This window comes from Liolophura sinensis, chromosome 9 (assembly GCF_032854445.1).
Source record: "Liolophura sinensis isolate JHLJ2023 chromosome 9, CUHK_Ljap_v2, whole genome shotgun sequence".
Taxonomy (NCBI): Eukaryota; Metazoa; Mollusca; class Polyplacophora; order Chitonida; family Chitonidae; genus Liolophura; species Liolophura sinensis.
Window position 1 is genome coordinate 9,609,041 of NC_088303.1, and position 288,358 is coordinate 9,897,398.

The 288,358-nt window shown below is 38.4% G+C and overlaps 4 protein-coding genes across 7 annotated transcripts; all 4 read right to left on the reverse strand.

Moving 5' to 3' along the window:
• Nucleotides 1-15,943: 15,943 nt before the first annotated feature.
• Nucleotides 15,944-204,963, reverse strand: LOC135475126 (zinc finger protein rotund-like). Of its 4 annotated transcripts, XM_064754881.1 has the most exons (11): nt 204,866-204,963; nt 199,501-199,620; nt 198,359-198,634; nt 195,532-195,673; nt 151,497-151,565; nt 82,234-82,273; nt 43,775-43,847; nt 37,383-37,419; nt 24,059-24,100; nt 23,285-23,490; nt 15,944-18,524 (listed from the first exon to the last, which is right to left on the reverse strand). In XM_064754881.1, the coding sequence occupies exons 6-11, from the start codon at nt 82,260-82,262 to the stop codon at nt 17,583-17,585; spliced, it is 1,329 nt and encodes a 442-aa protein (XP_064610951.1). In that variant the 5' UTR covers nt 82,263-82,273; nt 151,497-151,565; nt 195,532-195,673; nt 198,359-198,634; nt 199,501-199,620; nt 204,866-204,963; the 3' UTR covers nt 15,944-17,582. The 4 variants fall into 4 exon arrangements, with proteins under 4 accessions (XP_064610951.1, XP_064610952.1, XP_064610954.1 ...); XM_064754882.1 differs by lacking the exons at nt 43,775-43,847; nt 82,234-82,273; nt 151,497-151,565; ... (2 more) ...; nt 199,501-199,620; nt 204,866-204,963 and having other exon boundaries at nt 23,270-23,490; nt 37,383-37,576; XM_064754884.1 differs by lacking the exons at nt 37,383-37,419; nt 43,775-43,847; nt 82,234-82,273; ... (3 more) ...; nt 199,501-199,620; nt 204,866-204,963 and adding an exon at nt 36,246-36,610 and having other exon boundaries at nt 23,270-23,490.
• On the reverse strand, nt 187,221-207,767 carry LOC135475569 (mucin-7-like). Its single transcript, XM_064755494.1, has 2 exons — nt 207,735-207,767; nt 187,221-187,949 (listed from the first exon to the last, which is right to left on the reverse strand). The coding sequence occupies exons 1-2, from the start codon at nt 207,765-207,767 to the stop codon at nt 187,221-187,223; spliced, it is 762 nt and encodes a 253-aa protein (XP_064611564.1).
• Nucleotides 207,768-230,006: 22,239 nt separating this feature from the next.
• On the reverse strand, nt 230,007-279,254 carry LOC135475349 (zinc finger protein 467-like). The gene is made up of 4 exons (XM_064755209.1): nt 279,137-279,254; nt 250,852-251,344; nt 232,595-232,779; nt 230,007-232,193 (listed from the first exon to the last, which is right to left on the reverse strand). Exons 1-4 carry the CDS (start codon nt 279,143-279,145, stop codon nt 231,483-231,485), a joined length of 1,398 nt encoding a protein of 465 aa, XP_064611279.1. The 5' UTR covers nt 279,146-279,254; the 3' UTR covers nt 230,007-231,482.
• A 7,876-nt stretch (nt 279,255-287,130) lies between these two features.
• On the reverse strand, nt 287,131-288,096 carry LOC135475570 (uncharacterized). The gene has a single exon (XM_064755495.1). The coding sequence runs from the start codon at nt 288,094-288,096 to the stop codon at nt 287,131-287,133; it is 966 nt and encodes a 321-aa protein (XP_064611565.1).
• Nucleotides 288,097-288,358: the final 262 nt, after the last annotated feature.

A 288,358-nucleotide genomic window follows, 5' to 3' on the forward strand; every position in this document is an offset into this window, starting at 1 on the left:
AGCGTGACTAAGTGCTAAGAAGCGTGACTTCATTGGTCAGTGGGGCCCATACGGCACCTTGAGGTGTATCGTGACGAAAGTCGTAAGGAGCGTGACTGTCATGGTCAGTGGGGCCCTGTACATGACTCACTGGTATGTAGCGTGACTAATTGGTAAGAAGCGTGACTACAGTGGTCAGTGGGGCCCTGTACATGACTCACTGGGATGTAGCGTGACTAAGTGGTAAGGATCGTGACTACATTGGTCAGTGGGATCTGTACATGACTCACTGGTATGTAGCGTGACTAGGTGGTAAGGAGCGATCAGTGGAGAGCGAGAGGTGACTCAGTTGTGAGAAATGTGACTACAATGGTCACTTGACATGACCAAGTGGTAAGGAACGTGAATACAATGGTCAGTGAGGAGCAGCGCTTGACTCACGTGGGGAATGACCAATACGACGTGTTCGCCTGTGCGTCGTATGTGCAAACGTTTGAGAATGACACCCCATAGCACGGTGGTTTCTTCCACCCGTAGACCTGGTCACCATATAGTGTAAATGGCGGATTCTTGAACAAGGCGTTCAACGAAAGTCAGATGCGGTCAGTGGTCTGCAGGAAGGAATTCACCACTGTCAGCTGCACCGAAAATGTATATTATATAGCTTAGTATTTATCTTACTGATGCCTGTACTTGTCTATACACATCAGTGAATCAATTAAGTAATAGGCCTATATCCGTTAGTTTGAGTGAACTGTCGGCTTCACAAGTGCGCAATCTCTCAAATAAAGGCAATAGAAATCGCTATACATTAAGGAATTTATCACCGCAGGTTTTTCGCCTTACACATTCTGCTGCTTAATACAAGTCTAAAGAAGAACGAAGAAAGAAATGCAGCTCTCTTAATTTACAACGAAATTTCACATTTAGCTTACAAAAAGTCGGGCAACTAGCCCCCAATATATATTGATTACAAAGCAATTATAGACACTAGATGCAACGGAATTGCAGATAATACGGTCCACTCTACCATTTCCCGATTAGTCACTTTCAGTTGGACAATGTGAATTAATACAAAGTGAGTTTTACGAATGTAATTAATCGAGATTAACGAACTAGCGGTTTTAAACTTACGACTTAGCACAAGCGGAAACAAAAATACAATGTATGTCAGATTGGTTTTGCAAAATAGGTCTAATAGTTCGATTGATTGATGGGGATTATTGATTTGATGATTTGTTGACCATAGCCAACAGGTCCGAATCATTGATTACCTAATCGATACGCTGATTCATGCCACATATGCATAGCGGCGTTTCAACATACAAACGCCTGATTCGGGCTAAACATGTTAACTTTTGACTCCATACACACATGCTGCTGGCATCCATGAGGCAACATTCAAATACATTTAAATACAAGACAAATACACCTGGTCAAATTGCACACTGGAATTCGTGTAGAACTATGCAGGTCGAATTGATCTGCTGCAATGCCTATTGGTTGAAACGTTAACAGTTCCCTAACGTCGTAATTGTCAGGCCTGCAACATTTGACGGTCGGGGGACACAGCAGACCTACCACATGACGATCTCAATAGTGTAATAATGCAGGCTTGTCTGAGATCATAGACTCTAGGAAATCAGCTGCAGAACATAAGTAGTGTTGACAGCTTTATAAGTACACACTTCAGATAATATATACAGCTGATTTATTTATTTTTACAATTTTACTTTCCCTACTTCGAATTTTTATTGTTTTAATTCAGTTTTATTTATGTATGTACGTACTCATTCGTTAAACCATAAGACAGCCATGTTATGTCATATATATGTACGAGCTGGAGGAAACTGTGAGATGTGCTTTGTAAGAAATCAAAGAGCTAGTGTAATAGTCGGTGTTTGGTAACAACTATGTGGCACTGACGGTAACAACTATGTGGCACTGACGGTAACAACTTTGTGGCACTGACCGTAACAACAATGTGGCACTGACCGTAACAAATGTGTGGCGCTGACGGTAACAACTGTGTAGTACTGAGGATATCAACTGTATGGCACTGATGGTAACAGCTTTGTGGCACTGACGGTAAAAACTGTGTGGCACTGACGGTAACAACTGTGTGGCACTGATGGTAACAACTGTGTGGTACTGACGGTAACAACTGTGTGGCACTGACGGTAACAACTGTGTGGCACTGACGGTAACAACTGCGTGACACTAACAGTAACAACTGTGTGACACTGACGGTAACAACTGTGAGGCACTGACGGTAAAAACTGTGTGGCACTGATGGTAACAGCTGTGTGGCACTAACGGTAAAAACTGTGTGGCACTGACGGTAACAACTGTGTGGCGCTAACGGTAACAACTGTGTGGCACTGACGGTAACAACTGTGTGACACTGACGGTAACAACTGTGTGACACTGACGGTAACAACTGTGTGACACTGAGGGTAACAACTGTGTGGCTAACGGTAAAAACTGTGTGGCGCTAACGGTAAAAACTGTGTGGCACTGACGGTAACAACTGTGTGGCGCTAACGGTAAAACTGTGAGGCACTGACGGTAACAACTGTGTGACACTGACGGTAACAACTGTGTGGCACTGACGGTAACAACTGTGTGGCACTGACGGTAACAACTGTGTGGCGCTAACGGTAAAACTGTGAGGCACTGACGATAACAACTGTGTGACACTGACAGTAACAACTGTGAGGCACTGACGGTAACAACTGTGTGACACTGACAGTAACAACTGTGAGGCACTGACGGTAACAACTGTGTGGCACTGACGGTAACGACTATGTTGCACTGACAGTAATAATTGTGTGGAACTGACGGTAACATCTGACCAAATGCTGATAATTGTATTGCTAACGAGGTATTAGCCTTGGACCAGATACACATTACTGAGAAGTTGGACTCGGGCCAACCCATCGCAGTTATTTAGCACCCAGATACATTTTAAATTTCTACAACGAGATCAGCTGGAAATGTAATGATGCTGTTTTATAGGATTTGGCGCAGGTGCTTTTCATAACAGTTGGTCTGAAATTCACAGAAGTTGTAATCCATGTATGCTTTACTCTTCCATAACATTATTCGAGCATTTGCCATAGTAAATCATAAAAAACAAAGAATCGCATCTTTTCCAAGATGTGATAATTCTAACACAGTCGTAAAATCATCACAAGTTGGTTTCGAAATTTTAGCCCCTTTTTATTTATAAAAAGGCATTCCACTCGACGCATCTGTAATCCACCGAATATACGCCCAGATGTACCCCAGGTTTCGATATCTCCTCTGAAACGAATATAAGATAATCGCCAGAAAGAGTAAAGAAATCGCCAAGGTAGGTAAAGAAGTCGACTGAACGAGAAAATAGGTCACCAGAGCAAGAAAGGAAATCGCTAGAACGAGAAAAGAAGTCGCAAGAACGAGAAAAGAAATCGTCGGAATACATGACTGAAGTATTTTCCAAAATACATATGATGTTAGTAATTGCCAAAATAAATGATCAGGACGAGAATTATACGCCTCGGTATCGTTGTTGCGGTCTAGAAATATGGGTGTTGTCGTCCGTGTATTGTTGTTGCGGCATAGGCATACTGGTGTTGCCGTCCGGGTATTGTTGTTGCGGTCCAGGTATATTGGTGTTGTCATCCGGGTATGGTTGTTGTCATTTAGGTATATCTGTGTTGCCGCATATATTGGTATTGCGGTTCAGGCACAACTTGCAACATTTTAGATACAGGTATGAATTCACCACTGATCCACTGTGGTTTGTAACTCCATGCTGGGTTTTCAGTGGCTCACTTACTCATGCGTTGATCTCGCAATAGCCGATTCATTGTTCTGAGTCCATGTCAAGAGTATTTCACTGGTGGTGAGGTTCATGAATGCCACAGACATGTGGGACATTACAAACTTCTCGCCTTAGAGCAATAGTGGATCAACAGGAGCTGTATTCAAACAACCTGTATGAGTAGTCAAGAGCTACATTGATAGTCTTATGCTGTCGAAACTACAATTCAGAAAAAGACCTATTTCGTTGATGCGTGTAGATCCACATTATCACATCATATTAACTATGATACATAATCACCATAAACGTGCACTATCATGCCCGAAAAAAGCCTGCAGTGTTAAATGACGTCGTACAACCATACTCATTCATTCATTCCTTTACAAACCTGACCATTTCCCTATAAGTGAGTATGACGTTAACCCACTATCAAATGAATAGGGTCACGTCTCGGTTTGGACGGTTACATCGAATATAGAGTACACCTTCATTTCACTGGTTTTAATATTTTATTTATTTATATCTATATCTATTTATTTGATTATACGGCCGGCAGTCAAATTAAAAAATTTATAAATAGTTTATTTCTTTATTAGATTGGTGTTTTACGCTCGTACTCAAGAATATTTCACTTACACGAGGGCGACCAGCATTAGCGAGTTTGTAGCGAGTTCTCGTTAACTGGAGGCTACGAATTTCCTCGGGCCCGTTCTACAAAGCTGTCGAAACGTAAGTTAAGGTCATAAACCATGATGACGCATCTCTTGGCTGTAGGGTCAATGTTGTCATGGAAATTACGCCAGGCACAGTTTGCGGACGTTTCGTAAAACATGCCCCTGGTCTCCTTAAACACGAAAACAGGTCATCAGTAAGAGTAAGAGTCGCGAACTGAACCTAACTTTCATTCGACCCCCAATCCCCCAACAGTTCATGACTGACACAGCTATATGTCCACGCTGATTATTTTCGTGCTGAGAAACATAAGAGTAACTCTGAACAAAGCCGTCATGCATGAGTCACGCAACACCTGTCAGCTGTAAGGATAAGACGAAATCAAATCGGAAATGACCAGATTATAGAAAGCACACACCAGGATGTACTGATGTGCCCCCATTGATGCCACGGAATCATGCACTGACATCGCGTGTTACCATAGGCATGTCACAAGTTTATTCCAGTAACTCGCTGGCCAAGTGATATAAAGCGCTGTAGCTATTTAGAACTTGTCCTTGACAGTAGGAAGGCTGTGTGTTCGGAAACGGTTCTTGACTGGGTTAAAGCTTTATGTGAGCGAACTTGGTGACTGCGGTATATTCATGGAGGTGAGGTGGGCTCCTCTGAGGTTCCTCCGAGGTTCTTCACAAACTCCCATCTGTTTTAAACCTATAGTGAAAACTGTTGTAAAAGTAAAATAAATCTACCATGAAATGTTACATGTAACATAATTATGAATCGTCGAAAACTGAGGACATGCAGTATGTTGTCTCTACCAGCGTATATACACCCTGACATTTACCTTACATAGGTTTAGTTTGGCCACTCTGCTTCCCTCCACTCATAAACTTCACCAGAGTCATATAAGTCAAAAATATTTCAGTACCTCCCGTAAACACCAATCTACCAATCAATTAATCTCTATCTCATCTGTCCTGAAATAAACAGCCTAATAAAGTAGCTTCTTGAATCTGAATTCACGTCCATTATCAGCCTCTACAGTTTTCTCCATACATAAGCCGCAGTGTCGTGATATGACCGGAAACCGTTCCCCTCAGAGAAGAGAAACAGGGATGTTCTTTTCCAAGCAGGAAACCCTTCTCTGTAGAGAAGCGAAGAGAAGATTTTCTGATCCAAACAGAAACCGTTCTCAGTAGAGAAGAGGATGTTTTGGTCCAGACAGGAAACGTTCTCATTAGATATTAAACTGGGATGTTATGATTCATGCAGGAAACTGTTTTCATTCGAGAAGAGAAAGGAGATTTCTTAATCCAAACAGGAAACTGTTCTCAGTGGAGAAGCCACAAGAAGATTTTCTGATCCAAACAGGAAACCGTTCTCTGTATATAGAGCCGGAAGAAAGATTTTCTGGTCCAAACATAAAACCGTTTTCAGTGATGATGGAAACGCTCAAGAAATTGTCCAGGAGAATCAATCAAATCAGTATCCGAATCGTGTACCAATCATGTATATACACTCTAAATGTCAGGTGGAGGATTAACACACATCGGAGACACCTGAAACGGTTTCACATGTGTACCAATCATGTATATACACTCTAAATGTCAGGTGGAGTATTAACACACATCGGAGACACCTGAAACGGTTTCACATGTGTACCAATCACGTATATACACTCTAAATGTCAGGTGGAGGATTAACACACATCGGAGACACCTGAAACGGTTTCACATGTGTACCAATCACGTATATACACTCTAAATGTCAGGTGGAGTATTAACACACATCGGAGACACCTGAAACGGTTTCACATGTGTACCAATCACGTATATACACTCTAAATGTCAGGTGGAGGATTAACACACATCGGAGACACCTGAAACGGTTTCACATGTGTACCAATCACGTATATACACTCAAAATGTGAGGTGGAGGATTAACGCACATCGGAGACACCTGAAACGGTTTCACATGTGTACCAATCAGGTATATACACTCTAAATGTCAGGTGGAGTATTAACACACATCGGAGACACCTGAAACGGTTTCACATGTGTACCAATCATGTATATACACTCTAAATGTGAGGTGGAGTACTAACACACATCGGAGACACCTGAAACGGTTTCACATGTGTACCAATCATGTATATGCACTCTAAATGTCAGGTGGAGGATTAACACACATGGGAGACACCTGAAACGGTTTCACATGTAATACAGTGTGTCAAAATGCTAAGCGCGTTTAGTAAAAAATTCACCAAGTATCTGTTTCATGGCGTTTAATTGCTTAACACGATTAGTGTAAACACGTAATCGTCGTTTATTGGCCATAGGGCATTTGTATGATGAGCACATCCGAACTAAACATAAAGATGATACAACGTTAACCACTTATCTACCTAAACATGAAAAATTGCTTCACGGAAAAGTAGGCATATTATTACGAACACACGCAACAGCCAAATATTTCTGTATGACGATTTTTATGACGCTACCATTTAGTTCAGTGGCTAACCGAACGTGTTTAGTCCAAATATGTGTGGGACCCTACACGCATGATTATCAAAGTACACGTGATCTTATTGAAAACGAGGCTGGTCGTCTGCTCATTTTTGGAAGAAAAGGTGTCGAGAAGTGTCTCCGTATTTGGCAGTTGTGGTACTCGTATGTACTGATTGTTTTTATCTTTTCTTTTTGTTTGTTTTTGTGTCTGCAGCACAATATATGTCATGTCGTAGTTGTTGTAGCGAGTAGTGATGTGGTCGGTGTGTTGTAGTTTTAGGTTAGGTAGATCGGAGACCTGTTTCATTCTTCCCAGCTTAGTTTTCAGAAATACTAAAAATAAAAAAACCCTTGACAAACAGTTTACAGTTCTGTCCACATCCGTCAAAATTCTAATACATTTTAATTAGCTTCAAAATGACATCACTACAGCCAGATGCAGCGTTAGTTGAACCAATCGGTGTGTTAATCAGCATATATGTGTATGATGACTTGCATGTTTATGCAATATGATTGATGCTGACTCCATCTCCTAACTCGTTCAGATACTCGTTGAATTTGACATCTTAACACGAGGAATGGACTGCGAAGCAATGTATGCAGAAAGAATGAAATGATATGCTTAGCAGTTTGTTGTCAGACTGTGAATCGAAGAAAGGCGACCTACATTTTGTAAGTTTTAATCGATTAAATATGTGTTTTCCTTGATTTGGGAAAATATTGTCACACTGGCAGGACAGATACATTTAGGAAATTTGAAACATGGTTATTATAAACCTATATATTATATCACTGGTTGTAAACCAGTTCTACTGTTTTAAAATAAAATGAAATCACTAATTTGTGTTTCAGAAGTTAAGTTGTTGAATGCCTGGAGAAAACAATGTCGAGAAGTCCAACAAACTTCACCCATTTATGACTGTTGTGCAGGTAATACAGATCGCCATCTTATTTTGGCCTTGTACATTTGCATATCATTGTGACTGCATTTCTTGATTAAAAAGAGTATGCTAGCGCAGGGTAATGACTTAGGAGCCTCTCACCAATGCGGTCGATGTGAGTTCAAGTCCAGCTCATGCTGGCTTCCTCTACGGCCATACGTGGGAAGGTCTTCCAGTAACCTGCGGACGGTCGTGAGTTTCCCCCCTGCTCTGCCCGGTTTCCACCCACCATAATGCTGGCTGCCGTGAAATATTCTTGAGCACGGCGTAAAACACCAATCAAATCAATAAATAAATTTAAAAGATTATTTCATGGCTGAAAGAGAGTAAGGTGACACTATCACCATGTAGGCCTATATTGTACGTAAAAATAATGCGAAATCCTTATTATTTAAAACCCAAAGCATACAAGTAAATAAATAAGCAAAATTTACAGATGAGAATTGTGTGAGATGCTGTTTGAACATTTACTGCACAGTAATAATACCAGTTAATAAATTCCATGCCAGATAACTCTTTAAATTAGTAAAACATTTACTAACAAAACAGCTTTACTGTATGTTGTTAGTAAGCTACATCTGATAATTCCTTCTGACAATGGTGACCAGAAACATGATAATTGCTAATACTTGTAACTGTTTGGTACATGTATATAGCATAATTTTATTGATTACAAAATTCGTTGTTTACATCTTGTTTTGTATTGACTGATCTTTAAAACATACATTGTGCTGCAAGTTTTATGGTTATATTCCCTTACCTCTTCAGGGTTGGCTCCAACGTCTTTCATCGGTAGCTTGAGTTCAGTTCAAGTATATGTAGCACGTTTCAATGACTGAAGTGCTAGAGGTACTGTCGCCAATTTAATTATCCGTCTTTAGTGTGCACTTCTGACGACAATCGCACTTGTATTTCTATAGGAACAACATGACATGTGACTGAAGATGTGCTGAGCCTGAGAGATTTCAGTGATTGACCTAGTGAAGACTCACCTGTAACTGAGGTGAACTACAAGTATCTGAGTGTTCAGTTTAACCAAAGATTCTACGGAAGCGAAGCTAACGTGATGTAGGATTTGTGAAGGTGGTAAATTTTGGCTTACAAAAAGTCGGTTCATTATCACAATATCAGGACAAGACAGTTTCAGTAGGTAATTACCTGCAAATGATGTTTTCCTGAACAATGTCTGTCAGTTATATGTTTCTGAAAGTTGTCTGGAACCATTATAGTTGCAGACTGACACACATTGAGGTCATGGATTGTGCACAAAATACATCTACATTATTACATTATGTTTACTGCAAATAGCTGTATTAATTTAAGATTTCAATTCAGGTGAACAGAGTAGACATGTATCCCTCGTTATCATCGTTGTTTCCATAATAACTTGGTTCAGTGGAAATGTTTATTTATTACATTGGCATGATTAAAAGTTCCATTCATGATATCTTTTGCTGAGTTTTTATATTCTTATCGCATTAATTATTACGTGAACAACCCTGTGATTGGACATTGGTTGGAGTACAATAGTGGTGTGCTATTCAGGTAGAATGGTGGTAGGTCTTGTGAGAGATCTGTTTGTTAGCTATGGTTTAATGTCATTTTCAACATTACTTTAATGCTGTAAATGGAATGGTTAAAATTTGCATAGTTTTATAGACGTTCCTTAAATACTAGTGAATGAATAAAGACATTTAATTCAACAGTAGGATAAGCTAAGCACCTCCTTTTTTATACATGTTTAGATGATGACAAAAAAGTGGAGGTGAATAATGCATGGAGATTTGCAGTTGTTTTGTGCATAGGTATCAAAAATGTTCGCCTTATCATGTGTTTTAGGGGTAAACATGTTAAGGATTCCCAGCCAAAAAGATATTTTGTGCCCTCCACATGTTTAATGCCTCTATATTTCAACCTAAACACCTTTTTCTCATTACATGCTTAACCCACCATGTGCTTAAAAAGTGAAAGCAAGATTGTGTGGAGCTTTATGTTTAGGCCCTACACACATATCTTAGAGTGTGAGGATTCTTACATGTTTTGTATTATTTTGTATATGTGCATGCAATTGGTGGCTTATGTTTGTCGCGACAAAGAGACAAGCGAAAATTTAAGCGTTGGAGTTCTTCTTTAAAGATCTTAACATCAGATTTTACGTCCATTTGACCGACAAACAACTTCGTTTTACAGTTGCAATCATACTTCTGTCTCTTTTCTCTAGGCGTCTACGTGGCCTCATATACCGGTGATCAAAGAGGCGCTCGTGGCTTCGGAATGGGATTCCAGAGAATTGGAATAACAAGTATGGTCGTCTTGGGTCGGTCCGGCTAAATATGGGAAATGTCCTCCTGATATTACAAGGCAATTAACACCAAAGTTATGTTAATCACATTGCTCATGCATCGACAGCACATGTTCTGCTATGATTTTCAAAACGATGTCGTGTGATTTCAATACGCAAAGTGTTTATAGTTCATGAATAATTCTTTTGTTGTATATAGTACCAGACCTTGCACTCAAAAATTAATGTGTTAATTTTAACGAAAAGTCTGTTGTCTGAGTGTTGCAACCATGTATTCCGTTATTATAACTTAATATTGTGTTGCATTCAATGGAGGGGCCTCCGTGGCCGAGGAAGTTAACTCGTCAGCACGGCGCAATGACCCAGGAGCCTCTCACCAATGCGATCGCTATAAGTTCAAGTCCAGCTCATGCTGGCTTCCTCTCCGGTCATACGTGGGAAGGTCTGACAGCAACCTGCAGATGGTTGTGGGTTTCCCATTGGCTCTGCTCGGTTTCTCCCCACAATAATACTGGCCGACGTCGTATCAGCGAAATACTCTTGAGTACGGCGTAAAACACCAATGAAATGAATAAATAAATATATCCAACAGAATATCCTTTTAGCATAATCTTTATGTTAAATTACCAGAATTTGTGTGTTATATTTAACAGAATAATCTGCTGCAATGTCAGAATACATTCTAGCATCACGCAGACTATAGACTTTCTGTTAAATTTAGCAGATTTGAGAGTAGATAAATTTGAAAACGACCAGTATGAAAACCGCGGCCGGTGTTGAAATGAATTTAAAAGGAAACGGTCTCTGCTAAGTTCGAGACAATTTACCATATGTACTCATCCAGATCAGAAGCTATCACAGGAAATTCCACAGTCGCGTCATTCTGGATGAATGTGTTCGTTACTTGTCAAAGATTGATGGTGCTTTGTGTATGATGCATCCAGATTTCTTCTCTTTTCTGAGCCCTTCTCAGGCTTGCGGAATGTAGATGGTGTTAAAGAGTTTGTTTCGTTTTTTTGCTGCTGTTCGTCTCTGACAGCATATTAAATGTGGTCATTAGGTATGGCGGGTATCTCATCGAAGGAGTCGGCCCAATCTCATTACGCAAACCATCAGTTGCATCATCCATTTAGATATTGCCGTCTTGCCGTGTTCCCATCTCTTATTGATTCTTAGATTAGCCACCAAACACGACCCCAAGACGATTCCCAAACTGATGTCAAGTCGAAAGAAAAAACATAAGTTATTTCTTAATTTGCCAACAGGGAGGTGGCGCACTCCATGTTGGAGTAGGGTTTTAGAAATTCGGATACTTCACATACAGCTATTCCGGGGCTAGTCCGTGCATGTCTGCGCTACTGAGATGGTTTCCATTCGCCATTTTTACACTTCAACCCTAAATCACACAACAGAATTCTTATTTACCGAACAAGACACACTTCCGTCAAGCTTATTTATTTATTTACTACACACACACATACACACACACACACATATATACATGTATATATATATATGTATATGTGTGTGTGTGTGTGTGTGTCTGCGGACCTTATTATAGGTGAGGTCATTTTTAAACGTGGGAATTTTCCGTTCGAAATTGTACTGGGGTAGTCCAGTTTCAACCAAGTTTGAGCATCCAACTTCCCACTGACTGTTTCATCAAGATGAGTGTTGGACCGAATCTGACTATGTGAAAAATATCCAGGGGTAGAGCCAACACTGACAGCTTTAAGGTATGGCTTGACTTCGACAGAACGCCAGTTCTCACGCGTACTAAGTAGACGCTCCTTACCACTCGGCCAAAGCAGTGCGGGCCTGGGCGAAGTTTTCCAAAAGCAGCTTCTTTCGTCTGAATCGATCAGCTCACATCAAAGGGACAGTTTCATTAACTTGCTTTGACCTTCAAACAACCATCATGTGGCTTTCGCTTAACTAAGAGCCGATGCCTTCAAACATTACATATTTGTATCACTGATTTCCCCTCTCTACAAACTGTCATCCATTGACAAATACAAACAGAGACACAAATCGGATAATCAAATGTTTATTCGTCTGCTTCCAAAGCCTTACATACAAGAAGAGTAGACAAAAACACAGGATGAAAATAAAGACTACGTACATATACCAGAACCCCTTTGCATATAGCTGAAAAAGTAAAAGCTTATATTTTAGAGTTGCTATAACGGGTGCAACTATTGACCGTCTTGACAAGAATAGTGTGTACAGCACACACTTTATCTAAGTCGTAGAAGGCTTTCGAGGAGGTCCACTCTCGAGGACCCGTCAAAAGATACCTCATACCTACACAGGTCTAGTTCCCAAGCCTAAGGCCGACTGGTTTATGTTGTAATACGAACTCAACCGAAAAGCACCATTCACATTAAGTTTAGTCACCCTATATCTGAACACAGAGTGATTTGGAGGGATAAATACAGAATAAAAAATATACAAATACGCATGTATGTAGTTCTCTCCTTCAATGGTCTTTTATTGTGTGTATAGAACTTTTGCTGTTAACTGGTGACTAAGCCCTGCTGATTGGTCAATCCGCGCTGATAAACACGCCCAGACCTAAAGAAGCAGCTGTCAATTATTCTTCAAACGCCAAGAGGCAATTTCGTTTAAAACGCTGGGGGGATCTTTGATCCCCAGTTGTGAAATGATGTAATGGAGGAGCTAACAAACAGAATGAATATCTCAGATAGAAAAGGAAACAGTAATATAACACAAAATGAAAAAAGCTGAATGGCCTACCGGCTGTTGGACAAGGTACTTTAAATCCTTGTGTAGAAATTAAACCATGCAGTTGTTTCGACTGACAACACAGCTATCCTTTACATAATCGTCTTCTTATGTCAATCATAAAATCAACCGACTTGGCCCCGCCCAATCTTTTAAAAACAGTCAGCCAATAAGCGCATCAAGCATCTGCAACAAGGCGTGTTAATAAAATCTAGTTGTTTCTATATCAACAACAGGCTTTGATATTCTAGGAGAAACATCTGAACAAAAACAACGAGAGTTTAACGTTGAGATATATGTGTAGAGTCCATTGCAAAAAATGTAACATTTTTTTTTTTATTTTTGAGAAAAAAGCCTGTATAAGCCTGAAGAGCCATAAACTTCAAAGCTAATAAGAAAACTGGACCGCAGCAACTGGAGATAAAATATTACATACTAGATATTGAGAGATTCACAAACAGATAGCTTTGCAGGACTTTAAGCAAAACGGACACATGGCGGGACAAGTGCGTGAAGAAGCCGGCTAAACGTCATGAAAGGTAAGATAAATATCAATTCAATAATAGAAAAAATTGTAAGTTTTAAACTTCACAAAGGACAATACCACTATTTCTCAAGATATGTTAAAACTTCAATGCACCAACAAACCACAGGTGATCAACGAGTAACTAGAAAATGTAACTAAAACAATCAACCTCGTCCCGTATGTTGAAAAAGGTGACTGAGCCAGCGACTACAGGGAAATCTCACGTTCGTGGATTCCACTAATCAACGAGCCTTTACTATAAAATGGTAAAACACTTTTTCACTGGATGATAGGAAGCCAATCAGATTCAAGGCACATAGTCAGCTGACCGTGCGAGTTATTAAGACATTGGATATCTCAAAGAAAATGCTGCAAGTATATTTGACTTTAAAATGTCTTTTTTTACATCAATTTCTGATCCATCTTTTGCTTAATATTTTTAATGTCTCACTGTGAAAGACAATCTTTAAAGTAATTCAAAAGTTATAAACAAAGCTAACCCACCACGGGCAGAGTTGGTATATATACAAACATATACATTTAATTACCTTTTTTTTTACAGAAAAAAGACAACTAGGATAATTCTTCTTGAATAAAATAGCTAACTTTTACAAAGTAATTTTCAAGCGGACTTTGTCCAAAAGACTGCCATTCTTGAAGGAGTCTGTTAGGTTGCACCACGCCTCAGACCGGTCTAACCAGAGAAGAATAGATTATAGTAGTTAGACCACATAGACAGACAGTCCTGGTCTGATCACCATCTCGACGACTTGGTGTTTAGAGCTGGATTTAAAGTCTTCACAGCTACTTTCTTCCTGACCTACATATCTGTCCGGTGGACACTGACTGAGAATTCTTTACAAGAAACCAAACAACAATGATTACAAAGGGTTCAGAAATATCGAATTTGTACATGGTACAAGAAGCCACGATCGGAATAATTCAAGATCAGATTGTCCCACAGTTGTCGCATTTATAAATAGGACTGTCGACGGTGTGATCGCCTTATACGTTGGGGTTATGTATGGCACAAGTTCTAGAAACATCAACAACCCACAGCACTCGTATACAATAGCACTTGGACAACAACAGCAACAAGTCGACTAAATCTCGAATTCCCGGTGCAGTATGAACAGATAAGAATGTGGGAGATCATGCTAAGAGGACTTTCATCGATACCATTTGTCAGAACTATTATACAAGCTGTAAGTTTTAGACTCTGAGCTCATCCAGTGAGAAATTCCATCCTACATGTTTCTACATGCCTTGACAGCTGCCCTTCAAAAAACACCATGAAGACAGAAACGCTCCAGCTTTGTTCGACAAAGTGAAGAGCTTCATCTACATGCACGTGGGGAGAAAGCACATCAGGACAATAGCGCGGTGTGCAAATCCTTTGCACTTCCAAGGGGTGGTGGCGACAAGAAAGTTTCAACAAAACACCGAGGAAGAGTTGAGGAGGGGGTGGCTTGGTGAAGCTGAAATCAGATCAAAAAATTACCCATTCAATGATTCTGTCGTCTTGGGAAGTCATCAACTTATAACTGTTCAGCTTTGTTTTGAATAAGGATGGGAAATCCTGGACAAAACTTGACGAAACCGCATACCGTATGAGATAGCCTATGTTTGCAGGAGCTGAGCATGACGCCAGCCAAATCAGACAATCTGATGCAAAGAGCTAATTATAAATGGCTGCCACGTTTGACTAAAACACAACTAGGTTAATGGCGACCAACATATTTATGATGGGGCATTCTAGACATGTCTCCGCTTGTGGACGAAGATAATGTTGGCAATTTTAGACAATACAATGGCAGACGGCTATACTGTTCTAACTTGGATTCCGTAGCTGCTAAACATAGAAAAGCACCGTTCGTTCATCGCAGAGAGCACAGCCATACTCACTTACTCGTCACCGTCCCGAAACCGTAAATATCGGGTAAGGCAGTTTCCAGCAAACTATTCAAGTTCCTAACAGTCAACTGCCAATCACCAAGTCCACCGTGTACAAAGCTCCGTGACTGCAGAGCAACAGTTTAAACACGTAGCACATCTTAATAGGCTATAACCATTGCGGCTCTCATTAAACCCATAAGTGTAACAGGACTCGTAAATAGGACGTGCAACATGTTACACCACCTAACTGTACATAATTGTATGTAAAAACATGGCACATAAACAAACAAAAGTCTTATACACTATCTTTGTACACCCCGTCATGTGGTTAAGCATTCTGAGATCTGTTTCTCTTCCTAATCTAAATACAGAGATAAAAAAAAAACAAAATAAAATACATAATTTCCCCCTCAATCATAGGGCCTAATTCGTTTCTTTTGGTCACAAATTTTCATTTAATGGAAGGAACAAGAAACAAAGACCAACTTAAAAATTTAGCTGCACAAGCAGGAATACTTGATACATAGCATATATATAGATATACATATATATATATATATACCCTTGATGATATCTATGGTGGCTAAGAATGCCGTAATCACACACACAAAAAATCCCATATATATTGGAAGCATGACTCTCGGTGAATCACACTTCTTTTCTACATTTATATATATTCACAGCATCTAGTACTGGAAGACCTTACAAATTTACAAACAAGCTCAAAAGATTAAAAAACACCAGTTTCTCCTCGATTACAAAAGAACTGATTTACACACTATTCCCCATGAGAAATAAACGGAGCGTGAAAGAATGACCATTTACAAATATGCTCAAATGGAGTGTGTATAACGACACTGTATGTGTTTGCAAACCCAATCTTCTACAGATGCGTAGCATCCTCAACTTAATTCATAAAATAGTCTAACACTGAGTTAATAAGATAATTCTAAATGCTGAAACATTAAAGTACCCTTTATAATATGTGTGAATTTATGTACAAAAATGGTCACCTAAGTCAACATTACCCAAAATGATTCCCAGTAGAGATGTATCCTTAAAGATTGTGTAAAATGCCATGGGCGAGGACCTACAGTGTAACCCCCACTCTGAGCCCTCAACCCATTGGGCTGCCTTGGACAACCTAAGCTCAAAAGTTCCCAAAAGGTAGGTAAATACACCGAGTAACTGATTAAAGCTAATATCAGGATGTCTCACCTCCATGGCAGTGAGATGTTGAAACCCTTGGGGTGTGATGATGGCAAACGGTCAGGGAACTTGGCACAGGACAGTCTTCTGCCTGTCATTCTTGATCTTTTTCCACTTTTTTCCTCAGATCCGACTTTCCGTAAACACGCTTTTAGAGCGCTATGTCTGTCCATCAGACAGGATTTGTGATGAGTCATGATTGTTCAGGTGAAAACAGTGGACAATTGACCAGCAGGTTTAGTATGCAGTTCTTAGCAGATACTCCCCTTGCCACCCTTAGTTCCCTCCCAAGGTTCACCTGTCCGGTATGCGGCACAATCCTGGTTGTCTACCCAAGAAAGAAAAGGTCCATGAAAACCTTGGCATCCCCCTGCTAAATGATGAGCTTTGGTACGATCCAATGATTGTCTTTTGACAAGATTTTTGTCTGGTCAGATACAATTCAAGACATAAAATCTACACGCAGATAGCAGAACAGGACAATGCTTCGTAAGCATCACATGTTAGTGCTGCCCTCTACTGGCTAACAGTACAACTACAAGTCATTTATTACACAGTTCTGATAAAAACCCCATCTAGATTGGTGCCAACAGCCTTTTCGATATGTACAGTTACAATGCTATCACATGTATGTGACTCCATATATAATCAGGTGTAAAAAGTAACACGGGAGATAGCACTACTGAATTGACAAGGCTGTTTGACAGCTCGTTGTAATGAATTTCAAACAAGTTTTTACACACCATATGTTTATAAAATGCAGTAAAATGGATGACAGACCGACAGGTTATTTCATAGTTTTCTAAAGTCCATGTTGGGTCTCCTTGTGTGTCTGTAAAACGCCGTTGTCCAGGCCCTGGTCCAGATGAGAGAGGCCTGTGTGTGGCAGATCCCTCGGGGATCCAGACTGGAGAGGCCAGTAATCTAGTGGGGGGAGGGGAAGTGTAACAGGTGTGCCTAAGGAAGGGTTTTAGGGTGGAGCTAGCACTCACAGGCTTCATGTCAGTCGCGAGGCACCGCTGGTGCAGGTTGGGGTGTAAGAAGGCATCTGCTGAGATGCATAGTTTTTGATGTGCTGCAGACTAAGCAGACTGTTGGCCAGCATGGCGCTGTCCCTCGTCATGGTCATGTTCAGGTTCCGATCCTGGGGCTCCGACTTCCGGAAGCCGAGTGGGTCATACGGAAAGTAGCGCGGTGACATGGAAGAGATGTGGGGTAGGGTGGAGCTCAGGTTGTTGGCCTGCAGGGGTGAGCCGTAGTTGTAAGATCCGGCTGAGGAGCTGATAGACACAGGGCTGCCGTACTGATGCGGGATGGGCACGAACGCCGACGACCCCTTGCTGCAAGAGCTGACGGAAGATTCCGGGCCGCGGTCATCAAAGGTGGCTGAGGCATGGTCCACGGGCTCCTGCTTGATCTGGCGAGAGCCCACCTTAGGCAGTTTGTCCTGCGAGTGTTTCACCATGTGCCTGGTCAAATAGGTCTCCTGGGTGTAGGATTTACCACATATTCTGCATATATGGGTTTTCAGGTGCTTCGTATCTGAATGTTTGGGGATGTGCTCTCTCAGACCGCTCTCGTCTGCGAAACATTTGTAGCAGGAGTTACACCTGTAGGGTTTGTCGGTCATGTGGGAACGCGAATGCGACTGGAGATTGGAGAGTTGCGAAAAGGCCTTGCCACAGCCTGGGTGACTGCACTTGTATGGCTTTTCGCCGGTATGTGTGCGAATGTGCTGCTGTAGGTGTGAAAGCTGGGTGAACTTGCGCTCGCAGATCTCGCACTTGTAAGGTTTGATGCCAGAATGAATTCGGGCATGCTGCGAAAGGTATGAAGAGTTGGCAAAACATTTGTTGCATGTTGGGCATTTGTAGGGTTTGGGATCCTGCTTGTGGATTTGCTGACAGTGGATCAACATATCCGATTTGGTATTAAAGATCTGAAACACACGAAAAAAAAAAAATAGAACATAATTAAAGTGAGAAGATAATGCGAAGCCTAACCAGCCCGTAATTAGCTCACCCCGTGCTTTACATGTTTGTCTCTTCAGAATAAACTGGTAAAGTTTTCTTCATGAAAATAACAAACATGAGCAATTCTAGACAGTAAGGGCACAACAATACAAAGCAAGGGATCAAAGCGTAACAGACTGGCTGCACATTATATTATTGCAAATATCTCATAGAAAAACTGATATAAGAACTGAAACTGCACTGGACAGAAGTCAATGTATCAAAACAGTGAAATTCTATGTGATGATTATAGAATGACTGACTGTAGGGTTGACTGTAGACTGAAGAATGACTGAGTAACTTAGTGATTGTATGGTCCTGTGACTGACTGACTGTATTGCCCTAGACTGTGAGATTGTATGGTCCTGTAACTCACTGACTGGCTGACTGAGTAACTGGTCATGATCAGACTGACTGACTGAGTAACAGACTGATGTCCACCATGTGCTTTCCTCAGCTTACTGAGTGACTGATTGTATCACCCTGGGCTGTTAACAGCCCTCAAAAGCTGACTGATGTCCATCATGTGCTTTCCTCACCCACTGACTGAGTGTATTACCCTGGACTGTGTGATTGTATTGTCCTGTGACTCACTGACTGGCAGATTGTATGGCCTTGGGACTGAGTGAGTGACTCAGTGAGTGACTGAGTGAGTGACTGAGTGAGTAACTGGTCATGGTCAGACTGACTGACTGAGTGACTGACCACCATGTACTTTCCTCAGCTACTGACTGACTGACTGACTGAATTACCCTGGACTGTGAACAGCCCTCAAAAGCTGACTGATGCCCACAGTGTTTTCTCCTCAGCTACTGACTGACTGACTGACTGAATTACCCTGGGCTGTGAACAGACCTCAAAAGCTGACTGATGCCCACAGTGTTTTCTCCTCAGCTACTGACTGACTGACTGAATTACCCTGGACTGTGAACAGCCCTCAAAAGCTGACTGATGCCCACAGTGTTTTCTCCTCAGCTACTGACTGACTGACTGACTGAATTACCCTGGACTGTGAACAGCCCTCAAAAGCGGACTAATGCCCACAGTGTTTTCTCCTCAGCTACTGACTGACTGACTGACTTAATTACCCTGGACTGTGAACAGCCCTCAAAAGCTGACTGATGCCCACAGTGTTTTCTCCTCAGCTACTGACTGACTGACTGACTGAATTACCCTGGGCTGTGAACAGCTCCCAAAAGCTGACTGGTGCCCACAGTGTTTTCTCCTCAGCTACTGACTGACTGACTGACTGAATTACCATGGACTGTGAACAGCTCCCAAAAGCTGACTGGTGCCCACAGTGTGCTCTCCTTAGCCACTGACTGACTGACTGACTGAATTACCCTGGACTGTGAACAGCCCCCAAAAGCTGACTGATGCCCACAGTGTTTTTTCCTCAGCTACTGACTGACTGACTGACTGAATTACCCTGGACTGTGAACAGCCCTCAAAAGCTGACTGATGCCCACAGTGTTTTCTCCTCAGCTACTGACTGACTGACTGACTGAATTACCCTGGACTGTGAACAGCCCTCAAAAGCGGACTAATGCCCACAGTGTTTTCTCCTCAGCTACTGACTGACTGACTGACTTAATTACCCTGGACTGTGAACAGCCCTCAAAAGCGGACTAATGCCCACAGTGTTTTCTCCTCAGCTACTGACTGACTGACTGACTGAATTACCCTGGACTGTGAACAGCCCTCAAAAGCGGACTAATGCCCACAGTGTTTTCTCCTCAGCTACTGACTGACTGACTGACTGAATTACCATGGACTGTGAACAGCCCCCAAAAGCTGACTGATGCCCACAGTGTTTTTTCCTCAGCTACTGACTGACTGACTGACTGAATTACCCTGGACTGTGAACAGCCCTCAAAAGCTGACTGATACCCACAGTGTTTTCTCCTCAGCCAGAGCTTCCCTACACCACCATGATGAATCAGCCTTCCCTAGAGACTACCCAGCTAAAACAAAACCTTCCATAATTCAGTACCTGTTTAGGATTCAGGATTTTGCTCGTTTGTCACAAGAATTTATGATCAAATAAACAGAGAGCACTTGACACTAAGAGGTCTGCACCATAGTTTAGCGCGATGCAGAGAAGATGGAAAAAATACCAGTCATATTTTTACTGGACAGGTTACTTGGGGGAATGTTTCAAACTGTCTGCGACATATTTTCAGTGGGTGGGAAAGACTGAAAGACACGTGAACTAGTTGTAAAGTCCAGCCAGTACATGTACTGAAAATTTTATGCTTGTCTCCCTGAGAAATTATGACATAAAGTGTGTGAAGCTGACAGATATTGTAAAGGTCGTCAGCCAAATAAGAGACTGGGTTAGGGCGGGGTTAGATTTTCCTGTGACAAAAACGAGAAGTGTATGCGTGTAGAGGTCCCATAAAACCCCCTTGGGGCCTCATGACTTCAGTCCGCTGTAAATTACTACAAAGGAATTTTTCCGCCTCTATTGTACCTTGATGAATGGCATGATAAATTTGTATGCAGATGTTGCTCTGAATGCATGAGCCTATTTCCTATGTGCCTCTTAAATTATGAACGGAATCTGTACAATTAAAAGAACAATCACCCAAGTGACCTACTTGTCTGTCATGATTTGCATACTGAATTACAAGACAGAGTAATTAACATGGGTGCATTAACATTACACAAGTTTTGTTTCAGTTTTTTATTCTTCCTTTCCTCTTGATGTTAATGCTCTGTAAGGACAAACCACAAGTCTAACATGTACAGACTCCAGGAATTAATAGTGCTATTTGCAAATTAAATAACATTATTTTACTGTGCAAATTAAGCAATCTTTCATTTTATTTTTGCCTGTTTTATAAAGATTCCTACAGATTATGTAATTCATATTTTAATAATTTATTTTAAACTGAAATTGGACGGCTATTTAAGGAAATTGAAGATTCATTATAAATGTTTCACAGACTTAAATAACATAATAAACAAATGTGAAATTAAGGATGGAAACCTTAAATCAATTTGTTTTGTGATTACATTACATGTTAGTTACACATCAAGTAATCACCCAACAGAACTGCAAATGAAGAAAGGAGGTGTGTGACCCTATAGACAAAATACAAATAGCCATTCCCGATGATTGTACAAACATACTGTAGGACTTCGAGGTATTTGTAGTTTCTTTCTAGCTTTCACGCACAAATAAAATATCCTTCTAGCAGCTGAGTGAGCAACTGAATATCCAACCTGTATTTTAATCTTCCCAGTCCCTTTGAACTCCCAGCAAGCCCACTCTAATTAATCATCAAAACTACCCTGCCGAGGTTTTCGGGCAAGCCAAGTCAATATGCAAATTTTTGCAGCAAAAAAGAAATTAATGAATGAATCAATTAATGACTCAATCAAGGAATTTCTCGAGCACACTCCAGTGTCCCTGTATTGTAGCTATGTATCCCCTAATATCCATGCGCCTCCCTTAACCTATTGCCATTCTGCTCCATATACAATGCCACTGCTGTACTGCTTTTTTGGGGTATGAGGCAACTATACAGTAATTCTGTATCAGCCTTTACTACTGAACATTACTACTGTATTTACTGTGCTGCTTTATTTACTGTACAATGTATATGTCTTGTTGTATTTACTGTACACTGTACGTCATGCTGTATTTACTGTACAATGTACATGTCCTGTTGTATTTACTGTACACTGTACGTCATGCTGTATTTACTGTACAATGTACATGTCTTGTTGTATTTACTGTACACTGTACATCTTGCTGTATTTACTGTACAATGTACATGTCTTGTTGTATTTACTGTACACTTTACGTCTTGCTGTATTTATTTTACAATGTACATGTCTTGTTGTATTTACTGTAAACTGTACATGTTTTGCTGTATTTACTGTACACTGCACGTCTTGCTTATTTACTGTACAATGAATCTGTATTGCTGTATTTACTGTACAATGCATCTGCACTGTCGTATCTATAGTACAATCTATTTGTACTGCTGTACTTACTATACTAAGTATTATACTGTACAATGTATCTGTATTGCTGTATTTACTGTACAATGTATCTGTACTGCTGTATCTACTGTACAATCTATTTGTACTGCTGTACTTACTATACTAAGTATTATACTGCTGTATTTACTGTACAAATGTATCTGTATTACTGTATTTACTGTACAATGTATCTGTACTGTCGTATCTACTGTACAATGTACTTGTACTATTGTACTTAATATACTAAGTATTATACTGCTGTATTTACAGTACAATGCATCTGTACTGCTGTATTTACTGTACATCATGTCTGTACTACCATGCTTTGTGTGCTTTACAATGTATCTCTGCATTAACACAATGCACAAAACATAATCCAGTCATTCAATAAAGCAATCAGCAATGTACAATGTTCAAGCTGTATTTCTGCAGACCAAGATTTGTCAAAGCTAACTATTCAACATCAAACAGCTGCCAACATACGTGAACAGTGTCAGATCTTGATTTATTGCATGCACTCAGATACATGAAAATTAAAACTAAAAAAAATTCTGAAGGAATAAATATATTAAATTTGATGCTTATGCAATCCCTTTTGAACTGAACGAGTTACAGCTTGAAATGTGTATAGAATACAGTTCTTTTTAAGAGAAGAAGACGACAAAGGGGGACAACTCACACTTTTCAAACCCACCTGGTCACACATCTTACACTGGTAAGTTTTGGGTGTTTTGGCAGGTTTGACGGGTTGGGGCACCACCAGTGGGGTGTTATTGGGCGTGGTACTGCTGACGCCCCCGCTGCCATGGTTATTGGTTCGGTAAGGGGGGTGACCATTGCCGATACTTGAGGGCCGAATGTCGTGAACCTGTTGGTTGATATTCTCCCGGTTCATCGCCACTGCAACAAGAACAATCAAGCATTACAGCAATAGCTGAAAATAATCCGTCATTGTTGCAAATTTTATTTATTAAAATTTAATTAAATAAGAAAAACTGTTTGAAAAAAAGGCATTATCTTTTTACATTTTAACCAACTCCATGGAGACCTTTTTTTAAAAACTTCCACATGTAGCAACTGTAACCCTTAATATCATGAATATAAATGTGCAAAAGATTGAATAAATAGCCAAAAGTTTTGCTTCCACCAAAATAACTTGAACAGAAGAAAACTGGATCTTTCTTTTTTTCCCTCTATCATATTACCCACCAGATATATAAAAAGAGATAAATTGATGCCAGAAAAAAAAATGCCCTCTCTAACCCTTTTAAAATAAAAAACCAGAAGAAAAACATAATCTCAGGTACATGTATTTCAAATTAAAGTATTTCTGCAGATTGTTGTTTTTTTGCACCCCCCCCCCCCTCCCCACCACAACAAAAGTCTGCAGTCAACAGTCCAAATATTATCCCAGCTGAAGACAAGGAAGCAGGAATGAATGGCTAACTGTCATTAAGGTACAACTTACGCAGTTCGTTATTGTAGATCTGCTGCAGCCTGTCTCTGGGACCTGCACAAAAACAAAAGTAACCACAAAGTTAGTTTTCTGGACATTTTTTAGCTCTTCTTCGGCAAAATCGACAAAATTTTATTCTCTGTGTACAGAGTGAATTTCTCCAATTATCCGCTTGAGTAATATGTAAACAATGTCTATGCAAACATGGGGCACAAAAACTATGTCAGGCCTGTGTGTCATCCAGCATGTAAGCTGCAGACAACTCTAACTCCACTGGTCTACTAGCTCCCTCCCCCCCCCCCCCACACCCCCCACCCCACTCCAACAATCGTGCTCTCCAGCTCTGATCTATTCAATACTTATAAAGCTCCCAGGAATTTCAGGAAGAAATAACTTCCACATAAATGTCAGAAATCTTCTCTACGTATTGCCAACTTTTCACATGGGCACACCACAGCTTGTGTGCAGGCAGCAATATGGCGAGTAAACCTATTACATAACTTTTAACATTTCAACAACAGAGAGCAAAAAAGAAAGAAAACAAATAGAAGATTTTTTTTTGTTCATTAATGTTTATACCACTTCCATAAACTAAAAGTTATACTTCTGAATGAGCAAGTCTCGGCATCCACAAACAGAATACATCACGAAAAGATTCCAGTCTGGTTGAAATCAAACTATAGCACCTTCAGTAAGTTCATTCTTTATTTCAGTGAAACAAAAAAAAAAAACAAAAATCCACAAAATTTTCATTTGATAGTAATATGGAATACTGGCTGGTTAAGTCTATAATACACCACAAGTATCATTCTTCATAAGCAAGATATATCAACAAAAAGATTGGGCAGACAGACAATCCTGACAGTCTTTATCTATATACAGATCTTTCAGTCTGGTTTTAGCAGATGGCGGCTATCTATTCCAGACCTTCAGGGAGGTCAAAGGTCAAATAAGGTCAACCAAGGACCAGGTACTTGACCTCTGACCTGGTATTATGTCATCAAGCTGTAACCTGCTCTCAAGTGTAGGCCAGTTCAGTTCACTCTTCCCTCTTATTTCCTACACAAGATAGCCTTTCTGTCTGCCTCATCACATAAGGCAAGATTGTTTGGGTTTGAGGTTTGTGAGGCTCTACAGGATGAACTGCTAACAAACCAGTCTCACGTTTCCACACTAGGGCGCATTCATAGTTCTGAGTAGGTTTTCTGTGTTTTATAGAAAGTAAATTTATCACATCCATCTAGTCATAAACTGAAAATATTTTCTTCTCTTGCAATTTATTTCAAACGAACACAGACAAATTTGCCATACCCTCTGAGGGCCCCAAGGTCTTGTTGAACACTTGGATTTCCATTAGGTTGCCTTCCTGTATTGATTGAATCCTGTTTAAATTGCCTCACTTAGAGGCTCCAGTGGGATGGGTCGGTGGGGGGGGGGGGATTCAAAATGTATTTCTGATCAACAATTTTGCACTATTATATCAGAAAACAGGTAGTCATGATAATCTGATGAATGAAACATACATTGATGAATTCATAACTCAATCTACCTTATCATCAATAAGATGCCATTCACTTAATTAATAAGTTGGTTTTTGTTTTCTTTAAAGGTATAAAAGAAATACATCGAACTACAGACACCATGATAAATTGTACACACACAAAAAGAAAAAAAAGAAAGAATTTTCTGAATGCATTACTGACGATGTGGTTAGAGAATATCTGAACCAGTGTGAACAATTCCAGTCAGGGTTTTAGGATGCACAGACTTTTACAATTGTCATTAGAGTTAATTACAACACCAGTGTCACCGAACATGTACAAATTGAGTTAGAGGTTGAAGATTTTCACAAGGGAGCTAATCCTCACTGGAAGCCAGACCAGTGAAATCAGATTCCCAATTGGCATCAAATCATCTTGCACTGTGCAACAGCGATTTTGCAGCCTGGGATTTCGAATCAGTGCTGGATTTTAAGCAGGCCCACCGCACTGAATTCATTCGTCATTCTTGGGTCTAATGGGGATGAGTTGGGGGGGGGGGGGGGGGGGGGAGGGGAGAAGGGCTTGAGCACTGGAGGGTTAGTAACATGACAGCCTCCCCAGATTTTACGCCATAATGGATCCGCCTGAGAAACGCTATTAGTGAGGGGAAGTGAATTGCAGCTTGCTGCGTTGTTTTGGTTGTCTACAGATGACGGATCATTCAAAGATGATCTGTGAGGAGAAATAGGACTATGCATGAGCTTGTTAAGGGGTAGGGTAGGGTGGGTAAGTTAGGCTAACTGGCGAACATCTCACTAAAACATGCATCAATCCATACAATCACGCAAGACTAAAATAAAACCACTGATAAATTCAGCAGTGAAATATACAGAAATAATCCTACAGGAAACCAGAAATTTAAAGTGCAATGCACAAAGGCTGCAAAAAATTAAAATGGATTTTTGTTCAATTCTTTAAATATTTGTCAGTTGATTTGTGTGCTGTAGACAGGTGCAGAGAAATATAATGCCACAGTGATATGTATAAATGGGATTTCTGGATTGGTTGCAGTTGTTACACATGAAATGAGCTGCAATGTCGAGGCTGTTTCTTGTATTGAAATGTGTTGAAGGGCTTCCCTAAAGATAAACCCTAGCGTAAAATTACGTTCTGGCCTAACTCATGGTGAAGGGCAATGTTGTCATGGCAATCAAACCATGGCCTAATATCATGATGGCTTTGACAAAAAAAGGTTCCTGGAAGTTATTCTGGTGCTCCAGAATATGATTATTTGAGCTTGTAAATGTACAAAATGGGTGCGGATTTACAAGGCCTTAGTGCCCTGGTTACATGGCCGTAACCTAGCACAAACTGGGAATGATCTGGTTTTCTTGGTAATGAGGAAATCTAAAAGGGATATTACAAACTCTGGCCACTGACTGAAGGCAGAAAGGGGTCATTTTACCCATTCTGACCTCAGATTCCAGGTCAATGTACATCCCAGAGTAGCCTCTATTGCACAGTCATGTCATCTCCAATGAGGGGGCTCTACTGGGGGTGGGAGGACCCCTCCACCATTGATTACATAATCAGGCACAGATCAGTCATATGAGGCTCTAGAAGATCAAACCAGACACTGAACAGCTGCTCCAATCTGATGGAGGGTCAAGAGTGTACCTTTCATTACATCAAGAAAATCTGTATGAGTATAGGTTGATGATATATGCTATGCTGTGCTATTCCTGCACATGCTGTATCCCTCGGGTGCAAACACACATTGGTTTAACTGTTAAGTCTCATGTACATGTATGTCTACAGCAATCAATAGCCACAATCTGACACGAATATTTTATATCTGACAAAGAGCGATGACAAAATAAACACACCAGCTATGAAAAAAGCTGCGCAATTTTTTGAGAAAATGATGCCTTTTTTTAAAAAAATTAAAGGGAATAAACTATTAATACGAGACAATTTCATCTCAAATGAGGGTAACAAGGAAAACAGTAAAACAAACAAAATCCAGTAAAATATCAATATAGTACTCAATGTTTTAAAAAAATGAACACTGCACAATTATATCCACCATCTTGGTCACCATGGCTTGTCATATTTGTTCAAAACTTCTTACATTTATTATTTCTTCAACTGTGCCACTCATCAATAAATGTGAAAACACTCCGAAACATCTGGACTTTGTATCTAGCATTTGGTGCAACCAAGCTGAACGCTTTTGTGTAAACCTCACATAATACTGAGAGCCTGTGCTCCATTTTAACACAAATACAATGGCAGACTGCATCTAGCTTTTCTGCAACTGCAGGTGAAAGTAGCTATTTGCTAGCTAGCAAAGATGCAATCTCTCTCAAATGTGGGTGATAAGACACACATCAACCAGTGCTCATGAGTATGTCACAACATCACAACATACACCATCTCTCCCAAAAGGGATGCTGGGATAAGCAGTATCATCATAAACAGTACTTATCCATCAGAAAACTAGACAGTAGAAGTCATTATACAGGCAAGAGTCATTCCCTGTAGCCAAGACCAACTATATATCATATACTCTCTTTCCCAAATGAATCCCAGAAAACAGAGAAAATCAACAGAGACACAGAAGAAATTCAAATCAGTGAGTCGAGTAGACATGACAGAAAAGCACATGCAGAAAAGTGAGCTTGAGTAATCTAATCATTTTCATAATGATTCTAGGTTCAGTTTTTACATTATTCCTAATTTTTGCCATGAACTGCTGTAATAATAGGTTGCTGGGTTATATCGATCCGTACACAACATCAACAGCCGGTGATTTTTGCTACTACTGACTCCCAGCATGCCTTGGAAACTCCTCCTACCTTCTGAAAAAGCCAATCATCTTGAATGAAATAGAAGAGGAAATCAGTCACCAGAAATTCTGTGCCCAGTTAAGCAAACCGATGTATGACATTTTTTATCGTACATTTGTCATACAATATCTTGTACGTCAATATTACCATATCACTATGCTATAGTGCTATTATTGTATATGTACGACATCTTTGTGAAACTGGGCCCTGGTGTCCTAACTCAAGTACATCTCACATGTTTCTGCTGTGTCCCGCCAACTCAGCCAATGGCCGCAGCATTTTCACATGATTTGTCATCAAATCAAAGTTTAAAATCAACAATTACAAGGCAAAAAAATAATTTTTTAGCCCGTGATTTTTATATTGTGGTAATCTGTCAACAGACTGAAGTCTCAGAAATGTAAACTTTTTTACTTGTCATCCAGCAATGCACTGTCACAAGTGGTGCTCAACACCCTGGTAGAATGGTTTTCAATTTCAAAGTTTAGGCCAAATTTTAGAACAATGCACCTGTAACATGGCCGCTGCAGTTATATATAAGTTCTTCTCAATGCATATATGGCGGCTTATCAAGAATGAAGAATTCTACAATTCTAGCTAAGCAAAGCTATGTAATCAGTTCCTATTTTAGCAGAGGGCATCAGAAAATCTTTTCAAGTCTCACGGTGCTGACAGTCCAGCACAGAATCCGAAGCAACTTTCTGCCGCATCATCAAATAAGCTGCTTGCATAATATCACGTCACTGTTGAGTATGTGCTTCAGGTCAGCCAGCATTGCACAAGTCAGCCCCCAGGGGGCCACCGCAAACATTAGTTTTCCTCGTCGTGGTCGCTCGCTATTGTAAACTGGGCCATGTCTACAACTGTCAAACGGACTGCGTCCCGTCATCCAAACATTGCAAGCGGCTGCCACTTGCTGCATCAACCCTGCGCCGGTGGTTAGTCAATAGCCTGACTTGACCAGCAAGGGGTCAACTCTTCCTACTCCAAATCCCTAATCCCTTGTGCAGCTACGTGTATAAAAAAACGTAGGTCAAAAGTTATGTAACCTTGAGACAAGAGTTGTCCAGTATTACCCTCCATGACAGCTTAGGTCAAGAGACGGGGGTGGCGTGCTAGCATGAAGGAGGTGGGGACAGGCAGACAGACAGGCTTCACTATACTACCGTCTCTTTGCTGGACAATGTAATCAGGGTTAGCATTGATCTTAGCCAAATACAAACTCTTCATTTGACTTTCGCCTTTTGATGTGAGGCCGTTAGACCAACAAGCTCTGCAATCATCAAATGTAACTTCATTGTTTGAACATCCATGCCTTAGCTGCAGAGTTTACATAATCTCTGGCCTCTTCCTAGCAGGGAATTACTCAATGTTAACCCAGGCAAAAGTATATTACAACCCTAAATGTTGGGGAAAATGGCAAAAAGAGTGTTAAAAGAAAAAGGAAGTATAATAGAGTAGACTTAAATATGAAAACACAGAGTGTATACAATTTTACATAGTTGTAAATTTATTTTCACGCAAGCAATATGTGGTGAAAAATTCAAATGGAAGTGTGATTCAACCAAATAAAAATGTTAATTTTTCTGAAAACAATCTGAACTGAATGCAAAGTTGTAGCAAACTGCAGAATCTACATATTTACAGGCATACAGAGAGATGGAGACACAATTCACACATGTATCACTTGTCCTTGCAGGATGAAATAAGTGGATTAAAATTTGTACATTTGCAACATGTGTTTATCAAAGTGACTACAAACCTAAAATCTTGCATGATTTGGTGACAGTGGAAAAAAAGGCCCATTATACTACATTTATATTTCATATTCCATTCTTTGTCATCTACATTTACCACTATTGGCGGATACCACCCTGAAACTATATGTGTTCATTTTTGCGTTGCAGTATTGTATATTTACTTCACTACTTTATTTCTTGGAATTTCACCTCTCGCTCACTGGTGTTTCACTTCTAGGATAGGGCGAACCAGAATCAACCACTGGTCAGTCAGTCACCTGAAATATACTCTGACCAGTCCCACACACTGACCGAACCCCACAGATGAACTGGTGGCAGAGGGTCTCCATCAATATGCTGCTTCTTCAATCGGCAATCATATAACTTTGCAGTTGTGCATATAATAAAGCTTGCTGACATAAACATAGATCTGCAACAATAAAATGAATGTACGATGCACCGGGTTATGTTACCACGTAACATAAAGTCACCAAAGTATAATCAATAGCCACAAGCCTCTGACTTCACAAATGGAACTTCCTGGCAGGCCAGTCCTATTACTCAATACTCTTCAATACTACATGGATTTACCCTTATCCTACGACCGCTCCTCTCTAAAAATGGCAACTTTAACAGCACTTTATGTAAATGTATCTTACGATGATGGATTAAGACATGTAGTTATACTTGTAAGGTTGAATAACATTTACAAGGTGTGAAGCAATCCAGCCCTTCCAGTATGCTCCATTTAGGCAAATTCAAACAGAAAATCATATTAGGGGTATAATAAATAACTGGGTTAATGTATGTAGATGGAAAACTACATCGAGTTGCCTTATCAAGTTTATCATGCTCAAAACTGCCACAGTTCAACTCTATACAACAGTTTTGAAAGAATTACATACTGCTTTAAACAAAAGCCCTGGTAAAAGGACCAAAAGCTTGTGAAATGCCTCAAATTCTTCATTATTAGTTAGTAGGAAGTTTACCATACTTTTCATATAATCTGTTGTTTTTGGAATTAAACTTATTAAACTTAAATGATCAAGCCTGATGGCCTGGTAAGAAATAGCATGTGTTGGTATGATTATTCACCAGGGTGATACCACTGCTGGTCTGCAGAACATGAAACTGGACATATCAGTGACATAACAGTATAGTATGAGCTGCTGACTGAAGATGGATAAAAACAATGTGTTATGGGAGTAGTATATCCACAACTCTCAATAACTATTAATCCCAGGGAGGTGAACCATGAACCCAAACAACACAGTGTGCATATATACAACCAACTTCCCGCTCCATCACCAAGGTATATATATAACTGGTCAGGGTTCCCCTGTAGGGCTTAGATCTCCACTAATTCATCACCTGATACAGGTGGGAGTCATGGTATGCCCTGTCTCAAGTTTAACAATTACATTCCTGCATGGACTGCTTTGTTAAAAAAACAAAGGTGTGACGTTTGCTTTCTGACGTTTTTTATAGTGCTGCTTCACTGGTACACAATGTCAATGACACCAGGCATGACACCCTGGCCTGTACCAGCATACTGAAACTACATGTATGCTATATGTACAAGATACTAAGTGGTAAGATTATACATACTAGAATCATCCTAGGACCGGAACTGAGCATACCACATGTGAAAAAGAAGGTCTAACCACTTCCTTGTCATTTAGTACCTTTAACAAGTGTACAAATGCAAATTAAAACCATATTGAATGAACCACCCTGGAGGGCAAATCATGTTGGTATGCAAAAATGCCTCACCAACTCACTGATGTATGTACCAACACAGGGTATCTGACTACTCCCCACCCATATATTAATTGGTTTCTCTTTCAAACCATCACGCTCAATTCTATATTAACAAATATCCCTTCAAAGCCAGGGAAATCAACCGACACCAAGAATATCATTACCTCTTTCATTACAACTGGATCAAATCCTATGTTATAATATATGAAACAGAATCACAAGAGTTTTCTCAAATGTATGCAATTCCCATTCCCTTACCTACTCATATTTTCCATATCTTACATATGGTATCCCATCATCACAACCATTACAAGATGGCAAATGTCTGTAAGTTAGGCCAATAGGCTGGTCTTCATGTGTACAAATAGATGGAAAGAAAACAAGGAACACACCAATATACAAAACAAGGACAAATATCAAAGCTGACCAAAGCATGGGTTCTAGTCATCTGCTAGTCCTGGCATATGTGTACAAATTGCTGGTATACACATGTATCTGTACCAGACAAAACACTAAGACCCTACCTGCTGGTATATATATGTACCTGTACCAGACAAAACACTTACACCTTACCCTCTTGGTATACACATGTATCTGTACCAGACAAAAAATACTCAGACTTTACCCTGCTGGTATACACATCTACTTGTACCTGACAAAACACCCAGACTTTACCCTGCTGGTATACACATGTAGCTGTACCAGACAACACACCCAGACTTTACCCTGGTGGTATACACATGTACCTGTACCAGACAAAACACCCAGACTTTACCCTGCTGGTATACACATGTACCTGTACCAGACAAAACATCCAGACCTTACCCTGCTGGTATACACATGTACCTGTGCCAGACAAAACACTAAGACCTTACCCTGCTCGTATACACGTGTCTGTACCAGACAAAACACCCAGACCCTACCCTGTTGGTATACACATGTACCTGTACCAGACAAAACATCCAGACTTTACCCTGCTGGTATACACATGTACCTGTGCCAGACAAGAAACCAGACAGCTGAACAGACAAACCCACATGACAATAAAACACAGCACACATGAAAGCCTGGACAGAGAGCAGATGAGATCTTGTCGTGAAGTACTCAAAAAGATGATTCAGGAAGCAGTATCTGTTATATTCCTCTGTGTATGCCATAAATGTTGAGCTTTCCAGTTTGTGAGAATGGCATATGCAATGTCATACTGATCCAGATGTATAAAACCTCCACTGGATCAATATCACGTCTTCCCCTAACATAAAAGATTTCCTGTATATAAAAGTTCATAAAATACAACCACATCTAGATTGTATGAGTTATACAACATTTTGTCACCCTCTGATTACACAACCCAAATGTTCCCCTATGTCACTATAAGCATGTTTGGGAAGATACTGCAGTAATGCGATTGTTACACATAAAACCCCAATTTAAATGAATGAGTTAACACATTTTAATACACCAAAGTCCAAAACTATACTTCATCAGATCAAGATTTCAAGACGTACGGCCGGAGAAGATTTCTGTTGTATTAAATATTATTCCTGCTTCATATATGCAGGCCTCCTAAACGTCCAGCTGGACAAAATCTCTTCCAATAAGCTCCTGTTTTTCTTATTTCCACTTTTACACTGAAAAATTACTTCACTCAGTTTTTTGTTATCATGTGTGATAGTTGTGATTTCATACACACCATGTATTTGCATAGAATCAATGAATTGGGAAAGGCATACGTTAACCAAATCACTAGTTTGGGGTACTTCTTGTGGTACTATTCATGGACAAGAGTCACTCAGGTCACAATAGACGATATTCCTTGGGGTACAATAATTGTACTTGTAATTTCTGATCCTCTTACATAAACACGCACAAAAATAAAGAAATAATCCGTATAGGAAAGTTCACCAATAAAAAAAACCATTTTAGTAAAACCTGTCTAAAACCGCCATTAACCATGCTGTAGATGTTATAAGAGCTTGTGATACAGAGAGGTATATACACAGACAATGACAACAGAACAAGAGACATTTAACAGAACAACAGGTGTCCTTAAGGCTAACTTTCCAGGCTACAAAGACTGACCTATACAGATCTATAGACAACCACAATAAAATCAGAATGTACAGAATGCTAAACTTCAGTTTACAAAAGCAAACATTTGGTTTTACTTTCCTAAGCCTTGCCCGTCTTTGATCAATCTATATTTTACATATTGCTTTACTTATTTATTTGATTGGTGTTTTACAATGTACTTAAGAATATTTCATTATTCACTTAGCAAGCTTTTTTTCTCTTGTGCAAACACAGAAATTTACAAAATGGTACTCGAACGAAACAAAATTTTGACAGAGCACAAAGATGTTCCCAGGTAGCCTTCAGGTGAAGTATTTTTTCACCTGAGCAAGTATTAATGTACCCATTTCAAAAGGGTACATGATAAAGTGGGGATGTTTTCTACTCCAGGCTCAATACTTCACTACAGAACAGAATCACAGGTATATCATCAGAAAACTCTTCACAAGGTACAAACTACAAGGTACAAATTACAACAAGTCCTAAAGAAAAAATATACTGATGTAACTGTTGTTTGATGGTCAGCAGAAAGGTACATTTAATAATTTTATTTGCATTTTTTTCTCTTTTTCTCCTCGTTACATCCAAAAGCAGAGAGAAATTTCTCTTTAAAAAAATCCCAAAGTTAAAATGAGGTGTGTGAGATTACTGTGCTTGTCATGGATTAAGCTATGTTACCCTAGCAACACACTTATAAACTATGCCACTATTCTCTTGTGTCAGATGACTGCTGAACAACTCTACCAAGATTTATGAAGCTACACAACTCCCAAATCATCCTCTATAATATGACACAAATTTTACACCAAGAAGATGCCACAAACCTCAAATTTCCATTATTTTTTCAAGAAAAAGAACATTTTTAAAAATAATTTATCCTATTTTTTTTCCACTCAAGGTTTCCTTTGTTTTCATATTAATTTTAACATTAGATTTCAAAGTAATGAAATCTGAAAGTGCACTGATATGAATGAATAAATGACTATGGCTTATCAGCAATGTTTCAGCCATATCGTGGCAATGCACTTGTATAGCAAGCTGTTATAGTACACACTAGCTCCCCCCTTCATAAGCCCCATCAATGGTACAGTACTTACAACACATTACATGTATAAAAAGCCAGGAGGTCAGGCTAACCTTGATGTTAGAGAGACTGCGGCAGACAGACACAGCTACTGGTTACTCCATCCTACTTACACCTGGGGGGATTTTCTTGTACTTAAGACTGTGCAGGTAAACGCATGTGCTGCCCAGGTAGACAGCCTTATACATGGTACATGCACATGGCGCCCAAACAACCGACACATATCACTGAACAATGCTACGCAGATTATCCAGGGTCTACACTCGAGAGAACAACCAAGATTCATGTTTACTTACATTTGCCAGACTGAATCTAGTGCCATATTCAGAATTAAAATAAACAGCTGCAGTGAACAGCCCTTTGTCTTTCCACCGGGAAGCTATATTAAACATGTATTTCATATCACAAGCAATAATGATCAATACATGTACCTGTACATATAAAAATTAATACATTTCTGAGCCTTTTCAAGTAGCTCTTATTTTCAAGCAAACAGAGGAGTAACAAAATCCATTTAGCAGCTCAGTTACAGATGACACGTGAAAGCATTGGCTTTGTTCACTACAGCATCCACCATAGAACTGATCCTTCAACATTACTGTTTTAAGAAAAGGTATTTTACGATTAATAAGAGAACTTTGTCACCATAGCATTCAAACGGCGATGCTGGGCGGGATGATTTCACCATGGTTGTCAGTCTGCAGTCAGCTATGTCCTCTCCCCCAACCAACCACGGTTGTCAATGGCTACCCCGACCCAATCACTGGGGAGATGCTTCAGTTCTGCACTGCCAACGCACGATTATGTAACTCCATGTGTGCGTGCGTGTGTGTGTTTGTGTCTAGGTAGGCTAACCCTTTTTTCTGTTCACAGCTGATACCAGCTCGGTTTTGTCTGACCTCAATAAAAAGCTTTCCAACCACAACAATATTTCAGACGGCTAGAAGCATCACCTAGACAAATCTCACCCAACCCGTGTCGCACAAAAAAAAAAGCAACATTCCCCACTCCCCTCCCCCCCCCCTCCCAAAAAAATCAAATAAAAAGAAGTATATTTGTTTTGTTCTAATCGCAAAGCAAAGCTGACACAGTACAGAAAAACTAAAAGTGTAGACCTGGCTACTGCATGTATGGTAGTGTATGGTTTATAGCTGTACAGGAGACTGTACCAGTGGGTGGCTATTAAGGGTAAGTTCTGTCATCATTTCCTACCTGAACAACTAAGGCTGTTCCCATAGGTAACTAGCAGCGGCACCCAACTGGTGGAAATCCACACCCAACTGCACGAGTTCTGTTGTCACGGAAACCACTGTGATCATGGTCCAGCACCAGTGCCTTACCACCAACGCACCCAGTAAAAAACACTAGCTGATTTTTTCCTACCCTGGTTTCTGCAAACTGCAGGCTGGATTCTGTGTTATTTTTTCCCCCAGCCCCTGACTCTCAGCTCTCCAGAACTGGACGTTCAAATCGGCCCCTGCCGTCACCGCTGCTACCGTATTGAATTTTAGCCTCTACATGGAGAGTGGAAGGGGCAATGGAAAATCTTACTGAAGCAGTCTCATTCCAGCATGTGCACCGCGTACAAACCCAATAGCAAATGTTATTCAATAATGCCACTGGGCCAGGCAAGGAAAAACAGTGCAGTGTGCCACTAGCCTAGTTTTCTCAGGGTAGCTCTCTTTCTGTGAGCCCAAGTGACTCCACTCTCTATACAGACTACAACCCAACCAGCATGTGTATACCCTTCGCAAAGCTTGCAGTCCCTCAACACACAATATTGACATATTATGTAATCATAATTACATACGTTTTTCTGCAATAAAATATTCATAAAGCTCTGCCCTACCTAAGCAACTACATGGACGGAGAAGGCAAATGTGGCATTTGAAAACCTTGTGAGAAATGTGTATGTTATGTAACCACATTCAGCTGTATTCAGCTCATTTGATTTCCCTCCCTCTTCAAATAAGGCCACTGGTTAAAAAAGGAATGGCTGTTTTTTTCAGGCCGCCTGTTTTTTATTGCCGCACAAGAGTCAGGCTCCGGGAGCCAGGGTATGTCTGCTAGGCAGGGGCTGTGTGGAGCCAGGGTGGCCGTATGCACACGCACATGCGCTATGACGTAATCAGCCCAATAAATGTATGAAGGCCGGGGAAAAAATCGACAGCCACCACCACGGCAGAAAAAGGTTTTAGCAGTCCATTAAGGCTTCTTTCCCCCTCAGCCTATTTTTACCCAACTGTCGTTTTCAGAAACAAACTGGCCACCAGGCCAGCTGAAATACGGCACAAACAACAGCTAGAGGGAAATGAATGAAACAGAAAGGTGTGGTTGTTTTCGACTTACCTGTAGATCCAGTGGGACTGGTCATGTCAGTGGGTCCCTGGAAGAGAGAGTAGATAGACCACATTAGTCCTTGTATAGATTCAACGCTTCACGTTAAATTGCCGCCGGTTTGTGTGAAATCCCGCAGTCACCATTAAACCTTCTCACCATTCCCCAACGCACATCAGCTTCTCTATCCCTCGCACAAATTGACAAATCTGTCGATTCATATTCCTTTCAAATATGCGAAACAACCCCCGTATAAATTATGCGGCATTTTAACTTGTTTCCCCCTTAAAAAAAATTGCCTGACAACACACAGTTACGTCGAACCATGCACACTGCAACTCTGCAGCCTCCAATTTTTGCTGTACTTTTTTCAATGGGCCATTTTTTTGTGCCCTAAACTAGAGGTTAACGTAACGAGCCATACATGAAAAACACCACAAATAAAAACAAGCTGTCCCAAATTAAATTTATCATTTTTGGTGAGCAGAAAAAATTATAATATCACGTCAAGAAATAATCTCTTAATTCATATTTGACTACATATGTGTCACTCACTAATCTTATTTGAAAATGTTTTTTAAATATTTTTTCCTTAGCAATAAGCAGCTGCATGAGAGTACCACGGAGAAACTGACGAAGAGGCTGTAATAGTCTGCTTTGAATTTTTCATGCATACATTCACATACATAGTGAACTGGCAGCTACTCAGAGCTTAGATTCAATACTGGCTCCTAAGCTACTAACTAGCGCATTGAAATTTCTCCTTCATTGTTTTTTCTTTTTTTCCTTTTTGTTTTTAATAACTATGAAAATGACGTCCTATATTTTTAAAGAACAAAATAAAAAAGATTCATTCAGTTACCAGACATAACAATTGTGAATTAGCATAACTTCATTCTCTGATAAGCAGTTGAGTTAATTCAAGTCAAAATCAACACATAAGTGATCAAAATAAATACTATGTCAATAATTCATAACTGAATTAAATGCGTTCATCATTAGCTACATGCACATTTTGACAATTGTTCTCCACCAAATTTTAGCTTAAACATAAAAATACACAGAAATATGATGAAATTATGAAAATAGTAGTTTAAGAGTAGGCACTTGTGGTTGTAGTAACACTGGTAAAAATAACAATAATAGCTATAAAAAAACCAATAAGCTTTTTGATGGATATAATAATATAAAATGACTGCAATTTATCCGAAGGCCAGTAGAGGGATGCAGATATTAGATTAATATTCTTGATAAATTAATGGTTGTCATCAATAATGTTTCAGAACTAAGATGTTTTCTTCAAAAGTACAAAAATGCAGAGTGGTGTAATCAGACTGGACAGTCAGGCCATTTAATCAATTATTAAAGCAATGTCAGGTGATGTATCTTACTAGGTTTATAAAATATACAAAGGAGCTGTTACTTCAGTAGCAAATACTTTAGTTTACATAGAAAAGACACTTATGAAACTAACACAAATTCATTATTTTGACTGACTGAAATCATATTCAATATCTTTTTGAAGCAAAATTATTCAGAGTACAGGACACAACAACCCCCCCCCCCCCCCCACCCAACCTGCAAAAATAAAAATAAATATATAATAACAAAAAAAAGTCTATACATGATTCAACATAAACAGTGTTAAGGTCACAGTGTTCAAAGGTTTGGCATTAAATCTGAGAATTCCCGACTTAATTGAAAATAGCCTGAAAATAGAAAGAGCTTAGCCACCCACAGCTAAACCACACTCAATGCAAGCTTCCATTAAAATAACTGCCAACATTTTTTTCTCCTGTCTTTTTCTTCTTTTTCTTTTCAGGCTTTTTGTACAGGTTCCATAAAAGTAATGGTTGCTATTAGCAATTTGGAATGCAGGAATAATAACACTCACCGAATTACAGAAATATTAACTATATGTAATTTATGCACACTTGTGGGACTAGCACTCGGGTTAAATATGAACAATAGCATGAAGGAAGCTTTTTACTGCTCACAGAGCTACTGAGTCATTCTACGTTCATATCTATGCAGAATATTATACACTGGGTTAAGTTTTTTTTCTCTTGAAGTCAACAGTAAAAAATAAAAACAGCAACAACAACAAAAAAAACATAAAAACAAAAACAAAAAAATAGATAGATAGAAAGAAAAAAAAGCCCCAAAAGGTTTCACTTTGAAGCACATTTTTGTCTACTGTCCTATTGCAGGCATACACAGATCACCATATTCTGCCCAACTAAATTGCTATTTTTACCCTCAAATAACTGCATTACAAAACATTTACTGATTTCATTGCGGTTAACCGTAATTCTGCAGCCTTTTTGCAGTTTATAGAAAGTTGATAGAAACATACTCTGAAGGCATTATTGATATTCAGTGTAAGACTATACTTAAATTATACTTTCTGTGAAGCCCTGAAACTGGCCTATCCAATTAATGTAACTTCGTCTCCAAATCAAATGAAAAAAGTGCATAAACTTCACTGAAAGTTACTCTTTCATGTGTGAAAAGGTTGACGAATTAGGGTGCTGAAGATTATCTCATGCATGAGATACCCGTGTTCATGTGGTGCGAAGCCCAACCTGTGCCAGGAACATGACAGATCTCCAGACCAATGGATGTAACGGGAGCTTCACTGAAACACACCACCTGAGGGTTTGGACTTTCTGACAGCAAACCAACACCTTATACCACTGAGCCAGTCTGGATTCAGCACATAACAGGGCAGTACACATGTCCACATTGGTATGCAAAAACACATAACCTTCTCAAAATGAGTCAAAATACCTAGATAGTGATATAAGATGAAGTAAAGTTTTCAGATCACTGCTGAACCCTAGCCTGGTGTTCTTTTTTTCAACTAGCAACATAAGGCAGGGGGTGTTATTTCCTGATTTATGTCTTCCACAGGGATACTCTTCCCACTAAGCCATCAACACGAAACTTTGTCTTTTACGGCACCTATGAGACTGCAACCTGAAAACACAAATTAGCTGCTTCCACTCACTATCATAGGATGATCACACTGTATTTAACTAGAATAGTTCGTCAACATGAGGTATATTACCATCTAACAAGCGTCCTCAACGCCCAGAAGTGAAAATGCTTTTAATACTTCTGTATTTATTACAGAAAGGCACAAAACAAAAAGAATTAATTATAGGATGTCTTTCAAAAATAAAAGTGAGATGTACAATTCCAGCTGCCACTGCAGAATTGCCAACGATGGCCGCATGATTATCAGCTACATGAACAGACAGATAGACAGACAGACAGAATGATTTTCAGAAGCCATGAAATGGGCTGGATTTGCTAAGGATTCCACACAGTGACATCGGACCTTTGGACATTTGTGAGATTTTCTATCACTGGACATCTGGTGGGTGACATCACAAGGAGTAAGGAAACAAAATAACCCAGTGAGTTGCCTGCTGGGTGCTCTCCCCTAAAGGTCTATCTCAACCCTGTGCCATGGGGCCACTCTAGGTTACAACATGGGGATGTTTTTTACCATCTTTAAAGCCTGGTTATTTATTATAAGAGGAGGGTGTTCAGTTCTGAGGTGCTAGCTGCTGAGGATGAGGAACAGCCTGCCTCCCTGTTCCAGTGTTGTGCAGACTGGAGACCCCATCCCAGCCACCATAACACAAACCACATGGCAGTATTTTGACTGTACAGCAGGATAAGCATCACAACACCCGCCACATGGCTTCAGTCTGCTGTGAACAGCTGCCAACATACTCTTGCTATTCCTTTAATCGCCCTCCCTCCCGCATGCTCGATTATGTCAAATCCTTTTGCAAATACCATTATTAACGTTAAGGGATCTAAACTGGCACTGGGTAAACAGTATTAAATGAAAACATTTCAGTTTAAACACCAAAGACATTTTGAACAATTCTAAAACTTCAAAGCATAACTTTAATTTGCTCACTGACACATAGATGAAAAATCTTGTTTAGAGGTAATTCTTATATTTCTTAAAATTTAATTTTGGACAAAACATTGCATGATTGGCTGGTCAAAGAAAGTAAATAAGTAAAATAAGTAAATTAAATTTGTTTTTTCCCTTCCTACCACTGTTGTCAATAACCGAGTGTAATAATATTGTTTATAAATGTACAAAACTATGCTTTTTCCAACTTACAAGGTTTTATTTCTCTGGTGACCTTGACCATACACATTATTCTGTTTGCCATTATTTCTGTTATAAAAAGCTGTTTCACCATTCTGGTGATTTACATGTATTTACAAATTTATTACTTAGACTAGAGCTTACATCCACGATTATTTCATCTTATTACGATCCAAGAGGAAGTCAGACCTCCTAACTGATTTGAGCGACAGTTTGTAACATTGATTCAGTCAACCTTTTGAACAAAATCTGACACATGTATTCTACAGTGTGCAATTCTTGATTTTCTTGATGCCATTCTTGGAAGTAGCTTACTAACACAGCAGTAAATATAGAAGGAAATCAGGACCAAGTGCTGTCACCATGCTGTTGGGTGTTATTCTGTTTTCTTCTGGTTCTTATGTCACAGAAACCCTCACATCACTGCATAAATGTGATACTCGTACTAGGTAAAACAAAAATTCTGATATTGCAAAAAAAGTTAATGGTCTAAAACCATCTCAAGATGTCCTCTCAGATAAAAATGCTGCATCCTTATTGTGAAAGCAATAGCTATTTATTTGTTATCTACTTGCAAATTCAGAAAACAAAAATACAAGATTACATGTTGAAAGCTTAGAAAGTAGTGTTCGGAGCGATGGGTGGGTTGGGGAAGGGGAGGGGAGTGTCCAATTCTTGGAAGAGCGAGCAGATTGGAGTGACAACCTCAGTCTGTTACCAAGCATGACTGGATGGTTAGCAACAGCTGTTGAATTCTCCCAACACTTCAAAATCCCCTTCTGTAAAACCCACTGAGATTCCCCAATCTCAGGCATACCCCTTAAATATTTTATTGCTGGAAAAACTGTGAGATATTGAGAAAACCTCAGTATCTTTTAACAGAAGCAAAATTATGTTGCTTTACAAAAAACTGCATCCAGACACTGTTCTGGCCACACACAGTGGAATATGAAAAAAATAATAAAATAATAACTGATCAAGAAGATAATTTTATACTTAAAAAAAGTTACACTATTGAGGTAAAAAAACATCCCAATCTTTTTCATTCTGAGTATACACAAAAAATCCAGATTCTAACAACAAATATTTAACAAAGCTAAACCAAAAAGGCTTCTTTATGAACCATCAAGCTACATGACAACTCCTTGCCTTTAATTTATGCCAAGAAATAAATATTTTATGCAACTAAAAATTGCTTTCTGTTGAAAAATTCTTATTGTTTCGAATTACAGATTCACAGCCAGAATTAACAGCCTATTCCCCAGGTGTGAAAAGGTAAACCACTGTAGCCCTCAACTACAAATGTCTTGAATATTATTCTAAAACCATTTTTTTCAATAAAACGCCTTAAAGAAAATTGATTAGTTAATTACTGACAAAAGCGTGTCTGGATATTCTTTAAAAAAACATGACCTTTCACTTTCTTTGATGACTGAACAATTTAGAAGTCCATGACAGACATGGCACCCACAAAAGTACCCAGCTAAGTTTCTCAGGATACAAACACTGCAGCAGCAGTTGCAACATGTGGAGGTCTACCAAACCAAACATGAGCAGTTGTGCTAGCTACAATGGTGGGAAAACATGCATGTGGAAGGCGGCTGAAAGCACACAATGATTTGTCACACAAGATAGGCCTTTGTTACCAAAGTGACCGACTTCCCACAGAAACCAACACCCATCTGGAACCAATCAAAATGTAGATGTAGTCTGGGTTAAAACTACCATAGACTGGGGCAATGGGTCAACCATAGGTCAGCCCAAAGCCCTGCTATTCCTGTCCCAAGACAGCTGAAGTCAACACAACTGGTCAGAACTGGGAAGGAGGGGTCAGCCAAGGTGAACTTCTGCAGGCCCCACATTTCCCCTAATTCCTGCATCATATGATGTCTACAATCACTATACATATAATTACAAACATTACTTAAAGGCAACCACTTGAACTTCATGGGATTCACTGGTATGAAATTTTGACATTACAAAAACATATTTCTTTTTTAAGTAAGTCTTTTTCTGTGAAAGTTTCAAATCACAGTTCATCTAAAAAAAAAGCATTCTTTTGAAAGGAGCTCCACCCCACTCCATATTACTCATATTTTACTTCTCACATCCCTATTCAGTTGAAATATACTACCCCATTCTTTTTATTCCAGGCTTAATCAGTAACTTATTTACTATCAAATTCTGATCGAACATTTCATAGCATCTTTTTCATCTTGCAGGGATGATGACTGCATATGTCAGTAACCTTTTCAGTCATCCTTACCTGAGGCCAGAGACACACCTCCTCCCGCTGGTGCCGGTCAGTCATCCCAAGGCCACCGGTGTAACATTCAGGGCTGAAAAATACAACAAGAACCCACACATATAGTAGCCATTTAATTAACTAGTTACTACAACACACGCATATATTATCTGCTTGACTCAATTGTGTTTCACTCAAAAAAAGACATTCATACAATAATTATATTTAATTGACACCCATCCAATAGTACCTGAATGTTTCACTGATGCTTTAAACAACTAAACACACCCATCCAATAGTACTTGAATGTTTTATTGGAGTTTTACACAACTAAAAACACCAATCCAACAGTACTTGAATGTTTCATTGGTGCTTTAAACAACTAACCACACCCATCCAATTGTACTTGAATGTTTCATTGGTGCTTTAAACAACTAAACACACCCATCCAACAGTACTTGAATGTTTCATTGATGCTTTAAACAACTAAACACACCCATCCAACAGTACTTGAATGTTTCATTGATGCTTTAAACAACTAAAAACGCCCATCCAATTGTACTTGAATGTTTCATTGGTGCTCTAAACAACTAAACACACCCATCCAACAGTACTTGAATGTTTCATTGGTGTTTTACACAGCTAAACACACCCATCCAATTGTACTTGAAAGTTTCATTGGTGCTTTACACAACTAAACACACCCATCCAATAGAAGCTCAACCGAACATTATAAGATTCTTTGATGTTTTTTACAGAATTAATACATTAGCCATTTATATGTATCACTGTGGTGTTGAACAGTGGTCAAGATTGTTGCTAGTTGTAGGGCTGAAGGAAACATATAGCAGAGTCTGATGAATCCTTAGATATATACCTCAGCAAGTTACGGCTGCAAGATTGTAATGAATGGATTCTTGCTCTTATTATTATTTTGTAGAGCTTGGAAAATTAATGTTGGAATTAAGAGACAAACTGACATTTAAGTGTGAATGTTTGTCCTATTTTATTTATTTATTTATTTGGTAAGTGTTTTACGCCGTACTCAAGAACATTTCATTACATGACGGCGGTCAGCATTATGGTGGAGGGAAACTAGGCAGAGCCTGGGGTAAAACCATGACCCTCTGCAGGTTGCTGGAGACCTTCCCATGTATGGCTGGAGAGGAAGCCAGCATGAGCTGGAATTGAACTCACAGTGACTGCATTGGTGAGAGGCTCCTGGGCCTTTAATCTAATCCCCTCCTATTTTAATATAATTTCATAAAAAAGGACATATTTCATCTAAATAACACATTCACTGTAAATGTGCATTGTAAATTCAGCTTCACACTAGTCATTATGTTGTGATATGTACTTTAAATAATTAATACCTACCATATAAAATCTCAATCAGAGTGCACTATTTGCTGTCTTATCTCTTGTAATATAGGCCTAATTTTCCAAACAATAGCATGTATTTTTTTGGTGTCAGACAAATGTAAATGCATACATTTGTGATTCTAACAAAGTTTCTAATTTCAAGAAACCAGATGTGTAAGATTTACTGTAGTAGAACCATCTTAACTAACCACAGGTTAAGACACAGCCATGATTCAGCAAAGTGTGTGTGCATGTGAATATACATACAGGCACCTTGACTTCTTCTCAAATATTCACAATGCCTCTAGGTCTACACACATGGGTACTACACAGCAAAGTTATCAGTTATATAAGGGTGCACACTTACATCAGTATATTCAGTGTCTAAATGGGATTAGCTAAACAGAGCACTGTAAGCCCATCTGCCAGCTTTATGCTGCCATCCTCAAAACTCACATAATACAGATCTACACATCTTATGGGTTATAATTACCTGTAGTTAACCAGGGCCCTCATGATTTCTGTGTGAGAGAGTGAGGACAGGTGAAAAGAAGTTACCTAATACTTGACCCCAAGGTCAACACAGGAGTCTTAATCCCCTTCCCCATCTCCTGCCCTCCCCACCCTCCAGCCCCCGCCATTATCAACATGAGCTATAACATGTACTCCCGACAGACATAGCTGTAATCCACTTCTCACATCACAATCGCGATGCGGATTTCACCTCAGCCAACAACTGCCCTGCTCGACCCTTAGTTCCTTTTCATGCCCTAACCCCTCCCTCCTCTCCCATCCCCTCAACACTTTTCTCGACATTTTATACTTGGATTGATTTCTTTTAATTGTTCCCTCATGTCCAACCTTAATTCACAATGTCAATTACTATGTAAAAAAAAACCTTTGTTAACAAAAAAAACACTTGCAAAAAATAAATCATATCAGAAAAAAAGTTTGAAGAATCTATTTTGCCACATGTCTTTAGCCTTAAGGTTAGATTTAGATTTAGAGCTTAAAACTGTGTAACTCAATTAAATATTTGCTAAAGTTTAGTCCCTCCAGTTAAGGATAAGCAACAGACTTTTCTATTTACCTAATATCCTCCCCCCTCAAGCAGTGTACACCTTGATGAAAGCTTACTGATTTAACTGATTTATATAGCTCCAACAAGCTGCATGTAACAGATAATACTTCAAACTTAACGCTGATGGTGTGCCCTCAAAAAAGACAAGCCTGTTGGGAGAAGGCTAATAGATGAACATCCATTATCCAGCCTGATATCACACGCAGTTTTATGCAGTTCACAGATGCTAACATTTTGTAATTTAAAAGACTTCCGGACAGGTCTCCATGTTATGCAGAAAGTTATGAAATGTTTCTGTATAAAAATCAAACAAACATTAAAATATGTCTAGACTCTAGACTTATTTTTGTATCAAGATTTTACATCATAGTTTTGATCAGAACACTCCTGTATAATATGAGTGCACATTCGCACATTGTCACTGCTTTGTGTCTGACAGTTTAAATGCCCTGCAGTATGGTGTCACATATCACAGTATGCCACACACAATGACAAGGGACACAACTCCATCACCTTTATCTCAGCAGATTTTACATGCCTTGTCAGAACTGATTTCCACTGAACCTTATATCAGCACGGGACCATACCTATGTACATGTAGGTAACATCAGAACAGTGAGAAATTAATGCTAGTTTAATTTACTAGCAAATATAATACATGTGCTGCACAGAGAAGTCAATCATATTTATTCTTTTTTATTATTAACATTTTAACAGCTTAGCTAAACTTCCTTAGGTACTGAATTGAAGAATGTTGTTCCTAATTTTTTAATTGTGGTCGTATGACAGTTGCATGTGACGTATGTGAATGACGCCAGTGTCACAGCCCTAGGAGAAGGGGGTAACAACATTCTATACAAATGTCACTTTAAAAGACGTGAACCGTAGCCACTGGGCTAACATAAAATTAATCTGTAGATGCAAATTACACAACTAGCGCTAATTAGAGTACACTAAAACAGGTGTCAAAGGGGAGAGAATATGATACATATGAAGTGTTTAAATGCCGTGTTTCCCTGGCGCAAGCCTCAGGGGAGAATTTCTACACTCCCTTCAAACTCTACCATTCGGAAAATTTGTTACGAGCAAATAAAAAAAACACAAGAGGGTGAGGGGGCGAAAGAAACCACCATCGCAATATTGCCAACAATTGCTTTCATTTTATCCCTATGGCCATTTGATTAAGCCGAAAGAAATTAATAAACTCCCCTGAAATATGGTGATATGATGTCAATTTTGTGTGAAGATCTTCTAGTTTCGGCTTTCAAGCCTTTTTAAATATGAGGTAATTTCTACCTTAACCTGGAGCGCTCAGGAGAGCGGCATTTTTTGTCATTCTATGGTCAAACTGCGCTTACCATTGTCATGTCACTGACCTTTACCTTATTGTGAAAATTTAGTGCGAAGAAAAATTGATTTTCCATAACAGTGGCTAAAAAAATGAGTACTGTTATTGCATATTTTCTCCTGAAAAACGTCAAACAAGTCCCTCTGGCAGCCAAAGACAATGGTGTAACACATCAGTGAAGTGAGGAGGATGGAAGAAGTGTAGAGTAACTAGCATTGTAGAGGTAACTGGACTGATAACTCCTGGTCTGTGATGACAGAGGGAGAGAATAGGTAAAAACCACTTACAATCTTTCAACATTTTTAACTCATTACCTGGAAAACGCATTTCGCCAGGTTTTACTGGGTCATCTGTCCTAAATAAAACTCTCATGGCAAAGTGCGGAATTCATTTCTCTTCAGCCAATTAAACCATTAATAAATATTTCATGGGGAGCCCATGTGAGAATGAATCCATCTAACAGGTCTTGCTTTCAGGGGCCAATGATCGAGCAAGACTTTCATTCATTTCCGTCGACACCGAGGAAGGAAACTGATTTTTTCCCGTATTTTCTTCTTTCAGCAATGCATTTCCTCCCACTATTCATTCCTCTTCCAGTGTAGAGGCACCGCTCTATCAAGTCCTCACACACACGCAGAAAAACGGAATCGGTTGCAGTTTTTACACAGCAGGTTTACTAATTTATCCCTCTAACAATTCATGAAACCAACCTTTGCAGTAACATAAAACCCACCACAATGATGATTTAAAAGAATTTTTAAAAAAGCCAAAGAACACTGAAAAGAAAAAATAAAAAGAAAAAAATTTTTTTTTCAAAATAACTATTACAAAAAAAAAAGGGGGGGAAATCCCCATTAGAACAACTGACATAAGGCTTCACTATACTACTGCAGCTTGCTTTTGGCGCAGAATTATATGTCTGTTACAACATGTAACCAGCTGTCGCACAGGCTGGCATTTAGAACAGTGTATGTTATAACATGTAACCAGCAGTTGCACAGGCTGGCATTTAGAGCCGTGTATGTTACAACATGTAACCAGCAGTCGCACAGGCTGGCATTTAGAGCCGTGTATGTTACAACATGTAACTAGCAGTCGCACAGGCTGGCATTTAGAGCCGTGTATGTTACAACATGTAACCAGCAGTCGCACAGGCTGGCATTTAGAGCCGTGTATGTTACAACATGTAACTAGCAGTCGCACAGGCTGGCATTTAGAGCCGTGTATGTTATAACATGTAACCAGCAGTTGCACAGGCTGGCATTTAGAGCCGTGTATGTTACAACATGTAACCAGCAGTCGCACAGGCTGGCATTTAGAGCCGTGTATGTTACAACATGTAACCAGCAGTTGCACAGGCTGGCATTTAGAGCCGTGTATGTTACAACATGTAACCAGCAGTCGCACAGGCTGGCATTTAGAGCCGTGTATGTTACAACATGTAACTAGCAGTCGCACAGGCTGGCATTTAGAGCCGTGTATGTTACAACATGTAACCAGCAGTTGCACAGGCTGGCATTTAGAACAGTGTATGTTACAACATGTAAGCAGCAGTTGCACAGGCTGGCATTTACAGCCGTGTATGTTACAACATGTAACTAGCAGTTGCACAGGCTGGCATTTAGAGCCGTGTATGTTACAACATGTAACCAGCAGTCGCACAGGCTGGCATTTAGAGCCGTGTATGTTACAACCATGTAACTAGCAGTCGCACAGGCTGGCATTTAGAGCCGTGTATGTTACAACATGTAACCAGCAGTTGCACAGGCTGGCATTTAGAGCCGTGTATGTTACAACATGTAACTAGCAGTCGCACAGGCTAGCATTTAGAGCCGTGTATGTTATAACATGTAACCAGCAGTTGCACAGGCTGGCATTTACAGCCGTGTATGTTACAACATGTAACCAGGAGTTGCACAGGCTGGCATTTAGAGCCGTGTATGTTACAACATGTAACCAGTTAGAACAGTACAATATAAAATTTGACACCCAACAGACTTTATTTTTCCTGTCCAGCTACTTTCCTGGATTTTCAGTTCGTTTAATGGAAATTTTAAAAATCTGATTTGTGATTATAATTAATTACATCCCATTCATCAAGTCCAATTCATCTTTTTTTCTACAGCCTGTTTAAGCTCCTCTCCTCCCGAAATATACTGCTATCTATTAGCCTATATATAATAATTCAGGTGGCAAATCTGCTGATTTTTAGATAATTTTGTTGACTCCCTAACGGCATTCTAGATGACTGAAATTCTATGTCGCCACCAATAATTAAGTCCCTATACTTGAATTTGCAATACTGATATAGAACACAAAGAAAGTCTCAAAGAATGAAGTGTACACAATATAAATCTAGTATCCAGTAGAAGAACAAGAATCCAGACATCTGTGTTGTATGATGGGCAAGGTAACTGGCCCCAGGGTGTGAGAAGAGATATCTAAGACATGGGTCAACATCTGTTGGTCAGGGGCCTGAAGGTCTCCCAACACCCCCCACACCACCCCCTTCACCTCCAAAGCACAAACCCCTCCCTTCCCACCACACCGACCAGCAGACCCCTAACATTCCAGACTGACTGGCTCAAAGTTCAGCTGAGGACACCCAGGAATAGAGGAAGTGGGGAGTTGAGGTGGGGGTGGAGAGATTACCCCAGGGAAGGCACCCAGGAACCCAGCTGAAGATAAACTGACTTCTCCACTGACCAGTTCTCTAATTACATATGTACATGTCTAAGGTATGTACAACTGGGCTGTTGTGGGTCTTCAGCCATCTGTGTATAGCTAGCAATTGCCAGTGAACATGGTATTCATAAAGCACCTTAGATAGTAGTTTGCCTACACACATATAATGACTACACATATTCTATTATTATCTTAATACAGCCAAGTAGTTTTAAGCACTAGAAATTCCTGACATTTCTTCATCATATACACCCCTAATCTTTTATATATACACTGGAAGCTCATCAATTCACTGATACCCTGCTCCCCAACCAAATACACCCCAATATGAACAAATAGATGAACAAATATGGTTTTAGCTATTTTCTCCCTGTAACAGAGTTAATTTCTATCACCCTATAACACAATTAAATTCTGTCACCACGTAACAGAGATAAATTCTGTCACCCACAGAGTTGAATTCTTTCACCCACTAACAGAGATAAATTCTGTCAACCAGTACAGTGTTAAATTCTTTCACTGAGTAACAGTGTTAAATTCTGTCATTGAGTAACAGAGTTAAATTCTGTCATTGAGTAACAGTGTTAAATTCTGTCATTGAGTAACAGAGTTAAATTCTGTCACTGAGTAACAGAGTTAAATTCTTTCACCCTATAACAGAGTTAAATTCTGTCACCTGGTAACAAAGATAAATTCTGTCCCCGGTAACAGAGTTAAATTATGCCAACCAGTGAAAAGTAATTACTAACCGAGGATGCATGCCTACATTTTTGGTGAAAAACAAGTCAGCCTGGACAAGCAGAAAAAAGCTGGGTAGAGAGTAGTGTGTAGAGAAGAGGGTATATGGGAGGAGGGGAATGAGGGTGAAGAGATTCAGGGAACACTGAACTCGGACCATGAGGGTACCTAAGTTTTGCCCATGAAAGTCTACAGTCCAATATAACTCCTCTGATGGCCTTTGCAAAAAGCGGAGAATTTAAATCTCCCAGTTTCACTGCTCTTCCCCTTCCACAAACCCAGCCCCATCAAATGCCCCTCCCCAACCCCTCTCTTAAATCCACCCTTCCCATCCAATAACACAAGCACAAAATCCCTTCTCCATGCACAACACATAACACTAAATAAAGTTTGGCCAAGCCACAACTACAGTTCACAGTTGTAGCAAACAGTCTTTTTTACCATCGCTGAGCCGCACAACATTTATAGGGGGACGAGTTCTTTTACTTCATTCTGGCTTCATCTTAGCTCACTTTGGCCTTCTTCCATTTTTTTTAGGCCTGGGCTTTCGTAGCCTTCTCAAACACAACTACTTGCCATCATCAAGCAATTGAGTCTCAATGAGGCATTAAAGAAGCCATTGACACTCTAATAAAAGTCTTAGGTGAGGCCAGTCGCCCAGATTTATGAGGTGTTCCAATGAGGGCCCTGTCTTCTGCCTGCCAACTTCCAGACTGCAGTGCTTTCTGCACCCAGAAGTGCAGGCCTGAACTCCTTATTAAACTGAGGGCCAGGTAGCTTATAAAGAAAGCTATTAAACCTCCACCATACAGGTAGTGTACCCATACATTCCTACCACCTAAACTCTCCTGGCAGTTTATAGCCACCAGGGCTATTGGTTGACTATAAATATTCATAGCTACTGTTACTTCTAGTAAAAGTTTCCCTGGATATGTAGCAAAATATATTTTAAATCTATGTCAAAATGTGTTTTTATCTAAATTAAAATTTAAGCCATGACAAATTACGCCTGTTGATTTTTATAATACCCCGTGTATACATCTTAAAATCTGGTTAAAATACAATCAGTGAAATCTTCTCCATAAATCAGTGAAACATTTAAAAAGTAGATGATTTTTAGAATTATACACAATTTCGTACTAGTTCATATTTTCTAAAAAATAATACATCAGTACTGCATGCATGACAAAAGTGAAATATTATAACATATTTGTACACTGTAATTAACAACAAATTATGTTCACTGGCAATCCTTTGTCTCCCATAGTTTAGTTGTACCATTGATTAAATCACACACACAGAGTAATTTCTAAACAGGACATTCAATAAACTGAAACATTTTAACTCATTCACTACATTTACTCCTACATGTACATCAACATTTTTTTTTAAAATTCCCTGAGCCTCATTAAATGCTAAACACTGAAGTCTCAACGCTTAAATCCATTCACTTTATATGTGTTATGATCTCCCTATACCCTAGCAAGAATAATCCTCAAGGTAAACTCAAATCAAGAAACCATCAATACTAATACTTTATCCTCTTTACAACCAGACTCTCACAACTTACAATGACAACACTTTTTAATTATTTATACATCGGCCAAAGCAATTAATGCAAGCTTCCATTATCTCTAATTGAATATTTGGCTTTGTAGAAGCGGAACAAGGTTAACAGTAATGTGGGCCGATAGACACCCACCTGGAAAGGATTTTCAGCAGTAATCATACTGAGCAGTACCTTTCATAACAGCTTGAAACAGTGAAATACTGATGACCAGAAGTATACCCGATCATCAGCTTGTGCTATATACCCACAATCTCAATATAAATACACTGGTATTTTTTAAGTACAGTAAATGCTACACTTTGTTTTGAGTATGAAATAAATAACTTACACCTGAATCCTGATTTTCACGGACGCAATGTGCAAAATTGTAAACTTTGCCCTAATGACAGTGCATTTACATCCACTCACTCTCTGAACGTCCAACCACCGTCTTTAACATACAACTTATTCAAAAAGGGGAGAATTTTCTTTGCAAAGCCCGCAACATGAGACAAAGCAACATAGAGCAACCAGTTTTTCAGGAATTTATTTACCACATTTTTTTTCATTTCGCCCCTTTTTTCTGTCCCTTAACCCTGGCGTAAAGCATAACTTACAACTTTACATGTCACTGCTTTTGTAAGTGAGTTATCTCGCATCAAAATGGCTACTTCATCTGACTTTAATTCTTTACCCTATAACCAAGCAAACCTGGTGCGGTGAACAATTCAGTGACTACAGATGAAAACATTGTGGCATAATAGAAGATAATGTAACTTTTGTGCTGCTGCCTAAAAAAAAATATCGGCTTTAGACTCAAATTGAAAGAAAAACTGTTACAGACAGTATAATGTACAGTATACAGTGGATATGAAGAATTTCAAAAGCTTGCAACCTGGGTGTTTCGCTGGCGTGGTAGTCTTTGTTAATGTGGAGCAAAGTTCACATGTACGGGTAATTACAGGCCTTTGAATTGTCTGCCTTATCAATGAGTCGCTTTGTTAAACGTCTTCCTGCCATAGTAATTAGTACTATCGCCCTGATGAAATTTAATTCAAATAATCTTTATCAGCTCAAGTTGCTTAGAAACAGAGAGCAACTTCACTCTGCAGCGGACTTTCATAACACTGGACAGATTACCTGTTGGCAGTCACTAAGAAAAGGGGTGTATCAGGTTTGAAGTTAAGACCACCATAAAACTCTACATCCCCTTACAGGTATTCTAGATTCAGGGGTATGAAAGTGTGGAGATCTTCACGACTGCATACTAAACACCAGCCAGTAAGGTAGAAATATCTCAAGTATACACCTCAGTTACCTTGCTTCTTTAATGTAGGATACAAAAACAGCTGACACAGTGTCAAGGTGAAGACATGCTGGCCCATTTGAAACAATTCGCCTCCTGTTAAATGGCTCAAGCCAATCACCACAGTCGATGAGTTATACTTGTATGACAGATGCCTTCGATAAATAGTCTACATTTCCTCGCCCCTAATTGCGAGTGAAAATAGCCCTCTTAATATCGTGAGTGGATCACTCAAGCATGCATATATTAAGCACCGCGGAATTCATAGGGCTTGATCGTATCGACTCTGCAGCATTGTATTATCATCTTAAGACTATCACTTTACGATTTTACCACCAATTCGTCGACAGCTCTTAAAACAAACACAGCTCAAGTCTAACATGTTAAAGAGTATATACCTCCAAGGATAAAAAAAAAAAACGAGAGAGAAGAATTTATATTTATGTTCACAATCTGATTAGATAAAATCAGTTAAAAGTCATCCTAAATATATCCCATCCATACAGGAATAATCTATGCCAGGGGAAACCTGTTTGAAACTACGTTCATAACTTGAGTACCTTTTAACGTTTAGGCTCAGGTGTAAGGCAGTCTGTTAAAAGCTCTGATCCTGAAGCTAATACTACATAGCTGGGGACATTTATCTTTGTCATGTGCAGTGGCAGACATGCAAATTTATGAACAATTAAAATGCACATAGACACAGACTGTAATTTTTCAATTCTTTTGTAGGAGTTGGGGACCTGTGGTCATATATTTTGAACAATTATTCTTATTGATTGAAAACGTTGTTCACTGTTCACCAACCTCACTGGATATATAGGAGTTCTGGTATTATGGGCTTGAGATTCCAACAAATATTCTCATTCACTTCCTTCTCTTTAAATTTTTTAATGTATTAGATTTCATCTAAATTTTTTTTCTCACATATTTGATACATGTTTCGAACCTAAATCATTCTCAAATCTACTTTACTTGGATGATGGCTGAGAGAAAAGAAATATGGTTACCACCATACAATCCTGCATTTAATAACATATCAAATGTGCACCTGACTTTATGGCTCATGTATGAACTTGATGAAACCTTGTATTTAAATGACATTTCACAACAGCCAGGTCATGGCGAATTAGACACCTCAAAAATATCAACGGTCTTTAATACGGCTTCTATGAAACTACTAAGGAAACGTGTCAAGTGAAAAACAGCCTAGACATGTCCACTGACGACACAAGGTCTTTGTCCATGCTTCACTTTTGACTCGGTCCGTTTGAACCAAACAGATTGGTTATCAGCTACACTTTGGAGAAGGTTTCCTCTCCTAAAATAGCCTAGTCACAGCCTTCACAGAAAGACCCAATATCGATTTTCTCTTACGTAACCATCTTTTTGCCTCATCTCTACGATCCCATTGCATAATCACTCACATCTGTCTGTGCGCTTTGGCATCTAATACAGCCACAGTGTACCTCCATCTCCTCTTACCAACCACAACTTTGTTCAAGCTCCTATAATAATGCTACATATGGGCTTTTTCTCCTTCCAGCAGGATTTGAATTCACTAATTATACCACCATGTTAATTGTCAAAAATATTTCATGTCACTGCATCCCCACAACAGAACTCAATCCAAGGGTAAAACAAAGACCTGTGAATCAAAGCTAGCAACTCTACCAGACATGGACACTTTATCAGGCGCAGGAGCTGGCTGTAATACTGCATTGGACACTTCATCATAAAATGATACTTTATTGGGCACATCCAACAAGACATGATACACATGCTTTTTTGATCACATCCTGTATGAAAACAGCTTGCAACATTGGTCACATTAGCAAGGCACTGATACTGTAACAGAGGCACATCAGCATGGCATAATATTTCAACCAGCATGCTAAATGAAGCATCCAAAATCAACCGAAAGTTTAGATGTCGTAAAATCTTAGGGCCACACGTACCCCTTTCACCGAAACATTTTTTGACATGGGTAATTTGGATTGAGGCACAATCTAAGAAAAGATCTTTCACTGGATATTTCACTACTCCACCTACAGGTGAAAACTTGGAATAATATTGAAGGAATGTTAATAAATGCTGAAAAGTTATCTCTGACAGATGAGCTTACATACTTCTACCTCATCACATTATTTAATATTAACGTCCCACAGCCCGGCAAAACAAAAGCAACAAGTCTGCCTTGCATGAAGTAAAGCGACCCATTTGTAATGTCCAAGAGTCGCATAACCAACTTCCATCACTATTTTTAATAACAAATGACATGACCCTGTAAGGTCTTGTTACCACAGAAACACAATCATAGATTGATTTTAATAACATGTCACAGTTGCAGCTTTTAGTTAACAAGTCAAGTTTTCATTTCTGTAAAACAATAGAAATATTACGGGGTATGGGAAAAAAAAAAGGCTTCAGCAGCTGGAGTCGAAGATAATATTAACAATTCAAGTTTATCTATGGTTTGCAAACAATTAAACACATAACTAAAGCTTGGATTACCTCAATTAGAACAATTCTCTTGTGAATCTGATAAAACATGTTAGCATATTTTATATTTTATCATATATATAAGAAGAATTGGTACTTAAATATCCTTTACAAAAATTTCTTTTAAGAAAAGAGAAGGTTATTTATTCACAATCTTAATGATGTTCTCTTTACCTGAATATATGACCAAAAAAATCTTTTGACACATACAACAAATGTCAATATTTAACACCCTAAAGAGTAAAATATTTCAAAACTCATTAAGACACAAGATAATATTAAAATACATTTGTGATAGATAAAAAACTTAAAAGAGTTCTAGACACAAAAATTTGACTATAATAATTAACGATGCATTTAGTTAGATCATGTCTTTTTTATCATATGCTTATTTAAATAATCGATGTTTCATAATTTTCTCTTTACCTCCACATTATAGGTTTGTTCCCTGCTTCACGAAAAAATCAGCCTACATATATTATTTCAAAAATTGTACATTCTGTTGAAAACTAATTATTGGTGAGGAAGTTCATTATGGTGGAAGCAATCTGGTTAATTGGTTGCTTGTTTTCACAGCTTACCCAGCTTCTCAATTAGAGAAAATCATTCAAAATTTGCATATCCTATCACACTACATCACACATAATTAAATTAGTAAATATTTATCGCTGGTGATTAGTTGGCCAAATTTGCATGGAGATATTTTTCTGGGTTAGTTAATCCTGGGGTTAATTTGACACGGGTGCTGGAGTAAAACAATTTTGCAAAATAACAGGTCAAGTTTACCAAGATGGTCGATTTCTAGCCGAAAATAGGAGTGGCAGCCATTATGCTGCAGAAACTAAGTAAGAGCCTGAGCTCAGTGAATGATGTGTGGCTGGCTCTGCTGTGGAGGTCTGAAGTTTGAAATCCGACTTTTGATACGACCCGATAAAAGGCAGATTGTGTTTCCACACAGGAAGTATACTTGGCCAAGGTGGCAGCTTGATGTCAGCTTGAGCCATGTAAAGCCATAAAATTCCTGTTCCTCTAGGGGCTGTAGTGAGAGAGGACAAGGATGGAAGTGTCGCACTTAGCAACGTTGACATCAGTCTTCTGGACCAACAATCACTTTTCTCTGATACTTATTTAGAGCACAGGAACTCAATAGCACATGCATACAGATTTCTTTTAAACAATTAAAACTCCAAACAGCAGACACATATGCATGTACATGCATGTACATACATGGATGTGGTAAACAGATATTATCAGAATAATAAGGCTGATTCTAACAGTTTGGATTTAACAAAGATGAAAGTTTCCTTACATTTAAAAACTCCAAAGTGATATCAGTATTCATGGGGAACAAATTTCACTTAAAGGTGAAGAAAACATAAAAATGACATAAAGTTTAGATGAAAGAGTGCAAAAAGTTATTCCTAAATGTGATCTTCAATACTTTTTAAATTTTTCCTTAAGGAGAGAAAGACACTTGAAAATAATTTTGTATGGTGGGTATTTGGGACCACCTTTTGGTATTTATAGTCTTTGTTTAATAATGTCATAAATGAGGAAATGACACAGGTTTAATAAATATTTTTGCACTAGAATTTGTTCTTTTCAGCTAACAAATGTATTACCTCAATTTGGATCATATCTATATTTTTAATATGTTCATAAATATTATCATAATTTAGGTTAAATGCATATGTCTTGACAAAAGCAACAAATTTACATTCAAATAAATTTTATTGGACAAGCTTCACGTCCTTATTTAAAACATTATTATGCAACAACGATAAATAAAAAAAGTTTGTCCCAAATACCCACCATAAAAAAATATTTTCAAATACCCCTTTCTCTTGAAAAAAAAACCCAAAAAAATATTAAAGATCATCTTTGGAAATAAGTTTTCATGCTATTACATCTGATTTTGGGATCATTTTTATGTTTTCTTCTCCTTTAATACTAAAGTCACAAGTCACAGTTGTCACAAACTTGTGTAGCGGGGCCTCCATGGCTCAGTCGGTTAGCGCGCTAGCGCAGCTTAATGATCCATGAGTCTCTCACCAATATGATCGCTGTGAGTTCATATCCAGCTCATGGTGGCTTCCTCTCCGGCCGTAAGTGGGAAGGTCTGCCAGCAACCTGCGGATGGTCGTGGGTTTCCCCCGGACTGTGCCCGGTTTCCACCCACCATAATGCTGGCCGCCGTTATATAAGTGAAATATTCTTGAGTACGGCGTAAAACACCAATCAAATAAATAAATAAATAAATAAATAAATAAATAATAACACAAACTTGTGTAACTGTCACATAAGTGCTCCACATACTTTTAGGACACTTGAAGCATTACACTTGCATGATACATAGATGTATTGACATTATATGTAAATTAGACATCTTACACTTTGTCAAGCACCATAGTATCTATTTTCTTTGACACATTTAGTATACCTATGGGGCCTTTAATACAGTGGCGTATAAGTGCAATAAATATGTTAATTAGATGGATTTATCAAATATGGTGTCTACAGCACTGGTGATGTCCACGTTTTAAACCCATAGCATAAATTACCATATACTGCATATGAAATAAGTGACCTTTCAAGCGGTGAAATCAATGTCTGTACATGTAACTATCAGAGTTGAGAACTAAGTCATCTGTTGATTTAACAGATGTGCTTGATTTAACTAGTCTCATAATTCTGCTAATCCTACAAAAACACGAGTCAAACAAAGCTTTAAAAGAGTTTATCACTTTCTTATACTTTGATAATATGTAATGAAAACCGAATTTTTTCCCACATATATTCATATTGGATTTTTATAATCATTTTCAATATTGGCTTTAAATTTAACACCTATTTCTGTATCAATATGTTTTTATTACCTAAATAATATTTCATAAAGGGCAGAATACATTTATTGTGAAAGAATTTAGATGGACGGATTCTATTTGCATCATATGTAGATGTGAAAGGCAAGAAGAAAGAAAAACAGATTATATAGTAAGGAAATAATCCACCAAAATGCCATCTAGTTCTCTGTGGAATAAAGAAGAATGTATAAATCGTGTGCAGTGCCTACTGAGGTATTAGGGAAATGAAAAGTTAAGTTGATAAAAAAGAATCATAACAAGTCTGCTGTACCCCAAGAAGATAGGAACAGAGGGCACAAAAGTGCATTTTTTTCCGCAGCAAGTAAGTGTGATTGTTGATTTTCGGCTCTCGTTATACCAGTTGTTTCGAACACTGAGGTGTCATGTGAGTGCTATGCGCGGCTAAGTTACCAGGATCTGTCAAAACAATACCAGTGATTGCAGAAATTGGCTTGAAGAAAATTTGCTGCTGTTGTCAAACGAGCGATTTGAAACACACCGTCTGTTTGCCAACACCAGGTTGTTATGGGAAGCGTGTGAACAGCCCTGTGTACACATCAGAGCTCTAGCCTGATTCATGCCAGGATATGCCATCTACCAAGTGTTGGAGAGTTCCACAAAAGAACAGCTCTATGGGGCTAACGGTCACTCAACATTGTCTGCAATTTTCCACCATTGTTTCTGCACATTTTAACACTTAATTGTGACCTTACTTGCATTTTTTGATGACCATCATCATGACTATCTATTCTTGCTTACTTTCCACTTTATACTTCAATTTGTTGCATTTAGTATGGAAATCGTCTAAATTTGCATACTTTTGCAAGAAAACTAACAAACAACATGTTTGGATTTAAAGTCAACAACGTAGTTCTCTCTTGACAAGAACCGCTCCATGAAATGCATGTCCACGGAGACTTATTCAATCTGAGGGCATGGGTACAGACAAGGGTAATGCCAACTGGCCCATTTCCTCCCAGGCTTTACAAATCCCAACGCTCCCCTTGTCCCATACTGGGTCTCCAGGAGGCAGGTCTGATGACTCTAAACAGTAACAGATCCACCCTGCCATGTTATTTCTTCAAATGTCACCACCAACTGTTTATAGCTGTAGAGAAAACAAAACAGTTCTGGTGTGAGCAGACATCGCAGGGGTTGACCAGAGCAAGAATTCAACTGCCCAATATGCCACAGCTGAAAGTAGGTGGAAAGCTCTGACCCCCAACGCCCATGCCCCAAAAAGTCCTCCCACCCCCATCTTATTGGCAGACACAAATGATCCCTTACCCCCACCTTCATTTCTCCCTGGGTACAGGTCTATGAGTCTAGTTAAGACCCAGAAACCTGACTGGTACATTTGTTCTTGGTGCCCACTCATCACTGGAGGATCTGCTTCCCCTGGGTTTTCATCAACTGTTGAGTCACAGACCTACATCTGCAGTTAGTTTTACCACTGCTGCTCTCCTTTGTGGGTTGATGAGGATCGAGATATGTGCTTGTTGGGGTACTCTTGAGAAATATAACGACAGCTTCCTTTCCCCCTCCCCCTGCCTGGCTGGTTCTCCCTCCCTAGGCAGCTAGGCCTACTGGCAAAGTCACAGGGAAGCCCTGCAAAGCAGCCTGACAGTACTGGCTTCTGCAAGGACAAGGAGGCCGGTATGTATCAAGTCCAAGTGCCAAGCTCTGATGTGACAAAGTCTTCAGGAAGCCCCTTTGCTGACACAGCTGCTCGCTGGCCCCGGCTTAACCTGAAGAATTGTTGCAATATGGGTCGGCAGGAGTAGCAGAGTTTTCACCTCAAACCTAACCTACAAACATCTTGGCCGATTCCTCCCTTACCAATTACTCAGGCCTGAGAAAGACCTAAATCCCACAAAGTGCAGTTTGCGAGGAAAATGCACACAGCTACCAAAGGCAGTTGCAAAACTGCCTAGCCAATCCCAAATCAGTGCTTAACCTGAACTTGAAAGAAAACCAAGGAAAGGGAACTATCCATATGGACATTTACCATTGTCATGGTTAACATCTGAGTTTTTTTATCAACCCACCCCCTCTCTACTTCCTTCTATCTACCCCCATACACAAACAAACAGATGACAATGTGAAAAAGTTGGGCAACTCCAGCCCTGATGTTTGGAGTTCCTCTGAACACGATTTTGACCTTTACTAGTAGTGATGAGGAAAGGTTCTTGCACTCAACATAACCAAGATCCCAATTTTAATTTCTTGTCTCGTACAACTTGTAGGATCAAAATGTGTGGTGGGAAGGGAGGACAATGCTCAGTGTTGTCAGCTCAAGACCCGTCAAGTCATAAACGGCAGCCATCACCATGCTGCTGAGCCCTCGAACACTTGTGCAGAAATGAGTCCGTCCAACTCACTGTCATGCTGTCAGTCCTCATCATAACTGGCTAAGCCACAGGGTGCATTAGCCCTGGTGAAATCAGGGTTACCAACTGGGAAGGCAATTGCCAAGGAGCCGTGCGCGTACCAGATAAGAAATCCCAAAATAATTAAATGAAAATTTTGACAAGTTACGGTGGTACGGTGAGATGGGGTTCTCCCCCTTAGGCATTTAATAAATCTCTAAATTCTCCATCAACTGTTTTAGTCAGGGACAGAAGACCCATTGCATGATGGAGGTGTGCTGGATTTAAAAAAAAGCTATAAAACCCTCCTTAAAACTCTAAGTGACTGGTGACTTGATCACATTCTGCAGTCATTTCCAATGCACACTAGCTCACAACACATTGTTTTTCCATTTGACAATTACAAAACAAAAAAAAATGATTTACAGACGCACAAATTCCTGAATAGAACACACACACACACACAATATCCACACAATGTCAAGCCCAGAATATAATAAAGCTTTTCTCTTATTTTATTTTTTCTGTTGATACGGGACATCATTGTATTATGTTCTACCATTAACAACATTAGAACTGGTTATGTCACAATGAAGAGCACCAGGAAACAATGTTTGGCTGGACAATAGTTTTAGGAAGGTAGTAAATACGCATGTTTTCAAATTTTGCTATTCATAATATATATATTATATCAAATCAAATCCAGTCATAAATATATCTAATTTACATAAAATTAAATAATATTGAATTATCCTTACACCCAATGTACGTAAATTTTCATACATCCTGTCAACTTGATTTTGCACACCCGTAACAGGACTTGTTTCTTCCAAGAAAGCATGCGATAGGAAAACTTCCTCAAGATTGGCACCAAACAATAACAGTGGCCTACATCATGAGGGCATATCATTACGTTAAGACAGTACATCAAATATCCACTGACACAAGACTTTCAATAACATAATCACTAAACAATGAAATGTCTTATTTTGTTCCACATATATTTTAACTTTGAAGATCTTTACTGTTTAGTTCCTTTTTCTCCAGGAGTTAAATACTCTTGCTTATTTTAATTATGTACGTCCATGTTCTACATAAAGAAAATTAAGCACGTTGTTTGCTGAAAATACAAATTAATTCAGGAAATGCTGATCAGATTATTTATTGAACAAAAACAGTGTCGTACCTACTAAATTTAGTAAGAAAAATATATATATAGAAATATGTACAAAAGTATACTTGTTCAAGTGTTATGTGTGTCAGTCTGTACACACACACTGTGTGTATCTACTGTAAATGCAGGTATTTGTACCAAGCTAATGAATAGCTACATTCAACAATAATGTACTGGAAGTCTATAGTAAGCTTATAGCACACATTGTTGAGCGACAATGACTTAACGAAGCATAAAGCCTTCATTACTCAGAAGGAAGTGACAGAGATTTAACAAAGGTTCCGCTACGTTAGTTCTTACTTATTCGGATCCTTTAAGAATTAAGCTCCGTTGTACTACAAACACATTACCCTATCCAGCGTTTTTTTGTTTTTTTTTTTCTGTTTTAAGGCTGTAAGAAGGATACTACCTCCAGTAAAATGTATCATCACACACTTAAGCCATTTGGATTGTTGGGGACAGGGGGAAATATACAATAACTCAAGCAGACATAGGATCGACTTGTAAGTGTATTTTTACTTGAAGCTGGGTAGCATATAAGCCGGTGAGGTACGTCATCAAAAAGAGTTCAGCAGTGAGGTAGTAATGAACAGCTCAGCTTAGATTAATGAGAACACCTGAGGAAAACACCTGTTTTGTAAGGAAACTGACGTACCTGGGTGATTCGAGATGAGGCATGGTGTAGTGGGTTTCCGAGGGGAAGGAGCGGGCTGGTAAAGCCAGCGTAACAGCTTCCAAGGTGGACATTAAGCTCTGGACACCTCCACCGTGTTCTAAACACAACTTTCTCTCAAGGCAGACCCTGTTTTATGAGTAAGTGCTCTCTGTGTCCCGGCGAAATCCTCATTCCATCTTATTTATTTCAAAGAGCCTCGGGGCGATTAAGTCTCTCTGTACATCCGTCACTTGGTACATGTAGCCCAGAAACACTGATACAACATTTTTTCAGCACTCCTACCTCACTGTCCTGACGCTCCTTAATTTTTTTAGGGCACTTTTTTTTCAGCGTTTTGGAAATGACCACCTTATAACTTTGGTTGGGACAGACTGTGAAGTTCTCTCACCCCCAAGTCCCGAAGTGCTCAGAGTCTATCTATGACAACAGTATCCCTGTTTCCCATACTCTATCTCCCTCCATACAGGCCTGACCCCAAAGCCCACCACCCTCCCCACCAGGGCCCTAACAGACACCCTAACTCAAACCAGATGCTGGAAACTTGGTCAGACCAAAGGGTATCTGAGGACACAGCCTCCGGGCAGAAGATTGGTCAGGCCTTAATTTAGCTTCCCACTGACCACTAAGCTGTTCCAGTAATCCACACCACTTGGTCAGTGTGGGAAGCTGGTCAGTGACTGACTTCAGTACCAATGGCAACCACTGCCCTGGGATTAAGGCAGATAAACAGCAGAACTGCACGAGAAAACTTATAAAAGTGTTTACTACAGAAATGTGAAGGGATTTACAATAATTCTGACAAACATCACTTTAAAAAAAAAATAGAAGTTACTGAAATCATTCACTCTGTAAACAGATCAGCTCTGTACACTCATTTACGGTTGACTTGTTTCTGGTTTAAGAATAAAATACCGAAAAAATTATACATGGATATAATACACAAATTTTTAAATTCACTGACATGTCGAACCCACACCCTGACCCATACATGGTAAAAAACATAGATCTAAGTAAGGCTATAAAAATATTTATCTTGTTTGTTAAAAGAATACCTTTATTTCCTTCACCTGTCACCTCTAGTCTTTAATTTTTCTCCCTTCCCGTTCATCAGCATAATTAAAACGCCTATCATCTCCTAAAAACATACACATTAGGCACGAAAGCTAGTCCCCTTTGTAAATTGACAGACACATGAAAATCTAAGGGTGAATTGGTATTCAATTAATTTCACAAGAAACTCATAAGAGTATTAGAGTATGATGTGTGTTAATTAGCCTGCAATCAAAGTTGCCTGTTCTTTGTGAATGTACTGGTCAGAGTCAAAGCTATATATATATTCACAGAAAATCAGCCAGTCCCATGTATGGCTATAGTTTACAGCTTTCAAATACTCCGGCTAGACAATTTAAAAAATGTTGTATTTCTTAAAATTATTTTGAACTTGTAAGAGTTTTCTGTGAAATTACAGTGTGTAATACATATAGATAACATTTGAGCTATGGAACAAGTCTACTCCCCTTATTCCCTTGTCTACTCCCCTTACTCCCTCGTCTACTTCCCTTACTCCCTTGTCTATTCCCTCACCTACTCCCTCGTCTACTCCCCTTAGTCCCTCGTTTACTCCCCCTGCTCCCTCGTCTATTCCCCTTGCTCCCACATCTACTCTCCTTGCTCCCTCGTCTACTCCCCTTGCTCCCTCGTCTACTCCCTTGCTCCCTCGTCTTATTCCCCTTGCTCCCTTGTCTACTCCCCTTACTCCCCAGTCACAAGCAGTAGTATGTTAATAGCTATAGCTGTCCCTTATACTCGAATTGTATATCATCTCCTTATACACACACCTGTGCTCCGTTGATCAACGTTATTACTCTCCCAGGTAGAAACCTGCCTGCTCACTAGAGACTAGTCAAACATGTTTTACAAATTTCTCTTCTCACACAGTTATGTGCAGTCGTGTAAGACAATTTCGTTTAGCTTCAACAAGGTACCTGCCTGTTAATAGGTACCCGTGTATAGAAAACAATGAATGGTAGGCTGAGACATATAATTTAAACTTTACACAGACATGTAGTTATCTTGTTCAAAAAATAGTTCACATATACAGTTAATCAAATCACAAGTTTTTCCAGGTCAAATAAATCGGAGCTAGTTAGTAAATTAGGGTCGTACTTTACATATACCAATCTGTACATTTCACGCTTCCATGCCTCCATTTCACCATGATTAATTATTGATACATAAAAAACTAAAATAAGCAAATAATTCACGGCATTTTTGAACAGACATTATTGGCATATCCTGCATAACTGAACACTGGATACCCTCAACAGTTCAACATCTATAAATCATTGCTGGTTGTTATGTATAACCAGTGATATGCTTTAATATGTATTCTTACAAACTTAACACCTTATGAAGGTTGTGGTAAATGTGCAATTAAAAAAAATGTCAAGAATAAAATATCCAAAAATAAAGACACTTATATGCACTTTAGAACTTCAGCAAACTTTGGAGAAGGACCCAGGCATATTTTACATGTACATATGCTGAGTCTCAAAAGAAAGAAAATGACCATTTCTAATATATAAAACCAAAGAACCTTGACCCCTGACCTCTGAAATCGGATTGGCCAGACAGGCTTACAAAAACAGACATATTCCTTGGCACAGTGTATCAGTTGTCTTGGTTATAGTGAAGAGAAAGAGGCATCCTTTCCTCAATCATCTCCATTTTGATAATGTTGTCAAAATCAGCAAACGAAATTGTTTTAAGAGACGAACAAGACAGCTGTTAAACAAATATGGTCTCATTTGCAGGGATGTTGTAGCTTTTTTTTTTATGGCAGCCAGAGCAAGATGGCATGTAACAGCAAAAAGTCTCCTTTCTGCTCGGCATGTCCTGTTTTAGGGTGAACAGATCCTATTGATGGGAAATGTTGAAATAATGACCGTAAGATCTGGCAAATGGCTGCGTTTAATTACATCATAAACTGGCAGGAGCAAATTCGTAATGCAATATAGCAGCAACGCTTTTTCATTAAATCAATCATTTTTTTCTCTCCATTTTGTAAAAGGCAGTTTCACGCAGCACAGATTTTCCATGGCTCAATTGGTACAGACATGAGCCTAGAAGACTCCAAAATGTGTAATCAAAATTTGACGAATCACATTTTTCACATTTAGGGGCTTTATGCAAAGTGACATGAAAAAAGATTTCTCTTCCAAAGTCTGGACGAAGCATAAACTGAGTTTAAGAAGTGGTCTTGACTCAAGAGAAACAACTGACATTTTTAACCAATCACAGTTAGTTGCACTATCCTTCAAACATGTTTTGTCAATCCAAGAACTCTTCTCATGAGTGGGCAAGAGTAAAACTTTGCCAGGGCTTCAACTTCTAGGAATTCAGTCCATCAAGTCGTTCTCTCCTTGGTTTTGACTCACGGGCATCCTCCTTCTTATCATATGCCATAAAAATAATTTGCCCTTCCGCCACCAGGTGGCAGCTGCTGGATTATCCCCCTGGTAATCCTCTGCCAAATTAACACTATCCTTGCTGGAAAGGCTGTCCGGGTTTCAGGTCATAAAAGCCCTTCTGTACATTTAGTCAAGAGGACCAAAGTCCCTCGTTAAGCCAAAGTCTTAAGAGTTAAACCAATTAAGAAAATTCAATACTTGCGGCGTTTTTAAAAGTACTGAATTTCAGATCTGGACTCAGGTCTGGTTTTGACTTTCAAAATTCATCCTTTATATCTGAACAGCAAAAGAACGCCAAAGCAAGAACGAATGATTGTGGCATGCAGCAACTCTGCCTGGCACGATTAGGTAATTGGAACTTTCTGCAAATGTGTTAGCCTTCAAATTACATGGCCTTATTTGTCAATGCAAATCTTGGTGCATTGTCTTGAAAGTTGGTTGCATTACCAGGCCTGAATTATAAGCCGGTACACCGGGGACAGCACCTAAGGATGAACATGGCAGGCAAAAAAATCTACCCTAGAAAAAACATTTATTTCCGACAGAGAATGCTATAAGCTTTATGTAACTCATTTGCAAGAGTTTTTCGGAAGTAAATGACCCAGGCAACAGTTGAAGAAAAGAGAGATGAGAAAAGGAAGGTGGACGTGTTATAAAAAAAACAGTGGCTGCCAGGCGCAGCCCTCGCAGATATGCAAATATTACCAGCGGGAGATGAAGGGGCGAAAAGTGATACGGCGAAGGACAACGATGATATAACAATAAGGGTGCGAAGAAGTGTCTTGAGCAGTTCCTTCCAATTGGAGGGGGCAGTCACATGGGATAAAAACCTCTATCTAGGATAGATTGGATGAATTCTTTCGGCAGGTTCTGGTAATGGAGGCGCAGTGAGCACAGGCAGACATTACCGGTGAGGGCTATTAGAGCCGGCTAGGTAACTCTGCTACTGGGTAATGAATTGGCCGTAGAGGGTCAGTGGGTCGAAAGAAATAGCAGATGGGTCAATGTGCCTTGCGAGGACAGCGTAAATCGTTCTCAATCACGGCTTGGGGGCTTGCCCTAACTTCTTACGTCAAGTGCCTGGTTACACCCTGCCTGAAGCCAAACGGAAGCCAAGCTTGGCAAGATTGGAGAGTCTATTAAGGGGATGGAATGCCGCACATTCACATGGGCTCAGGCCATCAAAACAAACAAAAACACTCACTCAGCTTAATACTAAACAATAAAAATTCTTTCAGAACTGCAAGGTTGACTTAACAATGGTTTTTCTTTTGTTCAAAAACAAGGTTCTTTCACAATGGTTAGGAACCATTAATGCATTGCACAACAAAGTACATGTGTATGACAAAAAGTTAATATTATAAAATTTAGATAAATACTTGTATTCTAGTGCATGGAAGATCTTCTTGAATAATTACATGCCACTGAATTCTGTAAAAATGACTACAGCAAAAAAAAGTGATATCTATTTCGATGTAAGTTTTTTTATTGAAAAAAAAAATGCAAAATTTGTAACCACGTAAGGTGGACAAAAACATCACGAGTAACCCACATGGGAGGAGGAAATTGGTCAATTTTGCCAACCATTAAAAAACAGGACCATTTCAAACTATCAACTTGTGAAAATAATGAGAAGAGGAAGTGTGAAAATAAGGTGAAGTCAGTGAGACTACTATAGCACCCTGCCAGTCGGGGTCTCACCATCATACCCTCATACATAAAACTATGGAGCAGAGCCACAAAAAGCTACAATGATTCCAGTAAAAATGACATGTTTCCCCTCAAAATGTCAATTCACACTCAAGAACTATGTGTTGTGTTCCAAGAAGTAACTTTCTCAGACAACCAGTTTTAATAACTGTCAAAAAATGTGTCAGTTCTTCATTGAAATGTATTAGAAGGAATAGAAATTATATGTAAATGAAATATGTAGATGAAAAACATATACACTACACTTTCCTGTCATTGACAAGGCCACACGAAAGACTGAATTTCAACAAAATTAAAAAGTAATATCCTTGAATAAGTGGGTATGAAAAAGTAACCTATGAAAATATGGTAATGGGCAGCAATCAAGCAAAGACCCACAAAAATGGCAACATAACAGATTTCAACTCTTACAACTACATGTAGAGTAACATTTTTTGACATCAATAACAAAGTGTCTTACTAGACAAATATGTCTGGCTACATAAACGTGTGTATTATTTGTGACCGAGTGTTAAGTGTAAAAAGCAAGAAAAAACATAATGTTAAATGAATGAATTTCTAATCATTTATTCTGACAGACCTTTAGAAAGAAAAGAGCGAAAAAATAACACATCAAAGACATTTTTATTTACTTGAGATCAATGTGAAAATTAAGATCAACCTGTGTAATTCAAGTGTCTCTGTGAATTCAAAACCTGACATCAAATTCATTAATTGGCAAACTGCCAAAATGAAGACATTTCCATGATGGCGGATAGCAGCATCGGGCGACTTCAGTTGTCATGGCAATAGGATGTAATCCTTCAGAATTGGTGACAGATTCAAAGCCTGAGAACTAAAAGCCAATACTAGAGACTGAAATATCTAATTTCCACACCTTAAAAAGTGTCAAAACCTTGAGACAATCGCCACTGCTAAGCCTGCAATTGTCAAATCATTCATGATGTCTTGTACAGCTTCTGTAATTAGTGAACTTTTTCTATGCAAGACCATTTCTTGCAACTGTGTTTTTGTTGTAATGTTCCCTCATGACAGGAATATATTTTCAAGCACATTACTCAAGTGCAGGCTTGGTTGATCTCCAAAAAAACTAACATAAAATTTTTTTTAAAAAATCCTCTAAATTGGACTTGTTTCTCCATCACCCATGAATTGCATGTGTGCGCCTTGTATCCCAGCAGAAGTCACCTGTGTACGACAACAACAGAGACAGGATGGGCAAGGCTGAACTCTGAGCTAGAACAAGTCCCTCATCACATCACAGGGGGCAGAAGAATGGGGTAACATTAGGCCTTATGTAACAATCAGATCAGACCGACCCCAAGAGGAAGGGGCGCATTGGATCCCAAGCTGCTCCGGAATACTTCCAGAAAGACTAATGAAGATTGAAGAATACCCGGCCAATCTAACACTGCCAAAAAAAAAAACAGCGGAAACAGGCACTTGAGCAATACGACGTCACCAGGCCGATACGCAAAGGTCCCAAAAGGGTTTGTTGGAAGACTAATGAAGGAATGAGAACACGTTCATGAGCAATTTAGAAAGTGAAGCAAGCGGAAAAAAGACAAAAGGTAACAAAATCATTCCAATGTGCAGCAAGTTTTTACAGGTGTGTCAATTCACCAGAGACAAATGCGAGTTACCAGAAAACTTCGAACTAATCTAAACGACAACGCCACCGTCCCCTGTCACTGAAACAGCGTGCACAAAATTATCATTTTCGTCCCAATGGCATCAAACTGCAGTGCGATCCATTCAATTACCAGTAACAACAAGAGCCACCAAATTTGGGGAATCTTGGGACATTTTTCATTGTCTCTTTCTTACATGGGTTTCTCATTCGTTTCCTCTTCCAATACTCACTAAACCATTCAAAATTATCAAGAGATCTTTCATTGTCACAATTGCTCTGAGCAACTTATTCATCATCCACCTTGGATAATTGCAAAAGTGAACTTGAGCATCAATAAAAGTTATTACGTAGAACATCAAACATAAATTTAAGTCTAAGACCACAGGTGGCTATTCCTTAAAAAAAAGTTAAGGTGAGCACTTCCCCTCTCCATATGGGCCATGTTGGAATAAAACTCTGTGCAAGTTTCCAAAGGTGAGAAAGAAGAGGACTGAAGAAGAAAACAGGTCAACCACCTAAATATAGGATAATCAGGAGCAAGGAGATTGACCCAAGAAACGCAACCACAATCAGAGAGGAAAATTCAAAGCCTTTGTAAACACTTCACAGAGCACAGAAGTACAGCACTCAACAGGACTTTCTTTTAGATCTGAAACAAGAACGCCATAGTCATCAGAAAAATCCTATCTGCAGCCTGAATGATTTTACCACCATGTATTAATGTGTGGGAAAGAGCGTCGGATTTGCTGGAGATGGGGAGCAGGACTGGAGACCAGAACCCCTTATGACAATTTAGCCTCAGCTTAAGCACTGAGCTGTCTAATAGAGGCTTCCCTATCACAGTAACGTGGGTGCAAGGGTAGCCTGTCTCCAGCGTGGAGGACTGCCTCCTCAAAAACGGGTAATCAGCCCCCCTAATGGCGTGGTTGTTAGGGCTTGAATCAGCCTGAAATCAGCAGTCATTACTCAACGGGCAGGGTGTATTTTCCAGACCCTTGGCTGCCTAATGCATCAAGATGGCTGAGGTCAGGTTATATAACTCTTTCCCCGGCCGTGCAGAGCCCCCGCGCACATTCGCTTACCGTCATTTCGCAGTGGATCCACGTCAACAGGAAAGGCAGAATTAGGCTCCATCAGCTGCAGAATGGGAAATGGAGAAAGCAGAAACGCAGCAAGGAAATTCTACACTGCAAGCTGATCAAGTTTTCAACAGGCAGCCAGCTCTTCAGAAATAGTGGATTATTCAATTAGTCTGCAAATACTTCTACAAAGAAACATTAAGCATGAGACCTGACAACTTATAGGCTTGTCCAGATAGGCCAAGTCATGGCCCCTTACTAGCAGTGTCAAAATAATTCATCAGACCTTACAAATGACACTGAAAAACACAAACGAAAAAGGAAATGCCTGCAAAGTTTTTCAAAGTGATACATTTTACTTTTTTTTATAAAGTTTTTAATTTCATGATGCAACAGTTCTGATTTAATATTGATTCTGGTTGTAAGTGTCAAGTGTTCATATTTTTTATCCGCATCCAAACACATGTTGCAGATTTAAAGATAAAAAAACAACTATTATGCAGAAAAGGGCAATTTGTAGATAGATGACCAATGAGAGGGTGATGGTGTTAAACAGATTTACATGCTTGTCACAGTGTACAAATGATAAGCGTTGAGTTCAAACACAGACCACAAGGATGCATGTCCCTAGCAATACACTGGCAGGAATAACAAACTATTTCAGTGTATCATTTGCGATTCCTCCCTACAAGGGGTGGGCGAGAAGTTTTTTCCCTGGGAAAATGGAGCGCTTCTGACATGTTTCTTGAAATCATTAATTATAGATGATGAACAGCAGCATCGACCATGGAGGGATAAGATGACAATATGACCAGGCTTAATTACCGCTTGCGTCTCCACGAACAAATTGCATTTCCGTCTTCGCTACCTCTATATTGCCCCAATTATTTATAGCGATCTCCTTTGCAGAGGCTGGGAATTTGTCAGGACAATAACAGCACTGCGGGTTTCCAGTTCTGCAACTGTCAGGTCCGCGTTCCGCGTTACATCTGATCTTCCGACTAATCAATTTGACTGAAATTTGTTCAAATATTTGAGTAATTAAGTAACAATTTATCAGAGGCGAGGACTAAGAGTCTGAAACGAGCCCAGATTCTACGAAACATCAGCCAACTTCCTCCTGACTGCTGCATCCACCAAAAACACCTTGAAAAATATTAACGGTCATCTGATGTCACCATTTGACCTTAGAGCAGCTCCCCCTATTGGACTGAGATTTTAATTCACTATCACTCACAGCCTGTGTTTGAGGCAAATTCATCAACACATAATGGCCGCCTCTTCAATCTTCCGTCGTGGAAGAGTAACTATCGCTTCCTTCCCAAACTTACGACACAACTTCTCCAGATCCTTGGTTCCCAAAGCCTCCCATCATGAGGATTGTCACAAAACCTCAGCTCGTTTGTCAGGAGAGTATTCAAATAATGCCCCTCAAAAAAGTCGACAGCCGCCATATTTCAGAATCGCAGCCTTGGGCATGCTTTTGCACAACAACCATAAGTCAACCTGAGGTTTCTATGGCGGGTTAGTGCAGCCTGACATCCACAGGCAAAAGCCTTACGTCCAACAGTTGAAAAAGTTTCACAACTCAATTCTGAAGTTTGGAGGGACTGTCAGAAGAGACAGGCGGTGTGCACTAATGGAGAGAGCAGGTCCTCACACTAACAACTTGTCAGGGAGATTCTTGCTCTCAGAGTTGTTGTTAACCCAGCTGCCTGGGGTAATCAAAACCCCGATTAAAACTGCAACCAGGCAGGCATTATGACTTACAGGAATCAAATTCTCCTTACTTCAGGGTGAGGGTAAGGTGGGAGGGGAGGGGTGGGGGAGGGGTCTATCTATATAAGATCCAGCCAGTACCAGGTAGTAAATGTTTCAGGCGAGTCTAGTGAATATTGTCCCACATGATATCAGGAATAACTGATTACACACATCAAAATTCTCATAGCGAATTTTACTGGTCATTCTGTGTTCTTAATTTGTGAGGCCAGGGTGAATATCCTCTCATAATTCAGAGATAAAGCCCAGCAGAAATTCAAACAGACAAATAATTCCCTACAGATTCATGAGAAAGTGTGATCAAATATAATAGCAGACAACAAAACTTGAGAAGCAAATAAAAGCAAAGAAAACTAAAGCCACAGTGAAGCAAGTTCTCCTCATGAACCATTGCTCAAAATGAAGTCCAACAACTGGAGATCAGGTAAAAAACCAAGGGTGCTAAAACAACTGTTCAAGGAAAGCATGAGAAAAACAACATCTGAATGTCCGAAAAAAGAAGTCAGCAACTTTAGTTAATTACCTCCCTTAGGAAGACTGAAGTTGAGCTCTGACTAAGCTTTTGTCTTCTACGTTTGACCTCAGATCTGAGCCTGAAGGTCACAGCTTCCAATTAGATTACCACCAGCGCTGTCAAAAGTAAACCTCAAGAATCCCATGTATGTATATTCTAAACTTGGAAACTTAACTGGTATTTTAAAGCCTTACAATTACATCACAAATAACTATGAAGGCCCTAAGTGAATCTGCAACGCCGTAAAATAATGTGAATAAAAAAATGTATTCATATGAATACCAAAGTAAATTTGGTTGATGAAGAGAAAGCAATGAAATGAACTGAAAACCTAACCCAAACTTCAATGTCAAGGATTGCTAGTAAGAGGCCAAAAATGTTTTGTTAATTCTAGACGGTCCCTTATTTCAAGAAATACTCTAATCCATGCAATCACATCATTCAAAAGACCTGGTTTTGACACTATCTTACAAAATACCACTTAACCGGTGCTAAAAGGTGCTGAACATCACACAATCTTTCATCAGTTAGCTAGGAACTACTTTATTCAAGTGATTTAGAAATGTTTGATATGGCTGGAGTGATATGGGTGATACGTAAACAAAACTGGGGGCATTCAGTCAGCCGAGATGATCACCCAACCCAAGCAGTAATACTTCTAAACATTTGCACAAGAGTAAAGTTGTCCTTAACATTTATTTCTTTATTTGATTGGTGTTTACCAATATTAGTCACTTGGTGTTGCCATATGATGCGTTTGATTGGTGTTTACCAATATTAGTCACTTGGTGTTGCCATATGATGCATTTGATTGGTGTTTACCAATATTAGTCACTTGGTGTTGCCATATGATGCGTTTGATTGGTGTTTACCAATATTAGTCACTTGGTGTTGCCATATGATACATTTTATTGGTGTTTACCAATATTAGTCACTTGGTGTTGCCATATGATGCGTTTGACTGGTGTTTACCAATATTAGTCACTTGGTGTTGCCATATGATGCGTTTGATTGGTGTTTACCAATATCAGTCACATGGTGTTGCCATATGATGCGTTTGATTGGTGTTTACCAATATTAGTCACTTGGTGTTGCCATATGATGCGCTTGATTGGTGTTTACCAATATCAGTCACATGGTGTTGCCACATGATGTGTTTGATTGGTGTTTACCAATATTAGTCACTTGGTGTAGCCATATGATGTGTTTGATTGGTGTTTACCAATATTAGTCAGCTGGTGTTGTCATACGATGTGTTTGATTGGTGTTTACCAATATTAGTCAGTTGGTATTGCCATATGATGTTTTTGATTGGTGTTTACTAATATCAGTCAGTTGGTGTTGCCATATGACATCTTTGATTGGTGTTTAATACCCTATTCAAGATACACATCATTGTTAATTTGCTTAATGAAAAAGGTTGGATATCAAGTAAAAACTGAATATCTCTAGTGAACTAATTTGGTGACAGAACTGAGTTGAAGATGGAAAGTTCTGTTACATGGATGGAACATTCCACCAAAACTTGACTAAAACCACTGCTGCATTAAAGAGCATTTTTACGAGATCAACATGACTGATCGGAAACAAATTTTGACGTGACCCAAACAAAGCATGTCACCCACTACCCAGTTTCTGACACAAATGGCTCATCAATCCCAGCTTTGTTTGCATCATTCCTACTGAAACTACCGGACAACATATCTCCTACAATCAAATAAATCTTATCTGCAGAGAATGCACAGAAATCTCTAAACTATTTTGTGTGAAATCTCTAGTACATTTTGTATATTTCACAACATACACTGTCTTATTAAGTTAAGGTTGCTTTCTAGCATTTTAAAAATACATGAAAGTCTTTCATTTCTCTGGACTGAACCAACTCTCATTTATGTCATCTGCTACACAACACTCTACCTTTTGGCACCCAATAACCCTGAAGCCATTACAATGACTGAGGTAGAGCAGCACAAAGAACACCTTTTGCAACAAAAGATAACATACCAATCATATTTCCTTACAAAGAGATAATAAGTGATGTTATGATGAAATAGAAAGGCAGTTTTAACAAATCAGATGATGAGGGGATGCTATCAACACCAAGGTTATCTTCCCCAGGATCTATAACGAAGAAGACATTCACTGTTGATAAAGACAAAACAAAAAATCATATAATAAATGAACAGGAACAATAAGATGCATTTTTTTCTTCTCTGGAAGGGAATTAAGAAACAGGTGAAAATATTGACTATTAAAAGTTTAGTGAGAGATAAAAGCCTAATCAAACAAAGACAGGACATGATAATCACCTATGCATTCGCTGCTTAGTCACATCACTTACAATAATTCACAACACAGGCCTACGAAGAAACCATGCAGATTAAATTATAGACAAAGCTGGAGACACACTTGAGCAATAAATTTTTCCTCAATAAACCAGGTTTGGCAAGCTGTTCCACTGACACATTGATATGTCACTGTAGGCAAGAGTATATACTTCATAACAATGGTTGTCTGGTCATAACCTGAATTAATGACTCTACCGTCAAATGTCATTATTATCACGATATGGCCAAAAATGGTGAAATTCAGAAGACACGTCATAAATCAATATTCACATGATAGGTCAGAGAAACATTATAAAATTGGCAAGTACACCTACCATTCCCCATTTAAACTATTTTAACACTTGGCTATATAGACTTCGCTCTCTTTGGTGGTCAAACCAAGTATTAATTCACAAAAAAATGACTTACAATTTATAGATGTCTGAGTTGTTCATATTTTGAGTTTTTTAATGTGTGAATAATTATGGTATCAGATACTCAATACTCTTGACAAAAGACAATCTTTGTTTTTCTTCAGTTTTGGGGTCTTTCTGAGGTTTCACCCTTGTTTTGAGGGAGGAATGTTTGTTTTCAGAATTTCTGTATGACTTTTGAAAAAAAAATGTTCGAAAAGCCAACTGCAACAAAGTTAAACCCCATCAAAAGTGACATGCTGCAGAGAGATTGCAGTTGCAGGAACAAGGGCAGAAAATCAGCGAACGCTTGAGAGATTACGGAAACAGAAGGAGCGAGCTACACAGCAATTGGTGGCCTCTGGGGAATCGCCGCCAGCATCAGGTAGCTAGGGACTAATTTGATAAAGCCAGCATCATTACGGAGAGTCAAGAGCAGGCTACTCTCTGCGATATTGATTGGGTCTAGTCGACCGGCAGAGTCGAAGGTTAACTGGAGATTGCAACCAGAGTCTTTGGATCAGGCTTCTGGGAACGAAAGGGCGAGAAAATCCAAGAGACTTTGCAGAAAACAAAATAATCCAGCCAATATTGTAAAATCTTCCAAAATGCAAATCACCAGCAACAAAATTTGTGTCACGAACACGCTTACAAGGGAAATTCAAATATAATTCCTGATTTTGCACCCACACAAAGGCGTAAAAAAAATGTCTTCTTTTCAAGCTAAGGTCAGATGTTTAAAAAGTAATTTCTGTTCAAAACCACAGTTTGGGACATCGTTTCAGTGAGACTGTACCGAGATGACACAGAGATAGGCACACTGCCAGTCAGTAGAACTACCAGCCATCAAGCCTAAAATAAATCCCATGCTTTTTAAACACTATCATTTAATGTTTAGCTTCATCCATATGTACCCTTCTCTGTTAAATTTCAAAAATATGCTTTACACACATCTAGACTGCTCCTGTTGGCTTTCTCAGCAAAGGCAATTAAGACCAAGAAGTGAGGTTAGATAAAAACTACCATATCTTTAGCTAAAGGGACAGGATCTTATGTTAAAATGAGGGCTGTTTCAAAGAGGAATGTACCCAGTTCTAAAATCAATATGGAAAAATCTGCTGCAGCAGCCATTAGGATCTTCCTCATCTCCAGTAGTATTTAAATCCTGTCCAATACTTTAACGAACTGGCTACGATCCTACGGGGATCCACAAAAGTAGTCCTGTTATCCAATGAAACCGATTGAGGCCATGATACAGGGTGTAAAAGCCTGGTTTTCTGGGGCCTCAGGGAGAAGAGCTAATGATAAGTTGTCAGGCTGTCGGGCCTGACATAGGTAGCCCAGGGCGGGGAGGGACGGCAGGTGTTTGTAGAGGGTTCCGATTCACCCCAGAAATGCAGAGAGCCTCTTCAGAAAAGCAGTCCCCAGTCAAGGGCCAGAAGTTATGAGATGACACAGGTTCTTGTTGACTTGCATGCCCTCTGGTCATTGGAGTCATCCACAAGCATTTATGTTCACTGACCCACAACCACCCTTGAATATGATCCGGTTGCCCCTAGTGGACAATGCTCAGTTCCTTAACTCCAGAGCATGACCTCACAAGGTCAGCATTGCCCACTACTTCAACGTTATGGAACCCAAGTGGCCACCTCACAAAGATGGTCATCCAATGATGACTTCAACCAGTAAGCTTACCTTCAAATCACACTAACATCATGATATGGCAAAAAGTGATCATTAATATCACCAGTCTGTAGCCTTTTCACTATTCTGTCAACAGTTTATGTCACAGAGCAAAGGCGACATTTTACCCCTGTACAGCCCTGCTGCATTTGGGTGCGGTTACATCACATGGCGCCATTACCAAATAACACACCATTACAGGTCAACATCCGGTAGAGCTTCCAGTCTAATTCCAGCTGTCGGTCTGATCAAATTATGAGAGATGTAACAATAGGCTTGGATTCTAAATTAGACAAATGAAGCTGTGTAAAAACTGCACCCATGTATCAAATCCCTTAACAAGGCCAAAAAACTGGCAATCTGGTTTCTGTACCGTGAGGGAACAAACTACTTTCAGGCCTGACGTAACATGCCTCTGGCCCCAGGAACATGTCACTTACAGAACTATTTTCTTTACAAGGTGTGCATCTAATAATGAGGTGAACAAACAGTAAAAAGCAGGAAATTAACAAATGTTCTTCAAAAAAAAACATAAATTATTTAATATGCGAAATAAAAAATATGAAATAAAATTTGATTTAATATTTTCATGTCAGTTCAGCTTAAACTTTTATTCTGTAATGTGATAGAATAATTGATGACACATACTGATATGTCACTAGTTACAGACATTAAAAGTTTCTATGAAATCTCTTCAAACCATTAAGCAAACTGTGCTTGGTGATAGAAATCTTTGTTTGAGGATGATGATGATTTGCTGGAGTAAAAGAACAACAGTTTTGAAGTGTGAAATGTTTGTTAGTCTCTACAGGAATGTCTCCTGTAACAGACAGTTACAATTTGACATTTGGGGGACAATTGTAACAATGGTAAAATAAGAGCCAAAAAACTGACAAGAATCTAACTGGATGCTGTGCCAATCAACACCCTCAGAGCGGAAAGTCTCAGCCCCCTAATCCGTCACTCTCCTTTTGATGGGTCAGTGATTAAATGGTGGAGAGGGCTAGAGACATGAAAACGCACAATCTGCGGGCCAGCTGCCAAGATCTTCACCAACTCTCATTTGTGTACCAGTTTGGAGGGGGTGTAATGAGCAGGGACAAGCAGAACGAAACTTCTGTCATCAGAGATGGCAGATCAGCCAATGGAATCAAGCCAGATACTAATGCAAAAGACAAAATGCTTGTAACATCTTCATTCCTTGGCCGAACGGAAAAATATTGGCAGCATTGTGAGATCTTTGCAAATCAATAAGGCAGCAAAAACGCCAGCACTGCTTCCTCAAGCGTGGCGTGTTTCAGCTAAACTCCGTGTCAATACTGTTTACCTGAAACGCCATCCTCATAATTCCATAATTGAAAATTTACGGGCGTTTATTGAATGGAACACCACGAGTGATAGCTGTCCAATTGGGAAACAAGCCTTCCGTCTTCCGTGAATCATTAAGCTATGTGTTCACTCTGATACTTGGCCGTGTGCCAATCATTCAGCGTAGGTACAAAGTGAGTCTGTGTACACGATGTTTGGCTACACCAACGCTTAGGAAGGCAAGAGTAGACATACAAAATCCTGCAGCAGAGCATGAGATCACTGTGGCCATGTGTGGACACACTAATCAAAGTTGCATTTTGGTCCAATTTAACCAACCATATTATAATTTCAATTTCCTTGGAATCGGAAGTCATTATTTTACTTTATTTTTTCTTATTTTTTTTTTTTAATTCTCAAAACGAAGAAATATGCTATCCTCCAGCCAGCCTTGAGAGTGATTGGTGAATGTGGGCTTCTCTTGGGCTTTAACTACACATACGCAGAACCACGCAATGGAAAAAAACTTGTACTAAAACCCAATCTTGCCAATATTTGCTCCAAAATTGGAAGAAGAAGACCGTGATTCTTTAGCTCAAGAAAATTAGTAGCCTAAAACCGTTCTGAAAACCAAGTTTGGTTGAGGAATAGCCTTCGGGAGTCATGGTGTAACGTCTCCAACTGAAATGCGAAGCTCTTTCCTCTTATGGAGAACCTGGTTTGGGTTTCGCAGCATGAGGAGCTTGACGGCCGTTAAACGATGGCCTAAGATTGGATTAATCTATCTTGCAATTATAGTATCAATCTCGAATAGCCAAACTGACAGGATTATAGCGCAGGGCACAAAAAACTGTGAGCAAACAACGTGGGCCACACGATCTGCCCTGATCAGGCCGAGGGGTAAACCACTCAATTTGGCCACTGTGCCCTTGGAGGAGCACCTGTTTGTTCTAGCACCTCCCTCCCCTCCCCCCCCCCCCCACCCCCCGGGCAGGATTTCTGTCCAGAACATCCACTTCCTACACCTACATGCCACTCAATTATTTATGTGTACCAGCTGAGAGAAATCTTACCAAGAAATAACAATCATAATTAGACAAAGCTGAATTTTTCTCTTCCATGCTGCAGTAATCTCTAAGTAGATTTTCAGCCATTTAGCCCCAAGTATTTGCTCTATTGGTTAATCTCTGTTAAATACAGAAGACTGTGTGAAAGTTCAGTAAGTTTTGAAAGATTTTAATGCAACTGTATAGTACTGATAATGGTATAGGTACAAGACCAAACAGCCAAGAAAAACAGGTATGACTTGTTATTGATGAAGATTATTTCTTCAGATTTATGAGGCTAACATCTAATTAGATGTGTTCTCCTCAGGTGCACACAATGTGATGCTAGAGTTAAATCACAAGATTGCAATTTGAAAACTTTTTAAAACTGTTTTATGGATGGCTATATTGTAGACAAGTAATGTCATGATGCATGTTAAACTAAGTTCCAATTCAAAATTCAAAAAAATTCTGACTTTTACATATGCAAAAGCAAATGAAAGAGTGATAAATCAATAACACACATTTGAATATTAAATGTCTCAATTCAGAAATTTAATCACATGATTTTAATATGATTTGATGGCAATGACCAAAGAATAGCTAAATCTTTGCACAGAGGAAAAGTGAGATATATCTATTATTTCCACATGACAATACTTTAATTACATAAAACTCAAAAACATAAAAGACAGTCAAATGTTTGCTCATGATTTGACCTCCTTGACTAAGCACGTTGTGTCTAATGATCAGCCCACGCTTACGTACAGTGCATGTGTCATTCACATGGGGATGCACCACACACATGGGGCTGCATCACCCACATGCCTATATATCATCATCTAGTAAAAACTATATACATATACAAAAAAAAGAAAACTATAATTTCAAATGTAAAGTTCTAGGGTAAGATTAGTCATTTCTTACATAACGGATAATTAGCCAGATTCATCAAAACATACATTTACAAAAATGCAACATTGGGTTTTTGGAGAAATTAAACATTTATAACATGAGTGAAATAACTGACAGTTTCTCTTTCTTTTCTTCCCTTTTTTTTAAATAAAAAAGACTTATTAAACCACAGGTATGTTTTGTGACCACATACCTGTTAACTTTTATGCATTTCTCTAACAGGTTTTGATTTAGTATCATGGTTCAGACAGAGTAAAATCTTGAGTAATGTCTTAATTGTCACAGAATGGCAGGGCATTTGGAGCAGAGACAAAAAGCTGTACAAGCACATATAAATTAAAAAGATACAATTTTTAACATCTTAAATCTTCTTTTCCCTGTAACACACATTTCACGATACCTTCAAGTAATCACTACTTTGTTCTAAAAATTACATCTACTGATTTCTTAGTTTTAATGTTACAAATCAAAACTATAAATACTACAGATAATCAAATTGAGCATTACACACTAATAAATACTCTCTATTTCTTTAGTAATCTGGTATCATTAAGACCAAATGATCAACATGGAAAACAAAAAAATGTTTTTTTTTCTAAATGTGATAAACTAACTGATGTATATTGTTAATAAATACCAACAGAGTCCTTGAAAAAAATCAGATGTTCTTTTTTTCCTTCGAACTGACCTAATGATTTAAGAAGAAGCAGTTGTTGTAACTATGAACTGATAGAGATTAGAAAAAAGGAGAGTTGGGAGTGAGGGGAGAAATGGAAATTCACTTGATTTAAAGGCACGAGAAACAGATGTGGAAGCAAATAGATCACACGTAAACGTTTTGGGTAAGCAGAGCTGGATGGCATCAGAGCGAAACACATCACACATCTAGGTGAAGTTAAGAAAGGCTAAGTTCTATTATGTCTGCAAAAGAACATATAATTTGATTTACCTGTTAACGACTTTCCACCATTCCCACATGGCTGATTCACCTGGAATTGTAAGAGTGGAGTGGAGAGAGGTGAATGGATGAGCACAATGTACCGTGGTGTCCAGGGTGACTTAGTCTTAACTTAATGGCCTGACCTGGGTTTGGCCAACCTCTCTATCAGCAGCACTACAAAATCCTCACCGGCCAGCTGTTCAGTGCTCCCACGTAAATCATTAAAGATCAACCAGTGAAAAACAAACAGTTTAATCCTGACACTTGTTGTTCATTTCATACAACAATGCCACAAATATATATAAATATTTTTTCCTTCAATTGGAAAAAATAATTGAAACTCTTTCCACAATAAGATAGTCGGCTGTTAACTTTGTTATGTGGTGAATACAACGATTCTCTGCTAGTTTCACACACGGTCGCTCACGGCAACTCGGCAACAATTGCCAGTCACGGATCAGAAGACCTGTTGTGTTCAGTGGGCAGGCAGTTTCCCGCTGACAGTACGGTACAGGTGTAATAATCTATCACACTATTGTTCACTTGGGCTTCACGCTTCTGCCCTAACAAAACCCACACTTAAGCCTATTGTTTGAAAGCACTTGTCACCGCACTGACTTGTGAAAGGTAAAGTTCCAGTAAAACACTGCTGAAGTACAAGGAGTGTGATGAAGGTCTGTCGATACCGTCGACCGAAGAACTGCAGCTCGCTGGCCACTGCACGCATACTTTAAAAAACTGACAGGGGTTGAAAGGTTGCGGTTGCACCGTGTGCTACCTTTAAGTTGGCACTCTGTAGGCAGTCATCCGTCAAATCCTGACCCCCCCCGTTCAATCTGATCACAGCTCAGCCTGGTCAAGTCAAGCCTGATTTAGAACACTGCTTTTTTTTAGATTCAACCCTTTTAGGGAGTCACTGAACAGCGGAAAAGACTTAACAGCCACTTTCACTTATTCTCTATCACTATTTTCTGCCGATATTGGGAAAACGAATTGGTGGGTGGAGGGAAAAGTGATTGGAGAGGGGGAGCTGAAAATTATTCATGCGTTTCGTGCAAGGTGGGGCAAAAAAAAAATCCTACTGGTTGGCCAGTTTTGCACATAGGTGACAGAAATACCCGCAGAAGATCAGTGTCATTTACGTCCAAGGCCATCTCGGGTCTTGGTGCTGTTTTATATTCGCTTCATAGCCTCCCGACAATAGCTTCTCTCAGGTAGTAATAACTATTGTATTTTTACCACCTGATTTCACCTTTGCTGTATTTCCCGCTCATTTTGTTAATAACCGGGGCCTTAGACAAGGAGACATTCTTTCTTCTACATTAATTGTCTCATTATCCCTCCCCCACTTATCCCCTCCCTTTCCCATATTGCCACAGCTTACATGCCCCACACACACTGAGTGCAGCTCTACCTAGTCAGTCCCACTGAATATATGAATATGTTATGCTCCACAACAGAATAACTCAAAACCTTTATCATAATTCGTCATTACAAAGTGTGATCTCTAACCCTTTCATCTCAAAGTCAAACCTTTATAACAGAAAATAATTTAACTCTCTCAGATAAATAAGTATATGAGTTGTTATATCTACAACTTACTCAGTTTTTTTCTTTTGCAAAACTGAACACATAAAAGCAGAAAAATAAAAAAGAACATGGAAGTTTAAAGCAGTATGCAAGCGGTCTTCATTTAAAAAGTAATTTTTTAGACATGACATCTGAGGTGTAATTGTGATCAATTTTGTTCCTACTCAATTCTTTGAATTTACATAAACATATAGTTGTTCTCATATTTCTCTCCTTTAAATACAGGAATAACAAAGAGTTGTAAAGCATCTCCAAAAACACAAGAGAAAATTTACAAGAATGCTTAACAGAAAAGTAATTAAACATCTCAAATTTCTTGAGCTCATTCACAAGAAATGAACTGTATTTGCATTCTTTTAGGAGTCATTAACTGTGTGAACGAAAATAAATTATAACTACATGCATGTAGATTGAAATTATATTTGGAATTAATATGATACATAACAAATCATCTTGAATTGAAAGCAATTTTATAGACAAAATCATACATGGCACAAGGTTTTAAAATACTTCTCTATGATTCATGTGAATACCATCAGAAAATGTTGGGACGTGCAGTTGTTTTCAGTTTAAAGCCATTTGCTGATCTCGGACTACTAAAACTGACAGGTATATCAATTAAATGAGATCATAAATCAAACGTTTTGGCATCCGAAGTGAACATCTCACTAAATTTAGCTCATCTTAAAATCTATAGCTGGCTCCGTATGCAGATTATCCAGAGAGATTAAAGGTTATAGATTAGCTCTTCCACAATGACGCTCCGAGTTGGAAGTCACAAGACCTGCCTGGCCGGTAACTCTGGACATGACGAGTATGAAGCAAAGTCAGTGGTGTGGAACCGAGTGATTGGGGCAGACATCTCATTACTATTCTAATATATGGGCAAATGTCCCGCACATCTATCCATTTATAAATATTATTGAGGTCAGGCTAAGGTCAATATGAGGTCACTCTAATGACTGGCATTATAAACAACAATGAACCCCAATGCAATGTTGAACAGAACAAACTTGACATGGACAGCAATGCTGAAGGGAATAAAATTCAGTCTAAGATCATAATTTATATTGTAGCAATAAATATAAGAAAATCCAATACAAAAATGATGTGACACAAAACATTTTCCACTCCTTCTTCACAGGACCTCAAAACGAGGTCATTGCATCGGCCACAAAGTTTTTAACAAAAACTCAATTCATCTCTCAACTAATCAAATATCTCTTACACCTATCCAGATGTAAGAAAACTAACTAAATTTCAGAATGAAAATGAATACGATCCATTACATGAAGGTCAACATCCCACTAAAGTCTGTAACTCTTAATACATGCATTAACTGACACCATATAAACAAGAAAAAAATCAAGCGTGAGTCCAGGCTCACAGTTTACTGAAACAATTCATAACATCAAATGTTTTTGTATATTTTTCAAGAAGTTGTTCTTTCCATGAAATAACAACTTTCCAAGAAAAACATTTGATTTATAAATTAAATCAAAGGTCAGCTTTGCACACATAAATTAATTCACTTCAAAGTTACAGAGATAGGTTGATAGGTAACTTGTTTTGGCGAGAATAACCTAGACAATGGGAGAACATGGGTTTAGCAAAAGGAAAAAAATAAATGGGAATTCTTCACATGACAGATTATGTAGGACAAACGATTCAAAATATGAGTACATGTAACTGTATTACTGCTGACTGACTTAGACTAAATGTCTACAACTGACTCAGATTAAATTTCCACAAGTGATTTAGACTAAATGTCTACAACTGACTCAGATTAAATTTCCACAAGTGATTTAGACTAAATGTCCACAACTGACTTAGATTAAATGTCTGCAACTGATTCGGATTAAATGTCTACAACTGACTAAAACTAAATGTCTACAACTGACTTAGACTAAATGTTTACAACTGATTTAGACTAAATGTCTACAACGGTCTTGGACTAAATATCTATAACTGATTTCTGACACATTTAAACTGAACTGTGCAAATTTTGTATTAAATTCCTATTGAAATATTTGGCAGTGATAAATTCTAATATTTTTTTCCAAATTATTTTCCAATTTTCACCAGAAAGATCCAAATCAAGGCACTGATTGTGAACATATTGAGACTCGTGATCAAATACGTTATCTGATCATAAAATGTAGGACAAAGCTTCCCATTCACAACTGCTGAAAACGTCACTATTCCATTTATTAACCTAATAAGTTCATATTTACCTATAATGGATATACAACAGCTTGCAATATGAAATAAGAAATTTGAAAATACAGATATCGTCGATATAAAACAAAACAATAATTCAGGTCATATTTCAAATGAACAGAATGCAAAAATTGTCAATTAAACATGACAAAAACAGTGTATATTACAAATTCAGATAAGTCAAACATATGTTTCAAATTTAGGGACACTGAGGCTGATTATTTTTTAGAAAACTAGCTTCCACCAGAAAAAAAAAACTATTTAGTTTTCCAAGCTGTTACAAATCAACACCCAAGATAAAGTTTTATATTCTTTACTGAATGGAAAACAAATTGTACAAAAATTCAATAAGAGAGACAGGGAAGGGTAAAAAAAACGTAACAAAATATAAAAATTAAACATATGAAATTACATACAAACTGGTATACACCAGAAGTTAATGCAATAATGGAACAAAATATACTGAAAATTTTATTCATATTTATTCAAAGCAAATACAGATCATTTAGGTTAATCCTGTATAAGGAAGGAATCTCCAGAGCAAATCCTCCTAGAGAAATGCGACCAAAAAGTCAAATCAAAACACACTGAGAGAATTTTTTTTTCAATTTTCAATGGTTGGTTTCATATTAACACTTTATTTCTTAATACTAAATTTTGATTTCAAGTTCTCTTCAGAATAAAATGTTGATAATGTATCTATCTAAGCCAGGAGAATACACTGTCTTATTTTATGGATGGTTTACAACATGAAATTCCCAAATTCAAGATTTCACACCTTCATGGCTCTTCATTTTGCAATTCATTTTCAAAATAACAAAGGAGACTTTCCCGTACCCATGGCAACATTGTTAAAAAAACATTACTTCTAGGGACTAGAAGGCTTTCTATGGGTGTTACTTCTTAAATAACAAGTTCCTCTTTTTTTCTGATAAAATGCATGCGCCCTAATTCCTCAAACTTTTCACATGTGAAAGAGCAAATTTCTGCGCAATTTATACATAGTTTTAATTTGATTTTAAAGACATTGAAATCTACATTGTTTGGGTCGGCCAGCCTTGACAAAAAAATATAATTTCATCAGCCAACACAGAACAATGCCTTCAGAATATGCTTGAATGAAAACTGTAATTGAGGAATTACAGCAGAGTGTATTATCACCATGCAACCCATCCAAGACAGTTGTTTCGTATATATGTGCACCTCTGAGAAGCTCAAGCTGTACTCAGGTTATATCAGACTTACATTCTCATGTGTATGTATCCTTTTGCTATCCATATTTTATAGTTATAGTTATATAACTTAAAGTTATTTATTTAATTTTCATCTTTCAACTGGAAACTATTTTCTCAAATTTTTCAAAATTCACTTATACAAGTGCAGTTTGTTTAAAAATATCATCTGGAGGAACTAGAAAGAAAGATGTGTGTTGATACATTTTTGTGACACATTTGAACTTAGCCTGGTATTAATACTGAACAAATGTCAGGCGCATCATTTTCTACGCCATTCCACTTATCAGTTCTTTTGTTTATGTTTACAGATTCCGCCACCAGTCATTGAACCTTGTGTATTCCAGATTGTCTGCACAGCGATGGTTCATGCAGCCTAGTGAATATCCTTTGTATGCAGGTGATAACATGTCTTCATAAGAATTAGTCCTACTGTAAAACCATCAGTCCCTTGAGACAAATTTATGTCATCCTATTTGATCACTGTCTAATTTCAGTGTAATTTTTTTTTTTAAATTCTTCATCGCAATGACTATCCACCTGTTGTTACTAAAACAATGAAGGAAACTTAATGACATGAAAAAAAATCAACAGCTGAATAATTAAAGCAGTTAAAAAACCTGCTTATAAAACCTTGATTTATCATTATGAACAACACAAGAAAAACAAACACTTCAAAGAATCACAAAGTGGAAATCAGCATAAACAACAAATTTTCAATAATGTGGTTTGAATTTACCTTCTGTCTACCATACGTTTCTGTTTTGTTTTCTTTCTTTCGTGTTATTTTTATGCTTTTATATACAATTATACTATATTTCACTTCCGTATTTTTTTTTTCACATTTTTTTCATTCAGTGGTTATCCTGTTTTTATAGATTTTTCTCCGCACCACAACCCTTGGCGTCAAAAGCCAACCGTTTACAAGGCCTGGCTCAGTTGGGGGCAGAGGGCATTTGCCCGGGTTAGATTCAAACCAGGAGGGGAGGCCCTATCCGCTGGGGAAAAGGGGACAGCAGTTTTCCTTAAATCCCTCGAGAGGTCGAGAAAAGGTTTTTCAGGATGATTTCGAAAAACATCATGAATCGTATAAAAAGTGTGCAGGGTTCCATCCAATGAACTGCATTGTTACAGAAGATTCAAGCCTGATCCCGTTCCCTAAAAAAGAACTCACACAGATCAAATTTGTTTCAACTAATTTGAATCAAGTGATCAGAATAGGATTTGGATTGTGTGCCCAATGACATAAGGCTAATGAACTGGAGGTTGGCCGCAGCGAGCAATTGTGCTGGGGCACGACATGAGATCGCAGGGAAAAAATTGGATTGTGGGAAAAAACGTACATAGCACGGGTACCGCACCATCTAAACAATTAGCAGGTCCGTTGGAGTGTCACCCTACAAAATTAAATGAGAAAAATTCGGGGAGAGAGGAAGAGAAAAAAATGGTGAGAGAGAAACGGAATCCTCTCACCTCTCGTAGAATTTAAATGTGCAGGAACTCTCAATCAGCCTAGAAGGTGAATTAGCCAGGAATTCCAACCCCTAATAATCACTAGCATCCATTTGTGAGGTGCACTGAGGATAGCCAGGTCTGCCGCAAGGCGGGAAGCACAGAGAGAGGCTAGAGTTGTCGCAGCGACATGGGGCGAACCAGGGATTAATAGGCAGCAGTGCCCAGTTAGTATCGCCACGGGCGTGGTGCTTCCTGACCTCTGACCCCTGCCTCTACGGACAAAACACGCTGGCGGAATCCTCATTTACTACAACGAGCAGTATCAATGAGCTTGCCTGTGACCTGGCCATGGCGCTACCGCTTAACCTCATCAATGCGAATGTGTGTTACGTAAATTGGAAGGCCAGAGGGCTGAGGCTCAGCCCAATCAGCGGTGATACCCCGTGGATCAGGCAACGCGATCAATAGCAAGATGCAAAGAAGGAAGCCTTTAGCGTACTGGCTTTCTCATTGGGTTGGCATCTCCCAACCTTCATGGCAAAAATATAGCCACATCATTCCTACATTAACCACTTCACGGTTGGAGAGACATAACAAAAATCCCAAATTGCACACGCGGAGGTGCTCCACTAGAAAAAACAGAGGAGAATTAAGCCGAGGACAGTGCATCGTAAAAGCCATGTCAAATGCGTGTTTGTTTCGTGCTTCGTACTTAGAAATCTGTGGAGAATTCCTGTAGCGGAAGCGTAGGGAGATGGGAATATGCTGCCTGGAGGCTGCCCTCATTACCTCCCTGACGTAATAAGAGTTGTAATAAAGCCCAAGATGTACCCCCTAGCGGATCACCCCCCAGATAATTTTCCCCGATTCCCCTTCCGCTTCTTTGGCATTACATAACCCCTTGCTGAGCTCTCTTTACAAGGCCTTCTCACGACTGGCCTGCGAGACATTTCGCTGATATGCCACCGAAAAATCCTTTACAACCACAGAACATGCAATCACAAGGCGTCCACAGTCAGACAAGCCACATTTAGCAAAATTAGCGTCACAAGATTCACAGTTCCAGATCTGGACTGGGCGCAACTTTTGTGCCTTGGACGCAGGGGAAGAGCGAAGAAAAAACCAAAAAAAGAAGACAATCACCAAAAAGAAATCTGCATACACAAAGTCATCAAGCGACATTGGTGAAGTTTGAATGGCACTGATAAATCTGATAGGCAGTCCACTATTGAATTGCATGAGGGCTGGCAAGAATTACATCAACAAATACCATTACATAATCAACTCTTCCCATCAGCCATAGATTATTGCATTTTTAACATTCGCCCAGTTTTTTAGGACTTCTGCTCCCTGAACGCCGGCCTGGGCGCATTCAAAAGTCCTCTTGTAGAAATTTCAGCCATCCCCATAGACTCGCTATGGCGCAAAAAAATCCAGCCGGTTGCTTGTATTAAATTTCCTATTCAACGAAACACAAGGAAGCTCTGAATACCCAGATGCTGTAAAACTACCCGGAAATTCTAGCTAATTATCGCCGATGATGGGCACAACTTTGCATGGCATTTAACCTCGGGCCTGTGGCCCTTTAATAATAAACTCATAAACCCCTTAAACGAGGCGACTATCCAGATTACCCATTCACTACCCTCTTCCCCAACATTTTAACCAATCACCTTTTACTTTTACTACATCAGAAAAAATCAAACTACCTACAAACTGTCTGAAAAGAAAGTTTCTTATCACGATCTTGGTAACAAGTCCCCGTAACAACTTATGGTTACAAGTTTTCTAAGTACCTTCCATATGAGTGATTTTGAAAAGTTATCCCATATTTTCGAAGAAAGTTTCCAAAGGCCCCCTGGCAATTAACACTTCACTGAGTCTGAACACATTCAATCAACATGTGCAACAAAAAGTACTTTCAATTTTTTTTTCTTCGTTTTTTTTTTCTCATTACAAGTCATGAACAAACTTACTATATAGTTGTTTACACCAAAGAGATTATGTGGCATTGAACTGTGACGAAAATATTGTTGATCAGTGTTACTTTGAGGAATGTGCAAATACTTGCCATAATTATCAGGCAGCACACGCCAAAATATCACTGACTTCATCTAAAGTCTGTCTATAGAAACCATGTTTCCTAAAAGAACAATTTTGACTACCAAATGAATATTTTCCGCATGAACGGAAGAAAACCGCAGGAGCAATGGTCCTGGATGTACGGCATCTCAAAGAGAATAAAAAACAGAATTGTGGAAAGGTAAAACTTGTGGTAAAGATCGGCCACCATTATGTGCATTATTGAGAAGAGTGTGGTTTAATGTCACAATATATAAGAAGAAGAAATTAAATAGCTTTTATGCATTGCATGAACATCAGAGCACATTAGCCATCTCCTGTATCAACAGTTCATTTTCAGTTTTAAATTTTTATTGGAATGTCACTTTCAACCCCTTTCACATCACAAATCACTTTTCTGTAACTAAAATATAAGCAAATACATGTATTTATGACTGATCAATGACCAAATAAAATGAATAAGATACTGTTGAAATCAACATCTTTGCCTTCGCCAGTTATTGAAAATAAAAGTTTAAATGGTATTGTTACATGTGAACATCCTTATTTTGGGAATTAGAACTATTCTTTGTTCCCTGAAACTTGTATTAGAGTATTGACAAATGAACAGGTTTTCCCGATACAATGACACTTGTTACTTTGGACAAGGCTTGCCATGGGAACTACAGTACAAACTATGATTCCATTTTAGTTTAATTTATCTATATCGACTAAAGAAAGGAAACCCAAACGTGAAAAGAAATTAAAAAAAACAAAAACAATAAAATTAAATACTTTTAACCATTAATACCAGATCTTTAAAAAAATTATATCTGTATCAGTTTAATTAGTTTTAAATCTTTACAAAGCATAGGCAACATATTCCTTTACAATGTTTATTTGAACAGAAAACACAGTACTTTTGTAACCTAGATTTGGTGTTTAACGATAGTTACCAAGGTTTTGTGAAGAAACAGATCTCTTCTGATTTTACATAGATTATTATTATTATTCAACCTTTTAGCACCACAACCAATAATTCTCCAAATTGTATTTTTATGTCCTATATATGTATGTATACCATCAGCATTTGTCACTGTTAAAGGTTTTACAAAAGGTGTGGCCTTATTAGTAGGTATAGTAAGACTGGACCAAGGCATATACCGAAAGGTCTCTCACAGAAACCAAAATCGTTGCACCCTTTAAGATAAGCTTCCTATTTTGGTTGGAATGTCCACTATTTGGGCTATCGCTGCGGAAACGGAGAACAATTATTTGCTGGGCTTACCTGAATTCGGCAGTGGGGAAGGCATAACGTGGGGTATGCCACTCAATCATGATGCTGATAGAACAGGTTCTGTCACGACAGTCGTTCAGTCAAAGCTTGATCAGCATGTGGAGGTGAAGCATCACTAGATTCACGTGGCTAGGATAGGGTAGGCAACGGGCTTGTAGCCGCAGCGCGTAAGTACAAACATGCAGTGTGCTGTTACGACAGCTTACTGACAGGCCCTGGACAGTTGTAAGGCAGCAGCCCGTGGTGGCAGAGGGCTTGTGATACGGAGCCCACACTCTAGATACTACCGTCACTTGTCTCTCCACCCACGTAGCCTCGGTAGTAAAAGCCCAGCTCAGCCCGACCAGTAGCTCCCTAGCTTTAAATTACCCTCAACTCTCGGTAACCTCTCAACGCTCACTCGGTATCTTCAGGCAGGGTGGTAAGATGAAGGACTTTTTGTAGCATATGAAAAAAAAATGATAAAAAAAAAATTCCTCACAAGTGTCGTAACGAGGGTTAAATTACCGAGGAACCATCGAACTGACAGTTAGTCATTACGTCAGCCTGGGCACTATAGTCAATAGCAATACCTCACACACACTACAGGAACAAGGCCAGCAGGGTGACAGTGTCAGAAAATTGCATCCAGCACTAGGTAGTGTATGGCCACATCTGAATCATTCCAATATCAACTGGAATGATTTCTTGTCATTTTTTTGTTATGGAATTTTATGGTTTTTTTGTTTTGTTTTGGTTTTCAACAAAATCACAGCAATGTAAGACGGACGCGCGGACAGTCTTTGGTTAGGACGTCAAATGTTCATTATTTCGGCAGGGAAGCTGAGCGTATTTGGCCGCATTAGGTGGGTAAACAGCCTTCCAGTGAAGTCCTGAGTCTGTGGACAGCCTCTTTGTTTTCACTCCGTCTGACCACGTGCAATGACCTCTGGCCAGTGATTACCAATGACCTCAATGTCCAGTCAATGGTCTGCCACTACAGACACTGTACTACAGACACAACACTACAGACTCACTCCCGAGCTGGCCACACTGGCTGGGTGCTTACCATCAGAATTTAGCACTGACAACTCATAGCAGAGGCCAGGAGCAGACACGACAGCTGCCTCAAAACACGGACTCTCCTCAAAATGCTGTTTCTCCAAGAGTAGTAGAGAACAAATTTCACTAGCAGATCAATTGTGCCGGCCTGGTGGGTTAAGGCGAGGAATGCCCCTACAGACTCTGCCCATTCTGCGTCAGTCCGCGTTACACCATTCAAAGTCCCCAGCTACATGGCCTTGCTTATGGCCCAGGTCAACTTAGCTAAGCCCTATCTCTCTGCAAATAGGCAATTGCCTGCATGACGTTTGCGCAACTGGTAGTTCATCTCTAAGCTATGTACATAACTCGGCGAGTGGCTAAGAAGGCATTCTTATTTCAATTCCAAATTCCCAATTTTCCTAATTTCAATTTCGGAGCCAGCAAAAATACAGGATCAATTGCGAGTCAGTCCTCCTCTCCACAGGCGTTCAACACTGACTTCTGACTGCATCAGTTTGCAGCGCAATCTTCAAACTCCATTTTCAAATTGATTCAAAAAAAAATTCCCTCAAGTTGCCTTGTTTGGACAGCATGCCCCTCACAGAGCCTCTACCAGCCACCCTCTCTCTATGTTAGCCCAATTTGGGGTCCTACAGCTTTCTCTGCCCCTAATGAAACCACTGTTAGTTTTTTCACACATCAGAAAGTTTTGAGAAGTCTGTGTTGTTCCTGCATCTCATTGAAGGTCTCACGGTGATGGGAAGGGTGGGGGGTAAAACGGCAAGGAAATTAAAAACAGTTAAGGGAAGAGGTCTTAAGACTGACCTGAAGTCAAATGCTTATCTAACAAATGATTGGATCTTTTTAAAATTTTCCCTGGAGCTTAGAAAGTTTCCGGCAGCATTTATACTAAGAGGTCTCTAAAAAATATCATCACCAAATTGCGATTCCCATGAAAAACAATTAGACAAGGGAATCTTTGGAAAAACACAGCGGTGCTTGTCTTTTATTACATCATCACAGTAATGCAATAATTTTGTTCTAGCTTGATGCCAGCGGCTGAAATTGCCTAACTCTATTAGTCGCTTTGTTACAAAGTTTTCAATACAAGGTATCCAATTTAGAATTTCATTGGCATTTATATATTGTTGATAATTTCAAACATGAAAGACAAATGATTCTATTCTGGAGACGAAATGAATAAGAACCTTGCGACTAGTCAGAAACTGCATGAGGCATCTCTTAAAGTCAAATCATACTAACACAATCTGGAATTAGCGTCTCATACTGGATTTCAAGTATGTGATAACACATTCCCAAGATCTTTCCATGGCTTAAAGATATCAGTGGTTTCAAAAATTTGCAGAAAATTCTTCAATCTATTATTTTGTTACATTAACAACAGCATGATGTTCAAAGATGATAACTGGAGAACACACCAGGACAACCATCATTACATGTACATGTGTATATATCACTTTCAGGCAGTCTGTAGTGGTTTAAGATTTCTTTTCAAATTAAGCCCATTTCTTCTTAAACAATAAATCTTAATGAGAAATTAAGGAGTCTGACGATGGGTGCCAGATGTGAAGTTGTTCACAGTCATACAAATATCACTCCATTTCAACACCTGCCTCTTTCTTACTCTAAGCTTTTCACAAGACGAATTGGGGTGTCAGCACCCAACATTCATTTGACACCTTAGTGGCCTGTTATGCCCAGCCTGATGACAGTTTCCAGACTTGCAACACAATACCAGCCAAAGGTGATAGACGCACATGATGCTATAGAATCTACTGATCTAAAACTACATGTACCTTAAAATCAACTTATTAGTGATATTCTCAGGTAAGCCATGCAAGTTTACATAAATGAAACCATGCACTCAAATAAGAAAAAAAGAAAATAATGGATTAATTGTAGACAAGCAGCCAATTTTACTCAGTCTGCAAAGTGATTACAGTGATCCATTTTTAAATCAGTGAACTTGGATTAGGTTCTAACCAGAAATTAAACAACAAAATCATTTGTAACTTTTAGCCAGGAAGAAAACAAGGGAATCAAATGACTATTAGGTCCTGTTTTTGGAGTGTCCAACAATCAATACACAGAGGCGCAAATTTTGGTATTTCAAAAACATCACCATAAGCCAGTTCTAGAAGTCTCCTAATAAAATTAAGGGACGTGGTTCTTTTTTACAAGAAAAAGGCCAATAAAACAAATGGCCCGAGGGTGAACAGATGAGGGAGATCGGTAGATGGAAAACCTTTCACCACTTTGCTATTTTGCACCATCACTTTGTTGCAAATGTCCTGACTTTTCTCTCCACACAGTGGACAGTGGATGTGGTGTTGTTGTACAAGGCATGATGAGCACCTCACATAGAACCCATTCCCTATACATTGCTGGGTCTAGACTGAAGCACCCAGCCTGTCTGGTTAAAGGTTGAGAGGGGGAGGACATAAATTAAACCAAGACCAGGGAGTTATGATGGTTGACAGGTCGTAAAACTGTCTCTGAGGTACAAGGCCCATTCTTGTCCAGTTCACTGGCAAAGAGGGTGGTGTTAGCAGCCATTAAGTAGGCAACTCTTCTGCTGCTCATAATCCCCTATGCTGGACACTTGACAATGGACAAAATTGAAACAACATTGTGCAGTACCAAAAGGTGTCACATGTCAACCATCACTGACCAATAAACAAACAGGTCTACTATCTTGGGAAATATCTGTGTGCGTGAGAGTTACGAGTGGGTTGGTGCCAGGAATGAAAACGCAAACAGTTGTTCATTTCCACCAATAAAATTTGCCCTTGTACACATCTTCATACACTGATGTACACATCTTCATACACTGAAGTACACATTTTCATTCACGGAATTTTTTTTTTTTTTTGTTATTGGAGAAAACTATTAAAATATTATTTTTACAGGGAACGAAATCAATCATGTGAAACAAGAGAAAGAATTAATAAAACCCCTTTCAATATAACTTTTCCATTATTAGACAGTTATTCATAATTAAGTTAACAAAGAAATGCCAAGAAATAGAAACAAACATTTAAATTACTCAAAATAAAAGGTTTCATTCATTCATTTATTCTTTGTCTATTTGAGACATGTCACATAATAAATTTTCAGGTAAGGAAAAATACATTGGTGACTTCATGGGTTAACTAATTTTGAAGCAGGCAATAAAAATTTAAACATATTTTAATCTTCCTTACTAAAGCTTAAAAAAATGACTATACAGGTCAGAAAATACAGACACTGTCAGTTTGTAAATTGAAACTATCTCCCTGAAAGCAGGAGTGAGCTTTAGAAAATTGTATGGATGTAAAGATGGTGTCTTTTCAGGAGATGCGTCTGGGATATGGAGCAGAAATGCTGGACGTGGCACTGGAGTCTGTTGCTTCTGCCCTGAGAGACTACCGAACAGGCGTTGAGAAGCCTGATGGCCGTCTCTTCTCTGCTCCATCCTCATGCCTGCCTCAGAGCACCCCAGTCAGCAGGCGCAGGAGGACAAAACTGCCACATGTGTGTGCTATCCCAGGACGATGAGAAACAGAGTGTGTGTGTGTGAGTTGTTGAGGGGGGTGCTCATTCCAGACTTTCAAAAAAAAAAGAGGGGAAAAAATATGGTTGGGTGTAAAAAAAATAACCACCAAATGTTGTGGTCATTCAAATGGGTAAGTAGGGCTGTCTGCTGTCGTCATGACAACTACATCAACCAAACGAAATGAAGCAAATCGCCAACATGTATCCCAGAGACTTATCCCCCCTAAGACGGCCCAGATTCAAGGAAAAGAAAAATAAACACCCAAAACAAAAATGAGGAGTTAAAAGGAAAGTAATAGTAAACAAATTATGAATTTGAATAAAGTCATCACCTATTACTGAAACAGGCCCATAAAAATCACAGGTCTCATAAATTGTCAAATCAGTGTTGAATATGAATATAAAGCTTAAAAACATCTATCGCAAACAGTTGACATGAAAGTGTATCTACATTTGGTGTAACAAACTAACAGCTTTTTAAACATCTGTTTGTGGGAGGTTGTCACTGCGTTATGCTCTAAATTGTTCATGCTACTACGAAAAACATTCCGTAACTCTTGTTCCACAATACAGTGAATTAGAACTGCTTCAGTGCTGTGTGTGAGTTGGACAGTCTGCAGTGTGTCAGAGAGACAATTAAGGTAAACTTGAGTGAGCGATCAGCGCAACAGCTGATTGTCGTTGTTGTATTAGCGTGACAGAGCTGACGGCCTGTCCAGTGTTGGGCATGTATTATACCCACACGGTCAGCTAACAGGGCTGTCCTACAAACCCTGGAGTACAGACAACAAACCGCCTGTTTGTCTCATGTCAATTTAACCACAGAGGAGGGCGAATGACAGTCAACGTCATACTTCCAGCTCTGCAAACTATTACATCACTAAACTATGTTGAGGACAGCAATGTAATTTATTCCCAGCTGGCAGCAGACGTTAGATGGCCACAACGGCTTGCACAAGGATTAAAAGCCTATGCGGAGTCGCATTCGGGAGGAAATTTACCACATGGGCATTAATTAACTCTAGTATTTTTGTAGATACAGATTTTGCATATACATCACTCAAATGTGACTTTTCTCTCAGTATCACACATTTAAATTCATTACATACAATGGAAATACCAAAAGTACCGATATTTTAATATATGCAATTATATAATTAACTCATTCTGTGTTAATGATGTAATTACACACAAAGCATTCAAAACTGTCATACAATAAAAAAAGTGCAGAGTATGTCTAGTTATCACATGAACTCTATATCAGATTCATTAAGCTTTAATTCTTAAAATTAGCATTTGTCCATGTGATTATGTATTTAACTCTTAAATACCTACAACTCACTAATTACAATATTTACACTACTAATTAAGAGAGAGAAAAAAGACAATCATTTGCGACAGATTTGATATCTAGAGCTGCATGCTGAAAGGCTACAGAGGATGTACGTGTGCTTATAAACAATGAGAAAAAATACACAGATCATATTTTGCATGTGTTAATATTGAAATATTCATACACCCCAAAAAACATAAGTAAATATACTTTTTGCTTTATAATCCTTGAAAACAACATTATAGATGTTTGATATTGTGCACATTTAATGCAACATGCACAAGGCACTGATTATTATTTATCAGTAAAGATTTTCCATTAATTTGACAAATTTGCCTCTCCAAGAGACATGAACTCCTGGTCTCAGTACATGACCTGGCATTGTCAAAAATAAAGATCTCTGCAGGTAAAAATGGTGATATCTGGAAGGCAGTTTGCAAACTCTCACAGTACAACTCCAGACACCTAAAAAACAAGTTCTCCTAAAGAATGTAAACTCAGGGGCTTGCAGCAGTGTTGGTTTCAGAGATCAAGTAATAATTCAAATTTGCAATCATTTCCGTTGACACTGTAGACGTCAAAATCCAATGTGAAAAGAGCAAAAAATGCTCCGACATCGTAACCTTTGACCGTTTGTGTGATGCTATCCCAGGGTGCAGTACAGATGCTAACCATCCTTCATCGGCGGTTTTCTACTAACGCGAAAGATCTCAGCTATGGTATTGGTTCCTCTGATAATTTATGATTTGAATTGATCACCAGATAATGAAGGGGTTGCCCCTGGTTACGTCACAGCTGACATTACATAACCAAGTTATCAGCCTGGACGCAAACTAACATTTGCTCAGCCAATGAAAGCATGACAAATTGAAGTGAGACGAAGACACGGCACAAGTTTACAAAGTGGACAAAAAATTGAAAATGATTCAATTGAACAACTGATTACATCGTACAAAACATAACTAATGTGTTTTCACTAATAACGAAACTTTTGACATCAGGAAAATGAGAGTAGTTAAAAAGATTTGTCTCCTGATTACAGGGTGCAAATTTAAAATCTCTCCATGGCAGTAAAATGATGCTGATTAAGTCATTGCTGCTAATTAAGCCCAGGATATAATTAAAGTAATTTAATAAATTAACACGTCCAGAAAATATTATCTGACAGAGTATAAATGACTTGTTTTAATAAATTTTAATATGACGTTTGTCAGTCTTTGAAGAAAACTCTGGAAAGACAGAAAACCTGACCTACATGCCTTTATCATGGATTTATCATGTCTTTGTGGTCTAGACATATTTATCTTATTTGTTCTCTTAAACCTGAAAACGTAATTCAAACATAAAAACACATTTGCAATTAAGATTCCTTTGAGTAATATGTAGAAATGTCTACTATGATTAAATATGTTTGTTAAACATGATTTGGCGTGCCACAAAAACAAACAATAGATCAGTGAATGAATAAAATGGTTATATGATAAAGATAATTCTTCAGAACTTGAATAGAAATCAAGGTTTTCACATAAATGCGATTATGTTCATATACTATTCATATTAATAGTTAAAACTGGAAAGATAAATGCACACGTGCATTTCAAGCTTACATTTCATGGACAAAGGTGTTAAATAGGACAGCCTATAAAATACCACATAATTTTAACTTATAACATTTAATATATGTATTTGATTTCAATACAAATAGGCAGTCCCTTTAGGCCCACCCACTGCTTTACTCCCAGAACAAATCAGAGGCGAGGGGAAAAGTTTTGATGGTGGAAATCCTTCTGGTCTGAACCCACAGTGACAAGTTACTAAACACCGGACAGATCCTAACAATTTAACCACCCCTCTCCTCCAGTAAACATCAATGAGCTCCATAGAAAATTAATTGCATGTTAACGAGACTCTAAGTGCATTTTAGGGCAAGGAGTAAGGGCTTGGCAATCGCCAGGGAAACCTGAACCCCTTATCAGCCTAGGATGATATAAAACAGACATGGCCGCCTGCATGTCTGTGACGAAAGAGATCCGTGCTGAACTCAATTATGTACCTTGGGAAAGCAGATTTCTCATCCCAACACCTCCATGCCCCACCCTGTTCTCTCTCTGACCCCACAGTGCAGAAGATTTCAACAGAACACATCAGGATGAGCAATACAAGCCCTGACAAAAACAAGCTGAAAACAATTGGTTCTATCAAACTAAACGTGGTCAACATCTATTTTCATCAAACCAAATTTACATTTCACTTTATTTTCTAAGATCTCCAATGGCAGACTTTCAACAATTTCAAACATGATTTATTCATATGTGCTTCTGCATTAGTATGTTATGAAAAGCACAACCACATGCAAGTATTTCCAAAAAAAAATATTTCAGTGACTTTGGGAAACTGCAATACATTTATCAACCTTGAAAATTCCTGTGTATCACTTGTCTACACCTACAGCAATACTTACTATCCGCTTTATCAGAAGCAATTATCAGTCTAGAAATGTACTAACAATGAAAAATATCTTTAATTACATTGTCACATAATATTATTCTGCTGCTTTATCAGGAATACATGAAATCCTTTAGCAATTCAATTCCATATGTCACTACAGAACTTGCCTTATATACTGTCCATGCCTTCAATGCTAAGTTTGCCAAAGTTTAGATTACCTCAACCTTTCTGCATATGAAAGTTCAACTTTCAGTACAATTTATGTACCTTTTCACATTGATTTTGGGAACAAAGCTACCATGGTTGGCTTGGTCAATTTCAGGGCTTCACAAAAAGTATAATTTTATCAGTCTACACAGAATAATGCCTTCAGAATATGACTGAATAGACACCTTGTAAACGTGTAAAAAAGTTCAAGAATTACAGCAAGTGTGAATGTACCGGTGCAAACATCATAAGACTGCAACTGCATATAAAATGAGCAGTTGTGGAAGTGCAGAAGCTTTGTAGTTTGACCTCAGCTTTAACCATCCTTGACAGGTTTCAGGAAGATCATGTTAGGTCACTCCAACCTTACATCCAACTTGGGTAAAAGTTAAAGGCTACATTAAGTAACTTTGGATTTTGGTAAAACTCTTGAGAAGTCAGTGAAGCATTGCGCTACTCTACGACAGTTACTGAGCAGTTCCGGAAATGGCCAGTGCAATTGCAGTCTCTCATTTGTCTTGAGAATCAATGTCCGCAGGATGGCACGTTATCAATACTTCTCCCATGATCTATGTCCCCAAGCCAATTCAGAAGATATTACATTTTCCTGGCCATGCCCGCTTTCCAACAGATTATGTCATGTGCTTGTATTTTGGAAATTGATAGTCCCTTCCTAGCTTTTTCTAGACGTTCTGTCCGACGATGTTTTTTTGCATTCGCTCACTGAAAGCAAATCAGTTTCCATAACAATATTGTTTTCTTGGCAATCACTAAGGATTCGTTCCAAGTCTTTTGTGTCTGTGACTCTACCAATTATGACATATCTTGCTGGCCCCGTCCTCTTGCAGATTTATCTCCTCTTGGCCCTTGATTGCTGCGACACAGCTATTAAGTTCTCGCAAGATTTATAGCCTCACTCTCCTATTGTCAGCGTGAAAAAAAAACAACTTCAAACTTCACTGAGAAAATTCGTAAGGATTTTTTTAGTCTGTATCATGTCATCATTTTGAACGCTATTTTGATGCTTGCCATGTGGAAATGCCTCACAAAGGCAGAGGTGAGCATTTATGAAAATCAATTTGCAAATGCAAAGCGGAAAATTTCAATTATTGTGTGTGGTATCAGAATTATCAGCACAAATTTCAAGTCTCTTGTCCTGAATTTGAAGACAAAATCCATTTCATAATTGGGAAGATGTAGGCTTCAATTCTAGGGTAAATATATGATACATAAACAATTCCTCTTAATTGCTTCATTTAAATTTTAAATAGTATTTACCTCAAAATGATATGAAGGAAGAAAAACCAGCTCAAGTAGTTATAAGAAAATGAATGTCATAAACGACAGGTGGGCACCTCATTGTATGCTGTAGATGACGACAATTATTTTTCATAAAACAAGATATTATCAGCCTTACACACAAGCCTTTTCATTATTGTTCGCCTTGTAATTTTCTTTATTATGTCTGATATTGTTTGCTTGTGTACCTGCAATATCTAAAACAAGAGGTGCAGAAGTTACTGTGAAGGAATTAATCGCTTCACAGTTCATTTATGACATTTCTTGATATCAAGTTATTAAAACTGAGTTCTACTAAATACATGAAGCGAATGAATACATCTGTCACAAAACAAAACAAGTTCATTAAGGCTTGTCATTACAAAAACAAAAAAGGGCCACTGGCTGATGATGTGCATCGAGTAAGTGACAAGGATGTACATGTACGTCACAGTTTGTCGAACAGGAAGTGTGCAGGGAGCGGCCGGCAGACAATTCATCACCAGTCAACAGAACCTCCGAGAAAAATGAGCAGTTTTTACGTCAAACTTTTAACATGCATTTTACATGTATCTAATTCAGTCCATTAAACTTTAAAACGTTTTTCTACAAAGTGCACGTAGTTCTCTGTCATAGTTTACCGGCATAGTGTAGAGAAATAAAGTTATGTGTATGCTAGAGTGAGACAGTGTTTACAGGCAAGTAACGTTACACATATACTATAGTGAGACAGTGTTTACATGAAAATAACGTGACACATATACTATAGTTAGACAGTGTTTACAGACATATAATGTTACACATATACTATAGTGAGACAGTGTTAATAGGTATATCGCAATGAAATAATGTTACATGAATACTATAGTGAGACAGTGTTTATAGGCATATCGTAAATAAAGAAACAACGTTACATGTATACTGTAGTGAGACAGTGTTACAGGCATAGCTTCGGGGAAAAAACATTACGTGTATGCTATAGTGAGACAGTGCTTACAGGCATATAACGTCACACATATACTTTACTGAGACAGTGTTTACAGTCATAGCCTAGGGAAAAACGTTACATGTATGCTATAGTGAGACAGTGCTTACAGGCATATAATGTCACATGTATACTGTACTGAGACAGTGTTTTCAGGCATATAATATCACATGTATACTGTGCTGAGAGTGTTTACAGGCATAACCTAGGGAAAAAACATTACGTGTATGCTAAAGTGAGACAGTGTTTACAGGCATATCGTATACTATATTAAAGTGAAGATTGTGTTTACACATATATCATTGAGAAAAAATATTTCATGTTTACTTTTGTGAATACTCTTGTGAATACTTTTGAGCTTTGCATCTGAGCTTGGATATCCCACATTTCCTACAAATTGGAAGATTTTTCAGTTTCATTTTATACTTTCCATTGAAGTTTGAAAAAGGATTTATTCTAATCGTAAAACACAAATTTTAACTGGCGTGGGCTTTGTGAGACAGTGTTTACGCATATATCGCAGAGAAACAGTGTTATATGTACTCTTCAGTGAGACAGTTTTTGAGTAATTAAATCAATAGGTCTTTTGATGTGACTAATGTTATCAGAAAAGGGTACTTCTCTGGTGTCATTCAAATTTTGTACACAATGATCCCTACTGTTTAAAGTCTCCTTATTCATTATCGTTTTGTTATGAATACATGCCCAACAGCGGTTTCACTGGGAATGCAGAATGTGAAAGGAAAATAACATTCTCATTCCCTTCAAAAAGTTTCACTGCAAAAGCTTATCAAAGCATGTGAGTGACCACTGTTCCTTATGCCAAGAGTTCAAAAGCTAACTGGCGTCCACAACTGACTGTGCTGTTTTGACTTGGCACAGTCACCGTAACATCATGGAAGTTACATAACAGCACCATAAGGCTCGAGCCAATGCTGGACTTGTAAGGGTAACATGCCGGTATAACGTGACCAAAATCTTAAGTCCAAAAATCTGATGGCAAAGACGATTACTGCCTTGTTCCATCGTCATTTCCAACATATGCAAGAGCACTGCTTTCATCTATCAAATGGAACTTTTTTTCTGATAGAGTGACATTTCTCTGCGAGAAGACAAATCACCCGAACTTTGGAGGACTGTCAAAATCACAGCTCCCTATGCCTTACATCAGTGCAATCCTGCCTACTGGGACAATAAAACCATATATTACATCATAAAAAACTACCCTTAAAACTCACTCCATGCGCACTGCATTGGTTGTTCTTTTCACATCCAATGGCAGAGTTTCTATTCTTTTCAGGGAAATGTACCACTGGAAATATCCGTCAACGTCACAATTCTTCCCCCGCCTGAAACCTAGTGAGAATCCTGGTCCCAATGCCTTCTCAACACTGCCTATATAGGATGTCTGCTTGCTCAAACAGAGATGACGATTTTAGGGGTTTCGTACAATTTAAAAGCTTTTCACCATACATTTTCAACACTAAATACAACCTTCGGAGACAATATGACAGTTTTGGAATTTATCAAAGTCGGAAATTTTCCCCTTTTTCTGTGGCGCTGACATTGGACAATGAGAAATACTCCATTAGCTGCAGTCCTTAGCACCCGTTTTTAACACGCAGTGTCCGCTCCTACTCTCTCCTGATAATCTACTTTCTAATCTTAATCTCCCACAATTCCCCTCCAGTTTTTCGTCCTTTCTGTCTTGAGGGTAGCGTATTAGCGGGTGCACACATTCATCACCGGCGCAGCGTTACACCACCTTGAATCCATCAACAAACCTCAACCCATATTAAAATATTCACGAGGCTATACCAGGACCATCAATTCTAAGGTCCACAGTGTTTCTTTAATGGCGTTAGCTGACTACAACCCAGTCCAAACGCACGCCGACATCCGAGCCTTAAGAAAACTCAGAGTTGCAGAAATTTATCAGAGTTTAGCTTTAGCATTCTGGCAGCCCTTTGGGAAAGGCTGCTGCATATCCCATACTTTATGCCACTTCTATCAGTTTTTCCACCGAAAACTCAGTCCCATTGGTTCTGTTTGAAATCCAATGTATTTCACGAATTCAGAAACTTGTTGTCATCAGCAAAGATATTCATTCTTTCATTTCGATCCTCCTGGGACAAACACAGGCAAAATAAGTGGTGTATCTGAGGTCGACCCACCGAGCACAGCGGCTATAATTGTGTATCTGATGGAAGATAATGCAGCAGTCACCTGGTAATGGGTGGTTGACACCTTCCTGTATCAGCCATGAGAAATATCAAACATGGGCTAGTCAGCAGGTTACCCAGCAGGTTACAACTGTAAAAATGTTAACCCTCTCTAGTTCTCTTTTATTTACCAACAGTAGTTATTTTTCTTTAATAAATTGTACATATACGAACTGACTTACCCACAAATCAACAAAGTGCAATTTACATCAAAAAACATCCTAGAACTGAAAAAGTGAGATTATTTAAAAATTACATTCAAGTATTTACCAACTAACATCTATTCCTCCCCAAAACATGTTATTCTACAATGAACTGAAAAGAAAAAGCCAAGTGATCTTAAACAAGTAGCATTACGGAGGAGGTGAGAAGTACAGACTGAGAGTATGACACTCAACATTTGATACAAAAATGATTCCAAACTTTCATCGTGTAAGAAGAAAAACATGCCAATGAAACATAGTTATACACTGTGATATTAGATGAAAGTGTTTTGGGCATAATACTTTTTTTTTATTTGACGTATTTTGTTATTGCTACCTTCCAGCGAAAAGACTCCTGATGCCCACTTGAGTGGTGTAACTTGAAGGGAAAAAAGTGCTTGTAAATGCACCTCGCAAGCTGCTGATCTCATTTGCTGAAAAACACAACCTGATGCATTTTCAAGAAAACTTAAATCAAGTTTAAAACCTTTTAGATGCTCAATTATAAAATGGCTAGAAAGATGGATCAGTGTGTACTGAAGATGTAAAAAAACAAAGGGCATTACCACCCACTGTTTTAAATTAGTGTTATCAACAGCCTTAGAAACACACCATTTGTCTCTTAGCTTTCTTACATTAACTTCTTCTTAATCACTTAAAACTTTCGTCCAAGTATGCAACAAAATCAAATAATGGCAAAACAATGTTAACATATTTTCCTCAGCAATAAGATACTTGCACTGTGCACACATATCACACACATAATTATCTCCAAAAAAGCTTCATTAGCAACATTTTTGCTGATGTATTTTTCTCTCAGACATGGCACATGAAAAAGGTTTTACCACAAGATTATGTAATTGATGTTTTATTACCATACACACGACTATTTCACCTGAAGATTATTTGATCAACCATACACAATATGGTTTCACCTGAAGATTACTTCATCAATATGATTTAATACCACTCTCAGGGGTATTTCACGCGAAGATTACTTGATCAATGTTTTTATACCATACGCATAACTACTTCATCTGAAGATTACTTGATCAATGTCTTAATACCATACACATGACTATTAAACTGAAGACTACTTGATCAGTATGGTTTAAAACCATTCCCTGGGGTATTTCACTCTGGGCTCATGGCAGTTAATGTACACAGTTCTCAAGAATTGTGAGGTAGATACATTTTGCAAACAACACCAATCCATGATTAAAGAACCTAAAGAACTCAAAGCAAATGATTGAACAACGTAACATGTCCTGTTCTTAATAAAGTAAGCATCCTGTTCATCAGGTCACGTATCCTACCCACCCAGTTAGACATCCTTTCCGTCAAGTCAGTGAATGTGTCCATCAAATTAGCTATCATTTACATTCAATTAAACATCATTTCAGCAACCAATGTACATCATCTCAGCTATCAACGCTCATCATTATTTCAGGTATTCTGCACAAGAAATCAACTATCCTGCACATGAAATCAGCTATCCTTCAAGCAAATTCAGTTACATAGCACATGAAATCAGCTATCCTTTAAACCAATTCGGCTATCCACCACACCATACCAATTATCCTTCAAAACAATTAGCATATTTTGTACATCAAACCAGTTGTCCTTCAAACCAATTCAGTTACATAGCACACAAAATATGCTCTCCTTCAAACCAATTCAGTTACATAGCACACAAAATCTGCTCTCCTTCAAATCAATTCAGTTACACAGCACACGAATTCTGTTCTCCTTCAAATCAATTCAGTTACACAGTACACGAAATATGCTCTCCTTCAAACCAATTCAGTTAAATAGCACACAAAATCTGCTGTACTTCAAACCAATTCAGTTACACAGCACACGAAATATGCTCTCCTTCAAACCAATTCAGTTACATTAGGTGCTTGAAATCCACTATCCTTCAAATGAATTCAGCTATTATGAACACCGCTTCTCTCCTGTTCACTGCATCAAGGACAAATGACTGACAAGGAGTTATCAAGGACCTTAGTTATCCGACATCAAGAGTACAGTTCAAAGTCACTTTGGTGTGCCCTTAAGCTCCCTTTGTGCATTGTTCATAAATCACTTGGGCATGACTGATGAGAGTGATTTTAATACTCAATGAACTGAGTATTTTAATACTCAAGGAATTGAGTATTTTAAACCCAATGAATGGCATAGTTACTTATTGCTCACAGCTTTGTTTGAGTGCCTCGGGTACAACCATGCTTCCACTCATTAACCCTTACACCTTGCAAAAATATATACGCATTTCGTTTTTCCCCAGGTGTAAATAAATGCAGTGATGACTTAGTCATCAACGAGAAATTGTGACAAAATTGGTGAGATAGTCTATTAATAACTGGCCCTTGGACAAAAATACACTTAATCTTACCTTGATCTCAGATGAACACCATTGTTTTATTACAGACATAACATTAAGCACAGAGAGCAGGTACAAGTAGGTGAGGGCAAAAAAGAGCAACGCCCAGGTACAAGGAGAAAGAAATCAAGGCTATTACAACTGCAAAAAAATGTCCAATGTTTTGCCTAAAGTTTATCAGGTACATGTAACATTTCATAAAAATTACATTTATCTATACAAACTGAATACAATCATATCTGTGAAGATCAATCTTAGCTGTAAAGAATATAACAGGATTGATTGATGTATACTTTGTATCATCATAATTTATCCCATCTAAGTCCACAACCGTTTCATATATACAAAAAGGCTGCACTGCACATTTTAACTTTGGGACAGCAGCTATATTATTCCTGAATAACTGGTACAGGATATGCATGGTGAGGCTTGCTTTATACACCCAAACATAATATCAAAGCTCACCAGACACAAGGTTTCATAAAATTATACTGTACAGGGGCCAACTACTATACATTGACTACTTAATTAGTCTAAGCAGTTTTACTGAAAATACCAACTGCTATGATTTGGAGTTAAAAATGTGACCCAAATATGACTCAACTCGGGATAGAACCCAGCACTCACAATGGCTAGAAAGGCAGTCTAATTAAATGGCTATGACAGTGTACATGGTAGAGGTGAGTGTGGCATGACAAATCTCCGGACACAACCCAGGTCTTGAACTTAGCAGACTGACACTCAATTCAATCAACTGTTATCGTAATCTCATGAATATCCTGGAATATGGCAAAAGATCTACAGAGAGTTCATACATTTTATATTTTACCTATACAGGAAGGTTAATAAATTATCCATGTGAGGTTATCAGTCACGTTACCAATATTAGCACATTGGCCAGACAAAGACAACGTCATACAAGGAACTGTATTAAGTATACATATAACAATACAGCGAGTACTTTTCATGGTGGTTTGATTAACCTTTATAGGTCTAAGAACTAGTATTTGTAATAAAACAACCTTTGCTGAAATAACAAACGGCGTGAACAAATTCCCTTAGGATGAGATGAACACAAAAGCTTTTCAGCCATTCTGAGGCCAGAAAGTGATCCTCATTTCATTTGTGGGCAGGGGGACTTTAAACGTGCTCGAAACTGGATAGGGGCAGCTGATAAATGTGTGTTGACTTACAAACGACATTGTCATACTTTCTGCTCGCACTATATTGTCATAATTACAAGTTGCTAAAATGACAAATGCCTCAAAGGGTTAGAGTATCATGCGGTCTGAAGTGTTCAAGCATGAGCTTAGTGAGAAGACAAATCTGTATGACACGAGTGCCATCTTTCTGGCCAGGGGGATTCTTCCTCCTCAGGTGCTACTGGCCGACTGGCTGGCACAGGGACGACATCCTGGCACAGGCCAGGGCACCTGTCACTGCCATTTGTCACCGAACCCCGTCACACATCTCTCACCTCCCACTGTACTACCTGCTAACAGGTTTAATGAAGTAAAGCTAAATTAACCCCAGGATGGTGCCACATAGCCCCTTGATAAATGGTTCTGGTTCCTTGTGCTTCACCATTAAGACACCACATCTCTACAATGTTACCGAGCCTCTGTGGAAAACAAAACTGTTGCAGTTGTCAATAAGAACACTGGCAACATCTTAAATTCCTCACCTACGGAGATATAAATTTCACGTCCTGACACCACAGCCATGTTTCCCTGTCATCCTTGCACTGATGTGTTGTTCTTTCCACATTTTATGAAATCATTCCTATCATCGCAAAAAAATTGTCATTTTTCAACGTCCTCATTCCATTTATAATTATTAGGGCTCGTTTATACATTCATTAGGCAAGAGAAGTGAATCAGGACGCCATTAACAAAATTTCATTCATGTTTATATGTTGTGAGTTCAAATCCTGTATTAGCTGAATCCATGGCACCACATAAAACCAAGAAATCCAGAGAACCATTTCTCTATAGGGTCACTTTGAAATTCTCTGCAAACACAACATTCAAATAAAGGTTTTTCACACTTTTACCAAGACTTAATAACACTTACGTTTTGTCAAACAGTAACACAAGACATTCTATCAAAATAAGAACATTTATGGGGATTTCATTTCAGGCAAAATGTCTTTTGTGTAAATGTCACAAAGTTGGTATTTTAACTTCGCACCTGTGCATATATCACCTACATGGTGCAGGAAAGCATTACATCTCTGATCTTGTTTCAAACTCATCTGTGTTCACGTCAACATGTCAGAGCTGTAATTCTGAGCAAATACAGCCAAAATATTTTCCATTTTCAAGACCTACTTGTAGTTCATTTGGTGTGTTTCCTTCTCAAATGTGCAATAAGGAACATTTAACAGAAAAACAAGTTCGAGTTTCTAAAATTATTTTGACGACTTCAAATTGATGAAAAGTTTAGACAAGTGTCAACATCTAAATTTCTTTTAATCTTCAAGCACAAATTTAAATTCAGTTTAGAAATGTTCTTGGATGCAAATTTTTGCTACCATGAAATTTCATTTTCTGACCTTAAATGTCATATATCATAAGTTTTTAATTCACTAATTCACATGACTTTATGCTTTATTACACCACATTTTGTTGGCATAATCCCTTCCACACCTCTTGCAAAGTTCTAAGGTTCTACAACCCAAACATTGCAGCTTATTAATTGCTATTCAAAAATAATTACCAAGCATAAATTGCAAGTAAAATTTCCCTTTTAAAAGAGAGTTGATAGCTTAGAGTGCACACCAACAATCCTGGCCTTTATTAATTCCCTATACTGAGAGACAAGCGACCTGGAACATATATGAATGGGCCTTAGTTCTACCAGAGGTTGTACAAAGATATGCCAAGCATTTTACTGCCTTTTTTATTGCAACGGCTCTCCAGCAGCCTTCCCCCAACCTTTCTCACTGGGCAGAACCCGACTTTCTCCAACCAAAATTGCTGGCCACCATTCTTGTGTACCAGTATGGCATAAAACACGAATCAAACAAATAAAATTTATTGTAACTGTTTTTGTGTAATTGTACTGTATATTACACCCAAAACAATCTTCTGACTTGTTTGATGTTAAAATTTTCATGTAAACATGCTTATGCTTGTACAACCAAAACCATGAAACGTTTAAGCCACCACGCTTGACTCAGCCAGGTAACAGCAGAAAACCATGTGTTTCTAATCGACATTGACCAACTTGTTTCTCATAGTAACATATTTTCCATGTACATACAGAAGTTTTACAGCTTTGATCATCATCACAAACCATCTACTCACCTGAGTGTCAGTAATTCAAAGCTGTTTGATCCTGGATCAGTGACCTGGAGTTTTAATTATTCTGTCAACCCTCACATATCTATGCCTTCAACATACAACAGATCTAATTTATACCAAACTAATCAACAATAGATGTTTTTTGTTTCAGAAGATTATTCAAACTTTCAATTAAGATAAAAAATGAATGGCAACATAATGCCTTGCAGATTTTTAATTTGTCTATTGGATATTTAGGCTCTAATCAACTAAACCCTTTTGGACATCTTAAATTTGCATTAAGTGAAACTCAAATTCTGTCGGGAGAATTTATTGAGCAGAAACTTTCACAATGGTTGACTTTCTCTTTAAAATCAGCTCACGATAGAAAACTAAATATGCATCAACGATTGAACTGAAACAACCCACGCGTGCATTTTGTTATCCAATCTGACTTTTTTTCCCCTGGAGGTGACATTCAGTGATTAGACATTGTAGTTTAACAGTTCACATCAGAGCCATAATTGAAGGTGATTAGTTCACCAATGGGCTATTGAGAGATTACCACTTTTTCTGCTATGTGGAAGCAATAACAGCTTTACGTTGCCTGCAACATGCTACGGTGAATATAAATGAGAGGGCAACATGTTAACATTTATGGCTCCATGTTCTCTCTATTTGGATTTGTAGCTCCATGCCCATGTACCACACTCTAAGACACAATGCCTACAAGAACATGCAATTGTTTACAGGAATCATTCAGCTATGTTTTTTAACGGTGCAATGGGTCCATTCTGTGTTAATAGTGGTTTAAATTAATGGTTGTAAGCAAACTGACAATGAATTCTTAACTTGACATGCAGTTCTGATTGGACAGGCCACTGTAGCTTGAATGATCATGCAAGGATCTGGAATCCAGCATCACTGGAGGAATCCTCCTGACAGTGTCACTTTCCTTGTCCACAAAATTATGACATATCTTCATATTTTTAAATCCTTTCTTATCCCCAAATTTTACACACACTCTTATAATATATTTAGCAGGTTATAACTAACATATAAAGGTGTGTGTGTTTTCTTTCATGCCAAAGAGACAGGAAGTTTCAGGAGTTGCGAGACCAAGAGTTTGCAAACAGCTGCCATTAGCTCATGCTGGTCAACAAAATAATATTTGAAACTCTCATAAAACTTCATCAACAGTGAGAAAAAAATGACACATGTCAGCAAATGTCTGCTTTGGCCCAGAAAATATTGTTTCTGACATTGTTGACCTTGGGGTTACTTGCAGTTCATCCCTACCCCCTGATGCTTCTTCTGCTCTGTCTACCCCCCCCCCCCCCCCCCACCACCCTCCTCAAACTCCCTAATTCCCATCACTCCCCACCCCCGCTCTTCCAACCCAACACCACACATGCACACACACACAAACATTCTCCGCCAATAAGCATTACGTCTACTAAGTCAAAACCCAATGCTTCACAGCAGGTGCAAGACATAGACACAACCCTAGGAACAACCTGCATTTTTAAAACAGAATTTGGGGAGCATTTTCTTACCACATGCCCACAGAGATAAGCCCAAACAACAACATCGAATGACCCAAGCTATTACAAAGCCATCTGAAGTCAGTAATTAATGACAGATAAACTATAACATGGGCTATTCTCATCTAGAGTAGACATGAGGGTGTTTCTTTTGAAAGCCTCAAACTCCCTCATGCTGATTTTTATCAACATATCAAGTAATTCATGGAAAACTAAAATCGGCACTCAGATTCCTCCGTAAGCCCTAAGGAGACAGTTCAGGGGCATCATGGGAGATTGGAGTTTCTGATAACAGAGGCTTCTGCTCCACAGTTACACTAAAACACGATTAAGTTGGACACCTAAGAAATGGCTTGGAGGTTTCAAGTATCACGCTGGGAATACACATAACGGACTCCGTTTCCCGCAGGCTTGTTTGAGATTTAACATTCTTTCGCTGATTTTTACAGTCATAATACTCATGACACTGAATCCATGTACAGCCCTATTTTATTGATTTATTGATTAGATGATTGATATATGCACAAAATCTTCCCTGTGTGGATTCCTGGACACTTGACTCATGTCCATAAAGTGATGACTGAACCTAGAGATCATCAGTGGTTGATTCTTTGACAGAGGTCTTGGTCTATCTGGTCTATGTACTGTGTGGCTGTCATTTCTTCCTGCACTTCTTGACATTTGCAGATTTGGACATACCAAAACTGAGTGTTTTTTTTTTTCTGTCTGGAGGGTAGAGAACCCTGACTCGCTGAGTGGCCTACAACACTGATGCTTGTGTCCGCTGACCCTTGTCCAATAAGGTCACAGGTCCTGGAACTTGCTCAACTGCGACTTACATCAGCACATTTGTCAGGTTCGTAGTTTTCCCTTCAAGCTGCAGCACTTCTGACCCATAAACCTACAGGACTGACATCTACCATCCAAAAAACATTTCCAGTAAACAAAGGTTGAACCAAAACATGAAATCTTCAGAAGTATAATTTTTATTTTATGAACTTTTAAGCCATTCGACTAAAACCACAGAATACTGCGTAGAAAAGTAGAATTTCTTGTGAGCACATCAAGTACAATGATATAGGGTCTTAGTGATTTACAATTAGCTCGCTATAGGCATTCTGATGGTAGATGGCTATTAACAGTTCACCAGTTTTCATCAGCTGGGCAGTCTGTGTATACAGTGAGAACCCGACCTACAGGCAGTCAACTATCATTCAAGAGACTGGCAGACCACTGACAAGCCACTAGCAAACCACTAGAAAACCAGAGGCACAAAAATGACCGTTGAAAAATGTTATCCAGTGTAGTTCTGTAAGAATGTACTAAATTAAGGAGGATTTCTTACACAAGAAAGAGCTACAGCACAAACGAATTTCCTTACAATCCAACAAAATATCAGCTGTTGTGTTAATGTCGTCAAATAAATGCAAATATTTATCAGTCAAAAAAAAAAAAAAACGTTATTTTTTCTATTATTTTTCTATTTATTAGACACAGGACCTACTACTCCTCTAAATATATCTTTATTTTGGCATTATATTTTTGTATATTACATGTGTTTCATATATTTTCAAATCTGTATTCTTCTATCATGTTCATTATTGCTAATACTATCTTTTTTATCAGTATTATTACCCAGTACCTCTGGGAAGAAGTTTCTATTCGTAATATTTAAACCCTCAGAAAATAAAGTAATATACGTAAATTTAAAAACACAGCCGTTTACATACATCTCCCTTACTTAATGACTCACTCTAACTTACAGACATTTACAATATTTCTTTATGAAGCTGTCCCATGGCAATAAGGGCTACCACACTAGGAAACAAGTTTACTGGGGGTAATTCCATTGATGAAGAGGATTATTTCCATTGCTGACTGGGTTCAAGACTTGGGGTATACATGTACACACCTTAGTTCAGTAATGGCTTCTATAGCCTCATTGGCTGGGGAGTAATGGCATTATATGCCTCACACCTTCCCCTGTGCACTTGCTATTCCCACCCTCCACAAAAATAGCATACATAATAATCATGTCACACAAGCGAACACACAAGAGGCATAGCTGACATAAGGGAGACCAGTCACGCTACTGGGTATACATCATCATCTCAACTGACAACTTCAAGTCAGTTAAAATTTTAAACTTGAATCTGCTCATATTCTACAGATGTGAGACACAAAATTAAAAATCAACAAATTAAAATATTATTATTATTATGACATGAAGATCATATATCTCCTCATATTTTTTCAATGAGGATAAGTTTTAGAAAATTTAAGATGACAAAGAAGAAATTAACATACTGCAATCTGTAACATGTTCTTAAAGGTGCTCTTAGTTCATTTAATCAAGGCATGTGAAGACAAAGCAAATGTGTCTACTTAAAAAACAACAAACTTCACTTTTCAATTTGTTACATAACCTGGGACAACTGGGCAGTGACAAGAGGCACTGGGGAACGGGGTAAAGGGGCATGCTGTTTATCTTCACAGGTGATGATGCTGGTGAACTTGTGCGGGCCGACCCAGTTTATTTAGATGGAGATTACATTGTACCCTGCCCTGAGCCTTCAGAGCCCTGTGCCGGGGCGGGAGCATCCTCCTCTTATTATTGACTCATTGATTAGGATGACATGTGTCCAGGAAGGCCTCATTTCGTTGGACCAACTGTGTTATTTGACAATTTCTACCTAGGGCATGGCCACTACTGGAAGAAGGAAAAAAAACCACCTTGCTCTTTAGGTGAAAAAAAAATGCAAAGCTAATTGGGATTTTAAGGAATCCTCTTTTGTTTGCCGATGACATCAACGTTACGATATGTGTACCTTAGCGATGCTTTTGTTTGACTTTTAACTCTCGGCCATAGTCACACAGCAAAAATCGAAAATTTCAAGTTCTTTTTGAGTTATCGGGAATCCCTTAGGCGGAAATTAAATAAAACACAACCGTGCAAAGCTAACAGACATTTTAATCCCTTTTTGTGCAAAATTATGTTTATGAAGTAGGAAGTGTTTCGTCCTTTGTTTTTTGGAATTTTTTTTCTGTCATTTAGCTGGCAGAACATCCGCATCAGGCAGACTAAAGTACAACAGAAATCTATGACTCCACTAGCCTGGTCCCCTGGCTGTGCTCCTGGCTATACTAGACTCCTGTTAAGACACAAGAATGCTGAGAAGTCTTCTCTCAGATGTGACACCATTACTTCATATGACTTCATCGATCAAAGGCCCTTCTAACAATAGTCACGAAATTCCTCTCCGTTTAAAAACTCTGACAAAATGAGATTTCAATGTATCTATTGTCATTTTTATTTCGCATCAATTTTTCCAGCACGATTGATAAATTATGTTTGCTTATCAGTCCGCAGAAACACAAAAGAGTCTATCTGTCCAATACTGCCAATGCTGCAGATAAAATATTTCTGAAAAGTCAAATGACAAACTGTCAATCTAGACTAATTATAAATATATAAACTCTAAAACTGATATGCTGATATACTTTATATATATATGTAACAAAAGAGGAAAATCTGTTGTAAAAATCAATCCCCAAAAAATTCTGAGCATCAATGCGAAGATAAAAAAAATCCTTCAGCTTCCAAGTTTTCATGGACAGAAAATAAAAAAGAGAAATTAATATAAAAAAAATAACCGAGAACAGATCGTTGGATTGTAGACGGCAGAGGAATGACAAAGGCAGATTTATTTTCCGGTTATCTTGTGTTACATATATTGTAGTCATGTGGTTTTCTATTTTACCTAACACATACAGATGCCTTTCAGTTCAAATTTTACAGCCTGCATCGAAACATATGGCTGAAAGTCAACCTTGATATCAAATGTTCATGGTAAGAAGAGAGTATCTACGTGCAAATATGTCTCCTGCTGATTGCTCATGCAGAAATCTGTACACTGAATGCCTGTCTGAAATAATCTATTCTCCAGAAGGCTATAGTATGCAGACACAGCCATAATTACACCTATTTTTAACAGTGTATTTCAAAATAAGACCTTGAATTTCATACATTATTCATCTTCTGGTGATAAAGTTTTATGAAAGGTACATGTTATGAGCGAGGGCTAGTATGAGTTCATCGAATATATTACTTCTTTAAAAATCAAACAAATTATGCACTTGTTCTGATACTTCGCTTCTTTTGATGACACTTATAATCGTCTTGATCATTGCCTAAAAAAAAAACACAGAAGAAAAAAATACAGCTTTTAATAATTGAGTGGCAATTTACAGTAAGCTTATACATGCTCTACTTCTGACAAAGCCATGAGTTGTTTTCTAATGCAGGTCAAGATAAATTGACCACATGGTTTCTAATGTTCGACAAGCAGTGCAAATATACTCAAGATTTTTTTTAAAAAGTGGTATGTATTATGATCATTGCTGAATTGATATGATCTTCCATAAATATTTTACTCTCTCTGGTAAGTCAAGTGACAATATTTCATGTAGATTATCAAAATAATATAATTTGTCACATTTCAATTATCTTTAAATTTTTTCTTTTCACATTTATTGTTTTGTAATTTGAATTTTTGATCGGCTATAACAGCTTACCAATAGCTTACCAATGGCTTACCAACAGCTTACCAATGGCTAACAGCTGACTTGTGGCAAGCTAAAAACAAACCTGTTGCAGTCAAACAGCTCACTATTGGCAGGTTAAATACTAAATAATAACCTGGTTTGTACTGTGTTGGCAAGTAGTTTTGGGTTAGTTGTAGATAGAACGAACCTTTTCCTCCTGCTTACAATCATGCATACATATTACCTCCATCAATAATGACTTGCAGAGAATGGACCCATCTCAAACAGCTCATACACATGTGCAAGTATGTATCTCATCGAGCCGGAGTATGATAAAGGTACAATACAATATACTTCTCAAGTTAGTGAGATACTTTTTTTTAAAATTCACACTAAGTAGTATACTTTTCATCAAAATAATATAACACACCCATCATGTTCCTTCCCCTGCTTACTTCAGGTTTATGGATGCTTTTTTCACCTACTTAGTTCTAATTGATCATAGACATAGTTTGTTCACATCTGGGTGTTTTTAAGCGCCACGTGTGGCTCGATCCATGCACAGCAATGTGTCGTTTACAGTGACTTAAGAATCAGCAGGATGCCATGGTGAAATCACTGTAGCGTGGTGTGTTGTCAGGGATGATCTGTCATCGTGGTGGCAATATGTAGTCTGGTCACGCTCTCTCAGCTCCCCACCTATCCGCCAGTGGATGATCGCGCGCGAATCGCTTCCTGCCAGGGGCGCACGATGAAAGGGAAGGATTGTGAAATGAGGGATGAAGGAGTATTAATAAAGACCTGTAAATGACACTGATGAGGCCGTGAATCCAGCTGTCTCCTCTCCGCCCTGTTAGGCAGCCACTAAAAATTCATCAATCACTCATTTCTCATGTCTGCTTTTCAAAAACTACACCTTTAAAGTTTACAACAGTTTTCAATCAAATTTAAGTTAAAATCATAAAGTTTAAAATTAATATTCATTTAACAGGTATGTGCTTCCCTATAAAAGAAAAGCAGAATTTTGCAGGCTATTTTTTTATTAATTATACATATACAGATATCTAATAATTAATCTGCCATGGTTTCTTCTGGACCTTACCTGTTTCTTCCAGCTATTTCTTAACCCTTGTATTCAATTGTTTCTTATAAAACTGCATCTGAGAGTTTTTCTCTTGTACAATTAGAGGCAGGTTTATGTGTGGAGGAAACTGGGGAGTTCACAGCAAATGGCTGCCCTTTGACAAGAACCTGGAAAACTCCTGACTTCAAACTTCATGTACAGCCAAACCATAGCAAAAGCTGAATTTGAACATACAAAGTATGACCCGCTGGGAGAATGTCCAAGGCAGCCTGAATAAAGAAATACAGCAACCAAAACATTCAGGAACAAAATATTTGTAAAGTTGATACTCTAGAGTAAGGACAAGTTTGTCATTGCCACTCACAATGCATGGGTACAAAATTCATCCTATAGAGACAGTCACATGTCATGAACTGACCAATCACATTAGCAATGGTCAAGACGATCTTTCAAGAATGAATAACGAAGCGAGAAAACCCCTCTAATTCATTCATCTTTAGCTAGACAAGCAGAAATGACTGTGATGAATTGAATACAATGACAGACCCTCAAACAAAACATTCCCTTCACATGCTATCACCCATCAGATGATTTAAATTCCACAGCCTTTTTTTTCTTGTATTCTTACTTAATGAAGTTATAATGTTAATGCTGGCTACACTATATCAGCGATGAATATGAACTCATTTTCCTCTGTGACACTTCAAACTTTATTTTATTAACACGTCAAGTTATGAAGCCTTCGACCAAACGTGCACAAAACTGAAATTTGGATAACCTCTGGCAGTTCATTCAACAACTTTGCCGTTGTTTTTTGCTCAGTCTTCCAAAATGCAGATCTGTAATTTTTTCACTGCTTAAAGAAATATTTTCCCTGGAATGAAAATAATGTAGGTCTGCATGGGAGGTATTAAAACACTAAATAATTCATACTGCAACAGGGATCTGATCAAAAACCTGCACCTAGCGAACAACCGCTTGGCATCGATCGCTGCCCCCCACACAATGTTACATTTCCCTTAAGTTTTCATGCCTGTTGAACTTTTGGAATGCGAATATAACAGATCATGAAGACTGTTTGCTCTAAACTGCAAATTTTAATCCATCCCATTTGGTGTATTGCCTTAACTCAGTTAGAGCCTCACTGGACATACCTTTGGCAAGTAACTGAGAGGCTTTCCTAAGTGTGATGTATACCGCTCATTTCATAACGGTGTATGCGTCAAAATGTTAATCAGTCATAAGTTCACTTGTAATCAATACATAACCACCTGTGCTCCTTGGTTCTAGTGGATTCAAATTACGCCTTGGATATGCCAACAAGAGAGATACTAACATCTCAAACTGCTACAATCAAATCATCCAGGCTCATGGTTTCAAGGTTATTTCAATGAGAATTAAATTATAAATTCCTTTCAAAACAGTCTACTCTGATGCTCCAAACAAACCTATATTTTTGTATATTAATTTACTTTTTTTATATACATTTTCTCAGTACTATATGTGGGATTCAATAAAAAACAAGACCCATTCTTCGCAACTTGGCCAAACTGGGTTTTTTTTGCTGGTTTTAACTCTTATTTCAGGGAACACAGAAATTTTTGCAGAAATAGAACAAATTACCTGATCAACTGAAATCTACGAATTCAATCTCGCTCTTAAAACCCCAGATAATATAACACTTTAACAGTTAAACAACTGGATTACACATGGATGGTCACAACAATTTTATCTTAAGCTCAGCTGGTTGTTACATGTCATCCATGAATGTCACCATTTCTTGCATCTTCAAATAACTAATATATTCTGCCTTGGGAATGAACTCACAGAGAACACCAAATACATTTTGATCTCATTTATTCTATTTCTGTCTGCAATTTTATCGAAACTACTGCAAGTTCTTTTATATAATTTATGGGCAAATACGCAAAATACAAAAAAACAAAACAAAAAAAAAACAAACAAATACACAAGGATTCAGTTATTGTGCATAATAGAAAATCAGATTCAGAATCCTTCACATTTGAAAGACATTAAACACACTAGTAATAAAGCATAAATTACACACTGATCATTAACTTTTATAAATTATCACAAATTTGAAAATTAAATGTTACAAATTATCACACACTTTATAATTAAATGTTACAAATTATCACAAACTTTATAAATAAATGTTAGAAATTATCATAAACTTCAAATACCCTTAACACTCAATTCTTCATTTTTTCTATGCCTGCACAGGGCAAAATGATTTTGAAAATCTTCCAGTATATTTTGGTCTGTGAGCTGAGATGATTAAAATCAAATCAAATTCATCTGTCCTAATCAATGTACAGGCGGGGTCAGAGAGATGAATGAAAAGACAGCCACACAGCCACCATGAAAACAACAGCTCTCAACCATTTTTCCAACGCATTAAATAATAAGCCCTCCGACTGCCCTCTTGTTCCCAGGAAACATAAACCAGGGTCACTGGAAAATCACTTGGTATGCACGAGTCCATTGTCAGGGAAAACATCTCTGTATGGGTACAGTGTGAGACGAATCAGTGGTGGGCCGAAGCTTTTACAATAATAACAGGGCACATACATGTTGCTGGGTCATTTATTACATGCCCTTTCTAGTTAAAGAGAGTCTAATAGCATTATGGGGGCCAGCAGTAACGTTGACGCTTCAAAAGCATCACTAATTGTGATAAAACAGCAATGTGCATGCGGTGAACTTCTAAGGAACAAAAACACTGTGGCAGCCAGCTCCAACCGATTCTTTTCTGGACAGTTGCGTAAATAAGAGCTTCAACGGAGTACGCCCCGCATCTAATTCCACATTCCGACGAGGAAAAGCAGCGTATGTGATCAATTCTGCATTTAGTTGCTGTGGACAGGGGGCGCTGTGACCCTGGCAGAAGATGGGCCCCGCTGATTTCGTTAGGCTCAAAATCGCTAAATTTGTGAAAATGCTCCCAAACACGGAACACACTGAGCCCACCATCCCGTCACCGTTGGCAACCAATGACATCATCAATCAATACGAACATTTTTACTTATTAGTGATGACGGAGTAAAAAAAGACTACCTGTTTTCCAAGGGGCTCTGCAAGACCCCCTGAAAGGGGCTTAACGGGGGGGCATATTATTATAGTCAAGCACACGTGCCACTGATACCCCAGTAGTGGCGTTATTGTCTGAATTATTAACAACATGCACAACGTTCACCAAAGCTTCCTTCCTGCAGCTTGATGTCATGGCTATACCTCTCCACGAACTCGCACATCAACAGCCATGGTAAAACTCTTCTCTAATTCGGGAGCGAGACCTGCACGTTTCAGGCAAAACATGTTTGAAAGGTTAAAAGCCTGACGAGCTGCGCTTGGGTTTCCCGTTTTAATGAGGTGCCATTGGGCTTCAATTTTCGCAGGCAGATACCATGGCCTCCCCCTGGTGTTGAGGTTACAACAATTCCTGGACACGATGCAAGGATTCTCCGCTTGACTTGCCCCACATTATGATAATCGGGAACGATGCAGTCGCTCCGTTAAACGCGAATCAATCAGCCCCAGTCATTAGGGGTGGCCAAAGGCTGCATTGCGTCACATCCAAATTAACATTTGTGCGAACTTGACTGCACTTCCTCTGCCTGCACCACCATAACCGAATCAGCAGCCCATTCTATCTGATAGCTACACGTACCCATACACAAAAACCGCACAACTAATCCAATCATCGAGCAATTCTTTTAGTCAATCAGATAATTAAGGTGGCCCACTCTTACAAAATGGACAAAATGCACCAACAAATCACAGGATTGTAATGAGCCATTTGTTCAAGGTGTATGCAAATGAATGCAGGAATTACTTTTACAGTGATACTTTCTAACACAGACATTAATGTGAACATGCATATTGTACTTTTTGGGGTATTTTATTCATCCAATGAATAAACCTCTTCCCAGCCCTTTCTTATCGGTCCAAAAACAACATAACTGAAAAGAAACTTATTTCTTGGAATACAAAATTTAAGTATTCAATGTAGATGTTTAAAATCTCAAAGGCACATGTAATACATTCACATATATTTATCTTTTCCCTCCCAAGATACCTAACTGTATGATCATATTGAGGTATCAAAATTGCATCAATCTTCACTAAGACATGACAATACTTGTTTAAAGTGCAGGACATGTGTTCTATTTATGCATAATTAGTAGGTAATGAATTACTTATTCTGCCTACAGGTAAAAAGTAGATATAAATGTAGATAAGGATTGTCAAACAACTTCTCTGGACAGGCATTCTGTACAGTTGACAGATTACTAAAATATCTGTGACACTGTTTTTCTGAGATTTTTTTGTATCAGTATAATCACAATAAGCCTAGTACATGGAAGTATATATGACAAGCAGAATTTATATGCAAAGTGAGATGGCGACTGGATATGTTAATTATTCCAAACTACGTATTCCTCCAATTCTCATGTTCAAAATTCTGCAAATTTTCTTTCATAAAACTAATACAAATCCACTCAAGTTTTGAAGGGTCTTAACCCAACGCTGTTTCAGTAAGGCTGCACCCAGAGTGTATCATTATTGTAATACTCATATAAAACACATGCATAAAAGATACACTGTCAGACAAAAAAAAGTGTATGCTTCTCTTCTCCAGGAAATAAACCCAAGTCAGCCGTTTAATATTGCCATTACTTGGTTTCCAGCACCATATATTCCTTCACATTACTGCTCAGAAGACCTTTAGAGTGAAGTTAAAACCTGGAAACATGGCTGTAACATATACACCATTGGCGTCTTGATTTCCTCACTGATGTCTACACTTGCTACATGATGGACAAGGCTGTGTTCCCTGAAATACGAGTCAAAACCAGAGCTCAGAGACTTTGAGCATTTGCTGGCAAATGATAGGACTGGTCAAGAATACAAATAATAAAAATAACAAACACAACCTACTTCCCTGTCAAATGTACATATAAAGTAAATGTATCCTGACCATAACGGGAATGTAACTATGCTGCTTAGGGCTTCAGCAGGGAGACAAGTTTCTCCACGATTTACAAGCTCTACCAATCATAACCTACATATTGTCGTCAAAATAATGGCAGTTGATGGCATCATTAGTGACTCTTCTATTAGGCAGATCGTTACTTTGAATCCTAACTGAGCAGCAATAATATTATTCCCACTGACACATAAATTTGGCTGCCTAGTTGTCCCGACCACATGGCTTCATGATGGGCCAAATTTACCAAGAGGCCACCAGTCCAGTTTAACTGTCCAGGATACTTCTACACCAAACAAGGGTGCTTATCATAAGGAGGGTCCACAGGGGAGGGGGAGGGGGGACTGCTATAACACAAATGGGCTTATGATAACTAATGTCTGTGGGGACATCTGACAACCCTGGGCTTTCACATGATTTACATCATTACTTTTTTTGTGTGTTTGATTTAGTTATAATCTTGACATTTGTCTTCTTCATTTCTTTAGGAGTTAGGATTATTGATACATTTAAATGTGTTCTATGTGCATATGTCCTGCAGGTACTGATTTGAACTCCCCATGGTTACACACTGTCAACTGGTCATGAATTTTATCTGTTAGGAGTAACATTTATATATGTGTATATCAGTATGATAAGAACAACAGGACTGTCTGTTATGTCTGACCTTAAGTGCAAGTGTACCTAGATGCCAGTATATACTTCAATGATACATACACAGTGAGTTACTAATTAAAAACGGTTCTGCACAATATGTATGCATGAAGATATCAACAAATAAATAAAACAATTCTGAAACATATAAAGGAAGACAGAGCTATTGTCTGACCAGTGGAAAGGAAATGTTTACAGTATTACCACTTGTTCATGAGCTGCTGATGACCAATGATCTAGTCCCACCACTCTCATAGAACCTCACAAAACTGTTACAAATTCATACCAAGATTCATCCATCACAGCCATTATGGCCTAACAAGCAATACAGGCAATTATAGTGAGCTTATTGCATTCATCGCCCCCATAATTCTGTCAGGATCCCCCATGATGGCCACTAAAGCTTCGTGTCATTTTGCTCCCGGTCAACTGCCTTCTTACAGAGAATATTCCCAACCGCCCAGTCTGAGGGACATACACCAGGGATCAGCCATTACATTTACATGTACATGGCCAAACTAAGTGAGCAGAAAATTCTTCACTAATCTAACTAAAACAACCAATTTTTACTTATAGTTCTCATTTGAACGCACAAATGGACCACATTACACTACCAGTAACGAAAGATAGTAGGAGAATCATTTAACTTCCCATGTGCCCCTGCTGAAAACACTAGTCTGATACACCTTAAAGGATTCAGTCAAACAACAATCATTTAACAAGGGTACAATTTGATTGTCTTCAGTAAAGCAAAGGGGCTTTATTTATTGTCCTATAATCGAGCAAAGGTAAATGAATTGCAACAACAACATACAGCAAGCCTTTGTTTCGAGGTGTCATTTCTATAGTGTGGATCTACACCTCGCTCAAAATTGATGCTTAATGCATATCACCTTTATTTTCTCAATAAAATCTGAATTTTGTAAAAGACTTTCCTTTACTTCAAACATTTGATACAAGAAATTATTATACTGATTTCTTTTCTAAACCAAACAAATCTTTCAACTATTGCAACTTTCTGATAACAATGTTGTAAAGATTATACAAGTTTATAAAAGTCTAGTTAATCTCAGTGAAAACAAGATTAGACCTTCATAGCAGTGAATTTAACCCTCACACAACAACTACAACAACAATTTTAGCAACACTCATGCTCATGATAAGTTTTAAGATTTTAAATTTTCTTTAAACTAAGTTTAGACGAACTATAAACTCTTGACATTTGAAGGCTACATGTCATTGGGCTAATTTCTGTCGCAAGGACAGTCTCTCAAATGTTCAGCATATCATGTGACCAGGTGACTCCACCTCATAGGAACAGACCTGACGAAAATCTTCGCTCATATATCAATTTAATTACAGAAATTATCTCCCTAATCGTGCAGCCTTCTTGTGTGCCTCAAAAAGGTATTTTGAAACTTCACGCCTTCACTAGAGACAAGATTGATCAGCAGTTCTCCCAAATCTGATCGTTCTTAACAATATGCTAAGGCAGAGGTTTTAATATAGCCTCAGAGCAGGCCATATGCCCATTGGGGGAGAGATAAATCGATGAAAGCCCGAGATAAAGGGTTAACCATAACCCACCCAGACTGCTATCTCTTGCGTTGAACACGGACTTCACGATTAGCACTCTATAAATAACAAACAAGCTAAGAAAAGGAAAAAATTGTATCCAACAATCTAAAAAAGGAACCTGCAACACTTGATTAGTTCAAGCCCTTGCAAAACAAAAGCCTTAAAAGGAAAGAAAAACCTAAAGGCCTAATTGTCTATTTTTCTCTCCTTTTTTTTTGTTTTTTTTTTTGTTAAGTGTGATAGTATATGTATATATAAGCTTATAATGGGAAATCATGTATACAGATTCATCTTTTAGTTTTTGAACGTAAAGGTGATTTTAAATGTGTCATTTCTATGAAAACCAATTTTACAGTTATACACAAAGGTAGCATCTTAAACTGTATTTATTCTTTTGATTGGTGTTCTGTGCTCTATTTATGTATATTTCACAACCATTATATAAAAGCATTCAGGAAATGTTCCTTTCACACTACATGAACTGTAAAGATAACATCTACATCAAAGTGCACAATTAACAGAACAAAAAGGGTAGGTGACAAATACTGGGAGTCGGAAGTTTTACGAAACCCTCCATACATCATACTACATCACAGACTTCTGCGTGAATAAAACAATAGTGACAGAATTTATCAGTCGAGGAAGTCAAACCACCATGAGCAAAGCTTTCAGGTAACTCCTCACTTATAACTTACACGTATTGGTGGAAACTATGCCTCAACACAGATGATCGTATACCAAAAGTTAACCAACATAATCCCAGGGCCACCTCCCAAAACGACATCTAATCCAAACCACCAAAGAACTAAGAAAGTATATATGAAGTACAAAATTAGGAAGGAATCATGAAAAGAGAAGCAGTTAACAGTTTTCAATGATGTTGGAAAGGCATTTGGTATGTTCCAGGCAAATGAGTGAAATCTGTATTCAAATCGTGGTACCATGCTAGTATACAAGTTGTAGGTAGTAAAATATGTATCTCAGATGGGCTTTGATATTGCACTTCAGTGATACCTCCTCCCAATGGAAGTTCACAGCAAAACTGGCAGAATGTTGGATTTGAAGAAAAAAAGCTGCACTCCACAAAGTTACTTGTAAACTGGCTTATCTTTAGGACACTCTCCACCAAATATAGGTGTCCACACAAATGCTGCACCAGTTTTCTGACTAAATACTAACTGACTGATTGACAGATTACATGTACTAATCATGCATGAATCTAAAATCAGACTACACCAGAGCCTAACCAGTATACATACGACCTTGACAAGGTCAACTTCTGATAGCTTGACCTTGGTAGTGTATTTCATTGTGTTCAAGGATAAATAGAACAGTGGTGATGTTCAAGGATAAGTGAAAAAAAAGTGATGTTCAAGGATAAGTACAACAACAGTTGGTGATGTTCAAGGATAAGTGAAAAAAAAAGTTTTGAGGTTCAAGGATATAAGTAAGACAACAGTGGTGAGGTTCAAGGATAAGTACAACAAAAGTGGTGAGGTTGAAGGATATAAGTAAACAAGTGGTCAGGTTCAAGGATATAAGTTAAACAACAGTGGTGAGGTTCAAGAATATAACTACAACATCAGTGGTGAGGTTCAAGGATAAGTAAAACAACAGTGGTGATGTTAAGGATAAGTGAAATATCACTTTGGACCACTTTAGATCACATCAAATTTTATTTATTTATTTATTTGATTGGTGTTTTGCGCCATACTCAGGAACATTTCTCTCATACGACAGTGGCCAGCATTATAATAGAAGGAAATTAGGCAGATCCGGGGACAGCCATCCACAGGTTGCTGGAATGCCTTCCAAATTATGGCAGGAAAGGAACTCACTGTGGCCACATTCAGAAAATTCCACTTATATAACAAAGAAAGAGGTGGAAAACTGTAATATATGTAAACTACTGAAAGAAGAAGAATTTTATTCTTTTGTATGAACTTTTCATGTCTACAATTTTGAGGTGAAGTTATTCAGTAGCAGATTATGTACTGTAGTTTACGCTCACACAGAAGTGTGGAATTACTTGTTGTAAGAATAGGCCTCGTTAGTGGTAATGAAGTAAAAAGACACACAAGCTAGACTTGATGGCGTTATAGCACGCTGCCATAGACAAGTATATCACTTACTCTACGCCCCAGAATGACTGAGTGATTAATTGATGGATTGTCTGATGTCGTTGCTCCGGACAATAAATTAGTCAGGTAGCCTAGGCAATGGGAACACATAAATGTTTCTCTGGGTCATTTGGAGCAAATGTCAACCTAATCACTCCAAACTAGCCTCTTGACAAATGTTTCTGCCGTAACAGACCAACACACTATCTGTTAGTATGAAGTGGTAAAAAAAAAACTTACATAAAACAGTGATTAAAGAACAATCTGAACCGCCATTATGTAACAATGTGATACGTGTGTGTCCCCTCATCTCTTTAAGACAGCATTTTCCTTTATTTGTTTTCAACTCTTTAGTTCGCAATACCAGAAAATATATTTTTAAGTTCCAAATGAAATGCAACAGTGAGGTTACCACAGGAAATAATCTTCACTCATTCACATAAAACTGGCAGTAAAAGGATTTGAACTTTTGCATAGCTCTTCACGTACTTCTACACCAGGTAATTGAGGGCATTAAGAACATAAACAGAGACTGTCAAGCACATGTACTGAACATGGTTGTCTGTGTTAAAAAAAAAGTGTTTTCAGCCAGGTCATTGACAACATCAGTTAGATTAACAGTGTTCTGGTGATTTTATGTGATCTTTTTTGTCATGAATAAGTGGGCGATCAGGGCATAACTGTACATCGTGCATAAATTCATGTCCTCTGTTTTTATTTTTATCAGAAGATTTTCTATTTTTTTCAGAATTTTTGCCCCATTTTCATTTCTTTTTTCTTTTTTTTTTCTTGTCCCAATAACTTACCACAATCAAATTGACCACTCGGAAGATGAACATAAAAAAACAAGATTATTGGAAATATTTTTACAGATATCTGTTACCTAGGGGATATCTTTTCCTTTTTCTGATTGGCTGGTTGTCTAGCAAGTTGACCCCAGGATATATATTTTCTTAATCAAACATACTAATTATACATCCAATATATTACACCATTTCCTTTGTCCCATAAACGAATGACAAACCAAATTAGAAGCCAGTGCCATTACAAAACACACGGAAAATGAGGAATTTATCTAAAACAAGAAAATTGTCGTGTTTTCATTAATAACATTCACATAAATTTACCATGATCGATTCTCGTGCAATTTTCTCTTTTTGCCCTTCAAGTTAATAAGCTGTGATTCATATGATTAAATCAAGTGGGAAATAGCGTTCATTTCTGGGTGATACAGAGAAGGCTACCTTGCCGACAAACTGATGTATTTTTTCTCAGATGCTGCGGATTACAGGTGAGATGGGTTAACTTTAGATCGCCACTTCCCGCAGCAACTCTACGAGACTTTCTGCTCAATTACACAAAGATAATCTTCACCATTAAACAGTCGTTAGACAACAATTACATAAACCCCTGTCGACAATTAGTGAGAAATTACTAAAACAGCTACAATACTAAACTATCCAGTAAAGATAGGATTACCTGTAATCCACCTGTGTACATATATCCTGAATTCCTATTCACACTATTGGTCATAATTTTCTTATAATTAACTAACAAAATAATAAAATGTTGCAAAAATGTAGTTTATATAGTATGGCAAAAGAGAAGCAATTATGAACCCATCCCAAAACATTTGTACTTTCACTTCTTGTTTTTCACATCCACAATTCATTTTGTGACAGATGTACATTTGGATTTTATCACCCTTTGATGATAATAAAAGATTGTAAAGTCGTTGAAATTTTGTGATTAAAAATTAGACGAAGCTCTGACTCAGGACAGATGACAGAGTTAGGAGTAAAAGGTGTGGCATTTGGCACTATGGTTTTCTATATAACCATCACTCCTTTACTTGTGCAGTAACACATACACTCAAACAAACCGGCATAAAGAAACCCTCACTATTATTCTGATCACAAAGCTCTGACAAGTACATACCCTGTTTAAGTGTGTTCTACATTGGAATCACATTCAGAAGTGTTCAAACATGCGCACTACTTCTGACCTTTCCAAAAATATTGTTGTATTTTCTTTCCATCTCCTGTTTTTTGCACTTTTTATCAAAAAGACACAACATATGACAAAAATCTAAGGAACAAATCGCCATTTCTTACAAATTTCTTTTATAAATCTTCTAAAAACTGTCCCCCATACTCCCATCAATCACTTCAAGGACTGGCCCTCTCAATTTCGTCCTTTTGTTTTCAAGTGCCGGTAATAAAAAATTTACAACCGGAAAAAAATTTACGAGGGGCAATGACACAGTAGCTGCACGAATGCTTTTAAGCTGCTCCCAAGGGAGAGAATCCAACTGGACAATAAGGGACGTTATCGATGGTCAGCTATCGGGAGCAGAGACGTGTCAACTGACAATCTGTGAAATATGACCTCCTGTACAACCTAAGTCTCCCTCCCCACACCCAGCCTACACTGCACACAAAAACAGACCTAACAGCTTATAAATAAGCCAGATTTGGATGCAGAACAATATCATCAAATCAGATGTCAGTGTAGACAATTTCACATTTTTCCTCTTCCAGTTTCACAATTTTTTTTACATATATATATAAAGAATTATTTTATAAAAACAGTGTAATTTAATGAAAGTTTCTCCAAGTTAGCAAGACTCTTCGATCACAGCTATAGTTTGTTTTTTTTTTTCACAAAACAAGTTATATTTACTGGCTTAGATTTTCTGCTTTTTTTCACATGGGCATAGTTGAAGATTAACAGATAACACAAGGATAGTACATACGTCGGACAAGCATGTTTTGTTTTCAGCACTTGTTTCTAACTAGCTACATCCCTTTGTAATTTCTGACTTACTCTAGGCCCTGGATTCAAAAATCTCTATGTGACTATCTACAGCTGTTAACAAAGCTGTCTCTTAGTTACTAACTGACAAAAGTGAAGGGATTTCTTGGTGACGTGATGGATATGCATTTGGGAAATAATCAATCAAACAGGTCATTCACTTTTTTTAATAATCCACAATGTATATTTTCTATCACACTGAAAGAAACTCAACAAAGCTTTCACCTTTATTTTCAAAATTCATATTTCATATGAATTTCTTTTTACATCACATTTAATGACATGCTTTTATGTGGGCTGAAGTTCACTAATTTGATCTTTATAGCATTTAATTTTTGTTGCAAAAAATTCATGTAGATTACTAAAAAAAAAAACAATAAAAATATATATATTCTTGGAAATGTGACTGTTCAAGAAAAATGTTTCTAAAGAGAGAAGTTTGAGCATTAAACTAACAAAGCAAATCCTCATAATACTGTGATATCATCAAGGACACATCAATGTGAGAAAACATGAATACATTTTCCACAGTACATATAAAATTTTCTTATACAATTCATCTGATGCGATTAAGCAAAAAGTTTTCAATTATCTTTTCACCAGCTGGAGCTCTGAGACCTAAAGCATATTTCAGTCCAAGCTTCATTTGCATTTTCTCTTTTCTTCACAGCAACTCTACCCTCAGGCCCACACACTCTTCTTCATTGAACGCCACAAATCAACCAGAACAAAAGTCAAAAAATCTTTTACAATAACTGCTTTTCCTATTTTAGGTGTCATTCTGAAGTGTCATGCCTGTTCAAATTAACTCTACTGTTGTTCTCTCATTCAACACCTGTCAACAGCCATGGGGCATACCTTAAAGTCATTTTAATCAACAAAAATCTGACAAACATACAAAGTACATACATACATTAATATCTACATACTTCAGTGACAAAACTCAGCATCAGCATAAATTATACCATCCATTTCAATTCATATCAAATTTTCTGTCAAAATTTAGATAGCAGTAAGCTGATAGTAAAATCTGATAAGTTTTCTCCATTTAAAGGAAATATTTCCCAGCATAAAATCTCTATGTAGATGTCAGGGGTGTTCCTAAGCTCTACCTGTTGGAGAGTAGTGAGTGTTAGGCTGAGCTACGGGCAGGTGGACAATACAGTACAGTAAGCATGATAAAAATCTGGCTATCTGAATATGTTCCTGGAACATATAATCTGCAACTTTCAAAACACAATCACCTTAATAAGAAAAGTAAAAAAATGTAAATGGCATATAACACAACACTTCAAAGAGCAAAACAGAAACCAGTGTGCATGTCAGATTTGGAGGATGTTCAGTCCTGTGATTAGCACAAAACTGCCCCATCAATAAGGTGTTAACATGTTCACAATTTTAAAAATATCAGAAATAAAAAAAAAATATAAGACTGTTGAAAAATATTTGCCGTGCCTTGTCTGAATACCTTGTCATGTACATGAAAACATGCAATGATGAGGGACGGAGATGAAAGAAAATAAAGCTTCAGCCTTTTGAGAATGAAGTGGCATAAGGGTCCAGCTACATGCAGGTACAGAATGCTGATCATGAACACTGTAGGTTCACCTCAATTTCACAGGCAGCAGGTACGTACGTATGCCATATCACGCCCAGTATTACATCTCACTTTTTTTGCAGTACACTTTGCTGTTTGTTGAAATCCAGTTTTATTCTAAGTCCTTTTGACATAATCATAAGCTCGACAGATTAAAACCAACAGTGTGATGGGTGGCGATGATTAACGTTAATGAGACGAACAAAACGAACGACAGGTACCCATATATCACCCTTTATATACTTAGAATGGCACTTTTTCCCTCCATGCAATGTTCAGAGCTTTAACCTTGATGTTTGCTGAAGGCAAGTTTTCCCACTATGTCTACTACTGTCAGATATTCATCAGGATCGTTATCTTTGTTTTTGTTTGTTACGTAGATAATTAGACCAATAACGCATGTCTTAGAGATCTGCGAGCCAAGCGTGAAAATAACACGCTTGTTGCAGCGTAGATCTTTATCTCTATAACGTTGTCGTTGGAATGCTTGGGGTTTTCCAAGCTCAGAAATTGTTGAAAAATTCACAGGAATTTCGGCCTTGGTTAGATTTTTTTATCCATGTTCATTACTATATGTGCAAAGCTTTTTTTTTCATTTTGAAATGCTGTATTTGTTATGAGTGACTTTATCATTCTGAAATCCCTCGCTACAAGAAAGAAGAGTTTAGATGTTCAGGGTCGTGTACCAGTAAAGTCTGACATAAACAGCCAGTTAAATATATACACGTATCACGACATCCGCAGCTAAAATCATTAAACATCAAACAAAATTAAACGCAACAATAAACAGTATACTCCGACAAAGCAAGGATTAATAAGAAACAGTCATTGTTTTCTTTCAATGTCATAAGTTCATAGACAAGAGCATCATTTAATGCAAGCGCACTTGTATCAACCTTTTGAGACAATAAATCAAAGGTGAAGTTATATTTATGATCTTAAAAATGTACAAACAGAAGAGTAAGAAGTCAACTAGACATGAAAACACCCAGATTATTTACTGGTACAATTTTGTATTTGAAAAACACTTCTAAGGCAGCAAAACAATTGAAACTTTAAAACAAACTATCAAGCTTTTTATCACAAAAAGTTCATGGTCAGTTCAGGCTGATGTTTTGTGTGAAGTTTTCAATGCCAGCTGCTAATTTAGGAGATACTTTCTCTAAGACGGAGTGTTAGATCAACATCATATTAACATAATTATTTGTATCAATACCTCATGGGGGCCTCCGTGGCTCAGTCGGTTAGCGCGCTAGCGACGCGTAATGACCCAGGAGCCTCTCACCAATGCAGTCACTGTGAGTTCAAGTCCAGCTCATGCTGGCTTCCTCTCTGGCCGTAAGTGGGAAGGTATGCCAGTAACCTGCGGATGGCCGTGGGTTTCCCCCGGGCTGTGCCCGGTTTCCACCCACCATAATGCTGGCCGCCGTTGTATAAGTGAAATATTCTTGAGTACGGCATAAAACAGCAATCAAATAAATAAAATAAATCAATACCTCATGAGCCAACTATTTCTCTTCTGAAGGACTGAATCTTGACTTTGAGATTTTATCTCCAGTTACAAATAATGTAACTCAAGAACAAAATACATCTAACTCAAGAGCAAAATACATCTAACTCAAGAGCAAAATACATCTAACTCAAGAGCAAAATACATCTAACTCAAGAGCAAAATACATCTAACTCAAGAGCAAAATACATCTAACTCAAGAGCAAAATACATCTAACTCAAGAGCAAAATACATCTAACTCAAGAGCCAGTAATTTCTTTCCAAAGGCTGAACCTTGACTTTGAGATGTTCTCTCCAAATACCATGTAACTCAAAAGTAAATACATGTAGCACAAGAGCAAATACATGTAGCACAAGAGCAAATACATGTAGCACAAGAGCAAAATACATGTAGCACAAGAGCAAATACAAGTAGCACAAGAGCAAATACATGTAGCACAAGAGCAAAATACATGTAGCACAAGAGCAAAATACGTGTAACTCAAGAGCAGCCATGGTAAAAAGATCACATGGTATTAGGTCCCTAGTTAGCCCTGAACACATAATGACAAAAGTTCCATCACAGAAAGTTTCCAACATATGCTAGGTTTTTTTCTTTATTTTCCAACAAGTGTTCAAACTTTGATTTACTTCTGTACAGCTTTTTCAATGTATAAACCAATCAGCTACATGTATTCGGTGGCCAATCAGTGCATAGTTCATGTCATGTGCTATACTTCTGTACTGGACAAAGTTCATGAACCAAACCACTTTTGCTCTTGAGAGAAAAAATGTTAGGTATGCAAAGAAGGTCGTTATAGCATATTAATTACTATCAGGTGTAAAGTCGTTAACCTGCCAATAAAAACCTACCTGGAAAAACACCTGTAGTAGTTCAGCTCCATCTGGCCTATGTTTTCAGGCTGCATGTGGGGAATATCCACAACAGATATTTATAATGGTCACTTAATTGCCTGGTATAACTGGCTCACTCCAATATGGCCAACAAGTGTTTGTAACAAATTAACATCAAACTCTAAGAGCAAAGGTTTCAATACAGGCCAGGCATGAATCCTTTTCGCAGCAAAAACAGGACATTCACATTACATACAACAGACAAAATACACTATCAGAGAATTACAGATGCCTAGGGATGTTATCACAGAATACCTGTTCTTCTGGCCACCTTCAATTGCCCCTCAGAGGAGCTTTCTTACCTAACACTGTGAACCTTCCTCGTTTGTGTTCACTCAAAGGCAAGCAGTATAAGTTCATTCAAGCGTTTCCCTGTTACAGAGAGTGGGTTAAGAACATAGTCGTACTTCATGTACACTGCCCTGTTTTTTCAGTCAATAAACAAGTATGCCATTTTAATCTTAAACGTGTTAAGCCACACCACACATAGTGATCAGGAAAGTGAAAAATATGACAATCAAAATTTACACATACCTGAACAAAATCATTGACATGAAATGATGAGATTGCAAATACAACTAGTGACATCAAGCATGAAACATCATGTTAAATGTAGATGTACACACGTTTCATTTTAATTTGTCACCGTTAATTTTGATAATCAGCTGGGGATCAATATGAATGAAGATTACCTGTAGCAGAGCTGTACTTGCCTCGTTACACTTTATTACATCACATTACAAGCGGTAATGTAACCTCATAACACCTGATTACTTTACACAACTATGAAAGGCAAATTTCACAACACTGTTATCCAATATTACAAACGGTAATATAATCTCATGACACCTTGTTACCTCATTTTACAAACAATTAACAACCACTATAGTGATGTTAATTGTTTGGTTTTGTGACATTAGCACTTCAGAGACAAGGATGCGAGTTCAAATCCCAGGCTCCCTTGGATTGGCTGTAGATTTATGTTGGAAATTTGTCTAGTTTTTAGCTTGGTGTTCTCATTTCCTTGTTTTCCTCTGATGTTATTCGCCCATTTAACCGACATTGTTGAAGTAAGACAAAATCAGCAACATATTGCTGACGTAACATGTTTTGAAGGTTTGAATTGAGCAAATAGATCATAGAACAGATTCAGACAAAAATATAATTCTTTAATATTTAGTCTTAATTAATGATGTATTTAGATAAGTAGCTGGAAACAACTGAACAGCATGTATATTGGTGAAGTAGATTTACCTACTTTTTTGAAGGTTGTTTCGTATCATATCGAAATCTAAAGCTTCAAAAGTGATACCTAAATACAGTGACTCTTATACAAACATGTCTCGATGAGACAAAAATAGTTTTCTTCCCTCCCTTTGTTAGGTAATAATGAATAAACTTTTCAAATGTTGGTTTTTCCAGTTTTCATAATGTATAAGATACTAGTTGATGTGATTCCTTAAAAAATCAACAGCCTTTCATCATATATACGTAAAGAAACACTAAACAGGCCACACGACCCATGCAAAGTATATAACCCACAGGGGCTCATGCTTTGTTTTTATATAATTTGCATATATTTATACTTATATATATATATATATATATATATATATATATAATCAAACTGGACAGACAGTTCCAAATGTTTACAATGGCTGCCAGGTATGGATCATATCTTCACATCTGTTCTTCATCAGATAGTTTGAAACAAAATTCTAACACACTTTACACAAAATCGAACCTTAAAACTTTTGTTTTTTAAAATCCATATCAATTATCCAGGAAATTCTACTCTGACAGCATTTTTCAACAGATGTTATGTCTTGCATTTCATGACAATTTATGAAATTTCACCAAATTCATTATCAAAAGTGATGAAACAGTGTGCTGGGATAACATAACCCTGAAGTTTGACTTAAGTTTACAGAGAGATTCCATCCAAAGAGGTAAAACGCTTTAAGTTCAGCCTGTAGGCATTACTTTTTCTTAGAAATTACCAAACTGTCAATATTACTGTCAACAACAGCAATCAAAAATGTTGTACTCGTTGAAACAAAATTCTTAATACTTATGTGAACAAGCTCAACTGAAACGCTACACATCACAAGGTACCTGTCAAATCCCGAGTAAATGCTTAAGCCAAACCAGCAAATGTCTGAAATAACAGGTCAACGTATAAGATGTCTGTGACTAGCTGCAGGTTTTTGTGGTTTTGTTAAACAAAATATTACATAATGAAAATGAATAGGAAAATAAACAAAGAAATTTTTGCAATAAATTATGAAAAAAAAATGCCATTAAACAAAAAGGATGAGTTTTTTTGGTTTCATTTGTAAACCTGTGTCCATGTGGCATAAAAGTGCGGAAAGTTCAGGGCAAGAGGATGTCTGAGAGGGGTCTACTAGATATGCTGATTTGTCATTAAAGATTTCTTTATCTATGGCAGCTTAATTAATTTACACCTGACAGGCAAAATGGATTATTCAAATTTGTGACATGAGGATATGTAAACCACGGGCCACCTTCCGCAAGGTAATTAATGCACGTACAAAAGAGCTCTTTGTCGGCTTTTCACCGGACGCGCAAATCAACAAGTTACGGAGACAACAATGCAACTGACTCACATGTCAGTCGAACATTTCCTTCTGATTTTTCCATTTTTTATTCTTAGATAAGTCCGCCTTTTCTTTCATGCACACTTTGGAATGCCTAAAAACAGGTATTTTGAGGGAAAACAACCGGTTTTATACCCTATCTCTGGGTACAATGATCAGGCATATATACAGAATGGACAAAATCTACCTTTCTCTAAGGTAAACTGTGTAATTGTAAAATAGACAATTTGCCTGCAGGGAAGGCCTACATATAGGTAAAATACTTGTGGTCAATCCAGCTTCACTGATTTCAGACAGTTACTTTGTGATAGGGCATCTATTAAGGCCAATCTTACAATAAATCATTCAGACTGCCTAAAAAAAAAATGACAAAGACATGAATCTCTGTGGTTGGATACACAGAACAATCAGCCATTTAAAGTTGTGACACATCACAAGTAAATCCTGATCAGGAAATAAAATAGGGGGTGTTCAATTAAACTATTACCGTATTTATACATGAACAAATGTCATGATGAAATAGAGCCGATTTGCTGATTACATCCTTCAGGTTACAGTTGTACTACCTGGTACCTGAGTCGCATGATTCATCAGTCATGTTTATATCACATGCAGGAAGTGAAGGCGAGGCCAAACTACACATCAGACCATCAAAACTAGGTCAGTCAATTAGGTCACTAGGATAAAACTAGGTCACTTATTTTAGCAATTTAATCTAACCAAAATCAGAAAATTATGAATTTGTTTAATTGGTGTTTAAAGGCACATTCCAGAATTGTCAACTTTTGATGATGTTAGAAAGCAGTGTACCCGGATTAGAAACCGTCCACTGTCACCTGGGCATGCCCCGACAAATATCCTGACATAAAGCTGTCCATGAATCGACAAGGACACACACCTGACTAGAAGTTCATTGGTTAGGCTGAAATTAATCAGCTAGATTAACAATTTAGCCTCCAGCCCTAAAAAATTTAGAAATAGTCATTTCATTACTGAAATGATTTGTTTTCAGACCACATTCTAATAATAAAAATAAAATCTGCTTATATTCAATTTTGTTACAACTGCTTTTATTAATGTTAATGTGAAATACATACTTGTTCAGATATATATACATATATATATATATATATACACACATATATATATATATACGAATCAAAGTAAAATTTCTCACTATTTTATCATCTAGAAGACTCCAAATTATGAAAAATGAGTCAACAGTTCAAAATGAAGCAACAGTTTTAAACGTAAAAGGAGATGAAATCGAAGGACATTTTTAGAGATACTGTTGATGACTCCATGTTATTAATATTGTTGATGCTATTAACATTGTCGATTTCAAACAACATTATCACTTAGTTGCATATAAAAACTAAAAGTCACAAAAAGTTGTTAGTGTTAACAAAGACAATGTCATCAAAGTTAAGTCAGGCACAGCAATCACAGTAATCTAACAGAAGCCACCACAGTAGAGCTCATGCTCGATCACTGCTGGCTAATATACATGGAAGAGAATAAGTCCATTGTCGCTCATTGTCCCATACGTAAGTCAGCGTATGAAGCATGCCAAGAATTCTTTGACAAACCTATATTTAAACATCTCACACCTAGCTGTCCAAATCTACAGTCCTCTGGGCGTTCGTTTAAAAACTTAGTGCGCTTAACGACCTTCTTTCACCTTTAGAGTACCTGGTGCCCCAGAGTTTTAGTGACAACTGTCAGGTGAGAAAACAATCCAGTTGACATGTTTGGGAGATCACAGAGCTTTTGGCCATCAAGCAGACATTATCACACAAGGCGCGTTAGTTATATGACCACGACATCTTTGTACACCTGGAAATCCTTCAAGACACTGGTCGTTAAAGTGCTCTCATGAACTCCATAGGTTAATTACAGTTTTTTCAATTTAAACATCCGCCTACCCTGCTCCTCAAATATCCACCAAATATTTCATGGGATTTGACACAAAAAAGACACGCCTAAAACTTTCGAAACCTAAAAATACGTTTGCAAACTTGTCCCAAAAACAAAAACACAGAGTGAAATGCAGGGCCACTCAAGGAAAATACAAGTAAATTCTTCAACGATATGAATAACGTATGGCCTCCCGTGAAAGCAGGCGGGAAAAGAAAACAATCCTACTGAAAATTTAAAGCAGCGTGGAAAGCCTTAATTAGATTTATTTTGACTTTATGTAAAACTGATGATAAACTATTGCCTAATGGTTTGTGCAGAATGAACTTAAGATTATTCTAAACCAAAAAAAACAAAAACATTCACAACAAAAACATAGTGGAAAAAAAATATAAAAATTAAGAAAAATGTCACATTGTAAACTCACTTTTCTCGTAGCATAAATGGAAAAAGCCCATGGCTCGGGTGCCTCCTGTAAAGGTCCTCTGCCATTTCTCTGTCGGGTTTCAGAATTAACACAACCCTGACTGCTTTCTCATACAGCAACAATAACTCCTGCTATGGCAAACTTTTTGAGATCAGCAGGTAGTGCAGAGCAACTTCTCAAAAAGGTGAAAGACAAGAAAAAGGGCTCACGAATCCTTCACCAAATCTTTTTATTAACATCTTCACACCTGTGGCCTTAGATACAGTTTTTTTCTTTTTCTGTTTCTTTTTCCCTCCCTGCCTCTTTGCCATGTATGTTTTTTGAGGGGTTTCAAAATTTCCATTGGTTGGCAAGCAATAGCCAGCATGATGGTAGGAATGGGACAGTGGGATACGCAATAAGCCGCTTCCTGTGGCATGTAACAGTTGAAAAGTAGTACCACAGGTCTGAATGAGAGGGAAAAAATACGGGTCTAGAGGTGTGAAAAACTCAAATCCCCGATTACACAACAACCCTATCATAGCCGGTTTCCAGGCCCAGGGTTCCCGGAGCATGCCCCGTCGCCATGGCATCAAGTGTTCCCGGCTTCACACCTTCAACGTGCAAACCCCACGTCACTCGGGCTCATGTTTTAATGCCTCTTTCAATCTCTCAGCTTCATTTCATGCCAGAAGAACAGGGGATAGATTTGGTGCAGAAAGCCAGCATCTTTTGTAATTTAGCCCAAAATATCCATGCGAGAAAGAGATAGTACGAAGAGCCGAAAGAAAAACGGACTTGGGGTTAGAGGGTAGAGAAACAGGGGGACAAGGAGAGAGAGATCGGCCGTCTTAAGGAGAAACATATTTTCTAAGGATCACCAGAAAGCCGAGTTTACACAGAAACACTTTGTCCAAGGCTCCGTAAAGACTAACATTGTTCAATCACAGGCAAATGTTTTTTTAAGATGTTGTTCTATTATACAACAGAGGTGTGAAGAATGCCTTCAATCAATAACCAAGTTATTTGCCCGTTGATGTAACGTGGGGAAGAGAGAGCTCCGTCAGCCGGGCAGCCTTCCACCAGGTCGCGACCCCTGGACACTGGACGCTGAGAAGCTCTGTGCCCAGTAAGACGACCTCTGACCCCTGCTTACACCGACGTTATGTCCAGCCACTGCCACAAACACAGGATCTGCTAAGGGAGGTACAGATCGTTACGAAATCTTGCCACATTACATAGGATTGGAACTGCCTGGCATGACCAGGCAGGCAACTTTGGACAGAGGTTGACAGGCGAACACAAATCCGCAAACATACATCCATGACCAGAGACGAATTGGAGAGTAATCGTATTGTCACAGCATTCAGAGGGAATCAAACCTAAATAGTCTGAGGTCTATGGGATCTATACTTCTCTGCCCAGTCAATCTCAAGTGAGCCAGCATGAAAAAAAGGCTACAGTTCTGAATTAATGAGATAAATTCATTACTGTGTTTTCTACTGCTTAACCAGAATTTTACTAATTGTGTGAAAATGTGAGCAGACTATATTACGATGTTATAAAAGACTTATTCAAGATTTTGTCTATCCTGGAAAGTATAGCACTCTAAAAAAAAAAATTGGTACCCAAAAGGTTAAGCAGTAAGCGAAACACAAATAGAAATTGTGCCATTGCCAGCTGCATTAGTTACAGGAATATTTCATCCAAACCCTGTGTGGGGTTTCGGTGAATGTTACTGCTCTATAACTGATGCACATATGTATTTTATGGAAATCTGGCTGACAAAAGAAGCATCAACCTAAATGCATGCATGCTTTAAAAAAAAAGTACAGGTAAGTTAGGAGAAACATTTTCAGATCCAAAATGGCCACACTTTTTGATAAATGAATTTGCCAAAGTTCTGGTATAAATTGGCCAACATTTTGGTATAAATTAAAGAACATCATCACAAGAATGCATGTACCCATTAAGTTTCAATCCTGTATCAAAAGTACATGCAGCCCACCCCCAAAATGGGAACCTGTTAATGGGGTCAACTATCCTAAAACTGATTAGTTGTGCAACAAAAAGTAGAATTAATTTACTTTTCTTCATGCATGTAGGAATAGGGAAATGTACAACAAGTTTCATACCACAAACTGTGAATAACTTTCTATTTGTAGAAAGTTTCCTAGAAAGTTTCCTACCATACAGTGAGAATGATATCTCTTATTACTTCTCTGTAAAAGATGAGTGTTAGTTTGGCTATTCTTGTGAACTCCACTGCTGCCTCATGATCCATTACTTCTTTATTTTTTTCACTACTGTACAATGTGCTGCCTTATTTCTGATGTCCAGGCCCCTGATAACTCATTACTATTTGCCAGTCTGCTGGACAAATAACTAGTAAATGCCATCTTACAAACCCACCGAGCACAAATTCAAAAGTAAGTCGCATCAATGAACATTCCAAAATTACTTTACAGCTTTAGATATTTTTACATAAAAATGCATATTATCAATGCAGGTCTACACTATGTTGTATTTTATTATATTTATTTTACATTACCTGGTTTACATGTACTGTATATAGTCAATAATTTTAGCCCTAGGCTAGCATACTTTTTATCTCCAGAAAATGACCTTAAATAAACGATTCATGTGTTCATATAGATAGTGAAGTAAACTTCTCTTTATGTTGCACTATACAATTACCTCAACTAATTTCTAGTCCAGCTGAACTCTGCTTTTTGCCAACGTCACATTTGTTTTCAGTAAGAATTATTTATTTCCCTGAACTCCTAATAGTTTTGGTCTGCAGTTCATGACACCACCTTTGACTGTCGACAAGGGTTTTTGTGAGCTAAACTAATTGTGCGTGCAAGTTTTTCTATTGTTATGTATGTGTAAAACTCTGGTGACACAAAGCTAGCATTAGCCCGCCCCCAACAGGGACATGACTTAATGTCTTCGACACTTCCCCACAAAAAACAAAGTTGCATGGCCACGTTAAAGAGGGACACAGAACGAACCTAGGTGGAAAAACAGACAGGTTTTCCATGCTGAACACAAACTTAAGAAATACATTATGTTCTCACGAAAAGTGCAGAGCAGAGCTTAAAAAACAGGAAGATAATCGGCCAATGACAAGGGAAAAAGTTGTCGACTGCGACCTTAGGGCTGCCGAAATGAAAACATTAACACCACAACTAGAAACCCGACACAACACCGTGACATTTAGGGGCAAAATAAAACAAAAAAAAATTATATATTCCTAAAAGTTGCAGAAAGGGGTAAAAAAAGGGTTAACAAAAGTCCTGAGATTCTACTTATAGGCATGGTGATACGAATTTCTTTCTTTAGAAACAGAATTTAACAAATTAAGAAAAAATTACATCACTAAATTTTGATGACATACAGATAAGCAAAGCTCTCCATATTTTACTAAAAACATTTAAAAGACAGCACACTAAGAGTTGTGAAGAACCTCACATGAAACAAATAATATCACTCTCAGACTGAACTTCATAAAAACAATGTTCAGAAATTATTCATAGCAGAAAAAATACTTTTAAATTGTGAGCAATTCAATGGTATGACACAAACATAATCACCTTCCAACATAAAGTCTATAAACTGCTCATGTTACTATCAGAAGACTTCTATGTTTGGAGTGCGTGTGCTGTGGGAGCTTTATGTCATTCCAATACTACCTCATAGCAGATTGGTGTCAAAATTAGATTTGATTTCAGATGTGCCAACTTGCCCTGTGCATCCTCTAACAAACGGGTGAAGTTCTCAGTGGGACATCCCAGCAACACTGCATGTAACACCACCATGGGGAATTTAATATGTAATCTCAAACCAATGTAAACAGCTTCGAAAAACCCTTAGCTCTGGAAAGGCGACACGCGGAATGACAAGTACCATTGTATCCAAACCAAGAAAAAAGGAAAAAAGCAGAAGCGTCTGTGGTTCCCGTTTGATTCGTCCGATGTCCCCCGTCTCCACAGAGTACACGGCACAACATTGACTGTACAGCCTGGCCCCAGCACGGACACCCACAGAGATAAATGGCTTATGCACAACTTTTTTACTCCAAAACAGGCATGAAAACTCTCCTCAAATTCATTCTCGTAAATTCCGAGAGGGGTGGAAAAGAGACGAAGAGAGTGCCAATCCCTGCAGGTTAGTTGTTGGCCAATCAGTTATTGATACATATAAGTATAAAACTCTGCATTCCTGTATATCAAGCAACCTGATTACGATTACTTTCTACACTGAAAGCCCCTGGAACCCACGAAAACAAGAAGAAATGTACATACAAAATACAGGTATATTACGCAAACATGATATAAAGAAACACTGATGTGTAATACTCTGCAAATTTAAAAAGAAATGTGAATGATAAGTAATGATTACTCCCGGCTGAAGGGTTTCCATAGTTTCCATTAAAGCAGTAACATTTTTTTTTTATTCAAGCTAAACTCAAACCATTCTAAGCTTTCTTCAGCAAGTTTTGACTTTAAAAATCAATTCTATTCAAATGATTTCATTAACTTTTACCTATAAATACCAAATGCATCAAAAATTTGGAAGTCTAACTTATTAAACCAGTGAAAATAAACACAAACCAACATAGATAATTGTATATAGCGGATGCTCCTTCTGGACTGTCAATAAGTAAAACAAAAAACATGCTCTGCTCAGAATTGGCAAACAGGCTAGGTTTAAGCAACAAACATTTGTATAAATACAATGTGGTTTACCTCCATTGATCTGTATTGATCAAAACATCCCAAAAGTCTTTTTAAGGGTCGGAATAAAAAGAAAAAGCATTAATACTCAACTTCTAAATCTAATATCACCCTATAGCTTAGTAAAAGTTCTTGCACACTTTTCATCAATTTTGCATATTTTATAAATTAGTTCAAAGAATTAAAATTGTCTTTTATGTTAATAAGTATTTTTCTAAACAATGCAAGCATGGTTTATTTTTCTAAACACATTTTGCCTTTTTTTTTATAATTTTTGCCTTTCCTAAATTTTCTAGGTTAGAAAAGAATAATGTCAAAAATTGACATTATGTTTTAAAATATATTTTCATTGTTGCATTTTATAATTAAAATTTAACAATTACACAAATTTTTTTATATAAATGTGAAAGATATAATTATAGATAAATTTACAATAAAACCTTAATACAACGAACACACACACTGGTGTCAGGAAAATCATCAAAACTTTTTTTCTAATCTGTTGCTCACATTAGATGTAATAAATACACTGTAGTTGTTCATATTTATAAATGAAATTGTATACTGAAGACAGTTTTGCCCAGGCAATAACCACCAAAATAATCTGGGTCCAATTAATTTTGTCAATTGAGAAAGTCCTGCTCAAAAATATATAATTAAATGACGAGCTAATTACAGAGGTGCTAAAATGTGTTATGGAAAAGTAACGCTCGAAGAGAACTGGCTGTATAACTTTCATAACGAATTTCTTGAAATGTCTGTAACTGCCACATATTATGTATGTCATAATTTCTCAAGGAACACAAAAAAGTTTTGTTAACAAAACCAAACTGGAGGTAAGTATGTAACAAATAATTTGATTAAATATTTATTAAAAGCTGTGAAGAGTTATTGTAGAGGTACATGTATACAGAGTGTTGTGTGAGGGCAGTGAGTTCTACACACAACTGGTGACTCTAGTTTCAGCAAAGCCATTGGAACTCAAGGAAGTGCATCAGGATTTGAGGAATATTTCCGTTTCCACTGATAAGCTTCACAAGTAGGGTGCTCATGTAATTAACTCCAACAAATTATGCATGGTGATACATGATTTCAATACTCTTGAAAATATACCAAAATATAAGACTGAAATATTGAGCCATGTATCAATCTCCTCGTGTTATTCGTTGGAGTTAATTGACACAGAAGTTTACTTTGTGAAGCTTTGACAAAATCTCAAACTAACACACTCATCCATAAGTCTTGATTCATGTGTAAATTACAGGTCAGGGTAACTCAATCCTTTGAAAAGGACTTAGAGATTTTGAGCTGTCAGGTGTTCTTCACTTAATTCTTCGAGTGATTAAAATGTTAGGAAGACAAGATGAACATAAGTCTATTAAATACCAGTACAACATTTTTGGAGACACCGAGTCGAAGACGTTTCAGAAAATGAACAAAAATGGGGGGGGGGGGGGGGGGGGGTGAAGCATATACCTGTGATAGATTTCCTTGGCAACAACTGGTGTTGATACAGTGTGAGAGAGCAATGAACAAAGATTACATGTTTGAAAGACTTTATTATTTCCCCAGCAGCCCCTGAGGCTCTACTGCTGAAAAAAAAATCACCTGTTCTGTATTTCACGAAACACTGCACAGGGTTAGCCATGTGAGGTGAAAAGAACAAAAAAAAAAGACAAATCATATGCTGCTGAAGCATGGTACCTTTCCCCTTTCCCATGTCGTCCACAAAACTTACATGGTTAAAACAGAAAGTCTTTTTTAAATGGAGAACTCGAATAGAAAGTTTTTCTTTCATTTGACAAAATCAACACAAAAGCCTTGGGTTGAGACTAACAGCAAAAAGACAATCCATGAGACAGCTTGGCCATAGAAAGTCGTGAACAGATTTAGGCCATTGTTTTGCTTTCCTCTCATTTGTCATGCTTGCTGTACCACAAACAACAGTACAACCATATATGATGAGCAAACCAGAATTTGGGTTCTATGCGATCCGTTAATTACAAATTTTACCTGAAAACGCTATTGTTTTCCCCCCTAAGGCAAAAAGGTGAAAAAAACCTCAGCCAATAATGGGTGGGAAAATTTTTACACACATGGAAAATTATACATTTTCAGTAAAGTATTCAATTTAGTTTCAGACTAAGAAACAAAACTTTTGCGCTTTCAGTGAGAATCTTATCTGCAATGATTAGATACGAGTATCAGAAGGTTAATTATTTCAACTTGTGTGGTTCCATCAACACATAATACAAAAACGTTGTGTGTCCTTTAATCCAAATAATGAAAGCTATGAAAGCAGCATAATAAATGAGAAAATTAAACATGCGAGAAGATGGCAAATGGCCTGAGAGATGAACAGGCCATCTGGAAATTATGGTACCTGTACATATGATAACAAGCAGACTGTTCTGATTAATTTATTTGATTTATTTGATTGGTCTTTTAGGCCATACTCAAGAATATTTCACATATACAATGGCGGTGACTTTCTGATTAAATACAATTGCATTCTGAAGACAGTCTTGTTTAAGTAGCTTGCTCCTGCTCTAAATGCATCTTCTTCACCACATAGGCAATTAATCCCTACATCTAATATCAGGTCATTAAGAACTATAATTTTTTAGTCTTTCAGTCAACAGGAACTTTGTAAAAACAGACCAGGAATTCTTCGTATCAAAACTCTACACTTTACATTTAAACTTTCTAATATCCAACAGCACAACTGTTTCAGAATTTTCAATGAAATTATACTTCTAATGTTATTACATTATTAGCATGACAACCTGGTAAATATTAGTACTGTAATTCTTCGACCTTTTCATATGTTTGCAAGGTGTTTATTTAAGGATATACTGAAGACATAATTGTGTGTAGAATTATAAAATTTTACTTTTTGTAAAGCCCTGAAACTGGCCCACCCAAAATCAAATTATAAACGTGCATAAACTGCTCTGAAAGTTGATCTTTGCTATGTGAAAAGGTTGAGGAATAAGGGTGGCAAAATTTAAGGAAATACTACATATCATGAAGAAAACTGCTCATATCAACATTCAAATGCTTATTTTACTGACTCAATTAAGTGGAGTCAAAGAATTAAACAAAAGCTTCTGGGATAAAAAATTCACAAGGTTGCTTGCCATTAACAAGACATCTCAAATTCACAAAGATGGCTCGCTTTCCTTCACATTCCCAACTATTACAGAGCTTCCATCCCAGAAAATTAGTCTTTGGGCAAAAATATCACATTTTATTAATTTTTTTAGAGCTAAAAAACTTGGTGGTATATGTTATGCCTGGAAAGCCTAAGGAAAAGCTGGCATCCTATATCATAAAGCTACCAGTCCAAGAAAAAAGTAACACTATTTTTGATGCTGAATAGTGTCTTCTGCAATATCTGTACAATGTTTAGGGACTTTTTAACACTTAACAGTTGACTGTTGGAACAGAATTTGATTCCCTATTCACAGCAGGGCCTTTCCTTAGAGATACAGCAGTGACTAAAACCAATATATATCAATATTAGAGAAATATATCACATGTTACTTTTGCGCAAGAAAAACTCAAATGAGGCATGAAAACAGGATGGCTTAAAAAAATCCTATTGGAAGAAAAAGTTCAGATTTTTTCAGAGGGAACATCTAAAGGCTTCATTAATAGTGTTGATGATATCTGGACTTTAACATGTTACATTGGCACACAATCTGTATCTGTAACACGAACAGATGGTGGGTTGGGTAGAGTGCATGGGGGGGGGGGGGGGGGGGAGAAGAGAAAGAGAGAGAGAGAGAGGCTGGTGGAGGCAAACACTGCCACACCTCACATGTGACCAACGAGATAAAATGTGCAACTATTTATTAACCATAAAACATGTCCTGGAATTTAAAAAAGAAAAAAGAACACAATCTTGAAGTGTGTACTGTGGAAGCATGATATGCCCTTGAAATTTATGTTTAATTTCAAATCATGTTGTAGTGCATATAGCAATCAGATGTGTCTAAGGGCTGATTAAATGTTGTAGATGTAATCCTAATATCCTCCGAGCTATCACAGCATACAGTATTTGGAGGCCACACATAGGCACACACAGGCAGACTCTTAATATATCTCACTCAATCATCTGACGTTTCAAAGCAGTCATTTTTTTTTTAACTTGGGTGAAAAGTCATCTAAATTTAAGTAGGTGGCAGACAGTTAGTCATAATATTAAAACTCGTTTTGGCACAAGACAAAGATATGTCGGAAAACTGATGAAACTGGTTCAACATGCACAGGAGTAAAAGCACACTGCGAACTTAAAATTGTACCAAGGAGCTCAGAAAACAATGAGTGGTTTTGTGACAAGTTACGTGACGTCTTCAAGTCTGAATGGGAACCAGCAAATTGTCCATTTATCAAGTTAACTGCAGAAAACTTCCACTTTACTGGGCGGGCAGAATTCTTCAAGTCAATTTCAAATTAATATCTTTGTAAATAAAACAGGGCATTGCTTGTTAGTTTCCATTTAACGCGGTAAAAGCATAACAAACGCTGTATTCAACAGCTTAGGAGAAAAACATTCTCAATACCTATTTAAGTAGTTAAATTGTAAGATAGGCCTAAGATGAGATCTCGTTGAACAGATATCAACATTGAACTTTCACTTGCTAGGGTGAAGAAATTAATATGCAAAATCAAAATTTCAACATACTAAAAGATCAAAGCATGTTGATAATGACAAACATTATACTTATACTGATGTCTTGAACACACAATAATTATAACATATAATACATAACAATTATAAAAATATACATGTAGACATACATTTACAGGGTCTACATGAACAAATAAATATAAAAATAATTATATTTATATTCAAGGAATATATACATATTCCTTGAAAATAACATAAAGCATGAACTTTAAAACTGCAGTTGGAATATAACAGAATATAGAAAGTTGAGAAGGCGCTCTATTATTTTTTCCCATGTAAATTCCCCTCACGAGGGGAATCCTTCTTTATTTCTTCGAATAAATAAATATACATATATGTATTCAGACGAAAGTTTTAGTTAAAATATTTAAAAAGTTAATATGAGAAACAATATGAGAATTCCTTAATTTTGTAATATTTGTTCATTCAGAGTTAATTTGTGACTACATGCAGGAAATGCTGAGATAAAGTTTCGAAATTGTACACAAAAACACCAATCTCATTTATTAGCAAATGACTGCCCCATCAATGCCTTTGTGATCAGAGGTGATGGGAAGACATTTGACGTTGCAATGTTTCAGTCTTATCAGTGCCAAGCATCAAAACTTTCTGCAGTGTCTCGGGCAGATTTGATAGTTATGTTATTTCTGGTCCTAATAAATGTGCTCAGCTGACCATCTTAACAAAAAACACAAACATGTTTAATAATTTTTTTTAGCACACACCATAGGAAGCTGGATAAGTAAACAATGAAGTGAAGTTTTTACAGGAAAAACCAAACTATGCACCTTATGCAAATCTAGTGATATCATGAACATAAAATATATAATTTCATCTGATATGTTATCTGTTACCAGCAATATATTATTTAATCCAACAAATTTATTAATGTATTTGATTGGTGTTTTTCCATCATACTCAAGAATATTTCACTCACAAGATGTCAGCTATCCCATGAAATTTAAACAGTTCTAAGAATCAGAACTTTGGACAAAAGATTTAATACCCTGACCAGGGTGTTCAAACATCCACGAATCCTAACATTTCTGTTAAATATTTACACAGGGCTGGAAATCGCATTTCACTATCAAATAAATATTTGACCTATTGGTAAACTTTATTTAATGAGACAGAGAATGGATAGGCTTAGTGATTTAACATATCTTATCTTCCAAGTACTCATCTCACCAACTCACTTTCAAAATTAAAATTTAATGTCCTAAAATCAATAAAGGCACCATGTTGAGCATAAAATGAACATTTAACAATGATCAAGAAAAAAAAGTAGTCATATATATGTTAATAAGTGATAAAACATGATGACTTATTGTTAAATTTGCTTAAATATTCATGTATGTGTATTAATTGTCAACATGAAATTAATTAACTTCACACAAATTTTTGCTCATCACATCATTGATATATTCAATATTTGTAATTCTTAGCTGTGTTTAATGACTATTGAAAAATTTTTAAAAAATTTTTTTACTTTGAAACCAAACAAAACCATCCCATTTGGTAAGTGTGGACATTTGAAAATTTTGCAAGTCATATGTATCGCACAACATCATTAGACTCTACACAAAATCTGTTTGAAAATTGTTGTCTCTTATTTTTTCTTTAACGTCGAAATACCTTGATGATAAATGCAATGGACAAAATGATTTTATACTTAAATTTTTATGTGCAAGTGACAAAGTAACTTTTTTACACAAATTATTTCCTTCATTTCATGAAGTTTTTACACTGCACTCAAGACTATGATAAGCAGTGCCTGTTAAGGTGTTTCTTGTGCCTGTACTATCATTAGTTTCCATTAATTGGTTTTAGCCAATCCTAACCACTCCATAATCTATATTACACTCTAAAAGCGTAATACCTAATTATGACAATACTATTCTTAAACAAGATTTACAATTAATACATGTTGAACAAATACATCAAAAGAAAGAAAAACAAATATGACCGCATATCAGTTTTCATCAAAACACAATTTGTGAAATAAAATACGGCACAAATACAAGGAAAATGTTATCATACTGACAAAAAAATCAACAGTGCATATACAATTTGCCATGTGCAATAATGTGTTGACAAAAATACCATGTTTATAACTGAAAGCATATGAACTTACATCATAATGTTAATTCTATGTAAACTTCATTTCCCGCTTATCAAATAGGAAACTTTTTGATAATTTTACCAATATACCCCACTAAGTACATGCACATGTAGTTCACAATGTGTACATATTACAAGTTTTAATGTGAAGTTCTATATGATTCTAGCAATTAGCATCACATTTAGAGAAATATGCCAGGGGTATGATCCTTACAGACACATTTCTGCCATATCTGTAACATTTACCTGTATAAATGGTATTACAAAACGAATCACAACACTGCACCCTTACCAATGACTACAGTGATTACTAGTGCTAACTGATATATGTTTAGCAAGTTTGGATTGTGTGCAAAAATGCACATAGTGCTTGTTTTTTACAGGAATGTACAGGTATTTGCATTTTTGCAAAAAGTGTTAAACAAACAATGTGTATAGCTAAGTGTAGGTATAAAGTAAATATATTGTTGTGAAGATAGCAATAATAGGTTAAAATTCTAACCAAGTAAAGATATTTGAATGGCGCATGCAAACAATAACAGAATACACATGTATATGTTCATGTATGATGTAAAGTGGAGGTTATGGAACAGTTAGAGCATACTGTTCTGTACAACAGACAAAGTATAAACAAATGGGCCTACCTCCAATACTTCTGCCCTCTTTGTTGGCCAATGGGGTCGAGTAGCCCCGGGAACGACCCCTGGGAGTACCTGAAAGGAAATATCACATCTTGCGTTACTTTGGTACCCACTTCAGAGAAGCTTCTCTCCCCTGGTTTCAGGTACGACGACAGTTTTAGGCCTGCAATGGTGGCCAATTCATGAGCAACTTCAGCTCTTTCCTTTGACATTTTCACGCCAATTTTCAGAGCTTAGATCACAAAAATTAATTCCAGGAAGACGATTCACGGCTCTTCACAACCTCGTAGCAAAGAAACAAGGTTGAGCAAACAGATTGGAGGAGAAAAATAAGAACTAGGCTTTGCTGTTTGGATGTTAGCAAGTTTTAACAAAGACTCTGTGTCTTTTTACTTTTGTGATGAAATAGTTTCTTGGTTTCGCCTTTTTTAAGTGTTCTGACGGAATTAGTTTTTCCTCAGGGGCTGTTTTTAGGCCCAATGATTGTGCTCCTTTCTCACATTACTCTTGCAACAACTAATAAACAACTCTTTGTTTTGCTGTTTCTGACAAAAATATAACGCAGAATAAAACAACACATGCAATGAATATCCGATATTAGCATAAGGTTTTAATTCCCTCCAGCTTTTTCCACAGCAAAGTAACTTTCAGTTGTACACGTTCTATCTCAGAACTTCAGTTACAGCCTCACAGCAAAATGACAGCACATATGTTGCTATAGCAACACATCTTTATGAGGATAATGGATCAATTCAAATGTATCAATTTGGAGAAGAGTGTAAAAAAAACTGACACGACAAGACCAGAATTCTGATTTGCTAATAAACAGACCCCTCTTTAAAAACAACATCAAACATATTCAGCATTTACAACTATTTTTTCAAACAGGGGAAATTGGGGAAGTAAGTTTTTCATCATCCTAGCATGATGTGCTATATATACGTATATTTGTTTCTAGTAGAAAACATTACTTTCTTCCAGTTGTTTATTACAACAGTAAGTGAATATATTTTCCACAGATGCACATGTAAGAAAATAAAAAGTTGTCCAGCTGAAAAAAATATCTTCATTTTCATCATCAGCATCATCTTACACTGTATATACTTTACTTCATAAACCGTGACAATCCTTTTTATAATTTACCATTTTTATCGTTCTAAATAATAAGTAATTAGTATCTTTTTTTAAATATTCTATTTAGGAGATGGATGTATTATATACATCACAGGTACATGTATCAAAAAGCATACAAGCAAATTTTGTCAGACAGCATAATGACATTAATTTCCCTCACATTTCTTCTTTCTTAAAATCTCACAGGATTTACGGTATCCTGCCAAAAGTAGTGGCTTGAAGAAAGTTTAAGCTAGTATATGAAATAACAAATTATGTGTATTAGCATTTTAATGTCTTTTCTCTTTTATTCTACAAGGAAGCATATAATTAAGCTTTATGGTTTATGTTTTATGCATGATAAAAAAAATTATTTATTTAATTGCTGTTTTATGCCAAAAATGAAAAATAAATAAATAAAAAAAAATATCCACCCTTGAAATGTGTTAAGTAACTAGTAAATCACAGGAGAGAATTAAGAGAGGCCGAAGACCTTCATGCTGTTGCCACATACAGTCAGTGCACACAGACAGGATACAAACAAACTCCTCACAGGTGATAATTTATCAAAACAAGCCCTTGGATATCTTCTTATCACGACTACTTTTTAATAGTGACACTCATTTTGGTGTACACTGAGGACAATACACTATAAAGCCAAATGTATAAATTCCACTGTAAATTCAAGCAAATTTAAAACTACCTTAGAAAATCGAAGCGTTGCACAATGCAGAGGTTAATGTGCATGCCACCTTCTGCATAGATTGTGTAGCAGTCTGAATGGCTCAGGCCGCCAAATATTCCTTCCCACTACAACTGTTCCTGTCAGGCATATCGCCTTTACAAGGACATACATAAGACACATGTTTGCCCCATGAAATCTCCAAGAAAGAAAAAAGTGTTGACAAAATTTCCACAGCTTTTCCCTCTAACTTCATCCATCAAGTAAACCTTTAAATTACTGCATTTAAGTATATCCAATACTTCAGGCTGTTTCAATCAAGTGGACTATTACTGATCATCACTGAAAAACGCACAAGGCCACTCTCAAAACAATGGACTAATATAATGATAGTCCTCAGTGAAAAACCTATTGGGCCACTCAGAAAGCAGACAATACGCTAATGATTGTTAATCAAAACCCCACTAGTCCACTCAGAAAGTGAAAAATACATTAATGGTGGTCAGTGAAAAACCCTTTGAGCCACTCAGAACGGGAGTCGTGGACTAATGGTCTTTAGCAGAAAAACCCATTGGGCCACTCAGAATGGTAGTCATGGACTAATGGTCTTTAGTAAAAAAACACACTGAGTTACTCAGAATGGGAGTCATGGACTAATGGTCTTAAGTAAAAAAACATACTGCACCACTCAGAATGGGAGTGTCCTTCCTGAAAATCCCATCGGGCCACTCAAACAGGGAGGCCCCCAAAATATTTAAAAACCCAATGCAACTTAACAGGAATCTTAGCTTCATGCAGAACCAAATCCCGCCAGCCTAATTCTCTTGCTTATATGAATCCAACAAAAGACACACAGCAGAAAAAAAAATCCTCCCAATGGAGGCAAGTAAAAAAAAGTTCTGAGTTGATGCAAACTGCTGACAGGCTTTAATTTATTAATTGGTTTTAATTACAATGTTCTGTTATTGAATTTTTGTCTGTGCTGTTTCCGTTCGCACAAAATTGTCAGGAGCACCTATCAAATTTATGTCTTACAAAAGAACAAGATATTGCTTACATATTGTTATTCCATCCACACTAATGATTTAACATTGAAATAAAAAGGTGTCCAAATTTAAGTTCAAATGAGTTAAACCCTGAAATGCTTTTGGCACAGGTTGTTCTGTGTATGAGCTCAAATTTCTGCAGATCGTGATGCAACCAATTCAAAAGCCTTTGTTTCCACGACAACGGGTGAAGATAAATGACTTGTGTCATGTGCTCTTGTCACGAAAATTTTCATCTGGGAAAGTACACTAGATTGACCCTTCACCATTTTCGTTACAGGAACATCTCTGAAATAGCCTAACAAAACAGTCAGCCTTCCCCGCAACAAAAACAATGCCTTGGAAATGTCCTGAAAACTAAAGCCTTACGACAGATGTAATAATTCATCTTGTCAATGTGGTAAAAAAAAATGGATCTCAGGTAAGGGATCAGCCTTTGAACACACTCGAGAGAAAAGGTGAAATGCTTCACTATTTATTTTTAACCAAATCCTCCATGATACTACAACTCACTGCATCAACTGGACCACCCATATTAAACCAAGCTGCTCAATAATGCAATCAGATTAACGCCAAATTAACCAGGTGCCAACTTAGAATTTTGCTTTCCCTCCCATATACTTAAGCTCTTTTTTACCCTTCTGGCAGACAGATCTACACAAGCTCCACAACTTCTTGACAAATAACCTTGTCACTATGACAACGTACCAACACTTGAAGACAACACATATAAAAATTCCACATTCCAATATACTAATGCTACCAACATTAACATCACATAGTGCTTCACTAAAATTTTCGCAATATTTTATAAAAGTTTAATAGTCCTTTAGTCCTCTACATGGACTTCGAAAAAAAAATTTCAAGATGGTTACCCTCACAGAACTCGACTGGTCCTGTAACAGTTCAATTACTTTGAAACAGTGTGTTTTTAATATTGTGGTGTTACTTTGTTATAAAAATAAACACCATAAAGCTTTACCGTTTAGTATGTGGCTAAATGATTAAATATACTACAGCTCTAGAGTAAATTTTCATCTTAAGTCACTGCACTGGCAACATTGCCATCACATAACTATATCTTTATGTTTACAAATGCCTTTCAAACTCTTCACTGACCCAGTAATGCCTGAAACAAAAACATCTGAATCAAACTGGCTTAAAGTCTATACCACAGACTTTTAGAAGATTTGCTAATCAAATAAAATTTTGCTGGCTACAACTATTACCCCTGAGTAACTAGACACCTTGTATCTGTACTATTTATAGTATGAACACAATTGCAAAGATAAAAATTTGTAACAATTTTTTTTTATAATTTTGAATGGTAATATGCGCACAGACAAGGCTGGTATTTTATGAAAGGTCATTAATAGGGCTGTTCTCAAATAATAGCTAATATTTGATTATATTTGTGTTGACTGATATTTTGCCAAAAATCTGTGGCATATCTGGTGTAATTTCTTTCAGAAATACTTCTGCTTTGGAAATTGTAAACATATTGCATATCTGGCATCATGCAATCTTAGACACCAGACACACATAATCCTGCAGGCCTGGCAAAATGCAATTCTTGCATCTAGACATCATATTCACATAATCCTGCAGACTTGGCAACATGTTACACAAACGTCCAGACATCAGACACACATAATCCTGCAGATCTGACAACATGCAATAGCATCTAGACATCAAATTAACATAATCGTGCTGATCTAGCATCATGAAATACAAACGTCCAGACATCAGACTCAAATAATCCTGCAGATCTGGCAATCTGCAATACTAGCGTCTAGACATCAGATTCACTTAATTGGCTAATCTAGCATCATGTAATATACTAACGTCCAGTCATCAGACTCACATAACCGTGCTGATCTAGCATCATGAAATACAAACGTCCAGACATCAGACTCAAATAATCCCGCAGATCTGGCAATCTGCAATACTAGCGTCTAGACATCAGATTCACTTAATTGGCTAATCTAGCATCGTGTAACATACTAACGTCCAGCCATCAGACTCACATAACCGTGCTGATCTAGCATCATGTTATACAAACGTCCAGCCATCAGACTCACATAACCGTGCTGATCTAGCATCATGTAATGTACTAACGTCCAGCCATCAGACTCACATAACCGTACTGATCTAGCATCATGTTATACTAACGTCCAGTCATCAGACTCACATAACCGTGCTGATCTAGCATCGTGTAATATACTAACGTCCAGCCATCAGACTCACATAACCGTGCTGATCTAGCATCGTGTAATATACTAACGTCCAGCCATCAGACTCACATAACCATGCAGATCTAGCATCGTGTAATATACTAACTTCCAGCCATCAGACTCACATAACCGTGCTGATCTAGCATCATGTTATACAAACGTCCAGTCATCAGACTCACATAACCGTCCTGATCTAGCATCATGTAATATACTAACGTCCAGCCATCAGACTCACATAACCGTGCTGATCTGCATCGTGTAATATACTAACGTCCATCCATCAGACTCACATAACCGTGCTGATCTAGCATCATGTAATATACTAACGTCCAGCCATCAGACTCACATAACCGTCCTGATCTAGCATCATGTTATACTAACGTCCAGTCATCAGACTCACATAACCGTCCTGATCTAGCATCATATTATACTAACGTCCAGCCATCAGACTCACATAACCGTCCTGATCTAGCATCATGTAATGTACTAACGTCCAGCCATCAGACTCACATAACCGTGCTGATCTAGCATCATGTTATACAAACGTCCAGTCATCAGACTCACATAACCGTGCTGATCTGCATCGTGTAATATACCAACGTCCATCCATCAGACTCACATAACCGTGCAGATCTAGCATCGTGTAATATACTAACTTCCAGCCATCAGACTCACATAACCGTGCTGATCTAGCATCATGTTATACAAACGTCCAGTCATCAGACTCACATAACCGTCCTGATCTAGCATCATGTAATATACTAACGTCCAGCCATCAGACTCACATAACCGTGCTGATCTGCATCGTGTAATATACTAACGTCCATCCATCAGACTCACATAACCGTGCTGATCTAGCATCATGTAATATACTAACGTCCAGCCATCAGACTCACATAACCGTCCTGATCTAGCATCATGTTATACTAACGTCCAGTCATCAGACTCACATAACCGTCCTGATCTAGCATCATATTATACTAACGTCCAGACATCAGATTCACATAACCGTGCTGATCTAGCATCATGTAATGTACTAACATCCAGTCACCAGGCTCACATAACCATCCTGATCTAGCATCATGTAATGTACTAACATCCAGACATCAGATTCACATAATCCTGCAGATCTGGCAACATGCCATGCTAGCATCTAGACATCAGATTCACTCAATCCTACAACCTGCACTTTATATGTCAAAATTTTCAAATAAAATGAAAACAAAGCAACAGATAGTTTCTCAAAATCTTATCTGAATGTGTGAAAGCACACCACATTTGTATTTTGTGGAAAAACTTTTTCTTCTTTAAGTGAGGCTTACTATATACATGCAAAATACAAAATATCTAACTCCATTCCAGCTCTGGATTTATACACCTTCTCATTCATTTATTTGGAATATTATCTTTTTATCACAATGATAACAATTGTACTAATCAACTGCTTAGCAATCCCATCATTCAAACAAATCTCAATTTACTATGAATGGCAATATAAAATAAAGACTTTCTTGACAGCAAATGTTTATTACCTAAATATTTTCACTATCAACATATCTTTTTAATAGAGCAATATGGTGACAGTTAAGTTTTGTCACTCAAATCCCAGATACCAGGGGAGGCAACTGACTGCTGAACGTACAGGTTAACTTGCAAATCTAATTCTAATGCTAAAGGCTGGTCTATGATTGTTCATAAAGCACACGAATCAAGACAAAATCAGATTTACAGCGACTTGCCTGTGGGCTAATATAATAGAAAACTAAACCTTTTCCCATTAGATATGACAAACATATTGTATATTTTGTAGTCAGTAACACTTCAGATAGCATTTACTAATCTAAACATTCATGTTATTAGTATTAACATCTGGATATATTTAATATTCAAATTTATAGTATTTGCATGTATGCTTTTTATATGATTTCAATATATGAAACATGTTTTGAACAGAAACAAGTTTATCTTGTTTTCAACGCATTAATCAAATCTTTAATTCAGTCAAATTAATGCAATTTACTTCATGATTAAAGCAAACAATAAAATTCAAACAGTTCGTGTAGAAATCACCAGTATTCAAGTTTCTAATTTGCATTAATAAAATACTTGCCATAATGACATAGTTTTGTTTTGATATAAAACTGATTTCTGATTGATTTATCAGATGAAGATATTTTGTTAAACACAAAAGACAACTATCTGCATATTTACAACAAAATAAACAGAAGAACTGGAACACATATCCTTTTTTCAACATTTTTACATACAGTGTAGCCTTGCTATAGGGCGTCGTTTTGGGGACACGTTCCTGAGCGCAATATACGCCACCTCGCACTACAACGCAATGACCTTGGGATCCAGTATACACAGCTAGAGTATATAGTGTTACAGTATATCTTACAGGTTATGATTTTGACACTGAACGAAGGTTTATCGGGACGAAATGTGTTTTGTCAAATGCTTTCTCATTGTTAGTTTACTATAAATGCATGAGATTTTTTGCTACCTCAGGATTGAAGTATTCTAGCACCATCCTATGAGTCCTATCCCGCAAAGCTAGCCTCGTATCCAGTACTCACAGGCCTGAGCTGATCTACAGAACTCGTGCATGTTAAACATTTCCACAAGCTAAACTCAAGTAACATTGTTCCATCCACTTTATTTTTCAACAAAAGAAGCTACACTGCATTTGGTATCCAATACATCCATGTATGCTCGTATTGGAAATAACTCCGGGAACTTAGATGCCTAAGATTCGAAATGGCGGACTGCAGACGAGTCTCAACCCGATCACGTGACCGCATTACAGCTATTGAACAAAAAGAAAAAAGTAATGTTCACCATAATAGTGTATATCGTGCTAATTCAATGTAATAAATGAAGGAAAGAGGAAAAAAATTTAGAAGCCATCCTCAAAATTTGAGTGAGTTCATTTCAACTCTGACATGTCAGTATGCCGGTAAGCCAAATCTCACTCCCTGCAGTTTCACACCTCTCTTTATAGTCATTCAATAATCTGATTAAAGTTATCAGAATTTACTGAAAGTGTACCCACATCAATTCCTTTATGAGGTATGCCTGCCACAGTGAGCAAAATGTGTTCTCCATTGCTGACGAGGCCACATACACGCAGAAGTAATGCTTTAACAACTATCTCACAATTGCATTTGGAATCAAACTCGCTCACAAAGAAAATGTAACCAGTTACAACCTCTTCCATTATTCACAGAAAAATCCATTTCTTTTTGCTTATACTCACACAATATTCAAAAGTTTAAGCCTAAAATATCAAATAACACATGGGTCACACACCAATAGTAGACACCACAGATTTTTGGGGGACAAGATTTGGGTCACATTACATCCGATTGCGCGATATATCAAGGCGTCTTGTAGCGAGGCTGCACTGTACCTGCACTTTACATGGATAACATTACACACTCAATTTAACAGTGTATAGTTACGCAGTCACCTACATTTATTTATTTATTTATTGTATGGCATTTGTCCTCAAAGGAGAAAGTGGTATTTTCTTAGTCAGGAAAGTCCAAAGATGTCCCTCACCAATTCCATCTTTTATAGCTGTACACCTGTTTGTTTTCATGCCATGTACGTTTGTGAATCAAGACCTATATTCCTCTACTAAAACACTATTCTCAAAAGTTTTGCTAAAATTAAACTTTAATTTGGTAGAGCTCACAAGTGAATGCTTTACTGTTACCATACAAAGATCAAAACTAATAACAGTTGCAAAAATTCCAATGTTTTCTTTCTTTGCAATGTACTTGTTTCACAATGGAACAGACACAGTTTTATACCAACACTGTGTTCTATCTCATATATAAACATTGTTTCTTGCAAATGTATTTTGGGCAGTTTTTAAACTCTGTGGTACAACATGTAAATTTTCAATCTTTGAACATAGACAATTAATCTTCACAGGTAAAACATCTTGCAACAAAAAGAATTTTCCACAGGGAATTGTTTTGAAAATGAAATCGACCACAGACTAATGTAATTGTCCAGCAGTAGAACTGACTACATGCCTATAACACTCCTCTCTGGATTTTTTTACAAGGAATAAATAAAAAATTAATTTCAAGTCAGTTAGCTTCAAAAACTTGATTCTCTAATACTTTCTAAACGATTCATGTGAGACTCTGAAAGAATTAAACGTTTCAGGAATTGAAATTTGAGGTACACTGGACAACTGCCGACTTTGACTATGAGATCTGCACTCTTCCATCAATCCATTTTTACTTTCTTATTGCTACAGCACATAGCTTAACAACAATTTAAAATCATTAAAACTGCTTTCATGCTACAAAAAGACATAATGGTAATTAATTGCTTTCTTTTTTTGGCTGAATATAGGGGCTTCAGGTCTTCACATTTAGCATGACCAGACTCCATTCACTGACATGAACTTAAATACTTATCTAAATTCCAGTAGCTCTAACGAATTTACAATGTGCAAGTTATCTCTTTGTTATTGCAGTTCTTCAACTTTTTGAAATGTTCACCTATCACATGATATAAAAGGTAGATCTCAGAACAAAAATGTTCCAAGGCTAATAAAATCATACTGTTGCATAGCTACAAAGAAAACCCATAACATGGAGAACATCAAAATACATGTATTAAGGCGGAAAAATTTAAAGAAAGCATGCCTTCTTACTTATACAAAGGAGAGATGAAGGAATTAAGTTGTATGGGTAGATGGAGCTAGTTGTCAGATGGCAGAATGTCCTGAAGGTTAGCTGTTCACACTGACCAGTCTCACAACATTTCACCTGACAAATTGCTGTTTCACTTTTGTCTCATGACAATCAAATACCTGCCGGATTTTCTCGTTCTTAGCACATTGGTAAAAAGTACAAGTTGTAGTAATTACGGCCATCGTTTACATGAAAAAGTAAACAATCTCGGTTCAGATCAATTAAGCTATAGCATAATTGTTCAGCTGGAAAAGCCGCAATAAAATGACCTCTACTTTCGAATTAAAACTAAATGACATTGTTTGCAAGAAGCCTTTTGTTGTTTATAAAACATGACGTTGATTTATTCTTTAAGCTGGAAAAGATAAAATGTTAGTATAAGTGCTAACTGGAGTTGAATAAAATGCAGTATGGCCATGTGATGGCATCATTCACATGCAACAGTACCCGCTGATCAAGTGCTTCTACATTTACACATACAGTTTAATAATACCTTTACACAGAAATATACAGTAAACAATGAGAGGTACATGTGTATTGTAGATAAGAATATTAATTGTTTTCTAAAACAATAAGTAAAAAAAAATAAATAAAAGCAAAAGTTAGATGACAAACATTAATAAATTCCTGCACTAATGCTTAGGCTTTTATCGCATGATATAGCAAAAGGCTTGAGGGTATATAAATTAAAAAGCATGCAGGCATCAACAAAGATGAGCTTGTGACATTACCTGTATGGGTCATCACTAACATTTAGTCCTGACGGCATACCTGGAAACATTGCGACCGCTTACTAATTTCCCCCTGCACAATTAAATGCCTTAACAGCTATCCAGTGTGGCTGGGTGATCCCTACAATAAAGCCTTTGTCGGCAGCAGGCAAAGGGTTGGCGATTAGGCGGGGATCAGAGCAGTCCACTCGGGAAGAAGTCGATCAGCAAGCCAGATCAAAAATCAAAGACAAAACGACGCAACTCAAGACTCCTGTCCCGGCTGGGGGCCGCAACTCTGTCCTCGTAACAAGCGTTGAGTGAAAGATACCCCTCAATCTGAACAATTCCCCCCAAAATGAGTCCCTGGTGAAACGCGTGGATTTCACGGTAGCACCGTGAAGGGGGGAACACTTTGTAACGTCTCTCCAATAGGCTTTACCTCTTATCATGAAACCTTACAGCATGAACACACACCTTTGCTCTACACTTTCTGTGATATCTTCTGATAAGGTAAAAAACAATGCCAACAAAATCTTCCCTTTTTGTTTTCACCTGTAGCAATAGCTGGTTATAAGCTTTCAGTCATATTTATCTTTCCTTTTTTCCTATTCCAATAACTTCCAGCTATTCTTTTTTCAGGTGACTGCCTGTCTATCTTACCCAGTTGTATAGATATATATACACATATACATCTATGTGACTAGCAGTATGCCTGAGCTACCTACACTTCACACTTGCACATTTGGACTATGCTTGTACACTAAACTACATTCCTATCAGAACATAACAGATTCAAAGAAATATACGCTATATCTGTTTGCTACCATCCAGAGCTGTATCTCACTCTAAAAGATCCAAACGTAGAATGTCAAGTTGCCATGTGAACTGTGAAAACTTGTACAGCAGATTGTCGTTTGGACTGCAAGGCCGTTACGCACTCTTCTAGACTCTAATTTCCACCTAGGGAGTTCACCCATCCAACATCATTTGTCACCATGCTATCCCAACTGTCAAATGTCACTTCTTGTTATAAGTATTTTGTCATTATTTTGGGAGTGGAAAAAACTGACCTAATCCTTTCCTACTGTCACAGTGGTAAATCTTTAATGATATATCTGAAAGTACATACTTTTTATGAGCCCTCCCAGCAAGCACCCATACAACTTGGACACCACAGCTTTTTACCTGCCACACCTGACCTGCGCTTAACAACAACTTTCAAAACACAAAATAAGTCTGAATTAAACATTGAGCTTTTGTTCATGTACTGTGTAGAAGATACAAATCTATGCATTGTTAATTAGAACTTTTAACTCATATATACAACAATGAAACTAATCAGTCTTGTAGACACAGAGACATACATCGCTGGACAGAGACCCTACCCAATACCCACCACAGTCCTGGCCATTTCTCTGCATGGGTGCCATGGATATTACATTGTAGGATAAAGCATAACATCCTCAAGTTCTACAACCAGTTATAATTCTTTCTCACACCCAAGCAACAACTCAGAGCTATTAGACCAATAAAAGGACTAAGGGTCACACTAGGACACCAGGCCACACCAGGACACCAGGCCAATACCAGAACATACGAAGACAGACACAAGGCTTATACCAGAACATACCAGGAGACAAGGCCCATATCAGGAAACCAGACAATTTAAATACCAAGACACCAGACAAATACCAGGACACCAGGCCCAAACCATGATACCGGGCCAATACCAGGACACCAGGCCATAGAACATACAAGGACACAAACCCATACCAGGACACCAGGACCATACCAGGACACCAGGCCACAGCAGAACATATCAGGACACAAGGCCCATACCAGGACACCGGGACCATACCAGGATACCATGCCATACCAGAACATACCAGGGCACAAGGCCCATACCAGGACCCATGATCATACCAGGATACCAGGCCATACCAGAGCATACCGGGACACAAGGCCCAAACCAGGACACCAGGCCATACAAGTACATCAGACAAATACCAGGACACCGGGACCAAACCAGGACACTGGGCCCATCATGTCTAAATAACATACTAGCCACAAAACTTCCCAACCTGACACCAACACTGGCACCTACTCTGACACATTTTATAGTCATGTTTATCTGTATGCCAGGCTAACTTATCCTTGTCATATTAACAGTATGACAGTACACTATGTCAGCCAACTTTGGACAAGCCTTGGGAAGGACGCTTTGGCCATCATATACAATAACATTAGGATGTCACCATACTAAACATACACTGGTCTACACAAATTACATTTAGGACACACTCATTTTTTATGAAAGATAACACTATAAAACTGTTTTACTGGACAGTGTATGTTATTTACTGTCGTTGCAGCGGCAACCTATCGCTATTCCCATCGCTATTCCTACAACCTGTTCAACAGACTAAGGTTTTTGTTTTTGTATCAATGGGAATTCTTTTTGTTTAACACTTTACTCTGGTGAGGGCGATCGGTTGTCGCCACAACATTAGTTATTACTCTACATTGTCCAGTAGAACAGTTTTATGGTGTTATCTTTTATAGTATACTAACCTGGATGTCTGAAAATCTATATTCTATACACTAATATTTTGCTTAGAGAAGACAGCAAAAATTTGGTGTCATAGGACTTAAAAATTAAGTCTGGTAAAAATTAGACATGTGCATTTTATTTTCCTCAAAACACTAACATTTAGTCCTTAATAAGTCAGACAGCCATAGTGATGAAATCAGCTTCAACTTCTAAAAAGTATCAGTTGAAAAATCAAACATACAAAAGATACATATGAATAATATGTATCAAAATTCTTAAAGCTCTTGCTCTTCAAATCTTTACTTACACATGTATGAACTTCAGCATGTGACGAAGAAGATGTTAACTTTGAACTAAAACCAAAAAAGAAAAGGACAAAAAAATAAGAAAAACTCCAAGTTTGTTAAAAAGAAATTAGTTACCATGAACAAAAAGGTATTTAACTTGATTTTTTTTTACAGACACATCCAATATTTGCATGCCCCAAAAGGTGAGATGTGACAATAGCTTGGTCAGCCACCAGACAATACATCTTCTAACAGTTACATTAAACGTCCAAGTAGCTGACAGCTCGAAGCTTTGAGAAAAACAACATCTATGGACAAATGATGTAACAACTCCCATGTAGGTTATACGCCATCCAGGTGTGTTTTTTTTTTAACTCATCCTTTTGACGAATGATTGTCGTTCCCTTCCAGAAGTCATTCTGGTGCAAACTTGTCATGATCGCCCATTGTCACTGTCTTTTTTCGGCTTTCCACCCATTTCTCCCCTCATTTATTAGATTTGTTTTTTTTTTCTTTTCTACGAAAGCTCATATAATAGCTGGTTTGTGTGACAGACCTTGAATCCAAACATAAGTGGACTGGACGATCAGAAATACAGGTGAGGCATGATTTACCTGCATGATTTGCCTCACTGGGCCGGCCAGCAGCGCATGAAGAACAAGTGCCCATCACCCCAGACGATCAGCAAATAATAGATCTCGTGGGATAATTAATGAATGCTATTTATCAGGTCTTGACGACAGGGAAGTAAAAACTATCCGGACTTTTATAGCCTACTGAGTACATAAACACCTCTGTATGGGAACAAATTCAGTTTTATTTATACATATACTCATTACCCAGATCATGATTTGTAGTTCGTCAACTTTTAAACTGCGCACTTGTGATAAACAACAAGATGTAATCTAACAGTACTTGTAACTATTACTGGTCCGTGGCCTTTGCGACATTACACCTGTGGTAACAGTTTAAACAATGATCTATTCATTAAGAATGGCTTGTCTTTTGCCTCCATTGTTCACACCTGAAACTAGCAGTGGTGACATATATGACCATAAAACACAGGCGTAAAAAGATCTGTCAAATAAGATTTGGCAAAAAAGAAATGTACTTAACAAACTGGGTAGAGATAAGTTGTAACTGTTACACATACAAGTGTGAAGGTGTGTTATTATCTGTCATTGTCACACTGTTTGAACTTCTACAGCTGCTTTGCTTTTCATGTATCAGTGTATCACCCTTTGTTCAAGACCACTGTCTCACTCTTTATACCTGTACCACTGTTTCACTCTTTCTCCATGTGCATGTACCACTCTTTTTCCATGTACATGTACCACTACCTCACCCTATATCCACATACTACTGTCTCACTCTATATCCACTTACTACTGTCTCACACTATATCCACTTACTACTTCCTCACCTTATGTTCACTTACTACTGTCTCGACTTACTTTGTTTCACCTATATTCACTTACTACTGTCTCACACACTATATCCACTTACTACTGCCTCACCTTATGTTCACTTACTACTGTCTCGACTTACTTTGTTTCACTTATATTCACTTACTACTGTCTCACACACTATATCCACTTACTACTGTCTCACCTAATGTTTATTCACTACTGTCTCACTCTATATCCACTTCCTTCTGTCTCAACAATATTCACTTACTACTGTCTCACACTATATCCACTTACTACTGTCTCACCTTATGTTCACTCACTACTATCTCACCCTATATCCACTTACTTCTGTCTCACCTATATTCACTTACTACTGTCTCACACTATATCCACATACTACTGTCTCAAAGACTATATCCACTTACTTCTGTCTCACCTATATTCACTTACTACTGTCTCACACTATATCCACATACTACTGTCTCAAAGACTATATCCACTTACTACTGTCTCACCTTATCTTCACTCAATACTGTCTCACTTTATATCCACATGCTTCTGTCTCATTCTATATCAACTTACTACTGTCTCACCTAATGTTCATTCCCTTCTGTCTCACATAATGTTCATTCACTACTGTCTCACCCTATATCCACTTACTACTGTCTCACCTACATTCACTTACTACTGTCTCACACTATATCCACTTACTACTGTCTCACCTATATCCACTTACTACTGTCTCACACTATATCCACTTACTACTGTTTGACTGCGTCTGTATCAATATATCAGTCAATATATCTGATGAATACTTAACTAAATTTTCTGGATCCAGTACATTGGATCCATTCCTATACCAACTATTCATGTTAATATTTGCTGTTTATTTTGGATTACTTATTTATAATGATCAGTCTGAGCCCTAAATGCTGGCCTTGCCCATTATCAAGATAGTTGCCCAAGTCTTGTGCTAGTTTTATGTACTTCATAGTTAAAATAACAGAAAATAATTTCAGCATTTTTCTTTTTTTTTTTTTGAGCTCTTGAACATCTATTAACCCACACCTTCTGCATATGTTAGACCCTGATGACAAAAAAAAAAGATAGAGACAGCCAATCACATTTGAGCATGAACACATCTGCAAACCTGTTGATGCCTTAGCTCAGCATGTGTAATCTAACCGTTCTGGCTTGACGCCACGCACAGATATGAAGGCTGTGGAAAACGCAGTGATCCGTTCAGTTGGAAGCGAGGACAAGAGTTCGGCATCAATCACAACACTCAGATTTCTGCCATCTTGTTTCTCGCTCTCCATATTAATATTTAACTAAGCTAGTCAGCTCATTTTCAGCAGATGATTTTACGTCTGAAAGCGCATTATCGGCTACCCATTTGTAACAGTCTACAGTACACAAATCTAGGGACGACTCAACATTAACTTGACATTCACCTTAATCCTAAAAACACCTTAATTTAACCATAGCTTAAAACATTTTAGATTTTCATCTTCATTATTATTTGGGTGGCACTACCAATGTACACGTAAGACGCCTTTGTTTCAAAAAGAAACCACACAAAATCAATCTTAATCTGCATCCCCCTGAGTCTGAGCAGCTGTGGGAAGTATCTTAAACACATAGACATCTTTTATTACACATCTTAATGGATTAATTTCATTTTAATCAAATTACATCAACAAATACGAAGCATGAAAACACATGTATAAGTAGTCTGTTCAACACAAAGTAAGATACCTTGCATATTAATTACTTCATGTATTCACCAAAAATCCTGCTAAATAGTGTCTAGGGATAAGGCAACTTTCTCCGCTGACACACATATTATTTAGTGCTGCCTTTGTCGTGAGGAAAAATGAAGACCCCCAACTACTAAATGACTTTAACTTGTCACAAAAATCATCTAGCATTTAAGCAGCAGAAGATTCACCTGGATTTGAACCCTGCCCTTACAGCTGAGGTCTTACAACTAATGTAATGACCGTCACTGTCTAGCATCCTCACCCTCAAATTAATCCAAACTTATACATGAAGAGACCAATAATAATATTTCACTTCAAATCATTTTAATCTAAGTTTACATGGTTACTCATTACATCTTACATGGTTACTCTTGACATCTACCACGGTTACTCATTACACCTTACATGGTTACTCATTACACCTTACATGGTTACTCATTACATCTTACATCATTACTCATTAATCTATTTGTTCATGTTTTAATATCCAGTAAACATCTGTAAGAGTCTGACCCAGGTTACTTTTTTAACTGATCAAAAAAAGTTAGGGATTTCAAATGATAACATTTTCATGTTTGTGTTATTTGCACATGTAAACATGGTGAAACTTACAGCTTTACTAATTATTCGCCTACATCAAGCTTAGCTGGATGACTGGCGTGGCCCCACATTATCAAATTGAGCAAGGCCATCACAACAGCCCAAAATCATGACACAGAAACTTGCTCATATATAAAAATTTCTCACCTGTCCTGTTATAGACAAAGATATGATTAATGCAGTGAATGTGTAATCATTTTTCTTAATGCAATAGAATGACTGTTCATGAGGTACACGGCATCAAAATATGATTATTACTACATACATGTGCATATTTTGATGCTCAGAGAAGAAAGAAATAATGACTTTTTCATGACAATAGGCAGTCCAGCTCTAATTGCACTCTGGTTTCCTCAACCCATAAAACTGAATGCCATCATACACATGAATATAATTCTTTGGTACGGCGTAACAACAATCAGACAAATCAATAAATCAATAAGCTATTATTTATGTTCATGTTAATCTATCAATGCATTCCTACTTACCCTAATTCCTCAACCTTTTCACATATGGAAGAGCAACACTCAGTGCTATTTATTCACATTTGTACTTCGTTTTGGCAACAAACTACATTGCTTGGGTTGACCAATTTCAAAGATTCACACACAGTATAAGATTAGCAGTCCACAATAAATAATGTCTTCAAAAAATGATTGAAACAACACATTGTAAACTTGCAAAAATGTTGAAGATTTACAGTAAACTTTATTGTGTAATATGTAGATAAATATGGGACAAAAACAGAGGATTTATAATCCCATATTAGTTTACAACTCTTTAATTTCTTGCAATCTCTTAATTACTCTTTATCTCTTACTGGCAAAATCATGTGGCTCTCATAAGGCCTCTGTGGCTCTCATAAGGCCTCTGTGGCTTCTGTGGTTCTCATAAGGCCTCAGTGCCTCTGTGGCTCTCATAAGGCCTCTGTGGCTCTCATAAGGCCTCTGTGGCTCTCATAAGGCCTCTGTGGCTTCTGTGGCTCTCATAAGGCCTCAGTGCCTCTGTGGCTCTCATAAGGCCTCTGTGGCTCTCTGGCTCTCATAAGGCCTCTGTGGCTCTCATAAGGCCTCTGTGGCTCTCATAAGGCCTCTGTGGCTCTGTGGCTCTCATAAGGCCTCTGTGGCTCTCATAAGGCCTCTGTGGCTCTCATAAGGCCTCTGAGGCTCTCATAAGGCCGCATCTGTGGAACTTGAATATCACATACTCATGAATGCAAAATTTATTAATAACTGCATTAAAAAATTTTCATAACTGTGGCAACCACGATTTATGATTTATTGTCTGTGCTAGCATAATTTTGTTGTTGAATAAACTGTGCTTAAACTGAAATTGAACAAAAATTAAAATTTATTTATCTATCTATTTATTTACTTGCTTGTTGTTTAAAGTCATACTCTGAAATCTTTCACTTTAACATTGGCGGTCATATTTATGGTTGGAGGAAACCAGAATGCCCAGGGTAAACCATCCATCTTTGGCGAGTCACAGATAATCTTCACCATATTGATGAAAGACAAAAAGTTTTCACCAAATTTCAGACAAACTTTAGTCACCAATCGCCGACAATGAACTGAGTGCAGAGGAATCTGCACAATCCCTGTCAATGGCTGTGTTTGAACCAGCACCCGACTTGTATGATCATGAAATATCATTTAGAACATAACCAGAGATTGCAGAGGTCAATATTATAGAGGTTAGCCTCTTGTAGTCTGTGCGGAGACACAGGACTTTGACCTCAGCGAATTTTAAGTGCAAATGAAATGTACTTAAGAGCAATGACAAAACACAACTTTTAACATCTACATCACCATGGCAGCAGACAAATGACCAACAGTTTATCACTAGTGTTTTTTTTTTTTCTCTGTATCATCTCGTTTAACAGTTTAACATGTCATTTACGACAAAGAGAACACTGTTTTCTGGAATTCTGGTCTGGCATACCTGAAACTGCTCAGCATCTTCCTTGTTAACCCCTAACGACAAGCTAATTAAAAGCTAAAGCCTGAATGTACATAGTTGTACATTACACAGCAAGTACATGCATGGGTTCATATAACATTTGTTTAATTGACAACACAAAAAGAAAGGAAAATTCACGCATGTTTCCTTTTCACTACAGTATTCACCGTGTCACAAATACCAGCAAGTGGTTCCAGTAACCAACACCTAGCCCAAGTACAGATACCAGTTTGTACATTCTGGAAAAGAAACTCTATTGATTTAGTTATTTATTTCATTAGTGTTTTATATACTGAAGAATATTTCACTTCTGCGTCAGAGGCCTTCATTATGGTGGGAAGAAACCAGGCAAAGCCCGGAGGAAACCCATTACCGTTCGCAGGTTGCTGGAGACCTTCCCATGTATGGCTGGAGAGGAAGCCACATGTGCTAGACTAACCTCTATTTAATCCGAATCAATCAAAAGCCAACTTACATGTACACCAATGAAATAAATAAATATATGAAAGGTGTAAGATCTTGTCCGCACCTCAAGACTGTAACTGCTTTACATGCAGAATTTCTTGCCTGCCATAGAGAATCCGAAGCGATTATCACTGGGTGAAAACAGGGCAATTCAATGTTTAACTTAATTCCTACAAATTCGATGACTGGACAAAGAATTTTCATCTCGTGATGGTCAAGATGCAATCTGTGAGTCCAAAGCATTCACCTTATTATGAGCATATCCAGGATACCCACAACAACTAACGAGGGAAAAATAATTCACGTTAGACGTTAATTTTATAATATAATGTAACCATTTTTGATGATATTTTGTGATCAGAGCAGTAATTCACTGAAAATGTGCCAGTCATGAAGAATAACTACAACAACACATCTAATGTACAATGAATGTGACAACATACATTCCCTCACAACTAGTACACCTAGATACATTATCAACCATAGGGTCCACAATATATCTAATAACCCTATATTAGGAGTGGCCAGGTTGAGGGTTCAATTTGGATATCATGACTCCATTTGATTGATTGGTGCTTATAAAGCTGTCAATTTTTTGGCACGTCACTGAAGACGAAAGCAAAATGTCTGTACAAATGATTTCACAGCCCATAACTGACAAACTTTCCCGCTTATGACTTGATCAACAAATATTTCTACTTACACAGAGTACAATGGTGTAAATCCATGTGATTTCTACTGACTAGGTGTAAGACTAGATGAAAACACTAAAAGCAGCGGGCACATGTTATTGTTAGCAAATCCCTGAGAATAGTGAAATAGGGGAATCTTGAAAGTTCCCTGTAAGAAGCTGATTTTTAACATAAAAATATTTATTTTGACTAACATAAATTGGAAAGCAAGCAATTCCTCAAAGAGTCACATTAAATCCAAATGAATACTTGCAAAATAGCCTAACATTGAGTATACATGTACACAGTTAAATCAACTCCTATATTGGAGAATGATCGGATATTACTAACATTATAAAGATACAGATCACTGGAATATTGGCACAAGAATGTTCATATGTAGAATGTGGACAAAACCACATACATGTGAATATTACACCCTGATTAGGTAATCTTCACTTCAAAGTCCTCGGAGATGTATTTATGTGAAATTCATTCGCAGAAATTGAAAACTGTGTCAGACGCCTTCTTTACTGGGTGTTTTTCTCTATATGAATACTCCCAGCACGCCAAAGATTTTTGTCCATGGGGAGGTCTTCTGTTTTCGTAAACATAACAAACTACTCAATTTCATTTTTTTCTTTCAAAATTATGAAACATTGCATAACCTCCTATCATGTTTTGTGAGTTCAAACATCATTCAAATCATCTTCCAATACACAGAGCAAACTACACATATACATGCACAGCAACAAAAATGTTAGTGATGCACTTCAATATCTCCTTTCCTGCTCTATTTTGGTTATCAAATTCATTTATTTATTTATTTCATCCTTGTTTAAATATCATGCTCAGAATGTCTTCACTTCTACATAAATTAAAGGTAGATCCCAGTGAAAACCACCCCATCTCTTCATGTACCAGACAAACTTTCTCACCAAAAGGCACAAGCCAGCTAGCGAGGGCTGGATTTGATCCCCCAAATCCATTGACCAAGGACTTGGGAAACTCAAGAAAAGCAAATAGTCCAATCCAAATGAAACCAAGCATAACATTTACTTATCAAAGGTTATTCAATCAAATAAACATGCTCTGCCATGGAGTCCTCTATAGCAATAAAACATAGACAAAAATAAGTGCAATATTTTTGTTCTGCCATAATGTGATTATATACATACAATATTATGTAAATTGGCTAAATCCAATCAATATGGTTAAAAGTACTACATGTATGGAACATGTTTACTAGCCGAATATTTGTTTCAAGAAGGCTAATCTAGCCAGGAATAGAGAGTGTGCACCTTCTGACACCTCCAAAGACATCTACAAAGCCGTTCCAAGCTCAGGGAGCAGTAAGAGTTCAGACTGGCGAATAAATTTTCCTAAATGCTTCTGCTTTCCTTTTTATCAGAGCGCATCACGGCGGGTTGATACAAGGTCTGGCAGAATGGGTCTAGGCTGGGCAGATGGATGTGCCCCAGGACCAGTGGAATTAACCCTAACAACTCAACACCTCTTTAAAGGAAACCCGAAACCTTGATATGAAATTTGACTGTGTGTGCACAGAGAGGGATGGCTGAGATTGGAGAGAAAGAAGACTGTGAGCCACACAACCAGTAGAAACAGGGCCTGTTGAGGTAAGAGGGGAAGAGGAGTGTGTCTGGTGTGAAGAGAGTTGGGGGGGTGGGGCGGGTATGTGGATGCTTTGACAAAAGCCCATTGTAAATTATTTTATCATCAATAAAGATATGTAACTACAGGTTTTTTATCAAGAATTTCTAGTTTAGGTCACGAAGTACGAGTCTAGTCATTAGTTTAGACATAAGAAGGAATTAACCACTAAAAAGGGATACAAGATGCATGCATATACAATATATAGAAGTAAGAAGTACAGACATTTCAGATATTTCTTACTTTTAAACGTAAGTTTGAAATTAAACCATGGCAATATAGGCAGTGGCAAAATCTTTTAATTATGTACATGTTCAATTAGAACTTGATAAAAGTTAGACTCCTGTTTTTGAAAGTGATATTCCTTTCTACTGATAATTCAAACCCTGAGCAAAAAACAATATGAGATAATTGCAAGGAAGCACCTGTTAACCAGGAACCGAGTTCTCCAATGTCAAAGTTTACTGTTTCTTTCAGCTTTAACATCACTTCGCCCACAACTCCTGCCATGCACATGTGACAATGCTGTGCACGGGGGAAAAAATTAAAGGATGATTTACACCGTTTTCACCACATTTCAGCTATTACGGCAGCGGGAGGCTAGAAGGCATGACTATCGTATGGCTTAACAGAAGCTTTGCAGTGTTTCAAGCATATCATGCTAGTTTCCAGGTAAAGGATTCACCATGCTCTTATTCCTCGATATGTAAGCCATATCAAGGATTGTGCCCAAGTAAAAGGAATGCCCCAATGTTGTCATAGTTCTACTGTTGGTGCTGTCTTACTAAATTACAATATGCATGACACAGGATGTGACATTCTGCCCAATCATGGTATACTGACGTCAGGATGAGGAACTCAAGGCCTCCAGTAATATAACCAGACTGCTAACATGAACCACAGTATGAATGATCCATGATGAAAATAAATCTCCCATTGCTGAGGTTGCACTCAGGCTCCAAGAGTTTAACTATGAGCCATAATTACACATGTATCATACACTACTTTGCAAAAACACATTTTACGACGTAATGCTTTTGTGGTCCGTTATATACAGAAATGAGACGAGCTAAGAGATGAAACTGAGGTGAGATGAATAATACAGTTATGATACTGAGGGATGCAGAAGAGAAGGAACACTGACTGTGGTCATGTCACAAAATGAAGTAGGGAGAGATTGGAGTTGTTGTCTGATGAGGGGGTTAGCTAGGGAGCCAGGGAGTTTACAGGGTGGTGAAGTTCAAGGGGCCTGAGAAGGCTAATTTATCTTGGGCAAGACCCTTATGGAAACAAGGCCCCGCGGAAGACAAGGTCAAGGTGACCCCTGGAATTGGAGAAAGCATCAGAAAGAGGTTAGGGGTATCACAGCTATTGCTGTCCCATCTGATGCTTATCACCCCTATGGGAGGGGCATGGGTGATGGTAGAAGTCAACCAAATCGTGGGGCTTCCCTATAACGCACCATGACAAATTGCAGACTGAAATCCCAGGATTCCCTCATGATCATCCCAGAGTTTTGATTGAGGAGAATAATAAAATAAAGGTTGGTGACTGATTGAATGGCTCAGTGAACCAGTCAAATGAAGGCAAAAAATAAAAAAAATACATAACCCCACAAAACTTAACATGCATTTGAGCATAGTATTGAAGCAGTGAAATTTTAGAGCAGCAAACTGAATATAGACAGTGATGAATAGAGTAGATAAGGCCATTTAGAATTCAGGGCTCATTTACGAGAAAAAGAATATAATTAGCACAGATGGATTAAATATTTACCCAGACAATTAAAAAGTACCGTCTCCATGGCCATTCAGAACTGACAAAATGGTGAATCCCCAGCTGGTAAGCATGGTCACAAATGGGTTCATCACCTGTTCGATCATACAGAACAGTCAGTTGACATACATTTGTAGTCTTATGAGGTCTTAACTGTGATTATTTGCACTGTGTTGATACTCAGTAAACACTGACATCATAACAAAGAGGCATCAACAGATTTACCAAATGCTCCGAAGCTCACTAGCAACTAAATAATATCTAAGTCAGGTGTTTGCCGGAAAGCGTATTAATCTTGGGTCATAATTTCATTCTAAAGAAAAGACTCATTACAGTGTTTTCAACAAATGACGTACAGCCTTACACCGACAGACCACTGATATCAGGGAAATAAATAAAAAAACAACAACAAAGAACTAAAAAAAAAGACCAAGATAAGATAGGTTTATTCATTTTCCTATACTGTATAAAAATGCTCGTGCACTTCCATCTCAACCAACTATGTAGGTAAGTTTCGCTCAACAGCCATCAATATGTCTTACTTTGCAACACTATCATGAGCTATCACTGTTCCTATTATAAGTACCTCATAAACTTATCCATCAGACATACTCCAAATACTTCACTTCTGTCACCTGGTAAATTCTCAAATGTGTTCTGGAAAAAAAACATATAATTTTGAAGCTGTGTTAATAAAGTAGATCTTGCCTCATCCTCCCAATCTCTTACACAGAAGACATATTGTAAATATTTCACTTTATTGCCTGTTTTTATCATCAGGTTATCTGATACCAGCGGCTATCAGGGTGAACGAGCCAGCCTAGAAATTACAAGCTGTCATCAGAAAAGTTTGGAGAACTGCGAGCAGAAGATGGGGTTGATAGGGCAAGCTGTTTGGGAAGCAGCAGTTCCGCATGTCGTCATGGTTTCTGGATGGCGAGGCCTGAGGACATCCACATGTGGAGGTACCAGCAAACATCGCCAAATGTCAAGTTATATTCCGTCTGCAACTCGTCAAGGCTTCAAGTGTTCGCAGACAGGGGGGCCCCACAGTTATGCAACCTTCTCCAAACACCCCCTCCCTCCATCCTGGAAATCTATGTATCCCAGATAGTGGTAATGACGTTGGAGGGGCCCCCTACTGCATTAATCATGACTTATGAAACGTAACCAACTATGACTGCATCACCACGGTAACCTCATTTTTCACAATCTGACCTCGATGACACCCTGTACTGACAGAAATATCATCTCACAAGTTTCTGGAAAAGCACAATTTGGGATTTTAATGACTTCGTACATGCTAGGAGGCCTAGGCTTTTCCCAGTCATTTGGTTTGGATTTTTTAGAAGCCTCTTAATTTGAATTTTTGAAGGTTCTCACGGGTCTGTTTTAATAGAGTTGATGCAAACGCAGGATGAACAAACCAGGGTGGGTAGCAAAAGAGAGTTTAAAATGACCCTTGGGTAAAATAAATAAATCCCTCACAGGGAAAAGATGACACATAGAGCCAAACACCTGATCATTCAATGGAAACTGTAAGAAACAGTACAGGTACATTCACAGTCCGTTAGTTGAAAACAGATTAAATGAATCTCTTATCTGTAGTCTCTTTTTTTTGTTTTTGGTGGAGAGTGGGGTAGTTTATAGGTGTTAATTTCTATCATACAGTTCATATGATTTTGTGTGACTGAATAGACATAATCAAGTGCAAAAATAATATGCAAGCTTAAACTGAAAAGAAAATTAAGATCCATATAGCTATATGAACAAGCTTGAAGCAAAACAAAACTAGTCAACAACATAGTAAAATTAGACCACAAAGCCAGTTTAAATTGCATCTCAGAATTTAATTTTCTACGCTTACTCATGCATTGTCCAAAAGCTAAAAAATACATTTTCAAATTCTTTCTTGCACTATTTTTGAATTATTTCATTATTCATGCCAATGATCTTAAGATTGTCATGACAAAGAATTTTAAAGTAAAAGAATTGGTGTAACAGAATTTACACTTGTGACCGCATTTTCCTGCTGGCCTTATCAGAGACTATTAACAACCCATAGTGAAAAGGTAAGCCAGATGCCCTTCAGGTAATTCTTACCAGTTTGCACCAACCTCACCTCCCCAACAATCCAAACTATTACACAGGCCATGGGACGAGTTTCAAAAGAGGCCCGCACAGTCTCAAGGAAATCTATCTAGTTTGTCTGGGGCAACTGGCTCATGTGGGTGGGCCTATCAGTCAGGGTGTCATAGCGATGGTTAGAGTAGGAAGCAACCGTTCGCTACAATTGCTGTCATACTCTACGGCATGATTAAACACTTTCTGCCACGGCCGACTGTTCGCACCAGCAGTTGCACCAAATTACGAGGCCCAACTGACAAATGACAGACGCAGATGAGCTAGCAGCATGCAGATGGTAACAGCGCCCTTTCCCAGCCCATTGCATGTCTTTGGCCAACATGCAAGCTGCACCACTGCACCGGGAGCGAGATGCAAACAGGCTGACTTTCTGCTGTCAGATACAAGCTTCCCTCCAAACTGTGATGGAAGTACACGCCGCGCCTGCATTTGTGTCCTGAAAACAATCACGGAGACATCCTCATTTGCCAGTATGCTGAGTCACTGCCAACACCTTTTGTCTCGGGCCTGGCACCTGACAGGTTACAAGATCCAGCCGGCAGAATCTTTCCACAACATCAATTGTCACGACATGTTGATGTGCAACTCCACCAAAACAGCTGCCGTCTTCCTGCTTAACTTCATGTATTTACAAGCGGAATTTGTGTCACGTTCATCGATCTGGTGATCAAGTTGACCAGATGTAGTAGCAAGACAGAAAAAGCAAAAGACGTCCAAAATGGAAATTAATTGACCTATTCCAATACATGCCAACAATTATATAATGTTTGTGCATGTTCTTTTGATTAAGCTAGTGCCCTAATGCTGCCGAAGCAACTGCTGAATCAAGCTAGTGCCCTAACACTACCGAGGCAACTGCTGAATCAAGCTAGTGCCCTAACGCTACCGAGGCAACTGCTGAATCAAGCTAGCGCCCTAATGCTGCCGAGGCAACTGCTGAATCAAGCTAGTGCCCTAATGCTGCCGAGACAACTGCTGAATCAAGCTAATGCCCTAATGCTGCCGAGGCAACTGCTGAATCAAGCTAATGTCCTAATGCTGCTGAGGCAACTGCTGAATCAAGCTAGTGCCCTAATGCTGACACTAGCAATCAAGGCTCAGTCTGGTTTCATCCACCCATATTAAACATACTACATTTATTTTTGTGTACAGATCTTGATAGAGCATTAAACACAAATATAATAAATAAATCAATTAATCAATCACTCAATCGTGGTGCTTGGTAAAGCTGAAAGTACAGGGGTCACTTTCACAAAACTTTTCATGTCATATTTTTCATACCTTTGTTCGCAAAAGACAATGTCTAGGTTATAGTGCCATAATGCAACTTCATTTAGGAGAAAACTTATGGAAATTTGATATACATCTTGTGAAAGTAGGCCCAGAAGATTGACTGCAGGTCTGCTGTTACTACATTCTAAACTTAATCAAGTTTATTTATATTTTAAACACTGACTATAACCTAGTATTGAGTTCAATCCCGCTTTAGCGACCAGTGATTTTGTGAACGTGGAAGTATATATGATATACCAATGTGTTTGTGTGTGGAAATATATATATATATATATATATATGAGAAAAGTTAATTTCATTTGAGATTTATTTCTGATCATGATTGTTTCATACATATACTTTTCCAAGTATATTATTGTGATCAGCCTTATTCATTTATTTAACTGGTGTTTTACGCCGTACTCAAGAATATTTCACTTATACGATGACGGCCAGCATTATGGTGGGAGGAAACCGGGCAGAGCCCGAGGGAAACCCACGACCATCCACAGACCTTCCCACGTACAGTGGGAGAGGAAGCCAGCATGAGCTGGACTTGAACTCACAGCGTCCGCATTGGTGAGAGGCTCCTGGGTCATTATGCTGCTCTAGCCAACCGAGCCACGGAGGCCCCTATTGTGATCAGAGATAAACATTGTATAATGTACAATGTGCATGGTTATAAACCATGATGATGCATGTTCAGTTGTTGGGTTGTCATATTCAAGGAAAAAAGGATTTCCAAATATTACATCAAAAGCAAACATGTGCAAAATACAGAAACAAGGCTTATCCTGCTGAGAGGTGTATAATGAAAGCGTTATAAACCATGCATATTCAGTTGTTGATTGTTATAAATATTAGAAGAAAGGAACTAGCAAATACTACGTAAAAAGTAAGCATATATAAGCGTACAACCACAAAAGACAAGGCTTATTCAGGTCAGAGGTATATACTGTAAAGTATTTATCATTTGCCAGAATGCATTTTTGCTGCTTTACTTCAACGAAGGGTTCACAGGATCAAGGAAATACTGAAAACAAAATCTTAAAATTGTTTATTTTTCCGAGTTATAATATGGCCAAAATTACTCAGGCGCATTAAATAGGTATTACTAAGGGTGGCTATAATCCTCTTTTATTTCCTGCGGGGTCACTAATCCTCATAATCTAGATCAGAGACTAAAACGATGGGGAATGGATTATCACTATTTAGAAGATGACATTTGTAACTACTGTGAGCAGTCTTCAAAGAACCTAAAAGGTGTCACTTGTTTTAGCACTGGCCTTTGAATGGCGAGAGTGTACATGCAGGCCTACTTTTAATCAATTGGCAAAGTGACCTGTCACCTTTTGAGCAGTTCTGTTCAGCAGTAAAACATATAAATTCACCATTATCAGAGCCAGTCATGCAGTCAAGTAACACAATTAGTCTTGGATTGTTTTCGATTTTAATCATCCTCTGTAGCTGGACAGAAATCACTAACATTGCGTAGCTGCCAAACTGCCATTGCGTTGTTCATAATTTGTTAGAAGTTCACTCATTGGTCAAAAGGAGACACACAGCTAATGGGATAGCATGTATCAAAGCGACGTTCATCCAAAAAGTGAGCACATGTTGTATCTACTTTTCTTTCACTTTCCTTGCATATCGAACACTAATCTAAACTAAATACAAAATGGACTCACTAAACCGTATCACCATAGTTTGAATATGTTTACAGCCTAATTTTAATCTAATTACAGGCATACTTGAACACTTCGGCTTGTCACAGATGTAGCCAGTTGGCAATATAAGTCTACTGCTCATCGATCGCTACACATATATTTTTGAATACAATTCAATTTTTATCCAAATAGTTGAGCATTTGTACCAGAAAAGACAAAGAATTGAGTTTTTTTTTTACCCCAATTTTCACTTTTTAACCAAATTTGAACAACAAATATCGGGGTCTAAAATCGCCACGTATGAATCCCTGAATATGCGTACCATATTGCTGGACGTCATCCTGAAGAAATGTTAATTTATGCAATCAGCCTCATAAGGTTCGTCAATCACTTATTATTGCAAATCTAAAGTTTTCTGTTCCAGAGAAATTTTTTGATAGCAGCACCTATGTTACAGCAGGAATAATAAAGCAGATACGGTACCAAACCAAGGGAGAGACCTATGGCAAGCAATTCTGTAAGGCAACCAATTGTTGAAAAGTCAGTGGTTTGCCTCAGGGCTAACAGTAGACTTGCTATGGACATTTACTGATGTCTGTACTGTGAGCACTTCCACTGACCACTGTGCCACAAACAGACTAAGTGAGATACTGGCAGCAGTACATGTAATCTGCTACACTTGTGATAAGCAGAAGATAATGAGACCCTTGTAAGTATACACTTGTACCTAATGGGAAACACAGTTAATATGTTATTAGAACATAACAAGTATCCTCAAGGAAATCATTTTACTACACAAAAGCTGCCTGCTCTAACCCTGTAGACCGGAATATATGTTATTTATATATTTGATTGGTGTTTTTATGTCGGACAAGAATATGTCACTTACATGATGGAAGCCAGCCCTGGGGAAACCCATGACAATCCACAGGTTGCTGGAAGACCTTCCCACGTACGACCAACATGAGCTGGACTTATAGCGACTGCAAAGATGAGATGCTCCTGGGTCATTGCGCCATGCTGGCATGCTGACCACAGAGACAATAAGATAACTGTAAAGCATTTCAGGTCTTAATTTACAAGCAAATGTTTGTTTGAAGTTAACTGTTTCCTCTGCAAAAGGGTGGAGATCCAGCCTATATGTATCAGATAACTTTCCACTACAATGATCAGAAGCTTTAGACACACTGAATCTCCAGTGGCTTAACTAAGGAAAAGTAGGTCATGACAAAGTACATGAATCCTATACAAAAATGGTCCAACGGTGCAATATGACCTTTTGTGATGATGGGAAATTTTCAAAAAAAAAAGTAAAAAAAAAAGAGCTATGATGGACTTTCACTCTATACAACTGTCACTGGATGAAAATTCTTGTTCCTTCTCCCTAAAATCTAGGTTTGACATGGAGAGGCCTTCACTTAGGGTCGAGCTCTCGTTATTGTGTTAGAGCATGACCAAAGTGGTCAAAGCACAAAGTCTCTCACACACTCCCTCCATCTTACAATAACTGCTCCATTGACACTCGAGTAATTAACTTTGCTCGTTAAAGACCCAGTTCATGAACTTGCCCTAACAAAATTACAGTGCTAAAAAAGATTTTCTCGAAAGCAATTTAGGCTTTTAGAAGGGGCATCAATGGATGGGTGTTTCCCACCTTTAAAACTAAAGAGGTAGAGTGACAACAACAACGAGGGTGATCTATCTAGTGCTGACAGCAAAACAACCCCTTTCACCATACATTTAGGCATCGGCTGAAGGCCATGAAATATCACAGCGATCAAACCACTAGCAAATATGGGTGTTTTTAACACAAAAAAATGTAAGATGAATTTAAGTTTTTTTTGTGAAATATATGTGTTGGTTGGGAGCCGGCAGGGAGTCAGCTAGTGGCCTTAGCCATCATCCCGTCATAATACAGCAAAAGTCATGCAACCTCTCTCGTGTCAAACAACAACAACATGAAATGTTCAAATGAATGGTCTAATATCCACTCTGTAATGTAAGTGTCCTCTGGCCAATTCAAGACTTCAGAGCTTCGCATTGAGATGAGTTGAAAAAATTGCAGAAAAAAATTTAACAAAATCTAGAGCACACAAAAAATGTATCCTTATATCCTTTTAAAGCAAGAGTGCACCTATATGTTACTTTGGAGTGAAAATTTTGTTTTCACAGTTCTGACTTTTTTTTCCTATTTATGAATGACATGTTTATGGTTGAAAGTTCATTATGGCCATAGAGTTCCATAAAGAGTTACTTGTATATACGCCTCTTGTGAGCACTTTATGAAACTGGGTTCAAACCTTGAAATTTAAAGGAAACTTACATAACGGTAATATCACTCCGACATTTTAAAACTGGATTATTTGGAACTTTATGTAATTACATGTATGTTGATATCGATAATTTTACCTCTCTTTCTCTCAGTCTCTCTCTCTCTCTGTCTCTTGATATTTCATACACATACAGGTCATTCTATATCTCAGAAGCAAACGTGTCATTTTCTGGCAGTGAAATCAATCTTACCCTTCTATGTTTGTCCCAGCAGTCCTTAAGGCTCATCCCAGACTAAATACAGTGCAATATAATAATGCTAAAGAGAACAATGAACAGATAAACTTATGAAAAAATGGGTAAAAAAGCTGAGCGTAGGCCATGCCTTGTTGTCATGGTGAGCTGAGTAATTTCACACTGAAGATCCAAAATTCCATTTTTCCTCTCCAGTCATACATGGAAAGGTGTGCCATCAAATTGTGGATGGTCACCATAATACTGGTCGCCGTCCGGTCGTCTGGCAAGTGAAATATTTTTCAGTGTGGCGCAAAACTCTAAATTGAGCTATTAGCTTAAAGAACTTCCAGTTCCCTATATCACGGTGTCTTGTTACATGGATTATCACCTCAACTTTCAAACATACCATTTTTCCCAGTTATAATGAGCACTCTTTCAGTTTAACTAAACTTTTCCGATTTCTGGAAAACTCTAAACTAGTTACACAGGTGTAGGAATGTCCAGTCAAGTGTTTGAAATGCAAATAGTGGATTGCTGGCCTCTGTGAAAGTTCATTTAGTCACTGTCTGCCAATAGTAGTTGCAGGTGAGACCAGCAAATAAAGACCAATGAAAACCAAAATCACTTTTAAAACCCTGAGGCCATGAAAGGCCAAAATCTGACAAAACAAAATGATGAGACAACAGGCAGTGCCAACAAAGATAATATAACCAAGCAAGCCAGGTGATTTGTCAGAAGAAATCATTCACAGAAGGAGCTATGGGATGTTGGATTACTTCATGGTTGGCCAACCATTACGTTATGGCATTTACACCTCTGGGGCTGCTTAAACCACTGGTGTCCAGGCAACAACGTGCTGAACTGGGGGTGGTGACAGCTCAAGACAACAACCGTTAAGACCATTTTATCACCTGATCTTTTTATTAATTGCTCTGGAGATGAATCCCCTTCCCAAAACACGGATCATACAGACTACAAAGTCGTATCAGTTGGGACATTTGACACAGAAAGCATGCTGGCATAGTCCTGACAGAAACCCCACAAAGAAGTCTATACTGACCCACATGCATACATTGCTTAAACCATTTTTATTATCTTTTTGGTTTAGCCAAAAATCAGACAAGGGCAGAATCAGCCATTAACCTAACCAAGTGGAGTAAGCCATGGGTAATCTGACTTGAGAGAGGAAATTGCAGTGGCACTGACACAAAGTGCTGTGTGCTCTGACGCGCATCTTATCCCACTTAACGGAGAAAATGACATTTTACGGATTAGACTATTCCCTCCCCCTGTCATCCTGCCCCTCCCACCTGCAGTCAGGGGAGAAAGAGCACAAGATGGAAGAGCCATCTCATTAAGGGGCCCAACATGTGTACTGCTCAAAGGATCAATCTGTCATAAATATCTTAACTTTCTCTTCCACTTGCTCAAGCAAAGATAACATTATTTTCCCTCCTGATATATCTAGCCCAAAAATGTATCAATCAGCAGCCAACTTTCCAAAAATTGTCGTAGTAGGCAGTTGTTTAAAGGATAAGAGAACAACAGCTGCAAACATCCTTGTATAAACAGCATTTGTAAACAAAATAAAAATGATATCAACAAATTTCAACTAAATTCACAACATGAATGACAAATATCATTTAGTCTCATCATTTTATAAAGCCATGAGGGCAGCCATTTTGTCAGCAGATTGTCTCTGATTGGCCTGCTCTCTTTATTTATCCATTTAGATGATGGTATGGGGTTAGTGCTTATTTAAGAGTATTTCACTAAGCATTCTGGATTGAGTGAGTGAGTGAGTGCATTCTGGATTGAGGAAACACATTAATGACCAGGGTGTATCGAAAAGGTTCATGCTAAATACACTAAACAGGTAATGGTAAACTTAAAACTATCACTGCTAACATTTGAATATTTTTTTTGCAATACAATAGCTATAACTGGTTATGAAGAAGTGATATACTGAACAGTCTTTTCTTTTGGGAACAGAAACATGTTTTTGTATGCAGCAGGGAAGGGATTAATGGAGGTCATGCATGGCACAGGACAGCATGAGCTTTGAAGGAGAATTAGTGTATGGTGAATTTTATCTGGGATCAGGGTTTGTTCGGAATATGAAGAGGTGTTTGTTATTATGAAGTTTATGATTATGAAGTAGGTGGTTGTGAGGGTGGGCTGTGACTGACTGTGAGGGTGAGCTGTGATATGTTGTGAGGGTGAGCTGTGATTTACTGTAAGGGTGGGCTGTGATATGTTGTGAGGGTGGACTGTGATATGTTGTGAGGGTGAGCTGTGACTTACTGTAAGGGTGGGCTGTGATATGTTGTGAGGGTGAGCTGTGATATGTTGTGACGGTGAGCTATGACTTACTGTAAGGGTGGGCTGTGATATGTTATGAGGGTGGACTGTGATATGTTGTGAGGGTGAGCTGTGATATGTTGTGAGGGTGAGCTGTGACTTACTGTAGGGTGGGCTGTGATATGTTGTGAGGGTGAACTGTGACTTACTGTAAGGGTGGGCTGTGATATGTTGTGAGGGTGAGCTGTGATATGTTGTGAGGGTGAGCTGTGACTTACTGTAAGGGTGGGCTGTGATATGTTGTGAGGGTGGACTGTGATATGTTGTGAGTGTGGGCTGTGACATGGTATGAGTGTGGGCTTTGAAATGTTGTGAGTGTGGGCTGTGACTTGTGAAGATGGGCTGTGACATATTGTGAGTGTGGGCTGTGACTTGGTATGAGTGTGGGCTGTGACTTGTCGTGAGTGTGGGCTGTGACTTGTGAAGATGGGCTGTGACATATTGTAAGTGTGAGCTGTGACTTGGTATGAGTGTGGGCTGTGACTTGTCGTGAGTGTGGGTTGTGACTTGGTATAACGGTAGGTTGTGACTTGTGAGGGTGAGCTGTGATATGTTGTGAGGGTGGGCTGTGACTTGCTGTGAGGGTGGGCTGTGGCAAGTTGTGAGGATGGACTTGCTGTGAGAGTGGGATGTTACTTGTTGTGAGTGTGGGCTGTGACTTGTGAGTGTGGGCTGTGACTTGGTATGAGGGTGGGCTGTGACTTGTTGTGAGTGTAAGCTGTGACTGACTGTGAAGGTGGGCCGTGACTCATTCTGAGAGTAGGTCTTGAATTGTGAGGACGGGCTGCAACATGTTGTGGGGGTGGACTGTGACTTGTTGTGGGGGTGGGCTGTGGCATGTTGTGGAGGTGGACTGTGACTTCCTGTGAAAGTGGGCTGTAACTTGTTGTGAGTGTGGGCTGTGACTTGGTATGACGGTGGGCTGTGACTTGTTGTGAGTGAGTGAGTGAGTGCTTGGGGTTTAACGTCGTTCTCAACAACTTTTCAGTCATATGACGACGAAGGAATCATTAGGGTGCATGTACGTGTAATGTGCCTCCTTGTTGCAGGACGGATTTCCACCGCTCTTTTATTTAGTGCTGCCTCACTGAGACGACTTACCGAAGGCAAGCAAGCCGCCCCGCCCGAGCCATTATACTGATACGGGTCAACCAGTCATTGCACTATCCCCTTCATGCTGAACGCCAAGTGAGGAAGTTACAACTTCCTCTTTTAAAGTCTTAGGTGTGACTCGATCAAGGATTGAGTGTGGGCTGTGACTTGGTATGAGGGTGGGCTGTGACTTGTTGTAAGTGTGGGCTGTGACTTGAGAGGATGGGCTGTGACATGTTGTGAGTGTGGGCTGTGACATGATACGAGTGTGGGCTTTGAAATGTTGTGAGCATGGGCTGTGACTTGTGAAGATGGGCTGTGACATATTGTGAGTGTGGGCTGTGACTTGGTATGAGTGTGGGCTGTGAAATGTTGTGAGCATGGGCTGTGGCTTGTGAGGATGGGCTGTGACATATTGTGAGGCTGGGCCGTAACTTGGTATGAGGGTGAGCTGTGACTTACTGTGAGAGTGGGTCTTGACTTGTGAGGATGGGCTGTGACATGTTGTGAGTGTGGACTTTTACTTGGTATGAGTGTAGGCTGTGACTTGTTGTGAGTGTAGGCTGTGGCTTATTGTAAGAGTGGGTCTTGAATTGCGAGGATGGGCGGTGACATGTTGTGAGAGTGGGCTGTGACATGTTGGAGTGGGCTGTGACTTGTGAGGGTGGACCGTGACATGTGAGTGAGGGCTGTGCCTTGTGTTGTTGTGGACTGTGACGTGAGCATGAGCCTTGACTCGTTGAAAGGATGGTCTGTGAAATGTTGTGAGTGGGGGCTGTGACTTGGTATGACGATGGGCTGTGACTTGTTGTGAGTGGGGGCTGTGACTTGGTATGAGGGTGGGCTGTGACTTGAGAGAATGGTCTGTGAAATGTTGTGAGTGGGGGCTGGGACTTGTTAGGAGGGTAGGCTGCAACTTATTGTGAGAGTGGGTCTTGACTTATGAGGGTGGGCTGTGACATGTTGTGAGTGTGGGGTGGGACTTGGTATGAGGGTGGGTTTTGACTAGTGAGGGTGGGCTTTAGCTTTCAAGAGTGGGCTGTGACTTATGAGGGTGGACAGTCACTTGCAATGGTGGGCTGTGACTTGCTGTGAAGGTGGGCTGTGATTTGTAAGGATGAAGTGTGAGGGAGGGCTGTGACTTGTAATGGTTGGTTGTGGCATTTTGTGAGGGAGTGCTGTGACTTGTGGGGCTGGGCTGTGACTTATTATAAGGGTGGGCTGTGACTTGTGAGGCTGCGCTGTGACTTGTTGTGAGGGAGTGCTGTGACTTGTGAGGGAGGGCTGTGACTTGTTGTGAGAGAAGGTTGTGACTTGTTGTGAGGGAGGGCTGTGACTTGTTGTGAGGGAGGGCTGTGACTTGTAATGGTGGGTTGTGGCATTTTGTGAGGGAGTGCTGTGACTTGTGAGGCTGGGCTGTGACTTGTTGTGAGGGAGGGCTGTAACTTATTGTAAGGGTGGGCTGTGACCTGTGAGGCTGGGCTGTGATTTGTTGTAAGGGAGTGCCGTGACTTGTGAGAGAGGGCTGTGACTTGTTGTGTGGGAGGGCTATGACTTGTTGTGAGGGAGGGCTGTGACTTGTGAGGGAGGGCTGTGACTTGTTGTGAGGGAGGGCTGTGACTTGTTGTGTGGGAGGGCTATGACTTGTTGTGAGGGAGGGCTGTGACTTGTGAGGGAGGGCTGTGACTTGTTGTGAGGGAGGGCTGTAACTTGTTTGTGAGGGAGGGCTGTGACTTGTTGTGAGGGAGGGCTGTGATTTATTGTGAGGGAGGGCTGTGACTTGTTGTCAGGGTGAGCTGTGACTTGTTGTGAGGGTGAGCTGTGGCCTGTTGTCAATGTGGGCCATGACCTGTTGTGAGGGTGAGCTGTGGCCTGTTGTCAATGTGGGCCATGACCTGTTGTGAGGGTGAGCTGTGGCCTGTTGTCAATGTGGGCCATGACCTGTTGTGAGGGTGAGCTGTGGCCTGTTGTCAATGTGGGCCATGACCTGTTGTGAGTGATAAAGTACAACTTGTTGTGATGACAGAATCACACTTCAATCGTTACCCATGACTACAAATAAAAATTCATTTCACACACCCAAAAAAAGCTTTCCAAACGCATGCAAAATTTAAAAAAATTTTCATGGTTTCCATTCCCAGATTTCATTTTGACAGAACAGTTTCATTAGAGAAAAATTATTTCTGGCTGGCTTTTTATCAGATGCAACTAGTGAAGCAGAGTTTACACTTTATACATGCACATCAGCACTCACATGCTTGAATAAATATCTGCAGATGACAAGGCATGGTTTTGAACTCTAGCTGAGTAAGTAAGAGAATTATCACACAAGTTGAACTGCTCAAACCCTCATGTAGATATTTTACAGGAGCCTGCTTCATGTAATGTGATAGGATGGCAAAATGGCGAACTAAATGTTCCTTTAGTAATAAATCAGTGGGCCGAATCCACAAAATCGGATTTTCTGACACAAAATAAAATAAATGCATCCGAGCGTAGCCAGAAACAAGATTTGCCTACAGCCATAATTCTTGTTTAACATGCAAAAAATTAAACCAGATGGAGAAGAAATACATAAAAAAAGATAAAAAAAACCTTCAGAAAAACAGGAAAAAATGCTGACTACAATTACTGGAGACTGAAGAAGTCAAACATGTCCAGAATGGCACTAATCTTGATGTCTTTATTCACACTAAATAACTATCAAATATTCAACAACGCAGACAAAAAAAGAAGATGTGTCAAAATTGTTTTAATTCTACTAACAAGCTTACACATTCACACAAATCATACATTCATGTTGAATGTTTCTTTCCACTTTCACATCAGGACGATTAGTAACTCAGAGTAGTAATTAATCTGAACTTCTAATTGATCCTTAAAAAAAGCTAGGCAAAAGGAAAAATTTTAAGATATCTGCGCAGAGCTTATTTCTCACATTTTCTTCAAAAATAAATCATCCCATAAAAAGTCAGATTTAGACACAATAAGCCAAACAATTTATTTACAAAACTTCATGCTCTATTGTCTCCACCACTGGAAACCGCACTAAAATAACCCTGTCTGAAATTTCCCATGAAAAAGTGAGACAGCTTATAGACTTGAGTAAATTGCTCCATTTTAAAAGCTGTCAATTACAAAGTCGAAATAAACAGTTGCATTTACATCAGGTGTTCCTAAACGTCAGATGAAAAAAATGCAAAGAATTCAGATCAAAGTGAAGGCAGGATGGCCTGAAGGTAAACGGCCGGCAAATTACCTAGCATGACATTGTCACACAACAGGTTTAGGCCAGACCGCCAACGTTTACCTACCTCGTTAACAAATAAACAAAACAGCCTTTCTAGTAGTGGTTTTATAATAGAAAAGTACACAAATATCTGTTTGTGTAATAAATCTTAAACAAGGATAAAATGGAAGACAAATTTCTGAGGATAAAAAAATGTTGACATGTCCAGCCTGATGAGTATGGTCAAATAGCTAAAATTCATATTTCTTTATTAAAATTGGGGAAAATGGTCAAAATAGACCTAATCGTGTACCAGATTCATCACCAAAAGTACAAATACATCAGGTTATCTGTCTGCGGAGACATAGGGATTTCACTTGATGTGACCTTTAACCTAATGAGAGAGAGATTCTAGAGGTTTCCAGGAGGACTTGTCATTTGGCATTGGAATACAGATAGATTTGGGACAGGTTAACAAGTGCAATCATTTAACAATATATATATATATATATATATATATATATATATATATATATATATATACCAATTATGCCTAACAAAAACACAAGACAAAAGAAATTAAGCATGATTGGCCAACCACTTTTTCCCAGCAGTCACACACCAAACAGTAGATGTGATATGTCTAAAATGATGCGTTATTCAGACAAAAGGTAGTGTAATTTAACTTTACAATAGAAACGTCCACAGGGTAGGCTGAGCGCGCAACAGAATTATGACCAATAAAGTATACTTTATCGACTGTGTTCACTTATGGTGTTTAGAATGATGATGTCAAAGACATATTTCTTCTAATATGTACGTTCAAGTACGTGAATGGAATTTGGAGCAATATATTTAATTCTATAACTGCTCAAAGATATAGAAGACTTCTTTTAATACAAAATTGTTCATTCAAGAGATAAAGAAATGACTTAAACTGATCAAACATTTAAGGACAACTGAACCCGAACTTCAGAATATTTAACACTAAATGGACATTTGTAAAAGATATAACTGAGCTGGTTCACATTGCATAACTTATGTCTAGGTTGCAAAGATAATTACTTATTTGAATGGGTTTATATTTCAGATACATTTACGTTTGAGATTACAAATTAGTTGTCGATGTTTTGGGGTCGCATGTCAAGGATCTCTGAAGATGTACGTACACAAGTATCATTCTCTGTGTTGTGCAAATAAAAAAGGAGAAAAAAAAACATTTAGGGACAGGACACCTCAATAAGCCAAACTACCTTTTGAATAAAAATATTTGCTTGTACTTAGCTTTCTAAAGAAAAAAAAGAGAAAAAAATTAATGTATTTCAAGCATTAATTAAATCAGATGCTGGTACTTAATGGGTTATAAAATCAATTATGCTGATTATTAGGCTAGGAGTCGTAATTAAAATTTAGTAAATCTTTAAAAGGGATCAACAAACATCCAATACATTTCAATAATAACAGGTGAAAGATACGTACAAATATACCAACACTGTGGTAGAATTTTCTGAAAATATTTGATTTCTCTAAATTTTCATACATAGCAAAAAATATGTTGTGTGGTAAATACAATGGTGATGATGACAAAGTCAAGCTACTGCTGGCTTCCCTAAATCATATATCCTTCAGAAGGCTTTAGGCATATCAGTGTATTCAAACCACAATGAAGTACAATAATTTTAAAACTGGAAAAGTTTTTATAAACTCATACAGACAACCAAATCCACTGTAATATTATCACAAAACTTTAAATTTTAAAGAGTTTATATAACTATAGGCTGTTATTTTTGCATTTCCAAAAATCTGGAGCTGAATTTGACTTAGACCTGACTATTTGTGTGGTCTGAAAATGATGTTGGCCAAAATTCCATACACACACAAATCAGCACTGTCATATTAAATGCCCTCATGCATACAACATTTGTGGCCACTTGATCATAGTTTATAATCAACAGTTATGGCATCAAGACAGAAGACAAAAACTTCCTAACCACAAAAGTGAGAACAAAAATACCTTACAGTGAAAAGATAGTTCATATTCTAGAATATTCTTTTGTTACATTTTCACAAGGCCTTCAGGCTTATCAGTTTTTCACAGGTTTCTGCAATCAGATTTTCTGGCAGTGACATAATCAGATTATTTGCAGTATACAATATATCTAGTATTATACCAACAGTAAGAATCTGAGACATAACCGAGGGCCTCCACGGCTGAGGTGGTTAGCACACCAGCACGGTGAAATGACCCAGGAGCCTCCCACCAATGCAATTGCTGTGACTTTGTCCAGTTCATGCTGGCTTCCTCTCCAGCCGTATGTGAGAAGGTCAGGCAGCGATTTGTGGATGGTCGTGTGTTTCCTCCCACCTGAACGCTGGTCACTGTCATATAAGTGAAATACTCTTGAGTACTGCGTTAAACAGCAATCAAATAAATAACTTAAAACATAACCCTGATGTTTGTTAATATTCTGTCAGACGAAACATAGCTGAGAAATAAGCATATAAATACAGGGTTTTTTTCACCTTAATCAAAATCAAACTGCAAACTTGTACTTTTTCTAGGACGTTTAATGGTATTCCGTTTATGGCAACAAATGATTAAAATTCCAAGCTAATCCCATTTATCTCTCCCGTGACATGGAGTCACAACATAAGTGAAAAGTCAATCAGTTAAGTAAGTTTGGGATTAATAAAGTGGGCGGGCGGATGTTGATACTGACGTGACAACACAAGACCTTTTATTCTTCAAACATGACCAGCTAAAAAGTCAAAGAAACCCAGCATGTTTCTTCTCAACCTTGCATACATTATGTATTCTAGGCCATTATCTAAGCTGTAATATCAGTACCTTGGATAAAATAAAACCAAGATTAAGAAAAACAGTCATAAGTTTGACATCTGGTTTCCGCTAGAGTTTAATTAAAACAAACATCAGGTATCTGATTCAGCTCAATATAGTCATTATCAGTCAGATTATCACTTACTGATAATCAACTTACAAAAAAAAAATCGAAACGAGTGAAAAATCATTTTCCACTTCATCAACGTACATGTTTATAGTGGTCACTTTTTTGTTGTACTGTATGTTGTGCTTAGCCTTGAGTTTTCAGTCTCAAAGTACATATATGAACAGATAGCACCCATGCTGACCGATTGCTATGCTTACAGATATCATGGAACTATGTCATATACAGAAAAAAATAACATTTTACGTTTTGAACGATAGCAAGTAAATATAAGACGAGACTTTGTCCTTGTATATATGCTTATACAACAATGTACGGTGTTGTTTCTCAAATGTACAGAAGGATTAATACACTGAGTGCCTAAAACCTGACAAATCACGATCACCCAAAAAACAGCTTTTTCTAAGCAGGTATTTATTACTTATCAAAACACTGTCTAATTACAGAATTTTTTAAAAAGTTGTTTGAGAACAAACAATAAAATCTTACATGAAACAATAAATAATGTCTTGGGCATTGACGGCTAAGATTATAGGACTTAAAAACAAAGGATTGTTTCGCTTACGCACAATTTTAAAAACTTGAAATTAAACAATTAATGTTCAATTAATCATCATCTTTGATGAGTAAGTAAGCGCACATTTACACAGAGTGGTCTGTGGATTATGTGTCACACTGTATTTATTCACAGATATCTGACACCTTTATCATAAGTACTTTTCTAGTAGAATTTATTTATTTCTATGATATGTTCCAATAGACAGGTTTCTGGTTAAAGGTGGTTAAACACCACACGGATCACTTCAGCTACGGAGACAACTGATGCCTCAATATGTAAACGGCCAAAACAATGGAAGCTAGATAAGAAAGAGCCATCCAGGTTCCAATATCGCAGTAGGAGGCAGTAGTTAACAGTTAAAATAAATCAAACCATTTTCCCCAACAACATTTAAAGGGATTTCATCTGACATGGTCTTCATGCTAGTGTCTTCTTTGCCTTTACATATTAACAATTTGTTGAAGAGTGCTGTACAATTTACACAATATCATCACCACAAACAGCTCATATGCATGCTTCCATTTATTTATATTTGGTACACAGGAAATAGTAAACAAAACTTTGCTTACAGCAAAGTCTCCCTTTTTAGTCTTCAGATAATACTTATGTCATAAGTACTTTACTCAACAATCTCTAGGAATTAAAGAAAGCCTTAAATCATCTCCTCAGATTTATTACAAGAAATGTTTGAACCACTGGGCATTTCCAGGAAATATATATGTAATTCCTACCTGATGAAACATACATTTTATGATATTCATGACCTAATGAAAAAAACTTGACTAATAAAAAGGGAGTTATCCATTCACTCCACATTTTCTTTTCTAGGATCCTATTTACATATGATGCCAGAAGTCTCTCACTTAAAGACATGTTCACTCCGTCTGAACATATGTGCACAGGGCCTATTAGAGAGTTATCAGGAGTTTCGCATGGGGGCGCTTGCGTATATACCGGAAGTTAGGGTGAGAACCCTGGCGGTACACGGTCTTAGCGCATGAGCATTGGGCGAATGAGGTGTTTTCTAACCCATATCTCTCATAAGCCTTATAATGTAATGAATTTCATACTCCTTCCTAGCATACAAAGTCAAGGGTCATAACTCTCTCATCTAATTAGAAGAAAGACATACATGGTTATCTCCCCTCACCTCTAAAACTACAGTCAATCCTACAGGTACATAAAGTCAAGCACATTAAATGCATTTCTACATTTTCTCACCAAAAACTCACAAACGCCTAAAACAGTTTATGTAAATAAATGACAGTGTGATTTACAATATGTCAGCAAACATTTGTATTAAATAAGCTCATATTACTCAAAAGATTCATTCAGCACATCTTCAGTCATGAAAACAATGCTTTATGAAGGATAAGCAGTTAATCCTATTAATGGATCAACCTGTCACCGACTCCTTAAATTCGTTTTACTTTCCTTTATCCTTGCCATGCTGCTTTCACTTCTGTATCTAAATTATTCCTAAATGAGGAACTTTCAAAATAAAAGTAAAACATAAGTGTGAAAAGAAAGACCAATGAACACAATATCAAAAACTAAATTCGGTCACTTTTTGACATGTTTATATCCTGAATTAAAATTCTGTGGTGATATTATGGACCACATCTATATTGTTGAATGCCAGCCATGTGAAATCGATTTTCCTACCTTTATTTTCTTGTAAACTCCATTTATGCACATAAACATGCTTTTCCAACATTAAAAATGGTTTGTGTTTGGAATTAAAAAATTAAGAGACTAGATAGTGGTGCATACAACCCACGTTAAGAATTCAAAAATTGGATTGCATTTATTCATTCAAAAACAAAAGAAAAATAGATAAGTACAGTTTTGAAAGTACATGTAGTTTCAGTCACACTTCCAGTCATGCTCATCTTTTGTTTTTCTTTTTCACTGTTTCTCATGCTCCAGACACCTCTACATGTAGCCCTTGACCTATGATGTCAAAGTTTGCCGTTTACCTGTGTATTCTGGTCTGAAAGTTTATCAGCTACTCATGCCTACAGGTAGGTGAAGTTGTAAGAGCCCAACCCTCTGCCTACCTGGATTCCTCACCATTGCCCAGGTGAAACAGTATTCAGACTAAATTACCAAATAAATCTATAAATTAATCAACAGATAAATCTGATATAATCATGTACTGATAACAGAATATGTACCTTTCACCCACCAACTTCTGGCTTCATGCTATTCATAACATACACATGCAGCAGGGACATGCAGTTGGGCAAGATGTCCATGGAAATGAGAAAGAGTTCTTGATGACAAACTGACATTTTATATAAGTTTTTAACTATATTCACCTATCAACAGATTTAACATGAAGAAAAGAAAACAGTAGACGTAAATGAACTGTGTTATGACAACAGTTTTTCCCAGGGGGTGGCCATGGCGTCACCACTGGCCTATCTCTTGCATGATCATTCATTTGTTGTTTTTTTTTTTATGAAAACAAAGAGATATACAGGTATCTACACCATACATAATGAGTGATTATCATGTCATAAATAGAAATGCTATAAAACCTTATCAATATGTAATCAAGAAAAAAATGTCCTACCTGGCTTGTAAAGGGTTGACACACCAACAATATCAGACACATGCACACAAATGTATCACAGCAATGGGGCTATGTTCTGTTCAAAATAAGGTTGAAGACTCTGGTAGTGCTTGGATTAGAATGTAGGCAGCTTAAAATGCATCTGCAATAAGACAAGACAAAACATGAATCAGATGTAGATCCAGAATAGTCAACACTGTATATATTCAATATTTCATTTATTTTGCTCACATGAACACCAAATTACTAACTGCCATTAACACCTTACTCCACTACTTGATGAAGAGGACAATGAAGTTTACCAACCTGGATTTCTAGAGGCATATGAAAACAAGAAAAAATCAGACGCTGTACCAGAATCCACAACCTGGTTAGTGAAAACATACTGGGGGTGCAAACATGCCATTCAAAATTCTTGATCAACACTTCCTTAAATCATTTTAAGGAGTTAAAATTTCCACATGGAAAAAGGAATCAAAAAACAACTTTAGGTTCAGGTCTCAATACAAAATAATTATTAAATATATTTAGCTTTACTCAAGTTAATACATGCATATCTATGTTCAAGGTTTGTGGACAAATCCAATATACAACAAATTGGAACAATCCTTTACATATTTTCATTTTTAATGAGAGAATTCATTCACAAATGTAGTAATTTATCAGCATTTATTTATTTCACTTCATTAATGTTGTACATCTTACACAAAGATATTTTTCTTTTTTTTTCTCCACCCATCCAAATAGTGACCTGAGCAATACTGACTGTCCTAATCACAAGAAGCTGACTTTACCATCGCATGAAATTGTGTCAATTCATGATTGGACACTGATGTATGGAGTAATGCATTCACAATTCCACAAATGTTACCCTACCCACACTGCATGCAACCTAGTATTACTCGACATACAATTTATTAAAGTAGGTTTACACTCATTGTCCATCATACTTCCCATCCAGTGACGAAAAAGTCTCTTGAAAAAAAGTCTGGCTCCTTGCTCATTGAGACTGAATCTTGAAAACCCCAAAATAACAAAACATTATCCTTGACTTGTGATCTGGCTATCAACATTTCTGACGTAATCCCACTTTTCTCAGATTAAAGCTTACACACGATCAGCAGTAAATCAAATTTAAATATTTAGCAAGAAATCAAAGATATCTTGGTAAATAAATGAAAAGATTTCTAAATGTATTTTGGCAAGTTTTTACCTCATTCCAAAAAAATATTGCTTCCTTTGTCCAAAAACAGGTATTGATCTATTTTTTGGGCTTTCTTTCTTCTAACTTAGAAATGATGTTTTTATTATTATTTCCTTAACATTATAAAATCTTTCCTGGATCAGCAAAAAGCCTTCTCATTTACCATAGTTCATTGTTAGGGCCATAATGCTTAGGCCTAGTTGTTAAGAGGTATACTAGGAGAAAAGTATTATTAAGATGTCTTGATTAAAGTCTCACTCCAGTTAGTGCACAGCTAGTTCTGAACTTGTACAAGACTGGCATGAACATCTAATATAAAGCCTGAATTAACTTTTAATACAGTCATGAATGACTGCCCTCCATACAACCACTGATTCCGCACAAGCAAAGCCAATGAACAACCATGGCCTCTGAACAACAGTCTCTGAAACACCGCACTCTGAACAAACATGGCTTCTGAACAACCACAGCCTCTTAATAACCGGCTGGGCTCTGAACAATCAGCATGTGAACAAATGTGGCCTCCGCACAACCATGGCCTCTATACAACTGTGACCTCTGAACAATTGGCCAATGACAACCGGCTAATGAACAAGATGTTGGGGTTGCCTACAGTCAGAACAAATCCAACAGTACTATGTCAGAATGTTTACTTCAGTATAAGGGTTTTTAAGTCTAAGCTATATACGGACACTGGGCCAATTCCACAAAGCCACTTCTGATCTCACCTGATTGCTTAATATTTGGTACTAAAAGACAAAATATTGGCAGGTTTGTTTTAAGATAAATGTTATTTTAAATTTTGACTTAAGTCAGAAATGGCTTTGTGGAATCAGCCTCAGTTCCTTACAGTTTCCTCTTGTGTAACGCATTTATATCTTAGAGGAGAGAGATAGGGCACTGGTCAGCTATAGCACCTAACTTTATCTAATAGACCTAAAATGTGCAGCTTTCACCCATATTTCTCTCTCTGATAGTTAATGCAGGTAAGTCATTGGAAACTTTTGTCATTTTGTCTCTGTGATACTTTTAACATGTCTGTGACTATATTTTATAGTGGATATGAAGCTTAGAATTACTACATTCTGATGGCCTGCTTACAGTTAAGCTGTCTAGCTGACTTTTTTATTTAAATTAGAGAGTAATGTTCTGGCAGTACTTAAACTGACACCCATTTATGACACAAAAATAGGCCACAAACATATATATGTGTATTGCATCAAGTACATCTTCAGCTAGATAAAACAAAGGCAGAAAGATACATAAAAAGATCATCTTATATAACATCTTTTTTTCTGGAAGTTTGTCACCTTTCAAAATGCAGAAAATCCAAATAATCAAAAACAACAAAAATTTTGACCACTTGAAAAAAAGCAAAGTGTTAAGAATGCAAGACCAAAATGTCTTTTAAACAAAGCGACTGATCGATCATGACACATAGTGGAATATTCTTTAAAAAACTCCAAACATGTAGCTATCTGCAGATCAATTATTAAGATTTCTTAAAAAACACAAGAATTCAGAAATTGCAAATGTCGACAACAACAATAAAAAAAATGGAGTACAATAGCAGATGTGGAAAAATATGAACAAAGTCAGACAAAAGAGAAGATGTTGTCTTACCTGTGGAGATAGAGGAGAGTATCACCTGGTTTGCCAACTGGGGGTCTAGTCACAGGCAGATGGGACGCCGGCTTTTTATTCCCGCACAAATTAAATCATGTCCGATGAAAATGTGTTTTTATCTTTTGCTCTCAGCAGCACTTGGGTTGGACCTGTTGCACAGAGCCATAGGTATGTCCTCCAACAGGGGGCTTCATTTCTCTGCTCTCCCTTTCACAACAGCTATAGCACATTCCTCAACTGTTTAACACGGGTAATTCAAAATTCTGCCAAAATCTGACAAAAAATAATATAATTTTAAAAAAAGCTGAAAACTGAGTAAAAGCTTTGGAAAGGTAGGACATTTTTTTCATGGACATGTCAAAGAACGACCAAGAAAAAAAATCCATGTTTGTGCAATCAGAAATAAAGAAAAAAGATCTTGACAAATCGCAGAAATATGTCAGAGCAAAAATGATTAATTCTTGTATTTGCTAACACAGGAAAGTTCAACACAACTTTGCAGCCACACTTTTGAGTTTCCCGCACTTGGCACAGCCCCATTCACATGAACATAGGCAGAAGATGATAATAAAGTGCCAGTGTTGCTAACATGATGTTCCTAACAGCTAGGGCAGGTGGGCAGCCACTGTTTACTCAGCATGCCACAGCCAGGTGAGGCAAACAATACTTAAACAAATGAAATTCATATTACATGTCTTCAAAAATGAAATAACCTTCATTCCCTACAACCCAATAATATGGAAAATAGTATATAAATTGTACACAGAGTTTTTTCAAGTATTATGGCATATAGTACAAAGCTCCATAAAAATCAAAAATGCATACATGTACATGTCTATGAAAAAGCAATGAACACTGCAGATACAATTTTGTGTAAAAAAAAAAAACAACTTCACTTTTACTTCATGAAGTTTTAATGCGAGGTTTAATAGTTACACAAGATATGCACAATCCTGATAATTACATGGGTTCAAGACTTCATGTGTTACCATATCTGAAAATTACAATACATTACTCAGTTCTGCCACCATACTAGCAAAATCTTCAACAAATTGACAACAACCTTATATGACTGGACAAAACCTTTATGTATCATACTGATAACATTGTAATAATATTTTCTACAGTCCAAAGCTTACCCCTCAAACCTGAGTGTTTCTTTCCTAGCAACCAGTAACTTTTTCTTGTCTCATTATGGGATGCCCTACTTGAAATATCTTCACCGCCAAGGCCCCACTGCTTCTCACCCTTCTTTGTCCCTGGCAGTGTAAAAAAAGTCCCATCATTTCTTTAGTTGTCTTTATAGCACTGGTGAAATGAGACTTCTTAACAAAGAACAAAAAAAACCATAAAATTCAATATTCTTCTTAGAGAATAAACCAATTAAGGTTTTTAACCTATATATTTTCAAATTCAATAAATGTAATATTTAACTTTCCCAGTCTCTTTTTCTTTCTATTTTCTTAACTCACTCATATAGTGTTTCTTTATATATTCTCTTTTTTTCCTTCGAATGTGAACTTCTTTATTCACAGGTAGAAAAAAATGGCAATATACTTGGACAACCAGCTATGTAACAGCCTGGTATCTACATATATGTGTATAAAGTATATACTACAGTTTATGAGATAAAGAAAACCTTTAAATGTCCGAATAATTTTTTCTCCAATAATAAGCTTCATAAATCATAAATGACTCCTGGGCATTTCTAAAGTCACTTCAGTTCTGGACTTGGGCTCCCAATTTGTTGACCAATCAACCTAAACAAGCTGTATAAATTAACCAAAAATATGATCGTTTATCAATAAAAGTTAAGTTTTCATACAAATTTCTGTTATTCACAGACCTAAAAGCTTTTAGAAAGTATCATTTTGAGTTGCATTTTTATCATTTCTTTATGCACAGTCACCGTTAAAGTTTGGGATCACAGCCTTTAATGTTTTCTAGATATGGCCCTAGACTCTGTCTTTCAATAAACACTTCTGAAAGTCACCGACATCCAAATCAACCCCCAAACCTAAACACAATTGAGAAAACTGTCCACATTTATGTCATATAAGGCAGTGAACGTGGTGGAGTATTGAGGGGCTGTGTGTTTATACTTAAGATAAACCAAGGCAAACACCAGAACGAGACAGCAGGCCGATCTAAACAAACAGGGGGTTAAGTTGTTAGGGTGGCGCGCGCACAGAGATGAAAGCCAAGCAACTGCTGTGCCATGGAGAGCTGTGCAGGAAGATCACGGCCATTCCCCATTCAACAGACAAGAGTTAAGCAGGCAAAGAACAAGTTTTCTGCTTAATAAGCCCACAAATACCACTCCATTTATCCAGATCGATGCATTCTGACAATTGGCGAGAGCCCCCCACAAGTTACGTCTAAGCGAGTATGTATGTGGTACATGTGCATGGTGACATGTGACAAACACAAAACTCCCTAATCTATCTCTTAACAATTACAGAGGTGAATTTGTTTCAAACAAGAATTACATCAATTACCCAAATACATGGCTGTAATAAAAAAAAAACAAATAATGTACTGTAGGTTCCTAATTACCTGAACACAGTGTCATAATTTACACTTAATTCTTTTATAAATCTTTTCAATTATTGTGTTACCCACTTCAAAATGTTTCACTTTTATGACAGTAGTTCATCCATGTTCATCCATATTTTCTTTCACCTACACATGACAATAGTTTTGAAAGACATTTATTCCTATGTTTTTAAACCAGGCATAGTCAGTCAAAAAGCCAGGTACCTCCATCATAATTTGTACCTCAGAAGCTATCTTGCACAGAGCAAACAGCTTTTCTGTCATTTTCAATAAAGAAAGACAGAGAAAGTAAACATTTTCTAGGCACACAATTAACATAATTTGTAAATTTACTTTAGGATAGTTTGTTTGGAGAGGTTTAATTGATTTCACAAACAGATTAAAATGTAAGGGCTGTACTGGGTAACGGTTATGGTACGTATCAATCTTTTCTACTGGCTAAACTCTGCTTATCATAATTTTCTGCAGCCAATCAAACATTGGCATACATCAAGTACCCGTTCTGACCTGAGATGACCGCTCCAGCTAACCCTCTCCACCCCAAAGTATTGTGAGCTCTGTACCCAGATTTCCTGATTCTGAGCAAACTTACTGCTCTCCTACAACATTTACTTCAGGAGGGGGAGAGTATATTTATCTAGACAGTTATTGGTCAACAAAATTGCTTCCTTTCCGTGTTTCCTGGTCAGCACGTACACACGGATCTTTCCTGGAGGATTTTAGAGCCGTGGTCGCCTGACAGTTATGTAATATATCTCTGAGGGCCTTGGACATGTGTTGATCTATCGTGTCAGTGTAAACACAGCGGCATGAACGGAGCTGAAATTGCGATCATCAGTTCATGAGAATGAGAACCCTTCTCTCATCGCCACAGCATGTTTACGCAATTCACAGTCTCCCAGCCACAAGAGAAATGATCCCCAGTACCCTCACAAGCCAGCTGGACTAATTCAATTCGAAGAAGGCAAAAATCAATAAAGACTTCACTGACGAAATTCCTTCACAGTGCTATCCACATAATGCTGCACATTGCAGCCCCCATCCCCTCCAAAAAAAATAACACTAACTAGCAACACACCGTAACGAAATTGCACAACGCACTCATCTAAAATGCATTGCTGCATGTTGCTGCGCAGTTCATCTTCCCGGGTGCGACATGGCTGCATCGTAATGGACAACAATGTTAATTACTCAAATTATCAACTCTCACTTCTGCCGGAAAGACGGCACTAGTTGGACACCAACCCTGTCAGATATAATGACTTTAACCAGAGAATAGAACACATGATCCTACAACTCCTGCAACGGACATGTTCTCATACGAACACCAATCGCATATTTATGTGAGCAAAGGAATGCATTCAGTGCCAGATTTAAAATGGAACATTTCTCTCTTGACTACTATCTTAAATTAAACTACTATCTTGTCATCATAATGTGACATTTTATTATCCATGTGTAACTTGTTAGCTCAGGCTAGCCCTTGTCAATTATGAGGTCCCAGTTTGAATTAACATGCAGCAGTTGACAAACGACTCATCATGATCTTACATATCACAGCGGGCATGTCAATTTGCCTTTTTTTTTAATACACCAGGAAGAATGTACATATTCTTATACAGCATTGTGTTGCTTAGATCGCTGCTAGATTGTTTAGATTAGTATTGAGTGAGCAAGTATTGGTTATCAAAACCTTGTACATCACCAAGAGACTGTGTGTAAACCAATTATAAGGGCCCTTTCACATCACTAAGAGCTAGACTATTAAGGTTACTCAGGTGGATAAGGCCAATAATAGACTGTTTAGGTCAGGGCAGGACAGTTCAGATTAACACAGGTCTGTCTAAGTCACAGAAGGGCTGTTTCGGTCACACAGAGACTGTTTTGTCACCAGTGGACTATTTATGTCACCTAGGGAATGTTTGGACCAGTAAGAGACTATTTAGGTCATCACGGGATCACTTAGCCTAGCAAGGGACTGTCTAGCCCACCAAAGGACTGTTTAGCCTACCAAGGGATTGTTAATCCACCAAGGGTCTACTTAACCCACCAAGGGACTATTTACCCCACCAAGGGACTGTTTCGCCCACCAAGGGACTGTTTACCCCACAAAGGAACTGTTTAGCTCACCAAGAAACTGTTTAACCCACCAAGGAACTGTTTTACCCATCAAGGGACTGTTTACCCCATAAAAGGCTGTTTAGCTCACATAGGGACTGTTAATCCACCAAGGGACTGTTTAACCCACCAAGGAACTGTTTACCCCACCTAGGAACTGTTTAGCTCACCAAGGAACTGTTTAACCCACCAAGGGGCTGTTTATTCCACCAAGGGACTGTTTAGCTCACCAAGGGACTGTTAATCCACCAAGGGACTGTTTTCCCCACCAAGAGACTGTTTACCCCACCAAGGAACTGTTTAGTTCACCAAGGAACTGTTTAACCCACCGAAAGACTGTTTAACCCACCAAGAGACTGTTTACCCCACCAAGGAACTGTTTAACCCACCAAGGGACTGTTCAACCAACCAAGGGACTGTTTAAGAACCGTTTAGGACACCATGGGATTGTTTATTCCTTAAGTACAGCAGAGCACACAACAGTTCCCAAAGCAATTAACACATCTATTTGATCTCATTGAACTGTTATGGTAAGAAACAGGTCAAATACCAGGAAAGGAGCAGGTATACTATTTCTAGGTATAAATAAATTTATTTCTGACTGTTTTAAGGACATTTTAATTCACCAAAAGTGTTTGCCACCACTACCTTATACAGGCCTACAGTGTTTGAATGTCTTTAGAAAGGAACATCTCTCCCAGAGCCTGTTTCGAAATGCATGCCTTGTGACTAGCTGAACCAAAACAAGCACTCGCTAATGGGTTATGAAAAAGGCCACCATTTCTCTGCTTGTTTTTTACTGCAAGAAAATATGAGACTGACCTCGATCTAATTGAGATCATGACATTTGTTAGGCTCTGCAATATGCCATGGCAAGGCGATATTATCTCACAGATTATCTCTCTAAAATGACCTTGGGACAAGTGACATGACACAGTGTTTCCAGCTGCTTTAATATGGTGCAACCCATGGCCTCATAAGAATTGCCGATTAAAAACTGATTTTTCACAACAGAAGAAAATGGCTGTGTCGATTTAGGCTGTTTAGGTCCATTTTCACCCATATTCCTGAATAACTCTGGCTATATTATTTCTTGTCTTTTCTTATTTATTTATTTATTTCAATATTTCCATAAAGGTGGCCAGCATTATGGTGGGAGGAAACCGAGGGAATCTGGGGGAAACCCACGTCCATCCACAGGCTGCTGGCAGAGCTTCCCACCTACAAGAGGTAGCCAGCATGAACTAGACTTGAACTAACAGCAGTCACAATCGTCAGGAGGCTCCTGGTTTCTTCAACATGCAATCAATACGTAACACAGTTAACCTTGTGCAGTTGTCCTTGCCACCTGAACTCGCATGTCTGCCTTGACAAAAATAAAGGGAATTTGTGAATGGTTTCTGATTGCAAAATTAATTTGATGGCTGTTGTCTTTATTTATTTTAGTTCATTGGTGTTTAATTTGTCATACTAAAACATATTTCACGGCAACCAGTATTATGGTGTGAGCAAACCAGGTCAATGCCTACATTGACAGATGAACAACTTCAGTGACAGCACACCAAGTGAAAGCATCCGGCCTCAACGCTAGGACCTGCGTGTATATCCATAGCTGATCAACCTCATAATTATTGTCACCTATCGAGAGATTCAGGATCTTCTTGTGTTTGTTGTTGACCCGCTTCTTACTGCAAACTACAGGTACCGGTATTCAATGTTACCCAAGCCTACCACTTGACAGCAACTAGCTGATTCACAAATGTCTGGGCATACATGGTGCTTATGCACCTGCATGCTTCATGCACCCCTCCAATGCTGCAATAATCTCACCTCAAAAGTTGTGTTGTTCATAACTCCTTGCTCAGTTGCTGTCAGTTTGACTTTCGCTCAGTTTCAGTTTCACTTGATTTGCAGTGCGACACGTCCCCACTAAGCCTTTTAAATCTCACGACCAGAAAAAAGCATCATGCTGCGTTCCTCAAACACCCCAGTTTCCATTTTATAAAATCAAGACAACTGAAAATTAACTTAATCCTCTCGGACAAACTTCCTTTACCATCTTCTCTTTCCCAGCTTCCCGCCATTACCCGATCGGCGTCTGTCACCTGCGTGTAAATGAGCTGACGTCATCGCGTATAAAGTTTTCTAACACCGGTAAATTTGAGTGCTAACAAGTCGGTTCGGGAATTTTTATCGGTTCTTGCTGGAATAAAAACAAGAATATATGTATACCAGTTCGATATCTCCGCGAGGCAGTTTAGACGGCTGTTCTTTTTTACTCCATCCGGGGGATCGAGTCGATGGAACAGGCAGAAACAATTTAGCTTTCAGTATATGTAAGCGGGTATGTTACACAAATTAATAAATGAATGAATGATTGTGACTTAAAGAGCTAAACCATTGTCATGGCCTGTATGTCTTAACAGCACGGTTAAATTGTATAAGGATGGTGACTACCGGTACTTTCCTAAATTGCAAAAAAAGTTTTCCTGGTGCCGTTGTATAAGAGATTTAGACCTTGACGTCATCCACCACTGACGTCACACTTCCAAACGTGCATGATGTCATTCCAGCACACTAATTTTCCAAGGCCTATACTCGACGTCATATATCTGCTTGATCCATCGTCACATAAGGAATACTATCGCGTATCATAACGACAATTTTACGGAATGTGGCGAAAATTTTGTTTTTGCGGACTCTTCACTTGTAGGTATTATACAGTGTTGTTCATCGTAAATCTTTTTCAGCCCCGGTGTTAGTTCTGTTCCATACATTGGATATCCTTCATATAATTTTAACATCTCCGCCTGTTTTCTCTTAATTGGGACAGAAGTAGCTTCCTCGCTTGGCGTTCAGAATTAAGGGGATGGTGCAACGACTGGTTGACCCGTATCAGTATATTGGCTCGGGGCAGCTTACTTGCCTTTGATAAGTGGCCTCAGTGAAGCAGCACTAGATAAAAGAGCTGTGGAAATCCGTCCTGTAACAAGGAGGCACATTGCATGCACTATAAGGACTCCTTCGTCGCCATATGATTGAAAATTTGTTAAGTACGACTTTAAACGCAAAGCACTCATTCACTCACTTGAATCCCGCTCTCGTCACTGTTTTGACTCCCGATTCATAGCTGAAGAGTTAGGTAAGGTACCTGCTGCATGTCAGCGGTTTATTTCGGTTACACCGCACGCAGACTTGGCCGGTTGAAATATATATAGGTTTAAGTCAAAAATTTTTGGGGACGGCATTATAAATACCAATCAGTCAAAAGGTCTAAATTGTTTAATTTATATCTGATAGTTCACGTGAAGATTATAGGCCTCTACACCTTAAACACCTTATATGAACTTCCACGAATGGGAAATCCTTAGTTCAAAAAAATATTCCGGAACTCCAGATTAGATTTCACCATTTTGGGGCGGAAGACATTTCCCCCTTGTTAATATAGGCCTACGCCTACATGTATAGCGACGCACCTTGAAAACGCATAACACAGAGGTTGGTTGGTGACATTTTAATCTAGTATAAAAGAGAAAAAAAGTATTGAGAAACACATAGCATTTGTGAGTGGTAAATCTATGCATCAAAATAGACATTCGCTAACCAGCCGTAAACCAAACATATTCTGGTTAGGCAATAGGCCTGTTTTCTTGTGTCGTTTGTCGACTGATAAACGTGTTTTCTTTCAGTTATAAACACCTTTCATCTCTGATGGATGTTTATCATTTATGCGTTTTCAGAGTGTTTCAGTATAGTTTGTCATGTATTTAGACCTATAGATCTATTCGTTAATAGGCCGTGCATTGGAAAGTCTGCCATGCAGCAATCTGCGGATGGTCGTGGATTTTCCCCGGAGCTCTGCCTCGTTTCCTTCCGCCATAATGCTGACCGCCGTTGTATAAGAGAAATATCTTTGTGTACGGCGTAAAACACCAGTTATATAAATAAATGAACAAATATTCACTAATATGGTGTCGATAAACCTCACACTATGACACCATATATTTCCGTATCCTGTCACTGGGTAACCGTGTAATTCATAGACCTGATATATTTTTAACGTTTCTTTATTATTAATTTATTTGAATTCGGTTTAAGGCCGTATATAAGTCTACCCACTTATGACTACATTCAGGAACTATAGGCGTACATAGTATTTCTCAGCCTTGTGTCAGACGATGTACATGATGTGTGCATATACACTGTAAACTCTAGTTTTCTAAAACGAATGTCCACTTCATACTAAGCAGTATATTGACTACTAATCCTGTAGATTTTTGTATTCATGTAATCTTTTTTGTTTGCAATGTTCTTATTTTACCTTAAACGCGGTCAAAACTTTTATTGTTTTGGCACAAATTAGAGAATTTGAATTTGTAGTTTGACTGGTGTATTCGGTATGGTGCACCTGTCTGGCAGCAATTACATAAACATCGAAGCGTTGGAACCACTCTACAACAGGGAAACGCTGAAGATATATCATCAAACCGACATAATTTATTTATCTATTTGATTGGTGTTTTACGCCACATTCAACAGTATTATATAGGACGGTTTAAGACGGCGGCCAGCATGGTGGGAGGAAACAGGGCTGAATCCGGCGGGAACACACGACCATCCGGGGGAAACCCACGACCATTTACAGGTTGCTGGTAGACCTTCCGGAGAGAAAGCCAGTAAGAGCTGGACTTGAACTCACTGCCAAAGCATTGATGAGAGGTTCCTGGGTCATTCCGCTGTTCCGTCGTGCTAACCTCACTCAGCCATGGAGGCCACCCCAAAGCGGCATCTGGTGAACAAACATGGAAGTTGAAAAGGAACTTAGAACTTCAGCTGTTCCTCCAGTCTTCCGCGTGTTTCTTCTGCATTGTGAAGGTGGTATTCAAAAGGAAAGCAAAGCATTGCTTTCAAACTTGTCCAGTGCCTGGAATAGTTGGATTACATTTTTATTTTACTGGATTACATTACAATAAGCTCCGTGATCCAATGTTTCTATCAATTCCAATTTTAAAAGAACAGTCCACAACTCAACAAATTACGCGAACCATCTGCAAGGCTATTTTGTACCGATTCCAAAATAGTTTTTTTAATATCAATGAAATATCAAGGCCCCCCACTGTGGGGCCCTGCATAGAAGATCATACAGGCCGGCTATCTGCTGTGATTGGGTGGGCCATATGCATGCCTGTATAGACAGGTCGGTCAGTGGTATGTAGACCCTGTATTGTCACTGGATGGGTATGCCTGCCTGTATATACAGGTCGGTCAGTGGTTTGTAGACCCTCTATTGTTACTGGGTGGGTCATGCCTGCCTGTATATACAGGGGGGCTAGTTGTGTGTTGGCCCTCAACTATGATTGGGTGGGTCATATGCATGTCTGTATATACAGGTCGGCCAGTGGTCTGTAGGCCCTCTACTGTGATTGGGTAGGTCATATGCATGTCTGTATATACAGGTCGATCAGTGGTCTGTAGGCCCTCTACTGCGATTGGGTAGGTCATATGCATGTCTGTATGTACAGGTCGATCAGTGGTCTGTAGGCCCTCTACTGTGATTGGGTAGGTCATATGCATGTCTGTATATACAGGTCGATCAGTGGTCTGTAGGCCCTCTACTGCGATTGGGTAGGTCATATGCATGTCTGTATGTACAGGTCGATCAGTGGTCTGTAGGCCCTCTACTGTGATTGGGTAGGTCATATGCATGTCTGTATATACAGGTCGATCAGTGGTCTGTAGGCCCTCTACTGTGACTGGGCATGCCTGTATATGCAGGTCGGCCAGTGGCCTGTAGGTCCTCTACTGTGATTGGGTAGGTCATATGCATGTCTGTAGGCCCCTATATACAGGTCGGCCAGTGGCCTGTAGGCCCTCTACTGTGATTGGGTAGGTCATATGCATGTCTGTATATACAGGTCGGCCAGTGGTCTGTAGGCCCTCTACTGTGATTGGGTAGGCCATATGCCTGCCTGTATATACAGGTCGGCCAGTGGTTTGTAGGCCCTCTACTGTGATTGGGTAGGCCATATGCATGTCTGTATATACAGGTCGGCCAGTGGTCTGTAGGCCCTCTACTGTGATTGGGTAGGTCATATGCATGTCTGTATATACAGGTCGATCAGTGGTCTGTAGGCCCTCTACTGCGATTGGGTAGGTCATATGCATGTCTGTATGTACAGGTCGATCAGTGGTCTGTAGGCCCTCTACTGTGATTGGGTAGGTCATATGCATGTCTGTATATACAGGTCGATCAGTGGTCTGTAGGCCCTCTACTGTGATTGGGCATGCCTGTATATGCAGGTCGGCCAGTGGCCTGTAGGTCCTCTACTGTGATTGGGTAGGTCATATGCATGTCTGTATATACAGGTCGGCCAGTGGTCTGTAGGCCCTCTACTGTGATTGGGTAGGCCATATGCCTGCCTGTATATACAGGTCGGCCAGTGGTTTGTAGGCCCTCTACTGTGATTGGGTAGGCCATATGCATGTCTGTATATACAGGTCGGCCAGTGGTCTGTAGGCCCTCTACTGTGATCGGGTAGGCCATATGCATGTCTGTATATACAGGTCGGCCAGTGGTCTGTAGGCCCTCTGCTGTGATTGGGTAGGTCATATGCATGTCTGTATGTACAGGTCGATCAGTGGTCTGTAGGCCCTCTACTGTGATTGGGTAGGTCATATGCATGTCTGTATATACAGGTCGATCAGTGGTCTGTAGGCCCTCTACTGTGATCGGGTAGGTCATATGCATGTCTGTATATACAGGTCGGCCAGTGGTCTGTAAGCCCTCTACTGTGATTGGGTAGGTCATATGCATGTCTGTATATACAGGTCGATCAGTGGTCTGTAGGCCCTCTACTGTGATTGGGTAGGTCATATGCATGTCTGTATATACAGGTCGATCAGTGGTCTGTAGGCCCTCTACTGTGATCGGGTAGGTCATATGCATGTCTGTATATACAGGTCGGCCAGTGGTCTGTAAGCCCTCTACTGTGATCGGGTAGGTCATATGCATGTCTGTATATACAGGTCGGCCAGTTGTCTGTAGGCCCTCTACTGTGATCGGGTAGGCCATATGCATGTCTGTATATACAGGTCGGCCAGTGGTCTGTAGGCCCTCTACTGTGATTGGGTGGGTCATATGCATGCCTGTATATACAGTTCGGCCTGTGGTCTGTAGGCCCTCTGCTGTGATTGGGTAGGCCATATGCATGTCTGTATATACAGGTCGGCCAGTGGTCTGTAAGCCCTCTACTGTGATTGGGTAGGTCATATGCATGTCTGTATATACAGGTCGGCCAGTTGTCTGTAGGCCCTCTACTGTGATCGGGTAGGCCATATGCATGTCTGTATATACAGGTCGGCCAGTGGTCTGTAGGCCCTCTACTGTGATTGGGTGGGTCATATGCATGCCTGTATATACAGTTCGGCCTGTGGTCTGTAGGCCCTCTGCTGTGATTGGGTAGGTCATATGCATGTCTGTATATACAGGTCGATCAGTGGTCTGTAAGCCCTCTACTGTGATTGGGTAGGTCATATGCATGCCTGTATATACAGGTCGGCCAGTGGTCTGTAGGCCCTCTACTGTGATTGGGTAGGCCATATGCATGCCTGTATATACAGGTCGGCCAGTGGTCTGTAGGCCCTCTACTGTGATTGGGTAGGTCATATGCATGTCTGTATATACAGGTCGATCAGTGGTCTGTAGGCCCTGTACTGTGATTGGGTAGGTCATATGCATGCCTGTATATACAGGTCGGCCAGTTGTCTGTAGGCCCTCTACTGTGATTGGGTAGGTCATATGCATGTCTGTATATACAGGTCGGCCAGTGGTCTGTAGGCCCTCTACTGTGATTGTGTGGGTCATATGCATGCCTGTATATACAGTTCGGCCAGTGGTTTGTAGGCCCTGTACTGTGATTGGGTAGGTCATATGCATGTCTGTATATACAGGTCGGCCAGTGGTCTGTAGGCCCTCTACTGTGATTGGGTGGGTCATATGCATGTCTGTATATACAGGTCGGCCAGTGGTCTGTAAGCCCTCTACTGTGATCGGGTAGGTCATATGCATGTCTGTATATACAGGTCGGCCAGTTGTCTGTAGGCCCTCTACTGTGATCGGGTAGGTCATATGCATGTCTGTATATACAGGTCGGCCAGTGGTCTGTAAGCCCTCTACTGTGATTGGGTAGGTCATATGCATGTCTGTATATACAGGTCGATCAGTGGTCTGTAGGCCCTCTACTGTGATTGGGTAGGTCATATGCATGTCTGTATATACAGGTCGATCAGTGGTCTGTAGGCCCTCTACTGTGATCGGGTAGGTCATATGCATGTCTGTATATACAGGTCGGCCAGTGGTCTGTAAGCCCTCTACTGTGATCGGGTAGGTCATATGCATGTCTGTATATACAGGTCGGCCAGTTGTCTGTAGGCCCTCTACTGTGATCGGGTAGGCCATATGCATGTCTGTATATACAGGTCGGCCAGTGGTCTGTAGGCCCTCTACTGTGATTGGGTGGGTCATATGCATGCCTGTATATACAGTTCGGCCTGTGGTCTGTAGGCCCTCTGCTGTGATTGGGTAGGTCATATGCATGTCTGTATATACAGGTCGATCAGTGGTCTGTAAGCCCTCTACTGTGATTGGGTAGGTCATATGCATGCCTGTATATACAGGTCGGCCAGTGGTCTGTAGGCCCTCTACTGTGATTGGGTAGGCCATATGCATGCCTGTATATACAGGTCGATCAGTGGTCTGTAGGCCCTGTACTGTGATTGGGTAGGTCATATGCATGCCTGTATATACAGGTCGGCCAGTTGTCTGTAGGCCCTCTACTGTGATTGGGTAGGTCATATGCATGTCTGTATATACAGGTCGGCCAGTGGTCTGTAGGCCCTCTACTGTGATTGTGTGGGTCATATGCATGCCTGTATATACAGTTCGGCCAGTGGTCTGTAGGCCCTGTACTGTGATTGGGTAGGTCATATGCATGTCTGTATATACAGGTCGGCCAGTGGTCTGTAGGCCCTCTACTGTGATTGGGTGGGTCATATGCATGCCTGTATATACAGGTCGGCCAGTGGTCTGTAGGCCCTCTGCTGTGATTGGGTAGGTCATATGCCTGTCTGTATATACAGGTCGATCAGTGGTCTGTAGGCCCTCTACTGTGATTGGGTAGGTCATATGCATGTCTGTATATACAGGTCGGCCAGTGGTCTGTAGGCCCTCTACTGTGATTGGGTAGGTCATATGCATGTCTGTATATACAGGTCGGCCAGTGGTCTGTAGGCCCTCTACTGTGATTGGGTGGGTCATATGCCTGCCTGTATATACAGTTCGGCCAGTGGTTTGTAGGCCCTCTACTGTGATTGGGTAGGTCATATGCCTGTCTGTATATACAGGTCGGCCAGTGGTCTGTAGGCCCTCTACTGTGATTGGGTGGGTCATATGCCTGCCTGTAAATACAGGTCGGCCAGTGGTCTGTAGGCCCTCTAGGCCCTCAACTATGATTGGACGAGCCACGCGTGCTTGTATATACAGGTCGGCCAGTTGTCTGTAGGTCCTCTACTATGACTGGGAGGGTCATGCCTGTCTGTATATACAGGTTGGTGAGTTGTCTGTAAGCCCTCTACTGCGACTGGGTGAGTCATGCCTCCTTGTATATACAAGTCGGGCAGTGGTCCGTAGGCCTTCAACTGTGATTGGATGGGTCATTCCTGCCTGTATATACAGGTCGGCCAGTGGTCTGTAGGCCCTCTATCGTCACTGAGTGGGTCATGTGTGTCTGTACATATAGGTCGGCCAGTTGTCTGTAGGTCCTCTACTGTGACTGGGTTTTTTTGTTTTTTTTTGCCTCATGCCTGCTTATATATACAGGTCGGGCAGTTGTCCTTAGGCCCTCTACAAAGTGGGTCATGCCTGTCCGCATATACAGGTCGGTGAGTTGTCTGTTAGCCCTCTACTGTGATTGGGTGAGCCATGCCTGCTTGTATATACATGTCGGGCAGTTGTCCGTAGGCCCTCTACACAGTGGGTCATGCCTGCCTGTATATACAGTTCGGCCAGAGGTCTGTAGGCCCTCTATCGTCACTGAGTGGGTCATGCATGTCTGTACATATAGGTCGGCCAGTTGTCTGTAGGTCCTCTACTGTGAGTGGGTGAATCACGCATGTCTGTACATACAGGTCGGCTGGTTGTTTGTAAGGCTCTTCTGTGACTGGGTGGGTCATGCAAATGGTCAGACTGACATATTGACAAGTCGGCCAGTGGTCTGTAGGCCCTCCACTGTGATTGGGTGCGTTACACATGCCTATATGTACAGGTCGGCCAGTTGTATGTATGTATGTATGTATGTATGTATGTAGGTAGGTAGGTAGGTAGGTAGGTAGGTAGGTAGGTAGGTAGGTAGGATGGATGGATGGATGGATGGATGGATGGATGGATGGATGGATGGATGTATGTACGCTTTTACGTCATACATAAGAACTTTCCATTCATGTGATGACGAGGAGTCAAGTACATGAGCATGGGTATACATATCCTATGTATTCTTGTAGAAAGTCGAGTCCATGCCGCCAACGTGCTGCCGCCAACGTGCTGCCGCCAACGTGCTGCCGCCAACGTGCTGCTGCCGCCGCCGGAGTATCATACCGAAGACACCCGTCACGATGTCCCACCCAGTTATATTATACTGACACAAGGTCAACCAGTCCTGTTTCCTTATGCTAACCTCTCAGAACTGAGCGCCAAACGGAGAGAGTCCACCGTCATTTTTAAAGCTTTATGTATTACCCGACCCGAGTTTGATCCCAGGTCTACAGAAGCGGTCAGCAGTTGTCTGTAAAACCTCTACTATCAATAGGTATACAGTCTGATGCGCCAAGAACAGTTGGATCATATAGATTTATAAGCATTAGGACCGGCCTGTTACAATTTGCGTGAGCTACTCTGTTCTTGTTTGTTTTTTTGGTTCGTTTTTTAAATTATTTTATTTCATTTTAAAGCATGCAGGTGCACGTCATGATAAACCTCTTCAGTTATTTCACGTACATAAATCCTTAGGAGGCCATAGATCTGATTTCCAGGATACAGAAACGATGTATGAGATAAAACCAATATGTAAACATTAATTATTTATAAACACAATGCAAAGCCAGCGGCAGGCATTCGAAGCCGGAATATTACGGAATGTGTAGCGCCATTCATTCATGTAATTTGATTTTGTTTTACAAAAATGCTTGGAGAATGAATAATATATCAATTTCCCCCACCAAAATTTCAACGTGTCACGATGACTCTTTTTATTATCTCAGATGTTTCCATTTATTTTGAGTGGTGCATATTGTGTGGCGTGTTCTTCAATTCTATTTCACTTACGAAACGAGAATCCCACAGTTTACGCGCGAATTAAGGAAGTCTGGTAAAGGGCCTGGGGAAATTACCATCTCCATGAGGCTTCGTGATATAAAGAGAATCTGTACCTCATGCAGACGCTGATTTGGCATGCATCGTTGTTAACATCCACGCTTGGGGAAAACCGCATACACCAATTTATTTGTCAGTCACATGTAGGCCTAAGTTCCTGAAGCTGGGATAACGAGAATAGACCCTCTTAATATCAGCTGTCAGAAATGTCGAAATAGAATGGTAAAAAGTAGGTGCGTTTGATCATGTTTTATTTTAGTCTTACAGATTACAAACCTGACCCGATTATAATAGTCTACATACCCACATGTGCATTTGGTTAGCTGGTTCGAACGAAAGGCAGTGGTTTAATTGCGCCAACCCAACTTTTCTTTTACTCATAAAAGCGAACGCCATCGCGTTCTGTGTTGAAGAATTTGTGAGTACGTCGTCAAAACAGTTGCAATCTCATAAATAAACATTGCGCGTGTGAGCAAGTGAATGGTAATCCTAGCTGGCTGCATGGCCGTTTGTGAACGCTCTGCGGTGTGCGTGTGAACAAATGCATGGTGAGGGTTGCTGGTTGTATTGTCGCTTCTGGGCGCTCAGCTGATCGCGGTGCGCTTGTGAACAAATGCATGGTGATGGTCGCAGGGTGAATGGCCGTTTGTGGGCGCTCTGCTGATCACTGTGCGCGTGTGAACAAGTGCATGGTGATGGTTGCTGACTGTGTAGCTGCTTGTGGGCGCTCTGCTGATCACTGTGCGCGAGTGAACAAGTGCATGGTGATGGTTGCTGACTGTGTAGCTGCTTGTGGGCGCTCTGCTGATCACTATGCGCGTGTGAACAAGTGCATGGAGGTGGTTGCTGGCTGTGTAGCCGCTTGTGGGCGCTCTGCCGATCACGTTGAGCATGTAAACAAGTGCATGGTGATTGTTACCGAATGTGTAGCCGCTTGTGGAAGGTATCCATATCCCTGATGCCAGGTCCACTTGTTTTAAAGGAATGTTGTAAACATAAGGCTCTAACCCTAAGAGCATTTTCATAAAACTTCACACGATATATTCAGTTTGGCTCTCTGTTGTAACTCTTCTCACGAGAAATTCACGGGTGAAACAACACTATATACTCTGTAGCGAAACATTGACAAAATCATAAGTGGAACAACACAGAGATTGTATTTTCTGATGAGTAACCTTGACAAAATCACAAGTGGGACAACAAAGACTGGATTTCTGATGAGTAACCTTGACAAAATCACAAGTGGGACAACAAAGACTGGATTTCTGATGAGTAACCTTGACAAAATCACAAGTGAGACAACAAAGACTGGATTTCTGATGAGTAACCTTGACAAAATCACAAGTGAGACAACAAAGACTGGATTTGCTCATGAGAAACATTGACAAAATCACAGGTGACAGAACACTAGAAAGTTATTATGATCACAGGTGTGATGGCAGATGCTGAATTTGTTTATGACAGTCAGGAGACTGGATGAGAGTGGATTCATTAGTAAGAAGCCGTGACAAAATTCACAGTTAGAACAGAATAGGCTATCAGTCTCATTTGTCCTACCATTGATTTTGTCACGGTTTCTCATCATTAAATGAGAAAGATTAGATCAAACATTAGATTCTTTTTAGTCCCATCTGGGATATTGTCACGGTTTCTCAGCAGCGAATCCAGTGACAAAATCACAGGTGGAACAAATGAGACTGGATTCGCTAATAAATAAGTCGTTACAAATTCACAGGTGGGACAAAAGTCAATGTATTCGAGAAACCGTAACAAAATCACAGTTAGGGCAGAATATGCTATCGAATTGTCGAGAGACTAAATTCTTTTATTATAAAGCTTGACAATGTCACAGGGAGTCTGGGTCTGGACACTGAGTTCGCTGATCAAAAACCCCCACAAAGGACCACAGGAGGTACAACAAAGACATTGAACAGTCACAAGTGTGATTGCAGAGGCTGAATTTGTTGGGTTTGCTGATGACAAAACCTTGACAACAGTCACAAAGTGAGATGAGCGTGGTGAGGGTGGGGTGGGGTTGGGGGGTGGCAATAGATGGATGAATGAACGTATGAATGAATGAATGAATGAATGCTTAGGTTTTTACGTCATACTCCACAAATTGTTCAGTCATACAATGATGGGGAGTTATTAGGTGCGTGTACATATACAGTGTCTTCTCGTGACAGGGGGAGTCCATGCCACCAAAGTGCTGCCATCACTGAATTGTCATGTCGAAGACACCTGACATGACACCCACCTAATCACATTATACTGAGATCATGCCAGCTAGTCACGTTTCCTTGCTATAACCCCTCAGTACAGAGAGACAACAGGTACCGTACCATTTTTAACGTCTTTCTGTATGACCGGACCCGGGTTTGGTCCTGGGTATCTCGACTTCGAGGCGGACGCTCTAACCATTAGGCCACCGAAGGCCTAAAATGAATGAATGAACGAATGAAACATTATTTTAAAGAAGGTAGCTCGGTCACATTGGACAATTTGCTCTTTTTCCATAAGAGACCTTGACAAAGTCACAGCCTGGTGACAGATGAGGCTGGATTCGAACATCAGTCATTGATTAACCATTGGTGACATTTTGCAATAACGCGTTATTACACCTGTAAATCTTCTGGGCACCTCTTGTTTTCTGCTTTCCACAGTTTCCCAACCACCAAGGGCCACAACCCTGAATGCATTACCCCATATTCACACTCTCTTTCACCTCTTGAGAGTCCCAGCCCTGAACACATAACCAAACTCTTGCAGCTAAACCGATCACCCAGTATGTGTATGCTCTCTCAACCATAATGGGCCCCAACTGTAAACACATCACTCCATATTTATATCCTTTCTCATCCATCAAGGTACATTACCCCGTATTTATGCACTTTCTCAGCAACAAAGGGCTCGTAAGACATCCCATTTCCATATGCTTTCTAAGCCAGTGCAGGTCTCAACCCTGCAAACATTATTCAGTTTGCATATGAATAAACCCGTATTCACACCCTCCGCCACGAAAAAGCACACAAAACTATTTGATAGCACAGAAAAGCTTTATTCTTTGTTTTTTTTAACATCAGGATATATGACAATCCGGCAAACGCGATTTTGTTTCAAATGATACAAGAAATGAGCATACACAATAACCAGCTCTAGAAATTGATGTGCTCCATTTGACAAGTGTAAGCTATGAAACAATGCCACATCGTAATTCTATGATAAAATTACTACCTATATATACTGTAAACATGGAGCCATATTTGGCATAATATGCACAATAAAAAACAAACATTTCACAAACCCATCCCCTATACAAAGCAACTCTAAAATGTTTACAAGGCTCTTCACTGTCCTATAACCACTTGATGATAGTCAAATAAACGATGTACCCTTATACACATGGAATAAGACTGGAAGCCAAACGATATCAACTATGTAATCCCCTAGGAAACGTACTATTTATTACATGTACGTCACATCTTCGTAATCCTGTTTGACAGGTCACATGATTAACCCAGACCACAATAGGGCAGAATGTGACAAAACTTACACACAAAAATCTCTATAAAATATCTGACAGTTTAACTCGACAGGCTCTGCGTTTTGAACGCTCTTTCCTATCTCTTTTTGTAGATTTGTCAAAAACAAGATTTATTTCTTCCATTAGGTATACATGAATCCTCAATTTAAAAAAAAAAAAAAAAAACAGAAGTTCGTACTTTTAGTACTATAATTGGGAAAGACAACAAATACATGTATGTACAATGTTGCTTGACCAAAACTACCAGAACTAGAAGCTTTGCTAAGTCTTGAACATGAGTGATCATAATTATTTTCCACATAACACGTGAGGGCCATCTGTTTAGGTGATTAGCATGCACTAGCAGCGATCTGTGAACATTTGATTTACCGTTCCTTAGCAAACTTTTCACCCAAGGGAAGTGAAGAATTTCTTGTTCAGTTGTCCGGACTACACGTACTTCTCATCACCATGCAAACATCATCCTAAGCAGATGTGGTGTTTCTCAGTGACCACGGCTCAGGTTCACAAAGCGGCGTGCATTTTTTTTTGTCATACATTTGTCCTACGATATTTTGTACGTCATTATTACTGTATCATTGTCCTATATGTGCGATTATCGTACATGTACGACATCTTTATGAAACTGGGGCCAGATCCTGTCTAAGAGAGTTTATGTAACATATGGCACGATCCTAAGCAGATGTGGTGTTGGCAGACTCGCAAATCAAATTCTGCCCATGTGAGTACATAAAGTCTGTGCAATGATGTGGTGTTACCAATGACCAGAGCCTGTATGTGCAAGTTTATAAGTACATGCAATGATCCCATGCAGATGTGGTGTTAACCAATGACCAGATCCTGTCAGTGTGAGTTCATAAATTGAATGGCATGATCCCAAGCAGATGTGGTGTTATAGTCAATGGCATGATCCAGAACAGATATGGTGTTAATCAATGACCAGATCCTGTCAGTGTGAGTTCATAAATTCAATGGCATGATCCCAAGCAGATGTGGTGTTATAATCAATGGCATGATCCAGAACAGATATGGTGTTAACCAATGACCAGATCCTGTCAGTGTGAGTTCATAAATTGAATGGCATGATCCCAAGCAGATGTGGTGTTATAGTCAATGACCAGATCATGTCAGTGTGAGTTCATAAATTGAATGGCATGATCCAAAGCAAATGTGATGTTTATAGCAGGTGATCCTTTCTCGGTCCTGTGTTACTGGACTATATATCCAAAACCTGTATTCTGTAAACGCTTTTTGTGAGTGTTTTCATCAATACAAGTCACACATGCAGCTGGTGTGCCTGTAGTATTAAATCCATATATGATCATTATCTCTGGTGTCAATGAAGTCACCCATGCAGTCCTGTTTAGTATAAATGCCCTCTTTCTTAAATCTTTTATAAAGTCAATGGTATTTACACAGTCACCCAAAGTGTTTAACTGCAGTCACCAATATAATTATAATAGGATCTGGCGTAAATTCAGCCATCTTGCATGTGGTTCTTATTAGATTCGTTGTCAATGAAGTCCCAAAACTCTACATTAGTTTTTGACAGATGTATCCTAATTCTGAGATCGTTCTGCCATATTTCCGAGCTTCATTTCCACATAAACCAGTCTGAATCCTGTTATTCAGCAATTCTCTACGTGAGTCAAAGCTGTACCCCATAAAAACGAGTTTCTGTTAAACATGGATAAATCCTGAGATCACAGCAAGTTTTAGTGAAAGAATAATAACCATAGAGGTTATAATAAGGTAACAAAAGAAACTGGTACATTCATTGTCAGTCACCACGTTTATCTATTATCAGAGGACATTAATTGACAACATTTTAGTTTTTCCTAGAATTTGTTTGAAAGAATTCAAAGTTGCTGTTAGTACAGTAACATCTATGTCAATTGTCAAATTATTGTTTCAATGTTCATAAACAAGATGAAACTGTTTTTGCGATGTCCAGCTTTGACCTGTCAAGAAGAGCAAAGTTTAAAGGCAGAGTTCCGAAAACTGAAGGCAAACGTGGCAAAGGTACAGATCTGTAATCTGTAATCTCTGCTGGAAGGATAAAATAGATCTCAGATCTAAGGTTACAACAGAAGCTATTAAAATCTGGTTTCAGGGAAATGAGTGGCAAAGCCCAGCTAATGCACAGATCTGGATGAATCTGGATAGCTTTGTTTTGTTAACTCAATGACAAAAACTTGACCAGAAGAGGTTTTAATGGAGTTTCCCATGTGATCATTGTGCCAACTGCTGTAATTATAATGATCCCAAATGATGTTCTGTTAATGATGCCACAGGAATAACCCTTTCTCGGACCAAGTTTCACAAATCTTTTTTAATCCTTTTCTGTATTTTTTCTTGGAAGTGTTGTTGCCCTGTGGCACTCTTACCCAGATGTTATTTCTTGGAAAGAACAAGTTTTGTGCAAGTTGCCTTCCGTTGGTTGATAGTGTATCTATTAGTAAAATCCCAACTGCATATTCTGCTCATGGGAAGATAGTTTTAAACTTCATGCAACTGTCACCTGAAAAGCCACTTAAAACTCAAGAAATACTTTTGTTTTCTTTACTGTATTAAATGCAGATGAACATTAGGTGGGTTTCATAGATCACACTGATAGTATACTGTTGGACAACATCGCAGGCACATTTTTGTCTAGCCTAAACCAAGTATTTATATCCAAAGTATAACCTCAATGAAACAACAAAAAACATTGTGTTCATAGGTCTACATGGGACAAATAAGTTGCAGGGATGACATCAGACCTATCACCATCAACACCTTTCAGTAAATCCAACCATACAATACCAACAAATCACTATTTAAACAAATGACAAAAATGTAAAAAAAAACCCCAAAAAAACGAAAGTACTTTCTGAACTCATTTTTCATGATTACTCTAATTCCTCAACCTTTTTGCATATGAAAGAGCAACTTTCACAATAATTTAAGTACATTTTTAATTTGATTTTGGAGACAAAACTACATTGTTTGGATTGGTCAGTTTCAGGGCTACACAAAAATTATAACTGTATTAGTCAACACAAAAAAAATGCCTTTAGAATAAAAATCTTGTAAACATGTGAAAAGGTTGAAGAATTACAGAAATCAGGTGGTCACAAAATTTGTGGTTTCTTTTCCCTTCTTAATTAGACAATGTCCTGTTAATTAAAACACTGGCATAACTTTGTTTACAACTCTTTACAATAATTAGAAACTTACAATGTGAGAAAATATTTAAAAGGACACAGCTTTTAGCAAAAAGAGCCAAAAGTTACTAGAGCTATTAAACAATAACTGAAAATGCATACACTACATAACTGTAAAAAAGCTACACAATTTGTTCAAAGGTCTTGTGGATATGCTAATCTCTGTCGGACACATTGAAAAAAAGACAGATGACAATACAGGCTAAACTGTAACAGACTTAAACCACTGTCTTTAGAAGACAAATTTCAAAAGATGTGCAGCTATATTTCTTTAAGATTTCAAAAAATACAATAAAAATTTTGTTTTATTACCTGTGGTAACAGACCAGTGGTCGAAAAAAGGCCCAAAGTATATGTACCTCAATACCTATATAAAGTCAAGAAGTCATGGATAAAAACTCGCACTGCAATTATTATAGTGTAAATAGTACACTCATGGGATCATAAAAAATGAACTGTGAAAAATAATGCAATGGATAACCCATGAATGAAGTAAAATTTGAAAACAGTGATGAGTTCAAGTGAGATGTGAGCTGGACTGAGATACCTGTGCGAGTAAATCACATAACTAGTTGAACATGGCACAAAAGATTCCAGATCAAACACAAAGCTACATTAGATCACCTTACAGGACAATAAACAAGACTCATCTGCATGTAGCTACACGTACAGTACGCCAAGGAAAAATCACAACAATGAGGATAAATAAGATGTTCTGTAACGTCTTAGCACTATCCATGCAAAGGGGGTGGGGGCACGGGTGAGGGTGGGTGCTGGGAAGCCGTGGAGGCTGGTGAGTCATTGACAGAAGTTTGCCAGATTTCATTCCCAAACTGCGACTTCTCATAAAGCTTTTGAAACGTGCTATACATATTTTATTTTGTCTTCAGAAATGTAAAACTTAACTGAAATTGTTTGCTTTTAATTTCAATAATATTTATTTTCTTATAGAACCTACATGAATTTCCCTTCTCGTCCATAAAATGTACATTATACCTAATTCTGCCATAAATTACAAAGTTGATTTTCTCCAACACAAAGCTTGACAGCGATGAGGCGCTGAACAGAACAGAACAGAAATCTTTTCAGTTTGAATGAATACTTGTAGCACAAGTTATAGAGCTCACCATGCAACAATGCCATAGCGATTAGACACCTTATTGTACGACACTGCCACACAAGTTATACAGCTCACTGTGCAACAATGCCACAGGGATTAGACACCTTATTGTACAACACCGCCACACATGTTATAGAGCTCACTGTGCAACAATGCCATAGCGATTAGACACCTTATTGTACGACACTGCCACACAAGTTATAGAGCTCGCTGTGCAACAATGCCATAGCGATTAGACACCTTATTGTACAACACCGCCACACAAGTTATAGAGCTCACTGTGCAACAATGCCACAGGGTTTAGACACCTCATTGTACAACACCGCCACACAAGTTATAGAGCTCGCCGTGCAACAATGCAACAGGGATTAGATACCTTATTGTACAACACCGCCACACATGTTATAGAGCTCGCTGTGCAACAATGCCACAGGGATTAGACAACTTATTGTATGACACCTCCACACAAGTTATAGAGCTCGCCATGCAAAAATGCCACAGCGATTAGATACCTTATTGTACAATACTGCCCCACGTTATAGAGCTCGCTGTGCAACGATGCCACAGCGATTAGACACCTTATTGTACGACACCGCAACACAAGTTATAGAGCTCGCTGTGCAACAATGCCACAGGGATAAGACACCTTAATGTACAACACCACCACACAAGTTATAGAGCTCACTGTGCAACAATGCCATAGGGATTAGACTGCTTATTGTACGACACTGCCACACAAGTTATAGAGCTCACCGTGCAACAATGCCACAGGGATAAGACAGCTTACTGTACAACACAGTCACACAAGTCAGAGAACTCACTGTGCAAAACTGCCGCAGAACAAACATGTATATCTGAAGAAAAATGTTAAGAATACTGGCTTGTCTGTTGAAAGATTTTGGATGACAGTAAAATTCAGGTTACATAGACATCAGCTACCATAGGGTAAAATGGACAAGAAATTTGAATTAAAACTCATCTTGATACACAGGAGGCACAATGTATATCTCTTTATAAAAAACAATTCAAATGTCATAACTAAAAAGGAAGACAACTCAACTTCACCACTTAAGACATACAATGACATGTAGATGACTTGTCTTAACAATGCAGATGACTCATTTTCACAAGTAAAAATATACTAGACTTGTTTCCTTGACTGAAAATGTGGATGGCTTGAGAACAATTACAATTTTCCAGACTGGGTAGAAACCCATACACGCCCCTGTACATGTATGCAAATCAAACTGGTGTGCACATGTATTTGTAACATGTAGATATGCGTGGAACATAAAGTGTTCAAACATATGCCAAAATCATAAATAATGTTTAACAGAATTAAGAGCTTTTGCTAAGACATGTTATAAAGAGTACAGCTGGTGTCAAAAAAATATATAGCCCAGCCTATGATGTAGACTTGATACACGTCCATGTAACCCATGACATCATGATAGCCATGTGATATAAAACTGATAACCATGTGGACGCACTGTATGCTAACAAAACCATATGTTACTGATTATGGCACAACAATTTAATACAGCCATGATAATTTTACTCTCAGCAACCAGCATGGTTACAGTGTGACAGCATGTGGCATAAGCTGACCAGCATGGCTATTGTGCAATAGCATGTTTTGTGTTTCACAGTATGCAGTGTGGCTACTGTGTGACAGTGTCTGGCATGTTCAACACAGCAACCAACCTGGTTAGTATGGTTCACAGCATATGACATGTACAACACAGCAACCAACCTGATTAGTACTGTGTGACAACATATGACATGTACAACACAGCAACCAGCCTGATTAGTACTGTGTGACAACATATGACATGTACAACACAGCAACCAGCCTGATTAGTACTGTGTGACAACATATGACATATACAACACAGCAACCAACCTGGTTAGTAGTGTGTGACAGCATATGACATTTACCACACAGCAACCAGCCTGCTTAGTACTGTGTGACAGCATACGGCATGTACACCATAGCAACCAGCCTGGCTTGTACTTCATGACAGCATATGGCACGTGGCAACCAGAATGGCCACTGTGTGATAGCTTTTATGGCAAATGACAACTTGCACATAGCATATGGCACATAACAACATGCTTGGCTACTGTGTAATAGCATATATGACAGCAGGTAGAATATGGCAAATGTGTGAAAGCGTATGGCACATGGCAAGCAGCTTGGCTAATGGGTACTAGCATATATGGAAACAGATAACATATGGCACATGGCAACCGGCATGGCTACTGTGTCATATCATGTAAGAGTTCCAGCGTATAGAGCAAAACTCAATCAGGGTCGACAGTATGATAATAGGCAAATGGGTCCCAAATAATAAGTAAAATACGGGTTGTCAATTTACCTCAGTTAAGTGTTTTATGCCATATAGCAACCAACATGGCTACGGTGAAATGCCAATCTGGACACATGTAATGTAGCAAGCAGCATGGTTAATCCTGTGTGACAGTGTATGGCATATGGCTTCCTGCATGGCTTCTGTGTGATAGCATATGGCACATGACTACCACAACAGCTAATGTGTGATAGTATATGGCACAAGACAACCACAACAGCTAGTGTGTGACTGCATATTACATTACAACCACTGTAGCTACTGAGTGATAGCATGTCACATGACAACCACAATAGCTGTTTTGTGATAGCGTATGGCATATGACAACCACAATAGCTGGCGTGTGATAGCATAGGGCACATGACAATCACAATAGCCACTGTGTGATAGCATGTCACATGACAACCACTGTAGCTATACAGTGATAGCATATGGCAAATGACAACCACAATAGCCTGTGTGTGATAGCATATGGCACATGACAACCACAAGAGCTAATGTGTGATAGCACGTCACATGACAACTGCAACAGCTACTGAGCGATAGTATATGGCACATAACGATGGCAATAGCTTGTGTGTGATAGCATATGTATCATGACAACCACAATAGCTGGTGTGTGATAGCATATGGCAACCACAACAGCTAGTGTTAAAGCATATGGTACATGACAACCGCAACAGCTACTGACCGATAGTATATGGCACATAACGATGACAATAGCTTGTGTGTTATAGCATATGTATCATGACAACCACAATAGCTGGTGTGTGATAGCATATGGCATATGACAACCACAACAGCTAGAGTTAAAGCATATGGCACATGACAACCGCAATAGCTGGTGTGTGATAGCATAGGGCACATGACAACCACAATAGCTGGTGTGTGATAGCATATGGCACGTGACAACCACAATAGCTAGTGGGATAGCATGCCACATGACAACCACTACAGCTGCTGAGTGATAGCATATGACAAATGACAACCACAATAGCATGTGTGTGATACCATGTCACATGACAACCACAGCACCTTGTGTGTGATAGCATATGGCACATGACAACTACAACAGCTGATGTGTGATAGCATATGGCACAAGGCAACCACAATAGCTACTGAGTGATAGTATATGGCACATGACATCCACAATAGCTGGTGTGTGATAGCATATGGCACATGACAGGCACAACAGCTGGTGTGTGATAGCATATGGCACATGACATCCACAATAGCTACTGAGTGATAGCATATGGCACATGACTGGCACAACAGCTGGTGTGTGATAGCATATGGCACATGACATCCACAATAGCTACTGAGTGATAGCATATAGCACATGAGAGGCACAACAGCTGGTGTGTGATAGCATATGGCACATGACATCCACAATAGCTGGTGTGTGATAGCATATGGCACATGACATGACACAATAGCTGGTGTGTGATAGCATATGGCACATGACATCCACAATAGCTGGTGTGTGATAGCATATGGCACATGACAGGCATAACAGCTGGTGTGTGATAGCACATGGCACATGATATCCACAATAGCTACTGAGTGATAGCATATGGCACATGACAACCACAACAGCTACTGAGTGATAGCATATAGCACATGGCAGCCACAATAGCTACTGAGTGATAGCATATAGCACATGACAGCCACAATAGCTACTGAGTGATAGCATATGGCACATGACAGCCACAATAGCTACTAAGTGATAGCATATAGCACATGACAGCCACAATAGCTACTGAGTGATAGCATATGGCATATGACAGCCACAATAGCTGGTGTGTGATAGCATATGAAACATGATAACCACCAAAGCTAGTGTGTTATAGCATGTCATATCACAACCAATATAGCTAGTATGTAATAGCACATGACATGTGATAGCATATGGCACATGACCAGCCACAATAGCTTGTGTGTAAAATAGCACATGGCACATGACAATCACAATAGCTACTGAGTGATAGCATATAGCACATGACAGCCACAATAGCTACTGAGTGATAGCATATGGCATATGATAACCACAATAGCTAGTGTGTAATAGCATATGGCACATGACATGTGACACCATATGGCACATGTCAACCACAACAGCTAGTGTGTTAAAGACGTGTGATAGCCTATGGCACACGACAATAGCTGGTGTGTGATAACATATGAAACATGATAACCACAATAGCTAGTGTGTTATAGCATATGGCACATGATAACCACAATAGCTAGTGTGTAATAGCAAATGGCACATGACAACCACAACAGCTTGTGTGTGACAGCATGTCAACCACAACAGCTAGTGTGTTATAGCATATGGCATATGACAACCACAACAGCTAGTGTTAAAGCATATGGCACTGACAACCGCAATAGCTGGTGTGATAGCATATGGCACATGACAACCACAATAGCTGGTGTGTGATAGCATATGGCACGTGACAACCACAATAGCTAGTGGGATAGCATGCCACATGACAACCACTACAGCTGCTGAGTGATAGCATATGACAAATGACAACCACAATAGCATGTGTGTGATACCATGTCACATGACAACCACAGCACCTTGTGTGTGATAGCATATGGCACATGACAACTACAACAGCTGATGTGTGTTAGCCTATTTCACACGACAACCAGCTTTGCTACTGTGAGATTGAACATGACACATGGAAACCAGAATGGCTACTGTATGATAGCATATGATAACCAAACTGACTACTGTGTGACAGAATGAATGACACATGGCAATGAAAACAGCTAATGTGTGATAGCATATGGCACATGACAACCAACACACAGCATATGACAGACAGCAACCAGCATGGCTACTGTCGGATAGCATATGGCAACCGGAATGATTACTGAGATACATGTAGCTGATGTTAAATACATGTAGCAACCAGCATGGTTAGTGGTGTGTGACAGTAGCATATAGGACATGGTGACTAGCATGGTTACTGTATGATACTGGTAGCATGTGACACATGGCAAACAGAATGGCTATGGGCATGTATGACAAATATTATGTACCAGCTATTATTATGTTACAGATTAATGACATATGCAACTGTAAAATCTACACGCACATTTATGGCAACAGGATGAAGACAAAATAAAACAATACAAGTTATAATCGATATTATGTTACAGGTTGAGAACCTGCAGTTTCCACACAAGTATCAACATGTAAAAAATAATGTCAGTGGGCGTTCAACATATTGTAAAAATTACATTACAATTGTAATACAGCATTAAATTTAGCATTACGCCCAGACAAAGTACAAAGCGAGCAAAAAATATCACTATAGCACTTTGCAAACATGCACTATTGCAAAACAGCAAACAAAACATCTACACACATGGCTTATCATTGCTACAGATTTCAACCCCTAAGCAACACTGTTTATAAGTAAAAATAACTAATGCAGAAATAACATTATACATACATGTTCCATACACATGTATACATTTACAAAGACATGTAGGGTGAGAGAATTAAAATATAAATACAGTAGAACTGTACAACTATCGTCACAAAGTAAGTTTGACTTAAAACAAGACAAGAAAAACAAAACGAAACAGTGGATAGTTGAATAAACTATAAATCTGTTTAGGACGTCGAATGCAAGTAGTTATCACAAATTATGTAGGAAAACAAAATAAATGCCTTTTGTGAAAACATGTCATGACACAGTGTCGCACATACACACCAAAAAAAGACTCACTCCTAAATATTGCAGAACATGCAGAATACTAAAATTCTGTTCTTCAAATCAATTGTGATTCAGACCAGATATAAAAACCACTAATTGTAAATGTTTTTCATTTTTTTTTTGCAATTTTCTTGATGTATTCTAATTTAAAGTTCTCTAGCACACATACATATATATATATATATATATATATAGATGAATATATAGTCATTGCAATGTTAACTTACTGACAGAGCTCAACTTGATACTTATAATTTAAACATGGACCACAGTGAAAGAGGGTAAAAATCTACATGTACATGCAGCTACAGGTGTTCAGGACCATTCTGCAGGTAATCTCCTGATCTGGTACCCACCTGTACATTGCACATGTAGACACATCGTAACGACATGTTACACATTGTAACAAGATGTGTTTAACATGATTATATACAAAACAGACATCCATTCAAACACTCATGTTCACAACAACTGTCTGATACCTTAACTGACACACGGACACATGCACGAGTACACCAGTAAGTTAATAGGGTTAGTAATGCAATATTACGCGAATACGTACCACAATAGCTCTGCAAATATTTGGTTTGCTGTATGGTATTGTTTGATTGTGAATTTCGCAACTCATTTCGACAACCCAGTCTTTGATTTTCAGCAAGAATTATTGCTGTCAGACAAATATTTTGAACTTCAGTTCGTAGACATACATGTACATTTAGGGGGACAGGATCATGATAGGTGATGTCATACAGTTTCATCATCGTACATACATGCAAGTATACAATGTATATATCATTTGGCATCTGACAGTTACATACTGTCTATCCCGTACACTTGGTATACACATGCCTCAATGTGGCAGAACAGAAGAATTCTTTAGTCTTGGCTATTGCAGGGTTCTTCACTAAACTTTATCCAAGCGTGTACTAGCAGCCATTTATGCATAACTTTGTACCATTTTCAGAGCCAATCCAATTTACCAATATAAAAAAAGACACTAGTTGTCATGCCAACAGAAGTAAATGACCTTTGTCCCCCTCATGACCGTGACCTTCAGAATGATATCTCACTGTATTCTGGGCATCCAATTTCTGGTACATTGTAGTTATATTCAACATGCTGTACAGATGACTTCGGTGCATGTATACTTTATACACGTTCCTGGGATCATTGGCCATCCTGTTGTCTTTGACACATCAGGTTCTTGATGTTACAGATTCCAATTCTGATTCATTGAGTCCAGCATCTTGGTAACAGTAACATTTGTCATAGAACCCTTTCTAGTGGCATCTCAGGGTGGCAGGTTTAACCTTGGAAATGTATCACTTGACATCATCTCACATAATACCTTCCACCGTTTCACTGGTGGTAAACAGACACATGTGAATGGTGCATTCTGAACCACACGGCCACAGGCTGTCCACCTGGCACATAAGAATGACACATCATTAGGGACATCTACTGTGACATTTGTCACATACTGCACATATCTGCATCCATTTTCTCCACATCCTGAATGCATCCCAGGCTTACTTGGGAAAATTGTGCATCAAAGACAAACCTACGACCTTGAGAATTTTACTCCAGGTGAACCCCACCAGACGCATGTGTAAGTGCAGCAGATCTTGCAGAGTCCTGTATCACCTTCATTTCCTCCAAGTGCGTTAAACAGTCCGCCCACGCTGTGACCACTCTTAAGAACAAATCAAAATTCCACAAAATCCAGTAGGATTCCTGAACATGTCAAGAACTTGTGATGTGGTAACGCAAATGGAACACGACACACACAAGAACCATGTGTTTGGTGATTCTGACAAATATGTTCACATTGAAAGGTCAGTGTTGTGGCCAGAAAGGTGCACAAACACACATATACATATAATAACATACCACCATTACAAAACACAAAAGATTACCATCTGCTACACTCATGTATATCAGGCCTTAAAGGCAGTAAAGGGCAAAAGATAGTTTTACGCCCAAGATCAACATCTACAAAAAATAAAACACAGGTCAACTTTGTTTGAACCAGGTTTTTTTTCTTATTTTGGTAGGGGGAAGGGGGGGGGGTCAGTGTGCCCTTTTTAAAGGGAAACAACTCTGATGTGTGCATAGAGACTTCGCTCCCTTCGCTCTCCCAGACTTGATTTTATCAACTTTTCTCAGCCGTAATGAGACACATGGACAAGCCCTGGACATGTCAGGTGAGGATTACCTTACAAAGTTTAGACCTGGGCACGAAGTAGCCGTAGTCAAAACAACTCAGTAACACTGCAATAGTCATTGTTAAATGCAGTTCTGGTTTGGATGCACAATTTGTGTGTTGATTTGTCTGGTACATTCACCTGGCAAAGGGTGGTGGTTTTCTCCCAATAAGAGTCTTGGATGATTTAAACTTGAATAATTCTGGAGTGAAGTAAATTAAGGTGTGTACTTGTAAGGGAATCACTTTCCGTAAGTGAAAAGGGTGTAGATTTCAGTACCGGTACATTCTATAATCTGGCCACAGTGGCACTCCCTCTGGACATAAAGGATGTAATGTAGACATCATAGATATGGTCAAGAATGCAAGATGGCTTGAAAATTCACAATGAGATAATGAACATTTTCCTCCACTACCTAAAATCAACTAGAGAATCTAATCATTGTCCAAAACAATGACACCTATAACAGCGAACATAAAACAGACAATCTGTACAAAGTCTTAAACACATTATTATGCAAAATAATCTTAACAAGGCAGTAAATCTACAGTAAATACACTTCATAATAAAAATAAAACCAAGCATTTGGTAAAATACATTTCCTCTAAAAAGCAACATGAATGGAGAGAACGCAACAGATATTAAAAGGAGCACCTTCAATTTAATTAAGCCAAAAGCAAAATGGCAACCTTAAACAAAATCAGTAAAAACTATAATCACCAATGATGCAATAGTTCAACTTTGTACAAAATCATAAGTACGCAAAAATAACAATGGGATGACTTGACGCCCTGTGTCAAATAGGAAAAAGAAAAGTTGTCGTGAAGAGAATATGATTACAAGCACTAGTGTCCCCCAAGTGGCATAAACTGGAGTGACGGTGGTATAGAGCCGCTCTGGTGAGCTGCCCGGATCATGTGATTGGCTATAGCCGAGAGATCAGCATTGGTGGGAATGGAGATGGGGTTAGAGAGGTGGTGCGAAGTGAACTGACCAGACGTCAGGTACGGCCGGTAACCCGCTGTCGTCACTGCCTGATCCCCCACTAGACTTGACTGAGAGAGCTGACGATTGGGTAGGTGACCCATCAGGTGACCATTACCCAGCGGGGACATGGTCTGCCGATCATCTGGCCCAGGTGTGTGCCGACTGTCCAGGGATGGATGATGGTGACCTTGTGACTGGCTAGAAGACGAGTAACTCCGCTCCAATTCGCCAAGGCTTCCAGTCGACATCGGGCGTGGCACAACCACGTCCTTACTGTAATTGAGAGCTGCCTCGGAGTGTGCCGGTCGGCTCTGCGCCATGGCCATACTGTGGCCCATAGAGATCAGGCTGTGGTTGTGAGAGTCTATTGACGGACTCATCCCACTATCCTTGGGAGATCCCATGTTGCTGGGGTTGAAACTACCCAGCCCGTTGCTGTCTGGAAGACAGTGAAGTCGTGGCACCATTGATGGGCCATCGAAAATCTCAGGTTTCTTCTTTCGTCGTTGCCTAGGTTTTGTTGTTGTTGCCAATGGCCTTGGTTCTAAAGGTTTTATATGGATATGCATCTGACAAAGTAGAAAAGTAATGGCTAAATAATGGCATAATCTGCTCTGATTACAAACCAAAAATATTTCCCATATGGGAGACTTTTCCATAGGAAAGTAGCACTATACAACAGTACCAATACGCAAATCAGGGGTGAGCCAAATATAAACTACACTTTGATTCTTTTTATTTGATTCTTGCTTAGAGTCACATGTAAGAATTTTTCACCTTTATTATGGGGATGATAAAGAAATAGATATGCTTGAAAACTTATATGTAGTGTCATATCAAGAAATGCCAAGAGAGCATGTGAAGTTTCAACAACTTTTGAACTATTTTGAATCTTGAGACAAAGCCTTGTTCATCAAACATGGACAACTGTGCTAAGTTTTTAACTCACATCTACCTTATGTTCACATACCTTCATTGTGTGGTTTTTCAAGGCGCTATCTGTAGAGTAGCCACGATGACAAATCGCACACTTGTGCGGGCGATTGGCTGCCTTCTGCACCTGGGTTTCGTGGTTTCTCAGATGATGCTGTAGGTTAGACAGCTGAGCAAATGCCCTCTCACACCCTTCCATTGTACATTTGTAGGGTTTTTCTCCTGCGATAAGAATGATTCTATGTTATACTACCACTTACATGTGGACGCAGGATGTTGAAGTACTATGCTGAAGGCAACTGTACAAAGAGTGAACCTAGTTCCAGAAGAACAATTCCACAAGATTATAAAGTTACAGCCAACCCACTGTGAATGTGAACATTTTACCCTTGCCAGAGTGAACAGATCTCACCTGATCAAAATAACATCCATACATGCAACATTCCATACATCTACATGTATGTATTTATTTTTGTATTTATTTCACTGAAGTTTTATGCTGTACTCAAGAATATTTCACTTATATGGCAGCCGCCAGCATTATGGTGGGAGAAAACTACATGTCTGTAGTATGCACATGATAACATTATCATGCTGTCTTACATATAACTATAGAGAGGGCTTCTGTGGCTGAATGTTTAGCGCCCCAGAGCTGCTCAATAACTTTGGAGCCTTTAACCAATGCGGTAGCTGTGGGTTCACACCAGGCCAGCTCATGCTGGCTTCCTCTCCAATTGTATGTGGGAAGGTCTTCCAGCAACCTCTGGATGGTCATGGGTTTGCTCCAGGCTCTGCCTGATTTCCACCCAACATAATTTTGGCTGATGTTGCATAAGTCAAATATTGCTGAGCAGGGCGGTACATCAATCAAATAAATAAATACAAATATGGACTTACATATACACTCATGTATTTCATGTAATCTAAATGAAATAAGACATCAAATGATATGCAGACATTTTACAGCAGAGTTACAAGTATGAAAAATTACAAAATGTATGCATTTAATTTCCCTTTAAAGTCCCTATAAAAACAGTGCATGTAGAGTGTAGAGTTTAGACAGGTAGAGTTTTATCCAGACGTAAACTTCATTAAAAAGTTAATTACTTAATTATTTATGTGGCTGAATGTAATATGTGCTGTGAACTATTTGTATGTTGTTACAAATGCACATTCAGGATATAATCTTATGTGTGCATAAAATACATGTGAAACAGAAAGTGGCTTAGTTGAAGGGAAGTAACTCAGGCCAGCCTAACAGCTTGCCTCAATGTCTCAAAATCTGTCCTACCTTGTAAGTGTTAGTCAGTGATTGACAACAGGTGCAGCAGAATGAAACGAGTACACAAAACTACTGTATAGCAGGTACAAATTCTGCATCAATTTATGCATATTAAATCAAAATCAATTTCCTTCTCACAACCCATATGTAGGACACAGGTCATTCCACACACTGGGCTGCACAGGTATTAATTTACACACAGAACATATGAACACACTGTGACATGTCTGCTGTCATTGAGAGAGAAGAGAGGTTTGACAGCAGCTTGACTATTTCACACGATTTTATACAGCCACTTAGGATAAAATGTGAACTTCAAACTCAATTTATGCATGTACATAAATATTACAACACTGTGACAGCAATTCATTACTATATTAAACCATATTGTCATCTTTAAACATATTTACAACACATCTTCACATGTATTCTGATAATAGAAAAAAAATCACGAACACAAAACACAAAAAGAATTTGTGAACAGGTGAATTATTTTCTGGACAAACATTTTTGTTTTTTTTTGGAGAACATGAACTTGAGTATGTTTATTTTCTTCAAATATGTGTAAGTATAGAGCAGGTCTGCCTGAGAAAATGATTACACTTTGAAGGAAAAAAAGGAGCTGTTGAGCTTAGCAGACATGACTTCCACCATGCCTTCTGATACTCAATCAAGAAAATGATCACTGATAAAACAGAGATATTACCTACAGCCAGTACATGGTTATGTAGCTGCATGTTGTCACAAAATGAACTGATCCAAAAGAATGAAGTAATCCAAAAAAATGCGAAACAGTGGTATCTAATTATATACGTGCTGATCCCTATGAATATAATGCTAAACATTTCTTTGTAGATCAGAAAAAATGTTTGCTTCATATTCATCCATAAACCACCTGAATAATTACTTGCACTTCACATTAGCTTTTAAACTTTTTTGAAAGGCTGATCACATATTTGCTTTTCTTCACCTGGTCACTGAAGACTGTGACATGCATGATAAACCCCTGTTCTTTTCAGTTTCATTCAGAAGTGCACTCTGATGATTTTGTGTAGTGTACACATTATTATGGGTTACACATGAGGGATATCACAAATATATGCCATGAACCTACAGGTGAAACAGTCCGAAAAGGCCACAGCCAAGCATAAATCATCAGGAAAATTCACCTTCCAAGGTAGTAAAGATGGTGGAATCTCACACTCTCCCACCATAATGCTGGCTACTGTAGCATAAGTAAAACTCAAAAATAAATAAATAAATCTTTACATGTACGTCAGTGCTCACACTACACAAGAACTGCATGTATAAACATCAAATGTAACTGATCTGTATGACCACCGGAAGCCGATGCTGTGTCCGGAAAACTGCATTTGCAGAACGTGATAGCTTTCATTGGCTGTTAGTCAGGAAGTGTACCTCATGCTCATTGTCCTCTAGTACTGCAGACAATATTTGACTATGAATTAATGCTAAATAAAAGAGGTTTCCCAGAATGAGGTAACCACATAGAGGCAGATTCAAAACAGCTAGTTTTGTGGCATGAAATGGAGGATAGACAATCCCAATCACTACCTTCCTTGTCAATTACATGTCTCTGTGTAAGAACACAAGCAACAGCGTACAACAAAGTAACAAATTAAGGAAGGCGTCAACCTAAGGAAGGAAGCTGGAGCATTTTAAGGTTAGGTGTAAAAAGCCTAACTCAACATTCCATATTATCAATATCATCTGAACAACCTTCGCACAACAGCCTTATTTGTCAAGGTCTATTGCCCCGGAGAGACACTGCCTCATCCAGTACCTGTGACAGATTAAACATTCACAGAGTCAAATTAAAATTTAACAGGATAAATAACAATAAAGCGAAATCGTGGGAGTGACAGGACATTAAAGGTCAAAAGGTCACATCCTAGTTCTCATCATATTAATATGAGCCATGACATACAAGCACAAATGGCTGGCTTCAAGCAACACAAATAATTGGTAATCATCAGGAAAACAATCAAAAATCAAAGGTATATAGAATATATGTCTAAAAATATTGTCACAAATGTGTTTTCTCTGCGCAGATTAGAGATTTTACAACCGTTCAATGTCCAGCTGTTACAGAAAGTTGACAATAGCTCACAAATAAACGAACTATCACAATTTGACCTCCTATTTATATTTCACGCCCACGTTTGTGTGTCATTAAGTTTGATAATAAAGAAATCCCTTAGGCGTAAAATTTCCCACGCTTTGAAGTCAGGAGTAGCTATTAGAAATGAGTAGCTATAGCCTACTATATACATCAGCATGAAAAGGTGTAAACCTCTGGTTATTATCAATGCTTCATCATCATATGAACGCCAAGGAATGTTTCTTCCTCAAAAAAGACTTTCTCTTTCTTTTCATTTTATAGAGCTACAACTTCAAATTACAACTCATTCACACATAAAAGGAATTTCAATCTGTACCGAAGAAAGCTGAAAGATAGGCTCCTGATCTTTTTTGGTTTTTTTTAATTACCCTTTGGTGCTCTTTTGTGAAGGAAATTTATGAATGAAATGTAGTTGAGAGCATAATGAATGATAATAAAAAATTAAGATCTGTATTAATTAATTTCCATTTTTTTAGAAAAACTAATTCTTGTATTCCATACAGATCTAGCTATTTAAGACTTCACTGTTGTTCAGATAATATTAATAATATAGAGTTTTAATCATATTCATAATTCTTCTCTCATGGAAAGATCTCTCGCTCAGTCATGTCAATATAAAAATTCTTTCTATCATCTTCCATCACAACATTCACACCGTTACACACGTACATGTATATGGATGTTGACAATTCTTATACTGAACAATTTCTTCTTTTATTTACTGCCACTGTTTCTGACGTTGGCCATGGTGACTTAGTCATGGTTTTATTTACTGCCACTGTTTCTGACGTTGGCCATGGTGACTTAGTCATGGTTTTATTTACTGCCACTGTTTCTGACGTTGGCCATGGTGACTTAGTCATGGTTTTATTTACTGCCAGTTTCTGACGTTGGCCATGATGACTTGGTCATGGTTTTATTTACTGCCACTGTTTCTGACATTGGCTATGTTGACTTGGTCATTGTTTTATTTACTGCCACTGTTTCTGACGTTGGCCATGATGACTTGCTCATGGTTTTAGAACTATGACGAAAACACCACCAGTTTAATTAATATTCAGTCATTTTCTTTTATTCATTCATTTTGTCATGTTCGCCAGTTGGTAACTGTTCACTTAAATGAGGTTACACATAGAGTCTAAATGCATTTGTCTCCCCTGGTTACTGAAGGCTACCAGCTACTCCTGTGGAAGGCCAGGCAAAAAGTAAAACACTAGTATAAACAGCAAAAATGCAAAATAGAGCAAAAACACTACCTGAAGCAAAAATGCAAATTTGCCTGAGGAGATTCATCTGTGGGCTCAGTGTTGACTGATCATTTCATCATCTTAATGTCCATGAAACAAACAGAGTAAATGAACTTTCATAATCAAAACCTATTATAATCAGCGCTTCTATGAACATGTACATGTCCACAGATGTGTACACAAAGTTTTTCTTGCTTGAGTCTAGCAAAGAATGTCCTGTAGAGGGAGCAAAATTTCTGTGAAATTTTTGTACAGGAATGAGTGAAAGCAATGCTCATGAGTCTATTTCGTCTTATTTTTGCATAACATGAGCATCGTAACAGAAAGCAATAAACTCACCAGGCAAAAACCTTAAAATTACAACTGCACAAGAAATTACAGACAAAAGATAAAAGAAATGCAGGTATTTGTGAAAGTGTCCAGAACTACTCACTCCAAGCACTTTCGAAGCAATGCAAATTATTTAAAAAAAAAAAATCAAACAAAACAACAACAAAAAACAACCTGAAGTCTTATCTTAAGACTGGGAGTGCTTTTTGTATTATTTTTGAAATTAATGTAGTAAATTGCTTGTATTTTAAAATGGGATAATGGATAACTTTGATAATGTGGGCTGTAACGGCACTCAAGGATTTCTACAAATTTAAATTATTGCTTTCAGAAGATACATGCATCAGTGTGAAATTTAACTGTAAATCATACATTAATGTATGGGTTATTCATACATTACATTACATCGTTTGGGGTTCAAAACAAGCTTGTAATGCCACTGAATCAAAACCTTTAGCATTATTAAATTTAGTTCCAAAAAATTCTAATAAAATTAATTAATACAATTTCAGATATTGTCTTTTCATTATGTTTAATACTCTTTTCTTTTAAATGCATTCAAAAATAAACTACATGTATCATGCAGTGTATAAAGAACTCTGGAAGATACAGACAAGATACATGTACTTATACCTGACAGCATCATAGGGGCTGTTAGCATTCTTCAATACAAAAGTTGATGAAATGTCATTTAAAAGCAAGACCTTGGTGAATTCAGTGTGGTCCATGCATGCAAAACCTAGTAACACCATATGCAATGTGAGTAAATTTTCTTCAGAATAGACCAGACTGTCCTCTAAGGCTCTTAACAACTGGACTTTTGTCAAAAAATATAAGATCACGCAATGCTTACTCTCGGGAAATTCTACTGGCTACCACTCCCATATCATGTGACTATCCTAGCCAATAGGACGAGAGTTTTAGGGGGATTAATCATGGAAATGCTGATCAGCTGTCTGTTAAATTTGTTTTATAGTTTATTTCTTTTTATTTTTATGAACACTATAGTGGATAGATGCATACCACCAGCTGTGAGTCATCAGCCAATCAAATGACAGTTTACATCACACAGGTGTGTAGTAAGCAGATTTTGAACAATGTGCTGAACTCATCTCATATATGGCTGATCTTGCTATGCAAATATTCACAATCAGCGGAATGGCCGAGATAACAACAAGACAAAAATAAAATAGTAAACCTGAAAATCAACTCTGTGGCATGTGACAATCAGCGTAATTCTCTGCCTTCAGGGAGGGAATCACGACTGGGAACTGCTTATTTAGGGAGCTATGTCCTCAAGTTAACCCATGTAGAAATTTTCTGAGCGTGGTCTTTCAATCAGTCATGATACATCATATATCTGATTGAGAAGAAATACACTCTCTCTCGAACAAAAAATCACAAAAATGTACAGATATACTCACAGATAATGTCCAAGTCTAATATTTATGAATATTGTAATAATACTACTTGTCAGTTAAAGACAGTCATATGTTCTTACGACAGAGCACACAGACTTGTAGTTCTATCGCGCTTAAAGTAACCTGTCTAAAAGTAATTTTTAAATTGTGAGTTGCTTTAAATTTATTTGTGCCAGTGCTAAATAATAACCTTAATGTCTGTTGTGGGGGCCAGTTTTATAACATGTATGCTACCCGCCACCTTCGCACAAAAAAATAATCCTCACCTGCAAAAATAACAATAACATCACAGCAGAGTTAACATGTGAGCAATTTGCCCCTATTTTAAATTTTCTGTTCGGACCATTTGCTTGTGAGCAAATGTAAATTAATCCAATCTTCCTGCTGCGTGTAACTAAATCATGTTGCCATGGCAATGCAGGGAGCAGGCACAGCAGTTGCATACGTGCCTGATGTTTATTTATTTATTTACACTGTACTCCCTGAGATCCATATACATCTAATGATGAACTGCTAATCCTGGAGGAAAGGCAAGTGTGTACACGAACACTTGCATTTTGACTCTGACTTGGCGTAATACTTACTGTAAACATTCGTCATATAAACATGAGTGACATAGCCTTCACAGATTAACATGAAATCTCCCGGATTTGTCAGGAGCACTTTTGTTTTGCACAGTGTGGCTAAAAGTCGCACTAATTAGCATGTAATCAGGCACGTAGGCCATCAACCATCTAGTAACTACAATAATTATTAATCATGGTTGTTCATACCTGTGTAAGAGAACTGATTTCAGGTTTCAATCAGATTGAATTATCAGATTTCAAAAAACAATGAAATGATTCTAATATCAGAACTCTCAAAATTACTGTTTATCTTCATTCCCTGATATTATTTACTCCTTTATTCAAAATATTAAAAGTGTACATGTATTTCTTTTTTTTTAAGTTTTCTGCTATTTTGCTTTAAATTTCTTTTATCTCACAAATGCTCTCTTCTTCATTACAATTATCACAGACAATCAGGAAAACAACAAACACTCTTATCTAAAACACGATGACAACATCTAACCAACATGCTAGTTTCACTGCACACCATTATTACTACGTACAGCATGATTTTCTTCATTATCTTCATATGATCAGGATTTGATGTTAAATTCATTTTATTTATTTAACTGAATAGTGTTTTATATGGGGGGAGGAAACCGCTCAGAGCCCAAGGGGAAAGAAGACATCAAATTCAAGAATTATTGATTTCTACAGCGATGACCATGCAGGTTTACGCTTTCGTCTTCGTCAGGTATCTACAAGTCCTCACGACTGACTTGAAGCCGTGGCTGAACTTGTGTTATCTGGCATTCAGCACATAATCATCATTTCAACATTTCATTTTAATACTTTAATTGAGTTAAATTAACAATGTGTAATGGTAATATAAAACATACCTATGGCTTCTTAACACTTCACTTTCCACAACTGAACATTTTCAGCCATATACTTACATGTATGCTCTATATTGCAACAAGTGTACAGTTATAAAGGAACTGTCAAGGCTTATCATCTTAACTCCAAAAGGCATTACTGTAATTCTTCAAACTTTTCACATGTTTGCAAGGTGTTAATACAAGCACATTTGTAAGGCATTATTCTAAGTTGACGGATAAAATTATACTTTGTGTTAAGTCCTGAAACTGGCCAATTCAACCAATGTCTCCAAATCAAAATAAAAATGTGCATAAATTGCTCTTTCATATGCATGCAAAAAGGTTGAAGAATTAAGATACTGTACATCGAGACTGAAATCAACATACTCATGACATATACAATGGAATGATATAAAAAACTTTAAAAGATCAATCTTTCAGATTTGCTATTATTCAATTTCCAGTTGTCAGAAGGCTATAAAGCTACGAAATGCTCCCATCAATATACTAGTTTCATGACACAAACATTAGTTAATCATTCAATTGACATATATGTTCATGAGAGAAGAATTAATAATGTTATAATCAACAGCAGAACCATGTAATGTTCTGAGGACTATTTATGACAGTACCTGCAAATAAATACAGCGTACAAAACCTCAAGTAAGTGTTTAATTAAAGTCGTGTAGTTTGATGCGTCTTCTCCCAAAAGTTAATCAGTCAATACAAACATGTGTAAAACAATGTCTGGCCACCATACCTTATTTTTAACAAGCTTATAATAATTAAAAATATCCTGAGGATTTCTACACAAACCCTACTTACTGTAAAATTTGGGATACTTGGTTTGCTCATTTCAGCCAATATATCTGCAATTCTTACAGGAATATTAAGCCTCTTTTTTCCTCACGTGATTGGAAAATCAAATGAACAACATCCTCATACCTTTACTTTTCAAACAGGCTAATAAAGAAACATCATATTCCACTTCAATACTACTATTATCTGTCCCAAAACTTAGTAGAATTAGGGTGCCTTTTCTTCAATAAATTAATGAGTGTTGTAGGTGTACATCCACGTATAAAATGTGATTAAAAAAATAACAACTCAATAATTTGTTTTTCTTTGTAGCTTTGTAAGATATGTACAAACACTCTAGCTAGGTACTGTATACATGTACACCCAGAAAATATTTCTCATTCTTAACAGATACTCGCACGTGTTATAATGTATCAGCAAGTCTGAAACCTTCATCAAAAGCTGTACATCAAATTCTTTAAATTCTTTCATGGGTCATGCCACCAAATATTTAAAGAAATTAAAAAATTGTTTGGAAATGAGGCATTCTGTCAGGTTCACATATTTTTGTCTCAGTTTATTGGCAGAACCAAACTGTCACAAAATTACACACATAATAGAAAAATGAGTCTGTTAAAAAATTTAGTTTGAGGTGTTACAAAAGAGATCAGCGCCAGAATATTAAGTCTACCAGACATTTTCTCCTTCAAGTCATTCTAAATTGTTTGTTGTCAACTAATTTTCTGGTACGAGACAATTAACTGTGAGTTGACCAATCATACGGGAGCAATATTTCCATTTTGCAATGGTTAACAAAAGGTTTCACTGCACGTCATTCCTGGAGATATAGGATGATAATCTCATCTGAGATATCCAGAAGAGGTCATTATGTCATCCTTCAACATTACAGAGAAGTGAAAAATTATAATTTTAATTTATCCAGCTATAATGGTAAAAAGTAACCCCTAATCTTGAAACATATCGGGATCTTTTGGTTAAATATAACCGCCGCTTGAAAGCTGAATGTGGCAAGTAAATTGTCACAAAATTACAGCAATGACATCAGGTTCCCACATTCGACTTTCCAGCAGCAGTTATATTTAACCAAAACATCCCGATATGTTTCAAGATTAGGAGTTACTCTTTACTGTTTTAACTGGATAAATTAAAATCATAATTTTTCACTTCTCTTTATCTCAAGCCTATAGACCTATATGCAAAGTACATCATGCATAATGCATCAACAGCAGATGAACTTAATATGTGACATGAAGGTGCCATGGAACTGGAGAAGCTAGCAAGGCCTCAGGATTAAAGCTGCAGGGGGGAGCAATGGAGAGGGGGGGGGGGTGTAGCCAGCTAAGAGGCACTACACTACTATTATGCCAAACCCAAACCCTCCCAACCACATAACCCATATGCCATCACACTGAATGAAGTAAGCAGCTGCTCTGAGTGTGTGCTTTCACCCGGCAAAACCAAGACTTACATCATCCTACTTGCAGAGTGCCGTATATTTACATACTTCTGTGAGAAAAAACAGTCGTGGAAATTTTATAAGCTTAGAATTACAGCACTATTTTTTCCTGTTTTGCTCTGGTTTCCTGTGAGCCATTAACAAGCTCAGAAAGAAATGATTTTCAGGTTTAACCTTGACCATGCCAAGAAAGGTCACTACATTTTATCAGGCTCTGGCCTTCCACACTGAGAGATTTAACATCAGCTCTGTTGCCAGCTTTGAAACACTAAGACAACCCATTCTGCAACAGCGTTCTGTTTTTTTTTTTTTTAATATGGCTTGGAATGGTGCATTGCAAAGATAAGGGGAGTCGCGGGTTGTCATATGGGGATTTAACGAGGCATGGCAACACACGGGTATGGTTTCTAACACACTACATCTACATCTTGTCTATTTCATTTCCACAATTACGCACCTGGATATGAATTGGTTGAAAATGAAAGATTCAAAATTTCTTGCATCCTAACCTTGTCATCCACAAATAAAAGACAAAGTAGAATGTGTGAGCAGAGGGAACAAACACAGAGGTCTGTCAACAATGCAGCACATCACCAGTTTGTTGTAATGGAAATACCAAAGCCGCTTCATCTATTTCAATTGCTGAGAAAAATTTTTGAATTATTCATTAGGGCAGCTCTGCAACGTCATCATTCTTTTAAAATTGCATTTCCCAATCACCAACATTTTTGGGCAAAGCGTGGAAAATCAACGAACAACTTTTTCCCCAAGCCGATCTCTCCAGAGCTTTGCTCGCAAAACATTAAGTAGGTCAGGATGACCGAACAGTGTGATTTCCAGCAACATGTCCCAGCATGCTCTGATTACCCACAATCCTAACACTGAGCCATACTGTACAAGATTTGGCTGCATGGTCAAACAAATCATCATTCTTGGCAACACTATTATGGCTTCAGGGATAATTTCAGTGTTCATTTACAAATTACTCATGTTTTTGTCAGAATACAGGAGATGGACAAGATAAAATGCGGCAGTATTTCAGCTTCCTGAATTAGCATTAAAACACTGATCCCAAAAACATTTGCAATGCATGCTTTTCATAACAATGCCATATCTTCAACAAAACAATGAAACTTAAACAAGCAACAACATTACCAGTCAGCAAGGTAGAGTGGGAAGGTGCTGGGCTCTTATCCACTGGCACATGTAGGATGACAGTTCAATACCAGACAGTGAAATTCTACTTCAATAGCCCGCTATCCTGATCTGCTGATATTTGGTAACAATGGTTAACATATCTCATAAGATCATTTGTGCTGTCTTGCACTCACTGAATCAGCACTCACTGAATCAGCCCTCAATGAATCAGCGCTCACTGAATCAGCCCTCAATGAATCAGCACTCACTGAATCAGCCCTCAATGAATCACTACTCACTGAATCAACCCTCAATGAATCAGTGCTCACTGAATCAACCCTCAATGAATCAGTGCTCACTGAATCAGCCCTCAATGAATCAGCGCTCACTGAATCAGCCTTCACTGAATCAGTGCTCATTGAATCAGCCTTCACCAATAAGGCGTACATATTTATGTACTGTACACTTTGGAAGTTTATCAGTAAGGTAAATGACCGAAAATTTCAATAAAGAAATGAATCCTTAAAGACAAATATAGCTCAGCTATTTTGACTGTAACATTTAACTTGTCTTTAATATCCAACAAGATATGATCATCATCAAACCTGCAATTCTTCACACTTCCCCAAGGTCAACGATTCTGCATTGACACTTCTGACTTGGAAGTGAACTGAATCAAAAATGATTAGTCCCCTCTGGAGAGATTATCGTTCATTGTATCGTTCAGCTGTCTTCATAGTGTACATGTACAGGCATACACAATTTATTTATTTATTTGATTTTTGTTTTACATTGTACTCAAGAATATTTCACTTATACGACGGCCGCCAGCATAATGGCGGGAGGAAACTCACGACCATCCACAGGTTGCTGACAGACCTTCCCACTTACAGCCGGAGAGGAAGCCAGGATGAGCTGGACTTCAACTCAACGCACAGACATACACAAATTCTATGAATGAACTTCTGATTTCTAAATGGAGTACATACTATTATTTTCTATCCATTAACCTCATTATACACATACACATCCATGTAGGACCAAGCCTTTCTAACGACATCAACCTGTCTTCCTTATGAGCCCAGGGAAGCATCATTTTATTCATTAATACAACGATCCGCAGGTTGCTGGCTTTTCAATGTACGCCTGAAGATTAAACCTGCATGAGATGAAGATGAACATACAGCACCCAAATTGGTGAAAAGCCCCTGGATCAATGCGCGGCCCTAGCAAGCTGATCACTATAGCACAGAAGCCCACTACCACTTGGATTTCTTGATTACAGCTTTATGATACGTTCTGGGATGACAACAAGTTTCCATTAATTAAAATATAAACTATATTAGATGAAAGTTTCAGATAGAATGTGTGGTTGTGAATGATTTGAATGAAATGAATGACTCATTCAAGGCACAGTCAATGAAACCTTCAGTGCATTCAACAAAAAAATAGAAAAAAAAATACATGTAATACTGTCACCTGGTTACAGTTAGGGGGTCTGGCTAAAAGTTGGGTAAAGTCACCATGCACAACAGATGTTTCCAATCTAGAAGGCAGTCTAAGACCAGGAGATCTGCTAGCTGTCAAACATTTGTGACCTACTTCATCACTCTTACATAATCATGTGACTCACTCATTCAAATGTAAGGATAAATTATATCTAGATGCCTTATTAAGCATTATGGGAGACGCAGTAAAATTCTGAACACTGAAGACAGAAAGATAAAAAGCTAGAATTAACTCTACTTAATCCTTGATTCTTGATCAGTAGCAATTGGCAACATCATTATAAGTTAAATTGTTTGTGTTTTCAGAGTTTATTGTTGGTTTCAACCACTTTTTGGTCAAGTGTGTCTCATGCCACATCCATGCCACCATATATGGATGAACTTCACACATTTACAAGGATTTAAGTTTTGATACATTAGTGAACTGGCAAGACATGGCTGTAATCCGGGGAATCAATGTACATTTGATGCCAGAGTGGGGGTGTCCTAGGCCCAGTGGTTCAGAAATGTATTAGTTAATACCAGTATTAAGTCATAGTTAGGTGTACACCTATCGTTTACGTTCTTATCATTATTCATTCAATTTTGTGAGCTTGCTTCAGTCCAGACAATTTGACTTCATATTTTGCAGTAAAATTCCCCTATACCTGAAGTTGTTTGCTAGCTTATTCATTTATCCCCATGTCACATGATTTGGCGGCCAGGTTGGATTTTATATGAAATTGTTTAAACATCTTCTTCTCTAGAACGATTGAACGGCCTGTTCTCAATTATGATATGCAGGTAGACCACTGGTAGTTACAATAAGTTTGAGAAAATCATTGACTTCTGGTAAAAACTGTGGAAGATCACTAGTGGTCAAAGTTGTAATGTCACAACTGGTTTTGAAATTTCAATTTTGTTTTACTTATTTTGAGCTGCTGATTATGAATCTGTTTTTTTTTTTTTTTGTCTAACTATTTGAGATATAGTCAAAGAACTTGAGTTTAGTTACGTAATTTCAATGCCCTGTAACTCGAGAACAATGGGAGCTCCAAATGTGAAAGTTGCACCATTTTACAGCCCAAGACACACTTTTTCTGTAATATGTCAATGGACTTGAGATATGATCATTTGTTTTCTCGCTGGAAGCGTTTAAATGAGTTATTTTTTCTTCTTGGAAATAGAATGTTAATCCTATTGCTTTAACACTGAACTAGATGGCAACCAGACTAGGTTTATGCTACTACTATTTGGCTTAATGCTTTTTGCTGCACTGTCCATGATTTCCCGAGCCGGCCGTGTGATACATACAGCTATGCTGTCTTCCATTTGCTAGTGTAGAATGATAACTACAACAACAAACGACACAGACCCTGACCAAAACTGCTTTGCAGTTCTCGTTTAAATTGAAAATTTTAGCCAAACTCAGCAGGCAATGCAATTGTCCAAAGTCAACAGATTTAGTTCATAACAGATTTAGTTTATATTAAATACACTGTTACACAATTTTGGTGGGGCTAAGTACAAAATAAAAGGCATGGTTAAATCTGGTATTAAGTCTTACAACACTTTTGTACAACTGGGTCCAGACTCCACACGTCTACGTTCCACAATTATTTCAAGTCACCTTAAATTATCCTTCCCTTATACTTATCAAACTACAGTATTGATATGTCCCAAAAATAAATGTTTGACAAGGTACTCAATGTCCAGAAATAGACTGCTGCAAGTAATTCACATTCCAGATACATTAATTAAACACAATACATTTTTATTACATTTATGACTTAACCTCTTGGGCCGTTGTTGCCTAAATGGGCTAATGGGTCTCCCAAGTGACAACAGATCCATTTATGAATGATGTGGGTTTGCTCAAATGTATTGCTGTAAATGTATGTCAGAAAGTTTGTCAGGAAGTACCAGGGATACAGGGATATTTTCAGTAAAGAAAAATCTTAACTACAGAAATAACTATACTCGATTTGGCCACCGATAAATGAATGTTGAAAAAACGTGAGAAAACTGAATTCGTAGAGCTAGCCTTTCTAAAACATATTAAAAAACTTTTCTCAGGCAATCGGCCGTCACAGTATTGTACATGGTCCAATTTCCATTACCTAGCCACTGCACATTCACATATCACTGAGCCTCTTAACAATAAACAAGCTGGATCACCATGTATTGAACAAAGATGGTGTATTGGCTCAATTCATTACCCTAGTAGCATGCAGTGTTTTACTTATTCAGCTAAAAACAAAGCAAGGTTAAAATACAGTTATTTTATAAGTTTGTGGAGGTGACATGATAGAGGGCGGTGTTTGTAACTGTCCCCACATTATCTATAATTGGTCGGTCAGTAGTAAGATCTAGCTAATACTGTAAAAGTGTCAAATCAGCGGAACCAAGAGAAAGTCCATTCAAATTAGAATTTAAAAGATTATTCCGTTGGGGAGAGAAAGTAAGGATAGAAATCTACTGAATCAAAGGTCCTATTATAAATTTCTACTACTAATATGTCCGTCAAATAAACAAGCCCATTTTGAAGGAACCAAATGTCATGTGACTTCCTCTCATATTGGGCAAATGCAGAAATCAGAAGGTTAAGCGAAACAAAGTGCCATTTTTCATGGAAAGCAAAGCAGAAAAGGGACGTAAAAGAAAACTGCAGTATTAAATAAAACAATATTAAAGATGAAAAGAAAACCTCCACGATAAAACTAGATAATGGGCATGAATAAATGCATGTTATTATTTCAAAATAATCGCATTATTAAATGTATTTACATGTCTTACATTTCAAGCTGTAACATGGATTGGATTAGAACTATATAGATAATATACAACATAAAACTTAGCTCAGTTTGTAAAGTATATTTTAGTTAATACGGGCTTCAAAATGCTAGGGAAATTCTTTTTAAACTCAATTTTTGTAAAAAAAAAAATCTACATTTTTGGACTTTCAGTTTGTAAAATTTGGACTTCTAAGAATCCCTGGGTATGTCAGAAAGTTTGACATTAGCTCTGTCGAAGTTAGCTAATTAGGTTCTTGGGTTTCACCAGAAACATTCACCAAATGACCTAAATGTTATACCATAATTTCTCAACCTTTTTGCATATAAAAGAGCAAATTTTAATCTAACTTTTGCACCAACATAGTTCAATTTTGGCAAACTTCATGGCTTCACAAAAGTGTTAATGATTTTAGACAGAGTTGTGCCTTCAAAATGTCCCCATAGTCTTTCTATAGAGGATAACAATGAATGATCAGCTTGGAGAGTTCTCAATTAAATTCCACAAATGTATAATAGACACCACTGTCATGGATATATAAATATTTACAGGCACAAAAGCTGAAAGAAGATATATTTCTGATATATAATTTATAGAATTTGTTTCAGTTTATGCTAGAAACAAAATTAATATACGAAGTCAATGGGCCAGGATTTTCCTCCTGGCCTGCACATGTAGATGTAACTGTTGATACAAAGGTGCATGTAAGGGGAGCTGAGCTATGCCATAGCCCAGAAAATCTGTTTACTGGTGAATGTTAATGACAAAGATATCAATTATTTGTAGATAATGGTGGTTATCCTACGCTGTAACAAGAAGCTGAATATTTAATACCTGAACATGTAGCAGGAAGAATAGAAGCTGGCTAATGATCCTCCTGACAAAGCTTCCCATTACTATCCTAACATGCAAACTGCTGTTCTGTCCAAATAGGATATATCTGCTTGTAAGTGAATAAGAATATTGGTGACTGTTTGAAACAATAAAAAATACATATACACTGCCAGTATACATACATTTTTCATATCACTGCATACATGAGTAACACTAGATTATGGACTAAATATGGATTAAATATGCGTGTTAATGAAGCAAATATATGTACCCGTATCTGGTAACTTAGATACAACATTAAATTTCTGTACTATTGTAAAATTTAACAGTACAAGTAACTGACATATGGCTTTGGGCTAGAAGTTGTCTCTTCAAATTCCTTTCACAAGAATGAGGAAATGGGTTTGCTAGCCTAAGTTCATTCATGAAGATATCTGTGCCATACAATTTCTACCCTCCTGCACAAGGCGATTGTAAGCTACATATATGTTCACTGTAGTGTAATAAACTGTTAAGTACAACTGCTTGAACTCCCTTGAAGACATCATGATTATTGTATTAATTAAAGGATAGGCACATATATGATACATACTTTTCAGTGTGTATTGGCCTGGTGGCTGAGTGGCCTAATGGCTTCTTTTAGAAATGTGGTCAACAATGAGGTGTATTTTGAATGTAGCTCTTGCTTCTGCTTTATGCCAAATTATGCCTATTCCAATAAACTTGATTATGCTAAATAATAAAAAAAATAAAAAAATGACACTACAGCTAAGAGGCTTCTGGGACGACCTGGATCCTGACACTATGGAACCCAGACTTCTGGGACAGCCTGAATCCTGACACTACAGTTACCCGACTTCTGGGACAACCTCAATCCAAACACTTTGGATTCCAGAATTCTTGGACAGCCTGGATCATGACACAAGGATCAAGATTTTTGGGACCATCTGGAACCTGACACTACAGTTACCAGATTTCTCAGACAACCCCCTGAAACTATGGCCCCCAGACTTCTGGGACAATCTGGAACCTGACACTACAGTTACCAGATTTCTCGGACAACCCCCTGACACTATGGCTCCCAGACTTCTGGAACAATCCGGAGCCTGACATTACAGTTACCAGACTTCTGGGACAATCTGAATCCTGACATTATGGTTACCAGACTTCTGGGGCAATCTGGAGCCTGACACTACAGTTACCAGATTTCTCGGACAACCCCCTGACACTATGGCTCCCAGACTTCTGGAACAATCCGGAGCCTGACATTACAGTTACCAGACTTCTGGGACAATCTGAATCCTGACACTACAGTTACCAGACTTCTGGAACAATCTGGAACCTGACACTACAGTTACCAGACTTCTGGCACCATCTGAATCCTGACATTACGGCTCACAGACTTCTGGGACAATCTGGAACCTGACACTACAGTTACCAGACTTCTGGCACAATCTGAATCCTGACATTACGGCTCACCGACTTCTGGGACAATCTGGAGCCTGACACTACAGTTAACAGACTTCTGGCACAATCTGAATCCTGACATTATGGTTACCAGACTTCTGGAACAATCTGGAACCTGACACTAAAGTTACCAGACTTCTGGCACAATCTGGAACCTGACACTACAGTTACCAGACTTCTGGCACAATCTGAATCCTGACATTACGGCTCACAGACTTCTGGGACAATCTGGAACCTGACATTAAGGTTACCAGACTTCTGGCACAATCTGGAACCTGACACTACAGTTACCAGACTTCTGGCACAATCTGAATCCTGACATTACGGCTCCCAGACTTCTGGGACAATCTGAATCCTGACATTATGGTTACCAGACTTTTGGAACAACCTGCATCAAGACACTGTAAATCCCAGACTTCTGGGACTTCTGTATCCTGACTTGTTGTACTCACCTGTATGGATGCGGGTATGCTGCTGAAGGTGAGAGAGTTGTTTAAAGGCTTTGTCACAGTAGTTGCACTGGTGCTTGCGCTCATTGCTGTGTACTAGATGATGCTGCGCTAACTGCTGCTTGCTGCGGAAGCCTTTGTAGCACTTGGGGCAGACAAAGCAGCGTTCCTTGCCCACTTCCCCAGTGGGGCTCATCACCTGGTCAGACAGTGACTGGACTGAGGGTAAGTTCAGACTCATGTTCATGTCGCCCTGACTAGGCGTGCTCACACGTATCTGAGGGTTGCCCTGGTGGGAACTGATCTGGTGCTCTGATGAGATGGGCACCCCGTGGGGGTGGCTGTTCTGGGGCAGGTGGGGAGGGGCAGAGTGGGGTGACAGCTGGTGATTCGGGGAGCCAGACTGGTGCGTCGCACCGTCCATCGGCGATGGTGTCATGTGCACCGGCGGTGTCGTGCGATGGTCCATCGGCAGTGGAGGAGAGTTCTGCATCTTCTGAAACACCAATCATAAGTTTGTGTGGTTATTAATGTTGTTCTCATTTACATTTTGATTCAAAAGGAAGTGAGGCTACTTGCCAGAACTAGCCTTTTGGTAACCCCTTCGGAGTGGTGATGGCTGTCAAATCAACTTTGCTGGGGAGAAAGCCCAAAATGGGGGCGCCAAACTGGTCAAGCATCATCGTATGTTCATCAATGACATCATTTCTGAATATTTCTGAACACTGATGGAAATATGCCTAAAAAGGGAGGGTTATTAAAAAAATATATAAAATATGCCACAATTTACACCTCAAAGCTGAAAACCATTTTTCTCAATTTTCTGGCATATCTTTCTTCATTGTCCTTAAAACCATACTCTTTGTTGTATAGTACCCTGCCATGTATCCTTCAACATCTGACACACGGAGGTGCTGAAGAAACTTTATGTAAAACACATTGCTGCTAGACCAATGAGAAGGTCACATTCATGATAAATAGATGCATGTGGCTATGTATACATATATAGGGCTACATCCACTTACATGCAGATTTGATGGGCTCTCTCTTCTGTCTCCTGTGCAAACAGGGAACTCCAAAAGCAGCTTCTGCATGCCCTAATAATTTAACTTTACACCAAAATCGCTAAAGGTACATGTAAGCTGGGGCCTCCGTGGCTCAGTCGGTTAGCGCGCTAGCGCAGCGTAATGACCCAGGAGCCTCTCACCAATGCGGTCACTGTGAGTTCAAGTCCAGCTCATGCTGGCTTCCTCTCCGACCGTAAGTGGGAAGGTCTGCCAGCAACCTGCGGATGGTTGTGGGTTTCCCCCGGGCTCTGCCCGGTTTCCACCCACCATAATGCTGGCCGCCGTCGTATAAGTGAAATATTCTTGAGTACGGCGTAAAACACCAATCAAAAAAAAAAAAACAAAAAAAAAAACATGTAAGCTACTTAATCCAGTAGCATCTTACTTTCAAGCATCACATATGATATGAGGCAATTTTATTAGTGTTGGAGCATAAAGATGTCAGAATGTATTAATATGCTGTGAACATATTAGTGTTGAAGACCCACATTAAGGTAGTAAATCATGACTGATTTTGACAGCAATCTGATGGGGGACGGAGATCCTCAGGGCATGTGTATGTTTTGTTTCACTTCATAACTTCTGCTAGGTGTAAATACCAGCTAAATGAGCCAGAGCCAAAGTTTTCTGAAAAACATCCATAACAAACTAAACGGTACTGTCGTAAAACTGAACTAAAGAAGGAAGACAATAATGTACTGTATTTTGATACGCATTTTCTACGGTAAACACATCACTTGAAAGAATCACACAATTTAATTAAGGAGAAAAAATTCATACAACTAGATCATATACACTGTAACATGTAGTTAGCCATTACAATAATATCCAATGCTCTCACTACATATCCATTAAAAGTAATGACAAACAGAATTTAAAACCAAACTGCAACACACTATGGTGTAGCTAAAATTTAAATTTGCAGAGTTAAAATTATATTTAAAACTATCATTTGGAATCACTTCAACCAATTACACTGTACCATGATGAAGACAAATCATAATGAGATACATCAAGAGACAGACAATTCCGAAGACAAACACTAAGCTTTGTTGAAACTATTTCATGTGCAGATAGCATCAGAGCATTACATGTGAGAAAAATCAACTTAACACCCAAGTACATCAGTTGTGGATGTTAAATTGCTGAGAATAATTTGTATTTATCTAAAATTACCTGCTGTTATCTTAAAATAGATCAGGCCACACAATAGAAACACTGTACATGAACTTCATATTCTGTTATATTAACCAGTTATACTTGGGAGATTTTCAAGTTTTTATGTAACCCTAATTATTCTATTTCTGATCAGGTTTTTCACAAAACCTGTACCACTCAAAAAAAAACCTGAATGTGCCTTCACAGAGCACTTTGATCACATAATCACATGATGTCATGGTTGAGATATGAAAAGAGAAAGACAAAGGAGTCCCATACTCCTAAATAATGTCATGCAAAATCAAAACACCACCATCATTTAATACTGCTTTTGGTTCAAAACACTGGAAAAATTATTTTGAAGGAAAAGACCTCTAAAAATCGAAATAGGCATCACTTAATAGACCACTTAAAACTATGCATAAATATACTTTCATTTATTTTTTTAGATTTTATTGAAGGGAGATAAGGGAGTTCAAACATTTGAATTCTAAGGTGAGCTTTATGGACCATACTATAAGAGTTCAGGAACTGACGTCACGGGAAGATTTTCCAACTCTAATCTCAAACCTGTGAGTTGGAATAACTCTTTTTAACCATGACTAAAAGATTACTGAAATAATATTAAATAATGTCAATAATAATGAAAAAAAAAAGCTGATGCGACTTCCTAGATACCATCAGTGTGGCTCTTAAAGCCCACCATAGAATTCAAATGCCTTTCAACATTCTTCAATAAATCTAAAAAAAATAAATGAAAGCATTTTTACACATAGTTTAAAGTTGTCTGATGAACTTTATATTTTAGCTTTCTATTACTTTAAGCACTTTAAGTGAATAGCCCACATGTCTAGTTGTTTACAACTGATGTGTGTGGTGATGTATTATTGATGGTTTCAAGCTTTAAAAATCCAGTTGTACGTAAAGTTTCTACTGGTTCATTTGTTCTTTTAGAAGTCCTCTGGGATAAGCACACAGTACAATTTGATGGAGTTAACCTCTTTTTACAAAGGTTTCAATCATTTATTCTGTATGTACGCAAACCAAGATAAAACTAAATTTAATTTAAACTGAACTACTGTGATGTAGTGGAATATTCAACAAAAGAAAGGCAATCATTTGTGTTTCAAGCATTCATTAGAAGGGCAGATTCAGGGTTACGTCTAGAATTTTTGATGCCAGTCCTCAGCATATTTCAAAATCAAATGGCAAAACAAAAAATTAAGATCTACAGATTTGCAGCAATACAATGTTTTAAAAAAGGAAAAAGGGTAAAATTTCTATATTAATGGGCTCTTAAGGAGAAAGTCAATTACAGGGTGCCACAAAAAAATGACAACCAAAATGTAATGTCAAATGGTAAAATTTAATTTGATTTCTTCTGAGTTTTGCCTATTTGAGTTTGAAGGGCACAAAGAGACGGCATAAAACACTGAATTGTTTCAATCATATCCCAGGGCTTGTGAAATATCAGGTAAGGGTCAATGAGTTATGTGGCCTACTTGTGTGTAATAACCTATATCTCCAATCAATGCCCTGCACAATAACAAATTCATCATGCCTCACAAATGATAATACTTTCCATGTGTAGATGTACGTATGATTTTATGTGTATGTATGATGTCAAACCTTGTTGGGGCAATGGTACTGTCATGCCTAACAACCATCCATGACAGCACAGTTGGTACAGCATCTTCTTCAGGAGCAGTAGACCCAGGGTCAATCCTGGATCGGGTCACACTTGAGACGTTAAGAGAGAAAGTTGTAGCTTCCTCGCTTGGTGTTGAGCATTAATGGGGCAGTGCAACGACTGGTTGACCCGTATCAGTATAATGGCTCGTGTGGGGTGGCTTACTTGCCCTCGGTAAGTCGTCTCAGTGAAGCAGCACTAGATAAAAAAGCGGTGGAAATCTGTCCTGGATCAAGGAGGCACATTACATGCACTCTAAGGACTCCTTCGTCGTCATATGACTGAAAAATTGTTACGTACGATGATAAACCCCAAGCACTCACTCACTCATTCATTCCTAACAAAAGATAATGTCCATGTATCCCATAAAAGGAACTTACTTCTCTCTTTTTACAACTTTCCTAATAGATTTATAACAGTGTTCACGTGCATTTGTGCCTTATGAATCCAAAGCTCAAAATTGTACATCACTAACTATTTAACTACACAGCTGGAATAAGTTCAGTTTTAGCATGTATGACTGCAGGTAACTTAAATTACCTGAAAAGAATTTCTAAGCAGTTTGAGCAACAAAAGCTGATTTATCACTAAATTTTGCCATTTGATTGGGTTGATGTAAAATAAGCAGCCAATTACCACTTACATAATTAACCACGAGTTATATTTAATTTTTCCAAAATGGTATGGAATGTTAATTTTGTCAAATACAAACGCAAGTTCAACATCTTCTTGTGGATAACATTTTAATATCCAAATCTGGCTCCCAATGCATTTTGAGGGATTAAATTCACCATGGCTTGCAAGGGCATTATGAGTCCCTGTATAGTACATTCATCCAGCTCATCCAGCTCCGGCTGTACGTGGGAAGGTCTGCCAGCAACCTGCGAACGGTCGTGGGTTCCTAAATTGTTACAGTTGACAAGAATCAAGCTGTCTTAAGAAGAATTTATATCATTACTTACACGTGCTTATTCTAATACACTGCAGGACAATTTGAATAGCTAAAGTGTGTGTTTTGTGGAATACACAAAAGGATTCTCATACTTTTCGTTGGCACTATCGTTTCCACAATCAAATTTCCGGAATCCTACTGGGAGTCAATTAAGCCCTGCACATCTCACACTAACAATGATTCTGCTGGATTGTAGCAATTTGAAATTTTTTTTCTTCAGAAAATCAAAAACTGTGTTGTGTATTGGTATTAAAAATATTCCATTTAAAAACACGCCAGTTCAAAGAGTATATACAAAGAAAAAAAGATACAGGATGACCCAGTAGCTTGTCGGGCATTTCATCGCATGTTTCTGCAGATATATCAAGTTTTAATACCTATCCTGGCTGTACCTGACATACAGTAGACTGATCACAGGGCAGTGAGTGAGTGAGTGCTTGGGGATTAATGTCGTACTCAACAATTTTTCAGTCATATGACGACAAAGGAATCATTAGGGTGCATGTACGTGTAATGTGCCTCCTTGTTGCAGGACGGATTTCCACCGCTCTTTTATTTAGTGCTGCTTCACTGAGACAACTTACCGAAGGCAAGTAAGCCGCCCTGCCCGAGCCATTATACTGATACGGGTCAACCAGTCGTTGCACTATCCCCTTCATGCTGAGCGCCAAGCGAGGAAGTTACAACTTCCTCTTTTAAAATCTTAGGTGTGAATCGATCAAGGATTGATCCTGGATTCCTACGGTCCCGACTGATCACAGGGGAGTATTTGTATGTATATGTATGCTTGGGGTTTTATGTCACACTGAACAATTCTTCAGCCGCATGACGATAAGGAGTCAATGGTTATGATTACAATTACTGTGTCTTCCAGTGACAGGGCAAACGCATTCTGCAAAAGTCCTGCCGTCACTGAAGTATCATGCCAAAGACACCAGACATGACACCCCCTTCCAATCACATTATACTGACACCAAGCCAATCAGTTCTGTTTCCTTGCTCTAACCTCTCACTGCTGAGCGCCAAGTTTTGGTAGCAACAAATACCATTTTTAAAGTCTTTGGTAAAACCCCACCCAGGTTTGATCCCGTGTCTCTCGACATCGACGTCAACGCTCTTAACTATGGAAGCAGCATGAGTATTTGTAACATCATACTTCATAACACTGACGATCAGACACAGGCTATATTCAAGAATTTAACTGAAGATCATCAGAAGATACAAAACACAAAAAAACCTACTAATTTTCACAGTCTACATCACATTTGAGTCCCTCATAGATAGATTCTACTTTTTTTAATATCAAAACTGTTGAGGTTAAGATAACACTGATGTCAAAACCCTGAATCACCTACAATTTCTCCCACAACAGAGATTTTTACAGGCAAATAAATGTCACAAAATATTATATTTGGTGCTGACACTTACAACTTTCCAGTAGAATATCATCCCTGTTCCAAGCAAACCACTGCTGGAGTGTCAAATGGTAAATCAGAAATGCTATAAACCAAACTGGGTGGAATTACTTCCTAATTACGTCACAAGGCCTTCCAATTAAGCTTGGGAAATCTGTATCTTGCAGTGTCTTGCAGTCAAAATCGATATAAATTCCGCAAAAGGAACGGTATTCCTGATTATACACTGCATAACCTAAACAAACTGAATTAAATCAAACTGCTCAAACCAGCACACAATACTATACATGTGGACTGAAATTAAAAACCAAATCTGGTACATGTATGTCCACAGCCATGTTCAATGTTGCATCCATTTTAGCATAATTCAACAGTATAATTTTGAAATGGCAATCAGTACTGATTGACAAAACAGCTGAGCATGCTTAGGGCTTAAGGTCACCATTTTAACATCAATTTTTATAACTTTCCACATAACCCCGTAAGAAACACATGATTTTTTACACTACTTGAAATACTGTGCCTCCCAAATTTAACTGATACTGAATTCTCTGCAATCATCAACACTATTACATCAATATCCTCCTATAACTATTACAGGAGTTTATATTTAAATTTGTCTAATGCTAGTGTTCCAACTAAAAAGATAGACTTTTTTAAAATAAATTTAGCTTGGTTCTAAATGCTTTCCAACACAGAGCCAATAAAACTGATGCACACTGACCTAAAGAAACACTCTTTATTTCAACTCACTCCTCAGTAAAGGAGACTTCCAGAATTGCTTTATTCCGGCCTAAGTTGGGAATGTTAAAATGCATTTTCAAAAGCACAAAAAGGCCTTAAAATGATATTCATGCCAATACTTATGTTTTTCACAAAAGGTCTTAAAATGACTATACTGTGAGACTTTGGCAAAAATCAATCAGTGCAAATCCAATCCAATTTTTGTTATTATTTTAAAACAGCCCAAATAAGTTCCACATAATATCAGCTTCATCTGTGCACGTGCTACCTTTCAAAATTAACTTTTTCAAACTTATTCTGTCTGTTATTTTCTGAAAGTAAGTAAATTTGAGCTATTCTCGGTAAATTGAGCAAATTTTACTTGATTAGCCAAAATGGAGTTGCCAAAAATATTCTCTGTAAAATAAGTCTAAGTGGCAAATTAAGACCGATTAATCAATAATTAAAGTGGATATATCAGCAAAATGTTACACTTTAAAACTTTAGATGCAGTAAACACACTCAAATTCCCATAAAATTTCAGCAGTAAATAACACAACATGGTTTTTCATCCACTTTTCACTCTTCTGTACAGTGCTACAGATTATGCAGCAAGGCAACAAGTGAAAATTTCCATAAAATTACCTGTTATGTTGTGTACAGGAAGCTTGTTATGGGGAAAAGTAGCAGCTTTCAGAATAAAAGTAAAATTAAGATACAAGTACAAAATGGCATATTTTTTCCAGTATTACCAGAACCCAGTAGTCAGATCCTGGAGAATTTAAAAGGCCTTTTTTCAGCAGTTGCTGAAAAGGTTAACTTTGCTGAACTTCATGCATTCAATAATTAATGTTTCTTAAAATTATACATATTTCAATATTTGGCTTGTAGGCCAAATGATCATGCCTTATTCATGTTGCTTAAGGAGCTGAAGTCCACATGTATGTACATAAATTCACAAATTGATCAGGTTATATTTTGTGGAAAAGCCAGAAGAGACAAACAAGGAAAAAATATTGCTAATAGCCGGTAGGAAAAATGACCAACATTTGTTCTGCTTTGAATTTAAAATGTTAACCAAACAGAAAATTACCTACACACATATACAGGTAAATTTATGTACAATGTTTGTAGATGTGTGAAACATGAACAAAGTTATTATCATCTGACATTTCAAAACTCTTCGCTCCTACAAAAGGCAGCAGCTTTTCAGGTAATCTGCTTCCTGCCTGAAATTGTTTGACACTTTCATACTGGGTTAAAGTAAGGTTAATTATTCTGAGTAAAACAAAATTATACCCCAGGTAATTTAATGACATCTACCACTGTCAAAATATGGAAGATATTTACATCAAACAAATTGACGAATTTATGATTTCTTCACCCCTTAAAAGTGAGGTAGTGTAAAGTTGTTTGATGTACATGTAGTACAAAAAATCGGTACATGTACATGTACTTGTATCTTAGAGTTAAATGTGAAACAGAAAGAAATCATGTGCATGGTTCTTTCCTTTTATACATGTGAAGTTTAGAATAATTACACTGTAAACACTACATGGTTCATGGGGATGAGTTAAACACATACAGTATAGCAGTCACATGAAGGTATAATATATTTGATTGTTGTTTAGAATCATGCTGAACAGCTGGATACAGAGCACATATATAAAACGCAATAAAATGCAAATACATATTGACGTTAATGTGATATTGTATGGATATATATATATATATACATGTGTATCATCAATTACAATAATAATACTCGTGTAGTTCCAATATTTTTAAAGACTTCCAAATATAAAATGATAAATAAATTAAAGTACCTCCAAGCAAATTACAAAAAAGCTGAATCATTAAAAAAAATTAAAAAGTAACAAGAAATCATCCAAACCTTTTTTTCAGACTAATGAACTCACCTTGACAAGACACTTTGGCCAAGTGCTTTAAAAAGTCATGTACATATGTATTAGCGATGGAAACAGCTTGTCAAAAAGTCAAAATGGCTCCGTGGTAAATGTTCATGAGATATGCTGTCAACCCACTGCGCAAACAGGTTTCACTGCTGTTGTTGACAAATAAATTAAATAAACAAACAGCAGCTGAGGACCTGTGTAGTGTCTTTTAACACTCAAAGTGGTCAGGTAAGATTAAATCCAAGTATAACACAGACCATTAGCCCCGTGATCATAAAGAAGTGTTCCAGTTGAGAACAGAAGACGACCTGATCTGCGTGCTGAATCTGAAGCCTTCTCATTGGTCACCCCAGCCCCGGTCATTTGACCGCTTAATGCTGACTAAGTGGACTTACATCTGCATAACCTTATCTCTGCACAAAAAGCACTGGTACTCAAATAGTGTTCATACAATTAAATAGCCTGCTAAATAAATTGTACGTTCACAGTACAAGTGGAAGAGGGGGGAACAATCTCAAAATAGTGGTCAGCAGAGTAGAACAGCGATTTTCACACCTAAATGTCTATGATCTTTACCAATGACGTGTACATATGCACAATACGTACACATAAACTACATGTATGTATAATGTTAATATGAAAGTATGAACGTTGTTCTTTGTTGATTGTCACCAAAATGCAGTCACGTACCGATATAAGCAGGAATGAGATGAAACATCACATTAGTAGGGATCATCAAAAGACGAACACAAAATTTCTTCACTGCTACCTTTGATTTTTTTTTCCCACTGATACGTCTTAATTTTCTTCAATGACAGTACCATGTCCGCATATAAATAATTGCAGCCAGTGGAGAAAGCAAAAAGAAGAAAAAAATAGCTTACACCATCACAGCTGACCTGTCAGTCCAATAAAAAACAAGGTGTACTCTGAATTTACTCAAGCAGGAAAATAACTTCCCATTTCAAGCAAAATGCAAATATGTTTAAGCAAGCAGAAATAAATTAACAACTTGATTAAAAAAAACGCACACAAATACCAGAAGTGGAAGTACTGTAAGCATACTAAATTATCTGACCATCTAATGATAGGAAGGAGAGATATGGTGCGCATCAGCTAGAAGCTTCTCAATAAGAGTGTCACTTAAATATTCTCATCACTTCCACACGATCTTCTCTGTAGTCAATCAAACTCAAAGCCCCCCACCCCCCACCCCCAGGTGTATAACCTGGCATACCAGCAAGGAGAGACAAAAAATAACTTGACCATGAATCAAAGCAAATTCCTCACTTCACATTTACAAAGAAAAAAAGTTATACCTTAGTGAATAAATTTACATCCTGACACTGTATACTTATTCTTAAATAATGAGTACACCATATAATTGTAATTATGTAATTACATAGATATGTAAGTTACTGTGGGGAGTTTGGGAGGGGCGTGGTGGTATATGAGGGCATCATGAAGTTAACGAAAAAGTTACACATCTTACAACCTAATTCAGTAAGTATTCACATTCAAGTTTCTCATTATAATTCAACTAATTCTGATAATTCATGTTAAAAAAAAAAACAAAAAAAAAAAAAAACAGCAATATCCACACATTCTAGTTATCTGACTGAGTACTGCAATGGTTTTTCTTGCAGTCATCAGGAAAAAAATGGTCGTTAGGGCCTGCAAGTTGACAATGGGGAAGATCCTGAAATTAACTACATCAGTTCCATGGTTAATTAACAATTAGATATTTATAGTTGTAAATTAGCCTCTGGCGCATTGTGATTCCACAGCAGCACATTCTGCACAGCATTTGTGAAAATAATGCAGCTCCGAGCAGCACCTGTTAGCTCTAGGACGATGCTTTTTGGTCTCAAACATCAGTATCTCACAGGACTTCACATTGGAAAATACATGCACAGCATGTGTGTATAAGAAAAAAGCTCAAGCAGTTATTTATTCAGAAAAAAGATTGGACAACAAAGATGAATGAAGCTGGGACAGGAAAACTAGCTGAACAGGACTAATTCAACCTAGCTGAGTCTGACTGAGGAAGCCTAGCTGAAACTAAGGCAACCAAGCTTAATGTAAGATGACCTAGCTGACCATGGCAAAGACAATCTAGTTAAACCTCACTAAGGCCACCTAGCTGAAGCTAGCTAGGACAACCTAGCTGAACCTAACTAAGACAACCTGGCTAAACCTGACTAAGACAACCTATTTAATCCTGTCTAAGAAAACCTAGCTGAACCCAAGACAACCTACATGTAGCTGAGCCTAAAATAACCTAGTAGATCATGGCTGACAACCTAGCTAATCCTCACTAAGACAAACTAGCTGACCATGGCAGAGACAACCTATGTAACCCTAAGGCAACCTAGCTGAACCTGGCTATGGCAACCTCACCGAAACTGGCTAAGGTGACATAGCTGAGCCTGACTACAGCAACCTATTTAAACCTGACTTGGGCAACCTAGCTGAACCTAGAACAACCTAGCTGAATCAAACTAAGACAGTTTAGCTAAACCTGACTAAGACAACCCAGCTGAACATGACTAAGACAACATTACTGAATCTGACAGACAACCTTAATGAATGTGACTAAGACAGTTTAGCTAAACCTGACTAAGAAAACCTAGATAAACCTAGCTACACCCAAGACAAAGTAACTAAACCTGATTAACACCACCTAGCTGTACATAAGACAACTAACATGTACTTAGGCAAAACAGCTTGACTTCTATAAATGTAAGTGGCCTGGATGCGAAAAGTACAAATGAAACTTTCTTTTTCACATAAAATATACTTTAACCAGGCTGAAGAACTGAATCCCAACCTACAGCATTTAAGACCATTCGAGGTAAGCACTATAAGATCACTCATGCATGGCAGGCTGGCTGTAGTGGAAACCCTTCATTGAAAAGCATCCAAGCAGAAGACCACACAATGCAACTGATCATGTATACACACGACTCTCCATCCAAGCAGGCAGCGAGTATATAAAATAGGTATTTAATTACTGTTCTGTCTTCCACAATAAATGCGACAGATTCAAATCATCAGAAAAGTGTAATTTTATTATCTAATAAGTTAAGCCACAGACTATACTATTCTTTCACTGAATATTTTGTGTATCATTACATATCAGAACTTCTTGATGGCTCACTACATTTCTTATGAATGTTTAGTGAACTTGGCAGCCCCTTACAAGAGTCTTGACATCTGGTCCAACCAATCCTTACCAAACGCTACAACGTGCTCACTCAGGTTACCTCCCCAGAAGTCCTGCTACTATGTCTTGACACCCAGGTCAACCAATCCTTACCAAACGCTACAATGTGCTCACTCAGGTTACCTCCCCAGAAGTCCTGCTACTTTGTCTTGACACCCAGGTCAACCAATCCTTACCAAACGCTACAACGTGCTCACTCAGGTTACCTCCCCAGAAGTCCTGCTTCTATGTCTTGACACCCAGGTCAACCAATCCTTACCAAACGCTACAACGTGCTCACTCAGTTTACCTCCCCAGAAGTCCTGCTACAATGTCTTGACACCCAGAGCAACCAATCCTTACCAAATGCTACAATGTGCTCACTCAGGTTACCTCCCCAGAAGTCCTGCTACTATGTCTTGACACCCAGGTCAACCAATCCTTACCAAACGCTACAACGTGCTCACTCAGGTTACCTCCCCAAAAGTCCTGCTACTATGTCTTGACACCCAGGTCAACCAATCCTTACCAAACGCTACAACGTGCTCACTCAGGTTACCTCCCCAGAAGTCCTGCTGCTATGTCTTGACACCTAGGTCAACCAATCCTTACCAAACGCTGCAATGTGCTCACTCAGGTTACCTCCCCAGAAGTCCTGCTACTATGTCTTGACACCCAGGTCAACCAATCCTTACCAAACGCTACAATGTGCTCACTCAGGTTACCTCCCCAGAAGTCCTGCTACTTTGTCTTGACACCCAGGTCAACCAATCCTTACCAAACGCTGCAATGTGCTCACTCAGGTTACCTCCCCAGAAGTCCTGCTACTTTGTCTTGACACCCAGGTCAACCAATTATTACCAAAATGATACAGGGTGTTACATGTAACTCAAGTTGCCAACAGAGTGTTAACTCAAGTTATCCCGCGTCAACCAGTGCTTACCAAAACACGATACGATGTGCTCACTCAGGTCACCTGCCCAGATGTCATGCTAGAATATCTTGACAACCATGTCAACTGATTCTTACCAAAACGATACAGGGTGTTAACTCAGGTTACCAACAGGGCGTTAACCCAGGTTACCTCCCCAGATGTCATGCTACAATACCTTGACAACCATGTCAACCAATTCTTACCAAAATGATACAGGGTGTTAACTCAGGTTACCAAAAGAGCATCAACCCAGGTTACTTCCCCAAATGTCATGCTACAATGTCTTGACACCCAGGTCAACCAATCCTTACCAAAACGATACAATATGCTCACTCCGGTTACCTCCCCTGATGTCATGCTACAATGTCTTGACACATGACGCTACAACGTGCTCATTGTTACCCCCCCCCCCTCAAAAGATGTCACGCTACAATGTCTTGACAACCACGTCAACCAGTGCTTACCAAAACAATACAGCGTGTTAACTCAGGTTACCAACAGTGTGTTAACTCAAGTCCTTCATTAAAGTTATTTGATTCTACAGATTCTCATAGAAAACATCAACATCCAGTTCAACCAGTCCTTAATAAATGCTATTTAATTGTGTCTCATAGAAGACATTACCATGGTGATCGACGAGTCTTTATTAGATACTAGTAATACCATTATTACAGTCTGCATGTCCTGTCACAAATAGGCTAAACAATCTGCGTTACAGATGGGAATGCTACATGCTATAAGCACAGGCGGTCTTTACGCAGAATTTTCCTTGCCAAGAATGTGTACACCCTTCTACACGAACATTAACTTATAAGTAGCATCCCATTAAAAGTTATATTTCAATGAAAAATAAATTTAATGAAAATATAAAATTTATAAAAACCTCTTACCACATAATAGAAGAGCTCGTCCAAGTTATCGAGCAAGCTGTAGGTTATCATGTTGTTCAGTGTTACAGAGACATTCACTAGATCAACATTACATTTCAACTCGCAACTTGACAGATCACGCTTCTTGTGGGCAGAAATTCATCCCTGCCATCCAAGAGTTTCTACATTGTTGTAGTCAGCCATGCAAGCTTTCAAATCTAAACATGGGATCACAGCAATAAAGATAGAAGAAAAAAAGACCAAATTTAGTGAAATGATAGATTAAGAAATCCAGAAGTCTATTCCAACAATTGTTTGGTCAGACAAGTTCTGCTTTCTACCAATGAAAACACAGAGAGCATAGAATAAACCCAACCATTGGTTAGTTTAATGTTCCAACAAATAAACATTTCATGTTAGAAGTGATGAGTTTCATGTAGAGAGACTGGTACCCCTGACACCATCACAGGCCTCCATTAAAAAAACCGCTGAGGCTGCAAGTGCTGATCATGCAGCTTCTCTTCACCACTGAGCCCTTACCGGAAGAAAACAAGTGAAATCTGCGCACTTGTTTTATGACTAGAAAGTCACGGCTCTGTGAGTAAGATAGGTGTTTGATTGACGCTTGAGTGCCACCGGCTTAGGAAGCCTTCCTTTGTGAGGAGGATCCATGAGCTAAGCTAAACAAGCTGGCAATGAATAACACTCACAACTCATTCACTAAAATCTACCACTGTGCACTTTGAACCTGGCAGATATGACGTCTTCACACACGTCAACCAGTCGTCACAGCTGTCTTCCTATTAACACACATCCTCTTTTATTGGCGGAGTCTCTCGCCCAAACAACCTCAAGTTTGCATGAATCAGTTTGTTCATGTCCACAATTTATTTTAGATGCGAAGTAACTGTCACCATCAGCATGTACCTCTACGTACACTGTGCCGTTTGCAGGATGCTATGGAAAATTAACAGAGCCATGTTATAAAGCCTGATGATTGGTCAGTTGTTCCACCAATTTATTCATCTCTAGAACAAGAAGACCTCAGTATGTCTGAAAATAATTTGTAAGAATGCCAGACACAATAAGTATACACATCCTTCTTCTGTAACTTTTGCCTTACTTGCCACAATATACATTTGAGGAAGACAAAGAGAATCAAAATCAATTATAACTGATTACTCATGTCCTTCACTGAAAATTGTAATTAACCTGACGATGCAGAACATAAAGTTGTGAGTTCATGCAAAACTGGACATGTTATCTAATCATCTGACCAAGTGATAATTTTTGAGAAATGTTTGAAGAAATGTGCAAAAATATGCTGTCCAATTCATCCAGGAAAGTCTTATAGCTTTTGATTTCCCAAACAAATTCATCTTCATTTTTATAATTCTCCTCAATGCTGATGGATATTGCTACCAACAATATGCATATACATATATGCTTGAGGTATCACAATACTAACAATACATGTATGCAGAGATACTATACCGAGAGAATGTAGAAGAACTCATGTTCCTGCAGAATGTATCAAGTGATGGTTCCAGAAATTTTTATAGTCCTTATTTGAATTTTTTGAAAAATTTTCGCCAGACAAGTGAGTTAAAATGTTTTAAAAATGGATCGGGGTCTGGGGGCCACAGATTCTGTGTTTGCTTGGAAATACATTCTCAGCCATTTAAGCTACAGGTCTTTCTGTGTACCCTAATTCTTCAACCTTTTCAACCACCTCAGCAATCAATATTTGAAACATTCTGAGAGAAATTTGCAAAGTTTTATGAAGCGTGATTCATTAATAACATAAACAAATTATTCAGGTCATCATTTTCATAATAATAGTGTGCATAAATTCCACTGCTAGAAGTGCTTCCGTGGTTGGAGAGGTTGAAGGTTTAGAGTATATAATAAAATGAATTTCACTGACATCGAGGTGCAGCAGGGAGTTAGTCCTACAATTCACGACTTATATAATAATAATAATAATAAGTAATAGAGATTATATAAATCTTTATGCTTTTTTATTTTGTAATTTAATAATACAAACATTTTACTTTTTTAGAAAAAAAATCATTTGGCAGACACAACAAGACTTTGTGTTCATCACTGGTATCTTTGCAGAATAAAGCTGTCAAAAAGCTACAAATATGAAAACCTTGGGTGACCCTGGCTGACCATGCAGACAAACATGTAGCTACGCACACATGTACACACATACAGTGTCATATGAATCCACACGCTTTGTAAAATTATACTTTGTCACATGCAGAATTTCAACCTGTTAATTACAAATCTCAGGACAGGTTTACTCAGAGCTTATCAACAAGAAAAACAGAAACTTTAAGTGGTGCGTAAGAAGCAGAGCGAATCAGACATCTGTACATACACATGCACACAGTGCAATTATCACGTACACGTTCGCAACAAAATCACACCCCACACTTGATAACCTTCCAACAAAAACTGCTGTGTACATAAATACATTATCTGCTTGATGATTTATTTTTTTTTTTTTTTTAACACAACAAATTCATGTATAGTATCCACAAGAGAATTTGAAGATATTAATATCACCTGGTAGGAATGACAAGTTTGCTTAATGGACCTTTTGTGCAAGTTTCTTGAAGAAAATACCGCATGATTTACCAGCCAAGTTAAAACTTTCCATGCTTTACTTTGACCAAATAATGCTTCAGCTAAAACTAGTTCTCTGATCAGCGAATCCAATAAGTTCTCCTCACAGTCCAATTAATTCTCCACATAGTCCAATTAATTCTCCACATAAAAAAGCATATTATTATTCAACATGAATATTTAATTTCAACTTAATGCATAGCTTTAATATTTTTCTTTGTTTCATTGAACATGTGACATGCATAAAGTAAATATTCAGCATGAGCAAACAAAACACAACTTAAAAAAGCCCACACTGCTTGTTGTATTAACTGTGCTGAAGGATATTTCATTTAAATATGAGGGCAATTTGAGTTATGGTTCAAGTAGTAGGCACTGGCTTGGGGAAACCACTACACCTGCTCAGCTAGATGAAAACCTCCTGACTTAAAGCCATGGCTGAACATGCCGGAGTTGTGAATATAAATCTGTGACATCACCCGTGAAAAACGCTACCAGACAGCTCCAGCTCCGTCACCAACTGAATGGTCATCTGATGCTTTAAACTGACCTCATGAAACTTGAGGCAGCAAATGCACTCAAGCGTGTGCAACTGGCAATCAAGGTACAGGACATGCACTGATAAGTTAATATTTAGCATCCTCTTCCTGCTGTCTAAGGGTAGTCAGGTCATCCGAGTGCAGTAGACCTTGAAATAACACCCTCTGGCCACTGCATCATTTATCTCTGGAACACGGCAAGTGGACTCCACTATACTATTACACGCCCAGCCACCTTTCCCTGGTTCACCCGCCTGCAGTCTTATATTCCCACAGGTCATTTTCACAAATCCTGCATACCGTATATACAGTTTTTCATAGCTTCTTCAAAAATGATATTTTTATGCCATAGCATCATAAGGTCAATGTGACTTAGGTGAAAAGAATAAAATGTATTAAGAGAGTTTTATTGAAGTGTGCCATGGAGGTTGGAAAATATATTTCACCAATATATACATAACTTGGCATCCTAAACAGGGACAACTTTTGACGGCACTCCAGGAATCGGATTCTCATCCCGCCTCTCGCAAACCAAATGTAAGTCACAATTTGAAAATAAATTTTCACAAATGATGAAATGTTCTGAAATCTCCAATTTATAACTACCTCATGTGGATATGAGAGTTTCACATCATTAAAGTTACAAACTTGGAATCCTCAAAATCTGTTTACGTTTACAAATGTTACCGATAAGTTGAACCTATCCCATAATGTAAATAGATCTAATACTATTAACTGTATACATTATAAATGTTAATACTTTACAAACTCCTTTCCAACTTTTAGATGACTCCCCACAGAGTAGCCTTCCTGTTAATGAAATGTGTAGCACTTGTTGGTGACTCAATCATCAGATAGTTTATAGTGCCAGATTTCAATTAGATTACGGAAGATTCTCATAAAGAGAATATAAGGGAATCTGTTTAAATTGTGACAATAAATGCTGACAATTACGGCCTGCATGTGAAGGATATGCCCAGTGTGCTCACCCACAAAGTGACCAGAAGCTACATGTAAGTTGGCTGGATTTCTTTACTTGTACATGCAGTCATATGTAGCCACTGTATAACTGTTTTCATATATTGCTTTGTTTTTGTTTGTTAACGCCTTATGGGAAGAACAGTTTTGTAGAACTTGACTGAGTTACATTCAATAAATAAAGATATTATTATTGATAGACTAATGTCAGCTTTAGAATTATTCCCTTTGTAGAACAGGGACCAGCTCATTTCTAGCAACCTCTTTGACAGTAAGTTTTACATCGTAATATTCATAATAGTAATCAGAAATGCTTCAAATTCAAGGTTGTCAAGGAATTTTACAGAGGGACAATTCTGTACCACAGATGTGTTCCACTATCATGCGATACAATACAGTGCTTGGCTAACAGTTAACCATCAACCAGACAACGCACGATGTAGTGTTTCAAACCATCACCTCCTGCATAGCTGGATCCTAACATAATATCCTACGCCCACCATAGCTGGATCCTAACATAATATCCTACGCCCACCATAGCTGGATCCTAACATAATATCCTACGCCCACCATAGCTGGATCCTAACATAATATCCTACGCCCACCATGGTTGGATCATACTATGACGGTTGGGTGATCATTCGCAGACCCTCATCCAACCCCTAATGCCATCCTGACAGGATCGTCCACCCAAGGTGGACGCCCATCATTTTACCATCATGTGCGTGTCATCCTCATCAAAATATGCTGTGTATATGTATGTTACAAACTTATTTACAACAAATTCATCGTGTCTTCATGTACCGACATTTTTTCATGAATTTTTTTGCAAAATTGGAGTATGTATCACTGGCGATCGTAAGACTTCGTTGATAAAAGTACACATTCTAAAGATACAATTATCAATTCAACTCTCATTTTGATTCAAATTAGTACTTTTTAACCAATGCAATGCATAATTGTCACATAACAGATTTTTACATATCTAGTTTTTTTCCAGTAAAAAAATATACTCATAAATCAAATTTTCCGCTTAATATAATCATGGAAATGACTTCAATAACGAGAAAATCCAGATCGCGTTAGAGTTATGCTTATATTAACCTAAATGATCAAGGTTTAGCTAAAAAAAAGTCTGATAGGTATGTACAACTAGATACCATATAACCTAAAACTTTATCCATGATTAAGGTACTTATTTGGCTTGATTTTTACATAATATTTTATGACCTTAGAGTAAATACAGTATTTCCATTCATTCATTAGAATGATGCTTTTCCCACTATTGCAAAATATACAAAAATGTATGAACAAAATTGAATTTAGTAAGTGAAACAATTAATTAAAGCATAATCAAAATATTAAACAATACAACATATAGATAAGTAAATGAATACCAACTTTGAAATATTGCACACAATGCACACAAATTTACTAAACTTATTGATATCCTATCTTAGTGCAATTGCACTAATGCTACATTTAAACAAACTGTCTATAATGAACGCAGCACAAGATACACACGCACTAATTACACCACATATACACGTCAGAACATGGATATGGGTGAGGAAAAATCAAAACTGAAAAACAAATGAAGTATTGGAAGCATAAATACTTATCAGTTTACATATTATAGCCACAGAATAAACACTCAAACAAGAAAGCACAGAAAAATAAACAAAAATCTTCACTTACGAGCTAAACTTTGAACCCTCTTCACAATTTGTAAAACCTGAAATACGCCTGGAACTTCTAATTTTACCGTACGAGGACATAGATGTAGCCTGGACAACATCCTTGAGGACTGGACCTAGACATCATCATCACCATCAGACCAGGACACGGCAGGAGGCTTACACAGGGGGGTCACAGAATTTTCGCATTTTAACAAGGACTTCATTTCATTTACTTTAGTATGGTTTAAATTTTAAAAGTGTTCTGTAGTTCGGTGAACCATTCAGAGATCATCTGAATGTAAGTTTTTTAGATTATCTCCTGTATTAAACCCCTAATGAAGACGAAATTTAGGCAACAAACATTACCCAAATACATATATTAATCTTTCTAGAACAAGTTCAGTCATGAGTTCAATCCCATGGATGGATTATGCTGTCAGACATAAATATGTCTTCTACCCTTGACTGAATCTTTTGTATAACGGGTATATGAAGTGCTGGTCAGTCTAGCATCAGAATAATGTGACAGCTGTGCTTCAGACGTGTACACGTAACTGCCGTTTTCAGCATGTCACTGCATTGAGGCAGCACAACAGGTCTGGTCTGTGGTAAGGAAACAATGTTGAAAGTGATGACAGTCCTAGGGTGTCACATTATCCTTACACCATTGCACTGTCACATTATCCTTAGACCATCCTACTATGGTACATTATAATAACACCATCCTACTGTGGCACATTACCCTTACAAAATCGCACTGTCACAATATCCTTACATCACCGAACTGTGTCACATTATACTTACACCACCCTTTTATCACATTATCCTTACACCAACCCAGTTTGCAATGTTATCCTTACATGATCCTACTGTGTCACATAATAGCTACACAATCTTACTATGTCACATCATAATTACACCATCACACTTTGTCACATTATCCTTACACCATCCTACTGTGGTACATTATCCTTACACCATCCTGTGTCACATTATCCTTACATCATCCTACTGTGGCACATTATCCTTCCACCATCCTATTGTGCCATATCCTTACACCATCGCACTGTGTCACATTATCCTTACACCATTGCACTGTGTCATATTATCCTTCCACCATCCTATTGTCACATCCTTACACCATCACATTGTGTCACATTATACTTACACCATCCAATTGTGTCATATCCTTCCACCATCCTATTGTGTCACATCCTTACACATCGCATTGTGTCACATTATACTTACACCATCCAATTGTGTCATATCCTTCCACCATCCTATTGTGTCACATCCTTACACATCACATTGTGTCACATTATCCTTACACCATCCAACTGTGTCATATCCTTCCACCATCCTATTGTGTCACATCCTTACACATCGCATTGTGTCACATTATCCTTACACCATCCAATTGTGTCATATCCTTCCACCATCCTATTGTCACATCCTTACACCATCCAATTGTGTCACATTATCCTAACACCATCCAATTGTGTCATATCCTTCCACCATCCTATTGTCACATCCTTACACCATCCAACTGTGTCACATTATCCTTACACCATCCAATTGTGTCATATCCTTCCACCATCCTATTGTGTCACATCCCTACACCATCCAATTGTCACATCCTTACACCATCACATTGTGTCACATTATCCTTACACCATCCAATTGTCACATCCTTACACCATCACATTGTGTCACATTATCCTTACCAATTTTCTCTCACTTCAAACTTATCGTCCAATCAAATACAAATCAACAACTTTCCTACAATATCATTCCTTGTCTTCTTTCAAACAATTTTTCAAAAATGTGTGGCTTAACCATTTTGAGAATGAATTATTAAATTTAATGAAAGTCACATGATAAGATAGCTACATTTTGTCCAAATTGAAGAGCCAGACGAACAGCCAGACAGATGCAGACAACATAAAGTACAACAACAGCATGATGCATCTTTGCCACACCAGCTTATTACAAAAAGTCAAGTGTTACAGCCCAGACACAATGCCTCAGTCTGTATACCCACAGAAACTACATGAACTTCATGTCTTTTTAACCACAGAAAAATTAACAGTTGGAAGTCTTTTTGTTAAACAAGCCAAGTACGACATGAGATTTTTCACGTTTTTGCTACCGTTTAGATAAAGTGGAAATTATGAGCAGTCTGAAAAAAATCGCACCCAAACCACATTGTACACAATCCTGATATTTTCAAATTGTTCAGAATATTTTTGGCCTCCCCTAGATTTTAAACATCTTATTTTACTCCCTTTTTACAAAATTAACTTTTTAAGGCTTAGAGACCCTGATTTGTGCTGTACCATATCAAGAGTCTGTTAAGCGCCTAATTGATATGTATGATGTAAATAAGCATGTTAAAGCATTTAGTGGATGCAACCTACGAATGGTCCTGGGTTTACTCCCACAATAATGCTGGCCGCAGTGGTATAAGTGAAATAATCTTGAGTACAGCGTAAAACACCAATCAAATAAATACATAAATAAAACAAAAGTTTTAGCGTCCACTCCCAGCCCACCCTTCAGACCCTCAGCTGCAATATGAAGTATTTTTAACACCGGTATTAGGAAAAAGGATAGGCACAGTCTAAAAATTGTTCCAACTTAAACCACATAACCCTCCTAGTTTTCCAGATGACATAACCCATGTTTATAACACATCAAACCTGTGAAGTCAAAATTAATATTTCAAAATATGCATAATGTTAAATGTCCAACAGTTAGAATAGGTTTCCAACACTGTTAAAAGTTAAACCTGACCTGATAAACATTGCAGCTCATTGAATAGATCAGTAGCATCTGTTAAAACTGTTTTTAATTTCCACAATAAAGGAGAACCTTAACAGTAAATTTTAAGATTTTAGGTAAATCTAAAAAGCTATCGATTTTGACAGCAACAGTGCAAAGTTTGCTACATCTTGATAGTGGCTAAAGGATACTGCTAAAGGTAAAAATGTCCTCCTGTATCACAGGGTAAAAATGTTTTGCAACTTTGTTGATATTAATTTATTAATCACCTTTCCCATCATGTTCCGGAGGTACAAATTCCACCTACATGTATTGCCTTCATGAACTTCAGTACACAAAGTTTCAGCACCTCACATTTCTCCATCGTTCATCTACTCTAAATAACTTTCTGGAAAACGTTTCTCTGACACCCACATTATAGTAAATGACCACACTGAGTTACCTAACATCTTTGACAGGTCACATGGTAAAGAAGGACTATATTTACATTTAGCAATAAAAAAGTTTGAACTGTAAACTCCACTATTGGGGAGCTTTAATTAACTTAGGGCCTTGAGACACCTCTGCTGTTAAAAATAGATAAGCTTAATTCAACAAATTCAAGATATGCTCACTAAATTTGACAATGATTTGCTAAATTTAAATGAGCAACACAAAAATCAACGTGTACATTTAAAAAGAAAATTTTACACATCGATTATAATATTCTGATGTAAGGATAATAAACTGAAAAGTGTACCCGTAATATAGTAAGCAGATACTCTGGTTGTGTGAGTGCTATACTTTATGTAGCTTCACATAATATGAACATGTGTGATTCTAACAAAATAAACAGCTTCTTAATATCACACCTCCATCTAACTAAAAGTAAAAAACAAAACCTTTTGTGTTTTTCTTAACATGCATACATGTAATGTATCAGTGCCAGCAAATGACAATCTCCACAAAATACTCAGTGGAAAAAAAATGTTTGTGTTTTTAATTCTCATTTTTGGATTAGCTTGCATGAACAGTAACACCCACTGCCACACACAACTGAGCCCAGGCACTAAAAGAATATTGTACTACCTGTATCTACCATTCTGCATCAGCCCCCAATAACAATTTTTGTAAGTTTACAGTCTGAACGTTAAGAAAAGAAGAACAAGGGGTAACTACTAAAACGGTATATCGGCGTTCTAAATGATCCTTGTTTACACCTAGTTTCACAAATCACAATCACTGACAGGTATTTGTCAGTCTTTTTTTTTTTTAACATTCTTTAGGGCTTCTGTTCAGAGCTTAAAAACCTAAATTATCAGCATACAAAACTTTTACTCGCAGACAACAACTCATACTGAGGCTTTTATAGGACACACCTTTGAATTTTATTTCAACAGAATAATAGACATGTTGACTTTAGCTTTACACGCCACTTTGCCTCAACAGTTAGAAACAATTTTGATTTATCTTATAGTGTTATAATGATTCACAAACAAAAATATAAGAAAGTACATGCAGTGATTCTTATAAACAAACCAGGAATTGTAGTCAAGTAAAATGATGGCCTTGCAAACCAAAAGGACAATAAATTAATAAAGCAGCAACAATAAAGTTGAAGAATGCTGTTAAATCTGTCATCAGTTAGCAAAGAAGAGATTCTGGGGCACTAATGTTGTCTAGGTAGACAAATGCTGATAGTGATTTGGGGTAATGAAGTACAGATTGTAGTGAACAAGGTGCCAAGTAGCTTCTTAGGGAAAACAAATCTACCCTAATCCCTTAACCTTTTCCCATATGAAAGAGCAAATTTAAATGCAATTTATGCATATTTTTAATTTGATTTTTTTTTTTTTTTAATTTGATTGGTGTTTTACACCGTACTCAAGAATATTTCACTTATACGACGGCGGCCAGCATTATGGTGAGTGGAAACCGGGCAGAGCCCGGGGGAAACCCATGACCATCTGCAGGTAGCTGACAGACCTTCCCACATACGGCCGGAGAGGAAGCCAGCATAAACTGGACTTGAACTCACAGCGACCGCATTGGTGAGAGACTCCTGGGTCATTACGCTGAGCTAGCCTGCTAACCAAATGAGCCATGGAGGCCCCTTTTTAATTTGACTGTGAAGGCAAAACTACATTGGTTGTATTGGTCAGTTTTTGACTTCACAAAAGTATAATTTTATCTGTCAACACAGAATAATGGTTTCAGAATATGCAGTGGAGAAATGCTGAGCAACAGTTGATTCTTGAAAAAGAATGAGCAAGAATCAATTGCTGTGAGTTGTTTCTTCTACTTGAAGGTTTTTGTAGTAACATAACAACTATCGATTCTTTTTTAAATCGCAGGGTAACATTTCAAACAAATAATAAAAAAAAAGTGACATCACAATTCGCATCAATGAATGCTCAATCGTGCCAGCTGAGCCACACAATTTGCATAGTGGAATATAATACTTAGCATGGTTGATCTTTCATGACAATGTTACATGAAGCTTTAGTGCAACAGGGTTAGAGCTTTTAGCTACTGGGTGTCCAGTCGGTTTTAGTCTATATAGATTACTACAGGGTGTAAGATTATGGATAGTGAGTCGGTCTATGATTAGTTGTGCAGGAAAGTAAATCTGAGTAAATCTGAACTGACTGAAGCTTACATATAATCTAGGGAAGTCAGATAGTAGATTATACAATCTCTGTCACATTGACATAACCAGGCCTCAAGATATCCATGTCTGTAATAAGCATGCCACAAATTAGACCCACCAGTTCACCTTGCTATTCATATTTGTGCCTAAGAGAATTGATGATGCCTTTTCTCACAGGGGCAACATTTGGTGTATTTGAAATGAAGGCAAAGAATGAAACTGTTAGAATATGAATTTCACACTGATCAGAAACGAATGGATCCTTCATATATAACATTCTTATGATCGGTTAGACAAAGGATTGACTTCACAACACACGTTTAAATTTGTCCGGAAGGAGGAGGCTGTATGGTCTTCCCAGATAGCTCAGTGGGATACTGAAATGTTTTAAAGGCCTGTGTTCATGAATTTGAATCCTGCTCTTCTATATACCAGTCAAAGACGCATTCAGGTGGTACAAGTTGTCACCCATCACCACCCAAACCACAAAATCGCAAGTGTGGATTGTTGAAAAATAATCAACTGTGCAGACAATAGCGTGGCATCACAGCAACCGTTTAAGCTTGAATAAACACCTTGCAAAGATGTGAAAAAGTTGAAAAATTACAGTACATGTACAAGTAATAAGTAGGCTGATCAATATGCCAGTTTAGATAAGTAGACAGTGATTTCTCATATGTACACCACTAACGCTCATTCATAAAACCAAGAGAGACATGTAGCTTTAGAAGTGATTAGTTCTGTTAATAAGCTTGCTGTTCCATTCAGGAACAGACATTCTGCCAAGACTTTAATACCATGTACAGCGTCCTGTGTACTGGTGTATTGCACACATAATGAGAATCACACCTAACTAGTAACTGAAATATCAACTGTGGTTAAGCATATATTTATAAATGAAGAACACCAAGGAAAGCCAACCAGCCACATTTCATTGAGCAGTATTAGTACATGTGCACTATATCACATAAGAAGCCACAAACAATCACACCATCCTAAGTCAGGGTGGACCCTGCTGTCATCACAGTGACACTAACATTTTGACCTCTTGCTCCTTCTACCCCCACCCCAACATGAAGGGGAGGATCACGTTGTCCAGATGAATGACAACTTGATCAATCAAATTGACATTCTACTTTTGTCTTTTAAATTGTTGATTTTCACATGCTAATCAGAAGTTTTCACGAGTCTGTGGCCAACAGATAAAGGAAAATACACCTGTACCAGTTGTATGAGCCTAGAACTTGCTAAGACCAAAAACATGTGGAAAAGATAAGCACAAGCACATAAAGATGTACATGTGTAAGTCAGGCACTTGGCAGCCAGGTACATTCTTCAGGAAATAAAATAAGAAACGATAACACTGACAGTTGACAAAACAGCTAAGAGAGTAATTAGAAAACTTGTTCATTTGGGGTAGCCCTTTGTACCCACTGGAAAAACCATCCATTTTTTGTTGTTTTTTTTTCTCACTAAAATCAGTATTTTAATTTCACTTTATTATCTTGTACATATGCAAATTTTTGTAATGGAAACTTGCTCTAGATGGGATATTATTCAGCAACGGTGAAATGTGAATCTGTATTAATAGGCTTGGAAATTAATTTGAAGATTAATGTGGTCTACAGAAGATTATTTAACCATTAATCTCCAGGATAATTTCCACATGTAACACCCAAAGAATCCATTCTTCAGAAAATAAAATAAGAAACAATAACACTGACCTATTTCTCTACCCACCACTCACAAACTGATAAGCAATTTCAAAATCAAGCATATTTTAGTATAATTTAATATGATCATGTTACTTCTGTTTGTAATCTAACATAGGCATTAATTATAAGAAAATCAGTTGTCAGTCGGTCAAAAACATTCTGATTAAAATTTCCAACATGTGTCAGCTTGGTTTACACTCCTTTTAATATTTAAAAAAACATAAATATGGACAAATCTGATCTCACTGTATTTCTTATTAAAAAATTTATTACATTTTCCCATTTTAGATCATGTCAATTACACCTCCCTACAAGGCAGTGGGTTTACTGTAACAGCCTAAGACACTTGACCATGTTAACGTGTACATGGCACATGTAGATATTATGAGTTTCTCAGTACTTGTGTACTAATAACAACATCATGACCACAAAATGAAATTCCATACTACAAACATATGTACACACATTAGCCTTGAAATTAAATGTATTATTTTTAGCCTCACCCTATTACAACACATGCCTATAACCATGTAATGTACATGCATGCCTGAGTCATTCTTCTCTTCTTTAATTTATAACATTTCTGGCAAATGCAAAAATGGATACCCTTTTGACCAAGGTGATGGAAAACAAATCTGCCAAAGCAAAACCCACATCAACCATCGCACAATGCAATATGGAACAGAAAGTCAATTTTACATTTCAAGAATCTAATAAAATTGTTTCTTTTTAGGAGGAAATATGAATAGGCTTGTGACAACTTGCACCCAAAACAATGCAGGTGCTAAATGACAGTTTTAATAATACAAATAAACTTAATGATACAGAAGTTTAAATCTTCGTCCACATTTGATTTTTAAAAATCAACATAATTTTAATGACATGCAAATATATTTTACAGTGTCAACATTCCTATCCCGTCATAAAACTTAAACCTGAATTGCTGCAGCCCTCGCTTCATTAAACTAATACATACAGTGAGCAGCATTATTATTATTTGCAATGTAAAATTACATAATCACAGACAAACAGTCGCGACGACCACATCGCACTCGCTGCCATTAACATATCATGCAGATTTATATAGAAGGATTTAAAGCTTGTTTTGGCTTGTAAGCGCACATCAGATGACAAAAATTATCCCGACAAACCGGACCTCTTAACTGTGCCAAACTGAGACGCCGTTCGTGGAAAACGGGCGATATTTTACGAAGCAGCGACATGAAATCCCCCTAGATTTTCGGGGCAGCCAGCGACTAAGAGCGGAGGCCTAAGGCACGTTGATGTTGTACTCGCGTCCACCATGCCGCTGATTTCCCGGGAAAATATCCACACATTCTCTTCACCCGACGAATTCGTAAATCGCATCGCTGCTTTCCACCGAATTCAAAGAGTAATACATACCTCTGTCATGGACGCAATCGCCACTGAGGGGCTCTGTTAGGGGTTGTAAGTGTAGCGTACCCCTCTCGTCTCTTAGGGGTTTACCTTCCAAACTGAACTCAATCTTGTCTACACGGTTTCCGGCACCAAAAGCGCGCCCTGTCAAAATCATCTCAATGAAACAGACTGGGCCCAGTACCACCTAGAGTTATGCCCCTTGATTCACACTGTCAGATATCATATCAACTGAGGGTTACTCAAGCGATGTGAGGTTAATTTTTTCCGACCCAATTGTACGAATGTACGCTTGTTGTGAACATTCTTTTCCTCCAGCATATGCCATCCTCTGAGCTCAGTTCCATTGATATACCCCAAGGGATTCAAAGTATAGCCTATTTTTACCACACGCAGATAAGTGAAAATATTGTTTTAGGGCATGGTGTATACAAACTAAATTTACAGTGACATGTATCATGAAGTATTTTTGTCATCTTTCCCCACGCGTGACGCTTAGCTCTTAACATAGGCAAATGTTAGAAGATCTAAATAAAGGGTGTTGGTTGACGGGTGCTGAGGGACAACACCGCTTAGCGATAGTAAAGAAAAAGCCGACTATGTACTCGAAGTAAAAAAAAAACACGAGTCAGCCATTTATTTTACTCAGGTCAGATGTAAGCCTATTCTATATAGGCCCTACATGTACAGACAGATATTGTTAGGCCTATATACCCCTTTTATTAGAACGTAACCAAGCTAGAGCGCTCGCTGTCAACGCTTGCCGTTGGTTATCCGCGTTCACGCGTTCGAAACCAGCAGCCGCATGTCGCCATATCTCGTTCGAATCTCGCGCTGTCATGAGAGTCTCGTCAGAATGTCACCTTATTTACTCGACACATAAACTTTCCTTCCAACTTTATATGAGAAAACGACATTCTGACTATAGACTCGCACAATAGCGCGAGATTCGGTCTAGATTCCATGCACAACGCTCCATTCATCCAAATCTCGCAGATTCAACTAATCCCGTCAGATTAAGTGGAGAATCATGCACTGCGCGAGATTTAGTCGAAATTAAGAGGAGATTTGATCGAGAAATGAATGAGCTGGCGAGATTCGAACTATTGTTGCCAAAGCCAGATTCAGACGTCAGTCGGATATTTACACTATTACGCCAAGATTCTCGACTAAAGCATATAGTCTCGTCTGAATCTCGTCAGAATGTCGCGTTGTTGTCTTAATCTCAAATGAATCTCATGGTCGCATCCGGCTTCCATGATATACCCATGTAGAATGTACATGTATGAACACGTATCCTGGTGCGTGTTTCACGAAGCGCCTCTAGTGATAGGTGATAACTTTTAATTCCGTCGTGCGTGCATGGACAACGATGGCCACTGAAAGCACGCTCGTGCAGAAATGTTAACTTAGTGCAGTATAGCGATATGCACGTAACGCTACGAGCCCTTCGTGAAACTCCACCCTGATATTTCAGTTCGTTTCTACCAATAACAGTTATTAGATAAAAAAGAGTATTGTTTAAAACCTAGGATGATCACACCATATCTCACGCACAGGCAACTTCTTTATGATTCTGCCACAAATGCCTCGCACGATATATATATATAATTATTATTAAAGAATCGCGCAACGAGGGAACTGCTGATTCTTGACAAAGAATCGACGCTGCACCCGAGCCTTGTCGATTCTTCGCCACGAATTCGTAACGTTTTTTTTGTTTTTTTTTGTCACTCTCCTGTTACATAAAGGTTGTTCCCATTGTAGGTGATACCTGATTGCTGTTTGTCCCTTGCAAAGATCGGCATCGGCTTGATATCGGCTTATATCTAGATACCTTTCCCAAAACCCGTCTATTATTGAAAAAGAAGCGGTTGATTAGTCAAAGGATTGACGTCACAACAAACGTTTAAAGTTGTCTAAAAGGAGAAACCTGTACTCTCTTCCCGGATAGCTCAGTGGGATACGGGAATGGTTTGGAGCCTTGTGTTTGGTGGGTTCGACTGCTCGTACGTTCAGTAAACGTTTAAGCTAAGAAAATGTTGTTGGGAGTATCTTAATATGGTTGATGTTGGTGCTCTGATTATGCATGGGTTATAGCTACTCCATTGTGAAACTGCAGAACGGTAATAGCTATAGGTCCCTATGACTTCCACCAGCAGCAATGGTGACATGGATAAAACCTCTGTCTCGTAAGCAGAAGATCCGGGTTTCACTTCTGATTGGAGTGAAATTTTGACTTTAAAATCGGCAACCTCGGTGCTTTGTTCCACGTCTGGCGCTCCAGATGCATGCATGAATACAAGAGAAATAGTCCAAGTACTGGTCACCCCCAGTATCTTGATGTGACTGGACACTGCATGGGGGAGTGATTTTGTCTTTTGGTGTGGTGTACTGGTAAGGCTACACTAAATTGGATCCGATCTGCTAAAAGGTGGCATCGCCCTGATATTGAAATATATCCTTAAAAACTACGTTAAACCCCAATCATCAAACAAACTATCAGATACTATCACTTTATTCAGTTTAAATAAAAACATCATTTGGATAATGTGTATCCATTTTAAGTCTGTTGAATATTTCTAGATCAGTGACGTCTAACGAATTGCATTCAAATCACTACATTTTTTTTTACCTCATTCTGCTTAAGTCATTGTGTCGGGGGAGGGGGGGGGGGGTAATTTGCTATTATTAATTTCAGGCATTGCACGAACGGTTAGAATTTAAACCCAACTGAGGTAAGCTGAGAAGAGGCCGTATTTCACAGCTAACGTGTGACCATTTGCCAGATATCACACTATTGGTATATACTTTGTAATATAATTAATCTCTACTATAGAGATAGTGTACGTCTTTACTTATATTACAAAGTATATACCAATAGTAAAGAGACAAACTTCTGTTTTAAATAATAAATAAATCTATGTTCGGGCCTGAACTATTTGCGAAACGTAACAACAATAGTTTTTGTATGCAATTATATTCTTGTTTAATAGTTGACTATATAACGGATTAAGATAGTGGGACCTGAAAATGCAATGTTATACAACCTCCTCTTTGTCAGACCTATACCTTCACTTTCTATAGCCTAGATGTCAGCTGTCTGCAAAATCACTCATACTGTCTACCAAAATTACCTTTAGTCAGTGACACGTAACAACATAACCTCTACACATTAATATATTTAAAGTTCACATCACTACATGGAAAATGAAGTTAGAACACTTTTGCGGATTCATAGTGTTAAAGTCCATAAGCCCGTTTCGACGGCAAGAACCCATTTCCTCGAGTGACGTCGAGAATTATTAAAAAAACAGTGGCATGCTGGTTTGTCTCTGTCATATTTGAAAATAGTATAATATAACTTTAATAAATGAATATAATTTTATCTGCTGTAGTATATGATCTCACGGTAGTATGGTTTTAAAGCTGGATGTTAGGAAATTTTTGCTACAAAAATGAACATGTAGTCTGTTCGCTGAGGGGTTAGTGTAGGATGTGTCACTGCGTGTTGCTCTTACTGCATGTTGGTGCACCTATGTAAAGCAAATTACTCTCCACGCCCATTCCCCAGCCCTCACTGCATGTTTTTTAAAATAATTATTAACGTGTTAAACGACCATGAAAGAAACAATTCTTGAATTAAAAGAAACAATTATATCATAACGGCACAAATCGAATTTCGAAATGAAGGAAACCAAAACAAATACCAGATATATATATATATCGGCCATATAATCCTGTGACCTGAATAGTATTCAATTTCATATACATGTAGAAGTGTTTTAATGAATAGCCTATAACTCGAACATGGGATTTTATTGGCTGTATTGGAGATTTGTGGTCAACGGTATTTCCCTTGACCGAATGGTATAGCGTGCTGGCATAGCAGAATGTCTCGAGCCTCCCACTAATGCGGCCGCTGAGCTTGCTTCCGGTCATAGACCTACGTGGGAAGGTCTTCCAGCAACATACAGATGGTCGTGGGTTTCACCCGGGCTCTGCCCAGTTTCCTTCCACCGTAATGCTGGCCGTCGTGATGTAAGGCAAATATTCTTGTGTTCGGCGTAAAATACCAATCAAATGAATAAATATATAAATATAGCGATTCTCTGTCAGGACGCCACTGGACAACCAGCCAAGGCGATAAAAATATCTTGTACTGGAAGACTAGTATTAAATTTTGCCTGCATGCATTTCTCAACTGGCAAGGGCCTATTTACCCTGTTACCAGTTTAATTCCTTACAAATGGAATTGTCGCACATGACGTTGAGATAAGGTGAAAGCGGTGAAACGTCTCTGTGTATTCACGATGACGGATATCGCCTCAGAATAATCTTGTTATAAACGTGTGTATAAAGAATTTTTAGTATATATACTTCACCTGTTCAAACTAAGAGCGTTAGGCAATCCTGTAATATCTTTTAAAAAAACAAGGAAATACGCTTCTTCCATCGTGCAGGATGATAGTTATATTGTACTGAGTGTGGAAAAGCTTCTGGTATAAAACTTGCAATTTTGCACATAAACAACACGACATTTTCAGCCAGTACGTGGAAGGTGCATCGATTAACACTTAAAAGAAGCAGTTCTGGACTACATGTAAATCTAACACATTCCCAGCAATGCACGGTGCACGATGACATTCAGCTTGTATATATATCCTTGACCTTGCACAAGATATAGGGCTTTGATCTGGTCTGAGCCAGTATGTGTTAGAACATACACCAAATGAAAAATAATTCTGTACATTTCAGACTGTATCTAGGGATTGCACAAATTACAAGTGGAACAACCAATCTGATCATGTATTATTTTTTTTTTATTTGATATGAACATAAAATCTGGCCACGTTAAGATGACTTCATTTCCTAAATGAAACATCCCACGCCTTGACGCCTTATATTCTAGTCTTAACCATTCCCGTTGAGGACATCTCAAGGCGATTCCCAATGCCATTAAATTCAGATCTCGATGACTTGGCGCCACAGGATTTGATTTTAATGAAGTTGGCTTATTACTGAAAATAAATATCGGCGACAGGATTTCTGCAGGTGGGGGCATGTTTATTGCAGTCTTCACATGGTATGAGATAGGCTACTGTTAGTCTACTCATGCCACGGGGCAGTGCGGTACGGCAGATCGATGGTGAGGCGCGACATTCATGGGGATGTGATTATATGCTGATGGTCGTGCTGTGTACAGAAATACGGTTGCCCTCCACGGTCATCAAACATCCATAATTCATTGACAAATACGCCATAGTTACACAAAAGTTATGATAAATAAAATAACTATATAAGGCACTTCGAGAGAACTGTATAAAGATTCCTGGATCCGGAAGACAAAGTACTGTGCTTGTGCCACGGCGAAGTTTAATTAAAATATGCGCATAAATCCTTTACATCAATGGTAAAGAATCGTTTAAGTACCCTGTATCTGGATCACGACCAAAATGTACTAATGTGTTGGTGCTTGCTCAAACACAAAGCATTGCTCAAAACTGCATTACTTAATCTGTGCATTACTTTCCCCTAATTAGTTGTTCACATTCACCTAACACTAGTGAAAAATTACTCGACAGGGATCCAGATGAAGACCAGAATACCATGTGTGAAGACCAAAATATCATTGGTGAAGACCAAAATACCATGGGCCTAGGCCAAAATATCATGGGTCTAGGCCAAAATATCATGGGTGAAGACCAAAATATCATGGGTGAAGACCAAAATATCATGGGTGAAGACCAATATCATGGGCCAAGGCCAAAATATCAAGGGACTATGCCAAACTATCATGAGTGAAGACCAAAATATCATGGGTGAAGACCAATATCATGGGCCTAGGCCAAAATATCATGGGTGAAGACCAAAATATCATGGGTCTAGGCCAAAATATCATGGGCCTAGGCCAAAGTGTACACATAGTTTTACGGAAATCTGTGAATAACTTTTACAGACACCTTGATCTGAATCATAACCGAAATACAATGGATTGGGTGCTTTTGCCAAAGCATTGTAAAGTTGATGAACTAACAATGGTGAATACAACTAACAATGGTGAAAATGGATCACAACCGAAATACAATGGACAGATGTTCGGTGCAAAGCCAAGTTGTGAACAAAATATTATCCACATCCATTCATACCCTTCTCCGTAAAGTTGCTGACATACAGACAGGCAGAAAAACATGCAAATGAACACAGATAAAGAATTTAAGCCTTGACGGAAGTCACTACACTGTTCATTAATTCTACGATTTCATATTTAACATCCCACCTTAATGCTGTGAAAAAGTGAAATATTTTCAAAACACCAATCAAATAAATAAATAAACCAAATACCTGAAATATATATTGCAGCATTTAAAATAATAAACTGAAAATGGTTTAGCATCATTTGCCTTACGTTGATTGTTTTAGCTTTTGTTAAATGCTGTCATCTTTGGCTTGAAGGCTCGCACTGACTCAGAGGAGGGTATGCTCGCTGAGACAACTTGGCCCTTCACCAGTGATAGCCCGTGTTCAAATCCATGCATCTCGATATCGCGTGTGCTTCGACTGAAGATTTGTCAGGTACTTGCCTGGTGGTAGATTCCGGAACCTTTTCCGGTTTCCTGCATACTTAGAGGTTGCCGCCACCATAAAAATGCTCGAGGGCTGTGCGTTAAACACCAGGTAAATAAATAAATATATACACAAATAAATAAATAAGCTTGTACCATGTGGCTGAATTAATCTCAGGAGACGGTCGAGGTTTGGCGCTCGGTGTACCCAGATCCGAGGAGACGGCCGAGGTTTAGCGCTCAGTTTACCCAGATCCCAGGACAGGGCCGAGGTTTTAGCGGTCGGTTTACCCAGATCCCAGGAGACGGCCGAGATTTGGTGCTTGGTTTATCAAGATCCCAGAAGACGGCCGAGGTTTGGCACTCGGTTTACCCAGATCCCAGGAGACGGCCGAGGTTTGGCACTTGGTTTACCCAGATCCCAGGAGACGTTCAAGGCTTGGCGCTTGATTTAACCAGATCCCAGGAGATGGCCGAGGTTTGGCGCTTGGTTTACCCTGATCCCAGGAGACAGAGGTTTGGCGCTTGGTTTACCCAGATCCCAGGAGACAGCCGAGGTTTGGCGCTTGATTTACCCAGATCCCAGGAGATGGCCGAGGTTTGGCATGTGGTTTACCCAGATCCTCTGGCTCGCCCCGACCAGCAGGTATCTCATGCTGTTTTCGGGGCGGTCAGTGGTTTACATGTACACTGGGCACTCAGGTTTCAGTCAACAATAAACCTGCCGCCGCCATTTGAGTGACAAAAATCCTAAACACGGACATAAACACCACCCAAAGACACGGTTCCATCGTCATGCGAGAAATTTTCCTTCTTCATAGCTCTTGGACTTAGTTCCAAGAACATTTAACCGACATTTAAGCGGTAAAACAAACCACTTTTTTTTTTTTAAATTCATGCACAGCGACACTGCACGAGTGCTTCTGTGATACCACTATCGGCAATTTCACCAGATTTTGTAATTGATCTCGAATGCATATGAGGATTCTGTGATTACCAACAGACTCAGTTGAAATTCTACCCAACATTGCGCACATTGTCGTTGCCCTGTGCTAGTGTTTTTTGTGAGGGTCCACACTCATGCTCTACTGTCCACCGTGGAATGAAAAGACGGTCGCATGAACTTTTCGCTTGCTGATTAAGGTCAATGTTCGGTATTGCTGATCATTTCTTAAAATCCCAAAACGTTACTGGTACATGATATCTCAACAGAGTATGATGACAGAAACTTTAACTGAACTCCTCAAACCAGGGACTAAAATCATTGGTATTTTAAATCTGGAGATGCCGCATTTACAATGATGATATGGTTTTATTACCCTTTTTAAAGTCTGTGCATCGGCCAATGGTTTTCCTAATATCCAGCAGTACACAGGCACAATGCATTAACTTCGCAGGCGGATGATCAGTTTGATGGTTGTGGTCAACCCTGGATTACCAAACAGACGCCAACAACCAATTTGGAATCAAAAGAAACCACAAAAACCAAAAGCCTGGAAGTTGAAGCAAGAATAACGTGCTGTGCTCTGGATTACAAAACAGATACCAATCACCAATGGAGCCTATGGGCATCAGTTTTATGTTTGTACTGAACTCTGGACTACCAAACAGGCACCAATCACCAATGGAGCCTACGGGCATCAGCTTGATGGTTGTACTGAACTCTGGACTACCAAACAGGCACCAATAGCCAATGGAGCCTACGGGCATCAGCTTGATGGTTGTACTGAACTCGGGATTACCAAACAGGCACCAATAGCCAATGGAGCCTACGGGCATCAGCTTGATGGTTGTACTGAACTCTGGACTACCAAACAGGCACCAATAGCCAATGGAGCCTACGGGCATCAGCTTGATGGTTGTACTGAACTCTGGACTACCAAACAGGCACCAATAGCCAATGGAGCCTACGGGCATCAGCTTGATGGTTGTACTGAACTCTGGACTACCAAACAGGCACCAATAGCCAATGGAGCCTACGGGCATCAGTTTTATGTTTGTACTGAACTCTGGACTACCAAACAGGCACCAATAGCCAATGGAGCCTACGGGCATCAGCTTGATGGTTGTACTGAACTCTGGACTACCAAACAGGCACCAATAGCCAACGAAGCCTACGGGCATCAGCTTGATGGTTGTACTGAACTCTGGACTACCAAACAGGCACCAATCACCAATGGAGCCTATGGGCATCAGTTTTATGTTTGTACTGAACTCTGGACTACCAAACAGGCACCAATCACCAATGGAGCCTACGGGCATCAGCTTGATGGTTGTACTGAACTCTGGACTACCAATCAGGCACCAATAGTCAATGGAGCCTACGGGCATCAGCTTGATGGTTGTACTGAACTCTGGACTACCAAACAGGCACCAATAGCCAATGGAGCCTACGGGCATCAGCTTGATGGTTGTGACTAACTCGGCATTACCAAGCAAACATAAATAACCAACGCGATTTACAGACAGGCATAAGTTTGATGGTTTGTGCTTAACTCTGGATTACCTAGCAGACACCAATAACCAATGCAATCTACAAGCATCAGTTTGATGGTTGTGTCTAACATTGGATTACCAAGCGGGATCAACATTCACCAAAATTTTGGTACTTCTGCCTGACAAAAGTTACATGTACCATAATTAAAACTCTAAAACAAGCAAA

Bases quoted from the DNA above. Each gene is read 5' to 3' on its own strand.
- LOC135475126 (XM_064754881.1), bottom strand. From the start codon at position 82,262: ATGTGGGAATGGTGGAAAGTCGTTAACAG. The intron at 37,420-43,774 runs GTAAGGATGACT...TCTCTCTTCCAG, and splicing joins AGGTGTGTCTCTGGCCTCAG to GGACCCACTGACATGACCAG. The intron at 23,491-24,058 runs GTAAGTTGTACC...TTCTTGTTGCAG, and splicing joins GATCTACAATAACGAACTGC to TGGCGATGAACCGGGAGAAT.
- LOC135475569 (XM_064755494.1), bottom strand. From the start codon at position 207,767: ATGACCCAGGAACCTCTCATCAATGCTTTGGCA. The intron at 187,950-207,734 runs GTGAGTTCAAGT...AATAAATCACAG, and splicing joins CTCTCATCAATGCTTTGGCA to CCCTCCCTCACAACAAGTCA.
- LOC135475349 (XM_064755209.1), bottom strand. The intron at 232,780-250,851 runs GTGAGTACAACA...TTCTTATCGCAG, and splicing joins GCATACCCGCATCCATACAG to GAGAAAAACCCTACAAATGT. The intron at 232,194-232,594 runs GTATGTGAACAT...CTACTTTGTCAG, and splicing joins TGAAAAACCACACAATGAAG to ATGCATATCCATATAAAACC.
- LOC135475570 (XM_064755495.1), bottom strand. From the start codon at position 288,096: ATGCCCGTAGGCTCCATTGGCTATTGGTGCCTGTTTGGTAGTCCAGAG.